At 40.3% G+C, this 288,358-nt stretch overlaps 5 protein-coding genes across 5 annotated transcripts; 2 read left to right on the top strand and 3 right to left on the bottom strand.

Annotated features, from left to right (window-relative positions):
* The first annotated feature begins 11,719 nt into the window (after window positions 1–11,719).
* grhl1 (grainyhead-like transcription factor 1) lies at window positions 11,720–28,740 on the top strand. The gene is made up of 15 exons (XM_063007336.1): window positions 11,720–11,739; window positions 14,972–15,158; window positions 15,743–15,816; window positions 15,904–16,264; window positions 16,774–16,856; window positions 17,074–17,230; window positions 17,311–17,422; window positions 18,547–18,641; window positions 21,798–22,008; window positions 22,731–22,861; window positions 25,992–26,020; window positions 26,533–26,618; window positions 27,389–27,474; window positions 28,463–28,527; window positions 28,626–28,740. Exons 1-15 carry the CDS (start codon window positions 11,720–11,722, stop codon window positions 28,738–28,740), a joined length of 1,812 nt encoding a protein of 603 aa, XP_062863406.1.
* A 17,623-nt stretch (window positions 28,741–46,363) lies between these two features.
* Window positions 46,364–49,720, top strand: klf11b (Kruppel like factor 11b). The gene is made up of 4 exons (XM_063007064.1): window positions 46,364–46,520; window positions 47,799–48,056; window positions 48,411–49,245; window positions 49,350–49,720. Exons 1-4 carry the CDS (start codon window positions 46,485–46,487, stop codon window positions 49,622–49,624), a joined length of 1,404 nt encoding a protein of 467 aa, XP_062863134.1. The 5' UTR covers window positions 46,364–46,484; the 3' UTR covers window positions 49,625–49,720.
* Window positions 49,721–53,800: 4,080 nt separating this feature from the next.
* dhx32b (DEAH (Asp-Glu-Ala-His) box polypeptide 32b) lies at window positions 53,801–64,472 on the bottom strand. The gene is made up of 11 exons (XM_063007900.1): window positions 64,236–64,472; window positions 63,946–64,139; window positions 62,298–62,676; window positions 61,387–61,620; window positions 61,184–61,277; window positions 60,926–61,075; window positions 59,479–59,670; window positions 57,992–58,132; window positions 57,168–57,358; window positions 56,461–56,651; window positions 53,801–54,047 (listed from the first exon to the last, which is right to left on the bottom strand). The coding sequence occupies exons 1-11, from the start codon at window positions 64,470–64,472 to the stop codon at window positions 53,864–53,866; spliced, it is 2,187 nt and encodes a 728-aa protein (XP_062863970.1). The 3' UTR covers window positions 53,801–53,863.
* A 7,195-nt stretch (window positions 64,473–71,667) lies between these two features.
* Window positions 71,668–225,799, bottom strand: adam12b (ADAM metallopeptidase domain 12b). The gene is made up of 23 exons (XM_063007899.1): window positions 225,706–225,799; window positions 207,307–207,413; window positions 205,075–205,148; window positions 159,126–159,204; window positions 154,356–154,432; window positions 151,388–151,574; window positions 148,112–148,177; window positions 145,202–145,273; window positions 144,308–144,477; window positions 142,487–142,571; window positions 138,390–138,538; window positions 103,132–103,309; window positions 99,252–99,341; window positions 97,632–97,827; window positions 97,077–97,185; window positions 95,060–95,258; window positions 94,887–94,964; window positions 89,417–89,525; window positions 85,370–85,556; window positions 83,830–83,938; window positions 81,255–81,521; window positions 72,216–72,391; window positions 71,668–72,135 (listed from the first exon to the last, which is right to left on the bottom strand). Exons 1-23 carry the CDS (start codon window positions 225,797–225,799, stop codon window positions 72,096–72,098), a joined length of 2,898 nt encoding a protein of 965 aa, XP_062863969.1. The 3' UTR covers window positions 71,668–72,095.
* A 6,408-nt stretch (window positions 225,800–232,207) lies between these two features.
* On the bottom strand, window positions 232,208–247,078 carry LOC134325650 ((E2-independent) E3 ubiquitin-conjugating enzyme FATS-like). The gene is made up of 5 exons (XM_063007898.1): window positions 246,980–247,078; window positions 246,218–246,389; window positions 243,993–244,056; window positions 241,180–241,279; window positions 232,208–232,803 (listed from the first exon to the last, which is right to left on the bottom strand). Exons 1-5 carry the CDS (start codon window positions 247,076–247,078, stop codon window positions 232,765–232,767), a joined length of 474 nt encoding a protein of 157 aa, XP_062863968.1. The 3' UTR covers window positions 232,208–232,764.
* Window positions 247,079–288,358: the final 41,280 nt, after the last annotated feature.

Genomic DNA, 288,358 nt, shown 5'->3' with positions numbered 1-288,358 from the left:
TTAAAACCACCTCCTTGTTTCTACACTCACTGTCCATTTAATCAGCTCCACTTACCATATAGAAGCATTTTGTAGTTCTGCAATTACTGACTGTAGTCCATCAGTTTCTCTACATACTGTTTTCGCCTGTTTTTACCCTGTTCTTCAATGGTCAGGACCACCACAGAGTAGATATTATTTGGGTGGTGGATCATTCTCAGCTCTGCAGTAACAATGACATGGTGGTGGTGTGTTAGTGTGTGTTGTGCTGGTATGAGTGGATCAGACAGTTTTTAAATACCATGTCCACTCACTGTCCACTCTATTAGATACTCTTACCTAGGTCCACCTTGTAGATGTAAATTCGGAGACGATCGCTCATCTATTGCTGCTGTTTGAGTTGGTCATCTTCTAGACCTTCATCAGTGGTCACAGGACGCTGTTGGCTGGATATATTTTCTGTTGGTGGACAATTTTCAGTCCAGAAGGGACAGTGAGGTGTTTAAAAACTCCAGCAGCGCTGCTGTGTCTTATCCACTCATACCAGCACAACACACACTAACACACCACCACCATGTCAGTGTCACTGCAGTGCTGAGAATGATCCACCACCTAAATAATACCTGCTCTGTGGTGGTCCTGTGGGGGTCCTGACCATTGAAGAACAGCATGAAAGGGAGCTAACAAAGCATGCAGAGAAACAGATGCACTACAGTCAGTAATTGTAGAACTACAAAGTGCTTCTATATGGTAAGTGAAGGCGATAAAATGGACAATGTGTGTAGAAACAAGGAGGTGGTTTTAATGTTATGGCTGATTGGTGATACAGTAACACAAATATTACTGCTGGAATCTCTAGTCACATTTTAAAGTGATTTATTTATCATAATAATGATAGTTTTACATGCATGGTGTTAGGAAAAGTCAAGATGGTCTTTGGGTTTTGAGATGAATACACTTTATAACTTTAGAATTGTTTTTTATGTAAATACCAGTAGTAGTATACAGCTAACAGTATGGCTAGATAGCAAATCACCTTGTTAACTAGTTCTGAAATTTTAAGGAAGCTGGACCTCTGGCTCTACCTGATTTCACCAGGTAAGAAACTAGAACGCAGTTCATTGCCAGCTGACTAACTAATTGCTCTACGTATTGAAGTCTTGAACTGCAACAGTTTATTACCATGTGTTTATAGGTGACATTTGCACATTAACACATAATTAACCAAAGCTTGCTTTAATCACAGGTAGTAAGCTCTGAAATTTCAGGGAATTTTACCACAATCAAATAATGATTTGCATTGCCCGATAGGTTTAGACAGTAAGAAATGTTTTATTTCATTTTTATCAACCGTTTTACCCACATATCTGGTTCTAACAGGAAACACTGGGCGCAAGACAGGAATACCCTTGACAGGAACTAGTTTATTGTGGGGCTTTGGCCTTTCCTCCCCTAGGCATAGCCAATCATGTCTGGGCTAAAAGCACCACTACATAAATTTAATCAGCACTACAAGATATTTAAACCATCTAAATAATTTATTAATAGGCATTTTCTAAACTGTTTCTGCCTATCTATTCCACTATTCTTTTCTCTTTGTCCTACTTGAAGGCTGTGTCATGCTTAGGCTGTGTGTAAATTCACAACAAACCATCGGCTTGGCTCTTAGAATCCCAGAACGCTTGGGTGCAATGCTAACCTAATGCTTGAAGGGGGAGGAGAGGCCGAGTTAGCATATGGGTCGTTCGGATCGCTGTTTGCAGTGTAAGCATGCTGCAAGCCATGATAACATCTTCCCAGGAAAGCTTCTCCAAAAACAACTCTCTTTATCCTGACTATTTTGGGTCAGCCTTTGGGCTTGATCACACACACACACAAAAAAAGCTTAGCATACACAACATCAGGGAAAATGATTACCCTTTTGACATTTGCAAGTTATCAGGACTCAGCTGTAGCTCTGTGTTCAGCCCGTACACTGACTTGGCTTTTTTTCTTGAGGGCATAATCGGTCAAATAGTGTGCAGGAGCTGTCCCAGAGTTACATGTGCAAATAGGATGCGGTGTGTGCTTGATGAGCTAACTATGGAAAGAGACCAGGATCTGAGGGTTGTTGATACATTCAGTTAAAAGCAAAGCTGAGGCCCCCACCTCAAAGGCTGCTACTATAAGTCTGGACAAGCCTGGATAGAACTGCATTTGCATCTTATTTCCCTGCCATCCTTGTTTTTTTGCAGTGAGGTTTATGTTCTGAGAGGGTAACTAACCAGGACTGTAGAGGGGTGAGAGACATAGATAAATAGTGACAGAGAGAGAGAGAGAGTGAGTGAGAACTTTCCTTGCTTAACAGTTAGATCCTGTTGAGTAAATAGACAGAACAAACAGATTATAATCATACATCCTTGGACAACTGTTAACTGCCAAGAACCAAAAAACTGAAAAACCTTTCCACAGGCTATGGTTCCACAGTTATGGCTATCTTTTTCTTCTTCACTCTACCTATTAATGACAATTAATAATAATGACAAGCCCTGGTTTAATGCCAAATTGAAACAGCTGCGCCGGTCTAAGGAGGTAGCATATAGAAGTGGGGATCGGGCGCTGTACAACCAGGCAAGGAACACCCTAACCAAAGAGATCAAGGCTGCAAAGAAGAACTACTCCAACAAGCTAAGCAGCATGATGTCCACAAATGAGCCATCAACCGCCTGGAGGTGTCTGCAGAACATCACCAGCTACAAAAGGCCACCTACACAGACAATGGGAGATCGTCAACTGGCCGACGACCTTAACAGATTCTACTGCAGGTTTAAACAGCCCAGCAACGAGCTCCCATCCAACACCACTTCACACCCATCTGACTATCAGCCACCCATCCAGCCTGCCCTGAAGATCTGCGAGGAAGACGTGCTGAGACTTTTTAAAAAACAGAAAGTCAAGAAGGCCCCAGGTCCTGATGGAATCTCTCCCTCCTGCCTGAGGACCTGTGCAGACCAGCTTGCACCTGTCTTCACTAAGATCTTCAACAGATCACTGGAGCTGTGTGTGGTTCCATCCTGTTTTAAATGCTCCACAATAATACCCATTCCCAAAAAGGCAACTACCACAGGACTAAATGACTACAGACCTGTTGCCCTGACCTCTGTGGTCATGAAGTCCTTTGAAAGACTGGTTCTCAACCACATTAAGGAAATCACGGACCCCCTGCTAGACCCCCTGCAATTTGCCTATCGGGCCAACCGGTCGGTGGACGATGCAGTGAACATGGGTCTCCACTTCATCCTTCAACACCTTGATCACCCGGGAACTTATGCAAGAATTCTGTTCCTGGACTTCAGCTCAGCCTTCAACACAATTATTCCAGGACAATTACACAGCAAACTGGCTGAACTCAGCGTACTAGCCTCCACCTGCCAGTGGATAACTGACTTTCTTACTGGCAGAAAACAGCAGGTGAGGCTGGGAAAGTGTACTTCAGGGACCAGAACCATCAGCACAGGTGCCCCACAGGGTTGTGTACTCTCCCCACTGCTCTTCTCGCTGTACACAAATGACTGTACCTCCATGGACTCCTCTGTTAAAATCCTGAAGTTTGCAGATGACACTACAGTCATTGGTCTCATCAGTGACAGTGATGAGTCTGCTTATAGACGGGTGGTTGATCAGGTTGTCCTCTGGAGCAGTCAGAACAATCTGGAGCTGAACACAGCAAAAACAGTGGAGATGACCGTGGACTTCAGGAGGAGACCCCCAACCCTGCCAGCACTCACCATCCTAGACAGGACTGTGATGGCTGTGGAGTCCTACAAGTTCCTGGGCACAACGATCTCCAAGGACCTGAAGTGGGACAGCAACATCAACTCCATCATCAAGAGGGCTCAACAGAGGATGCACTTTCTGTACCAGCTGAGGAAGTTCAACCTACCCCAAGAGCTGATGGTGCAGTTCTACACAGCCATCATAGAGTCCATCGTCACCACATCCATCACAGTGTGGGGCAGCGCTATCACAAAACATGACACCAAGAGACTGCAGCGCATCATCAAGTCTGCAGAGAGGACCATCGGTGTAAAGCTGCCCACACTGCTGGACCTGCATGCCTCCAGAACCAGGAAGCGTGCAGAGAAAATCATCACTGACCCGTCTCACCCTGGTCATCACCTGTTTCGGTGCCTTCCATCAGGCCGACGCTTCAGCCACATGAAGACCCGAACGACCAGGCTACAGAGAAGCTTTTATCCAAACTCCATTACGCTCATGAACAATTGAACACTACTGTACTGTTAATACTCGGGACACTTGCACATCAAAAACTACCTATTTCATTTATGTAATGGCATACACAGGATTTTCACCTTTACTTCCATTTCATATTTATATATTTTTATATTTTCTATAGTTTTTATATTGCACAAAACTGCACCTTTTTAAAATTACAATGTAAATTGCACATGCTAAATGTTTACAATGTTTTCTATGTTTACAGGTATGAATGTGTGTGTTAGAGAGAGAGTGAGCTGTGTGAATAAGATTGTCTGTATTGTATTTTTCGTGCACTGCAAGCATCTGTGTAACCAAAAACAAATTCCTTGTATGTGTGAGCATACTTGGCCAATAAAGCCCGATTCTGATTCTGATTCTGATTCTATTAAACTAAATATTTCTTAACAAACTGTGGAATACACAGAAAGTTCTCAAACCAAATGACCTCTACATTTTGGTTTCGGCATGGTCATATTCTGTTTGCAGCTCTGAGATTTTTAAAAGTCTGTTAGACAAGTATCTAAAAACATGCATTCCAAAACTTTTGATTTGGCATATATTGAATTATTTTAGATACAGTGGTACCTTGTATCTCAACGTCCCCTAAACTCAAAATCTTTGAAACTCATTTCTTTGTCAAGAAATTTGTACCCTTAAACTCAATGTTTGCCTTAATCTCAACGTGTTCAAGGTTTTTTATTTATTTATTTAATTTCAAAACAATGAACAGCCACTTTGTTCAGCGCTTGGCTTGAGCAGTGTGGTAAAATGTCATCAAAGTGCGAATATGAGACGAATCTGCATTTGTGAGGAATAACCATCAAATTCACTCTGAAAGCTTCACATGTATCTGTGTTTAACTGTATTTTCCTCCTGTTTCACTTTTTAAACTTGTGAATACTTGTAAATACTAAAGAATTTGGAGTGGCTGTCATAGTCACCTGAGTTGAACGCCATAGAAAATCACATATTAGTGAACTTGAGGTCATTGCCCATGAGGAATGGGGTAAGATTCCTCATGAGTGTTGTTGTTTATTGTTGGTTATATTCATATAATTCATATATTTAAATCACAGAGTTCACATCTATCTATATAATAAGGACATCAGTGAAACATGGTGGTGGTAGTGTAAATAAACAGTATTAATGAACAAAGACAGATGTAATTAAATAATTTTATTCCACATTTTGCATCACAGCTTTACACATCAGGGCAGCTTCTGCAATACAGTAGGTCAATTTTTAAAAGGTAGGATCTTAAAAAAGGTGCTGTCATTGGACAGTGTAATATTACTTAATGCGACATTTACCATTGGTGTGCCCTAGGCATGACAAAGGGTGTGTGTTCACATTTGGGTGTGCATCTTTGTATGTATAACAGCATAGTTTTGTAGGGTGTTCATTAAGGGTGTTGGTTGGTTTATTTTTTAAAAACAATTTAATGACAACTGACAGGGTGTTTATGCTTACTAGGCCATATGCAACACTATTGATCAGTAACTGTCTTGTTGTACATAAAAACTTAATGTGCATAAATGATTCAAGGACAGAACGATGGCACAGCAAAGAGTGTTACTGCCTTAAAGCTCCAGGGTCCAACAGCCCTGGGTTCTATTATTGTCTTTGGTTTGTGAGTGTGGTGTATGGCATGTTCCTCCAGTTTCCAGAGAATGGATGACAGATAGACTGGCAACCTGCCCAGATTATGTTTCCTCCTAGCATAAATATACAACTTTAGTAAGGAGCAACTCCACGGTCCTTGGCCTTACAAACATTTATTTGACTGAGTGGATTAAAATGCTTACAAACACACTATAAATCTTGTGAAAAGTCACAAGAGGCTGTTATAGCTGCAAAAAAGGTTGCCAGCAGATTAGAAAAGAGTTCAAAGAAAAATGGCCAGACTGGTTTGAGCTGGAAGAGGGGTAAATTAAAAAAAACACTATTCACAAATTCATTTGTATAATAACACATTGCCACTGTTCAATAAAATGCCGAATCATATTTATAATATGTGGACATTAATTTGAATTATTATGTTCAGACATTTAAACCACATCCAGGGCTAACAGGTGTATAAAATGAATTATATTTAACAAATTCTGACAACAATTTGGGGAAGGCCCTTCACTGTATCAGCATGGCTGTGCCCCTGTGCACAAAGTGAGGTCCATAAAGGGTTTGGTGTGAAACATCACTGCCAGACATCACAAATGCTTCTTTGACTAATTAGACACAAATGACCACAAGCTTTAAATTCCCATTAAAATGTCCACCTTTTTAATAATCCAGCTTTTTTAATTAGTCATCATCATCATTATAATAAATTTTTCGTTGGATCTGGTGACTGTGCAGTCTGTGGATCTGGGAATACCGGGCAGTTCATTGTTCAGGCAGGAACACATATTGGTTAATCCATCATAGTGCATCACACACAAACAGATAGCATGTATGTCTTTCTGGGTGATCACAGAAATCTGTGCTTGTTTTTATCCAACTTAATAAAAAATAAGTACAATCAATGAAAAACGTCCTGATGGTGTTAAATTATTGGTTGGCATGACCTCACATAGAATGGATTAAATGGATAGGCCAAGATTTTATGCATTTCATTCAGTAACATTTTGGAAAAAATATGGATGTTATTATTAATCCAATGGAATCCTATTATCAATCCAGTTGTGACATTAGAGCTCTAAAGAATGGTTAAATGGATATGAATTCAATACTTAAGCCTAATGATGGTGTGCTTTAAAATAAATTAATTGTTTTGAAATAAAATGTATTTATTATTTATTTCTTTATTATTAAATGATCAAGGCGGCACAGTGGCTAAGTGGGTAGCACTGTCGCCTCACAGCAAGAAGGTCCTGGGTTCGATCCCCAGGCTGGACGGTCCGGGTCCTTTCTGTGTGAAGTTTGCATGTTCTCCCCGTGTCTGCGTGGGTTTCCTCCAGGAGCTCCGGTTTCCTCCCACAGTTCAAAAACATGCAGTCAGGTTTATTGGAGACACTGAATTGCCCTTATAGGTGAATGGGTGTGTGTGTATGTGTGTCTGCCCTGTGATGGACTGGCGCCCCGTCCAGGGTGTTACTCTGTGCTTTGCGCCCATTGAAAAGCTGGGATAGGCTCTAGCACCCCCTCGACCATGATTGGATAAGCAGTTAAGAAAGTGAGTGAGTAAATGATCATTTACAGCAAAAACTATGACTATGGATTCTTTTTTTATACAGTGTCCATGCTGGCTAAGACTTCAGGTTTTTCTTTTCTCTTACAGAGTCATAACATGAGGCAAAAACACACTATACTCAAGTTTTTCTCCACCGCTCATGTCGGCACCTCTATCCCAAAGTATGAGTTGCTGTTGCAGTGGCAACAAGGTGATACTGCTTTTCCTACCTCAGGCAAAATGTCATTTTTTGCAGTTATCTAATTATTATGTTTATACAAACACACTAATTGTTCATCCTGATTGTATGTTATTGAGTGCTGTGGGTTCTAGAATTAATACCTTATATTAAAACTCAGTCTCAGAATGGCTGTACAGCTTTAAAGGGTTTCTGCTGATAGTGTAATCCATCACACTGTTATAACACCTGAGAGGACTGAGATGATGTCATGTAGCTCATGATTTCCTGTAGCTTGAACTCATCCAACAGCCTGAGTGCAAACATAAACATTGAGCTAGCTTGAGCAGGTGTCCATGTGTTTGGGCAAAGAAATCCTTTAGGACATTTATGAAATTGTGTGTGTGTGTGTGTGTGTGTGTGTGTGTGTGTGTGTTTATATGGGTTTGTATTTGGAGTTGGGGGAATCTGTTATGCCATCTATAAAGCCCTCTACCTCTGTGTCATTTTATTATGGATAGATGTGCATAGGATATGTAGGCAAAACACTTCAACAGTTAAAGAGAAAGATAAGGGCAGAGTCATGAGAACTTGGCACTTGAAAACACAGCTAAGAAATATTTGACGAATTTTAACAGTTTTTGTAGACGAGAATTTGCTTATTTCCCTGTATAATGCACAAGTCTGAAACTCCTCCATGTTGGTAACTGTCAGGAATTTACACATCTGCCTCCTTTAAGCTTTTTGACTTTATGAGTCAAAACATATGCAAATTGATCCCTGGGGTGGAATTGGTAACAACTGCATCCACCACTTTCTGCTCTGTAGTAGTGGCTTGCAAATGCATGTTTAGGACACAAGCAGCATTGATTATTTAGTCAACAAATACTGACAATGTTTTTTAAATTACAGAGCATGGTTTTCTAGTCTACTCTATTTTGATAATTTTTTTTCTAAGGATGTATTTGTGCCATTGTTCTGTTATGTACTTTTAAGTAAAGACTTACACCGATCAGCCATAACATTAAAACCACCTCCTTGTTTCAACACACTGTTCATTTTATCAGCTCCTCTTACCATATAGCAGCACTTTGTAGTTCTCCAATTACTGACTGTAGTCCATCTAATTCTCTACATACTTGTTTTTTAGCCTGCTTTCACCCTGTTCTTCAATGGTCAGGACCCCCACAGGACCACCACAGAGCAGGTATTATTTAGGTGGTGGATCATTCTCAGCACTGCAGTGACACTGACATGGTGGTGGTGTGTTAGTGTGTGTTGTGCTGGTATGAGTGGATCAGACACAGCAATGCTGCTGGACTTTTTAAATAACGTGTCCACTCACTGTCCACTTTATTAGACACTCCTACCTAGTTGGTTCACCTTGTAAATGTAAAGTCAGAGACGATCGCTCATCTATTGCTGCTGTTTGAGTTGGTCATCTTTGAGACCTTCATCAGTGGTCAAAGGACGCTGCCCACGGGGCGCTGTTGGCTGGATATATTTTTGGTTGGAGGACTATTCTCAGTCCAGCAGTGACAGTGAGGTGTTTAAAAACTCCATCAGTGCTGCTGTGTCTGATCCACTCATACCAGCACAACACACACTAACACACCACCACCATGTCATTGTCACTGCAGTGCTAAGAATGACCCACCACCCAAATAATACCTGCTCTGTGGTGGTCCTGGGAGAGTCCTGACTATTGAAGAACAGCATGAAAGGGGGATAAAAAAAAAAAGCATGCAGAGAAACAGATGGACTATAGTCAGTAATTGTGGACCTACAAAGTGCTTCTATATGGTAAGTGGAGCTGATAAAATGGACAATGTGTGTAGAACAAAGGAGGTGGTTTTAATGTTGTGGCTGGTGTATGTCTGCATATGTGTGCCTAAATGGCAGTGCCATTATACAAAAAAAAATGCCAAAAAAGGACTTTAGAACATTGACGATTCTTGATGCTGGTTGTTTATTAAGCTTTGTCCAAGTTTTGAAGCATGGCGGAGGTAGGATCAGGTAAAGAGATATTTTTTTCACATGATTACCTTCATGGGTATGCAAAGCCTTCATTTTGGGCCTTAATACACAACCCTCATTTTAATAGATTTACAAGTTGAATAATTTAACTACAGTATGCGGATTATACATGGATTAAACCTACTGGAATTACATTTGGTCACAGTACTGAGAGGAAACCCCCTTCATGACTGGGCATCAATAAAGACCCTCCCTTTGCTTAGGCATAATAGCCTTGCTTTAGATTGTGGTTTCAACAGAGAGTGACTCCCCCTTTCATATGCAATGGAAGTCGGTAAGAAAGGTGAAACTTGCTTGCTTGCTCTATACAGGAAATACTCTCTTATTTGTCATCATAAACACTTAATTACAGATCTTGCATTCACTGGAAGGATTAATCCTTGATGTGAATGTTAAATTCAATATAAGTGGCTGCTTTTACATTTGGAAATTACCTACAATAACGAAAATGTAGGAATTTTATTTGGACATGCCTAGACATATACAGTACATTCATAGGAATTTTATTTGGACAAAATTGAAAAAAACAATTAGTGAAACTATAATATGATCTAATGATCCAAAGCAAAGTTTATCTGTAACAATAACTTTTTTCTTGATTTTATAGAGTGTATTGTATGAACTGTGAAAGCAAAAGAAAGATATTACAACACTTGACTGAATTAAAATAAATCTGCAGTAATCAAATAAACCAGTAACAATGTCTTAAGTAATATCTAAGGTCCATTGATGCTTACTGGAAGAAGCTTTTTATTACAGTTTCATGTAGTTTAACATAGTTTCTAGTGTTTTACCATACACTATATTTTCTCTTGTAATATTATACTTTATACTGTCATGTAAAAGTGTCAGTTTTCCCAAGCTGTAGTAAGTCAGCTCATAAAATGCATCCAACAATGAATGTTGTAAATAATAAACAACGAAAACATCTTATTATTTACATTTTACTGTCTACAAGAAGTTTTGCACATATGGACAGATGTGTCGCACTTAAGTAAAGAGTTTGAATCCCAATTTAAATAATTCAGGATTGATTGTAAATCATCTCTCATCAATATAGTGTGAATATTGGTACTGTGGGACACAAGCTTTATCCTCTACATCTTAATGTGATTAAAACTATTGCTGAGATGAGGTTTTATGATTGCAATGTTACTTTCACAAACACACACACACATACACACACACAAACACTCAGACATACACATTCACAACTAGGGCAATTTTAGTAGATCCAATTGACCTGACCGGAAACCGGAGCACCTGGGGGAAACCCATGCGGACACAGGGAGATCACGAAAACTTTTTACAGAAAGGACCCTGGCCATTCGATTGGGGAATTGAGCCCAAGCCCATCTTGCTACCCATTGTGCCACCATGCCGCCCCAATTGTACTATTCACAATTCAAAATAAAAATCTCCTTCTTTGAAAGTTTTTTGTTGTTGTTGTATTTATGAAATACATGAATAATGTTTATACTGTTATACTGTTAGCATTTTTGTCATGTAATAGTTGGCACCATCCACAGGATTTGGCAAGTAGAGGTCTGAATAAGCTTCCTATTACTAGTTTAAACTTATAATGTTATAATAGAAGGATCGTGGGTGCCAAAAAAGTATTTCTAAAGTGTCCCACTTATCCAGCTAGGTGTCCCTGAATCTCTGGAGTATTTCTTTCACCCAGTTCCCCCATCACATTTCCATGTATCGTTTGGCTTAATTGTCACAGCAATCTTTAATAAGTGATGAGAATCACAGCAGGTTCTCCATGAGCTCCCGCTAATTTCACCTGTCTCTCATTGGTGTCTATTTACACGCTCACTGCTCTTACCCGGACCGCACAAGCCAATTACAAGTTAGTACCAGGTGTAGTTTCGTATCAGACCCCGCCCCTCAGGTGTAACCCAATCCGCTGGCCTGTCACAGGTAAAACCGGCCCCCAATTTTGAGTATATCCCAAAAAGCAAGAAAAGCCAACAAAACCCGTTCTCGCAGTCCCAGGCGCAACGGTAGCCCTCATTGCCTCTTTACTTATCCCGAAGAAGACGGGTCGGATATACAGTACCAACTAGAAAGTCCAGTCCGACCAAAACGAGATGTCACAGGAGCATGACAAGTAAGTGTCTATCTGCAGTCAGTGCAGCGGAGGTCCGTTACAGGACTAACTTCTGTCAGCACTACGAGACCTTCCTGACTGATATTTTCAACACAGACGGTTTGGTTTGGTTCGAAGGTATAGATAAGATATAACAGAGTATGTTTTTGTAAAAAAAAAAGAGCTTTTGGAAAGACATTTAGGTTTAATAAAAGCCGAAGCTGATGCTGTTTTGGAGTGGGTAGCGCTCGAGCTTTTGACACTCTTCCACCTGTCATGTTCTAACCCGCTCCGCTTCTACAGGTGTACCTGCACCTGCTGCGCCTCCGTGCACGCGCTCTCTATCCGCGCCTTTCTCTTATATAATGTCAACTTCTTTATTCTTATTATTATAAAAATGCGCTTTTGGATTACCCTAACAAATGAGTTTAGGTCGTTTAGAATTAGACAAGATAGAGTTTATGTTGTAGGGATGTTAATAAGATTTTAAAACACGATAAACCTCGTTTAACACATTTGAGCTCTTCTTTATTGCACAGGAACTTTCATAATTCTTTTTTATTTATTATTAAAGCCATGACATTTAACACTATTAAGTCCTTAAAATTTGAAAGTCATTTCCGACAGTTTAGGCTATTTAATTTTACTGACCAAAACTGACTGACTTCACAGAAACTAACACGCAAAAATCTAAATAAAAAATTTGCTCATTTTATAATTTTCCACAGCAACCTGGTCTCTGTTGATTCTAGTGAAATCTTACACCATAGGCGTTGGCTGTCATTTGCAGGGTGACAATGTGTGTTAAGCCTTCTCTACATTGTTTTAACTCATAGGTTAAATATAAACAACATTTATTTCTACACTGTCAAAACGATATATTCGACACCAAAAAGTTTAAAAAATAAAGTAAGAAAACACTGGACAGTTACTAGGCTGTTTATAGTAAGTAAGTAAGTAAGTAAAGTTTATTTATATAGCGCTTTTCTAGGACCAAGCCACAAAGTGCTTTACAATGCGGTCAAGTATAATACAATAAAAACACAAAAATTAATAATCATAAAAGCTACACAGTGACATAAAAACATTAATACAATAGCACAAATAAAAATTTTAAATGCACTTTAACTACACATACATACATATATATATACACACATATATACATACACATACACTTTACCAAAGAACGTCAGCCCCATTGCTTAAGATCACTACTCTGAAATGCTAATGAATAAAAATGTGTCTTATAGGGCATGCAATAGGCTGGTTCATTTGAAGCCACGGTATTCTGTTCATTTCGTCCTAATTCACGTCAGATGAATCGGTGTTAGTTACTGAGAGAGGGTCTAACCTGCCCTTAAAAATAAAAATAAAGATGAAATATACACATATACACTATGAAGTGATGTATGGAACACTGGTAGTTGTCAAGTAACCATACAGCTGAGCAATCTCTACATCGTTTCATAAAATGTTAGGCTACTAATACATCTTGGTCTACTTGAGGATACAGAGATACTAGGTATTAAATTAAAAACAGTGTTATTTTCAAGATGATTAAAAAAGAAGTACTTTAAATTTAAATTAAACAGAACTGCAAGATTATAAATCCTAACTAACAATTTTAAACACCAAAACACTTTGGTACCTAACAGCATTTTGAGAAAAAAGAGGTACACTGCAATGAAAGAGGGAAACAAATGACAATACAGAAAACAGATGATTAGAAGATATAAGAAAGTGGTGTCGTTAAATGAAAGGGAACCTGAAATAAAATATTTGATAATGTGGTTCTGTACCTACATTTGGTCTAAAATACCTTCCCTGTTGCAGTTTTTAGTACTTCTAGACAATGCTTCAGTATTTACCAACATTACATGTGAGTGGTTCTCATTTGACTGGTAAAGAACAAAAAAAACCACAAAAATATAACAATAACATTTAATGATAAAAGTCAAGTGTATGAAACGCATGGAGGGTCAAAGAAAAGTATTGGAGACCATGGCCTTGTTATCCATGTTTGTTTTAGTGATCGTTCAAAGCAAAACATTACCATGAAAAGCAGAAAAAGTGTACATTTGGGTAGTGTCTAAGCTCTGTCTTCACCCATACATACTGCTAAAGGATCTAGATCAAACAGTAGCCTACACCATCAATAGCATGTCACTTCTGGTGCTGTACTGCTAGTTGAAGTACACTAAACTGATATGTGGTTGAAGACTTGGAATCCAAGAGGAAACCTTTTTTATTATTTATTTTTCCACATGGATTTATTCAGGATGCATTAAAACCCTATCATTACCCATTTTGTGCATGACCAACCCTCTTGTTTTTAGTAACGGGATTGCATTCCCATTCAGGTTCTTATTGTGCTAAAATAACGGATCTATCAGGTTGCAGGGTCAAAATCAAACGGAGTGGTGTTGGTGTTAAAGAATAGCACAATTAGTTATCAGATTTCTCATAATCCGAGTTGCTTTAACAAACAGCCTATATAGACGCATCATAGTTGCCATAGCTCTGCATGGTTACTGGGATGAGAATATTGCCCTTAAATAAGCGGGCCTTTGAAGAGCATACAACAATAGTCTGTACATTTAAAGTGATCAGACTAAAATGTTAAGACTTTTCTTACTGAACACGTTTTGGTGTACCGTGACTCGAAGTGCTCTTTCACTTTCCTTGTTTACTGTAAAAACAAACATAAGTAGTATACACTTTCTCCACCATGCTTCAGCTCCTGTGTTTCTAGAGACAGTTATTGTTTTCATTAAAGATATGCATGATCTTGTTTTAAAATGTGTCAGTCTTTTGGAGAATTATATTAAATAAATATAAAGAAAAAAGATTGTTACATGTTTTTCTGATTAAAACAATAGGCAAGGGTTTATGAATGTTAAGGCAGGGCAGCTTACTCTGTCAAGGTTCCTGACAGTCACCCAATAATGAACTGTGATCTTTGTCAGTCTTTCTGGAAGAACCAGTAGAGCATCTTGTCAGACAGGAAGTCACTGAGATTTATTTCACATTTGCAGTAAATAACTAAGGCTGAAGCTTTTGTTTACCAGAATGCCTTAAATTGACATTTTAGGCTCAGCTTAACTCCACCAATCAAGTATGACCTCTTAGAAAAAAAGGGTTTGGTTCTTTGACATCCTACTCACTTGGGATTTCTCATTAAACTCATGTCTGCACAAGTGTGACTAGTAGCACTGTTTCTCACTGTCATTTATGTCTATGTCCTTCACAGTAAACGGGCGGTGCTGGTATTACAGAATGATCCAGCCTATAGCCAGCGCCGAGCCTTCACCAGTGAAGACGAGGCATGGAAGTCTTTCCTGGAGAACCCTCTTACAGCTGCTACCAAAGCCATGATGAGCATCAATGGAGATGAGGACAGTGCAGCAGCTCTGGGCCTGCTTTATGACTATTACAAGGTACGAGCCGTGGTTCCACAGGCTTAGATGTCACAGATCTAACATCAGTATCTTTTTATTCAAAACATGATCACTGGATAATATTTATTCTCAGATACAGGATGCGTTCATATTATTGGTTCAGATCATAAAATAAGGCAGTGGAAGTTTGGATTTGTCATGTCGAAGGTAGTGCAGATGATAAGATGTGAATCAAAGCACTGGATTAAGCATAAACTGTTGATTTTAAAACAGGTCCTAAAACACGTGTTGTGTTACATGGTAAGTTTTAAAATATTTAGAAGAAATTTTCGTTTAGGCCAAACAACCTTAGAAATTCATCCATATTTTTTTCTGAGATACCAAGTCTCATGTATGAGGAAGGTATGTGGACTAAGTCCCGCAAAAATTCTCAGTCTTTGTCTTTAATTAAAAGTGGAAAAATAAATCTGACCATCCTAGGATGAAAAATGCGGCTCAAAATGGAAGCAGTATAGAAACTAGGCCACTGAATGCACTGTATGTCCATTGGATTACATAATAGGCCTATGAAGATAAAGCTGTGTGTCGTTCAGGTTGACAGAGTCTGTGTTTGCCTTCCCCAGGTGCCACGGGAGAAGAGGACAATATCCCAGCCAAAGGCAGACATCCTAGGCTCTGATGTGGATCCCAACAAAAGGTGACGTGCTCTTTTTCAAAGCAGTGGTTGTGGATGAGACTATGTTTGTCTTTGCTCTTGCTTGATGTCTGCCTTCTTCTTTAACAGAAACCTGATGACTCAGCTCCCAGAGACCTCAATGCCATCAGCTGAGAGCAGATTTCAGGTGCTTAAGGGGGTCCCGCTAAACATCGTGCTTCCTGGGAACCAGATGGCACAGGACAAGAGAGCACTCTTCCCCTCACCCGACACCACGGTCACCGTGTCCATCGCTGCCATGCCCAATTTCCCTGTAAAGACTGAGGGGCCTTCACATGCTTTCTCTGTCACTGTGCCCAACCCGCACTGCTCAGAGTCTGAGGGCCACGCAGCAGCATTTCAGCTCGTCCATAACCAGTTCAGCCCCAACACACAGCCCCGGACGCCCGACTCTACATTTCCAGAGACCTTCAAAGATGGGGGTCCGGAGGTAAATAGAAGTTCCCATTGTTACTTCAGTAACCTATTGTGTTGGTTCTTTTCTACCTTCATCTTTCTCCCTTTTTCTCACACAAATGTACACCCCTTTTCCAGCCCTTATATAATATCATCTTTACAGCAGGCTCCAGCCTGGCAGTGTACAGCTTGTAATGTTATTTGAACATAGCCAGAAGAGAAGCTAGCATGTCATTATGCCATTGTCTCGCTGGCACAATAAAGTGCAGTGTTTTTCTACTTCACAATAGCCGGGGCCTACTCTCTCTGTCTCTCCTTTTCTCCCCTCTCTTTTTAACTCTTAGTCTGTATAAAATGCTAGGTTATGGGGGTGGGGGATTATTTTAGAATGCCCAACAAAACCCTGCACACACATACAGTCGGGGAAGCTCTTTTTTTTGTTTGTCCTGTGGTTGTGTGCTCTGACGGGCGGCGAGCAGAGCCACGGTGTGGCTGTTTGCACTAATGCCAGGCCCTTCTTGGACACTCTTTTATGCTCCACAGGTGTTCGCGTTCCCAGGGGATCTTCAGTTACGAATGGCCTCCATTGCTCAAGAGGAATATGACCCCTACGAGACTGTGTCGGGGTAAGCCCTGCATGCTGCCTCTTAAAAGCTGCCCTTTTGGGAGCTAATAGATTAATTAAGGCATCTCTGTTAAGGCCTGTACAAATCACACGGGTGATATGATAGAAGCCAACAGGCAAATAATGTCTAAGTCATGTAAAAATAAAAATCTTTTATTATAATAATAAATAAAGTAACATACTTTCATTAAAGTGATAAATTTTTATTTATTTACCAGCAATAACTTTGAATACACACTGGAAGCCTCAAAGTCCCTCCGACAGAAATCAGGTGATGGCACAATGACATACCTCAATAAGGGCCAGTTTTACCCCATCACTCTAAAGGAAACAAACAACAGCAAAGTCCTTCATCACCCTATATGCAAAGTCAGGGTAAGTTGAGTTTGTGCGTCTATTTACATATGAACATACACGTGTAAATACATGGCCTTCAATGTGTCGTGTCTTTACAGAGCGTAGTGATGGTCGTGTTTGGCGAGGAGAAATGCAGAGATGACCAGCTCAAACATTGGAAGTACTGGCACTCCAGACAGCACACGGCCAAGCAAAGATGCATCGACATCGGTGAGGAGTTTATGATCTGCTTTAAGGCTTGTTTGTACTTAGAAAACAAATTTAGATTCAACTTTTATGATATAATTTCATTTCAATCACTGAAAATGGCAAACAGCGGACAATTTCATATCAGTGGTTTAGTTTAGGTATAAAACAGTTGAAGCAAAGGTAAGTTGATTGTGTCAAATGACATTCCACTGTATTTAATATGTCCACATGCCATTGCTGCATGTGTTCTAAAAGAAAGTGTTCAATAAAGTCAGGCACCAGGCAAGAAATATCCATAGACATCATCATGACTACACTCTATTTCCCATTCACAATCTTTTTTCCTTTTTTAAATTGCATTTTCTATTAAGATAAAAAACAGCAGTTCAATGTGATGACACCAAAGAAACTCACAACATCAGTGTTTACATTAAACTTCAGTCAAACTGAAAGTACAAGCATATGTAGTCACCATAGAATAAAACCAAGCATTCACAGATCGTCCACACAAATGTTCAAAGTTCATTCAGCCATCCAATATGAACTCAGATTGTTAGGTGATTTTTGTCGTATAGTTTGAATGAATGCTCTGTAGATCAAAGAGGAGTAACATACTACAGTAGAGGTGGGTGGGGGTAATTCATGTGGTGGGGGTGGAAAAAGCTTAATGATCCTGTTTGTTTACCATTCACAAGCTAAATGGGGGTTGGAGATAAACAGGGCATAGTTCCTGTTTCTACCCCCCAACAAAGATGAGAAGACAGAATAGCAAAAGACTGTACGCAGTACTTATTCTTGTATATGTGTATAACCGAGGAAAACAGTTTGGAGCAGCATTACAGGCTCATACTCACACACACTCCCACAAACAATAATCATTAAAATCATCGACAAAATCATCAATTAATCAAATAATTCTGAAACATTTTTAACATATCTTTATAATATTATAGCATAAACATGAGAAGTAGAATTTTATATTGCTGGACAATGTAATTCCACATACAAATATTAAAGCTTTAAAAGCCTAAACCAGTATGCACCAGTATGTGGCCATAAGAATCATAAGAAACCCTGTTGAAACCTTTTTCTTACTTATTTATTACTCCATAAATGCTTACCTTAGCATGTTTTGCTGTCCACAGCTGACTACAAAGAAAGCTTCAATACCATCAGCAACATCGAGGAGATCTCCTACAATGCTATTTCCTTTACATGGGACATCAATGAGGAGGCAAAGGTAGTGTTGAACGCCTGTCTATTTCAGCTTCTGTGGAAAGATTCAATAAGCAATTATTTTTTTTATACATAGTATTTGACTACCACCAAAACCTCAACAATGTGAATCTTAATTCTCACGTCCAATACAGTTGAGTGCAAGAGTTTGAGTGCAAGAGATTGAGTGCAAGAGATTGCATCCCCAATGTAATTTACATGAAAAAAAGGACAAACATTTATTTAAATTTATTCTGCAATGACATCACAAATCAAATATCAACCAAACTTTTAAAAGTATAAAAAAGGTTTTAATATGGCCCCTTTAATTTCCAGTTGTAGAATGCATCATAGGCCCAAAAGGACATTGACACCCTATTCCAAAACTATAGGCATTAATAAGAATAGTTCTGCTTTACCCTATGCTTTCCTCCACTGATACTGGTGCTGCAGAGTTAAACCTGGGAGCTAAAACCTTCAGCAATGGTGGGCCAGTGTATTAGAAAGCTACACTATCTTAACCACATATAACTAAGTTTATACGCCTGTTTTGAATGCATATGTCTAAAAGGGTATATCTTTAAAAGGAATGGTCATATAGTCTATGTTAAGAAATATGTCAGATTTAGAACTGATGCCAGGTAGATTGCAGTTTGAAAAGCAACGAGTGAAATAGAGCAGTGGTCCCAACCACCAGGCCGCAGACCGGTACCGGTCCGTGGGTCATTTATTACCAGGCCACACAGAAAGAGTAAATAATTGGAGATCGCTACATCAGCAATGAAAACACTACTTTTTTACGGGTGTTATTGTCTCCAATCGCCCCTAGGTGGGAGCAGCATCTCGTCCTGCCAGTCCGTGAATATCCATACAACATGTTTGAGCTGGTGTAAATTTAAATCGTATCACTATTTTAACATACCATTTGGTTTATACATTTATAATAATTATCTTGTGAATGTTATACTTTTTAGTTTTGCTTCAAGTGTATGCATTGTAAGTATTGTACCGAACATAAAATATTTAATAAGAAACATTGTGTGTATAGGCAGTTATGCAGCTAAATTATCCCATTTTGAGATGTCTCAGCAGGTTAGACACTAAAATGTTTAGTTAGGCTGCAAATAAATAGCTTGTTGGGTGTTTTTAATGAAAGAAAACACTTTTTAATAATAATAATACCATGTTAGCTTTTGAAGGTCTTTCATACATCTCAGAATGGTCTGTCCCTTTAGGAACTGAAGATTCTTACAATAGACAGTACAAAGCTGAGTGTGCTGTAATTGTGCAAACAAGTGGCGTCATTCAGTCTAAATAGAACCAACTGCTGTGTTTTTCCTGGTTTTAAAGTTCCCATGCTTTACATATTGTTTGGGTATTAAATATTTTCTAATTTAACTATTATTTTACCTAGTTAGCAAACATAAATAAAAAGTATACATAGCTTGTTGGGTTGGACAACGGTGAATACTTCTCGTAAGACTTAAAAGGCGTGGGTGTGCATGTTAGCTGTTGAGAATTAGTTCTCAGCTCATTTAACCTGGCAGGTCTATTGTGTTCTTAAGTGATGCGTTCAGAAGAGACGTGGGCAAAACGCAAATCTGCACAAAGAATGAGGAAACAAAGTGGGGTAGCAGAGATCTAGACACTGACAGTTTATGGAATCCTGTACAACGAGTATGTCAAGACAAGTCTGGCGCAACCTGTCAGTCTTAAGGGAAAGCTTGACACTTAATCCACCTCCACTGGCCAGTTTAGCCTCTTTTAGTTGTCATTGGTTAAATCTTAGCGCTGAACTGTCAGTGCATTGGATTTCATTTTTGTCTGGAAGGTTTTTATTAAAACTATTTGTGTTAATAATCATTCACGTTTTTTATTGGTAATACATATTAATGTGTTTCTGAGTCATGTCTAAAATGTAGCATTATGTACTGTGCTGTGCTAAAAACCAGGATGTAGATCACAAGATATGCATGTGGTCATAGGATACTCATCCGTGTGCACAGTCTTTGGAGTGCTGTCTGTTTACTGTGTATATTAGTGTGTGTGTGTGTGTGTGTGTGTGTGTGTGTGTGTGTGTAGGACAAGACATGTGAAGACATTTACTATGCAGTTACTTTTTGTTTGCTATTGCAGTCATAATGACATCACAGAATTGTATGGGATTTGATTTTTTTTTTTTAAACTAACTCTTTGTTGTATGAAATGAAATAGTGACTCACCTGTGTAAGGACCCAACAATTGAAATTGTGACTTGTTCAGGAAGGCATATTTTTGAATCTGTAGTGCCTCCCAGTGGAAATGCTAGGAACAATTGTCAACAACATCAACTTCAATCTGGCAATCTATCATATCATATCTGAGCCTAAAGAGGGAGACAGAGATTCACTTTTTTCAACTCATAACTCATGTGAGCTAATTAGACAGATGATGAAACTAAAACCTAACGACAGTCATTACAGCTTGCTGCTTAAAACGTTCAAAAAGAAAGACATTTTAACAAGACAACAAGTAAAAGTACTGCATGTCTTACCTCAAGCAGTCTAATTTAAAACTTTTGCATAATAACAACAATAGTAATAACAATTATTGTAATTATTGTAATTATTGTAATTATTATTATTATTATTATTATTATTACAATGCAATAAGCATGCGTTTAGGGACAGACTGTCCATAAGCCTGGGCCAGTCTAACCTGACTTAATTTGATCTATAATAAGATTGTTGGTCCATTTTAAGTCAATTATGGCTTCAAATGTTTCCTAGATATGTATAATGTGATTCTTGTATTTAATCACTCTAGTTATTTTAATGTCATTAAATAAACATATTAAAAACTTAGCACATTGGCTGAACTCTGGATCTAGATGTGTGTTTTAAAAGATGTGTGTTTTCCACATCTTTTAAATGTCTGTGTTTACTATGAATAAAGACTAAAAAATGGACCAGCAAGTCAAATGGTAACTAAGCCAGCTACCTAAGACGGATAGCATAAAGTTAGTGCTAATTACAAAGTGTTTTTTTTATTATTATAATTTTTATTTCAGTTTTTACTACTGCCTTGTTCATGGCAGATCCGGCTGCCCTGGCATCATTGGAACCTGAGAAAACAAGCCAACCCATCACATTTTGCCATTACAAATTTTTTTCTCATATCTCTCCTCTCTTCCTTTGTACAGATCTTCATTTCAGTCAACTGCTTGAGCACAGACTTTTCATCTCAGAAGGGAGTGAAGGGTCTCCCACTCAACCTGCAAATCGACACATACAGCTACAACAACCGCAGCAACAAACCCATCCACCGTGCCTACTGCCAGATCAAGGTGTTCTGCGACAAGGGTGCAGAGCGCAAGATCCGCGATGAGGAACGCAAGCAGTCCCGCAGGAAGGGAAAATGCCCCGACGTGAACCCTAACATGCCTTCTTGTAAGTGTGTCTTGTAGTACATTTAGTTTTCATTGTGATAACAGGATGTAAATGAGCTGTTTAAAAGATCACTTCTTTTGACCTAGTCTTTAATCATTACACCTGTGTGATGTCATTTAACACAAATAACAGTATGTAAATGCTTCCTTGTACTTTTAAATAAGCAAACGTTTACATTCTAAAAGTCATTGGTTAAAAAAGGCATGGCCATGGCCATTTTTATTAAAGACAAAAGAATTTAAGCATGGAACAAAATTTTACATTCATTGGCTACCGCAACAACTGCCTCATAATACATCTTGGATGCTACAATAAAATAAAGTAGTACTTTAACGTCATACACAAATACTGACGTATTCGTAGTGGCAAAGTGTATTTTAAAGGCATTGTCTTTTATTGCTACTCATAATAGTAAAATGATTATATAGATATATTATGGAATATGAGCTTTCCAGTGAAGTGATATAATAATCTTCACTCACAAACACAAACCTACCACCAATACACATGCTGCATTTATGTAGTGTTTTTGTCAGTAGCCAAGAATTCTAACTATATGAAGTATTACTTTAATCATTATGTTTTATTTTCAGCAATACATTGACATTAATTTTGTTTTCAAATTATTGCTTTGACACTTTAACTAAAAGTGAATTTTAACTCTGTGGGTGTGTGCGATTACTTTCTAGATGTAGACGTCAAGGTGCCTCTTTTGCACAAGCGCAGCGATATCACCGTGTTTAAGATGATGACAGACCTAGACACGCAGCCTGTCCTTTTCATCCCAGACATCCACTTCTCCAACTTCCAACGTCATGTGAGTACCAACGCTTCCTTTTATCCAAGAACGTGCAACATTAAATGTTAATCTGAGCAGCCACATTTACTGCAACTGCATCAGATGTAGCGAGAAGAGAAATGCACAACTTTACACATACTACACATTATAACCTGACTATACAGTGCTGAATTTAGGTGTGGTCAATAAAAGCAACAAATAATGGATGTCTGTTTAAATTCCACTCATACTGGTGTATAGTGTTAGATATAGAAATACAAAAACAACTCTAAAATCGTAGTGTTGGGAATTTATACAGCCTGTTTATGAACTCTTGTTGGGGACAGTAAGTGTTGTATCATATCAGTGTTTGCATAAAGACAGTACAATTTTAGCTAACACTAATGCTAGAGATAAGTCAAAGTCAGGTCAGAATGACCTCAGTCCTGTTCATGGAGATCATGTGAAAACAGCTTGCTCTTTCGGGTCATAAAACAGTTTTGGCTCTTATCAGACTCTTATCAGATTGCCAAGAAATCTGTAATATGTTCTATATAAAAATATGCTTGATTTGTTTTATTTTTGTTTACATGAAGTCATTTTTGTGGTACTCTAAAACAAATGATATTAAGAACTTTTAAAATGAAGTTCATTTTAGTGACTAATGTTAACATGTTGTCATTCAGAGGCAGATGTATATGTTTATTGGTCTTATAATTTAAGCTCAACTATCAGGGTGTCCAAGAGATAATAACTGTGCCTGCTCTTTGGGTAGAAAAAAAAAGAGTCACTTCTCTTCCCCGGGCAATCACAGTGACACTGAGTGATCATAGGCATCTGATAGCCAATGATAAAGCAGTTAGTGCTTCCTCCAAGCCCATGTTACATTATTAGCAGTTTTTGGAAAAAGGTGGCAGCTGGAATTACTTGTTTCAGAGTAAGCTTATGTTAGCCCTTAGCTAAGGTATATGTCCTTTGACAGGGAAGAACCAGCTAGTGTCTGGGACTGTCTAGACCAGCGCTTTTTTGCACCATAGACCGGTTTCATATAAGATATTATTTTACGGACCAGTGGGAATTGGTGGGAACCCTAAGCTTTTTTGTTGCAACGAGACGCTGCTCCCACCTAGTGGTGATTAGAGACACTAACACCCCAAGAGTATTGAAAATGTAATTGCTCATAGCGATTTCTAATTATTAATTCTTTCTGTGCGGCCTGGTAATAAATGACCAACAGACCGGTACCGGTCCGCAGCCCGGTGGTTGGGGACCACTGTTCTAGACTGTAGCTGCACGCATTCAGTTTAAAACACTGATGCTCGCCTACAAAGCCAAAAATGGACCAGCCCCAAGCTACCTTCGTGGTCTAATCAAACCCCGCTCTGTACCACGCAACCTCCGAGCCACTAGTCTCGCTCGACTTGAGCCTCCACCCAGGACTAAAGGAAGACAAGCATCAAGGCTCTTCTCTGTTCTAGCACCCAAGTGGTGGAATGAACTTCCTCTGTCTGTCCGAACATCTGAGTCTCTTGCTGTCTTTAAAAAATGATTAAAAACTTACCTTTTTACTAAACACTTAAGCTGACCTATACCTATTTACTAACATTTTTTTTCCATTTTATTAAAAAAAAAAAAAAAAAAAAAAAAAAAAAAAACACTTTGGTTCTAACAGGTTTCAGCAGATTCGTGTTCTTTGACTGTTGTTTACTAAAACTTGAGAAATGAAATGTTTACTATGGAAGCACTTCTGTAAGTCGCTCTGGATAAGAGCGTCTGCTAAATGCAGAAAATGTAAATGTAAATGTAAGAGAATTTAGGGGAACAAGGTCCCCCATTGAAAAAAATAGTTATTAATCATCTGTCCTGATGGCCCACCTGTCCATGCTATTGTCACATGGAATTAAGTGATCTTTGAATGCTTCTCTGTACACTTTCCTCACTTTTTTTATCAGAATCCGGCAGTACTGACCGCTAGAGCAGACCAAAGCTAAAAATAAACCTCATCCCTGTTTGCTTTTCTGGTATAAACACAAAAAAAACATTTGCTTTGGAACTGGGTGCTGGTGCAGCTCTACTGAGAACCCGTTGTTGCCTGCTGACAGGCCATTCATGTATTAGTTAGTCCTTAGTGCAAGAGGATGTTTTAGTGTTATTGTGCGTCTAGTTAAAATAACAGCAATATAAATAAACAAGATGGTATTTTTCCTGAATTTACCAAATGCCCTTTTTGACGTACTAAGTTAAAATACATGTTCCTGAGGCTGCAATATGCTGTATATTGCAATGTAAAACAAAAATAAGTTAGTTAGTGTTTTGGCTATTTCAAAAGGCTAAAATAGTAGTTGACATACTGTATGGCAAGCTAGTTAAGTTGGGCAATAAAGTGATATAAACACTGCCTGACAATATAAATGTAATTGCTGGTAGTGATTTGGTTCTGCTTTTTATAGCCCTGTTTGGATAGGTCATTAGAGTTGTGCTGTGATCTATCATATAATAGTGGTTTCTAATCATAAATGAGATGTACTGAACTGCTTTATATAATTCTAAAGAAAAGATTTTATGCAGAAAGGCCCTCAGTTGAACACAATAATAGTTGTAATCTGATGCCAAACAGAGCATGCCATATAACATTGGGAACATCTTTAACCACTTTTTAAAAGAACAATACAAGGATTCCTAACATTAAACATAAATAGTTTTACAGGAGCATCAGTGTACGTTTGGACAATCTGGTAAAATGTTATTTTTTTATGCATTTTCCCCCAATTTTAAATTTATTAATCCAATTACTCCACTGATGCTGACCTCCACTCCTGACCAAGGACAGCCATGACTAACACACGCCCCCTCCAACATGTGCGCTTAGCCAGTCGCTTCTTTTCACCATCACAAGGCGGATTCATACTGAGATCCGTTTCACGCATGGAAAGTCATGCAGAGTACCCAAGCTACACAACGTTCAAACTTGTGTAACCAGGAGACTGGTGATCTGCAGCACCTAAAAATATCTCCCACACCAGGGTGCTCTATGTATAATAGTGTTTTCCAGTATTACTATTAAGTTTTATGTATGACATTCAGACACTATTGGCCAATGGACAGAGGTGTATGGTAAATATAAGCTCATATGTTGTTATAACATTCCCTTTTGTTCCTCTCTTTACAGGGGTTCTCTACTGAGGATGGAGAGGATGGGTAGGTTTGCATTTTTTTGCTTATCCCCCTCACCGATAATGCACTGGTAGAAAGTATTAGGACATCTGATCATGTGCTTGTTGGACATGCTATTCCAAAACCATGGGCATACATATCAAGTTGGCTACTCTTGTGTAACCCTTCTGGATAGGCTATCCACTGATTTTCCTACTCACCAAGTTCGTAAACCTACACCATATGGCTAAAAGTATTTGGACACCTGACCATGAGCTTGTTGGACACTGTATTTCAAAAACAAATATAATTAAAAAAGAGTGACCTCTACATGATCTTTTTAAGTTATATAAAACTTTGTTGTTGATTGTACTCATGTTTGTGCACTAGAGACTTACAATAAACTAGCCCACAATAAAGCATGTTAGGGCTGACCAAGCAAAATAACTGACAAAATCAGGACCGGTTTTAGCCCACTAATTTATTTGAGCTATTGAATTATTTGGATCATTCACTTACCATGAGCATATCTTTTGCTTTTGCTTTTTTTTCTTTAGCTCAGGAATGAAGAGATTACCCTACACAGAAGATGAGTTTGGATCTCCTCCCAATAAGGTGGCCAGAGTGGACGAACCAAAAAGAAGTGAGTTGGTTTCATTGTGTGCGCTCTCTGTGTTTCGGTCTATGGTGAAACGTTTGTGTGCTGCCTTTTGTGTATTTTAATGTTTGCATAAGAATAAAATAGGACAGTGTTTGTTAGCATTATAGCTCATAGTGCAGTTCCATTAAAATATTGGTTTGGTGGGCTATAATTGTCTCTGACACTTTCTACAATTACATATTCGAATTTTTAGATTCTTTCCTTGTGTATTTTTGTATGTAGTTTGTAGTTTTGCAATGCACCTTGGCAAACACATTGACCTACACTGGATGGGTCAGTAAAAATTTGTTTGCTGTGAGTTGGTATTTAAGGTGAACATGTTTGGCCAGGCTTTGAGCCAATATCAACAAACAGGCTCTGCTTTAAGAAGCAAGGTGTGTATTTACTACTCTCCAGTGAATCCACAACTCCATATTATTTTTACTCCTCCCACTCCTTGCTAACTCCCTTATGTAGTTTCTGGCCAGGAAAAGTGTGTGTTGGTCTGTTGGTTTGGACCGCGGCCCTGACTCATAGGAACACTATGTAAGGTGCAAAGTCATCAGAGCCAAGGACACGCAGAGCAGATCAAATGCTTTGGTTGCTACAAAACATTGACCACGGCAACATTAACTTTACATTTGATGGGAAATGTTTTGTTACTTTTTTCCACTTAAACCTCTGGTTTTAATGATGAGCTGTCCCGATTTGTGAATATGTATTTGTGTGTGTGCACACTACCATAACTGACCTCAATTCTTTGGCCCTTTCAGTTTTGCTGTATGTGCGGCGGGAGAGTGAAGAGGTATTTGATGCCCTCATGTTGAAGACACCAACACTAAAAGGACTGGTAGAAGCGGTGAGTATTTTGTTAATGCATTATATTCACAATCGGCCCTCCTTGGTCCCTGCTTGGCCCCAGATTTTGCTACTAACTGCTGACATACAGCTAGTAGCAAGATGGTTAGTCATGTCACAGTCCCTGGAGAAAGCAGAAGTAAATCAGCAATGATAGGTGCTTTAAGTTAGAGCTTAGTATAGCTTTACAAGCCACTGTTCGCCCATACCAACTTAGGTAAACAGCAGTAAATATAAAATGTGTGTATAATGTGTACTGCTGTTGAATATGAATCTAGGTAGTAAGGCACACATATGGCTTTGGCAACAAGCAAGCCATTGTGTGTTTGTGAATGACATACTACAGACCCTTCACTCTGTTATTAGTTATTAGAATGGGCAGACTGGCAGGGAGCTGGGAATGCTCTATACACGCCTCCTCCATGCCGAAATAAGGCGCCCTATGCCACTAGTTGGCATCATACCAAGTAGCTTCCATTTACAGGGTTTCCATTAAGTCATTGCAACATAATTCAGAATAATGTTTTTACCTCTTGCTATATTCAAAAAGCAGGTTTATGGCTTAAGTCTAGCCAGAGATGCCTTTACTGATTTCATTATTTTAACATTTTAATAAATGTACTAGCCATTTTCATTCTCTTCAGTCAACTTGGGTTTTGACAGTTTACTCCAGGGCCATCATACCCACCTCTCTGACCTTTGAACCACATACAGTACCTTATGTATAAAATAAGTCCAAAATGACGAATAATAGTTAGATATTTTTTTTAATTCATGTAGTCCATATTTATTTAGTGCTTTACTTGTGCTTTGTACTGATCAGCTGTTCACATGAGGCACAGAAAGCCTTTGGCATTTTGCTTTCACACATTTTGTATTCTGCACCACAACTAGCATTAGGAACTGCATCTTGAAAACTTGTTTTACACAGATGGACAGAAAAAAGTGCAAGGGTGAAAAGATCCTAAACAAAGTTTCCTCTCTTTCAGATTTCAGAGAAGTATGAAGTTCCTCTTGACAAACTGGGGAAGGTCTACAAGAAATGCAAAAAAGGGTAAACTCCAAAATTCTATTTACAATCCTCAAACTATACCATCTCGGAATGCAGTTGCAGAGTTGCTAAAAATAAAATCTTGTGTCTGATTTCGACAGGATCTTGGTGAACATGGACGATAACATTATCATGCATTATTCTAACGAGGACACCTTTCAGATTCAGATGGAAGAGATGGGAGGAATGGTAAAATTGACCCTCACTGAGATCTAAATGACCTTAGGGTTAGGTTCAACCCCTCAGTATGGACTTGTTTACATGTCTCTGTCGTACTGGCCTTTGAGTTACCCTAGGCCTTTCGTGCACTTGTTATTTTTGTCCTATTTGTAGGCTATATTTCCCCCAATACTGTTGTGTGCATGAACAATGACATGAGAAGTGTGCCAAACTATGCATTGTGTAGAATGAGAATGAAATGGGCAAATTGATGTTGTATTCAAGGATTTTTATCTAGGATTTGATCTTGAGTACAAACATTTCTGTGAACCATGTGTTCCCATTTTAGAATTGTTGAACAAAGCAAAAATCTATGGTTTTGAATAGCCACTGGTAAATAGTTGCGTTGCTTTAAGTGTTGAGTTCCTTCAAATACTTTATTTGGAATTATTCATCTTTGAAACCACCAGCACTGGAGATCTTGATCTTTAAAGGTGAGGGCTGAATGCACACAGTAAATAGGGTGTTACTGTAAATAGAGGGATCCTGGGGCATTCTTGCTGGTTTCTGTATTTATACAAAAACACTGAGCAGTATTTAGTGTGTACAGCATAACCCTGTGCTCAGAAGATTCAAGAAGTTTTGTGTCGTCAGTGTTGCTCGTGTGTGTATGTGTGTTAGAATACATATACATATTGTGTCTCTACACATAATTGTGCGAGGACAAATCACACTTTCATGCAGAAAGCATTTCACTTTGGGGATTTCTGTCATTCTTGCATGTTACAAAGAAGACAACCAAAATTTCTTATTAACAGCAGTCCAACATTCTTGCTAAAGCAAACAGCTTAGACCAACACAAATTTCATGCTGGTTCAAGCTGGTATACACTGGTTAGAAGATTTCCCTAACCCATTTTTAATAACTGTCTTATAGTCAACATTACATGCATTCACAACATAAAATAGATTGAATCAATGGATTGAATAAAAAAATGACAAATTTGAAAGAAATGACTCAACAATTTGGCCAGTATCATTACACACAGTGCTACTATCAAATATGGACATCAGTTTTAGATTGTGCTCGTCTGCTCCTAGCAGTATAAACATACTGGCTGACTAACAGAACTTTACTGATAATACTGGTCTTGCTGGTTGCTTGCTTGCTTGCTGGACAAGGGATACGAGTCATGAAATTTTATTTGTTTAGTGTCAGATTCTAAAGCTATAAATTGCATGATTATGCAATTATGAAATTGAAAAATGATGAAAAATGTACATGATGTACATAAGCATCTGCTTGTTTGAGAAAAAATGTAGAAAATGCCAGTTTAATAGTATTACATTTTAGAACATGAATAGGTTATTCAGTATCCATAGATCATTGCTTTCTCTACAGTCATGTTTTATTGTATTTTATTTTATCATTTACCCCCTGTTGGAGCCATTTTTACAAACTATAAAGTATCAGGGTTGTTTTTTTTTATTGTATTCTAACTTGTTAAGCCAAGGATTTTTGTATTAAAGTACTTATAAACTATATATTTATTGATATATTTGGGTGGGGTATTTTTTTTTTACATTGTTCAGAAAACAAAATGTAAATTTCTATTGTATACTCTGTGTTGAATGCCTTTTTTTTTACCAAAAAAAATCAGTATAAATCTATAAACCTCTAAATATTAAAATGTATTTATGCACAGGGTAGATCTATTTTTCTGTCAGTTTCTGGGTGATATTTGCCTTTCAGTCCTTACTTCTGCATCACCTCAGATTTGATGTAGAGGTTGTATGGCAACTGACTTCAGTTATCAGAATAGAAAAAGCTTACGCTCTGCCCGGTGGCTTTTATAAACTTGCTTTTGTATTATAAGAACTCTTTCTGTATACTAAAATAAAATCCAGCTTGTCTTGACTATTGTGTTTGGCCATGTGTTGTATGATTTTCTATTGGCTGCAGCCAACTCAGTCGTCATAGCAACTGGGTCCGCGAACCAATAGTCCATCTGTCTGAAAGAGGAAGTGGGTGTGGAAACGGGCAGCTTAGAGTAGTGGTGTCCTCAGATACTCCTTCATCCCCACACCACCATCACATTATACCAAGCTATACACAGCACACATGACTTTAAAACACTCTAATAATAATTGTATTTTATTTTTGCATTTTTCCTTTACCTTCCAATCTACTCATATCAAATTCCAAGCTGTAACTTCCTGTGCTGCTGCACACTCCCACCCTTACTTAGGAGAGCCTCAGACCATCACACGACCCCTCTGACACGTGCAGTCTCAAAATACCACTATTTTCACCTGTCAGAGACAGGGTCTTACAGAGAACAATATAGCGTACAGTCACACACTACCATCAGTAAATCAACCATCTTTCACACTCCCAAAGACACTGTACCCACAGTAAAGAATACAGATGGGAGCATTATGATATGTGTAAGGACCGTGACTGAACACAGATTATCAAGCTGTTTATTTACAAAATATACAGTAATGTGACCGGAAAAAAACATGCCCAAAAGGCAAGGACTAAACACTGTGCTTGCTAATGCTAACCATAAAAACAACTCTGAAGTAAAGGATAGAAGAAAATTATATTAACTAAGTCCTGCTACCAAATTAGCAAAAGGTAGGAGACACCCTGAACAGGTCACCAGTCCATCACAGGGCAAACACACACACACACACACACACACACCTAGGGCAATTTTAGTAGCTCCAATTAACCTGACTGCTTGTCCTTTGACTGTGGGATAAATCCAGAAAAAACCCACATGGACAGGGGGTGGACATGTAGACTCCACACAGAATGGACCAGGACCACTCCACCTGGGACTCGAAACCAGGACCTTCTTGCTGTGAGGCAACAGTGCTACCCACCAAGCCACCGTGGCACCCCACCAAATTACATGAAAAACTATAATATTAAGTATATACACAAGCACTAGAACAAGACATTATCGTAGAAATCTACTTCAAATTGAGCAAGGAACAGCAGTGAGATAACACATGGGTAGGTGCATTGCTGTGTAACTAAACTAGAGGCTGCAGGTGTTAATGAGCATCAGTGAAGAGTCTATATACGATCTCATATGCCTTCCTGCGTATGCCTTGGAAGCATTTATACCACAATGCCAGCCAGTTGGCTGGCCGACAGTCGTGACGTTCGTGTGTCCAGCCTTGTAAATAACTGACACAACGTCATCTAGTCATTCAGGTGCATAACTTCCTCTCCTCACGCAAACAAGAAGGATGGTTCAGTGAGACACCTTTATCATGCTATCAAATAACCAAGCATACATTCTCTTGCAAGCATTTGTTTCAGTGTCTCAGTATAGGATATACAAACTTCCATACTTTTGCATTATAAGCTGATTACAACTTCTGATCTATAAGCTGATTCAGTTTAATACAGGAACTGGTGCTTAGAACAGCGTGTGCTAGTGTCGACGCAGTTTATAAAAGATGACAAATTTATTCGGCAAGGACCAGCTTTCCGCTGCACACACGTATTGAACTGAGACCGGCTTAACAAGACACAATTAAGTTGCCATTCCCCTTGAAGGATGTGCACAAAAAACCACAGGGGCTGTTGAGCCCTTGCTAGTGTATGCCAAATTCACTGCCTTTTTATCCAGTGCAATAAGCACTTTTTTAGTGATCAGCTTTCCTGTATATGGCTTAGAGAAACAAAGAGCTGTTCACTCTAAAATCTTTAGTTCTTTTCACAAAGATGCACAGCACCCATATTAGGCACATTTAACCACTCTCCACCTGATCTAACAGTTTAAAAGGTGTCACTAAAATGGCCCCCAGTACCACTGATAAATACCTAGATGTGGAAACTGGTTTGAAGACTTGCAGTGCCGGACACCGTTTTCCCTTCATTTTTTTTCTATTTATTTATGAATTTTCAGCCTTTTTCTCCTGATTTAGCAAAGCCAATTAGTCTTCTGCTTTTGGGGAACCCTATTGTGTCTAAGGAGGGTATATTCGCCTGCCCCACACCTCCTCCGACCCGTGTGCAGTCACTCAACCCCATCTTTTTCGCCCGTGCCTTGGTTGATTTGCACATGAGGCTCCCCCACTTCTGCACAGGTGCCTCGGGCTGCTAACCAGGGTCCTTGCACAGTGTTTAAAGACCTACCCACTTTATTAGTCCAATCCTTTCGCACCCAGCAGACTTGATGGCCCATTTTGTCTGCTGGAGGCACTGCCAATGGTGCCCGATAGATGGCGCCCAGCCGATCGGTTGCAAAATATATTTTTGTAGTTAAAAAATATTTACCCTGTGCTGGCCCACTACTGGTCTTGAGTTCTAAAATATCAGCTTTGCTATTGGCCAGCTAGGCACCACACACACACGATTGGCTATATTGGCTGTATGTGTATTGCTGTTGCAATTGTGGTCTCTGCTGGCTTGTGAAAGGTGCCTGTAAAGAGTTTGGGAATAATGGAGACCAGTGCATGACCTTTCGTATGCGGTACTGATTCCTGAGTGAACTCACCTTGTGAAAGAGAAAACCAGCAGTTGAATACTACACAAGTATCAGAAGTGGCGCGACCTCGTTTAGGGTAGGGGTCTGAAGCAGTAGAGGACAGAAACAATTGGGCAACCAACTATGATTAGATAGGGAGATAAAGAGTAAAGAGTAAAAGAAAATTTTTACTCTTATCCAAACCCCACTGTGACTTAGCCCGGGTGGTACTAACTTTATTGCCTATTTCATCAGCAACAAGGAAATTTGCTCTTGCAGGATGACCATTCCTTGTGGTTAGAAATAAAGAATTCCCCTGAACTGAGGGGGTGGGGATGTGCAGCAAACTGCAGTCTGTAACCGAGCTGCATTGTTTTTTAGAACCCAGTAAGATGTGACACATGTTTTCCAGACATCAATTCGTGATGCAATGGCGCCCCCCTGGGAAACCTTGTGAGTAAACTTCCACTTAGAAGTATTAGTATTTTGGCAGCATTCCAGGACAACAGGTCCATCACCTCAGAGCGTACAGCAGCACCTTAAAGTGTTTTAATGTGTCTTTACATAATGTTTCTTTGTACTCTTACATCCTTGATACTCTTGGAGAGGAAAACATGCACCAATAGCAGTTTAGAGAATTCAGCCTGATTGGTGGAGAATGTGCCCAAGAAGGAACCTCCTACTAACTGTATACTTCTGCTGAGGGATTTCAGTGCTCATGTTGGGAACAATGGAGATACCTGGAGGATTCCTCCCAGATTTGAACCTAAAGGGTGAAATGTTATCAGGCTATTGTGTGAGTGATGGACTGTCAATAACAAACACCATGTTCAAACACAAAGCTGCTCAAAAGCAACTTAGGTCGCAGGTCATTGATCAATTTTGTTATGTCCAAAAAGGTATTGCTGGTACAAGAAGCAAAAATGAGGTTCCTGCGCAGAGATGCTGGGGTTGCTCTATGTGACAGGGTGACGAGTTTGGCAATCCAGAGTAGAACCTCAGAGTAGAACCCCTGCTCCTTCAAGTCGAGAAGAGCCAATTGAGATGGATTGGGAGTCTTGCAAGGATGCCCCCTGGTCAGCTCGCACTAGAGGTGTTCCAAGCTTGTCCACCTGGATGGAGACTCCCAGGCAGACCAAAAACCCACTTATGGAATTAAATCTTGCAGTTGGCATGGGAACATCTAGGCATCCCTTATGATTAAGGCCCTACCGAATTCATGAGAATTTTAAGGTAGGCTGTGCTGTGTATTGTAGTTTCCATTGATTCTATAATTAGTGTTATTTAATGTGTCACTTTTGTTTAAAAATCTCTGAGAAATTAAGCACATTTTCCCGTGAATTTAGTAGGGCCCTACTCATGATGAGACAGAATCTGTTCCTAAGGATAGAGAAGTGTGGGCTGACAACTGATTTCCAACTACTTCTATCAATAAGCATGGCTGAAACACCATAACACAATAATTAGGGGCGTGATGTCCACATATATGGGTACAACATACCTTTGTGCATAAAATGTACCCTAAATAACCAACAGTGGTTAAATACCTGATTTCCTTTACTGTAGCACTGAAGCATCTTACATAAACCCCTGTAGGTAACCTGAGAATGTAGGGGGTTTTTTTGGACACTTTACAAATTATGTCCACACAATTTTTTATTGTTTACAAATGCACCAAAGGCAGTAGGCTGCTGATAAAAGGCGAAGAGATGTGTTTGGATTGTAACTGGCCAGCCAAAGTATGGGCACCACTAGTCCCTGTGGTTAACCATCTGCTTTTTGTTTACTGCCTCGCTTCTTCCATTTTTCTGTTTCAATATCAATTTGTTTTCTGTACTGTTTTAGCATTTTGCATCATGTTGTCTTGTGTTGAGTGTTTCCTAAATCCCATACTACAATACAAATTATGTCCAATTATAATTATTTAATTGTTATCTGTGTTATTATAATTTAATGTGTGATGTGAAGACGAATTTACAGTCATAGGTGTCAGAATAATTTGAAAGAAGAGCACAGCACTCGTTTAAAAAACACATTAAGTTGATTGCATTAACACATTTTACCTAGTTGTTAATTTATTGCATCAATGCAGCTTAATTTTGGAAAAAAGCAGACGTGAACAGCTGAGCATCTGAAGACTTAACACAAAAATATACACCGAGCAGCCATAACATTATGACCACCTCCTTGTTTCAACACTCACTGTATATTTTATCAGCTCCACTTACCATATAGGAGCACTTTGTAGTTCTACAATTACTGACTGTAGTCCATTTGTTTCTCTGCATACCTTTTTAGCCTGCTTTTACCCTGTTCTTCAATGGTCAGGACCCCCACAGGACCACCACAGTGCAGGTATTATTTGGTGGTGGATGAATCAGCACTGCAGTGACACTGACATGGTATTGGTGTGTTAGTGTGTGTTGTGCTGGTATGAATGTATCAGACACAGCAGTGCTGCTGGAGTTTTTAAATACCGTGTCCACTCACTGTCCACTCTATTAGACACTCCTACCTAGTCTGTCCACCTTGTAGACGTAAAGTCAGAGACGATGGCTCATCTATTGCTGCTGTTTGAGTTGGTCATCTGTAGACCTTCATCAGTGGTCACAGGACACTGCACACGGGGCGCTGTTTTTGGTTGGTGGACTATTCTCAGTCCAGCAGTGACAGTGAGGTGTTTAAAAACTCCATCAGTGCTGCTGTGTCTTATCCACTCATACCAGCACAACACACACTAACACACCACCACCATGTCAGTGTCACTGCAGTGCTGAGAATGATCCACCAAATAATACCTACTCTGTGGTGGTCCTGGGAGAGTCCTGACCATTGAAGAACAGCATGAAAGGGGGCTAACAAAGCATGCAGAGAAACAGATGGACTACAGTCAGTAATTGTAGAACTACAAAGTGCTTCTATATGGTAAGTGGAGCTGATAAAATGGACAATGTGTGTAGAAACCAGGAGGTGGTTTTAATGTTATGGCTGATCGGTGTATATAAAGTTTATTTATATTAATAAAATGCAGTAAGTTGGCCAGTCATGTGTGCTTCTGTCAGATTAACAATGATTTAAGAGAATCAACAAGTCACAGATAATTTTTTTGCAGTTTATAACCTGTTCCAACTTTTTCCAGAAAAAGCGTTTGTACATGAGTGCATTGTAAAACCCAGTATAGTGTAGTGTGGTATTGTATGACAGAGCAGTAAGAAGACAGAAAGTACCAAGGCTTTCTATTCAGACATTCATTAACTGTCACATGATAGCATTTAACAATTACAAAAGCAGAAAAACAACCTTTAATTACTGGAATAACTTCATTTCAAGAGGAAATTTTGATGCATGAAATCATTTGTTTTTGTGATTAGTTTTGCTTAGGGCAGTGTGTGTAATAAAGAACGAGCACATAATGACTTTGTTTTTTACTTGTTAGAAAGGTAAACTAACACCAGTTGTGGGTCAGAAAACAAAAGGCATATACTGTGAGTGTACTATGTCTTTCCTCAACACTAATATGACCATCTGAGAAGTTTAAAATGAGCTCAAAATTTAGTTTTCTAACATTTGTTTCTCTTTTCTTACAAACTGGGATTCTATAAACTTATAAAGTCATGTAAGGTTACCCAAGTACCTCCTCTTACCCAACAGACACACCCTACACCCTCATACCATCAGTTAAAGCCTTAACCAGCAATTCTAAAAGCAGTACATGTAAACTCATATGGCCGAGCAGAACCAAACTGACTGAACTTAATTTGCAGACCTACATGCTCGTACAAACACCGAACAAACATTACAGACCGCTGTAAAGCCCGAAATGCTGACTAACTCATGTGTCATGGAAAACGGTTCACGTGACTGTTGGTTATGACTTGCTACTTTTCTTCTGATTACACAATAAGAACAAGAATCTAGAAGAATGCACGGACTGTTTGGTCTTCTCTTTTTTGTCAGTAATGTGAATTCTTGGTAAGTCTCTAGTGGGGAAATCCATCCCATTTAGCACAGCTGAAAGGGTTCTTATCTGGAGCACTATATTTGGGATATATGTCCAACACTTAATCCTCTGTTTAGTTAAGCCCCCTGCCCTCCTCCTCAAGAATGAGTCTCAGAGTATCTATCTTTAAATGTGAATCACACCTGGCCTGCAAGAGCAATCCAAGAACACTGATCAAGAGGGTAAATAATAAAAGACATTTTGGTATCAGTTTGATTTAGAATAATCACACACTGTGTGTGTGGTTTTTAAACACTTTTTAGTTACAACAGCATTGCCACATTTATTTATTTATTAGGATTTTAACATCATGTTTTACACATTTTGGTTACATTTATGACAGGACAGGTAATTACTGGTTACACAAGATTCATCAGTTCACAAGTTTAACTGTCAAACACAGTCATGGACAATTTTGTATCTCCAATTCACCTCACTTACATGTCTTTGGACTGTGGGAGGAAACCGGAGCTCCCGGAGGACAGCCATGCAGACAAGGGGAAAACATGCAAACTCCACACAGAAAGGACCCGGACTGCTCCACCTGGGAATCAAACCCAGGACCTTCTTGCTGTTAGGTGACAGTGCTACCTACTGAGTCCTCGTACTGCTTGCATTGCATTTTCATACATACTACTATGATCTAGATGTAACTTATTCCAGCCCTGCAACCATTGTTTTTAACTGGATCCACTGTGACCCTGTAGAGGTTGAAGTGGTTATTAAAGATAAATGAATATTGTTTTAGTAAAGTAGTCTAATTAAGCAGTAAACTAAATGCAACCTTCAAAATATTAACATATGTAAACAAACAGGGTACACTACAGGCAATACAGGTAGTGAGGGTGCTGCACAGATCCACACTTCTGTGAAACTAGGTTCAAACCTCACTTTTAGTCACTGTCTGTGTGGTTTTGTGTGGTTTCCATTGGGTAGTCCAGTTTTCCTTCAACTATTTAAATCATGCAAAACATGGACTGGCTACTATAAATTGCACAGAGGTGCGAGTGTGAATGAATGAGTAATGCCATGCAATCCTTATCTGGTTCATAGTGGGTCTAGGGCCACATAAAAACACTGGGGCAGAAATAAACCCTTGGCCAAACAGCTGACCATTGCTAGGCACCACATACTGAAAATGTCTACGCGCAACAACAACTGTTGCAAGCTAAAAAGCAGGCCACACAAGCTCACAAAATGAGACTAATGAGTTCTAAACTGTGTTCTGCATATAACATTATTTACCTCCCAGTACTGAATTCCTAACTGCATCTGGAAGCAAAGTCGGCTTACAATGTGTTTGGTTGGAGTTTTGCACAATGGTTTTAACATCATGTTTTACACACCTTGGTTATATTCATGACAGAACAGGTAGTTACTCGTTACACAAGATTCATCAGTTCACACGTTTAATGTCAAACACAGTCATGGACAATTTTGAATCTCCAATTTACCTCACTTGCACGTCTTTGGACTGTGGGAGGAAACCGGAGCTCCCAGAGGGGACCCACGCAGACACGGGGAGAACATGCAAACTCCACACAGAAAGGACCCGGACCGGCCCAACTAGGAATCGAACCCGGGACCTTCTTGCTGTGAGGTGACAGTGCTACACACTGAGCCATCGTGCTGCCCTGATGACCAATGTTCTGGGCTGGTAGGGTTAGTGTGTAAGAAGACAGACAGGCGCAGGGTCAGCCGTTGTACGGCACCCCTGGAGCAGACATGGTCAAGGGCCTTGCTCAAGGGCCCAACAGTGGATGCGTGGCTCAACCAGGGATTCAAACTCTCAACCTTTCAGTTGATAGCCCAAAGCTCTACCCACTAGGCTACCACTGTCCCTGGTAGAATCAGAACTGAAAGTAATCAGGTATTCAGGTATACTGAAATAATCTTAAATGTACACATTTGTTACCCTGTCTGTACTATTCATCTCTTATCATTTGTGAACACGTAGCATATAAAAATACTAACACTGACACTAACATAAATGAAAAGGGTCTATTTCTGTAATTGGTATTGGCAAATGAAAAGACAAAAGCATTATATCCATTGAAAGTCAGTAAACAAAGTAATGTATCTACATTTGGGCCTTGTTTTTTGAATAAAGTATGTGCATGGTAGCAAAAGCATGTTTTTAAGGAATTAAGACAATAAAACGACTCTTTTATGAAGTCAAAGCCAACAGAGCTTAAGTTTGTTGTGCAGTTTTATAAACAGATCATTATTTCGTATTTGCTTATACTAGGGACATGTTGGGACATGTTCATATGCACCCCTGTTCCCTAAGAAAACTTTTGCATGTCTATGCTCATCATCTGCAGTTACTGTGTTAACTGTGTTAAGCACAGCACTCTTAAACATGTTCAATGTTTGTACAAGAGGAATCATGGTCACACAGCCACTAATCAAATATGACAATACAGGCGAGGGGGTTAGGCAGTGCGGTAAGCTGATGTGTTTGTGGAGAATGATTAACACACCTATAAAATGTTGTTCTGCTCTTACTCACAGGCTATAGTCTTTATTACATGTCCTCAGAAGATGGCGGTTGTTTATCATGGAGCATAGCTCTTATTTAATATGGTCACATGTTAGTTAGAAAAAATATTATTTTAAGTGTTATAATAGTTCCATGTAAACAGTTCCGTGGTCAAAGACCTATAGCGTCTTGTAAAATTTAATATACTGCATAAAACACAAGACCTTTGTAATCTGCAAGCATTAAAACCAAAAGTCTGTACTTCCAGAATTGATTCCTTTTTTTTTAGAAAGAAGTCCTATCAAACTGTCCTATTTATTTATTTTGTTTATTAGGATTTGAACGTCATGTTTTACACTTTGGTTACATTCATGACAGAAACGGTAGTTACTTGTTACACAAGATTTATCAGTTCACGAGTTTAATGTCAAACACAGTCATGGACAATTTTGTATCTCCAATTCACCTCACTTGCATGTCTTTGGACTGTGGGAGGAAACCGGAGCTTCCTGAGGACACCCACACAGACACGCGGAGAACATGCAAACTCCACACAGAAAGGACCCGGACCGCCCCACCCAGGACCTTCTTGCTGTGAGGCGACAGTGCTACCCACCAAGCCACCGTGCCGCCCCAAACTGTCCTAAACTGGCCCAAGATAAAGGGAATCGCATACTCATTCATCCCAATCCATCTACTGTCATTTTTTTACCATATGACCTAGAAGTAACCTAGAAAACCCATACAGACATGAGTAGAACATGCCAAACACCATGCTTTTCTGGCAAGTTACTACACGTCATGCTGATTTTAGAAGCTATTTTTAAATTGATAAATGATTTACTATATTAGTGCTTTCTTAGTTTGGCCTTCTTTGTTTTAAATATGAAAAAGACTTTACCCTCAAACCACAGTTTGAAACCTTGAGGTTTTGAAAGTAAACATGCTATTTACCCTGCGCTAACACTGTTGAAGTTACACCAATCAGGTATAACATTATGACCACCTCCTTGTTTCTACACTCACTGTCCATTTTATCAGCTCCACTTATAGCTCCACCATATAGAAGCACTTTGTAATTCTACAATTACTGACTGTAGTCCATCTGTTTTTCTACATACTTTTAACCTGCTTTCACCCTGTTCTTCAATGGTCAGGACCCCCACAGGATCATCACAGAGCAGGTATTATTTAGGTGCTGGCTGATCCTCAGCACTGTAGTGACACTGACATGATGGTGGTGTGTTAGTGTGTGTTGTGCTGGTATGAGTGGATCACAGCAGCGCTGCTGGAGTTTTTAAATACAGTGTCCACTCACTGTCCACTACTAGGTAGACACTCCCACCTAGTTGGTCCACCTTGTAGACGTACAGTCAGAGACGATCGCTCATCTATTGCTGCTGTTTGAGTTGATCATCTTCTAGACCTTCATCAGTGGTCACAGTACGCTGCCCATGGGGCGCTGTTGGCTGGATATTTTTGATGGTGGACTATTCTCAGTCCAGCAGTGACAGTGAGGTGTTTAAAAACTCCATCAGTATTGCTGTGTCTTATCCACTCATACCAGCACAACACACACTAACACACCACCACCATGTCATTGTCACTTCAGTGCTGAGAATCATCCACCACCCAAATAATACTGCTCTGTGGGGGTCCTGACCATTGAAGAACTGGGTGAAAGCAGGCTAAAAAGGTATGTAGAAAAACATATGGACTACAGTCAGTAATTGTAGAACTACAAAGTGCTTCTATATGGTAAGTGGAGCTGATAAAATGGACAGTGAATGTAGAAACAAGGAGGTGGTTTTAATGTTATGGCTGATCAGTGTATATACACAATAAAAGTCATATCTCCTAAAGGTTAAACATAAACAGGCAAGCTACCCCACTCGCAAACTCAAATAAAGTCATGTACAAACCTGATTTTAAAAACGCTAGTGCAGCAGGTAAAGCCACTAAAAAGATTCTTACATGTAAACAGGGACTCACGTTAAAACCTGATTGTTCAGTTTGCTTAAATTGTTTATTGAATCAACTCCTCTGCTCATAAATAACGCATCGCATGTGTGATTTATACTAGAATGTGACTACGTGCACTTAATGTTGTATGACCAGACCTGCCACACACCAACCCTGATGTTTAGCTTCCAACAATACACCACAGCGCCCTTTCACCTATATACACACACCCACAAGGAATGGCTCCAGTGTGGGAGTTTCAATATATCATCAGGCCTCTGCCAGAACTAACCCTGATTGACTCTTCCTACTAAGTTCTGCAGTAGTCTATATTTAACTCTACTGCAAACAGCGGTCCTCTTTCTCGACCCCTCTGCAGTTTCATAGAGCAAATACGCCCCGTGAGGTAAAGAACAGGGTTAAAATGGCATAGCCTTTCCCCCAGTTTCCATGTCTGCTTGCCCCATTTAGTTGACCCCATGGCACCCACCTCGCTCCTGCGTGTCATATGTTCTTCCAAACTTTCTCACAATGTTGGCAGTGCACCAGGTCTGCATGGGTTTGGTTACGTGACTTAGGAAGAGGCTCGTCCTCCCCCTTTAGCCTCCACATCTACGGAGTGGGCTGACTCAAGCACATCCAGGAAGTAAAAAAATTCCCATTAGGATAATTGGGGATTTTTGTGTCTTTGTTCATACAGGCATAGACTATCCTGAATGACATCTTTGATTTGGTTATTCCATTTGCTATAAACAGAGAAAAAAAGAATGCAAAACAGCATTGTTTAAAAGCTGTCTCACTACCACAAAGAACTAAAAACAGTCCATGTGTTTTTGTACACTAAACAATTAAAGCTTTTCTTCAGACAATGAATTAGTTTTAACATGGACATTAACGTGTGTTTTGTAGAAGTTAACAAAGCAAATTGAAACCACAATCAAGCATAAGCACAGCAACCCAGCATCTTCTCAAACTACACTGATCAGCCATAACATTAAAACCACCTCCTTGTTTCTACACTCACAGTCCATTTTATCAGCTCCACTTACCATATAGAAGCACTTTGTAGTTCTACAATTACTGACTGTAGTCCATCTATTTCTCTACATATCTTTTTATCCTGATTTCACCCTGTTCTTCAATGGTCAGGACCCCCACAGGACCACCACAGAGCAAGTATTATTCAGGTGGTGGATGATTCTCAGCACTGCAGTGACACTGACATGCTGATGGTGTATTAGTGGATCAGACACAGCAACGCTGCTGGAGTTTTTAAATACCGTGTCCACTCACTGTCCAATCTATTAGACACTCCTACCTAGTTGGTCCACCTTGTAGATGTGAAGTCAGAGACGATCGCTCATCTATTGCTGCTTTTTGAGTCGGTCATCTTCTAGACCTTCATCAGTGGTCACAGGACGCTGCCCACGGGGTGCTGTTGGCTGGATGTGTTTGGTTGGTGGACTATTCTCAATCCAGCAGTGACAGTAAGGTGTTTAAAAACTCCATCAACGCTGCTGTGTCTTATCCACTCATACCAGCACAACACACACTAACACACCACCACCATGTCAGTGTCACTGCAGTGCTGAGAATGATCCACCAAATAATACCTGACTAAATAATACCTGCTCTGTGGTGGTCCTGGGAGAGTCCTGACCATTGAAGAACAGCATGAAAGGAGGCTAACAAAGCATGCAGAGAAAGATAAACTACAGTCAGTAATTGTAGAACTACAAAGTGCTCCTATATGGTAAGTGGAGCTAGTAAAATGGACAGTAAGTGTAGAAACAAGGCGGTGGTTTTAATGTTATTTTCTACAAGATAAAGTAAGTGAACCCTTTGGAATTACCCAGATTTCTGTACTAATATCTAAAACAATGTGATCTGACTGTTATCTAGGTCTATAGACAAACACAATCTAACTAAACTAATAACGCACCAACAGTTGTCCTGTTCATGTTTTTTAATTCAGCACAATGAATAAACACCCACAGTGAAGGGGAAAAACTAAGCAAACCCCAGTGTTAATGACATCTTTAAGAGCTAATTGGCAAGTGGTGCTTTAGTTAAGGAGATGAGATTGGAAGTTTGTGTTTTACAGGTGCTTTGCCAAATTAATAAAGCCACATAAAGCCATCAGGAGGAAACTGTGGCTGATCAAAAGTTTTCTCGAGACCACCTGGGTGTTTCGCAGTGCTTCTAGAAAATGTTCTATGGACAAATAAGACAAAAGTGGAACTGTTTTAGCGCAAATGCACAACTCTTCATCTGGAGGAAAAAGAACACTGTACAGCAACACCAAAACGTAATGTCAATTATGAAGCATAGTGGAGGGACCATAATAGTTTGGGGCTGCTTTGCAGCTTAAGGGCATGTATGCTTTGCAATCATTGAGGGAACAATTCAAAAGTGTATTAAAATATTTTACAGGAAAATGTAGAAGCAGCAGCCCACACCCCCAAGCTGAAGAGATGTTGGATGATGAAACAAGACAATGACTCAAAGCACACAAGTAAATGAACTAAAGATGTGTTTTGGAATAGCCAAGTCAGTGCCCCGACCGTAACCCTATTAAGATGCTGTGGCATTCCAGAAATGTTGACCAACTGAAACACATCTGCAGAGAGGAATGGCCAAATGCTCCTCCTTAACGTTGTACAAATCTTATTGGCAGCTACAGGAAACATTTGTTGTAGGTGATAGCTATTAAAAAAGTGGAGATTATAAACTTCAAGGGTTCACTTACTGTTTCTCCCTGTACTGTGGATGTTTATTCAATGTGCTGAATAAAAAAACATGAGTACAAGTACAAGTACAACTGCTAGTATGTCATTAGTTAAGTTAGATTGTGTTTTTCTATAATTGTGACATATGACAAAGCAACCACATTTCAATGCAGAAATCTTTTACTTTCAGCAAGAATTTAGCACCAAGTCAGCAATTGTCAGTGGTTAGATTCATACATAAGTCAAATGTCAGCTGTATAATAATTAACAATTATGAGGGACAGTTAGACGTGTTTTTAATTCATTAATACATTTTCGGAAAAGGGTACATTTATTTAGGATTGTGTTCTAACATATTCTAAAGTTGCCAGTAAAAGCACATTTTATAAACCTGTTTTCCAGAAAAGTGGGTACATGTTGTACAAATGCAATTAAAACTAAGAACTGTAATTTGTTAAATAAAAACATTTTCAGGCATCAAATTCTAAATGTGTTAATAGTATGTACAAGCTACAATGAAAACATAGCAGATCTTTTCTTTCTACTTTTGCTCATTTGTAGTGGACCTGATTAATTAGCACCATTTACCCAACATACCCCAAGATGTTCTATTTTACAGCTTTTAACATGTTGTTGTCACCAGGCATTTAATGTAATTACCATCAAGATTATTCAGTGATGACTGCATGGTAAATTGACTTTTTTTTAATGAATTCTGTACATTTTGTCTATACAAGTTTCTAGAATTGAGGTAAGGATTGCCTCTTTTGATTGTCTTCAAACATGCTTATGATGTCATTGAACACTAACTGGCAATAAAGGGTTGCTTGACGGCTAAACGTCCTTGTTTAAACATTTGCTCGTAGAATTAAGTTCTTTATTCCCTTATATTTGTTTAGGTGTTTCTCCTACAAATCACTGAAGGATTGACCATTAACATACAGCACATTCCTAAGGCATTATGTAATGAAAGACGTTTTACTGTGATCGTACTTCGTACTGACGAACTCAACTGTGTTAAGGAATAATTTTACCTAATTTTTAATTTAGTAGGTGTTTAATGCTTTTAATCACAGCGTATGTGATTACTATGGACAATTACCGACAATTATACTAGGCTTACAAATCTCGTACAAATCTCTCATAAAACAAAATACTTTTGTCAAAACCCTAGTTCAGATGCTTTCTAGTTTTGGTTCAACCACATATTAAATTGTTACAGTTATTACAATTATTTTCTTGTGACTTGGTATACATAAACAGTTTTAAGAAATCTGTGTCATCACCATGTCAGTGTCACTGTAGTGCTGAGAATGACCCACCACCCAAATAATACCTGCTCTGTGGTGGTCCTGGGAGAGTCCTGACCACCGAACAGGGTGAAAGGGGGCTAACAAAGCATGCAGAGAAACAGATGGACTACAGTCAGTAATTGTAGAACTACAAAGTGCTTCTATGTGCTAAGTGGAGCTGATAAAATGGACAGTGAGTGTAGGAACAAGGAGGTGGTTTTAATGTTATGGCTGATCAGTGTAAGTGTCACTGTTGTTGTACCTGTGGACTCCAGATCCTAAACGTTTTACTTGTATAACCTGGGGACAGGGGGATTGTGCTCACGGTTGTTTGTTCTCAGCTTCATTTCATTCCCAGCGGCGTTATAAGGAAAACACCGGCGCCATGTGTAAACCGCGCTGTTCCTCCTGCTACAGCTGACCAGACAAACCCAGCGTTATTATTCACGCGAGCGGCCTCAAAGCTCTGACCTTTCGCCTAGTTTCCTCGGCGTGCGGTTCACCGGGTTTAGCCTGACACTGCTGACTCCCACAACACGCCCACCTACAGCCGCGCACTGCATCCACCAATCACGGCGCAGACATGCGCTGATCACGCGTCCTTTCGCACGCCATTCGTCGAGCTCCTACACACGCTCGATTTTCATTGGCCGCATGTTGCCACCCGCCAGTCTGTTGTGAATTTTGTTTTTCTTTTTTTTCCCCCTGCGGACTTGTTTTACTCAGCTGAGTTTGGACCTCAGTGGTAAAGCGAATTGAATTCCGGTCTCACTGAACAGTCAGTAGTAGAGCTCACTCCTTTGTTCTGTTCTTCCTTATTTAGTTTTTTTTTTTAAACAATTTAAAGATGCCAACTTTTCCAAATATGGAGGAATTAACAGAGGTAAGAACAACAGCTTATACTTTATACATTTAGATCATATATCTGGATTTTGAACTGGCTTGACTGTCTGTTGTTGTGTTTTTGTTTACCACTCAGATAAACACTCCATATAGAGAAGCTATTTTGCTTTTTTACAATTACAATTACATTTTCAGCATTTAGCAGACGCTTTTATCCAGAGTGACTGTGACAGTATATTGTCTGAGCAATTAAAGGTTAAGGGCCTTGCTTAAGGGCCCAACAGTGGCAGCCTGGCAGTGATGAGACTTGAACCAGCAACCTTTCTGATTACTAGCCCAGTACCTTAAGCACTAGGCTACAACTGCCCTTTTTGTCTATTACGTTGTCAGTGGTTTGTTTTGAATAGCTACTATAGACTGAATTTGCATTTGTATATTGTATGTATTCAAGTTATTTAGATTTGTTTATAACACTAGATAAAAAAGACTTAAGCTACATAAAAATGTTAGCTTTTTTCCTCTAATGAAACCTTAAAACATTCAGCAGAGTGCTAAAAGTAAGTAAAAATTGATTTATATAGCACTTTTCACAGATAAGAATCAAAGTGCTTTACAAAAACATTACATAAAATAATATATATACACTCACATCTATATAATAAAACACACAACAATGAAAACATAAAAAACATCAAAAACATTCAACATCATACAAATGCCTGCTTGAAAAGTTCCAAAAACCATTCCAAGTTGAATTTGACACTGTAAATCAACACCAAACCTAAACCTGGTTTTAAAGAACCATTTAGCTCCAGAAAACTCTGGAGCAGAAAGCAAAAAGGTTCCTCAAGTAGAAATGATTTTGCATAGATCAGTAGAAGAACCCAGAGAAACCCTCATTACAATGATATAATTTCTGCAGTAAAATGTAGAAGTACTGAAATTCTGAGTACTAAAAATGTTCCATCTCCCATGTCTGTAAACACCTCTTCACTTATTTGTCAGTAGTAAGAGAGAAACAGTCTGGGAGGGGCTTGGTGTGAATCATAACTGTTTCTGGCACAGGGAAGAGTTGGCTTTCCGTAACACAAAGGGCTTTTTCTGCTCATGACTGCTTCACGTGGCTGGCACGAACGTTGTTTGCACTTTATTTGGCCAAGGGAGGTGACTAGTGTGTGATAGAAATGGTTTCCCAGTCACTTGCAATCTTACGTCTATGTTGTAACTTCTGAGTTGGAACTGGCCACACTCAGTTACTGTCTTTTCTCAAGAAAGAGGACATATGTCTCATTTAAGGTCTTTCATTCGTCATTCTCAGAAAGCTCAAATGGAGATCCATGGACGGTATAGTGAAAGGAGAAGGCATGACAGTGAACAGTCGTTGTGCAGCGTACCAGAGTCCAATGATCTGGAGGCTGCCGAAGCCCTGGTCTGCATGAGCTCCTGGTGGCAGGCATCTCAAAGATTAAGCAGCTTCAAGCTTCGTCCTCTCACACCGGCCTCCGATTCCTGCGACTCCCTTCTGCACCCTGAACCTTTGGAGACTCCCAGCGACTTTGTCTCCCTTTCTTCACTGGTAGGTAAACCCAATAAATATATCCAAACAAAACACAGAATTTCAACCACCAGTTAACAACAGTTGCTCCCATACATGATAAAATGGCTTTATGGTAAGCTAGATAGGAGGCATTTTATAGATAAGTCTCACTTGCATGGTAATCTCCAGCCTAAGCATCTGTGTACAGTTGTTAAGCCCACCAGTGTGATAATGACACACCAAAATAAACATTCCAGTACTTTTAGAATTTAACGTCATATTGCGTAATGACATAAAGCTTATGTCATATTGCAAGTCACATGGTGTACTTGTGTTGATGTATGTCTACATTGGGACTTTTTGGGTAATATTTTGCTTTGTTTGTTTGTTTAGTGTATGACACCGCCTCACAGCCCTAGTTTTCCTGAGACTGTTTCTTCCATGCCAGTGCAAACCTCACCCTGCCCTTTGACCCATACTTGCACTAATGTCATCAGCCCTAGACTCCAGCGACCTGCTGAAACCTCCTCTGCTGAAACGACACATCTCAAGTCGCTACCTACCACTGCGAAACCTTCTTCCCAACCTTGCCGAGCCATGGCCACCAGTGTCATTCGCCACACAGCTGACAGCTCACTTTACCAGAACATTCCACGTCGACGTCAACATTCAGCCCCCACACACACTCAGCAAGCACCACAGTCAAGTGCTACTTTGCCAGCTTCTTCACCCTGCCAGTCTCAAAAATCCAGCACCCCATCAGAAACATGTCTGAAGAGCAGTGTCCAAACCCCCAGTGACAGGACCCCTTTCCAGTCTTCTCCTATTTCAGTACCTCCCACTCCCAATCCATCAATCATATGCCAGATGTTTCCAGTGGCTCAACAAGGACTTATTTCTGCAGCAATCATTCAGAGTCCGTCCCAGAAGTCCATGCTGCCACAGCCAGTCTTTGTTGGTTCTCCAGTTCCACAAGGGACTGTCATGCTGGTGATGCCTCGGGCATCAGTGGCTCAGAATCCACAGTGCCCACAGCACACAGTCGTGACGCTGGGCAACACAAAGCTGCTGCCTCTGGCACCCGCACCTATCTACCTACCCTCAGGGACGAGTGGCACCACGCAATCAGAGTTCTCCCGTAGGCGCAACTATGTGTGCAACTTCCCGGGCTGCAGGAAGACCTATTTCAAGAGCTCGCACCTTAAGGCACATCTCAGAACTCACACAGGTAGGTGATAAACAGTTTTTGCGGACGTCTTATTATACCAGAGATTCAATGTAAGCTGCGCATTTAAGATCAAATCGAACAGTTGTTTTTATTTACTTCTGCAGGTGAAAAGCCATTCAGCTGTAACTGGGAGGGCTGTGATAAAAAATTTGCACGCTCTGACGAACTCTCACGCCATCGCCGAACACACACCGGTGAGAAAAAGTTTGTCTGTCCTGTTTGTGACAGGCGCTTCATGCGAAGTGACCACCTTACAAAGCATGCCCGACGTCACATGACCACCAAGAAGATCCCCTCCTGGCAGGCAGAGGTTCGAAACCTCAACAAGATAACGGCCAAGGCTCTACCAATCAGCATGCTTTTACCAGCTTCAAATTGAATCTGATCGAGGCAAACCTCACACTCAGATCCTACACAGACTCTATATTGGAGTATAAGGCTGCTAATAAATCTCATGGACATACTTAAACATGCACTGGACTTTCTTCTCCTCCTCTGTTCTGCCTGTTTTGTATACTTTGCAAATAATGCAATTTTTTGTTTACTCATTTGTTATAATGATTCACACACTTTTTGCCAAATATTTGTAATATATTTGTCTTAAATATGTATAATTACATGTACATTCTGTAAATGAATTGCTTATTATTTACTGCCTAAATACAGGAAATTATGATAATCTATATGTGGGATATTATCTACACTGCCACTGCTATAATCATATAATTTTCTCTTTTATTTAATTTTTATTTTCAGTAAAATAAGTAATACTGAACATGTTTTTTGTGGTTTTTTAACACTGTCTGTATGTTGTGCTGGTAACCACATCAAAGGCATTTTAAGAAAGTTAAAAAATAGCTCAGAATTGAGCAGGAAGTATGGGTTTAAAAAAGACATTCCCGGTAATGACAAGTTGCTGAGTAGTTAATCTGTAACTACCACTCCTCCTTGTCGTCTCACTTTTTCTGTGCAGTTTTGCTGACAACGCTTTAGCATTTCCTGTGTGCTGTGTGAGGTATAGGACTGGAGATTTTACATCCAGCACTAATTCAGATCACCAATTCACATTTTAATCACAGTTCTCAGAGTTTAGGATATAAAAACACAGTGTATTACACTTAAGTTTATTTGGTTAATATCTTGTAAATTCTGTCACATGGCATATTTAAAGCTGTTTCTTAAAAGGACAAAATAATTGAGGAAAGAAAGAAAAACAAACCAGCAATAATTTAAAATAACAGCCATAACAATAAAACCACCTCCTTGTTCCAACACTCACTGTCCATGTTATCAGCTCCACTTACCATATAGAAGCACTTTGTAGTTCTACAATTACTGACTGTAGTCCATCTGTTTCTCTGCAAGCTTTGTTAGCCCCCTTTCATTTCCTTCAATGGTCAGGACTCTCCCAGGACCACTACAGAGCAGGTATTATTTGGGTGGTGGATCATTCTCTGCACTGCAGTGACACTGACATGGTGGTGGTGTGTTAGTGTGTGTTGTGCTGGTATGAGTGGATCAGACACAGCAATGCTGATGGAGTTTTTAAACACTCACTGTTACTGCTGGACTGAGAATAGTCCACCAACCAAAAATATATCCAGCCAACAGCGCCCCGTGGGCAGCGTCCTGTGACCACTGATGAAGGTCTAGAAGATGACCAACTCAAACAGCAGCAATAGATAAGCGATCGTCTCTGACTTAACGTCTACAAGGTGGACCAACTGAGTGTCTAATAGAGTGGACAGTGCATGGACACGGTATTTAAAAACTCCAGCAGTGCTGCTGGATCACACACTAACACACCACCACCATGTCAATGTCACTGCAGTGCAGAGAATGATCCACCACCAGGGTGAAAGCAGGCTAAAAATATATGTAGAGAAACAGATGGACTACAGTCAGTACTTGTAGAACTTCAAAATGCTTCTATGTGGTAAGTGGAGCTGATATATATATATATATATATATATGAAAAAATATAACACCAGTCACGTTATTGCAGTATAAATGATCAATAAACACATAACTGGACCATTTAAAAGTAACAATAAAAACAGCGAACGTCACGTTGAGAAAGATAAAACAGGCAGAGATAGTACACACCGAGTAACTGTGTACCCCTGGACCAATTAGATTGCAGATAAACTGTAGTACTAGGAGGCGCGACCAATCAAATTGTACAGCCGTTATCCCGCCCACCGCCTTACTGACCGACTTTACATGGGCAGTGGGCGCTTTGTTTACTATCTGAACTACTACAGCGACACCATGTGGACAAAACATGTTCTCTCAGGGCACAGATTATAGGTCACATTAAAGGTGGAAAAGTAAAATGATTCATTATGGTCTCATTTTTTACATGTACCAGGGGTGTGTAGAATTTTACATCCACTATATAGGCTAAAACTGAAGATTATATTTATGTGATTTTAGCACATCAATTTAACCTCAAATATAATCTATATAAGACAAAAAATAAATGTGAATCACTTCTGTTTATGCTCTTTTTGTTTATAACTGCCACAGGAATCTGTTCCTTTTATTTTAATCTGCCAATATGGTAATAACTGGTCATTTCTGTGTCAGGGTAATGCTGAACTCTGTAACAGAGACAGTAGTTTTCCTGTGTGCTAAATGGTTGAATTTTTTCTGGGTGTTTTCACACTCTCAGATCTGATTCACTTTGTCCAGTTTTTCATTTTCGACCGACAAATGCGCAACTTGAGCGTAGCTGTGAGGGAACTCTGTGATCTTTTCAATGCAACTCTCACACTGAATGTTTCACACTTATGTGTATTAGACAGATCAATCCAGTCTCCATCGGTCTCATTTTTCCCTGGCAGAGACACAGGTGTCATCTTTTTTCTCTGCTGCTTGTGATGCCCATGTCCACAGCGCTTGTGAATTTACATGCAGGGCTTATTTCTGACTTGGAGGCCTGCACATAAATTCACAAAAAAGGAAAAACAAGCGCAAGAGGAACACCACCAACATTATCAATCATTAATATTAAAACTAACAAAAAAACAAACAAAAAACATAGAGACAGCAGTGAATAACAGATCATTTATTTAGTATTTGGTCTAATTTATTATTATATTCCATCCTGGTCAGGGTTCCACCAGGAAACTCCGCCTGGGTGTAAGGCAGGAACATCCTTCACAATGCACTAATCCATTTCATTCCTCCTCAGACATAGCCATCATGTCTGTGAAGGTTCCCAGTCGGCCGATAGCTAACATAATAGACTGTATAGTTACAGTTACTTAGACTGTTACAATAAACAATAAATTAGTCCAAATTAATGAATGTTTTAGTTTTCCTTTATTCTGACAAACACAAATGCTTACATAAATACATTAAAACTACTGCAAACATAAAACTTCTGACACACATTTTATAATCATCACAAAACAATCTTGTCCAATTTTGGACAAGAAGGCCTGAATTGCAATTAACGTTCTAATTCAGTGGTCCCCAAGCACCGGGCCACTATTACCAGGCCGCACAGAAAGAATAAATAATTAATGATGGTGGCCCTTCATTATGTTCAGTATGTTTCAGTCAACTTCATACCTTCAAACACTGCTTCCATTTCCAACGTCCTATCTTTGTGAAGCGGGATTTTCTGCAGTGACGGCAACCAAAACAAAGCTACAGAGTAGACTGGACATAAGGATCAGTGTCTTGTTGTAGCAAAAAATCTCACGGTTTTCACTTATTTTCCATCATTGCTAAGGAGTATTGTTATGCACTTTGTGTTTTTTTATGATGTTCATCATATCATTTTAAACTGGTCTGTGCTGCAAAAAATGTTGGGGTCTGCGGTTTGAATTCATTTCAAAGGTGCTCAGTGCAAGGACGTAGACGTGAATTTGACATTTGGGGCACCAAATCTACCATGATTGTGGGGGCGGGGCATTCTAGAACATTCCTGCCATTTAAACAACAGATGGAAACACTGACATATCCTAACTAGGGGCATTTGGAGCATATTTAAATATTGGGGGGAGGGGCATGTCCCCCTAAATATATATTGTGATTACGGCCTTGGCTCAGTGGGGTTGTAGTCAGTGCACACTAGAGTTTCACCACACCAAACTTATTAAATCATGCCAGAGACACAGTTGTGCTGGACATTTGTTAGTGATGGTGTTGCTAAAACAGCTGAGCTCAATAATTAGAACAGGTGAACACATACTTTTGGCCATGAAGTGTAATTTATAATAATTAATACACTTTTATAACTTAGATAAATTACATTCTCATGTGATCTGGTTTGCAACACATGCCAAACAAGCTTTTTTGTAATGCAACTAACATTCACGTTTTATTTATTTCAGTATATTACTATAAGCTAGTTAGTAGCTACACTTTCTGATAACATTGCAATCCAGTCACCAGAGTTTCAAGGACGTCCTAACTGCACAGCAGTTTTTACATTCCACAGTGACTCCGACTAGCGTTTTTTTAACATATGTAATACAGTGCAGCCATATGCTGTTTACATTAAATCTAAAACAAAACTATGTTAAACGTTTAACCATGTTAAAGGATTTCGTCTTTACTTCTGCATACCCTGTGTGTAAACGTCCAGTCAGACGTTACGTTACAGTTACTGTATGACACAGCGTTCGTAGGACTGTTCTTCACTGCTGGTGCTCTTCAGACTTTGTGGTTTGTTCTTGCTCTTACCCTGTGCAGCTGCTGAGCCTTGTTCGATGATGTGCTGCAGTAGCTCTTTACTCTTACTAGAGGGCAGGTTGTAGAAGAAATACTGAGGAGCCAACTGGATGAACCTGGTCATTACAAACACACACAAATACATTAAAGCAGAGCGGTAGAGAGAACAGAGTGGCGACACTCCCATAGGGAACCGTTGGAAAGGGGGCGGGACATTTTTTCTGCGCAACTTCCGGGTTGTGGAGCTCTGTATAGTTCCAAACAACCCATAGAGCCCCATTCATTTCCACTACTTATCAAGCATTTTTAGCTGTATGTTGCTTTGTTTTAAAAAAATTATGAATTTAATGTCATTAATATACTTAATACTGTTATTGTTTAGCATTTGCTTAGCACTAAATGTTACATGTTTATCTTAATTAATAGGTATAACTGAATTTAGCTGAGTCAGTTTAGCTTAATTAATGACACACGAGTCTTTTCACCTAAAATGAGTTGATTAATCAAGAGTCTTGTTACAGAAATGATCATAAAACATTAGAACCACAATAACTCATTATACTTTTACTTTCATACTTAAGTACATTTGAAGGTAAATTTAGTTTAGTACTTTAGTGGAGGTAAAGAGTATTTTTACTTTTACTACTACTTTTACTGGAGTAATATGTTACCTTGGATATCTCTACTTTAACTCAACTACATGGTTTGTGTACTTTGTCCACCACTTACATTAGACAAAATGAACTAGTGCATATTCATAATGAATTCATTAATGTATTACATGTAGGAATCAATTATTAATCACTCATGAAATAAGAGATGAATGAATGCTATTTCCTGTACCTTAAAGGTACAGTAGTGTGTTTATCAATCTGTTCATTCAGTGCAGGTAAACCTTATGAATCCAGCACAAGACTGAGTGACATGAGTGTTTAGCCAAAATGATTATTATTATGAATCCTCGGGAAAGTGAAGGGAGATTAGTTTATGTAAAAAACAAAACATAAAAAAACTTTTTTCTCTGTACTGTATATTGTCTCTACTACTTAATGATATGGCATTATGTAATGTATGCTAATATAATGTACTGTGTGTTAACAAGAACGACCTATTAACAAGTCATTATAAACATCAATCTTACACTTTATATACCAAATTGACATTAAAGCAGATGCAGTAAATGTAAACGCAGTTCAAAATACCCAGAAATTGTACAAATGTTTATTATTTGCCGTTTAATATTTCATTTACTGCTGCCTGTCCCATATGAGAACATGACAGCGCCGGGTTTGTTTGGAACTATTGGAGGGTTACATGAACCACGTGACCGCGTAGCGGCGAGATCAAGGAGTGTCGCAACTCTCTCTATCTACGGCTCTGCATTAAAGTAAGTACATTAAACAAACACGCACAGTGTACACCAAAAGTGCAGCGCCTAATATCACGTGGTCAAATATAAAAAAGGGAGTAAAATGCTCTTTATAGTCAATCTAAATATAATAACACACCAAAAAGAAAGCTACTACAGCAGTTGTAGCCTAGCGGTTAAGGTACTGCACTAGTTATGAAAAGGTCGCTGGTTCAAGCCCCACCACTGCCAGGTTGCCACTGTTGGGCACTTTGGCAAGACCCCCACCCCTTGATGCTTAGACAATATATTGTCAAAAGTGCTGTAAGTCGTTTTTGGATAAAAGCATCTGCTAAATGCTAAAAATGTAAATGAAAGCAAGGTTAAAACCGGTCACAGCAAAATTATTAAAACTATAAAATATGAAAATGCAAATACAAGTTTCTTATGTATTTTTTTCATAACTTTACATCTCAAAGGTTTCCAGCTTCTTTTGGAAATGTATTGTCCATATAAGCAGTTATTTGCAAAATAGAAAATAGAATATACAATTTAATATAAATAAATAAAATTAAAACATTTTTGTCTTTGATTTAAAAAACTAATAGTGAAAACATTTGGAAGTAAAGTCTGAATTTCCCTGAATGTCATTTATCAGTCAAAACTGTGCCACCAGCTGCTGATTTCACAATTTTGGAAAATTGAATTTTGACTTTAAGGTTCACCAGTATGCCAGTGGGCAGGGTGTAGGACTATGATTACACAAACTTCTGCAGAAGGTGCTCAGATTTTCCAGATGTTTCCAGCATGAAATGTTCATTTAAACTGAGTCTTCAATGTTTTCCAGACACAATGCATTATGCTATATATTAACATGCTAATAGTTATTTAATTTTATTTAAACTTAGTTTGGCATTTATGGATACATTTCTGCATCCTAAACATCCCACATAATTACAACAACTGTAACTGGAATCCAATTCCTTCTGGTTTGCTGGTTTTTTTTCTTGTATACGGAACATTAAATTAGAAATGGACTTGTTCCATGCAGGAAAGATCTTTTCTTATATGCTTTTCAAGGTAGGAAAAAAGTAATGATGCAGGTTTGCGTTTATCATTTTATCATTTATGTATTTAAATTTTGGTCACGTTTACCTCACATATAACACAGATGTACTTACTCATGTGCTGAAATCTGGGTGATGGTTCGGATGCAGTTATTCTCAGCCAGCATGTGCTCATGATATAAAACCCACTCAGGAAGTTTTTGCTGGGCTGGTTTGGTTCCATAGCCAGAGAGAGGGTGAATCTGAGCCACATGCTTGTGGGTAAGTATGAAGTAATTTCCTGTACCATCAATGTTCCTTGCCACCTAAAACATGGGACAAGTGCATAGATTAAATAGCAAATAAACATACCTTCGATTAATTTTGTGGTACAGTGGAGAAATGATTGATATTATTAGCATTATCAAGTTAATGACAAATACAATATTTTCATAATTACGCTACTTGGCAGAATAATAAAGTCCAGTCTGGTGCCATGTTTAACACATTTGTGTCATTTTATGGCATGATGGCTATTATGTTTGAGTCTGCTTATTGTATCTTGCCTTTATATTGTGGATCAATTTTATATTATCATTTTTCTAGCTGCAAGGTAATCTAAAACTGTTCTTGTATTGTCTTGAGTAAGAATTTCTTTCAAAGCCCCAAGATAGATTGGCACGGGGTGTATTCCTGCCTTGTGCCCAGTGTTTTTGGAAAAACTGGATCCACTACAACCCTGACCAGGATAAAGATAGAAATCAAAATGTATACATTTATATTATTCAGTTAATTAGGTGGTTAGAGTTGAATCAGAGTCAGACTGTTACTGATGACTTTACCTGCATGAAGAAACCGGACAGCAGTGCCCGTTTTATGTTCATTGTGTTGGTCTTGGTGCCAAATGCTGGAGAGGACACTGGCAGCTCTAATCGTTTCAGGATATCAGTAAGCTCTGCATGGACTGCGTCAGCTGTCTCAAGAGCAGTTCGGCTCAGGAATTGTTCGTCACACCACTGCTCTATGCTGTAATCTGAGAAACAAATCAAACAGCCAGTTTGAAACTTAAGTAAAAAGGTTTGCATAAATATCCATATTTAGTAAGTAAACATATCCAGAGCACCTGGATTTGGGGTATGTTGCCCTCTACAGTGCATAATATTATTAGAACATTCTGAAATATTAAAGAATTCTCAGTGTGTAATTGGCAAAGTTAAAAACTATAGCTGGATGCTGATGATCTTTAACTCCTCAGACAGCACTGGATTAAAATCTGGCATGCTTCTGTGATCATTACCACTTGGCTTCGAGAATATTTAAAAAACCTATTGTCAATAAAGCAACAGCTGTCACTGCATTAACAAATGAATGTTGGAAAGTACTATGTACAGCAAAAGTCATACGTCCACGTGCTCCAGAACCACCATATATTTTTGGGCCTGAGCTTACTTGAAATGGTCATCAGGAATTTCATCAGATTTGGTCTTTGTGGACTGTTTCCAATTTACTACAGGTCAAAGAGAATTGACAAACCTCTGTTTTCATTTTTCTCACTTTACATTTTGTGTTAACATTTTTGAAAAGCTTTGTATATACACACACAAGTGTACAGTACACTACATTTGTTTCTTTACATATCTCAGTTTTAAATGGGCTTGCTACTCACATGTGCTGTGCTGATGATGTTTGTAGGTGTTGTACACATTAATGAGGGTGAAGTGATCTCCCTCCGCATGACTGAAGCTCTGATGACACTCTGCGGCCTGCTGTTTGAACTCCACAGAAGGAACCAGGAAACAGCTTGGAGCTGAGAAAAAAAACGTTTGTTTCAAAATTTAGGCATAAAAAAGAATCTATTAAAACTGGCATATTTCAAAGGTGGTGTATGGATTTTAACTATTGGAAACTATTGGAAATTACTATTCGCCTAGTTAAGGTAGGGACAGAAGAGTGCATGTTCTTTCCTAAATCTAATAAAAAAATATAGAGAACAGAATCATATGTCAAATTTAGTGAGGTTTCTTTTGTTCAGACTGTTCATTTTGTTTGCGTTTTTAATTTGAACACAGATAAATTATAGTAGTTTTTACACTTGTCAAAATACTCAAGTCTGTCTGATATCATTGTTACTTATATACAAAGAAAAACTCATTTAATAATGTAATGGTTTATCAGGGGCGGCAGGGTGGCTCAGTGGGTAGTGCTGTCATCTCACAGCTAAAAGTTCCTGGGTTCAATACCCAGGTGGAGTTCTTTATTTGTGGAGTTTGCATGTTCTGCTCGTGTCTGCGTGGGTTTTCACCCCACAGTCCAAAGACATCTGGATTTTCCCCCTTTATCTCTTCTATCTGGACATTTTTAATTCCTGATTGTGCATCACAACCCCCAATATGACCAAGGAGAGGCAGATCACCACACACTAAGACAGTGGTCCCCAACCACCAGGCCGAGGACCAATAGCAGTCCGTGGGTCATTTATTACCAGGCCGCACAGAAAGAATAAATGATTAGAGATCGCTACAAGAGCAATTTAATTTCCAATACTCTTCAGGTGTTATTGTCCCCAATCACCACTAGGTGGGAGCAGCGTCTTGTTGCAGCGAAAAAAGCTCAAGATTCGCACTGATTTTCCATTCTATAATTATACCCTCTTTAAATCCCCCTGCCCACGCCGGTCCGTGAAATTATATCTTATATGAAACCGGTCCGTGGTGCAAAAAAGGTTGGGGTCCGCTTCTCTAAGACACATGTTCAATCTGCAGCTGCTTCTTATCAGCTGCCAGTGTTGGGTTCCCACACAGAGCCAAATCACATACAGAGAACCATTCTAAGCTCCATGTGACCCCCCCCCCCCCCCCCCCTCTCTCGCATATTACAGCGGCAGTGGGAAGAGACCCCACTTTCACTCTCACAAACATGGCTAATTGTGTTTGTGTGTACACCTGGCCAGGTCAGTGGCTCTGGTGAGATTTAAACAGGTGAGTTTGAACACTTTAGACCAGTGCCCCACCCATGCGCCCCAAATATTTATTGAGTAAAAATAGTTAATGTCTGGGAAAACTGAAAAAAATTATTGTCAAAACATAATGATCCTGAGCCATAAATATACATAGCATAACTGTATATTGCTTAAACAGTAAAGACTGAAATTACCTGTTAACATGGCAGCAATGGTAAGCACCTCACTCACACAGTCAAACTCGCAGGATGCTAGCAGAGTCTTAGCCATTTGGGGCTCCATAGGAAATTCAGACATTATTATTCCTATCTCAGATAGATTTCCATCATTATCTAGAGCTGCCAGGTAATCAAGCTCTTCTAAAGCTTGCATCAGTCCCTCAGGATCTGTAAATGACATAACAAAGTGTGATTAATGAAGAGCATTGTGTATTATTTTTTATCCTTTTGGGTGAGTGCATACTTGTTACGCACATTCAAATAGACATTACGGTGCAATTTTAGATAATGTGTCAGTTTTAAAAAACAGACGTTTCTTTGTTTCTGTTCGTGTCTGTGCTAATGATGGGCCTGTGGATGCTCCCAGAGCTTTAAGCATGCAGAAGCAGGTCATCACAGAAACAAAGAGGCCAGTGAGAACACTCTTAGCTTAAAGCACAGCTTGTCACCCACTAATGCTGACGGTGCCATATGTGCTGTGACCAAGCAAGAAGCTCGATTTCAGTAAGAAAACCGCATATAATGTGTTAACATATACTTAAAATACGGATATTACACTAATGTTTTTTCTGTATATGAAAATGAATTATTTTCTATATTTCGGGCGGCACGGTGGGTTGGTGGGTAGCACTGTCGCCTCACAGCAAGAAGGTCCTGGGTTCTATTTCCAGGTGGAACGGTCCGGGTTCTTTCTGTGTGGAGTTTGCATGTTCTTCCCGTGTCTGTGTGGGTTTTCTCAGGGAGATCCGGTTTCCTCCCACAGTCCAAAAACATGCAAGTGAGGTGAATTGGAGATACAAAATTGTCCATGACTTGAACTTGAACTAATAAATCTTGTGTAATGAGTAACTACCGTTTATGTCATGAATGTAACCAAACTGAGTATAACATGACATTAAAATCCTAATAAATAAACATATTATCCAACTGAGGATATTAATTGTTGCAGTTTTGCACACAAATTCCTCTGTATTCTTGATTGATTTGAAACTTGCCATTGTCTGATTCTCCACTTAATGATGTGCCATACATTTTCAATAAGAGACAGATCTGGACTGCCGGTGTGCCAGCCAAGCAGAATGAGGCCTCGCACTGTCTTGCTAAATTAACCAAAGCATATGCCTCTCTAAAATACCAGTACATTTGATGTATGGATTTCTCTTTGAATAACAGAGGCTCAGGCTGCAATTCTTGATGCATCACTGACTGTGACAACAGTTTTCAATTGTTCCTGAGCCCATGTGGCTATATTTATTACAGCAGCATGACAGATTCTTATGCAATGCCATGTGCAGGCTCCAATGTTAGGCACCTTTAACTGATTTTTTACCTGACAGTTCTGTAAGCTTGTCTGGCCTACTGCTTTGCCAGTTTTAAGAGGGAAACGAAAATTGTTACTTTTATGGACCTCTAAGTGACTCACCTGGCCTATCGATAAAGTCACAGTGACCAAGCCCAGCAATCTCCATCCTTTTAAGAAAAAGTACAGTGGAAGTGATGTCAGACTCCAACATATGAGGTACGCTCTCAGAAGGAAGGGGTGTGGTCTCCGGGTACAAACAGAAGCACTTTCCTGAAGAAGACACATCACATCAAACAATAATTACCAAAGCAGTAATGACTCAAGATAATGTGTCATTTACTACCATGTTTTATGTTGCATTGCATACGCATCACTTACCACTTGATCCAACCAACTGTTTGCGGCTATCGGCTTGGCTTTTGCTAATTGGTCGAATGACGATGGAGTTGGCTCTGATTCGAGGGTTGTACACCTGTTACAATAAAAGCCATATTATTAATGCACGACAGTGGATAAAATCTACACCAAATTACTCCTCAAACATCAACAGAATGCTTCATGAAAGTGAAACTATTACGTACATATCTCTTCTGTACTCCCGTGTCAATGATGAAGTGGATGCTATGTGTGGCCCAAAAAATGTCCTCAGTGGGTCCACAGGTGAGAAAGACTCTCCTGCACTGGCTCTCCTGCTTAGACAGAAATGATACCTTGTCTCTCTGGTTTGGACAGAGCAACACAGGCTTGAGCTCACCTAGCGACGACGCTACATTGGCCCCTTCTCGCCGCAGGATAGCATAAGCACATTCAATCTCCTAGGAGAAAACGAGAACAAAAACTAAGGGTGTTAATTGTGTTGGGTGATTATGGCCCAGTAGCCTCACACAACCTAAATTCACCACATGCAATACTTGACATTAAATGACTATCAGACGCTTGAAAATTTCAAATGTATACTCTGGAAGGGGTTCACAATCTGCCAGACTAAAAGATGAATATTGTTTGGCATCTGCCAGGAGAATGCTACAGTATAAATGATGTTATGCTAACTATAATGAGTAATGAGGTAAAATAATGGGCAGCTATTTTGATAATGGGTTAGCAAAGCATACAGTCATATTCTAGAGGATTATGTGCATCCAAATTTGTGCAAACACTTTGAGGAAGGCCCTTTTCTGTTAAGCACAATGCCTTTTTGCATAGACTAAGGTCCAAACAATCCTATTTAACAGCTTTGGGATGCCAGGCTTTAAGCCATCAGTTCCCCACCTAAATAGATGTGTAGCCATGAAGTCATGTTCCAAAATCCAGTGGAACGTTTTCCCAGAGAGTGCAGGTGTTTCACTTCCAAATCAATGTCCAAAGTTGTTGATGTGATTTTCTAGAGTTGGGTTGCCATAAACATTTATTAGGAACCATAAGAACTGATTCCTGTTTCTTACTCAGTAAGAGTAAAACTATTTCTATGAAAAAGATTAGGCGAATTTCTTACTTGTTCAGTAGCCAGAAATGCCACAATATCTCCAGGCTCCTCAGTCTGATGGATGTCCAAAGCCAGTCGGAGAGCCGAGCACAGATAGTCCTTCACACCCTCCATCCCTGTGCCATGCACCACTTCACAGGGCTGTGCTGCCTCGAGTTGGATCAGGGGGACATTTCCATAGTGGTGCAACAGCTTGTCAGCGGAGTGAGGTGCGGTGAGGATAACAAGGCGCAGTTCAGGCCTCGCTAGCAGCACGTCCTTAAGCAAACCAAGGAGAAGGTCTGTGCTGACTGTACGCTCCTGAGCTTGATCAACGAGGACCACAGCATACTGCTCCAGCAGAGGGTCTGACATCATCTCACGTAGCAGCATGTCGTCAGTACAGTACCTGCCAGAGAGATAATACTACTGTATACGTACCATTGTACTTATTATGATTACCCCCCCACTTAAACTGAAAGACATCATTGTAACAAATACTACAGTGCAATACGTTCCTACAAACGTGCAACATTAAAACCACCTCCTTGTTTCTACACTCACTGTCCATTTCATCAGCTCCACTTACCATATAGAAGCACTTTGTAGTTCTACAATTACTGACTGTAGTCCATCTGTTTCTCTGCATGCTTCGTTTTTAAACACCTCACTGTCACTGCTGGACTGAGAATAGTCACAAATCAAAAATATATCCAGCCAACAGTGCCCCATGGGCAGCGTCCTGTGACCACTGATGAAGGTCTAGAAGATGACCAACTCAACCAGCAGCAATAGATGAGCGATCGTCTCTGACTTTACATCTACAAGGTGGACCAACTAGGTAGGAGTGTCTAATAGAGTAGACCGTGAGTGGACACGGTATTTAAAAACTCCAGCAGCACTGCTGTGTCTGATCTACTCATACCAGCACAACACACACTAACACACCACCACCATGTTAGTGTCACTGCAGTGCTGAGAATGATCCACCACCTAAATAATACCTACTCTGTGGTGGTCCTGTGGGGATCCTGACCATGGGTGAAAGCAGGCTAAAAAGGCATGTAGAGAAACAGATGGACTACAGTCAGTAATTGAAGAACTTCTATATGGTAGATGGAGCTGATAAAATGGACAGCGAGTGTAGAAACAAGGAGGTGGTTTTAATGTTACGGCTGATCGGTGTATATTGTATTACCTGTAAATGTGAAATCTAAATCTGGTTTTGCTGGAAATGCAGAACCAAAATCTCATCCCAGCTGTTAAACTAAATGATTCTATGATTCACTGACACTAATTTATTCAGGTAATTATTGAGGTCAGTGTTTTAATTAATCTGCACATCTCAGCTGTTTTAATTACACCGTCCCTCGTTTTTGTTCTCCAAAAAGCTTCTCTAAAGGTTATGGGGGAGCATATGGATTGTATGGGTGCATGGCAGCTGCCGAAGGGGACCTCAACATCAGGCCCACGAACCTTTTGTTAGCGTTTCTAAGCGAGACAGGCGTCTGATAAAGGACGTGTGTAGGGGGGAAGGGGTTGCTTTTGAGTAAAAGAGGGTAAGTGCATTGTTCAGAGAAGTGTGCTGTTCATAGAGCTTACCATGGTAAGTGAGCAAAAAAAAGAAGTGTGTGTAGGGGGAAAGTGAAAAAGCATATAATAAAACAATTTAAAGTACCGAAGCACTGTATCAATACTGCAGCAGTTCTGGTGAGGGATGCTGTAGCCCACTTCATGTCCTATGTTCACATCCATCTCATCAGCCACTCTCAGAGCAAGTTCCACTGTGGTTTGCTGGTGGATCTGAGTGCACACCACCATACCATGCTGGTACTGCACAGAGAGACAAAACTCTGCACACCACTGAGGGATCTGTAAGGGGAAATAAAAGCACTTTTACTACCACAGCAGCCAACATATATAGTTTTATTACATAGTTACATAGATTTTGTGAAGAAAAACACCTACCTGTGTGCTTTGTCCTGTTTTTGCTGATCCACTTACAATGACAACTTGGTTTTTAATAACAGAGGTCGTGAATTTAAATTTGGCTCCCCAAACTGGAAGCGTTTTTCTCTCTTTCAATAGTTCGTAATACCGAGAGGAAAAAGGAAGCCCGTCAAACTGGTTTAACTCCAGAATATCACCACAGTCCGAACCTCGGTGCGCACCAGTGTCCTCAAAAGCATCCATATAACGCGCCATAAACTCTTCTCTCGAAACAAAAACTATTAAGTAATTAATTAATCAATTTGTACAACAACTGTTCTTAGAAATAAATGACAAATATAATTTATAGCCACATATTTTAATCCCTCCAAAACACCAGCAGCCGGAGAAACGCGCCACCTCAACAGTTGTCTTGTACGCATCTGACCGGTAACCGATGCCAAAAAGAGCCGATTCTCATTTCAACACGTTAACAATGAAGAATCGATTCCAAAGTGATTCAAGTTCGACTCACAAATGACGTCAGTTGGTAGATAAATGAAGCTGACTAGTAGCCACATAGACCAGAAATGAATCTTGGTAGCTTAAAATTAACACACTGTAATTTATAATTTATATATATACACTTTATAATTCATTTTATAATTTACTTTACTTTATAATTTATATTTTACAGCCTTGTAGTGTTCACCGAAATAACATTTCCATCTGCATCCTCAGGTCCTGTTTGTGATTATACAGATACTTGTTTGTACAATGTGAATCTCTGTAGTGTGTACTATTACTTTTGACTTTTTGGTTTATGTAACTTGCTACTGAGGCCTTAATTTCCTTCGGGATTAATAAAGTGTCATCTATCTATCTGTCTGTCTGTCTGTCTGTCTGTCTGTCTGTCTGTCTGTCTATCTATCTATCTATCTATCTATCTATCTATCTATCTATCTATCTATCTATCTATCTATCTATCTATCTATCTATCTCAATTATTGTTAAGAATTATCACCAAAAAGTACATTAGCAAATCTTACATAAACACAGCAAGTAAAATATAACAAGCTCAGCTCATAGCTCAGTCTGATTGCGTCGTTTTCATAGCATCGGTACACAGACAAGCTACTCTACATCTATTAAACATATAAAGTCTGCAAAGTTTAGTATAGCAGACCTACCGCAGAATCTCAGTGGGTGCCATGAGTGATTAACCAGTTTTGATCAGCAGTTCGGTACCTAACCCACTAAGCTACCACTGCCACTAGACTTATGTGTACTTAAAGTGTGTAAAAAAAGTCAAACCCCACAACTGCCAAGTTGCCACTGTTGGACCCCTGAGCCAGGCCCTTAAACCTTAATTGCTTCCACTGTAGGATAAAAGTGTGTGCTAAATGGCATAAATGTAAATTAGCTATTACTTCAATTAGATTAGCAGAGAACTCATCAGCTGGCATGTCACATGTATGAATACTGAATAGCATGAAAATCAAAACAAGTCATAACTGCAGTTATGTGTACATTTACAGTTGTAGCATGTGAAGGCAGTCTGTCTCCTGAGCAAGTGGTGCTTGAAAAAGTCATTTCAGTACTGATCTGAGCTGGAGACTTGTGCAGAAAGATTGTATGCTGTGGAGCATATGATCACACATATATGCCACCGGTGTCTCTGCAAGCTCGAATGGTAACTTTAAACTGCCTCCACTCCTCTGGGAAGGCTTTGCACAAGATTTTAGCCCTTTCAGTCAAAAGATCATTTGTGAGGTCTGGTACTGATGTTGGATGAGAATGTCTGGCTTGCATTCGACATTCCAGTTTATTCCAAAGATGTACATTGGGGTTGGGCACTTTGCATGCCATTGGAGTGCATATCTCATTATCAATACTAAGAATCTTGACGAACACATAGCACACCTTAGGCGCAGGGCTTAAACTGCCTGACCAGAAGTCCATTTCCAATAACAAACAACACCCCTGTGCATATTGTCCTCAATGCATAACACACACTGAAAAACAACAAGGAACAGGGACTGCTTGCAGTTAAGCATGCTCTTGAGCAGAGAACGCATTGGTTAGAAGGAGTCAAACATTTGTTCCTGGTCTGTACTATTATAAGAACTTGACATACATGCAGGATGCCGAACATCTTGATGTCCGCCAGGCCGTGTTCTTTGCTCAATTTGATTTTGTTCCCTCTTATCGGCCCAGATTGAAGAACACTAAGCCAGACTCTATGTCCAGACAGTGGGAGTCTCAAATCTCCTCTCTCCCCAGCAAGCTTGTTTTTCTAGGATCCTAATTTACGGGTGCGCCCAGGAGACAAATTTGGGAAGCTGCAGGAGCCCGAACCCGGTAATGACCTCCCTGGAACTTTATTTGTCAGTCCTCTGTTCTTATATATAAGAAGTCCACATACTGTCTTTTTCAAATGTGAGATAGTTCTTTACATATAAAACTGCAGGCAAATTAAGGTCTGTAGACACCAGATTTAAATAAAACTTAGGAGTCATTGGATGATGCAAAAAGGGAGTGGAAAAAGGCAGGGATACAAAGTAAATTATTATTTATTTCTATTTTTTAGCTGAATTTGAATTTTAAACACAACTTGAAATAACTTGTATAACAGTTGATTTGTTTTACACAAAACAATGATATGACAGAATCAACTAAATTACTATCTACATGGCAAAAAAGTGGTTTCCATTATACAATCTGACAGTGGTTTCCATTATACAATCCACAGACAGAATGCCATGAACTCACAAAATGTAAAATACAAACAATACATTACAAAAATGAAAAAACAGTAGAAGCATTTCAGTACAGAACAGGTTTATCATTACACTTAAACATATAACACGTCAGCGAGAATTACTGAAATGGAAGAATGAACAGAGGTGTAAACAATAAAGAAGTCAGTGACTGTAATATGTGCCTGTTTTCTTTGTAACAGTATAGTTTAGTGAAACCTTACAGAACAGTGAACCACACGTTCCTCTCCTGTTCCAATTAAAGCTCTAGTAAGTATCTTTTCTTCAACTGCAAGCAACATGTGGAAAGAAACTTTTGTAAACTTTTGTTTATTTTTGAGCTAAGCTCTTCCCCATTACTATGTGATGTCCATATACATCGATCAGGCATAACATTATGACCATCTTCCTAATATTGTGTTGGTCCCCCTTTTGCTGCCAAAACAGCCCTGCAACTGTGATGCACTGTGTATTCTGACACCTTTCTTAAGCATTAACTTCTTCAGCAATTTGAGCTCATGTGTTGGATCAGACCACATGGGCCAGCCATCGCTCCTCACGTGCATCAATGAGTCTTGGCCGTACATGACCCCGTCGTCGGTGTACCACTGTTCCTACCTTGGACCACTTTTAAAAGATACTGACCACTGCAGACCGGGAACACCCCACAAGAGCTGCAGTTTTGGAGATGCTCTGACCCAGTCGTCTAGCCATCACAATTTGGCCCGTGTCAAACTCGATCAAATTCTTATGCCAAATTCTTCGCCCATTTTTCCTGCTTCTAACATCAACTTTGAGGATAAAATGTTCTTGCTGCCTGATATATCCCACCCACTAACAGGTGCCGTGATGAAGAGATAATCAGGGTTATTCCCTTCACCTGTCAGTGGTCATAATAATTTAGTCTGGTCGATGTGTATCTGTTAATAACTCAAATTGTTAAATTAACTCAAACCATCAAAATCAATATTTTAAACTAAAAGCGGGTAGCAGACCCACATGTCATGGAGATCGATGTCTAATCTTGGTTATGGAATCATGTCCTTTTGCCTTGTCCCGGTCATTTAAATTTGGCCGACAGGGGGAGCAGATAATCGACATGTCAGTTCCTTCTAACTGTCAGTCACTTAAACCTTGTTAAACGTCAATTTGCTCCAGGTGGAAGCTTTTCTATTTAGCACTTCCTTACACACTTGCCAGCTCCACTGTTGCGCCAGCTGGTCGGGTGGGTTTCCCCCTAGCGCACTGCCGCCCCAAGCTTGTTCTGGGTTTTACTTTCGGCTTTTTCTGAGAACTTGGTTTGTCTCAGATGCTCTGAGCAGCTTGCCATATTGTGACAGCCAGTTTTTATTTCTGTGCTGTCCCTTTTCTGTCTATTGCCTCTGTTGCAGGCTGCAGATATTTTTGTCTTTTATTTGTTACTTTGTTTCTCTTATTTTGGGCACTTCTTTATTTTCACATTAGCGTTTGTTTGTGGCTTTTTAGCCACACTATTGTTCTATCCTGGTTAAGCATCCTGCAAATTAAGTTAATATCCAGTTCTTGCAGATGCAGAACTATCCCTGGGCCCTCTTGTTTAACATTTAAACTAGAGCAGTATGAATTTATGTGGTCCATGTATTCAAACAAGACACATCATAGTGTGCATGTTTAACCCTGTTAACTTAAAGTACAATTTAAAATTTGATCACATAAAAAAGCTTCATAAAACCGCCCTTCGAACTCTAATAACCTTGTGCAGGATAAATACAAATATTGTTACAACAGTTTATTTTAAATCATAACGTGTTTCGACTGTTAAAAATTGGTTGAATATTTTAATGCAGTATGTATTTTTAATAGCCAATGCTGGAGACAAATGTGTGCACGCCATGGAGAAACAAAATTGTAGCTGCAAAAAACCAACCACATTACTGCCGTGTATTTTCCACTAATCTGACTAGCACCAATCTGGGAGCAAGTGCAGCCACATGACGAACATGGCAGACTTTCACCAAGATTTAAAAAAATCTTATTAAGATATTGAAAGTTTGTCGTATGGTGTCATCCAGTCTATAGTGACCAGATTTACACCCGCCTAACATGCTGTCAAAACCTCTCTGACCTGGCAAAACAAGGAATTCAAAAGATATCTGAAGGAGTCCTGTGGTATCTGGTACCAGAAAGGCTTGTTTAACTTCCGTTTGTTGTGAGGTGGGTCATCCTACAGTGCATCCTGGTGCAGGTAAACAATGCAGTACTCAGCAGTTCACATGATGTTATGGAAAACAAGATTTATCAGATGAGTTGTGACTTCTCTCATTGATCTGATGTTTAGTTCTAGTATGCCCACTGTAGATGAGTTAGCATGGATGTTTTGACTGGCTTGTGACTACGCCACCCCATTCATAGAAGAGTTCAATGCTCATCAGCAGCAACCTTCTGTTGGTCTGTACCAAATGCCATAGCCTTTATGTTATCTGGCATCAATAAGTCTTAGCTGCCCAAAAACCTGTCCAAGGTTCGTGGCTTGCCCATACTCAGACCACCATTGGTGGACATTCACCAATGCTTCCTCGCTGTTTCAGATACTTTAACCCAGCAATCTGGCTATAACGTTTTGGCTCTTATTCAATTAGTTCCAGTCTTAAACTCATTCTGTACTGCCCAGATCTGCTGTATTGAACAAATGTACTACAAGTAACTACCATGAGCCCGACATTTAATAAATCCCTGCCTGTGACACGCACAATTGTTTTTTTAACAAAGAATTGCCATGCACATTTTAGAGGGGTGGTCCAGATGTTTTGGATAATCTGAGGATTGGTTGGTTGATTTTTTCAGGTTCCTTTACTTCATTTATAAGAACTCCAAATACACTAAATTTCCAGAAAAGTGGGGATGTTTAGTAAAATACAGTAAAAAGTAGAAACCTGTGATTTGTTTAAGTAAAAAAAATTATTGTTTGTACTGATCAACTTTATTGCAGTTTGTAAATAAATACACATGTAGAATTTGATCCCTGCAACACACTTAAAAAAGTTGGGACAGGGCAAAATAAGAGTAAAAAGTTGATAGAAATTAAGTTGATACAAAATAAGCATGTGAATTGGTAACAGGTGAGGAAATCGTGATTGAAGATAAAAGAATGATCCACCAAAGGTTCAGTCTGTACAAACAATGATATGTTGTGGCTCACCACTTTGTACCAAACTTCATGAGAGAATAGCCAATCAGTTCAAAAAGAACATTCCTTAAAGCAGTCTTTTGAAATCTACAGTACATAATTTTATAAAAAGAATTAGGAAATCCAGCGATATCTTAGCGATAAGTATGTGTAGCATAGAGCCGGAAACCATTGATGAATATGTGTGACCTTCAAGCCCTTAGGAGGCACTGTGTGAGAAACCATCATGCTACTGTGATAATATAGACACATGGGCTTGGGAGTATTTCAAAAAATTTTGTTAACACAGTCCGCCACTGCATCAAGAAAATGCAACCAGAAACTCTATTACACAAAGAGAAAGCCATATATCAATTCTATGCAGATACACTGCCGAGTTCTTCGGGCCCAAGCTCATCTCAGATGGACTAAAAGACAGTGGAAATGTGTGATGTGGTCAGATGAGTTCACAGTTCAACTTGTAGACATGAAGTTCTCCGTACCAAAGCCAAAAAAAACCCATCCAGACTGTTATCAGCAAAAGATGAAAAACCCAGCATCTGCCATGGTATGGGGGTGACTTGAATATGTTTGAAGGTACCATTGATGTGGAGACGTATATTGGCATTTAGGAGAGACACATGCTGCCATCAAGACGACATATTTTCCCAAGTAGTCCATGATTTCTTCAGCAAACAATGCTAGATTTCATTCTGCATGCAAATCAACAGCACGGCTTTATAGACACAGAGTGTATGTGCTTGACTGGCCTGCCTGCAGTCCAGATCAGCCTCCTATTTAAAATGTATGGGGTATCATGAAGAGACAACAGTGACCACAAACTGTTGAGCCACTAAAATCTTGTATCAGTAAGAATGCAGTTAAATTCCACTTACAAAACTGCAACAGGTAGTGTCCTCAGTTCCCAAAACATAAAAAGATGATGGGACACAGTGCTAAACGTGCCTCTGCCCCAACTTTTTGGAGTGTGTTGCAGGCATCGCATTCTACATGTGTACAAAGAAGTTGATCAGTGAAAAAATTGTAAATCAAATTACAGAAAGTCAATATCACAGAAAATTAAAAATAACATCACTGATTCTTCTTATTACCAATTTTTACTGATTTTTACAGCACTTAAATGTCTCAACGCATTAGGAGAAGGGGTTTGTAATTACTCCACAGTTTTTTTTTTTTTATATTTTGAAAACACATTTGTTTAACTCATTTTGGTTCATTTTGTTTTCCTTATATTTTTAAGATTCCTGATCTAAAGAAGGTTTTTCACAGAGAAAAATAATAATAATTAAAAACTGAATTTTTAACAGGCACACAAACACAAAATGACCTTGTACATAAACACCCCTTGTAGAGGCCTTACGTTACATCTTGTAAACCACAGTGGGACCAGATTGCCACCATTTTTATGAAATAAGTATATTAAGTTTTGATGCATTGCTTGTGTTGCGGTAAAAATCATAGAATCACTTGAAAAAAAGTTTGAAAAACTCTGATCTAAAGAGACTTTAGATCATCTAAATGTCCAAGTCAAACTGCATTCATATTCTCTTCTTTTTGCTGTAGCTTCTATAAAGGTCTACTACTATCATTACAGCACCCATTTACAGTTTTATTTATAGCAATGTCCCATGTTGTGCTCCTAATACATTTAAAGTGTTCATAGTGTAGACAAAAAAGAGGAGCACAAACATGGTAGTAAAAATCAGTCCAACACTACCATACAAAAAGCGTTGAGCACAGTGCATCGTGTTTTTCTGACAATAAATATACATCTTAGTTCTAGAGTACCTGAGTGAGGACGCTGAGCACCTTTTCTGAGAGACAGCACCAAGGTGTTAGCTGTTTCTCTCTTTCTGAGACTCAGAGACACTTAGGAGTTCCACAAGGGTGTGCAGTGGGTCCACTAGAATTTGTATAGTGCAAATAAAAGTGTTCATACGCTGGTGATCTTCCTTATTTCACTGGGATTTCACATCAGCGTTCATACAGAAAATGTGGTTGTCTTGGTGTTGGCCTAAATTATAAAGCAGAAATTACTAATTAATTTTAGAAACTTGAAAAGGTATTTAGAATTTTGGGCACATATATACTGACCTTGCTGGCTGTGGTATACTAGGTGGAGGCTGGGGTACAGTTGGTATTGGAATGGACGGTGCCCCAGTCCTTGGTGTGTGCACTCCAGTTGCTAATGTGCTGGGTGCCATTCTGTAACTTCTGTTTGGGGGGTCTGCAGGCAGTGGCTTCTGGGGAGGACTGGGCTTTTCGTGGTCCTGTACACAACAAAACAAAATTATATTAGATAAGGGGGGATTTATTGCCTCAAAGTCATGGGTTCGAGTGTAAAAGGTATTTTATACTAGCCTTATCCACTAGATGGTGCTATGTTGCTGTTTATCACAGCAGCACTCTCTTACCGAGTTCCTCTGAGTTTTGTGCCCATCATCTCTGGGAACATTTTTATATTAGAGCATTGATTTTCTAAAAGTAATGACGTACAAATGCATGGTTATTAGTAAAAGACATCCCATGTCACTTTGCCGTCATTGCTTTGAAACATATGGCTGCACAGATGCTTCAGCTTTGTACAATGCCCTCGAATTTGTGTCACTGTAGCAAACAAGCCACTAATAGAGCCATTAGTAGACTTCTCGATGCCCACCCTGTCCTTTACAGTGGATACAGCAGGCTTTGTGATCTGCGTGGCGTCCGAGTTAGTATACGTAGTGTTATACGTTTCTTGGACTACTCATTCGTGCTCTGTGGGTTCAAATAGACTGATTGAGCCTCCTAATCACTTGTCAGCCCTGTAACCAACTCAGTGCTGTGCTAGGTTGATCCATTTTGTGATGTGAAAAACAAAACTGTAGAAAACTTTGTTGCAACCCACAGTTCTAGTCTCCCATGTGTGGGGTTGTGATAGCTCTTTGTGTGAAACCACCTCTTTGACCTCACAGGATATTTATCAAGAGCACAGATCCATACAGTAAAGTACATATATATACTGTATATGTACATACACCGACCAGGCATAACATTGTGACCACTGACAGGTGAAGTGAATAACACTGATTATCTCTTCATCACGGCATTAGGCAGCAAGTGAACATTTTATCCTCTAAGTTGATGTTAGGAGCAGGAAAAATGAGCAAGCGTAAGAATTTTTGAGTTTGATAAGGGCCAAAGTCTGATGGCTAGACGACTGGGTCAGAGCATTTCCAAAACTGCAGCTCTTGTGGGGTGTTCCCGGTCTGCAGTGGTCCAAGGAAGGAACAGTGGTAAACCAGTGACAGGGTCATTGGTGGCCATGGTGCACGTGGGGAGTGAAGGCGATCCTACAGACGAGCTACTGTAGCTCAAACTGCTGAAGAAGTTAATGCTGGTTCTGATAGAAAGATGTCAGAATACACAGAGCATCACAAGTTGGTCCCGTATGGGGCTGCAAAAGGGGGCCCACCCTACCATCTGGATCTTGGTTGGAACACCCTAAAAGGAGTTAGATACTGTATATATATATACAGTGTATCACAAAAGTGAGTACACCCCTCACATTTCTGCAGATATTTAAGTATATCTTTTCATGGGACAACACTGACAAAATGACACTTTGACACAATGAAAAGTAGTCTGTGTGCAGCTTATATAAGAGTGTAAATTTATTCTTCCCTCAAAATAACTCAATATACAGCCATTAATGTCTAAACCACCGGCAACAAAAGTGAGTACACCCCTTAGTGAAAGTTCTTGAAGTGTCAATATTTTGTGTGGCCACCATTATTTCCCAGAACTTCCTTAACTCTCCTGGGCATGGAGTTTACCAGAGCTTCACAGGTTGCCACTGGAATGCTTTTCCACTCCTCCATGACGACATCACGGAGCTGGCGGATATTCGAGACTTTGCGCTCCTCCACCTTCCGCTTGAGGATGCCCCAAAGATGTTCTATTGGGTTTAGGTCTGGAGACATGCTTGGCCAGTCCATCACCTTTACCCTCAGCCTCTTCAATAAAACAGTGGTCGTCTTAGAGGTGTGTTTGGGGTCATTATCATGCTGTAACACTGCCCTGCGACTCAGTTTCCGGAGGGAGGGGATCATGCTCTGCTTCAGTATTTCACAGTACATATTGGAGTTCATGTGTCCCTCAATGAAATGTAACTCCCCAACACCTGCTGCACTCATGCAGCCCCAGACCATGGCATTCCCACCACCATGCTTGACTGTAGGCATGACACACTTATCTTTGTACTCCTCACCTGATTGCCGCCACACATGCTTGAGACCATCTGAACCAAACAAATTAATCTTGGTCTCATCAGACCATAGGACATGGTTCCAGTAATCCATGTCCTTTGTTGACATGTCTTCAGCAAACTGTTTGCGGGCTTTCTTGTGTAGAGACTTCAGAAGAGGCTTCCTTCTGGGGTGACAGCCATGCAGACCAATTTGATGTAGTGTGCGGCGTATGGTCTGAGCACTGACAAGCTGACCCCCCACCTTTTCAATCTCTGCAGCAATGCTGACAGCACTCCTGCGCCTATCTTTCAAAGACAGCAGTTGGATGTGACGCTGAGCACGTGCACTCAGCTTCTTTGGACGACCAACGCGAGGTCTGTTCTGAGTGGACCCTGCTCTTTTAAAACGCTGGATGATCTTGGCCACTGTGCTGCAGCTCAGTTTCAGGGTGTTGGCAATCTTCTTGTAGCCTTGGCCATCTTCATGTAGCGCAACAATTCGTCTTTTAAGATCCTCAGAGAGTTATTTGCCATGAGGTGCCATGTTGGAACTTTCAGTGACCAGTATGAGAGAGTGTGAGAGCTGTACTACTAAATTGAACACACCTGCTCCCTATGCACACCTGAGACCTAGTAACACTAACAAATCACATGACATTTTGGAGGGAAAATGACAAGCAGTGCTCAATTTGGACATTTAGGGGTGTAGTCTCTTAGGGGTGTACTCACTTTTGTTGCCGGTGGTTTAGACATTAATGGCTGTATATTGAGTTATTTTGAGGGAAGAATAAATTTATGCTGTTATATAAGCTGCACACAGACTACTTTTCATTGTGTCAAAGTGTCATTTTGTCAGTGTTGTCCCATGAAAAGATATACTTAAATATCTGCAGAAATGTGATGGGTGTACTCACTTTTGTGATACACTGTATATATATCAGATAGATAGATAGACAGACAGACAGACAGACAGATAGGGAGGGAGTGGCCGGCTCGCCATCATAGAGAGGCAATGGACGTTCCCCCTGCTTACATCATCAGCTGTGGGAGCGCGGTATCCCACGATGCAGTGTGTCCATGGCCAGAGCAATAATAAGGGTTAATCGTCGAAATAATCTAGTGTTTATGCTCATTGATATGTGTTTGATGTAATGCAGCACTTAGCTCATTTTGTGTTACATTACATAGAACGCATCTTCTTGTTGTGTTTAGTGACCATCCTGTTCTGTTCACGCATAGTGGAAGGGATCTGGTCTCTTTTTCATGCCCTTCTAATTAATTCGAGAACAATTCCAAATATAAGAGCTGCTTCCTATAGTAATAGGGCAGAAATGTGTCCTTACGTCTCGCCAACACACAAAATATGTGTGTGTGTGTGTGTTAGAAATGTTTTTGGATTTGCCCCACATTACAAACTTGGTCTTTTTAAGCCTTTCTCTCCATACACGGACTGAAAGTGATTTGTGTTAACACAGCGTGAGCAAGCTTCATCCCCAGAGTATGTGAGGTCATCATTGCATTACTGGAGCTTTGGAAACGTGTGCAGCCGTGTGTTGAGCCGTGAGGCCAATTTGGAGCAGAACCCGGAGACGTGAACCTATTTTGGAATTCTTGCAGTACATGCTGAATTAGCCAAGAAGCACAGACACAAAGTCAAACTAATAGTTGTATTATTTTCTACGTAAATGGCTTTAAGCTTATGCAACCAGTTAAATTGTTTTACTGGCCTAGCAGCTTTTAGTGTGTTCTGCTGGGAAAGTTAGTTCGAGTTTAGAGATCTAGGTAAGGTTTTCATATTCTAATCTGAACTGCTGGTGAGATGATTTTTGTGTTTGCTTAACTGCATCCTTCATAAGTTAAAACATAGATCATAACATAAATAGTTCAAACATTAAACTACAACTAAATGCATGAAAATTGTTGTAGATTATGCAAACTTGCCCAATAAAACGAGCATGGAGCAGCATTTTATTACTATTTTATGTACAGAACATATTTTTGTAAGAAGAAAATTTATGGGTGGTATTTGATTCGCTTATCTGTTTCATTAAACATACATTTGTAATATTAGCCTACCACCTCTGCGATTGGAACCTAGATTTCTCAGCTAGCAGGGCGTCCACACAGACATGATTGGCTGTGTCTGAGGGGTTTGTTGGGGGATGGATGAAGCCCTGTGATGTGTGGATTGGAGTCGTTTCCTGGGTGTTCCTGCTTTGCGCACAGTGTTTCCTGGTGGAACCTGCCATGCCCCTGACCAGGATAAAGTGGCTGATGAAAATGAAATGAAATATTCACTACTAACACCTTCCCATGCTGACCAACACGTTGTCAAAGTTTGTAACCTGCTGGGAAGCTCTTACTGACTAAAAATAATAAAACATTATAACTGAGATCTTTAGAACAATAATGAAGTCAGAGACATAAATCTGCAGCCTACTTGCTTAATTTTATTTCAAACACAGCCTCCATGGTGTTGGGCGTTGGCCACTGCTTCAGTAGAATGGTTTGAGTTTGTTTCCTCATTTCTTTTAAACCGGACTCTGAAGTGCTCACACTGTTTTAAGCCTGTATTAAATTAAGCTCAGAGCATTAGTATAGAGCCTGGGGGTAAAACCAGTTCAAAAACATGAGATAGCATGTCCAAGATGAGAGATCAAAACTATGACCACCTGTTTGCAATTCAGATTGGTTGACAACAAAATTGTGTTATTTTAACTGTTATTAAAGCGGAATGATTGTACAGGAAATGCTATATAATACCAGAACTTGAAGAAGTTGCATTATTTACACTTAAAACCATTTTGGAGCAAGAAGGCTTAAGAGACCAGGATCAGCTATATTTTAGTGTCTATAATAAATGTAGAAGAACAAATCTCATAGAAGTCCAGCTAGGAGGTACAGGGTCTAATGACTAGCTCGCCCCCATTCCAGAGATGGACTCTCTATATCTGTTTAATAAGCTATGTCGCCAAAAACATGTGGACATATCCTAATTGTTATGGAATTTGTGTGTTTTAGCCACACCAATTCCTAACAGATCTAGAAAATCCATTTTATAAAAACATTTATATGCTTCCAAATTTGTATGAACAGTTTGGGACAGGCTCTTCTCTGTTCCAACTTGATTATGCTTCTTTGTACAAAGCAAGGTCTACAAAGTATTCTCAATAACCTTTAAATCATTCCCACCCAAAGTCATCATAGCATTCTGGCCCAATGTGTGGGTGCATAAATGGAGACTGAAGTATAAATGATGTGTAATGTGGAAGGTATGTGTCTGCTCTGTGATATGCAGAGCTACTTTGCAAGTGATGAATTAATAATAATGTCTGGTCTTATCTTTATCTTACCAGAAAGTTTGGACAATAGATCACTTCAGTGTACTTAAGCTAACTACCCAGGCCATTGGCCAGTTACAACCCAAACACTTAGCAGCTGGACAAAACTCAGAAACCAGTAGTTACTAAAGATCTCGAGAAGCCACCACGCCACCCATGGGAAAACTCAAAACTGAAGGATACTCATGGAAGCTACAAAAACCAGAAAGCTCTCTCACAATTAGCAAATAGACAGGGAGATAGCAAAAAGACAGGGATACATCAGGAAGTCCAAGGACTCAGCTGAGTACCAGGTACGCTACCCCCCTTCCATTTTGCGCCCAGTCTAGTCTTCTCCAATTCCCTCCAATAGGAAGCATGCTAATACATTAAAACTCAAATCTAAGCAGTGGTGGGCTAGCACACCCCAGTGCAGTTCAGAGAAATAGAAACTTTGTTAACCTGCATGGATTAACTTAGATTAACTTCAGACCACATTTAACAGGTAATTCGATGGATAGATAGATGGATGGATGGATGATGGAAGGATGGATGGATGGATGGAGAGATGGATGGATGGATGATGGAAGGATGGATGGATGGATGGAGAGATGGAAGAATGGATGGAGAGATGGAAGGATGGATGGATGATGGAAGGATGGATGGAGGGATGATGGATGAATGGATGATGGAAGGATGGATGGAGAGATGGATGGATGATGGAAGGATGGATGGATGATGGAAGGATGGATGGAGGGATGATGGATGGATGGATGATGGAAGGATGGATGGAGAGATGGAAGGATGGATGGATGATGGAAGGATGGATGGAGGGATGATGGATGGATGGATGATGGAAGGATGGATGGAGAGATGGAAGGATGGATGGATGATGGAAGGATGGATGGATGATGGAAGGATGGATGGAGAGATGGAAGGATGGATGGATGATGGAAGGATGGATGGAGGGATGATGGATGGATGGATGATGGAAGGATGGATGGAGAGATGGAAGGATGGATGGATGATGGAAGGATGGATGGATGATGGAAGGATGGATGGAGGGATGATGGATGGATGGATGATGGAAGGATGGATGGAGAGATGTAAGGATGGATGGATGATGAAAGGATGGATGGAGGGATGATGGATGGATGGATGATGGAAGGATGGATGGAGGGATGATGGATGGATGGATGATGGAAGGATGGATGGAGAGATGGAAGGATGGATGGATGATGGAAGGATGGATGGAGGGATGATGGATGGATGGATGATGGAAGGATGGATGGATGATGGAAGGATGGATGGATGATGGAAGGATGGATGGAGAGATGGAAGGATGGATGGATGATGGATGGAGGGATGATGGATGGATGGATGATGGAAGGATGGATGGAGAGATGGAAGGATGGATGGATGATGGAAGGATGATGGATGGATGGATGATGGAAGGATGGATGGAGAGATGGAAGGATGGATGGATGATGGAAGGATGGATGGAGGGATGATGGATGGATGGATGATGGAAGGATGGATGGAGAGATGGAAGGATGGATGGATGATGGAAGGATGGATGGAGGGATGATGGATGGATGGATGATGGAAGGATGGATGGAGAGATGGGAGGAAGGCAGGATGATGGAAGGATGGATGAATGGATGATGGAAGGATGGATGGAGAGATGGGAGGAAGGCAGGATGATGGAAGGATGGATGAATGGATGATGGAAGGATGGATGGACGATGGAAGGTTGGATGGATGATGGATGGATGGAGAGATGGAATGATGGATGGAAGGATGGATGGAGAGATGGAAGAATAGATGGAAGGATAAATGGAGAGATGGAAGGATAGATGGAAGGATGGATGGAGAGATGGAAGGATAGATGGAAGGATGGATGGAGAGATGGAAGGATAGATGGAAGGATGGATGGAGAGATGGATGGATGATGGAAGGATGGATGGAGAGATGGAAGGATAGATGGAAGGATGGATGGAGAGATGGAATGATGGATGGAAGGATGGATGGAGAGATGGAAGGATAGATGGAAGGATGGATGGAGAGATGTAAGGATAGATGGAAGGATGGATGGAGAGATGGATGGATAGATGGAAGGATGGATGGAGAGATGGAAGGATAGATGGAAGGATGGATGGAGAGATGGAATGATGGATGGAAGGATGGATGGAGAGATGGAAGGATAGATGGAAGGATGGATGGAGAGATGGAAGGATAGATGGAAGGATGGATGGAGAGATGTAAGGATAGATGGAAGGATGGATGGAGAGATGGAAGGATAGATGGAAGGATGGATGGAGAGATGGAATGATGGATGGAAGGATGGATGGAGAGATGGAAGGATAGATGGAAGGATGGATGGAGAGATGGAAGGATAGATGGAAGGATGGATGGAGAGATGGATGGATAGATGGAAGGATGGATGGAGAGATGGAAGGATAGATGGAAGGATGGATGGAGAGATGGAATGATGGATGGAAGGATGGATGGAGAGATGGAAGGATGATGGAAGGATGGATGGAGAGATGGAAGGATAGATGGAAGGATGGATGGAGAGATGGATGGATGATGGAAGGATGGATGGAGAGATGGAAGGATAGATGGAAGGATGGATGGAGAGATGGAAGGATAGATGGAAGGATGGATGGAGAGATGGAATGATGGATGGAAGGATGGATGGAGAGATGGAAGGATAGATGGAAGGATGGATGGAGAGATGGAAGGATAGATGGAAGGATGGATGGAGAGATGGATGGATAGATGGAAGGATGGATGGAGAGATGGAAGGATAGATGGAAGGATGGATGGAGAGATGGAAGGATAGATGGAAGGATGGATGGAGAGATGGATGGATGATGGAAGGATGGATGGAGAGATGGATGGATGATGGAAGGATGGATGGAGAGATGGAAGGATAGATGGAAGGATGGATGGAGAGATGGAATGATGGATGGAAGGATGGATGGAGAGATGGAAGGATAGATGGAAGGATGGATGGAGAGATGGATGGATGATGGAAGGATGGATGGAGAGATGGATGGATGATGGAAGGATGGATGGAGAGATGGAAGGATAGATGGAAGGATGGATGGAGAGATGGAATGATGGATGGAAGGATGGATGGAGAGATGGATGGATAGATGGAAGGATGGATGGAGAGATGGATGGATAGATGGAAGGATGGATGGAGAGATGGAATGATGGATGGAAGGATGGATGGAGAGATGGAAGGATAGATGGAAGGATGGATGGAGAGATGGATGGATGATGGAAGGATGGATGGAGAGATGGATGGATGATGGAAGGATGGATGGAGAGATGGAAGGATAGATGGAAGGATGGATGGAGAGATGGAATGATGGATGGAAGGATGGATGGAGAGATGGAAGGATAGATGGAGAAATGGAAGGATAGATGGATGATGGAAAGATGGATGGAGGGATGATGGTTGGATGGATACTTTATTTATCCAAAAGGAAATTATTGCTTTTTTAATGCAAATATTCAGGCTATCTCACACGGTTCACACATTTCTTCCTCAAACTGTAGATTATAGAAACTTACCTGGCTGGCCCTGTAGGCTGGTGGTCGTGGCAGGGTAAGAAAAGGAGATGCTATAACCGGAGACTGAAAGTGAATGGGCAGAGGTCTGTGAGGAGGTACAGGAGGTGGGTTCTGTAGGGCAGTAGCAATACCCATACCCACAGTTATTGGCATGGGGTGGCTGATGTGAAGGGGCTGGCACTGAGCAGAACACTGGGGTAATCGTCGCAGACTGTGTGAATGGAATGAAGGAGAAGGCAAAAGAGGCTCTGCACTGAGATGACATGGCTGAAAAAGAGAAAGAGCAGGAAATTAGAAGAAGGTACCAGAAGAAATGTTATTCTTCATGAGCTTTGCTCTCTCTCTTGTCAAGAGAATATTTTAGTTTTATTTTGGTGACATAATTAAGGCTGCCAATACTATCTAACAGACCCATCTCATCCTTCCTTGCTTAAGCAATTTTGTTCTTCTGGAGAGTTTTTGCCCTTTATCTCTCCCTTTGGACCTGCTGTATTCTCAATAACCTTTAAATCATCCACACCCAAATTCATCATAGCATTCTGGCCCAATGTGTGGGTGTGGACACACTAGGAATCAGTTTTGTTTTATCAGTGACTTAGCATTTTAGCTATGTTAATTCAACCTAGGTAATTCAAATGAGGCCACAGTGTGGTATGTGGGGAGATTGCTGGATACTTACCTTGCTTGCCAACCTTTCAAGCAACTCAAGACCCATACATAGTGGAAGGCACAAATAAAAAATACAGCTACTCATGAATAACTGTAAATCATGTCACTACGTTTATATAAAATAAGTTCTAGTCAGATTATGTAAAGTTTAAACACTCAGCTAATACAATACCAAAATTAGCTCGTCCTCAAATTTGCATTCACTGCATTGCAGCACAAGGACTGTCCCTTCAGAAGTCAGCAAAGTAGCTCTACTACTGATAAAGCATGCAAATGTTAAAATTGAAAAGGTTTAACAAATTAAAGTCAAAAGTCCCAATTTAGTCATGTCCAATTACCCAATTGCATTACGTTTCCTCTCTACTTATGTTGATCTCCACCCTGGTAGAGGAGAGCCGAGACTGAAACACGCCCCCTCCGACACGTGTGCAGTAGCCGACTGCATCTTTTCACCTGCACGAGGCGAGTTCACATGCGGATCAGCTTGGTGTATGGAGAGCCACACCCTGATCCCCATTATCCCTCGACTCTGTGCAGGCGCCATCAATCAGCCAGCAGAGGTTATACTGTAATTGCATCAGTTATGAGATCCTGTCCGGCACCCCCCTTGAACAACAGCTAATCGTTGTTAATAATTAACTGATTGACATTGATTTCCACAGAAATGAATGTAATTTTGCTTACAGACACAATGTGATTACAGCTTGTCATTTTCAAGTATAGTTTTGCTGTTCTAAACAAGGCCCTTCTCTTAGCGTTCTGCCCCCACAATGCAAACCTTTGAATGAAGGCAAAATGAGAAATGTAAAACTGCATTCAGTAATGTGGCAGCTTAAGAGTAGGTACCTTCTACAATTTGGATGGCAGAGAGAACATGGAGGTGCAGATAATTGATGTGTCAGTTTCTCTTAATTGACAATCACCTGCACCTCGTGAAGTGTGAACTGCCCCATTACATCTCCTTTCCTCACTGTGGTCTGCAGGACTTGAAGCAGTCTCAGAAACTGGATTTTTATTTTATAGTCTGGATTTAATTGACAACTGTGGAATGTGACCTTTCCTTCCTTAATTCTCATTTGTCTTGAATGCTGACCAGTGAAATTAAAATGCACCTGCATTTGTAGCTGTCACTGTAAAGACTGAAAAAAAGTTATAGGCCAATTTTCTTATGTTTTAGATTACAATAACAAGATCATTAAACATTTTTACAAATAATCTCACTGTATTGTCAAAAAATCTAGCTTTTTTAAAGTAAAATAGTTAAAATAAGTAAATATTCGCCATAACAGTAATGTAATTTCACTTTATATTGTCAAGAATTATCTGTAATGAACTAAAATAATTTTTAATTAATGCTATAATAATGTTAAAATATAAAATGTAAGGTATGTTGGGTTATGTCTACGGTATTCAAATTTGCTATCAAATTTGATCATTTTATATTGTATGAATAATACTTATATTGTAGCACTGCCCAGTTAACATATACACTTGTACGCGCACACACGCACGCGTACACACAGTACTGATAACTGGTGCAGAAAAAAACCCCAAAACAACAGCAAACAGACATCTTTAAGCCAGTCCATGCCGTGGTCTTGTAGCGATCCATAATAAGCTAAGATAGTGAGGCTTCTTCATTAAAACCAGAATAAAGACTCTGCCTCAATTCCTCCAGGAACAGACCCAGAGAATTAATCAATGATGTACCTTGGCAGGATCTTGTTTCTGACAGTAAGTCTTGGCTAAATGAGCCTGGATGGGCAGAGCTATTTCTCTAAGGCAATGGAACAGTGCAGATTTGGAGTTATACCATCTAAACTCTGCTAACAAGAATGAACATGATTGGTTTCACTGTTTACTTGTATGTGTGAGGATGTTTGTGTGTAGGATAAAATGCACATACCTTGTCAAACCTATAGTTAGCAGCAATGGATGGGGACTTGTGAGAGGGGGATTCTCTGTACACGGGCTGTGAGTGTGAGGGACTGGGTGTTCTCCTCCAGCCCACTGATCTGTAGAGGAAGGAAGAGGGGAGATATTGTCACAATAAGCAGCAATTCACACTACACACAGCACGGAAGCAACCTTCCTTCCAAGCTCTAGTGTTTAATCTGTGCTGATCCTGGTAACTTAGTAACTGTGCTTATTCTTACCACACAAACAATGTACTTTTTAATCATTTCCCTAGTGATGAATAAAGTATCTATCTATCTATCTATCTATCTATCTATCTATCTATCTATCTATCTATCTATCTATCTATCTATCTATCTATCTATCTATCTATCTATCTATCTACAAGTAGACATGAAGAAAGCATTGTTATACTGTATGTTATAACTTTATGTTAGGACACAATGTATAGTATTAAGAACATTTACAGTTGTGATGATGATAACATTATTTTATAAATTATTTAATTATCCTCCCAGTCCTGTAGATGTTAATCAACAAAGATGATTCCTAAAGATGAAATTGTAAGTCAAATCTCAGCTTTTTAACTGACTTAATGAAATTCTGAAATTCCTGTAGGCTCATTTGACTTTACTCGTGTCTACATTTCTTCTTCTAAGGTCCTTTGTAAATTGATTTGGAATTTGTCATGAGTCGATATTTCTTAAAAAGAAAAGACTCTTGAGTTGAAGTAACAGGTGACCTCTGCAACCCACACATTCAATCTAATCACGTTACCTGAAACATCAAACGTTTGTAAGGGCCAACATCCCAGATGTTCCTTTATTATTCCAGCTTTGACTGATCAGTAAAGACAGGAAAAGTACAGTTATGTGTGTTATTAATGTAGGCACATGGTTGATAAGTAACTGATGTAGACATCTAGACTATTTCCAATAGTTCACTTACATTTCTATATTCAGCTGTATGAATAGGGGTGCGTGATTGGAATGAGTTCAGGCTTTAGTAACGCATGCAAGTGAATCATAAAATATGTCACTTAGATGGATGTCAAACAGTATTTTGAGGTGTGCGCCTCACGGAGCTGATAAGGTTTGAAATTCTGGGTAAACTGAAGCGTATCTGTTCAGTGAAATAGACGAGTGAAGATGAATTTTAACACTTTCACTGTACACTGACCTGAACATCTGTGCCTGTCAAAATAGGAAACACTTCAAAGGATTGCGTATTTGTTCAGCAGTTATAGTAATCCATTATCAGAAATATGCAGCTTACAGTAGATGGTAAATGTAAAACACCCTTCAAAACTTAGTTTCAACTATTTTCAATGCCCCCCCCCCCCCCCCCCCCCACACACAAAAAAAAAAATTATCTTATCTTTATCCAATTATACACCAATCAGCCATAATATTAAAACCACCTCCTTGTTTCTACACACATTGTTCATTTTATCAGCTCCACAGATCTGCTAATAAGTACTAATTAAATATCAATAAATAATCTTGATCTTCAAATTTTTTCGTGTGTACCTGAGCTTCTGTATGGCGTTCTTCTTGTTGGTGAAGAGCAGCTGGAGTACAGTCTTCCTTTTAAGACAGATGAGTACGCTTGCAGCAAGCAGGCAGAGAACAGTGACCACTACGCCGGTGGCGACAGCCTGGCTATCAGCTGATGTTACATAAGACAACACACACATTAATACACACGCACGCACATCTAAGGTACAGCACAGAACAAAGAGGGGAAGACAAAACACACACAAAGAAGTTCATCAAAGCAGGTTCAAAGCCCTACATGATCACTCAGTATAGACTCCTAACATAAGTGGTTGATTGAGTAACACACCATGCCAAGGCAACACATTGTAGAAATCAGCATATGAGATTTTTATAAATGTGCAGGGGCGGCGTGTTTATCTCTACAAAAATATAAATACAAATAAATACATAAATACGTGGCATTTTATCTTGGCCAGGCGTCCAACAGGCACAACTGGCTGTGCCCGAGGGAAAAGGGTCAACGCGGTTCTTCATTGCTGCTTAAAATGCAACCTCAGCTGGCTAGTCAGTGCATAAGGGCTAGAAAAACATGGAACAGCATAGCATTTCTCTCTGTACGTGATACAGCTCTCACTTTCTGTGAGACTCCACTTCTAATAGGTGAAAAAACTGACCGCACACAGATCAGAGAGGGTGTGTCTGCAGTTCTCCTTGGTCAGGCAGTGAAGGACTTGGAATTGGAAATTACTACATCACTAAAGTGGCAAAAGGGGGGACATTGTATCTGCAACAGGGCAACAAGTTTTGTAAAGTTTTTGCTATAAAAATAGAGCCAGGGTTCTGACGTGCAATGAGTTTGATAGATAAGCAAGATCATTTTTAGAATATTTATCAACCATTATTATTATACGATTATTAATCCTTTTCAGCACAAATGAAATGAAAATTGTGTATATATAATTTACTAGTCAAATTTACGAGTAACTTCAAGATCTCTAAGGTAAGAAATTATTGAGTTTTTCAGCATTGTCCTTTGATTTTATGCGATTATGTTTGATGCACTGTCTTCGACTTCCAAAGGTCAACCTGTGGATGAATTTTAGATGTCTGTACTTTTTTAGCAGAAGTGATTAAGTAGTACTGCAGTGCAGTTAATTGCTTATTGTTCACTGTTTGATTGCCGTTCCTGAAGTTTTTAGGTCATTTTGAGTGACTGCTGTCTTCTTTTCCACCTTCCTTGTCATTGAAATCTATTTTTGTTGTAAAACCTTGGAGATGTACCAGTCTGTGTATGTAGACCTAAGGTTCCATGAACTTTCCATGAACAAAAACTCTTCACAATATTATGTACAGTAAAGGTGCAATAATTGCTCAAAAGTACGTTTGGAACAGACAAGAGACCACTACCCAAGGACCTGAGAAATCATCCAGGAGAATAGGGGTGTACAAGTTCTGATAAACAGACTGGGGCCAGATCATTAAAGGATTTAAATGTTAGCAGTAGAACTTTAAATTGAATATGAAGTGGAACAGGTAGCCAGTGTAGTTGATAAAGAATTGGGGTGATATGAGCTGACTTTTTAGAATATGAAAGAACTCAATTAGCAGAGTTATAAACCACTGCCAATAAAACCAATAGATACAGTGGTAATTTGAAACTCAACATCAACTGGTTCTGGGAGTGGTGTTGAGTTTAAAAGGCATTGAGTTTTAAGGTATTTTTTCCCATAAGGATGTACGGGAAACCTGTTAATGTGTTCCATGGTCCTGTGGAACTACATATAGTATTTAAGGCTAATGTAAAATAATGGAGTTGTTTTTGACACTTATACACTGAAAATAACACAAATATAATATAAAAACACTGAAATACAATTGAAAACAGTTAAAAATAAACAACTGTTGCACAAAGCTTAACGTGACTTATTGTACTAAAACAAGCGAGGAATTTCATTAGTGGATAGAACTTATGAGCAGTAATAATTAAGAAAAGTTTAGTGTTTCTATGACAATTTTAATACATTAAATCACGTTAAGCTTTATTTTTAACAATAAGCGTTTTAGGCTCTGTCAAAAAAAGCTGATTCTTACAATTTCTCAGAACCTCGAGCTGTAGCACAAGTTTAAAAGTGAAACAAGAAAAATCCAGACAAACACAGATACAGTGTATCACAAAAGTGAATACACCCCTCACATTTCTGCAGATATTTAAGTATATCTTTTTATGGGACAACACTGACAAAATGACACTTTGACGCAATGAAAAGTAGTCTGTGTGCAGCTTATATAACAGTGTAAATTTATTCTTCCCTCAAAATAACTCAATATACAGCCATTAATGTCTAAACCACCGGCAACAAAAGTGAGTACACCCCTAAGAGACTACACCCCTAAATGTCCAAATTGAGCACTGCTTGTCATTTTCCCTCCAAAATGTCATGTGATTTGTTAGTGTTACTAGGTCTCAGGTGTGCATAGGGAGCAGGTGTGTTCAATTTAGTAGTACAGCTCTCACACTCTCTCATACTGGTCACTGAAAGTTCCAACATGGCACCTCATGGCAAAGAACTCTCTGAGGATCTTAAAAGACGAATTGTTGCGCTACATGAAGATGGCCAAGGCTACAAGAAGATTGCCAACACCCTGAAACTGAGCTGCAGCACAGTGGCCAAGATCATCCAGCGTTTTAAAAGAGCAGGGTCCACTCAGAACAGACCTCGCGTTGGTCGTCCAAAGTAGCTGAGTGCACGTGCTCAGCGTCACATCCAACTGCTGTCTTTGAAAGATAGGTGCAGGAGTGCTGTCAGCATTGCTGCAGAGATTGAAAAGGTGGGGGGTCAGCCTGTCAGTGCTCAGACCATACGCCGCACACTACATCAAATTGGTCTGCATGGCTGTCACCCCAGAAGGAAGCCTCTTCTGAAGTCTCTACACAAGAAAGCCCGCAAACAGTTTGCTGAAGACATGTCAACAAAGGACATGGATTACTGGAACCATGTCCTATGGTCTGATGAGACCAAGATTAATTTGTTTGGTTCAGATGGTCTCAAGCATGTGTGGCGGCAATCAGGTGAGGAGTACAAAGATAAGTGTGTCATGCCTACAGTCAAGCATGGTGGTGGGAATGCCATGGTCTGGGGCTGCATGAGTGCAGCAGGTGTTGGGGAGTTACATTTCATTGAGGGACACATGAACTCCAATATGTACTGTGAAATACTGAAGCAGAGCATGATCCCCTCCCTCCGGAAACTGGGTCGCAGGGCAGTGTTCCAGCATGATAATGACCCCAAACACACCTCTAAGACGACCACTGCTTTATTGAAGAGGCTGAGGGTAAAGGTGATGGACTGGCCAAGCATGTCTCCAGACCTAAACCCAATAGAACATCTATGGGGCATCCTCAAGCGGAAGGTGGAGGAGCGCAAAGTCTCGAATATCCGCCAGCTCTGTGATGTCGTCATGGAGGAGTGGAAAAGCATTCCAGTGGCAACCTGTGAAGCTCTGGTAAACTCCATGCCCAGGAGAGTTAAGGCAGTTCTGGGAAATAAAGGTGGCCACACAAAATATTGACACTTCAGGAACTTTCACTAAGGGGTGTACTCACTTTTGTTGCCGGTGGTTTAGACATTAATGGCTGTATATTGAGTTATTTTGAGGGAAGAATAAATTTACACTTTTATATAAGCTGCACACAGACTACTTTTCATTGTGTCAAAGTGTCATTTTGTCAGTGTTGTCCCATGAAAAGATATACTTAAATATCTGCAGAAATGTGAGGGGTGTACTCACTTTTGTGATACACTGTACATGTGGAGCTTTCAGACTGAATTTGATGGTTATTTCACACAAATGCAGATTCGTCTCATATTTGCACTTTGAAATGTTGAGTTTAAGGGTACAAATTTCTCGACAAAGGGCGTTGAGTTTCAAAGATTTTGAGTCTAGGGGACGTTGAGTTACAAGGTACCACTGTACTTAAATTTAAAACCAGGGACATGAGTTATCATGATCACCAGTGTAGCACCCGTTCATCATCATTAGTTAGTCTGTAAACACTGCATTAGACAGTCACTGTACCTGCTGTTCGCATTGGTCCGCTGTCCACACTGCCACCAAACCCCGACCTCTCACAGAATGGTGGTGCCCAGTGAGCCTCACAGTGGCAGTTTTTCTTATTATTACAAACCTGCAGAAGAAAAAAATCTGTCTGAATTAAAACAATATTAACAGATTTTTACATTTAATTTTTATTAACCACTTTATCCTGGTCACGGTTTTATTTTTTTAAAACCGGGGCGGCACGGTGGCTCAGTGGGTAGCACTGTCGCCTCACAGCAAGAAGGTTCTGGGTTCGATCCCCAGGTGGGGGGGTCCAGGTCCTTTCTGTTTGGAGTTTGCATGTTCTCCCCATGTCTGCATGGGTTTCCTTCGGGAGCTCCAGTTTCATCCCACAGTCCAAAGACATGCAAGTAAGGTGAATTGATGAATCTTGTGTAATGAGTAACTACAGTTTCTATCATGAATGTAACCAAAGTGTGTAAAACATGACATTAAAAATCCTAATAAATAAATAATAAATGTAATTAAATGCAATTATTGACAATTTGAGACGATGTGTTGCTATATATACTTTGGCAACCCCTCCCATTCATCCATTACCAAATTGAGACCTCCCCTCAAGACCTCCAATGCTATTTTGTTTGACACATCACTCCATGTTACTGTCTAATAAGAAATACAGCTGTATTCCAGAGGACTGTCTTCTTCATTGCTCATGGGTGGCTAGGTCTCACGACACCCTGTGAAGCGTCACTGTAAGCCAAGTCTATGTTTACTAGATTGATCTGCCAGTCATATGAAAACATTCCGTTAAACAAAAACAAAATTCTCTTACTATTTTCATCCTTTTCAAACAAACAAAAATTGAGTGGTGAAATCAGAACATCTGGAATGGAGAAAAAAATGCTTATCAGCAATTCTTTTACTGCATTGTGTATTTGCTGTGTTTTCAAAACCTCCCTCGGTTCTTTGGTTGTGGTGGGAGGTTTAGGAGGGGTCAGCATGATGTTTAAAACACACAGAGCCAGGCGCTTCACATCAGGCTTTGTTAAGCAACATGGGGGATCCATGTGGTCAGATGAGTGTGTGTATGTGGACTGGATATAATTTAGCACTGTGTGGGACACAAATAAGAATACATGTCATGGTTGATTTTGGATATTTAAGCTGGGTTAACAAGCGGTGTCACTGATTTTCAGTCATGAAATGTTTATTTAGAATTTGGTGATGGGCAATTGTGTAAACCATCTAAACATAATTGTTGTTAAACCAGTCAGGATTTAAGCAGGACTACACTGGCACATATGCTTGTGTAATTTGTTTTATTAACAAGGATTGCCTAAACCTCTGTAATACTAGACTGGTCTGTCTGCTATTATGTGGTAATAAGAAGTCAACAGTGCAGGCGATTTGTGGGGGAAAAACCCTTGTAAACAAATGAAAGGACGTTTAAACATCGGAATGAAATGCATTTCTGCCAGCAGTACCACAGCAGTCTTCAGTGCACTGAAGAACTCTAGCAGAAACTCACATTGCTAAAAAATTATAATTATTTTGGTCTGTAGGGCGCTCGGGTGGCCTCTGGGATCCAGGGTACAGATCCCCAGCTGTGCTATCGGCCAGTCATGCACCTACACACAGACCTAATTGGTTGCTTGGAGGGTGAGGGCGGGTTTTTATTGGCTGAGGCTGTGCGATTGATTGGATTGATGTTGTGCCCATTGCCCATGTTTTGTCATGCAAACCTTTAGCATGGGACTCTCTGAAGAAAGCTCTCCTCATTATAGACTAGCATTAAGATTAAGTAGGAGATTAAACAGAAACACAAACACTAAACTATTTTAATATCACTCATTTAAAATGCACCTGCCCGCTGGTTTTCAACCAACCTAAACGCTGCCACATCACCCAACTGCTGCGTTCTCTTCACTGGCTTCCTGTAGCTGCCTGCATTCAGTTTAAAACACTGATGCTCGCCTACAAAGCCAAAAATGGACCAGCCCCAAGCTACCTTAAAGAACTCATCACACCCTGCTCTGTACCATGCATCCTCCAAGCCACCAGTCTCACTCACCCTGATCCCCCACCCAGAACTTTCCTGTACTTGCACCCAAGTGGTAGAACAAACCTCCTCTTCCTTTACTAACACATAAGCTGAGAACTAACATGTACTTACTAACCCTCTTATTCATTTCTTATTTCCAAAAAAACTGTTCTAACAGGGTTTCAGCAGATTTGTGTTCTTGAACTGTTATCTACTTAAACTAGAGTAGAAAATGTCTATTGTGGAAGCACTTCTGTAAGTCGCTCTGGATAAGAGCGTCTGCTAAATGCTGAAAATGTAAATGTAAATCACTACAGCCTGATACATGCACATCGCTAACAGAAAACAACTCTGCTTTACACAACACAAGGAAACCTGTAAAATTCTTAACCCAAGTACAGAAAACAGTGAATCTGTGTGTTTTTTTAAGTACCACGAGGGCAAATAAATTAAATCACGTGTAAATCATTAGTGTTTACAAAGGATGTGAGTGCAAGCACCTGTGGTATTTATACTGCAGTGTATTGACAGTAGACTCTATGTGGATGTGAGCCAAATGATGATCAATTGTGCTTTAAGTAGAATATAAATAATGCTTTTAAATAAAAGTGCTTTAAGGGAAAATAAAGACTGATTTACAGTAGCACTGCAGTTGCCAGAAGTTATCAGAGCATGCAGATTTATCTGAGAATAATAATTTGCCAGCAGTGCTAATAGTTATTAATTACACACTGCAGTGAGTAGAACAACCATAACTAGAGACCCTATTTCTAAAACGAAACATTGGGATGTTTTGTAAAATGCAATAAAAAAGCTGTGATTTGTTAATTCTATTAAATCTTAAATATCAACACATTTAGAAGTATTATGCCTGCAAGACACTTAAGTTGGGAAAAAGCAAAATAAGAAAAAAAAACCTCAAAGTTACACTGTTTCAAAACTTTCCACAATAAGCAGATGAATTGGTAACAGGTGAGGGAATCATTATTCACCAATGTCTCAACCTTTCAAAAGGAACATTTCTCAATGCAAAATTTCATATTCACCATCTACCGTACAAAATATTCAGAAAATCCAGAAAAATCTGTTTAGGGCAAGGTCAGAAACCACTGTTAAAAATGCATGACCCTTAGACGATGTTTCATGAGAAACTGTCATGCTACTGTGCTAAATATAGTCAAATTAACTCTAGAGTACTACGGAAAACCATCGTTAATTAACACAGTCCACTGCTGCATCAAGAAATGCAAAATGAAACTCTGTTACACAATGAGGAAACCATATATCAATTCTATACAGTGTTATTAGGGCCGAGATCATATTAGATGGTCCGAAAGACCCTGATGGTATATATATATATACAGTGTATCACAAAAGTGAGTACACCCCTCACATTTCTGCAGATATTTAAGTATATCTTTTCATGGGACAACACTGACAAAATGACACTTTGACACAATGAAAAGTAGTCTGTGTGCAGCTTATATAACAGTGTAAATTTATTCTTCCCTCAAAATAACTCAATATACAGCCATTAATGTCTAAACCACCGGCAACAAAAGTGAGTACACCCCTTAGTGAAAGTTCCTAAAGTGTCAATATTTTGTGCGGCCACCATTATTTCCCAGAACTGCCTTAACTCTCCTGGGCATGGAGTTTACCAGAGCTTCACAGGTTGCCACTGGAATGCTTTTCCACTCCTCCATGACGACATCACGGAGCTGGCGGATATTCGAGACTTTGTGCTCCTCCACCTTCCGCTTGAGGATGCCCCAAAGATGTTCTATTGGGTTTAGGTCTGGAGACATGCTTGGCCAGTCCATCACCTTTACCCTCAGCCTCTTCAATAAAGCAGTGGTCGTCTTAGAGGTGTGTTTGGGGTCATTATCATGCTGGAACACTGCCCTGCGACCTAGTTTCCGGAGGGAGGGGATCATGCTCTGCTTCAGTATTTCACAGTACATATTGGAGTTCATGTGTCCCTCAATGAAATGTAACTCCCCAACACCTGCTGCACTCATGCAGCCCCAGACCATGGCATTCCCACCTCCATGCTTGACTGTAGGCATGACACACTTATCTTTGTACTCCTCACCTGATTGCCGCCACACATGCTTGAGACCATCTGAACCAAACAAATTAATCTTGGTCTCATCAGACCATAGGACATGGTTCCAGTAATCCATGTCCTTTGTTGACATGTCTTCAGCAAACTGTTTGCGGGCTTTCTTGTGTAGAGACCTCAGAAGAGGCTTCCTTCTGGGGTGACAGCCATGCAGACCAATTTGATGTAGTGTGCGGCGTATGGTCTGAGCACTGACAGGCTGACCCCCCACCTTTTCAATCTCTGCAGCAATGCTGACAGCACTCCTGCGCCTATCTTTCAGAGACACCAGTTGGATGTGACGCTGAGCACGTGCACTCAGCTTCTTTGGACGACCAACGCGAGGTCTGTTCTGAGTGGACCCTGCTCTTTTAAAACGCTGGATGATCTTGGCCACTGTGCTGCAGCTCAGTTTCAGGGTGTTGGCAATCTTCTTGTAGCCTTGGCCATCTTCATGTAGCGCAACAATTCGTCTTTTAAGATCCTCAGAGAGTTCTTTGCCATGAGGTGTCATGTTGGAACTTTCAGTGACCAGTATGAGAGAGTGTGAGAGCTGTACTACACACCTGCTCCCTATGCACACCTGAGACCTAGTAAAACTAACAAATCACATGACATTTTGGAGGGAAAATGACAAGCAGTGCTCAATTTGGACATTGAGGGGTGTAGTCTCTTAGGGGTGTACTCACTTTTGTTGCCGGTGGTTTAGACATTAATGGCTGTATATTGAGTTATTTTGAGGGAAGAATAAATTTACACTGTTATATAAGCTGCACACAGACTACTTTTCATTGTGTCAAAGTGTCATTTTGTCAGTGTTGTCCCATGAAAAGATATACTTAAATATCTGCAGAAATGTGAGGGGTGTACTCACTTTTGTGATACACTGTATATTGTACGGCGCCCCTGGAGCAGACAAGGTTAAGGGCCTTGCTTAAAAACCCAACAGTGGCTGCACGACGGAGCTGGGATTCAAACTCTCAACCTACCAATTGATAGCCCAAAGCCCTACCCACTAGGCTACCACGGTCCTATCACTGTCCTACATTTACATGTAGCCTAAACTATAAAACAGTGTAACTTAAATATAGATAATTTAACAATTATTATAGAGACTTACATTCACAAAACTTAAATATGAGCAACATGTTTTAAGAATCTGGAAACACTCTGTCAATGCTCTCCTGTGGTGAAGTGCGAGGAATGTGAGCAGCCGTTCTTTTGATAGTAAAGCTGAGGTGTAGGCTGCACACTACATGTCACCCCTCTCTAGATGCCAACCTGCTTAAGTGATGCCATAGAAATTTGATGAAAATATTTTTGGTGGAAGGTTTACTTACCCCTCTGCCGTGGCACTTTCCGGAACACTCATGCACTCCGAACACACTGACATTCTGACACTGTCTGTTTAAACACATCTGAAACAGAGGAGAAAAGAATACTGAGTAAATATCACCAGGATACATTATGGATTTACTTTTAAAAAACTGACCAATAATTTATGAAACCATACCATGCCTTCAGCACACTTTGTGCCTGCCAGGACCAATCCTGGGTCAGGCATGTCATCACCGAGGTAAACATGTGTCCCCCGACAAAGTATACGTCCCCCCTCTTGAAGGGGGATGTTGGTCTCTATGGACACGGCGTTGGTACCAATGACGGGTCTGCTGGCACCTCCCTGGCACTGGATTTTTCCACACTTAGCATCTCTGTAACATACAAGCACTGATCAGCACTGAAGATGGAATTGTAGTTGTTGTTATAGACTTGTTTATAGGCTGCTAACATTTTTTAAACAGTAATGCCATTAAAAATACACCGATCAGGAATAACGTTATGACCACCTTCCTAATACTGTGTTGATCCCCCTTTTGCTGCCCCATACGCAACAATATGTGATGCACTGTGTATTCTGACACCTTTCTATCAGACCCAGGATTAACTTCTTCAGCCATTTGAGTAGCTTGTCTGTTGGATCGGACCAAACGGGCCAGCCTTCGCTCCCCACGTGCATCAATGAGCTGTGGCTACCCATGACCCTGTCGCTGGTTTACTATTGTTCCTTCCTTGGACCACTTTTGATAGATACTGACCACTGCAGACTTGGAACCCCACAAGAGCTGCAGTTTTGGAGATGCCATGGCCCAGTCATCTAGCCATCACAATTTGGCACTTGTCAAACTCGCTCAAATCCTTATGCTTGCCCAACACATCAACTCTGAGAATAAAATGTTCACTTGCTGCCTAATATATCCCACCCACTAACAGGTGCCATGATGAAGAGATCATTCTTGAGCCCAAAGTTCTGACTGAGCCTTGACCCAGATTGCTGTTTACCTTTTCAAGGCACCACCAATAAAACAAAATTGTTTTTATGACAAAGACAGAATTAAAGAACAAACATGGTGGAGAGTGTTTTGCAAAACCCTGAACTAATTAGTTTAACCGTATATCATGCATGGCATTGTGAGAAAAAAATATGGCATGATGACTAGTGAGATGTGAAATGTGGAGACTGGCTTGGCACTTCAGTTTGCATTAAGCAAGATTCCTCATCCTCTTGGAGCTTTGTTGGTGGTGTTGGTGCTCCTCAGTCTAGTATTTGGGGACAGTGGTAGCCTAGTGGATAGAGCTTTGGAATATCAACTAAAAGGTTGAGAGTTCGAATCCCAGCTCTGCCATGTAGCCAATGTTGGGCCCTTGAGCAAAGCTCTTAACCCTTTCTGCTGTACGATGGCTGACCCTGCACTCTGACCCCAGCTTCCAAACAAGCTGGGATAAGCGAATAAGGAATTTCATTGTACTGTACACTGGTATGATTTAATCTGCCCTAGATTAACAAAACAGAGTTTTGTGAACCAGCTTTATTCTTGGCTGGGTTTTTGTATCCTCTGAGGTCCCAAAATGATGAGCACTGCCATGGTCAGGGCTGGCAGTTTAAGGCAGGAACACTTCAGACAAGGCACCAATCCATGGCAGGGCTTTGGCCTCCACCCATAGACATACCAATCATGTGAAAGACTTAAATGGATCATGGAAACCTGGTAAACAAAGCAGAGATTCATCTCAAGCCATCAAAAACAACTCAGAACAACTATTACACCATACTTTAAAGTGGATGCTATAAATGTAGACAAGCATATAGTGTTCTCTTGGTAATCACAAAACCCAGATTTAGCTATCAGACAGGGAGGTGTTAAGTAATCCGGAGAACCTGTCAATAACAATGTTCTTTACACCATTCCAGTCAATGCTTGGCAGTAAACATGATAATCGACTGTGACAGAGATCTAGCTGGAAACTCAACAGTGAGTGTTGCAACTGAGCACAGATAATTGGTATGTACCCTAGTGCTCTGCTGTCCTGTCCTGTCCTGAATTTGCTGAACGGACATTTCTGAAAAGTGGCGTTCCATGTCAAAGTCAGACTGAAACATTTTTTAGTAGAACTCAATCCACTGCCAATGTTTGCCTGTGAAAATTGCTCAGCAGTATTAAAGTGAAGGTCAAATATGAATGTTTGCCTACCGTGCTTCACATTTGGCAAAGGACCCTTTGGAATCCTTCCCACAATTGCCATAGGGATCTCCTGCCGAGTTCACCCTCTCGAAGCAGATACCCGGGGCGGGTTTGGCTCCTGAAGTAAAAGAGAAATGAAGACGGCATATCCAAAATCAAAAGAAGAATGGTACATCTCAGATCAAGTTATTAATCAATTAGTTATTAGCCGTGTGGAATAAGTGGCACTTCTAATGTGGATTCAACATAAGAGCCAGTATGTAATCTTAAGTAAACTAGTCAACACTAGTGCAAAACCCCAAAATCTGTAGTGACCGAACAGACACAAATTCTCACAGATACACTTAAAAATCACTTGTAAGGACTTCACAGAATGTTGAAGGCTTCTTTAATCTGGATGGGGGGTTCTTTAAGTCAAATCAGAAAAGTTGCTCAGGCTCGTGCCATTGCCCTTTACGCCGTAAAATTCCTCCAGATTCTTTGAATGGTTTAATGATATTATGCACTGTAGAGGAAGAAATAAGCGAATCCCTTCCAATCTTTCTCTCATGATCAGAGACTGACCTGGACCCCACAGTGTGATGCACTGCTGTTCGTGGGTTTGGCAGATGCCATTGTAGCAGTAGCCGTCAACAGTGTGGCATGCATGTCCATCGTGCAGGTACACGTTGGCTGGGCAGTGAGGGCTAGAACCAGTACAGAACTCAGGAAGGTCACAGGAGTTACTTGAATCTCTGCAGGGGGTTCCAGCAAGCTTCAGCTGCACAGTAAGAACACGGCAATCAGACATGACTTTAACATTAGTAGTTTACCAGCCACAAGTTTATTTCCTCAGTGTTTTGTTTAGCATTTACACCGATTAGGCATAACATTATGACCACCTCCTTGTTTCTACACTCACTGTCAATTTTATCAGCTCCACTTACCATATAGGAGCACTTTGTAGTTCTACAATTACTGACTGTAGTCCATCTGTTTCTCTACATACTGTTTTAACCTGCTTTCACCCAGTTCTTCAATGGTCAGGACCCCCACAGGACCACCACAGAGCAGGTATTATTTGGGTGGTGAATCATTCTCAGCACTGCAGTGACACTGACATGGTGGTGGTGTGTTAGTGTGTGTTGTGCTGGTATGAGTGGATAAGACACAGCAGCGCTGCTGGAGATTTCAAACACATCACTGTCACTGCTAGACTGAGCATAGTCCACTAACCAAAAATATCCAGCCAATAGCGCCCTGTGGGCAGCATCCTGTGACCACTGATGAAGGTCTAGAAGATGACCAACTCAAACAGCAGCAATAGATGAGCGATCGTCTCTGACTTTACATCTACAAGGTGGACCAACTAGGTAGGAGTGTCTAATAGAGTGGACAGAGAGTGGACACGGTATTTAAAAACTCCAGCAGCGCTTCTGTCTTATCCACAGCTAATTAATACCTATTCTGTGGTGGTCCTGACCATTGAAGAACAGCATGAAAGGGGGCTAATAAAGCATGCAGAGAAACAGATGGACTACAGTCAGTAATTGTAGAACTACAAAGTGCTTCTATATGGTAAGTGGAGCTGATAAAATGGACAGTAAGTGTAGAAACAAGGAGGTGGTTTTAATGTTATGCCGGATCGGTGTATCTTTTTCTTTACTGCATCTACATAGATGAATTCTGTCATAATTCAGTATCAACTATATGCCATCATATCTGACCTATCTAACAATATAGAATTTTCATACAGAAGTCAGAATTTACACATGGGGCTATCTAAAATACCAATAAGCAAAATGTAAATGCACACACAAGTACAATCGACTGTAGATGGTAGGCAGAAATAAAAATACTGTAGAGGTTATTATACTTTAGGAGGAGTAGAACCTTAAAGTTACTGCATTTATTGGGTAAATGGGTGTTAATGTAAAGCCCCATTCATCAGTGCTCCACCAACTGTAGCACGGCGCACTGTTTCTTTTCTTAGTCAGTAACCTCTGCTCTCTGTTTTATGTGTCTAGAGCCTCAGAGAAAACTTGTGGTGTCCTTTTGGAGTATAAATGACAGTTCCTGTTGCGCTCACTAATGGAGCAAGGAGAACGCGTTTTCCGCACTTTCCCCATTTTTCTCCCCGTAAGAATGCTGTGCAGACGCTGCGAAGTGAAGAGCTAGTGAGGGAGGGAAAGATGGAACGAGTACCTTGCAGTCCACACAGCACTGTCCATGGGCACATACAGCGTCTCCTTTCAGAGTGCAGGTAGTAGCATTGCAGCATGGATTCATGCACTCCTGAAATGCATTAACATTTATTTATTTATTAGGATTTTAACGTCAAGTTTTACACACTTTATGTTACATTAATGACAGGACAGGTAGTTACTGGTTACACAAGATTCATCAGTTCAAGTATTTAATGTCAAAAACAGTGATGGACATATTTGTATCTCCAATTGCACGTCTTTGAACTGTGGGAGAAAACCGGAGCTCCTGGAGGAGACCCACACAGACACGCGGAGTACATGCAAACTCTGCACAGAAAGGAATCTGGGAATCGAACCCAGGACCTTCCCACTAAGCCACCGTGTTGCCCAAATGCATTAACATAACATACATACTTTGTAGTAAATGATATGTTTGTCACAGTTGCAAGACAAATTTGAATTTATTGCAGTAAAACAGAACGTCTTTTAATTTTTTGTTGTTGTTTTATGAGCCAAACCAAAAAGCATTATTATTTCAGAAAGAATTTTTTTTTCTTTAATAGTAAGATTTAACAATCAGGACTACACCAGCTGGGGCGGTCCGGGTTCTTTCTGTGTGGAGTTTGCATGTTTCCTCGTGTCTGCATGGGTTTCCTCCGGGAGCTCCGGTTTCCTCCCACAGTCCAAAAACATGCAGTCAGGTTAATTGGAGACACTGAATTACCCCATAGGTGAATGGGGGTGTGTATGTGTGTCTGCCCTGCGATGGATGTGTTACTGTGTGCCTTGCGCCCATTAATTGGATAAGCGGTTAAGAAAGTGAGTGATTGACTACACCAGTGGCAAAGTAGATTCTAGTGATTGGCTAGTGGTCTTAAGATATCCTTTATTTGTCATATATACATATACAGATGTACAGTACAATGAAATTCTTTCTTCGCATATCCCAGCTGGTGTTGGAAGCTGGGGTCAGAGCGCAATGACTGCATCAGCTGTTAACATCCTATTTTACTACTAAATATTTCCAGTAATCATAATCATTCATGTTTATAAGAAATCAGCGGTAATTTACATTAGTACACAATCAGTACACTTAAAAATGCAATTTGAAGTTAAATTTTCAATTTGTGTGTTTTATTGATTTAGTAAAACTTCAAATGATTGGTTGTTCTTTTAATTTTAACAAAAAAAAACTGGAACAAACCTAACATATCTAAAAACATTAAATGATAAGGTAAATGGACCCTGTAATTTCTGAAAAACATTCTTTCTGCTGGTGTGTGTTCACACATCTGGATTATATTATTAGTTCACGGGGAAACTCAGCTGTTATTATTTTAAAGATGTTAGCTTTTTTTAAACCCTTGATTTTAGTAAAATGAATAAATGACTGTGGAAAAAAAGACAACGTGAAAACAAAAATAGAAGTCTAGCCAGCGCATCATCAGCTGGAGGCGCACTAGGTGTCAGTTCCCTAGAGGATCTCATTAAGAATATTAGGTTCATTTCACATGGGAAGCAATAATACCAAGAGCCTTTCACTCTGTGTTTGTCTTTCACTTCTTCACTCTCTTTCCTTCCACATGCCCAACTGTGCTGGCTTTCAGTGTGGATTGAGTAAGACTTGAGCATTTTTGGCCATCATCAAAACTCACATTTCAGACCTGGCTGATATTCTGCAGCCTGACGTTAGTTAGTCTTTTGAGATTTGTATGAGAACAGAGTGTAGAAAAGAAAAATAGGCTGAGCTTTCTCATTTGTCTGTACATCACACAACTTTATCCCTCTCAGCACGTCTTAAATGTGTTGTCAAGTGTTTTATTGCGTGATCGAACACATTGGGTGAGTTGGAGCCCGGCCTTGCCCTAAATTAGACTTAAAACTGACATGGCATCTGACTCAAACAGCAATCTTCTAATAACTGAGGTTCAATATGTAGCACTGGTGCCTCAGCAAGAGAGTCCTGGGTCTGATTCTCAGATGGAGTGGTCTGTGTGGAGTTTGCATGTTCTCCCTGTGTATGTGTGGGTTTTCTTCAGGAGCTCCGTTTTCCTCCCACAGTTCAAAGACGTAATATGGGTAAAGTGGAGATACAAAATTGCCTGTGATGTTGTTTGACATTAAACTTGAACTGATGAATCTTGTGTAACTTGTTACTATCTGTCCTGTCATAAATGGAATCAAAGTGGCATTAAAATCTTTTAACAATAGAACAATCATTGAACTGATCTTACACAGCCCACATCAATGGAAAATTGCACAACATCAAATGCACATTTAAGTGTGAAGCATTTTGTATGGAGAATCGTAGTTTACGGATGCTTTGCTGTATAAAGAGTTTGCATTTTTATAGAAGATCAGGGTAAAAGCATATTAACTAAGGTTCAATCAAAGTTGAATAATATAAATAGTTTTTTGGCCAATGGAGTTACTGTGGCATGACATCAAGAAGCTTGTACATACATAAAATCCCAGAAAATGGTAAATGATTACTAACAAAGAACTGTTGATAAAATACCTGATTATAAAAGATATTCATATACATGATTATAAAAGACAGTCATAACTGTAAGTCGCTTTGATCAAATGTCAGTTAAATGCTGCAAATGTAAATGATGAGCCAAAACGTTAAGACGTTACTCTTAGTGCACATCTACATGAGAAGTGGCAAAACCGCAAACATTGGCGCAAATCACGGCTTCGCTCAGCGCATGGCTTGAGTGGTGCGGTAAAACGTCATCAAAGTGCACCACAACATGAATCTGCATTTGTGTGAATTAACCATCAAATCCACTCTGAAAGAATCCACATACATCTGTGTTTAGCTGAATTGTTCTCCTGTTTCACTTTTAAACTTGTGTTATAGCTCGGGGTGCTGAGAAATCAGCTTTTCCGAGAGTCGAAAATGCTTATTGGTAAAAAAGCTTAACGTAGTTTAATGTACTAAAAAAACGACACAGGAATACTACCCTTCTCTTAATTATTACTGGTCAAATGTTCCCACTAATTTAATTCCTGTCGCTTTTACCACGTCACATCGAACAGTTCGTCTCATTGGAGGTGCTTTAAAAAGGTCAGCGACAAAGTGGGTCAAAGTTCAATCAGGTTCAATCGCAAACCCAACGCGGCACACTCAATAGTTAACAATGGCACAGCCAGCGCAAGAGCGGTTTTGCCGCTTCTCGTATGAGTGTGCCCTTAGATATCAGGCATTTAGACCTAAGGGACTGATAAGGAACAAATAGTTATGGCTAGATAACTAGGTTAAAATATTAGTGTTAAAACAGTTAGGGATGCTCACAGACAGCCATGACATGATAGCTAATAATGTGTCTTTTATTGCAGATCATTTTAATACTGCTGATGTGTCACAATACACAGTGCATCAAACCCTTCTGTGTATGGAGCTGCGTAGCTGCAGGCTAGTCAAAGTGCCCATGCTGACTTTTGTCCACCTTCAAAAGCATCTAACATCTAGCATCTAACATGAGCAAGCAAGCTTTGGAACTGGACATTAAAGTAAAGAAAGTATGTCGGACAAATTTTGATTTCTCAGAGATCACATGGACATCCGGGCATATATGCATTTTTTTACCTGTAAAAGAGATGGCACCAGGATGCACTGTAGGACTATCCACCATGAAACAAATGAATATTAAAGGAGCTGCTATGTCCTGGTATCAGACTCATTCAGAAGTTTTGTAAAGCCCATGTTTTGCTGGATCAGAGCGGTTTTGACAGCATGTTAGGTGAGTGGTTCTAATGTTTTGCTCATCTGTGTATATCTGTGCATTATTGTTTTTAACTGAGATTTAACTGAGAACTGTGATTGAGCAGTTAGTTAGAGAGTTAGATAAATGAATGTGGCATAATCGTACCTCGAGCTCTCCACAGTCACACTCCTCTCCTTCCTCCACATAGCCGTTGCCACATTTCTGTCCCCCGTACAGCACTTTCACCTCTGGCGTGTTGTAGAGACACATACCAACTCCCTTCTCCAGACTGGCTGCCAGATCCTTCTTACTGCATGTGCTAAAGACCGTGGGGAATGGGTACCTAAAAACAAAAGAAGAATGAGAAAGAGTCTTTAATGAATTACATAAAACGGGTGGTGTGGGTTGTAGATGTGCCCCTCTTGGTGTAAGTAAGATTAGTTCATGTGACAAATACCTCAGTCAAAACTAATTTTAACATAAAAGAAAGACTGTGGGGACGCACGAGGCACGAAATGTTAAAAAAAAGCGTTTCTACAGATACACTATTTGACCAAAAGTATTTGGACACCTGGCCATTAACTTGCTGAACATACTATTTCAAAAACAAATTGTATTTGTAAGGTTTCCTGTGGCGTTGGGGTTAACCTACCATGGTCCCCGGCGTCGCAGGAATTACAGATCCTCTGGAACAAAGGCCTTAAATTAGAGGCCTCCTAATTAAGGCTGACAACCTGCAGCTGTGCCTGCTTATTTAAGCAGGCACCATGCAGCCACAGGTTGTCATGCCTTTAGCCCCTGTTTCGTTTGGTTTGGTTTCTTTTAGTTAAAGTCGACGTTTTTTTTTCTCTCCCAGCCACAGCAAGGAGTGGCTGGTGAGTTAGCCAACGGGCTCCCCGAACTGCGCGACGCCGATTTCGGGGTGTCCCTTGTGCTAAACAGGTGTGCTCCTTCCCGGTCGTGCTGAGGCGCGATCGGAGACACGGCCATCTGATTCCCCGAACTGTGCGACGGCGGGGTCAGTGAATTCCCGAACATCGCGACGTCGATTTCGGCGTGTTCCTTGCACTAAACGGGTTGGCTTCTTTCCAGCTGCGGCTGACGATGTAGCCACCCGTTCCCCCGAACACCACGACGGCGAGCTCGGCGTGCTCTTTGCGCTATAACAGACTGGCTTCTTTCCAGCTGCGGCTGACGACAAAGCCGTCTGTTCCCCCGAACTGCGCCATAGGCGATTTCGGGGGCTTTCTAGTTCTGAATAGGTGTGCTTCTGCCCGGTGACAGCAAGGTGCGGCTGATGACAGAGCCACTGGTTCCCCCGAACTGTGCCACAGGTGATTTCGGGGGTTTTCTTGTTTTAAACTGGTGTGCTCTGCCCGGTGACGGCAAGGTGCGGCTGGTGCCAGAGCCACCGGTTTCTCCGGACTACGCCGAGGCGAGTCTGGGTTTTCTCTTATCTCCTTTAGGTGTGCTTCTGCCCGGTGACAGCAAGGTGCGGCTGGTGACAGAGCCACCGGTTTCCCCGGACTACGCCGAGGCGAGTTTGGGTTATTTTCCTGTTTCCTATAACAGACTGGCTTCTTTCCAGCTGTGGCTGACGACAAAGCCTTCTGTTCCCCCGAACTGCACTACAGGCGATTTCGGGGGCTTTCTTGTTTTAAATAGGTGTGCTTCTGCCCGGTGACGGCAAGGTGCGGCTGGTGTCAGAGCCACCGTTTTCCCCAGACTACGCTGAGGCGAGTTCTGGTTTTCTCTTGTTTCCTATAGGTGTGCTTCTGCCTGGTGATAGCTAGGTGCGGCTGGAGACAGAGCCACCGGTTTTCCCGGACTGCGCTGAGGCGAGTTCGGACTTTTCTCTCGTTTCCTATAGATTGGCTCCATCACCAGCTGTGTTGTGAAACGCGGCTGGCGACAGAGCCATCTGATCCCCGAGCTGCGCTGAGGCGGGTTCGGGGTTTTTCTCTTGTTTCCATCATGGAGAAGCTCCATCCCTGCAATACCGGTCGCGATGGCCTCGCAAGTGGCGATGGGGATGCGCGACTCGGTTAAGTTTTCCTATGTTTAATGTTATATCCCTGGTTATTATTTGTCATTAATAAAACATTTTTATTTTATTCTCTGCATCCTGGGTCCTCATTTCTCCCCCCACGTAACTGTATTAAAATACAGTAACCCTCCATGTGATCTTTTCAGCTTTAACAAAAGCCACTCCTTTAAGAAGGCTTCTTAGTATGTCTGTGAGAATTTGTGACCATTAAGTCAAGAGTGTTTGTATGGCTGTGCTCTCATGTTGGGCAAGAAAGTCTTATTTAATTTTCTAGTTCATTCCAAAGCTGTTCAGTGGGGCTGAGGTCAGAGCTCTGTGCAGGCCACTAGAGTTTCTTTAAATCAAGCTAGTTTCATGTCTTCATAAATACCAATTCATAAATAAGAAGGGGTGTCCCAGTACTTTTGTCCATATAGTGTATGCGGTCAGCCATTTAGATTTCAGATTTAATTTACAATTCTTACAGGACTAAACCAAATAAAATCAATGCAACAAATCCAAATAATTTCCCAATAATAGATAATAGATGCCCAACCAAATTCTGCTAAAACATGAAACTGTGCTTGTTACGCCCCAAATGCCCACTGGGTTAAGTGCATATAAAAATTAACAACATAAAAAGTGTGCCAGAATAAGCAACACTTTAAATAGAATATGATTAAGGAGAGACACAGAAAAAAACACAGCTAAAACTCATTACAGACACACAGCTTGACTGGCCTGCCTGCAGTCCAGATTTGTCTCTTTTAGAAAATGTATGGGCATCATGAAGAGGAGAATTAGACAACAGCAACCGTAGACTGTTGAGCCGCTCAAGTCTTGAATCAAGCAAAAATGCAAAATTGCAGTTAGTGTCCTCAGTTCACAAATTACTGCAAAGTGTAATTAACAGAAAATGTGTAAAAGAGGGGTAAACATGCCTCTGTCCCAACTTTGAGTGTACTGCAGGCATCAAATTTTAAATTAATTTACAAGTTATATTAACAAAATACTGTACAAATGAAGGTGGTCAGTTTAATTAACAATTAATAGATTCTTGTTTTTATTGTATTTTACAATTACAAAGTATACAAAGTGTTCCAACTTGTTCAGAAATGCAGTTTGTAAATCTATTTGGATGTATTGCACATGAGAGATCAATGATTCATTATGACAGAACTTTTGGACATATTCACTTTTTTCACTAACACACTCTTTGGCTATATGATAGTACTTAATATCAGTGACCCGGTCAAACATACAAACTCAAATAAGTCCCAGTGTTAAAGTTAACATAGTCCAGATTTCTGTGAAAACAAATGCTGGTGAAACATGGATTAGCTTCATTATGAGCTAAGTGTTTGGTATTCAAGCTTCCAGCTACAAAAAGATTAACTCAGCTAGAATTATCATTATTTTTGTATTATGATTCCCCCCTAGGAGCATGATTACATGCTTAACCAGTTGTATATCTGACTCAAACTTGATCATAGCCCTCTAATAACCCAAGCCTTAAGTCTGAGCTGCATTTAATCTCGTTTAGGCAAAGAACTGTCAAGGATGTCATGCTGAAATAAAGCCACAGCAGAGAAACATACTGTATCTGAGAGCTTACCAGAGTGAACTCATATGTTTCAAGGCTATGTCCATTTTTGACATTTTCATCATCTGCTGCACCCCAAACAAGCAGTGAGTCACACATGACCCTGGGTTGGTAAGTCTCTGCATGAATGCATGGTGGGGATTATAAGACCTAATATTCATATAAATGTAACGAAGGCCTAGCCCCAACGACTGGGTGTTTACCACATGTGGTTTCGTAAATCCTAAATGCTTGAGGTTAAATTCAGGCTAGGTTCAAATGCCCTAATGGATTAGTTACTCTTATTGGTTTATAGCTGCATTAGGAAAAATCTTTGTCAGTATTTGAATTTTTGGCATAATAAATTAAAGGTGAGCCGGTCAAAACGTAATATTGCACAAAAGCTGAAATATCTATATAAAAATAATAAAGCAACTGTTAAAATGGTATTATCAAAACCAAAAATTTATCACAAAGCTAAGAAAACAACAAAAGGAATATGCCCACATTTCCTCTCCTTGTCAGTACCTTATCTTATAGCATTGTAATTTCACTGCTTTTCATTACAAATCATACAACAACAAAGTTAAATCTTTTAAAAATGCAAACAAATTTGAGAATTTCTTAGTATTTGGTATGGCCATAGGACAATAACTGCACATGTATTAACCTCAGCAAGCTTCTGGTAGCTCAAATCCACTTTCATGCCATGTGCTTCAAAGGAAAGGATAAGATTAAAGGGAGTTTAACAAGTGTGCAGTTTAACAAGTGTGCTTTTTCTAGTTGAACTCCAGTGTTATACAGTGTTACTTGTATACCCTTAGTCTTATTTTGCCTCTGTCCCAACTCATTCTGTTGTTTTACAAAATACAATTAGGTTTGTCAGTAATGCCTAGTTCACACAACAGGATTTTTGTCCTAGTTTTCGCTCTACTCAGCGTTCACTCGGGGCGCGAAAATCAGCTCTCGATCTTTGATGTTTGGTTTGATTTTTGGACATGGTATCGCTAAACCCCTTGTCACTTCTTGCGTATGTTTTCGTGACAAAACGTAGTTTGGGAGACCAGACAGACTCGTCTGAGATTCCTCCTTGTGATAAATTGTGTAGTGTGTGACCCCCTATTGCCAGTCAGTCGTGTAGTGTGAAATCGACTTAAAAGACTCCCGATTACAAGAGATCAAGTCGTGTAGTGTGAACTGTACTGCAATCTGAACAACTTGAAAGTCATGTAGTGTGAACTTGGCAAAAGGAAAAACAAAAATATTTCTTTGTAGTTTTATCAGTTAATTAAAATTCAACCGATTTAACAAATTACAGTTTTTATTGCATTTTTAGAAAGTGTTCCAATAATGTAAAATATTAGAATTAGCTAAAACACATTGCACTTATAAGCACAAAGAATGCTGGGAAATGTAGTTTAAAAAAACTACACTTGTGTTAGCCTGTGATGACAAAAAAGGTCAATTAACACGCTTTTGGAAATAAAGTTAGTTTTTTATTAACTAATTAAATGAACAAATAAATAAAGTAAAAACTTAAAAATTGACTGAACAAAATTAGTGCCACCATCAACTTAACATTTGGTCGCACTGCCTTTGAAAACAATAACTAAAATCTCTGTTCGTAGCCACGTATGAGTTTCTTACGCCTCTCTACTGGAATTTTGGGTTGGTCTATATCTGCTAAATGCTCCAGGCCTCTCAGATTTGAAGGATGCCCTGTGCCAATTGCTGTTTTGGGATCTCACCACAAGCGTTTAATGGATATTAGATCTAGTGACTCATTGCTGGACACTGCAGGACTTTCCATTGCTTTGTCTTAATACATGTTGGGTGCTTTTTGAAATGTACTTTGGGTAATTGTCCTGCTGGAAGACCCATGACATCTGACAGAGACCCAGCTTTCCAACAGTGGGCATTAAACTGTGCTCCAAAAATCTGTTGGTAATGTTTGGATTACATGATGTCATACAGTCAAGGCATTAAATGCCAGAGGCAGCAATGAAGCCCAAGACCTCTGTAAATCTCCACCATGTTTGACCTCATTACTTATTTAGTATACTGCTGTATGAAAAAAAGATTTTCTCTCAAAAGCACTGTGGCTTCCTTAGGTAAATTCTGACATACTCTAGTTTAGCTTTTTTAACAGTGGAGTCTTATTGGGTTATATGATAAATCTTCAAAAAGTTTCCGCACTTTTATATTTTGGTTGGAAGCGGTGAGGGTGGGAGGAGTAGTAATTGGTCGTGTCTGAGAGACTGAGAGAGAGAGAGCCTATAGTCCAGATTTAGCGCTATCTGATTTCCACCTTTTTGTACCAATCAAAGAAGCTTTAAGGGGAAGAAGATTTTCATGTGATGATTATGTGAAAGCAGTGGTGCATCAGTGGCTACACGCTCAACCAAAAAAATGTTGTTGATGGCACTAAAAAGTTAAAGACGCTGAACAAAAATGCATCGGAAGGAGACTATGTAGAAAAGTGATGTAATATTTATATACACTGATAGGCATAACATTATGACCACCTTTCTAATATTGTGTTGGTCCCCCTTTTGCTGCCAAAACAGCCCTGACCCATCATGGACTCCACTAGACCCCTGAAGGTGTGCTGTGCTACCTTCCAGTTCCGATGCTCATGTGCCCATTGTTGGCACTTTTGGCGGTGGACAGGGGTCAGCATGGGCACTCTGACTGGTCTGCGGCAACAAACTGTGATGCACTGTGTATTCTGACACCTTTCTATCAGAACCAGCATTAACTTCTTCAGCAATTTGAGCTACAGTAGCTCGTCTGTTGGATCGGACCACACGGGCCAGCCTTCGCTCCCCACGTGCATCAATGAGCCTTGGCCACCCATGACCCTGTCGCCGGTTTACCACTGTTCCTACCTTGGACCACTTTTGATAGATACTGACGACTGCAGACCGGGAACACCCCACAAGAGCTGCAGTTTTGGAGTAGCTCTGACCCAGTCGTCTAGCCGTCACAATTTAGCCCTCGTCAAACTTGCTCAAATCCTCACGCTTGTTTTACATCACTTTTCTACATAGTAATAAAATAATTTGTGTGTATATATGTATGTATATATATATATATATATATATACAGGGGTTGGACAAAATAACTGAAACACCTGTCATTTTAGTGTGGGAGGTTTCATGGCTAAATTGGACCAGTCTGGTGGCCAATCTTCATTAATTGCACATTGCACCAGTAAGAGCAGAGTGTGAAGGTTCAATTAGCAGGGTAAGAGCACAGTTTTGCTCAAAATATTGCAATGCACACAACATTATGGGTGACATACCAGAGTTCAAAAGAGGACAAATTGTTGGTGCACGTCTTGCTGGCGCATCTGTGACCAAGACAGCAAGTCTTTGTGATGTATCAAGAGCCACGGTATCCAGGGTAATGTCAGCATACCACCAAGAAGGACAAAGCACATCCAACAGGATTAACTGTGGACGCAAGAGGAAGCTGTCTGAAAGGGATGTTCGGGTGCTAACCCGGATTGTATCCAAAAAACATAAAACCACGGCTGCCCAAATCACGGCAGAATTAAATGTGCACCTCGACTCTCCTGTTTCCACCAGAACTGTCCGTCGGGAGCTCCACAGGGTCAATATACACGGCCGGGCTGCTATAGCCAAACCTTTGGTCACTCGTGCCAATGCCAAACGTCGGTTTCAATGGTGCAAGGAGCGCAAATCTTGGGCTGTGGACAATGTGAAACATGTATTGTTCTCTGATGAGTCCACCTTTACTGTTTTCCCCACATCCGGGAGAGTTACGGTGTGGAGAAGCCCCAAAGAAGCGTACCACCCAGACTGTTGCATGCCCAGAGTGAAGCATGGGGGTGGATCAGTGATGGTTTGGGCTGCCATATCATGGCATTCCCTTGGCCCAATACTTGTGCTAGATGGGCGCGTCACTGCCAAGGACTACCGAACCATTCTGGAGGACCATGTGCATCCAATGGCGGTGCCGTGTATCAGGATGACAATGCACCAATACACACAGCAAGACTGGTGAAAGATTGGTTTGATGAACATGAAAGTGAAGTTGAACATCTCCCATGGCCTGCACAGTCACCAGATCTAAATATTATTCAGCCACTTTGGGGTGTTTTGGAGAAGCGAGTCAGGAAACGTTTTCCTCCACCAGCATCACGTAGTGACCTGGCCACTATCCTGCAAGAAGAATGGCTTAAAATCCCTCTGACCACTGTGCAGGACTTGTATATGTCATTTCCAAGACGAATTGACGCTGTATTGGCCGCAAAAGGAGGCCCTACACCATACTAATAAATTATTGTGGTCTAAAACCAGGTGTTTCAGTTATTTTGTCCAACCCCTGTATATATATATATATATACAGTGTATCACAAAAGTGAGTACACCCCTCACATTTCAGCAGATATTTAAGTATATCTTTTCATGGGACAACACTGACAAAATGACACTTTGACACAATGAAAAGTAGTCTGTGTGCAGCTTATATAACAGTGTAAATTTATTCTTCCCTCAAAATAACTCAATATACAGCCATTAATGTCTAAACCACCGGCAACAAAAGTGAGTACACCCCTTAGTGAAAGTTCCTGAAGTGTCAATATTTTGTGTGGCCACCATTATTTCCCAGAACTGCCTTAACTCTCCTGGGCATGGAGTTTACCAGAGCTTCACAGGTTGCCACTGGAATGCTTTTCCACTCCTCCATGACGACATCACGGAGCTGGCGGATATTCGAGACTTTGCGCTCCTCCACCTTCCGCTTCAGGATGCCCCAAAGATGTTCTATTGGGTTTAGGTCTGGAGACATGCTTGGCCAGTCCATCACCTTTACCCTCAGCCTCTTCAATAAAGCAGTGGTCGTCTTAGAGGTGTGTTTGGGGTCATTATCATGCTGGAACACTGCCCTGCGACCCAGTTTCCGGAGGGAGGGGATCATGCTCTGCTTCAGTATTTCACAGTACATATTGGAGTTCATGTGTCCCTCAATGAAATGTAACTCCCCAACACCTGCTGCACTCATGCAGCCCCAGACCATGGCATTCCCACCACCATGCTTGACTGTAGGCATGACACACTTATCTTTGTACTCCTCACCTGATTGCCGCCACACATGCTTGAGACCATCTGAACCAAACAAATTAATCTTGGTCTCATCAGACCATAGGACATGGTTCCAGTAATCCATGTCCTTTGTTGACATGTCTTCAGCAAACTGTTTGCGGGCTTTCTTGTGTAGAGACTTCAGAAGAGGCTTCCTTCTGGGGTGACAGCCATGCAGACCAATTTGATGTAGTGTGCGGCGTATGGTCTGAGCACTGACAGGCTGACCCCCCACCTTTTCAATCTCTGCAGCAATGCTGACAGCACTCCTGCGCCTATCTTTCAAAGACAGCAGTTGGATGTGACGCTGAGCACGTGCACTCAGCTTCTTTGGACGACCAATGCGAGGTCTGTTCTGAGTGGACCCTGCTCTTTTAAAATGCTGGATGATCTTGGCCACTGTGCTGCAGCTCAGTTTCAGGGTGTTGGCAATCTTCTTGTAGCCTTGGCCATCTTCATGTAGCGCAACAATTCGTCTTTTAAGATCCTCAGAGAGTTCTTTGCCATGAGGTGCCATGTTGGAACTTTCAGTGACCAGTATGAGAGAGTGTGAGAGCTGTACTACTAAATTGAACACACCTGCTCCCTATGCACACCTGAGACCTAGTAACACTAACAAATCACATGACATTTTGGAGGGAAAATGACAAGCAGTGCTCAATTTGGACATTTAGGGGTGAAGTCTCTTAGGGGTGTACTCACTTTTGTTGCCGGTGGTTTAGACATTAATGGCTGTATATTGAGTTATTTTGAGGGAAGAATAAATTTACACTGTTATATAAGCTGCACACAGACTACTTTTCATTGTGTCAAAGTGTCATTTTGTCAGTGTTGTCCCATGAAAAGATATACTTAAATATCTGCAGAGATGTGAGGGGTGTACTCACTTTTGTGATACACTGTATATACATATTAGGGCTGTCGAAGTTAACGCGATAATAACGCATTAACGCAATCTTAATTTAACGCGATTAAAAAAAATAGTGCCATTAACGCAATTTCTAGTTCATGTTGAGACTTGACTGGTAGAACCAACGTTTTAATGTCGGACATGTCACCGTTTTTCATTTGCGGTTTGTTAACAAAATGTAAAAGAGCGTCGTAGCATCTGCACTTGCATAATAAAGAAATAAATACACGCTATATTCACAAGTTGTCGGGAGCAGAACACTTTATTAACTTATTCTGTTACGGTAAAGAATACCGGACAGCTGAGTCAAGCACGTTAGTCCATGAACTATGGAAGCCCCAAAGGGTCAAAACACACTCACTTCGTGTAGAAACGTCCATCAAACCATTGGATAGTATTACTACCTAGTATGTGAGTGAATAAAACTCCCTTACAGTTTTCTCTTGTCCCAGCAGTTTTTAACATCAGTACATTTAGCATAAAATGTGTTCACCATTTTAATTGTAACATTTCACTTAAAAATCCTTGTTTTCTATAACATTTACACAGATTTTTTTTTATGCGATTAATCGCGATTAACTATATGAAATTCTGAGATTAATCGCGATTAAAATTTTTAATCGTTTGACAGCCCTAATATATATATATATATATACTGTATATATTCCTTTTCTGTGTGTGAATTGTATTCATGAGAGGGAGTGCAGGCTGACACTGTTGTACCCTGTGTCTGTGAATCTGTTTACTGTGAATATATTTACTCACATTAATTCATACCAATATACAGTAAGCAGAAATTTGACCCTTTTGACAATGGCATAAAAACTAGCTCAGCTGCTTACAGGTTTAAAAATATCCTTTCAAGAATAGATTTTATGTTGTCCTCTACTATCAGCCACAAACAGCTCCAAACTTTCCTACTTTAGCATTTTATTCATAAAAAACATTACCACTATTATGACAATGTGTAGACAAAGAGTACACATGATATTGTACAGTGTCTTATATAAGTGTGGACAAGATATTTTTGAATAATCTCATGTAATGTGAAAAGTAATGATATTCTAAGACCACTGAATCGCACAGTTGAAATATGGCTTAAATTAGAGGAGAAGAATGCCTTAATGCACATGTACAGTACAATGAATTTCTTTTTCCGTGCATCTCAGCTTGATTCAATGCTGGGGTCAAAGCGTAGGGTCAATTATTGTTTTGTGTGCCTGGAGCAAACAGGGTTAAGGGCCTTGCTCAAAGGCCCAACATTGGGCAGAGCAAGCAAGGCAGAGCCATAACATTAAACCCATCTCCTTGTTTCTACACACATTGTCCATTTTATCAGCACCACTTTCCATATAGAAGCACTTTGTAGTTCTACAATTACTGACTGTAGTCCATCTGTTTCTCCACATACCTTTTTAGCCTGCTTTCACCCTGTTCTTCAATGGTCAGGACCCCCACAGGACCAGCACAGAGCAGGTATTATTTGGGTGGTGGATCATTCTCAGCACTGCAGTGACAATGACATGGTGGTGGTGTGTTAGTGTGTGTTGTGCTGGTATGAGTGGATCAGACACAGCAGCGCTGCTGGAGTTTTAAAATAACATGTCCACTCACTGTCCACTCTATTAGACACTCCTACCTAGTTGGTCCACCTTGTAGATGTTAAGTCAGAGACGATCGCTCATCTATTGCTGCTGTTTGAGTTGGTCATCTTCTAGACCTTCATCAGTGGTCACAGGACGCTGCCCACGGGGTGCTGTTGGCTGGATATTTTGAATTGGTGGACTATTCTCAGTCCAACAGTGACAGTGAGGTGTTTAAAAACTCCAGCAGCGCTGCTGTGTCTTATCCACTCATACCAGCACAACACACACTAACACACCACCACCATGTCAGTGTCACTGCAGTGCTGAGAATCATCCACCACCTAAATAATACCTGCTCTGTAGTGGTCCTGTGGGGGTCCTGACCATTGAAGAACAGCATGAAAGTAGGCTAATAAAGTATGTAGAGAAGTAGATGGACTACAGTCAGTAATTGTAGAACTACAAAGTGCTTCTATATGGTAAGTGGAGCTGATAAAATGGACAGTGAGTGTAGAAACACAGAGGTGGTTATAATGTTATGGCTGTTCAGTGTAAGTTCTGATGATATCAGGAAAAATCTATTAAGCTAATACGACAGCTATTTTGTTTTGCTCTCACCCTGAACTCAGGTCTATTCCTGCTTTACAATTTCAGTTGAACATTTCAATCTATTCCTTTACATTTGAGAGCAACCTGTGTCAAGGCTATGAACAATTCACTCAGCTGGAGAGGAAGCAGTACAATTTAACCTCGCTGAGTCAGAAATGACAATCGCCAATGCCAACAAAGCAAAATACACTAATCGGATGAAAAAGAGGAAAAAACGAGGGTGAGATGAATAGAGGTGGGACGAGGAGGAAGTGGTGGTCTCCAACAGCTGTGTTCCCATGATGATGTGGACTTATGGATTAGCCAAGTTAGTTTGGTGTTGTGATAATGACCAATAGAGCACTAAAAGAAACAAAAAAGAAGGAAGAAAAAAAGGTAGGGGTGGGTGGTTTGCTGTAAATAATACTCACAACTCGCTGTTTACCACACCAAACAAATGTTCAGACTAAACAAAAGCACTGTTTTTAACACGATGGAAAAAATTACACAGAATTTCACTGACACCTCACATTAAGTTCTGTTCCTGCCAAGAGCATTAACAGCTACATTTTAGTCATAAAGTCTTACGCAGAAAGAAAGCTAGCCAGGGTTTTGAACTCATGTTTACACTCAAGGTTGCATAGAAACACTGTTATGAAAGTATGATGCAATATGCAAAATGCAATAATAATAATAATAATAATAATAGAATTTTATTTATAAGCGCCTTTCAGGATACACAAGGACACTTTACACATCAAAGAAATTAAAAGAGAACAACAGAAAAGGTATAAAACGAGTAATAAAACATAAGAAAGTAAATAGTACTACTGCAAATATTGAGAATAAAAACAAATTAAAAACAAGTATTCAATAAAACTAAGAATTATGGAAAGCAGTTCTAAAGAGATAAGTTTTTAATTGCTTCTTAAAAATTGTCAAGGAGGAACATGAGCGGAGATAAAGGGGGATGGTGTTCCATAACTTTGGGCCAACAACACTAAACGCTCTTTCACCGTACATGCGCAGCTTGACAGGAGGTACAGAGAGCAAGCTGGCATCAGCAGACCGGAGCGAGCGTGAAGGACAGTATCTGGTCAGCAGAACAGAGAGATAGTCAGGAGCCAGACCATGCAGGGACTTGAATACTAAGAGGAGTATTTTGTAGTTTATGCGATATTGGACTGGAAGCCAGTGCAGATCTTTTAGTATAGGAGTGATGTGTTGCCAAGAGCTTGTATGTGTGAGAACTCTTGCTGCAGAATTCTGAACATACTGAAGCTTCTTCAGACTACGGGAAGGAAGCCCGATTAATACAGAGTTACAGTAGTCCAACCTGGATGTGATGAAAGCATGTATGAGGGTTTCAGCTACAGAGTTAGGAAGAGAAGGACGTAGTCTGGCAATATTTTTTAGGTGGAAAAAGGCTATTTTAGTTACGTTGTTTATATGAGCCTCCAAGGTAAGTGTGGAGTCCAGTATAACACCAAGATTGCGGACCTGGGCCACAGAGGACGTAATGAACCCTGGGATAGATATTGTTGGTTGACCAATCTTCTTAAATGTAGAAGGTGATGCAATAAGAATGGCTTCAGATTTGTTGTTATTCAATTTCAGGAAGTTCTTAGCCATCCATTTTCTTATATCAGTTAAACAGCTGATCAGTGCATCAGGAGGTAATGTATCAGAGGGTTTAGTGCAGATGTAAATTTGAGTATCATCCGCATAACAATGAAACTGAAGACCATGTTGTCGGATAATATCACCAAGAGGAAACATATAAATTATGAAAAGAAGAGGGCCGAGTACAGAACCCTGCGGGACACCATGAAAGAGAGGTACGGTATCCGACCTGAAATTGCCCAGGGAAACAAACTGCAGCCTGTCAGTGAGATATGACCGAAACCACGCCAGTGCCATGCCAGTGATCCCTATCCAGCTCTCCAGCCTGTGCAGCAGTGTGTCATGACAGACCGTGTCAAATGCTGCAGTTAGATCAAGCAGTACCAGAATGTTAACTAGGCCAGAATCAGCTGCCAAAAGTAAATCATTCATAACCCTCACAAGGGCAGACTCGGTGCTGTGGTTAGCTCTAAAACCAGACTGAAATGGCTCAAAGAGGTTATGGGAAGTCAGGTGCTCCTTGAGTTGACATGAAACTGCACGTTCAAGTAGCTTACTCAGGAAAGGCAGGTTAGATATGGGACGATAGTTTTTGAAGTCATCAGGCACAAGTCCCGGCTTCTTTAACACTGGACTAATGCTAGCAAGCTTTAAGTTAGGGGGAACAAGTCCAGAGCTGAGAGAAGCGTTTATGATATTAGTGATAAGAGGACAAAGCGATGGCAGACATGCTTTAACCAGGGTGGTAGACAAGGGGTCCAGAATACAAGTAGTCGATCTGGAACCCTTGATAAGCCTGGCTACAGAGCTAACATCAATAGGGTGGAAGAAGGACAAACAGTGGTTAACTGGAGAACATGGCTCTGTACGATCCAGGGGGCAGGTAACAGAATGAAACTCTGAGTAGATGTTACTAACCTTCCCATTAAAAAAGGACAAGAAGTCACTACAGAGAGCTGTTGAGGGAGTAAGTGGGAAACTATTGGCAGGCCGCAGCAGTTTATTTACTGTAGAGAAAAGAGCTCTTGGATTTCCCTGGCAGTTAGTGATATTAACAGAATGAAAATCAATCTTAGCCTTATTTAGAGCAGTTTTATATGCAAGGATATGATCCTTATAAGCGACCGCATGAATTGTCAGTTTAGTTTTCTTACTGAGGCGCTCCAGTTGGCGGCCTTGTGCTTTCATTAACCTGAGCTCTGGAGTAAACCAAGGGGCAGAATGGCGAAAGGTCACAACACGTTTTTGAAGAGGAGCATGCAAATTAAGTGTAGCTGAAACTATGTTATTGTAATGAATGACAAGGTCGTCAGGAGATGTCATAGTCTGGGGAATAGAGAACTGATCAAGGGTATTCATAAGAACAGCGGGACTGGCATTTCTAAGATTCCTAAAAACAATGCTGCGAGGGGCATGCTTTCTTGTAGAATGGAGTGATAGCAATAGGTCAAATACCACAGCTCCGTGATCAGAAACATGAAACTCTGTAACATGCAAATTTGAAAGGGAGACAGAGGGGGTAGAACAGACCAGGTCCAGGATATGACCATGAGAGTGAGTGGGGGAAGCCACATGTTGAGTGAGGTCAAAACAGTGCAGCACATTAAGAAAATCCGTGGCATGGACACATTTCCCTGAGTCAATGTGAATGTTAAAATCACCCAACAGTATCATTGATGGAAATAATGGACAGAGCGAAGCTAACAGTTCAGACAGCTCCGATAAAAAAGTAGGTACAGAATTTGATCTAGGCGGACGATAAACCAGCAATATCAATAAGGGCTTTGACCCAGCTATTTTCAGAGCAAGACATTCAAAAGAGGTAGTAGGCTGAAGAAACACTGTATGGACCCTGTAGGTAGAGCGATGAAGGACTGCCAGTCCACCTCCGCGACCAGTTGTGCGCGGCTTATCAATATACTGAAAGCCGGGGGGGGTGGCTTCATTCAGTGCCAGGTATTCACCTGGTTGCTGCCATGTTTCAGTCAGCAGAATAAAGTCAAAGTTATTGTCCAAAATGACGTCAGCTATAATAGGCGCTTTGTTGTTAATGGAGCGTACATTAAGCCAGAGCGGTAGAGAGAACAGAGTGGCGACACTCCCATAGGGAACCGTTGGAAAGGGGGCGGGACATATTTTCTGTGCAGCTTCCGGGTTGTGGAGCTCTGTATAGTTCCAAACATCCCATAGAGCCCCATTCATTTCCACTACTTATCAAGCATTTTTAGCTGTTTGTTGCTTTGTTTTAAAAAAAATAATGAATTTGATGTCATTAATATACGTAATACTGTTATTATTTAGCATTTGCTCAGCACTAAATGTTACATGTTTATCTTAATTAATAGGTATAACTGAATTTAGCTTAGTCAGCTAAGCTAAATTATTGACACTAGAGTCTTTTCACCTAAAATTGATTAATTAAAAGTTGATTAATCAAGAGTCTTGTTACAGAAATGATAATAAAACATCAGAGCCATAATAAATCATTATACTTTTACTTTCATTCTTAAGTACATTTGAAGGTAAATTTAGTTTAGTACTTTAGTGGAGGTAAAGAGTATTTTTACTTTTACTACTACTTTTACTGGAGTAATATGTTACCTTGGATATCTCTACTTTAACTCAACTACATGGTTTGTGTACCTTGTCCACCACTTACATTAGACAAAATGAACTAGTGCATATTAATTATGAATTAATTCATGTATTACATGTAGGAATAAATTATTACTTACTCATGAAATAAGACATGAATTAATGCTATTTCATGTACCTGCACTATAATGTTAAAGGTATTGGTACGGTAGTGTGTTTATGAATCTGTTCATTCAGTGCAGGTAAACCTTATGAATCCAGCCACATGGCTTAGTGTTTAACCAAAATGATTATTATTATGAATCCTCAGGAAAGTGAAGGGAGATTAGTTTATGTAAAAAACAAAACATAAAAAACTGTCTAATCTCTGTACTGTATATTGTCTCTACTACTTAATGATATCGCATTATGTAATGTATGCTAATATAATGTACTGTGTGTTAACAAGAACGACCTATTAAGTCATTATAAACATCAATCTTCCACTTCATATACCAAATTGATATTAAAGCAGATGCAGTAAATGTAAACGCAGTTGAAAATACCCAGAAATTGTACAAATGTTTATTATTTACTGTTTAATATTTCACTCACTGCTGCCTGTCCCATATGAGAACATGACAGCGCCGGGTTTGTTTGGAACTATTGGAGGGTTACATGAACCACGTGACCGCGTAGCGGCGAGATCAAGGAGTGTCGCAACTCTCTCTATCTACGGCTCTGCATTAAGCAGAGCGAATTTAGCGATAGAACACGGGGCGGGGTTATGCGTGGCTGACCAATCAGGAATCTTCGGAATTTGCCGCAATAATGAATTATCCACTGAGCGTTGAGGTTTGGAACAGCGGCGGCTCAAGCTCCAGATGCGGGGGATAAATCCAGGTTTTGCCGCTTGATAGCTCCAGAATGGAGTGGAGCGGGAGCCACGGTGAATATAGCGTGGACGACGAGCTATTCCCAAGTGTAAACAGGTATGAAACACAGCAGGAGGGAGCCTGTAGCTCATGTCCTTAAGCTGTATAAGTTCGCTGGCAGTATATGTGGTTGCCATAGTGATTTGCAGAAGCACTTCGGGACCCCAAATGACACAGAAAACTACTCCGATTAGCACCAGGACACCCTCAGCGGCTACAGCTGCTAGGAGCTGGCTAATAAAACTCATTGTGACATACTACAGAAACACAGCCAAGTAAATACATCAAGCAAATACACCACGTTAGCCTACTAGTCACAACCGCTAGCCTACGTCGTGAAAAAGCAGTTTTATTTACTCATCAAGACATAAGGAGGAACAAACACACCACAGACGAGAGAGTACAGACTTACTCGGATGAAGCTGGTTTGTACCGGGCGGGTAGTGAAAGGGAAAGCTCGTGTTAGGCAGGTATCAGTGTACATGTATGAGTAACAGCACAGCAAACAGCAGATAGCAGACAACAGCAGCGGCAGAAGGTCCAGCCGGGAAGATATTCCAGTGTAAGCTTTCGGCAGATAATACATAAAGTCCAGTAACGTAGTGTGTCCAGACACCTAACACCTAAAAGACCCTAAACATAAAAACAACTAAAACAAGAAAAAAAGAAAAGAAAAGAAAGAACCGGAGCAAAGCGGCAGCCAAACGCGCACAGCGTACTTGCAACCCGGAAGTGGGGACAACAGCAGCGGCCTCCTAGTTGCTAACTGATGACATAAGGTGTAATTAATGCCTTAAGTATCTAAAGTCATTAAGTTCTTAATCACAGGGCGCTCAGATTTGTTTATTTATTAGGATTGTAAAGTCATGTTTTACACTTTAGTTACAGTCATGACAGGAACAGTAGTCACTCGTTACACAAGATTAATCAGTTCACAAGGTTATATCAAACACAGTCTTGGACAATTTAGTGTCTCCAATTCACCACACTTGCTTGTCTTTGGACTGTGGGAGGAAACTGGAGCACCCGGAGTAAACCCACGCAGACACGGGGAGAACATGCACCCAGACCGCCACACCTGGGGATCGAACCCAGGACCTTCTTGCTGTGAGGCGACAGTGCTACCCACTTAGCCACCGTGCCGCAGGGTGCTCAGGTAGAGGAGCGGTAAAACACGCTAGCGAACTCGTCGGTTCGAAACTCAGCTCTGCCATCCGGCTGGGCTGGGCGGATACACGAACAACGATTGGCTGTTGTTCTAGTGGGGGTGCCAGAAGGGACCTCATGACTGATGCAATTACGACCTCTGCTGGCTTATCTTAAGACGTGTTTGCAGGAAGAAAAGCTGAAACACTAAATCACTTGGTCTCCTCGGTGTTAAAACGTCTTTTAAGTGTGGTGAAAAGGAATAGCAACATTACAAAGTGGTAAATGCTTTACTGTCCCAACTTTTTTTGGAATGTGTTGCAGGCCTGACATGCAGGAATGGATGTTTATTAATAAATGAAATGAAGTTGAACAGATAAAACATGAAATATCTCAGGTTCATCCCGTCTGCATAGAAATAAAAGTCAAAGTAAGAAATTATTTACATTTTCCATGCTGTCCCAACTTTTTCTGATTTGGGGTTGTATGCATTGTAGATTAGGTCACATTTTAACATTTTTAAGACCTGGTTTAAGAAGTAAGGCCTTCGGATGGCTATTTTGATAGATTTTTAACAACCTGTGCTGTATTTTTAGCAAAACCATATAAATTATTGTTACGCAACAACAGATTTGCCAGAGGACGTGATTTTATTGAATCCTGTCTCTTATTACCTTCACACCAATCTCGCTTCCTCTCGTTTAACCCCCCACCTTGATCTAATTTGTGGAAATAAAATTGGTGGAATGCTAATGGCAAGAAGTATTAGAAGTAGGGGTAATCAGTAAGGAATGGTGCTAACAGCCATGACATTTGGCAAAACGAAGCAAAACGAGCATAATAAAATAAAACCCCATAAAGTCTGAGAGTAAACCCAAACGCACCCTGCATGTAAAATGATAATAGCAGGAACAAGAAGGTCATTAAAGCATGACACCAACGCTTAGCTCAGGGCCTAAAGCAGCTGGAGCACTCGGCATGCAGAAAAGAAGGTCAGGCTGGTTAGCTTAGACTGGCACAGAAAAACACAAGCTACAAAAAGATCCCCCTGGAAGTCTGAGTTTAGCATGAGGAGGGCTTAGATATTTATGTGTGTGAGTAACATTTCCTTGCCAGCTCTCCTTCAAGCAGAGCTGCAGGAAATACGGAGATAAAGAAAGCCAGTCATGCACACAAGCGTGAAAACACACACCACGGCCGCTTAGAGCAGCCGCTTAAAGTGCTCTGTCCATTCCGACCCTATTGGCTCACTTCACTCTCCTCTCTCCTGCCAAACCAAACTGATCCCTGGGTTTCCAGCCACAATCTGTGCAACCTCTTAAACCTACCCACTGGAATTACTTCACACATCTGTCATTGTGCCCAGCAAGGCCTTCCAACAAGAATCACGCTCCACTTCCATCTTTGGCCCATTTCATCTTCACAGTGCGACCCAAGGCCAGTAAGGATTGAATAGAAAAGCAGGAAGCATTCGTTTAGGGCAATTGTACATGACAGCTTTAAAAACTGCAGATGTGGGGTTGCTTAACTAAATCATTTATTGCTGACATAAGGCAGCAGATCGTTTTTAATGTATAAAATGCAAAACAACCATATTTTTCTGTAGAAATCTGTAGTTGGTTAAAAAAACAAAGCATAAAACAGGCTTGATAAAATAAACCCCATTAAAGCAGTTTCCTAATTTTAAATACACACCGATCAGCCATAACATTAAAACCCCCTCCTTTAATTACTGACTGTAGTCCATCTGTTTCTCTGAATGCGTTGTTAGCCTCCTTTCATGCTGTTCTTCAATGGTCAGGACTCTCCCAGGACCACCACAGAGCAGGTATTATTTAGGTGGTGGATCATTCTCAGCACTGCAGTGACACTGACATGGTGGTGGTGTGTTAGTGTGTGTTGTGCTGGTATGCACACACTGTCATTGCTGGGCTGAGAATAGTCCACCAACCAAAAATATCCAGCCAACAGCACCCCGTGGGCAGCGTCCTGTACCCACTGATGAAGGTCTAGAAGATGACCAACTCAAACAGCAGCAATAGATGAGCGATCGTCTCTGACTTTACATCTACAAGGTGGACCAACTAGGTAGGAGTGTCTAATAGAGTGGACAGTGAGTGGACAGGGTATTTAAAAACTCCAGCAGCATTGCTGTGTCTGATCCACTCATACCAGCACAACACACACTAACACACCACCACCATGTCAGTGTCACTGCAGTGCTGAGAATGATCCACCACCTAAATAATACCTGCTCTGTTGTGGTCCTGACCATTGAAGAACAGGGTGTGAGAGCAGGCTAAAAAAGCATGCAGAGAAACAGATGGACTACAGTCAGTAATTGTAGAACTACAAAGTGCTTCTATATGGTAGGTGGAGCTGATAAAATGGGCAGTGGGAGTAGAAACAAAGAGGTGGTTTTAATGTTATGGCTGATCAGTGTATATCATGGATTGTTCCCATCTTTTTTTATAGGAAAAATTTGTAAGACATATGAATGCAGTGTACAGTGTATCACAAAAGTGAGTACACCCCTCACATTTCTGCAGATATTTAAGTATATCTTTTCATGGGACAACACTGACAAAATGACACTTTGACACAATGAAAAGTAGTCTGTGTGCAGCTTATATAACAGTGTAAATTTATTCTTCCCTCAAAATAACTCAATATACAGCCATTGATGTCTAAACCACCGGCAACAAAAGTGAGTACACCCCTTAGTGAAAGTTCCTGAAGTGTCAATATTTTGTGTGGCCACCATTATTTCCCAGAACTGCCTTAACTCTCCTGGGCATGGAGTTTACCAGAGCTTCACAGGTTGCCACTGGAATGCTTTTCCACTCCTCCATGACGACATCACGGAGCTGGCGGATATTCGAGACTTTGCGCTCCTCCACCTTCCGCTTGAGGATGCCCCAAAGATGTTCTATTGGGTTTAGGTCTGGAGACATGCTTGGCCAGTCCATCACCTTTACCCTCAGCCTCTTCAATAAAGCAGTGGTCGTCTTAGAGGTGTGTTTGGGGTCATTATCATGCTGGAACACTGCCCTGCGACCCAGTTTCTGGAGGGAGGGGATCATGCTCTGCTTCAGTATTTCACAGTACATATTGGAGTTCATGTGTCCCTCAATGAAATGTAACTCCCCAACACCTGCTGCACTCATGCAGCCCCAGACCATGGCATTCCCACCACCATGCTTGACTGTAGGCATGACACACTTATCTTTGTATTCCTCACCTGATTGCCGCCACACATGCTTGAGACCATCTGAACCAAACAAATTCATCTTGGTCTCATCAGACCAGAGGACATGGTTCCAGTAATCCATGTCCTTTGTTGACATGTCTTCAGCAAACTGTTTGCGGGCTTTCTTGTGTAGAGACTTCAGAAGAGGCTTCCTTCTGGGGTGACAGCCATGCAGACCAATTTGATGTAGTGTGCGGCGTATGGTCTGAGCACTGACAGACTGACCCCCCACCTTTTCAATCTCTGCAGCAATGCTGACAGCACTCCTGCGCCTATCTTTCAAAGACAGCAGTTGGATGTGACGCTGAGCACGTGCACTCAGCTTCTTTGGACGACCAACGCGAGGTCTGTTCTGAGTGGACCCTGCTCTTTTAAAACGCTGGATGATCTTGGCCACTGTGCTGCAGCTCAGTTTCAGGGTGTTGGCAATCTTCTTGTAGCCTTGGCCATCTTCATGTAGCGCAACAATTCGTCTTTTAAGATCCTCAGAGAGTTCTTTGCCATGAGGTGCCATGTTGGGACTTTCAGTGACCAGTATGAGAGAGTGTGAGAGCTGTACTACTAAATTGAACACACCTGCTCCCTATGCACACCTGAGACCTAGTAACACTAACGAGTCACATGACATTTTGGAGGGAAAATGACAAGCAGTGCTCAATTTGGACATTTAGGGGTGTAGTCTCTTAGGGGTGTACTCACTTTTGTTGCCGGTGGTTTAGACATTAATGGCTGTATATTGAGTTATTTTGAGGGAAGAATAAATTTACACTGTTATATAAGCTGCACACAGACTACTTTTCATTGTGTCAAAGTGTCATTTTGTCAGTGTTGTCCCATGAAAAGATATACTTAAATATCTGCAGAAATGTGAGGGGTGTACTCACTTTTGTGATACACTGTACATTGTCAATGCATTAAAAAGGAAATTATTTTTTACATTTAATTTTAATGAAAAGCCAAAACATCATAATCTCTTTAATCTAATTTGCTGTTTACAGAAACCAATCAGTTCCAACATTCTCATGCTGAGCAGGCCTCCGTTCAGGCAGCAGTGCACCTGCAGTGCATTTGACATCTTTGATGGGTTTAAAAGAGGTAACGGTAAGATCAAATCCAAAGCAAGGCCAACTATTTCCATGTTCTAAACAGAACTGACAGGAGAATTGATCCTGAAAAACAAATTACATAGAGAGCAGGAGGGAAAGATACAGAGGTGTTTGTGAGGCACAAAATCTGCTTTGAGGCATTAATGCTTGTGGTAGTTTTAGAGACTGTGTAATGCTAAGTTATTTAATTTATTAACTTTTAAGTATTGTATATTACAACCCCAAATCAGAAAAAGTTGGGACAGCATGGAAAATGCAAATAATAAAAAAACAGAGTCTCTTACATTTACTTTGACTTTTATTTGATTGCAGACAGGATGAACCTGAGACATTTCATGTTTTATTTGCTCAACTTCATTTCATTTATTAATAAACATCCATTCCTGCATTTCAGACCTGCAACACATTCCAAAAAAAGTTGGGACAGTAAAGCATTTACCACTTTGTAATGTTGCTATTCCTTTTCACCACACTTAAAAGACATTTCGGCACCGAGGAGACCAAGTGATTTAGTGTTTCAGCTTTTATTTTGTCTCATTCTTCCTGCAAACACGTCTTAAGATGTGTAACAGTACGGGGTCGTCGTTGTCACATTTTTCGTTTCAAAGTTCACACATTCTTTATTGGGGACAGGTCAGGACTGCAGGCAGGCCAGTCCAGTACCCGTACCCTCTTCTTCCACAGCCATGCCTTTGCAATGTGTGCAGCATGTGGTTTTGCATCGTCTTGTTGAAAAATGAATGGACGTCCCTGGAAAAGAGGGAGAAATATGCAAATCTCTTCCAATCTTTCTTTGAGGTAAATTGTTTTTAAACATTTCAATCATTTTCTCACACATTTGTTGACAAACTGGAGATCCTCTGATCATCTTTGCTCATCAGAGACTCTGGATGCTGCTTTTGTACCAAACCATGATTACAATCATTTGTTGACATCACCTGTTCGGAATCACATCATTATTTGGTTTTTGACCTCATTACTAGCACTAAATTGCCCCTGTCCCAACTTTTTTCGAAATGTGTTGCAGGTTTGAAATGTAGGAATGGAGGTATAATAATAAATGAAATGAAGTTGAGCAGATAAAACATGAAATATCTTGGGTTCAAACTGTCTGCAATCAAATAAAAGTCAAAGACAATGTAAGGAACACTGCACTTTTATTTTATTTGCATTTTCCATACTGTCCCAACTTTTTCTGATTCGAGGGTTGTAAGATAAAGGGGTGGCAAAACAGACAATGAATGAATGAATGTACTCTCTTCATTAGCACCTGTACTTTTACCATTTATGCTGCTGTGCTGGTTCTTGGGAGGTAAATCCTGAGTAAATTAAAAATACTATGAAGAAGGTAATCAAGTAGGTTGCATAGGTTTAAGATCCACTTGTCTCTGGGGGTCATTACCAGACATCTGTATGTTTTCTCTTTCCTGTTTTTTTTTTTCTTGGTTACGTGCACACTGCTGATTTCATTTCAGCTGAGCATGTTCCTGAAACAGGTTGACGAGTGCCAGCAATGATCATAGTTTAAGGATGTAATCTAATTCATACAATCCTCATATTGGAAATCACCTGTACTTGACAACAACACACACATACACAGACAACAATCTAACGCACTTCCATGATGAGAAAACATTATAAGCTCTGTTTACACTGGCAGAACCAGTGAGGTAAAGCTTTGAATCCATTCAGTACCAGAATCCTAATCTGAACCCTGGTTACAAGATTATGCATAAAAATAAGAAATAGCTGTTTTTATGATGTGCATAATGATCTAGAATCAGGGAACTATTGTGATGGGCAATGCCGGGTGATAACAGAGTCATTCGTGATTAGATGTTCGGCTGAAGTAATAAAAGGCCAAAGCTATGCCCATTCAGTGATACCATCAGACTTCTTTTCTCCATAAAGGCCATCTGACATGCTCCATATTGCAAGCACGTTTCCTCCTGTCCTTCCAGACTAGAGTGACGCACCTGAACAATAGTGCCAAGGTTTGATAAGCTACATCTGAATAGAGCTTCAATAACGAAGATGGAAAACAGAAAAAACTTCAGACCTCTTCAAACACTGACACACTTTCAGGTCTTACAACAAGATCTGTCTGTCTGTGTGGACCGACTGTCTGGAAAAAGTTAAAACTATTGAATGTTTGTTGCTGTACTATATACGTTCCACAGAGAATGACTGAAGGCAATAGTGTAGACAAGGCAAGTCAAATCCAGATTCAAACCAAATGTTTCTGATTATAATCGACAGCTTCATCCTTCAATGTCAAAAGCAAAGTTTGTAAAAAGTGCTTAGAAAGTGGATAGAAAAAAAAGCAAAGAAATGAAAACTACTTGTCATAATATGCCAAGTTGCTCAGAGCTCCTGTGACAACACTGTTCTCGAGGACAGAAAGAAAAGGAAACTTAAAACAAGCCGAAACTTAAAACGGCAAGGCGCAGATGGCACCCCAACAACTGGGGTTCAAACGTGGGGCTTGGTAAAAAAAGAACCGCCATGCCGCCTCTGGGGCAGCTCGCTCATCCAGGGCAGTTCCCTTGTGATGCACAATTTGTGCCATATTACCGGATGAGTTTCCAGAAAGACACAAAGTACACTGGCCTCATATGCCAGCAGAATGCTGGACTGGATCGAGCAAAGCGTCACGGTTCCAAAAGAAAATCATGTCTCCAACTGAGAAGCAAGCATTTGTGAGGAAGAAACCATGATACATAGAAACACTTCCACCTGGAGCGAGACTGTCAGGTTAGTGGAACTGACACATCAATGATCTGCACCTGCACACCCCCATTGCTGGACATATTTGGAAAAGCAGAAGGATATAATTCTATAACCAGGCCAATCTCTATAACAGGTGGGCTTGTTACAAGTATATAAACCCTAAAAGGGATTAAGGCCATCTGAAGTGGGGTTTTTTCTACTATTTAAACATGCAAATTGGCCAAGAGTCCTGAATTGTTTGCAAACAACTATATGATTCCATGAGACCATAAAAAGGAAAGTGATCTTTCATTGGAGTTCATTTTCATGTTTTAAAACCACTTAATTCTGAACAGGGACACTGTGGATTTGGTTTTACAACCGTGGACAGAATAACAGTTGGCTACCCTATTCCCTCAGACATAGCCAATCATGTCCATATTTGGATGGCCAACTGGCTGAGGGGATTTAAACCCTGAATCCCAGCAGTAGTGGGGCTAGCATAATTTACCGCTGTGCCACCTGAGCACCTGAATGTGATGCATCATTATTAATATGACAGATGTTTATTATTTTTCCAGCAAAGTCGTAACAAATTTCTTAAACTGGACTTAGCAAGCAATAAAAACAATGAATGCATATAAAGAAAGAAGAGCAATTTGATGTTCCTAACTTCAAACTTCAACTTGTTACCTGGTTGCTTTCCTAGAACAACCATTGCCAGCAATTTGACCAGCATAATCATGATGAGTTGTACAACTGGATGGTGAACACTGGGTTATAAGCGACAAGATGGTGCAGCAGGTGGTTTGAGTGAAGCACAGCAACATGGCTAATTCTTTTCTTTATGGAATGTTATTGAGCTGAAAGCATGCTGGCATCATCACCATTCATCACATCATACAACAATCCTATCTTGGGCTCTTTCTGTTGTTGTCATTCTTTATCTATAGCAGTCTACCCGCTCATGCATTTATCTTTCCTTATTCTCTTGTCGCATTCGTTTAGTTTCTTTGTCTAACCTCTTCCACCCTCTCTATTTCTATACCCGTCTATGTCAATTTTGCCCAACTGCCTTTTTCCTTTTCTTATTATCCTTGTCATTCTCTCCATCTGGCTCCATGCCTGTCTTTGTCTCATTCTTTATGTTGTATTCTGACTCTGTCACTTTGGGTGGTGTGATTAGTCGGATGCAAATACTCAGCTGAAAGAGGTTTGAAATCAATCTATGGGGTACTGTGTGTGTATCTGACTGTAAGCTGAAGCAAGGCCATAATTGGAATAAAAAGTCTACTAAAATAACCAACATTTAAATTCACAAACCACACAAAAGAACACTAAGTTCCACTGTGTAATGTCATGCTTTGTTAAATGATCTAAAGAAATTTGGAGACTAAACATGTCAAACATAGCCAATACTGTGTGTATATCTGACTGTGAGCTGAAGCTGAGCCATATACACCGCTCAGCCATAGCATTAAAACCATCTCCTAGTTTCTACACTCACTGTCCATTTTATCAGCTCCACTTACCATATAGAAGCACTTTGTAGATCTACAATTACTGACTGTAGTCCATCTGTTTCTCTGCATGCTTTGTTAGCCCCCTTTCATGCTGTTCTTTAATGGTCAGGACCCCCACAGGACCACTACAGAGCAGGTATTATTTAGGTGGTGGATCATTCTCAGCACTGCAGTGATACTGACATGGTGGTGGTGTGTTAGTGTGTGTTGTGCTGGCTTGAGTGTATCAGACACAGCAGCGCTGCTGGAGTTTTTAAATACCGTGTCCACTCACTGTCCACTCTATTAGACACTCGTACCTAGTTGGTTCACCTTGTAGATGTAAAGTCAGAGACGATCGCTCATCTATTGCTGCTGTTTGAGTTGATCATCTTCTAGACCTTCATCAGTGCTCACAGGACGCTGCCCACGGGGCGCTGTTGGCTGGATATATTTTTGGTTGGTGGACTATTCTCAGTCCAGCAGTGATGGTGAGGTGTTTAAAAACTTCATCAGCATTGCTGTGTCTTATCCACTCATACCAGCACAACACACCACCACCATGTCAGTGTCAGTGCAGTGCTGTGAGATAGATCCACCACCTAAATAATACCTGCTCTGTAGTGGTCCTGGGAGAGTCCTGACCATTGAAGAACAGCATGAAAGGGGGCTAACAAAGCATGCAGAGAAACAGATGGACTACAGTCAGTAATTGTAGATATACAAAGTGCTTCTATATGGTAAGTGGAGCTGATAAAATGGACAGTGAGTGTAGAAACAAGGAGGCGGTTTTAATGTTGTGGCTGATCAGTGTATATGTATACTATTGAATCATAGTACTTTTTTTTATTGCTTTTTTTTATTGCTCCTGCCACACAAATGTTGCACTTCTGCATATTTGGTTTCCAGCCCTGCTATAAATGTATATACTGTACAGAACTTGATAGTGGATGATACATTTTGGGGGATGATAAAAATTGACTGTAAAAATGGTGCAAGCTGCACCGACTGTATCAACTCGATCTACCCTGAGTACACCACTGTCATTGCATCTCACTAATACACCTTGAAACAGATTTCATTTTCTCTCAATGCCCATATTTTTGGTGCGAGTGTAACTTGTAAAGTGTATTTTGAAAGGTGATGTGGTGACGGACCTTGGCATTATGCATGCTTTTATACAGCGCATTCTTCCTTTTTAACTGAAGTGTTGAAGCCTAACGAAGTGTTCATGCATTCCAGAGCTACAGGGATTGAAAGCTCTGAATTTTGCATAAGAAAAGTAAGAGGGCGAAAAAGATGATGCCACCTTCCTTTAATCCTATTTCAAAGCATAAATCGCACCATTACTGACTCTCCAACCTAAGGGGGGGTTCAAGTTCAGCTTTAATTCCTACTTTACCTTCACTAAAGGCCTCTAGAGTGCCTGTTTTTCTTCTGGCATGTAGCCATGTTGTTGCATGAGTGAATAATAGGAGACTAGGCTTGCTTTCTTTGTTGTGGCTGCACTCCAGCAGCGAGTGGCAGGTCCAACAAAAACACCATGCTGCAAGATAAGAAACACAGTTGTGAGCTTGTGAATTCATTGTTTTTTGCTGCTTTCGCTACTCTAAACGTTACAGCCTTGGATGAATTATAACGGAACCAGCTATAACAATTCAGTCTCTTAGCTGATAATACTTATATAATTATTAATAATAATAACTTTCCACTAAACGGTCTATTTCGGTCTAATAACTTTTAGCACTAAGCTTTATTTTGAATGTTTATTCTACACTTCTATTGAGAAAAATGTACAGTTTAAGTTTACATTGTACTTGTTTACATTATATTTGTAAGGGACATACGTGCTATGGCTGTGCAATCAGTGGCAGTTTTCGTGACTGAGTAATTAGAATACAATATACACTGATCAGCCATAACATTAAAACCACCTCCTTGTTTCTACACTCACTCTTAATTTTATCAGCTCCACTTACCATATAGAAGCACTTTGTAGTTCTACAATTACTGACTGTAGTCCATCTGTTTCTCTGCATGCTTTGTTAGCCCCCTTTCATGCTGTTCTTCAATGGTCAGGTGGTGGATGATTCTCAGCACTGCAGTGACACTGACATGGTGGTGGTGTGTTAGTGTGTGTTGTGCTGGTATGAGTGGATCAGACACAGCAGCGCTGATGAAGTTTTAAAATACCGTGTCCACTCACTATCCACTCTATTAGACACTCGTACCTAGTTGGTCCACCTTGTAGATGTAAAGTCAGAGACGATCGCTCATCTAGTGCTGCTGTTTGAGTTGGTCATCTTCTAGACCTTCTAGCACCTACAGGACGCTGTTGGCTGGATATTTTTGGTTGGTGGACTGTTCTCAGTCCAGCAGTGACAGTGAGGTGTTTAAAACTCCAGCAGCGCTGCTGTGTCTGAATAATGTTTCTAGTTAGAAGTCTAGTTTAGTGATTACTGTCTTGTCCCATGTTGTAGTATAGTTCATGTTCTTTGTTAGCATGTGTTAGCTTAGCTTAGGGTTTAGGATGGTTTTGTTTCTTGTGTTTAGATTAGCTTTAGCATTTAGGTTAGCATTTAGCATAGGCTGTGTGTTTGTGTCTGGTCTTGTCTTGTGTACCTCTGTCTTGTGTTTTGTATTCATAAATAAAGATTTGCTTATCATCTCTGCATGTGTGTCTGCCAGAGTCAGTAAAAACACTGGAAATCAGTTCTTTGTATTTTGTCAGTTAAATATTCTAAAAAAAAAAGTCAAGAGAATAAGCAAAACAAATTCTTGTTTCACTGAACTTTGTCCCAAGCTTTTCAGAAATGAGGTTTAATAGTGAAACCCCACAACATACATGCCCATTAAAAGTGTACATCAATTGTCAAAATGTCAGTGTGTGTTCTGAGAATGAGAATTTGTTGGTGTCTGATTACACCAGTTACCATTCCTGATGGCATGGATGTAGCACGGATAGTAAAGTATACTTGTTTCAGTGGCACCAGTACTAGACAAGAATCCATATTCATTTACCACCAGTAAAACAATTGCATGTGCAATGATATACATTCACTGCAAAACATTCAATCTTAAATATATGGAACTAATATTGAATTTTTTTGAATTATGTTTTTTACATGAAATTGTACTGACATGAATTTGGATCTGTCACTTGACATGATGGATCTGTCACTTAAGTAAAACAACTTCTTAAAATAAAGTTAAATTTAATTGTATAAAAAGACTTATAGATATTGCAGCTATTCCTGGTTTGAAAAAATTTATTATAGTGAGACAGAAATATTAATTTAAGAATGTGACATTGGATGCACAGAAATATTTTAGAATTATAAATTCCCTGAACAAATGATTCCTTTACTTACACATACTATTAGAAAAGAATGAACCATATAAAAGTAATCATTTATCAACACTACCGGACATCCCTCAAGCCTCTGTGTCAGATGTGGTGATCACTCATGCGTTATAAGCATATGGATCGGCCAGACTTTCCCTCTGTCTTTCAGTATCCCAAATATCTGGGGGAAAACAGATAGCACAACCAAGCCACCCTTCATCATTCTTTACATCCCTCGTCAGTTTGTCTTCTCTGGAAAGTTAGCAGAACACATTTCCAAGTGACACACGGCCCAGTCTCATCATCAGATAAGAGCAAATTGGCATCAGTCTGAGAAGAGAGTTCTCTCGTTACGAGCTGCCCTCATCTTATCAACCTGATGTTTACTCATGCTCCGTTCATAGGAACCATCACTCCTGGCAACCATGTTATCACCTCATCCCAGATCTGACTGTGGAAAAGTGAAATTCTGAGACAGCGGGGTGAATTATCTACACTCTTTATGAGTCTGTGAGCAAGTTTTCTGCAGAGCATCTGTAGTATATGTGTGATTACCACAGACAAGCATTCTGACACAATTACCTGTACTGAGAAAATAACTAATTACTGGGTAATCTTAAAGTCAAGGCACACAAAAACACCCTGGACGGGGTGCCAGTCCATCGCAAGGGCAGACACACATACACACACACACACACACACACTCATACACACACCCATTCACCTATAGGGCAATTCAGTGTCTCCAATTAACCTGACTGCATGTTTTTGGACTGTGGGAGGACACCGGAGCTCCCAGAGGAAACCCACACAGATCGAAACCAGGACCTTCTTGCTGTGAGGCGACAGTGCTATCCACCGAGCCACCATGCCACCCATAATGTGACTTGACTGTGTATATACATTAAAAAGTATGTATATTTGCACTGAGTGTGAGTCTATGTATCAACCAAGTGTACATGCATATATGCACTTTGGGTGTATATATATATATATATATATATATATATACACATTAGGAAGCATGTGTATAGTATGAGTGGATATATCCACTAAGTTTAAGTGTATATATGCACTGTGGGTAAGTGAATATATCCACTGAGTATAAGTGTATATGTCAACTAAATGTAAGTGCATATTTGCACTGTGGGTGTATATATGCATTAAGAAGCATATATATATATATATATATATACAGGGGTTGGACAAAATAACTGAAACACCTGTCATTTTAGTGTGGGAGGTTTCATGGCTAAATTGGACCAGTCTGGTGGCCAATCTTCATTAATTGCACATTGCACCAGTAAGAGCAGAGTGTGAAGGTTCAATTAGCAGGGTAAGAGCACAGTTTTGCTCAAAATATTGCAATGCACACAACATTATGGGTGACATACCAGAGTTCAAAAGAGGACAAATTGTTGGTGCACGTCTTGCTGGCGCATCTGTGACCAAGACAGCAAGTCTTTGTGATGTATCAAGAGCCACGGTCTCCAGGGTAATGTCAGCATACCACCAAGAAGGACAAACCACATCCAACAGGATTAACTGTGGACGCAAGAGGAAGCTGTCTGAAAGGGATGTTCGGGTGCTAACCCGGATTGTATCCAAAAAACATAAAACCACGGCTGCCCAAATCACGGCAGAATTAAATGTGCACCTCGACTCTCCTGTTTCCACCAGAACTGTCCGTCGGGAGCTCCACAGGGTCAATATACACGGCCGGGCTGCTATAGCCAAACCTTTGGTCACTCGTGCCAATGCCAAACGTCGGTTTCAATGGTGCAAGGAGCACAAATCTTGGGCTGTGGACAATGTGAAACATGTATTGTTCTCTGATGAGTCCACCTTTACTGTTTTCCCCACATCCGGGAGAGTTACGGTGTGGAGAAGCCCCAAAGAAGCGTACCACCCAGACTGTTGCATGCCCAGAGTGAAGCATGGGGGTGGATCAGTGATGGTTTGGGCTGCCATATCATGGCATTCCCTTGGCCCAATACTTGTGCTAGATGGGCGCGTCACTGCCAAGGACTACCGAACCATTCTGGAGGACCATGTGCATCCAATGGCGGTGCCGTGTATCAGGATGACAATGCACCAATACACACAGCAAGACTGGTGAAAGATTGGTTTGATGAACATGAAAGTGAAGTTGAACATCTCCCATGGCCTGCACAGTCACCAGATCTAAATATTATTGAGCCACTTTGGGGTGTTTTGGAGAAGCGAGTCAGGAAACGTTTTCCTCCACCAGCATCACGTAGTGACCTGGCCACTATCCTGCAAGAAGAATGGCTTAAAATCCCTCTGACCACTGTGCAGGACTTGTATATGTCATTTCCAAGACGAATTGATGCTGTACTGGCCGCAAAAGGAGGCCCTACACCATACTAATAAATTATTGTGGTCTAAAACCAGGTGTTTCAGTTATTTTGTCCAACCCCTGTATATATATATATATATTAGGGCTGTCGAAGTTAACGCGATAATAACGCATTAACGCAATCTCAATTTAACGCGATTAAAAAAAATAGTGCCATTAACGCAAGTTCTATTTGACCCTGCGAGTCATCCGTAGTTCATGTTGAGCAGACCTGGGCATTGTACGGCCCGCGGGCCACATCCGGCTTCGCGAGACATCCCCAACCGACCCGCATGAGATTCGTGGCAATTAAAAATTTGATGTGAATAAATGTACATCATACATGCAATATAACAGGACTGTTTTGACGGGAGCGCTGTGTCTTTAAATATCCGCAAGTTTGGATTGACGTGTGTGTGAGTGTATCAGCTTCACTGTAATGCAAACACAACTGAGTGTGACTGACGGTCGAGTTTTTAACAAGACGTGAACTTCTGAAGTATTTATTTACTGAAGTCAGGTGTAAAGCTGTTTAACGATCACAATCTAGGCTCTAAATCGCTGTTATGGTACTAAACAGAGAAATACAAGAACATGAACGATGCAGAGCGTCACACCTGAAGCTTCACTAACTAAACTGCACAAGCAACAAGAACTTTTTATAAAGTTTAACACGTCCAGAACTGAAGCAGTCAGGACCAGCTCTGTGATTTTAATAAGAATATCCAACAGTAACAAAGGACTGAAAAACAAATGAGGTAATTAGACTCAAAACAAAATAGTGTAAAGTTTAAAAACCTGCACATTTTGTTCACATTTGTTTTTGTTTTTTTGCATTTGTTTGTTTAAATAGTGAAATAATGTTGATGTTTTTACTCTGCCTACTTCTAATTTTCTAATTGTAACATCTAAACATTAACAGCTTATTAGAACTGTACAATTTACTGCTTTTCATAAAGAGTGGGCAGTTGTAGCCTAGTGATTAAGGTACTGGACTAGTAACCAGAAGGTCGCTGGTTCAAGCCCCGCCACTGCCAGGTTGCTGCTGTTGGGCCCTTAAGCAAGTCCCTTAACCCTCAATTGCTCAGACTGTAAACTGTAACTGTAATGTAAATTGCTGTGGATAAAGCCGTCTGCTAAATGCTGAAAATGTAATGTAAATGTAAATAAAGAGATAAAATTAATATTGAGCAGAATTAAGTTCACCTTATTGGTCCGGCCCTCCACAACAGTCCCAGTTTCTTATGTGGCCCCTTTGGAAAATTCAATTGCCCACCCTTGTATTACTGCCTAGTATGTGAGTGAATAAACTCCCTTACAGTTTTCTCTTGTCCCAGCAGTTTTTAACATCAGTACATTTAGCATAAAATGTGTTCACCATTTTAATGGTAAAATTTCACTTAAAAATCCTTGTTTTCTTCTTTAAAAAAAAAATGTGATTAATCGCGATTAACTATAGGAAATTCTGAGATTAATCGCGATTAAAAAATTTAATCGTTTGACAGCCCTAATATATATATATATATACAGGGGTTGGACAAAATAACTGAAACACCTGTCATTTTAGTGTGGTAGGTTTCATGGCTAAATTGGACCAGTCTGGTGGCCAATCTTCATTAATTGCACATTGCACCAGTAAGAGCAGAGTGTGAAGGTTCAATTAGCAGGGTAAGAGCACAGTTTTGCTCAAAATATTACAATGCACACAACATTATGGGTGACATACCAGAGTTCAAAAGAGGATAAATTGTTGGTGCACGTCTTGCTGGCGCATCTGTGACCAAGACAGCAAGTCTTTGTGATGTATCAAGAGCCACGGTCTCCAGGGTAATGTCAGCATACCACCAAGAAGGACAAACCACATCCAACAGGATTAACTGTGGACGCAAGAGGAAGCTGTCTGAAAGGGATGTTCGGGTGCTAACCCGGATTGTATCCAAAAAACATAAAACCACGGCTGCCCAAATCACGGCAGAATTAAATGTGCACCTCGACTCTCCTGTTTCCACCAGAACTGTCCGTCGGGAGCTCCACAGGGTCAATATACACGGCCGGGCTGCTATAGCCAAACCTTTGGTCACTCGTGCCAATGCCAAACGTCGGTTTCAATGGTGCAAGGAGCGCAAATCTTGGGCTGTGGACAATGTATTGTTCTCTGATGAGTCCACCTTTTCCCCACATCCGGGAGAGTTACGGTGTGGAGAAGCCCCAAAGAAGCGTACCACCCAGACTGTTGCATGCCCAGAGTGAAGCATGGGGGTGGATCAGTGATGGTTTGGGCTGCCATATAATGGCATTCCCTTGGCCCAATACTTGTGCTAGATGGGCGCGTCACTGCCAAGGACTACCGAACCATTCTGGAGGACCATGTGCATCCAATGGTGGTGCCGTGGTTCAGGATGACAATGCACCAATACACACAGCAAGACTGGTGAAAGATTGGTTTGATGAACATGAAAGTGAAGTTGAACATCTCCCATGGCCTGCACAGTCACCAGATCTAAATATTATTGAGCCACTTTGGGGTGTTTTGGAGAAGCGAGTCAGGAAACGTTTTCCTCCACCAGCATCACGTAGTGACCTGGCCACTATCCTGCAAGAAGAATGGCTTAAAATCCCTCTGACCACTGTGCAGGACTTGTATATGTCATTTCCAAGACGAATTGACGCTGTATTGGTCGCAAAAGGAGGCCCTACACCATACTAATAAATTATTGTGGTCTAAAACCAGGTGTTTCAGTTATTTTGTCCAACCCATGTATATATACGTATATATGCACTGAGTGTCAAGAAGCCTGCATACATGCATTTTACTGTGTGTATACATTTTCACTGAGTATAAGTTTATATTTCAAACAAGTGTAAGTGTGTATATGCACTATGAGAAGCCTGTAAATATACACTTAGAGGAAGTGTATACTCTGTGAGGGTATATATAGAATGTTATGGACAATGACTATATTCCACACAGACTTCACGCCTCACTACAGTAATTAATTCTGTTCTTTATTACTTAATCAATGCCGACTCCCTGATAAATCGATACAGTAAGACTTATGCAGAAACTCACCCAGTGGAGGGAGTCATGATACAGCCGCCACGTTCCACTGTCATGCCACAACCGCACCCCCGCTCTGGAGTATCGTGGTTCATTCCAAAGTTATGGCCCAGCTCGTGTGCTAAAGTCACGGCTGCTCCCAGTGGATTGTCCGAGTGGTCCTGAGGGGGGGTAAAAAACAAGTACAATCTTATTTGGACTGATAAAAAAACAGAATATTTACCTGTTTGTGAGAACAGAGTTTTAATAAATACTGTATGTCTGGTAAACACCCTATATACTGCAAAGGTTCACATTTAACATAGACAGACAGTAAATGTCAAGCAATTTTATGGTATATTAATAACACAAACTCTAGTCTTTTTACATTGGGTGACTGCTTGTCAATTTTGTCTTTTATTAATTTAGCAAATAAATAATTTAGCCCATTTTAAGTTATTTGCAATCTCAAGTGGTGAGCCATGACCCATCATTGCTTGTATGGACTGACCCACTCATGACCTGTTAGCAATTCACCAGCTTATTGTGACATGTACTTCAATATTCTATAAACTTTTCACTCTTATTTTGGAGTGCGCTGCAGGTATAAACTTCTAAGTGTTTATATTTACAAGCTACAATGAAGTTGATCAGTGGAAACATTAAAAACACCTTTTCTTTCTACTGTTATCAGTTAATTAAAGATTCAGGAATATTAACAAATCACAGATTCTTCTTCTTTTTTTTTTTTACTGCATTTTACATTCTATTCTGTCAATTTTGTCTTATGGGGCACACCCCATCACATATGAGCAAAATAAAAGGAACCCACATTTAAATGAAAGCAGCAGAGCCTAAAGCACACAGCCAGCCAGCAAAGAAACATAACTATCAATCTAAAGCCTCTCTCCCGGCTCACAAGTTACTGATCTGCTGACACCGCCAAGTCAATTAATAAGCCCAATTTATCAAACTAGACAGGTGCAATTCTTTAATTCTGACATAAGCCTAATCACTTTTTCCCAGTGCAACTCCAGCAATTTAAAATGAGGCCACACCCAAAATGTAACATTTGCCTGGAGTGCAAGTGATTTGTAGGGACTAATAAAAATGTAAATGTATGGTACTTAGCTGCAATAAGGAACCGTAGGTGAGTTCTCTGATTGACTGACAAGTAAATGATGAGGTAAATTTAAATGCTACAGAGGGTGCTTGGGAAGCTCCAATGGTGTTTTACTTAATTAGATTCATTACCACTTAAAATCATGTGGTTCACCTAACATGGGTCCTTGTAGCCCAAAAAGCAGCATCAAGGATGCAATCATGAAAAATAAAAAAGGGAAAGGACTTGCTACTAAATTTGGTATCATGTGCGAAGTCATGAATAATCATTAAACCATGTTCAGGACTTTTTATAAACATTTCTATCTATGATGAGTATTTTGTGCATAAAATGTCCTGTCATTCAACTTTTTCATGTTTTTTTTTATGTTTATTTGCTTAACTCTCAAGACAAATGCTATAAAATGCATTATTAACATTAGAAAAATGATATGTGAATTAAGTGGGCTGGTGATGAAAGTTTAGACAACCAGGAACCAAAGCAACAATCATAGTATAGTGGATTCTATATATAGAGTGTCCTAAGACCATTAGACTCTTACGTGTTTCCCATTGAACAGAAAGGAAATCTACTAACAGTGTATTTCCAGAATGTACTACTATGCTAGAATGTACATAACAGAGCCTCATTGCCCTTTAAAATAATGGCTTCTCACTCTAGTCCATTTCCTAAAAATAAAAATACACTGTTCTACTGTCGTACGTTTCAGATTTTTGTTAACTGTAATTAAAAAAATATGTTAATATTTAGGGCGGCACGGTGGCTAGGTGGGTAGCACTGTCGCCTCACAGCAAGAAGGTCCTGGGTTCGATCCCAGTCGGGTCCTTTCTGTGTGCGTGTTCTTCCCATGTCTGCGTGGGTTTCCTCCCACAGTCCAAAAACATGCAGTTAGGTTAATTGGAGACACTGAATTGCCCTATAGGAGAATGTGTGTGTGTGTGTGTGTGTATGTGTATGTATGTGTGTCTGCCCTGCAATGGACTGGCGCCTCGTCCAGGGTGTTACTGTGTGCCTTTTCATGGGACAACACTGACAAAATGACACTTTGACACAATGAAAAGTAGTCTGTGTGCAGCTTATATAACAGTGTAAATTTATTCTTCCCTCAAAATAACTCAATATACAGCCATTAATGTCTAAACCACCGGCAACAAAAGTGAGTACACCCCTAAGAGACTACACCCCTAAATGTCCAAATTGAGCACTGCTTGTCATTTTCCCTCCAAAATGTCATGTGATTTGTTAGTGTTACTAGGTCTCAGGTGTGCATATGGAGCAGGTGTGTTCAATTTAGTAGTACAGCTCTCACACTCTCTCATACTGGTCACTGAAAGTTCCAACATGGCACCTCATGGCAAAGAACTCTCTGAGGATCTTAAAAGACGAATTGTTGCGCTACATGAAGATGGCCAAGGCTACAAGAAGATTGCCAACACCCTGAAACTAAGCTGCAGCACAGTGGCCAAGATCATCCAGCGTTTTAAAAGAGCAGGGTCCACTCAGAACAGACCTCGCGTTGGTCGTCCAAAGAAGCTGAGTGCACGTGCTCAGCGTCACATCCAACTGCTGTCTTTGAAAGATAGGCGCAGGAGTGCTGTCAGCATTGCTGCAGAGATTGAAAAGGTGGGGGTCAGCCTGTCAGTGCTCAGACCATACGCCGCACACTACATCAAATTGGTCTGCATGGCTGTCACCCCAGAAGGAAGCCTCTTCTGAAGTCTCTACACAAGAAAGCCCGCAAACAGTTTGCTGAAGACATGTCAACAAAGGACATGGATTACTGGAACCATGTCCTATGGTCTGATGAGACCAAGATTAATTTGTTTGGTTCAGATGGTCTCAAGCATGTGTGGCGGCAATCAGGTGAGGAGTACAAAGATAAGTGTGTCATGCCTACAGTCAAGCATGGTGGTGGGAATGCCATGGTCTGGGGCTGCATGGGTGCAGCAGGTGTTGGGGAGTTACATTTCATTGAGGGACACATGAACTCCAATATGTACTGTGAAATACTGAAGCAGAGCATGATCCCCTCCCTCCGGAAACTGGGTCGCAGGGCAGTGTTCCAGCATGATAATGACCCCAAACACACCTCTAAGACGACCACTGCTTTATTGAAGAGGCTGAGGGTAAAGGTGATGGACTGGCCAAGCATGTCTCCAGACCTAAACCCAATAGAACATCTTTGGGGCATCCTCAAGCGGAAGGTGGAGGAGCGCAAAGTCTCGAATATCCGCCAGCTCCGTGATGTCGTCATGGAGGAGTGGAAAAGCATTCCAGTGGCAACCTGTGAAGCTCTGGTAAACTCCATGCCCAGGAGAGTTAGGGCAGTTCTGGGAAATAATGGTGGCCACACAAAATATTGACACTTCAGGAACTTTCACTAAGGGGTGTACTCACTTTTGTTGCCAGTGGTTTAGACATTAATGGCTGTATATTGAGTTATTTTGAGGGAAGAATAAATTTACACTGTTATATAAGCTGCACACAGACTACTTTTCATTGTGTCAAAGTGTCATTTTGTCAGTGTTGTCCCATGAAAAGATATACTTAAATATCTGCAGAAATGTGAGGGGTGTACTCACTTTTGTGATACACTGTACATAACAATAATGTAATTGTGGTTTGATAGTTTACAAGGTCAGGTATAATTAAATTATATACAGTATAATATGAATTAAATAATAATATTGCATTATTTGTGTTCTCTATTTCCATTCAGCATAATATTAGGGGCAAAATACAGTTTGGTCACCTGCTGCTATTAACTCAGATAGTTCAAACAAGTTATTATATTCTTTAATATGCTGCTCAAAAAATTGCATGAAAAGGATATTTATTGGCCTTAGATTTTAAACATACGCAGGTTTAAACAGGTAACAGATTATACAAATCCTTTACACTATCCTGCTCTACATTCAATCCTACATTATGTATAATTTTAGCTCTAACATTTTACTGCATGAATTAAACTATGCATAAAATATGATGTATGTACAGAAATACTTACCATGACAATTCCTCCAGATTGCTCTGCAGTGCATATGCTCATGATAGGGGCCATGCCAATGGTGGTGCCCTGGAAGTACACCCCGCTGTAACAGGAATGCAAAGATCACAGATCACACTGTTTAAGTTATTTTGCAAACGTTGGTGCATATGTCCATTTCCGATTTCCACACAATGTTGTTTTTTACTTTGTATTTACCAAAAATATAATATTTTACACTGATCAATATTGTGTTGGTCCCCCTTTTGCCTACAAAACTGCCCTGACCCGTCGAGGCATGGGCACCCTGACTGGTCTGCGGCTATGCAGCCCCATACGCAAGAAACTGTGATGCACTGTGTATTCTGACTCCTTTCTATCAGAACCAGCATTAACTTCTTCAGCAATTTGAGCTACAGTAGCTCGTCTGTTGGATCGGACCACACGGGCCAGCCTTCACTCCCCACGTGCATCAATGAGCCTTGGCCACCCATGACCCTGTTGCCGGTTTACCACTGTTCCTTCCTTGTACCGCTTTTGATAGATACTGACCACTGCAGACCGGGAACACCCCAAAAGAGCTGCAGTTTTGAAGATGCTCTGACCCAGTCGCCTGGCCATCACAATTTGGCCCTTGTCAAACTCGCTCAAATCCTTACGCTTGTTCATTTTTCCTGCTTCTAACACATCAACTTTGATGATAAAATGTTCACTTGCTGCCTAATATATCCCACCTACAAACAGGTGCCGTGATGAAGAGATAATCAGTGTTATTCACTACACCTGTCAGTGGTCATAATGTTATGCCTCGTCTATGTATATGTAAATTATATGCATAACAATGCATAAACAAAGATACTTTTTAAACTAATAGAAGAAAAAATAATCAAACACTAAATTAAAGCACACAGATCAAATAAATCAGGTTCTAGACATTGATTAAAAGATTCCTTTGCAAAATGCACCTTAAATGATTTTAAACAGCATGTGACTAAATAAAGCTACAGCGTTAAAGCAAACACCTTAATCATGACTTACAGAACTGTTCGTTGTTTTAATTTGGTTTTTTTTCATTAACCGCTTTATCCTCTCAGGGCTGTGGCGGGTTACCCCGGACAGGGCACCAGTATAACATTGCCCGGCCGGTGTATACTACAGATGAGATTTGAACCCAGTTCTCATTGGCAGTGGGCTAATGTATAGCAGTATACTGTGTAATAATAGGCAGGAAAACTAAGTAGAACCTGAGTAGAACCACCAATTGTTTTTCATAAAGTGATCTTAGACTTAAGAGACATTTAAAAAAAGCTGCAGGGCAACCTGAAAACAGCAAGAACAACAGTTCCTATTAGCAGGAACAAGGTCCAATAAACAAAAATAGAACTTTTGGCAATAATTTGGCTTGTTAAGTATGGAAAAGAATTGTGTGTATGATCCCAGGAACACCATACCCATACCCACTGGGAGGACTCATCATTAGTCAAAGATCTAAATTAGGTCATTTTAATAAGACAGTTAGCTTCCAAGCCCTGTAATGGACTGGCAACCTGTCTGTTGTGTTTCCTGCCTTTTGCCAAATGAATCAGACCCACCACGGCCCTGACGAGGATAAAGTCAAGGTAAAACAGACAATGAATGAATAAATAATGAATTAGCTTGCATAGAAAACCTTCTTCCTTAAATTTAATTAAATAGTATGTGTTAATAAATTGTGGCATCTAAAAAATCTTTCCACATATTATTAAGAATATCCAAATATACCTTTGTTAATGCAGGTAAAGACATACTTTCTTTTTTCAGCAAATGTATGTGTTCATGTTTGGTACTTTTAATTAAGCTTACCTGATAAGCTGAGCATTATCATGAGGTCTTTGTGGCAGTAGTATGAGTTTTCTCCAGTCCAGAAACTCATGCAGTGTGGTAAACGGGTCCTGAGTTACTGAACATTTGTCTGAGTCACTCCAAACCTCCAACCCCACCAGAGCTACCCGGATATTCAAGGCCCTGTAAAACTGTAAAATCCCACAAACACACACACATACAATCACACAACCAGTATGTATCATAATTACACAAAAGTACACAAAATCTATTTTAATTCCAATTAAAAATCCACCAGTTGGGCGCTCAGGTGGTGCAGCAGTAAAAACACACGCTGGAACCAGAGCTGGGATCTCGAATACATCGTATCGACTCTCAGCTCTGCTGAGAACAACGATTGGCCTGTTGTTCAGATATGGGCGGGACTAAGCCGGATGGGGTCTCTCTCTCTCATGACTGGTGCAATTACGACCTCTGCTGGCTGAGTGATGGCGCCTGCACAGAGATCTCCGTACACAACGCTGAGCTGCACTGCACTCGTCAAAGTGTGGGTGACGAGATGCATACGGAATGCTGCGCACATGTTGGGGGGGCGTGGGTTAGCTTCGTTTTCCTCAATCAGAGCAGGGATCGGCATTGGTGGAGAGGAAGCATGACGCAATCGGGCAATTGGACGCGCTAAAAAGGGAAAAAATGCATAAACAAACAAACAAAAAAAATCCACCAGTCTGTCTACAGGGGGTCACCAACAATCTAAAGTACTACAATTCATACATGGTCTTCTGTCAGGGAGCTCGTTTCAGAGACAGACACTGTTTTTGGCAAACTCCAATCTATCTCTGCCAGTCAGATTCTATTTTTAGTACTGAGGTTTTCCAACCTGCTCAGTAAGAAAAAAGGAATATTGCATTATACCTTGTCTACGTAATTGGCAATTTCAGCCATTCTTTGCTTCACCTTCTCAACATCTTTGCCCTGTTTATGATACTGGAGAAGAACAGAGAAAGAAACATGAACAAAGACCTGTAACCTGTAGATATATAGACATATGAATAGATTTGTATATATAATATATATACATATATATATATATATATATATATATATATATATATATATATATATAGACAGATAGATAGATAGATAGATAGATAGATAGATAGATAGATAGATAGATAGATAGATAGATAGATAGATGATAGATAGATAGATAGAGAGATAGATAGATAGATAGATGATAGATAGATAGATAGATAGATAGATAGATAGATAGATAGATAGATGATAGATAGATAGATAGATAGATAGATAGATAGATAGATAGATAGATAGATAGATAGATAGATAGATAGATAGATGATAGATAGATAGATAGATAGATGATAGATAGATAGATAGATAGATAGATAGATAGATAGATAGATAGATAGATAGATAGATAGATAGATAGATAGATAGATAGATAGATAGATAGATGATAGATAGATAGATAGATAGATAGATGATAGATAGATAGATAGATAGATAGATAGATAGATAGATAGATGATAGATAGATAGATAGATAGATAGATAGATGATAGATAGATAGATAGATAGATAGATGATAGATAGATAGATAGATGATAGATAGATAGATAGATAGATAGATAGATAGATAGATAGATAGATAGATAGATAGATAGATAGATGATAGATAGATAGATAGATAGATAGATAGATAGATAGATAGATAGATAGATAGATAGATAGATAGATAGATAGATAGATAGATAGTTAGACAGACAGACAGACAGACAGACAGACAGACAGACAGATAAGATACCTTCATAATAACACACTACTACAACAGGGCACATAAGTGGGCACATATAGAGATGTAATTTGGTATAAAGTGGTCTACAGTGCAAATGCCAAATCTTTCTGCTTTTGTAGGTTAAACAAGTTCTGAACCACAAGGGTTCATGTCTTTTATGCCTGGACTGTCCATGCTCAGTTCCGTATATAATTACTAATAAATAAATAAATGAATAAAAAGCAAAAATATTATTAGTAAACAGTCTAAACATTAGGCCAGAATTTGTCTTTAACATAATAGATCCTTGTTATCAACTTATATTGTGTCAGCATTTCAGGCTCCTTGTGGTCGTGTAATTGGTTAAGTGGTAATTGGATACTTTTTTGTAACACATTCAACCCAGTAATGCTAATCAAGCAGGATTTGCATGCCAGAGTTTATCCAAGTACTGTTACTGACTATTTATATTCCTTTATTGCCCCAATTTTTAGTCATCTTGTAATTTTCACTTCCATACTGACTGTCAAACATGGTAATGGTCGAAGAGTGGCGGTGTTTGCATGCTTCACTGATTTAAGGTGACTTGTCATTATCGATGAAGCCATGAATTTTTATCCTACCAAAAAATTCTATGAAGGAATGTCTGATCATTAATCTATTACATCAAGCTTTTGCAATCAAATAATAATTTCAAGCCCCAAAACAAGTCCTCCTCTAGTCCAAACAAACAAAATGAAGGGTTTGGGAAGGTCTGTTCCAAACCTTATAGAAATGATGTGGCAGGATTGTAAACAGACAGCTTAAACTCAAATTTGCTTGAATTAAAGTAACTTTGGTTAAAAGGTGTGGGCCAAAATTTCACCCTGATGTTTTTCATTTCATGCCAGGGTTGAGGACCGGTTTCCCCAGAATCATTGGGTGCATTGCAGTAACACACTCTGGACACCACACCAATTCATTGTAGAGTGTCGGCCATTCCTCTCTGCTCAGACATAGCCTGTCTGTATGTAAACATCTGACCGGCAAATAGTACCTATGGGTAGTTAATTTGCACTATGAGGCCGTCCTAGCAATCCTACGGCAATTCAGTTAGCAATCACTCAGTCAAAATGTTCAAGTCTAAACAGCTAAAACACTACTCATGTGACTGAGTTTGGAAAACTCCCAACCAATTCTGTGGATGCAGAGGAATGGGGGGGGGGGGGGGGGGGGGGGGCATTTGAGACTCGCGCCATTGCTGGATATTTTAGGTAATCATTTAAACATTAAGGTGTGCAGTGCTGTGTATTGTAGCTTCCATGTATTATATCATTTACTTTGTGAGTGTTATTTAATGACTGCTGTAAAATGTGGCACTTCTTAAAAACAAATCTGTAAAATCTGTGATTCGAGGTTAGTATGGCCCTATTTATAAGTAAGCAGATGCAAACTAAAGCTTGTTCTCAGTTTATTTATGGTCTCAAATTAGTTCAATTTCAGTGCGGTTCAGTTCAGTTCAATTTCAGAGCCAAAAACCATTCATTATTCATGGGAGCTGATAATGTTAAGCAACAGGGGGTGGAGCAACTTCATCATTCACTGTCATGGCCACAAATAAATTATATAATTTTAGATGTAACAGAGGACTGTCATCAACTTTCATTTACATGCAAGTAGAAAAGCTGTTTTATAATTACTGTCAAAGTTGACTATCAAAATTCTGCTCAAGTTGAAGCTGGGTCACATTGCTGCTCACTCGCCCACTCAGCCTCTCACTCACTCGCTCACAGAGGTTGTCATCATTTCCCTTACAGCTGATGGCCATTTTTCAAAAGCATACTACTTCCTTTTTCCTGTCTGGCAACTAACAAATAGTGTCCCACTTCCTGTGTAAAACCCTAATCTGACCTGCATTTGGAATAAGCCAAAAGAACAGGAAAGTCTTTGCTGCATTTTGTGTTTAAATCAGTAAATGGGCACATAGATTCAAAAAAGGATGCATGGCATTGGGTGTCTTATAAGGAATATGAGGAAGCTGGCAGGACATACCTCCCTGTTGTCCGCTACAATAATGAGCTCCACATATTTAGTGGTCCTCTGTGCATCTCTTTTAGGCTGCAAGAAAAAAATAAAAAAAAATACATAAGGTTAAAGAGAAAATTGAAATTTAATGTACCGAGGCTGGTGAGTATGTTAGAAACAGTCTCATCAGCAGAGACCGCCTGGACTCAACTGCTGGACTGAATATAATAGGAGGGTGCTTGTGTAAATTCTCTGGCTCCACTAACTAGGGACATTGTATCCTAGTGGTTAAGGTACTGGACTAGTAATCAGAAGGTCACTGGTTCAAGCCCCATCACTACCAGGTTGCTGCTGTTGGGCCCTTGAGCGAGGCCCTTAACCCTCAATTGCTTAGACTGTATAATGTAACAGTACTGTAAGTCGCTTTGGATAAAAGCGTCTGATAAATGCCAAAAATGTAAATGTAAATGTAAACTAGGGCTACAAGAAAGAAAGTGCTAGATGGGACTGCAAGCATGGTCAATCAACCAGCTACCCGGTCCACCAGCCACATAACTCACTGTTAAAGCCCTGATGCTTCTCTTCCTAAGCTAGACTGAAAAAGTAACGCCACTAGAGGAGAGAGTCAGTACTGTGAACCGAAAAGATGTATACTAGTAATGTAATATTCTTAGGATTTGTGATAGTCTGCAAATGGATCATCCAATGCAAAGGCCATCACAGATTGACCTCGCCCCACCTCAGTCCTGCTGGTCCAATACTTCATAGGCTTTGCTAACTTCTACCAAGGATTCATTAGGAATTTCAGTACTGTTGCACTGCCTCTGACCAATCTCATGTAGAAGAGCCTTATGTCAGTCCCAGTGCTTAGACTGCCAGATCCCGAGGTTCCTTTCATTGCTGAGGAGGATGCCTCTGACGTAGGGGTTCTATCCCAAAAATATACTGTGCAACAGTGCATATTTCTCTCATTAGCTGTTCCCTAGCAGGAAAACAAAAAACTGCTGTAACACCGAAATTCTGGTTGTGGTTGGCAGGTTCTAGCTGGCCTGCAAAGTCATTGTGCTATCTAAGCTCCCCTCAGCTGTGGAGACTCTCTTAGACAATGTGGTCAGATGGCTTAGTTCATGACCTATCATCAGATCAAGAACATAAGTTCACTAGCCAATTCTGAAAAGCCTTCTGTCGGTTCTTAGGCGCCTCTGTCAGTTTGTCCTCTGGTTTTCACCCACAATTCAATGAGCAAATGGTCAGTCTATATACTCCAATGTCCACTCCAATATACTCCTCAGCTAAGCCTACATCCTGTGCCTATCACCAGCGGGTGGTGTATGCTAACAATACCCAGTTTGTGTAATTACAGATTACACAATGGTGTAATTAATTACAGATGGTGATGAATGTGCCTACAGGGACGAGGTGAAATGTCTGGGTGAATGGTGCAAAGTCAATGACCTAGTACTTAACACCTCCAAGACAAAGGAGATCATCGTGGACTTCAGGAGAACAAAGAGGTCAGAACATCACCCCCTTCACATCTCTGGAAAAGTAGTGGAACGTGTGGAGAGTGTGAAATTCCTTGGGGTCCACATATCCAACAATCTAACATGGACACAGAACACCTCGTACCTGAACATGAGAGCACATCAAAGACTCTATTTCCTGAGAAAGCTAAAACAAGCTCAGCTTCCTCAAAAACTCCTGGTGAACTTCTACCGCAGCACCATCGAGAGCGTCCTATCAAACTGCATGACTGTGTGGTACTCCAGCTGCACAGCCTCAGAGAGGAAGGACCTACATCGGGTGGTCAGAGCGGCGGAACGTATCATTGGGACCGAACTCCCCAACTTGGACAGTGTTTACAACAGCCGGTTACAGAACAAGGCCGACAGCATCAGTAAGGATGCAACACACCCTGGGAACTATCTGTTCTCCCTGCTACCATCTGGGAGGCGGTACAGAGCTATTCGTGCACACACGAACAGACTGAGAAACAGCTTTTTTCCAAGAGCAGTGGCCTCCATCACCCCTCCCAACACCTCATAGACTGTGAACTTGAACATTGCGTATTTGCACATCTTCATACAACCATTCTCCCACTCAACATAAATCATTTCTGAAACTGAACTGGTATCTCCACACAGCACAGTCACTTTACATATTCATATTCACCCATATTTTATTTTATTATTTATCTTGAAATCCATACTTTAGATTGTACTGGTTATTGTGTAAATATCCATATGCTTATGTAAATATGTTTGCCTCTTTTTAAATAACCATATGCTTATGTAAATACTTTGCTTCTTCTTTTTATCTTTCGGAGAGTGTCTAACTAAATTTCGTTGTATGCAAGTATAATGACAATAAAGGTTCTTCTTCTTATTCTACTCTTCGCCCATGTTCCTGGAGCAAGAAGCTGATGTTTGGGTCCCTTTATCTCAGCAGTTTATTCAGCTTTGCAGGTATTGGCAAGGTTATGGCCCTTAAGACCTTGGATTCCAGCCCATCACATCCTGGACCCAGGGGAACATTAAGAGCTGTTCCTAAATAATGAATATACCAGAGGCTACCACATTCATTATTGCTAATTTATTGCAGCTTTGATCTGGCCGGTAAGGTAGCAGGCCAAGTTGCAATTGTATTGTCTATTTAAAGAGCCTAAAACTTTGCTCTACTATTAGAAACTCTACTACGATCAATAGTCCTTGGCTTCTGTTTATTCTTTGATAGTCAGGGTTTGAATTCTGTTCAGCCAGCACTTGAGGCCAGAATCAGCTTGGTGGTGAGGCATCTTAGTAGACTTTTCTCACCATCATGTATCAGTGTCAAAAAATTTGTAACAAATGTTGATCGAGATTTGTTGAAAGTTACACTGATGGTATGAATGGTAATGAAAACATTAGGACAACCCGCCTGATACGCTGTCAAACCTAATATGTTCCGAGGTTGATCGTCTAACAGTGCATCCTGGTGTCAGCTCTTATGTTGGTAAACAATGCACACATACCTGCCACCCACATGATCGGACCTGTTGACCTTCTTGCATTTGTGGGCACCCCCTGTTGTTACGGCAATACATCAACCTAATTGTCTGACCATAATTTGGTCCTTACTCAGGTGTTTATGCTGCCCATATTCACTGCATTCGTAACTACCATCAGTCCCACCATATATTCCTGATCGTGGTCCAAATGATTCGGCTAATTAGTATATAAATATACTACTTTTTTACCACTTATATTCGTAGGAGTTAAAGACATAAATGGCACACATGGAAAGAAGGCAGAAAGATGATCTGACCCTGGGGTAGAGGGAGTGAAACAGTCCTTGAACATTTCCTTGTTTGATGATGGAGATGTTGTGTCCATGGCCGCAGGTTCCAGAAGGGAAGTGTAAATGTTCACCTCTGTAAACCACATGAGTATCGTTTTCTGGTTCAAAAGCCGGCTCCACCATAAACATCTCATTTTCAAGCAGGATGAACCCCCTGTGGATCAAATACACATTAAAACAATTTTAAAGTGTTAAATTAATCTTTAGGTTGTAATTTGGTATGTGTAAATTCAAAGACACCAAGCAGGCACTTATTTGGTAGCCTAGGCAACATGTACTCAGTTGTGCCTCTTGACCAAAATACAGCAAAGAAAGCAAATCCACACTAAGAAACTAGCACTTGCAAGCTGGTGAGTATTTATTTATTGACACTTTTCATATGTATGAAAAGTATTTACCCATGTAAACACTCTACCACCAGCTTGTTTGATTGTTGAAATATTGTTCCTTCTTGAAAATGACTTTCAACTTATTAGTTCACAGATGATGATCAAGACTTGGGAGTCGTCAGCTGTTTTTTTGGCAAATGTGATGAGCTTTTATGTGCTTTTATGTTTTTGTACCTTTTTTGGCTGTGCCTTAGCAGATCACTTTGTATGTTTGGACATAAGGACTTTAACTGTATTATATACTTATATCATACACCGACCAGGCATAACATTATGACCACTGACAGGTGAAGTGAATAACACTGATTATCTCTTCATCACAGCACCTGTTAGTGGGTGGGATATATTAGGCAGCAAGTGAACATTTTATCCTCAAAGTTGATGTTAGAAGCAGGAAAAATGGACAAGTGTAAGGATTTAAACGAGTTTGACAAGGGCCAAATTGTGATGACTAGACGACTGGGTCAGAGCATCTCCAAAACTGCAGCTCTTTTGGGGTGTTCCCGGTCTGCAGTGGTCAGTATCTATCAGAAGTGGTCCAAGGAAGGAACAGTGGTAAACCGGCGACAGGGTCATGGGCGGCCAAGGCTCATTGATGCACGTGGGGAGTAAAGGCTGGCCCGTGTGGGCCACTGTAGCTACTGTAGCTCAAATTGCTGAAGAAGTTAATGCTGGTTCTGATAGAAAGGAGTCAGAATACACAGTGCATCACAGTTTGTTGTGTATGAGGCAGCAAAAGGGGGACCAACACAATATTAGGAAGATGGTCATAATGTTATGCCTAGTCTGTGTATAATTGGATTTGATTTCAGCATATTGATCATTTATGCTTTGGTGATTGATTTTACCTCCAGAGAGCATGCTTATTAACAAGCCATGAAGTTGAAACTTGACATGAGGAACATGACAACAACCAAGAATGACCTCAGTGCATATTCTGCATGGATGTTGGAAGATCACTCAGTACCTAGCTTTGAATGTAATTAAAATATGTGGATAGTATTTCATATGAAAATTGAAAGCAGATGATTCTAGCACATTTGTGAATCTTTGCCAGCCAATAAATGCAGCCTTTAATAACCACTTTTTTTCTTCTCTGTTGGAACGTGAGGGTGGATGTGGAAAGATTTTGCTAGAATAACACCAAAGTTGCATTCTGCTGTCCCTCCTAGAGTCCCACACCCAATAACTCATCAGGGTGTTTTCAACAAAGAAAGCATATACAGTTCCACCAAGTCTCGGTGAGGCTTTACAAAACTGATCATCCACAAATCCTTGAAACAGTCAAAAAAATATTCACAAATCAGAAAAAAGTTAAACGCTTAGTAACAGGTAATAAAAAGACAATGAATTAGAGATATAGAAAATATTTTCCTTCTTAAAAGAAACTAACTTAGCATTCAAAATAGTTTAAAACCATTTTTAAAATTCCAGAAAACTGTCAAAGTCTGTTCAGCCTACACTGATATCATGATTTATTTATTTATTTTTGCATTTTGTCCCTTTTTCTCCTGATTTTTAACATGTCCAATTCTTACCCAATTGCATTATGCTTCCTCTATACTGAAGCTGACCCCCCGATTGAGGAGAGCGAGACACGCCCCCCTCCGACACGTGTGCAGTAGCCGACTGCATCTTTTCACCTGCATGAGGCGAGTTCAAATGCCGATTAGCTTTGTGCACGGAGAGCCTCGCTCTCCTCAATCAGAAGTGGAGATCAGCATCAGCAGAGAGGAAGCGTAATGCAATCGAGTAATTGGATACAACTAGATTGGGAGGAAAATTGGGGAAAAAAAGCACAGTGTTGGTTTGGAGGTTTAGACTTTTACTTCATTTCACTCAGTTTTGAAGGTTTTTGATGTCAATTGCTGCGATGTATTATGTAGATTTATGCAGCTCTATTAACCCTGGCTCTCACACCACAGCAATTAATAAAACTAAAGCCAGTGTTTCCACAGGCCTTAAACCTCATCAGCACACAATGTATGAAGTTTGTCTGTCTTCCTAAAATCGTTGGACATGAGATTTTTTTAAAACCAGATTTGCATAATTACAAGTGAAAGTCCTTCGAGTGCGGACCTCGTTACTGTGAAACTCCTGATGCTTGCAGTTAATGTTTACTTATTCAGCCAGTCGGGCCTTTATGGCAAATTTACTAGAACCAAATATTTCTGGGTAATTAAGTTTGACTGCACGGCTGAAGATTTACATGACATGTTAAATACTTCTCATTACAATGGATAATCCAGTACGGGTGATTAAGCTGGAGATAATGATATTGATTTTATTTCTGGTTTAACCCACTCCGTCAGTTTAATGACCTCAAATATGCACCTTTCCGCCGAGCGAGAAACAACATGAACATAAATGAGAAACAGTGAGGTAATAAAAGTTCAGTGACTTTAGGTTTATAAAAGCTTTCCTTACACACTGAAACTACTCTAGTACTATTATTACTGTAAAGACCTTTGGGTAGACCAATTTAATTGCCAGTGGTGGACGCTTCAATAAGGTGGTGGATGCCTAGTTTATCATCTCATACTCACCTGAGACCAGAGCAAGTGCTGAGACCCACATCAGAATTGATGTATCCTTCTACCTCACCATGATAATAACAGTTCATCTGAAAAAATAGCAGGAAGAATAACAGTCAACTCAAGCCAACTGACCTTTTAAAAGATCTACCAATCTCAGCCTCCCATATCAGACACTGTACAGTAACTAAAGCTGCTGTCCATGGGAGAAATCAGATGGAACTCATTTTCTTGGAATAATTCAAGTACAGGGCGGCACGGTGGCTAAGTGGGTAGCACTGTCGCCTCACAGCAAGAAGGTCCTGGGTTCGATCCCCAGGCGGGGCGGTCCGGGTCCTTTCTGTGCGGAGTTTGCATGTTCTCCCCGTGTCTGCGTGGGTTTTTTCCGGGCAACCCTGATTGGATAAGTGGTCAAGAAAGTGAGTGAGTAAATGAAGTACTTTCTTTTTTCCCTTTTTCTCCCCCTTTAGTGCATCCAATTTTCTGCCCGTCAATCATTCTCTTACTAATGCTGGTCCCTGCTCCTGATTGGGAAGGACGAGGCTGCTCCACACCCCTCCGACACGTGCACAGCAATCGAACATCTTATCACCCACACTTGACGAGTGCAGTGCAGCGCTGTGTACGGAGAGCCACACCCTCTACCGCACTCCTTTCCCATCTCCGTGCAGGCGCCACCACCCAGCCAGCAGAGGTCGTAATCGCACCAGTCTGAGAGAGAGTCCCCATCCGGCTTAATCCCACCCCTATCTGAACAACAGGCCAATCGTTGTTCATGTGGCCGCTCAGCCTCAGCCGGCAGGCAGAGCCGAGATTCGATACGATGTATTCGAGATCTCAGCTCTAGTGAACAGCGTGTTTTTTTTTTTTTACTGCTGTGCCACCTGAGTTTGCCAGTTACCACTCTGTAGATTGCTTTACTAAGGGCAAAGTACAGCTAGCATCCTAGGATGCATTAAGCTTGCCACCACATTAGCACACAATCTAGCTATAACAGAATGGTAGTTGTGTATAGTCAGCAAATTAGGAAACAAAAAATAAGGCAGTGGAGTATGGTACATGTGAGAAGGATTGTCAAATCCTTTAATGCACATTCACTTTAATGCATGTTCAAATTCCCAGAGCCACATTTTAAAGTCTTGGGAAAAGCGTTCTTAGAAAAGTGGCTGTTAGAGCTAAAAATATCACATATAGGTCAATCTATTTTAATACCATTTGTTTTTTAAATAGGATGTCCAACAAGCTCATGGTCAGATAGTGTAAGTATACATTCTAGCTATAAATATGCTAAAAAGTGATATGATAAAGTGTGTGTGTGTGTGTGTAAGGAGTATTTCATTGTAATTCATTATTCTAAAGTCAGGATTTCATTAAACCTTACATTTTTGATTTAGAGTTCATTAGAAATGCGTTATGAAATAATGTGACAAAAGTTGGAAGGTGGAATAACAGTGGAATTAAGTTTGAGCAGCTGACTAATGCGCTTAAAAAATGGTCTGCTCAGCGTCTGCAGTACTGTTGGTTTAACTGTGGCAGCTTCCTGAAGACAGGAACAGCACACACTCCACCAGCAGGAGAAGTGTCTCGTTTATAGAGTAAACAAATCTACTCCGTTATATCTGGCACACGCACACACACAGGCACATTATACAGACACACGCATAAATACTAGTGAATTCACATGTCTAGAACTGGATGACTTAACTAATGACTCCCTTATATAATACACTAGAACTGCAGGGCAAAGTCTGGGCTTTAATTACCCAACAATATTTTATTGGTACCCTCATTACCAGGCATTTGCCCATTATGCTGGATATTTGTAATGTGAGGCTGCTTTATTTATAGAGAATGATTAATATTAATATTATTATAAATATAATCACTCCTAGTTTAGAGACACAGTGGTGTATATTTATTATTTATTTATTTATTAGGATTTTAACGTCATGTTTTACACTTTGGTTACATTCGTGACAGAAACGGTAGTTACTCATTATACAAGATTCATCAGTTTACAAGTTTAATGTCAAACACAGGCATGGACAATTTTGTATCTGTATCTTTGCTATTTTGTTTATGAATTTTACCAATTTTCTCCCAATTTAGTGTAGTCAATTTGTCTTCCGCTGCTGGAGACTCCGGTCGTGTCCAAAGAGGGTATATTCACCTGTCACACGCTCCCTCCGACATGTGCGCAGTACACCGACCCCTTCTTATTCGCCCACACGTTGGGTGAATTCACGCATGAGGCCACCAAGGTTCTTACACAGTTCTTACTCCACCCACAGTTCTTACCCCACCCACATTGGTCCGGTCTTTAACCCTCCCGGCAGACTTTAAATGGGCAATTCTGTCTGCTGCAGGCACTGCCTATTATGCCCGCTAGAGGGAGCCCAGCTGACCAGTAGCAGATCTGAGGTTCGAACTCGGGAGTTCAGGATCTCAGCGCTGGTGTGCTAGCGGAATATCCCGCTGCGCCACCTGGGTGCCTCACTTGCACGTCTTTGAACTAAGGGAGGAAACCAAAGCTCCTGGAGGAAACCCACGCAGACATGGGGAGAACATGCAAAATCCACACAGAAAGGACCGCCCCACCTGGGGATCAAACCAAGGACCTTCTTGCTGTGACATGACGGTGATACCCACTGAGCAACCATGCCAGCCTTACACAGTGGTGTACGTAGAATGTAGTGTGGTTTTCACACAGCAACATGTGTCCTGGGTTCGGACCTTATATCCGGTAGCAAGGACTAGAACAAAGTGCTTATTAAACATGGATGATTGGCTAAGTCTTTCTATACTATTATATACTACTTTATACTATTATAATATTAGTTTTATGAAATGAACACGCTGTGGTGGTGGCGCAGCTGCCTATTACGTTACGTATGACTTACTAAATCTGGGTCAGTGGTCCCTGTGATTGATTGGTGCTCTGTTCAGGGTATTCCTGCCCTGTGCCCTTTACTTCCCGGTGAAACAGGGCCTGCCGCAACCTTGACCAGGATAAAGCGCTGATAAAAATAAAATGAACTGAAATATTTTTCTTTTTATTTGTGTTAACCAAGGATGCAAATGTTGCCAATTTCTTTTAACCAAAAAGCGATCATCATTAGTCAGCGGATATGAAATAACAGGCTTAGAAAGCTAGTCTGGCTCATTCAGGAACATCCTTATTCATCAGTGTTTCGTTTATTTCTCTATAAGTCTTTATTATCTTTTTCTATTTACATGAATTTTCTTTCAGCCCTAAGTGGCCAGAATCGGCTGTCAGTGTCAGTTGTCAGCTGTCAGGGTTTGGTGCACTAAAGGCCAGGCCTATTGTGTTCTTAAATGCTTCTAAAGTGAAAGTCTACAGTGCATTTAACAAAGAAAGAAAAAAGCTTGTCTAGCTTGTCAAACGTTTTAACTTTGAATGTTTTTTTTAATGATCTAACTCCACAGGATTTTGGCAAACCCAGATGAGGTCTGACAATGATGTCAGCACAGAAGACGTGGCTTCGGAGCACAACAATTAATCAGAGGGCATCTGGGTACTCATTCTGGACAGTGATTGGCAAGCACTGTTAAAATTGATTACATCATGTTCTATGAGTTTAGACCATTTAAAAAACAAAGAAGATGAAATTATGGTTGAAGGGCTTCACAGCTTCATTTAATTTTCTGCTGTTGTTTCATTATCATAATGGAACTGTCAATCATTTTGCTCTTCTTTTAAACGTGTCTTTATTTTTGTATAATTTTGCACAGGGTACTACTAAATTCCTTGCTTAGACATAAAAAAATGCATAAATGCATTAACTTTAAAACAGCAACCAGGATTAGACAGCCATAACATTAAAACCACCTCCTTGTTTCTACACTCACTGTCCATTTTATCAGCTCCACTTACCATACAGAAGCACTTTGTAGTTCTACAATTACTGACTGTAGTCCATCTGTTTCTCTACATGCTTTGGTAGCCCCCTTTCATGCTGTTCTTCAATGGTCAGGACTCTCCCAGGACACTAAAAAGGTGGTGGTGTGTTAGTGTGTGTTGTGCTGGTATGAGTGGATAAGACACAGCAATGCTGATGGAGTTTTTAATCACCTCACTGTCACTGCTGGACTGAGAATAGTCCACTAACCAAAAATATCCAGCCAACAGCGCCCCATGGGCAGCGTCCTGTGACCACTGATGAAGGTCTAGAAGATGACCAACTCAAACAGCAGCAATAGATGAGCGATCGTCTCTGACTTTACATCTACAAGGTGGACCAACTAGGTAGGAGTGTCTAATAGCATGAACAGTGAGTGGACACGGTATTTAAAACTCCAGCAACGCTGCTGTGTCTTATCCACTCATACCAGCACAACACACACTAACACACAACCAACATGTCATTGTTACTGCAGTGCTGAGAATGATCCACCACCCAAATAATACCTGCTCTGTGGGGGTCCTGTGGGGGTCCTGACCATTGAAGAACAGGGTAAAAGCAGGCTAAAAAGTATATAGAGAAACAGATGGACTACAGTCAGTAATTGTAGAACTACAAAGTGCTTCTATATGGTAAGTGGAGCTGATAAAATGGACAGTGAGTGTCTTTAGAACAGCAGAAACTTCCCTTTTAATTATGGACTGGGTAATGCATCAAGAATTCCTGCATGAGATTTGGTTCCTGTACTACTACTACTACAGGAATTTCCATGCACATTTAATGTTACATTAATAAACTTTAAAACTAGATTTTCATGTGTGGTATACAAGTATCCAAACATAACTAAGAATGCCCTTACCGTAAGGTTATGAGTTCCAGTCACAGCTTGTCCATCCTCCCTGAAGTGGGTTTCAGTGTAATTGCTGCTGAACAGACCCCTGCAAAAGAGTGCAAACAAACACTTTAATTTCCTTTTCACCTGATTATTAGTTAGCAGCACATCACATTTCATAAATACGAAGCATTCAAATGTAGTTGCCCTCCCCTCCCCCTTTTGTGGATCTAACAGCTTTTACGGAGTGTATTTGTGAAGCAGGATTTGTGAGGTCAGACAGTGATGTTGAAGAAAGCACAGTCATTCTCTTCTAGGTAGTGCAGTGTCCTACTCCAGGCACACCAATGACAACACAGGACGAGGTCTTCCCAGCCATTGTAAATTTAAGGTCTGTCACCTAGGAACTATTAAATGTATCAGATTAATGTTAGCTTTAGTATATAAAGGTGTCCAACCTTTAAAGATTCTAACCTTTAAAGACCATAACAACTATAGCTTGTTTTCTTTTTGTAGTTTAAATATGTTAAAAATTTGTCCTTATTCCAGATAGTTCTGTTGACCCTTCCTTTACAGCCCATTAATAACTAAAGCCTTAAACAATCCGGCTGTGGGTGAGAATTGGCAACCCCAAAACTAGAGTGAAAAGGGGTTTAAATAAAGGAAAAAAAACAGAAAAGTATTAACCAAATAAAAAAAAAATGCGTCTGCTTAAAATATTGCCGATACGGCCGCTCAGGTGGCGCTGCGATAAAAACACACGCTGGAACCAGAGCTGGGATCTTGAATACATCGTATCGAATCTCAGCTCTGCCTGCTGGCCTGTTGTTCTGATATGGGTGGGATTAAGCCGGATAGGGTCTCTCTCTCATAACTAATGCAATTACGCTGGCTGCTGGCTGATTGATGGCGCCTGCACAGAGATGAGAAAAGAGTGCTCTCAGGGTGTGTCTCTCCGTACACAGTGCTGAGCTGCACTGCAATCAAAGTGTAGGTGATGAGATGCATACGACATGCTGCCCACGTGTCGGAGGGGGCGTGAGTTAGCGAAGTTAGAGAAGGGATCGGCATTGGTGGAGAGGAAGCATGACGCAATTGGCCAAAAAAACGTGGGGAGAAAAAGGGGAGAAAATGAAATATTACAAAAATATATATATATTGCCGATACATTTGAGAATGATAACATGAACTATTAAAACATGCAGCCAACCACAACATATTCATTTATTTATAAGAGAATTGTTAATAATTACCCAGTTAACCAATAACAAACCAAAAAGTCATTTTTCAATTAATGTTGTCAGTTTTTAATTTAATTTTAATTCATTCCCAACTGCAGATTGTTGATTTGAATTAAGAACGGAGATGCAGATCTCTACACACTCAAGAACTCAGGCTGCTGCTTTGAGTCTTACTCAACAAAAAATTTGAGAAAGCGCTAATCTAAAAAGCAAAACTTTTTAGATGCATTTATATGGTATTAATTCATTTATGAGTGACAGAACTATTACACCTTAAAATCACAAACAGATGCTGTTTTGCATCAGTATGAAGCCCGAATGAATGTAATCCCTGCAGATGTGGATCTCTGTAAAATGTTATTTATAATTGATATTGTAGATATTTTGCATAATGTTTGTAATACTTGCAGGTGCAAGGCAGTGAAAGCTGCACAAACTGAAAATAAACGCAATCTGTAGGATTCTTAACTGAGGTAGAACAATATCATGGCTAAAAAGCCACAAACAGAAAAGGGCATAGAAAAATAAATAAGTGGTTAAAATGACGGAAACAGAGTAAGAAATGAAACTTAAAAGCAAACACAAAAACATTTGCAGGCTGCAGCAAAAAAGTGAACAGAAAAGGGACACTGCATGCTGTGACAAAGTTTTCGTTTCTGTGGTTAAGGTACTGGACTAATCAGAAGGTTCCTGGTTTAAGCCCCACCAATTTTGGGGGAACCTGAGCAAGGCCCTTAACTTTCACTTGCTTGCATTGTATTTGGTCCCAACCGTAATTCACTTTGCATAAATGTAACCATGCTGGCTCTGTAACTACATCAAGAATGAGCTAGGGTACCGGGTTGCTGGGTTGCTGGTGCAACAGTCCCTCCTATTGTCGAGGGTATTCCTGCTAAAACCGCACCCGCCGCAACCCTGACCAAGATAAAGTGGTTGATTAAAAAAAAAAAGTACGTATTTAGACCTTATGCTGTGGCGCTCCGAATTGTGCTCAGGTGCATCATGTTTCCTTTAACTACCTTTGAGATGTGTCTTAAACTTAATTAAAGTGCAACTGTTGCAATCTAAATTTGTAAAAAGTTAGGACAGGTGCACGCCTGGGTCTATAAGGGCACAAAATTTACACAGCATTGTCAGTTCAAAAAGTCCAAGGAACAAATTGTGGATCTCTACAAAACATAGATCAGGGCAAGGATATAAAACAATATCTATAAACCTATCTACTGTTGGACGAGCAGCCACCTCTGCAGCACTCCATAAATTAGGTCTTTATGGCAGAGTGGCAAGACAAAAGCCAGTGTAGAGTAAAAGGGAATACGGCAGCCTGCTTGAAGTTTTCTAAAAGACATGTAAATGATTCTGGCAATGAGGAAAAAGTTTCTCTGGGCTAATCAGATAAAAATTTAACTGTTTGGGCAGAGCAGCAAGCACTGTGACTGGTAAAAACAGACACTGCACATCACCTAGATGCTATGGGAGTAGATGGATGGATGGATGGATGGATGGATGGATGGATGGATGGATAGATAGATGAATGGAGGGATGGACAGAGAGACAGACAGACGAACGGACGGAAGGATGGATGGATAAATGGATGGAAGGATGGATGGATGGATGGGGTGGGTGGGGTGTATTGGATGTGGATGGATATGGATGGATGTGGATAGATAGATAGTGGACTACAGTGCGAAAATAAATAAAGGTGCGGATGGAAGTGCAAAGAGGTGCATATGTGTCTGTCTGTGCATGTGCACACACAAATGTGCATACACACATGTGCACACCCACATACATAGATATACTGTATGTGCCACAATTCTGATACAGTACATTAAGTCAGTTACTCCCCACCCCCCTTGCAAAGAGTTGAAAAGTCTGGCTGTGGGGACAAAGGATTTTCTGAGACTGTCCATAGAGCAGCTCTGTGACAGTAGTCTGCCACTAAACACACTTCACACTTCACTTCACAAGGTTGTGTGCAGTGGGTGGTTTTGATTGTCCATAATGGAAATTTTCTCTGTCACAGTTGCTAGTGATTCCAACTCCATTCCGACCACCACTCCGGCTCTCCTGACCAGTTTGTTCAATCGTGTTGCATCCCTCCTCTTAATGCCACAGCATAGAAGAGAATGCTAGTGACCACAGATTGATAAAACATCTGCAGGAGTTTCCTACAAACGTTGAAGGACCGCAGCCTTGTTAGGAAATACAGCTGTCTTTGTGCCTTCCTGTATATGTTGTTTGTGCTTTCTGACCAGTCCAGTTTATCATCCAGCTGCAGACCAAGATACGTGTAGCTCCTGACCAGCTCCACATTAGACTCCTCAATAAAGACTGGCGGCGAGGAGAGCCCAGATCTACGAAAGTCCACCACCATCTCTTTAGTTTTAGATGTATTAAACTGCAGATGGTTCAACCGCACCAAGCAACTAAGTTCATAACCAGGTTCATGTATTTCTCCTCCTGTCCATCCCTTACACACCCACTAATTACAGTGTCATTTGAAATGTACAGTGTCATCTGAAAAGGAGTGGTTCCTAACCCTAACCCTATCCCTCGTTGCTGTCATGGGTAAAATTGTGTTCCCTGGGCTGGATGGGATCTTCCAGCAAGACAAAGCGACATGTCACATGGCTAGAAATGTCCGACATTGGTTGGAAGAGCATGACCTAGACTTCCTAGCACTACCCTGGCTTCCTAGTTCCGCAGACTTTAACTCAATTGAGGATCTTTGGGACCACCTCGATCGTCATGTTCGCTCTATGGATCCTCCCCCACGCACCCTCCAGCATCTCTGAGATGCACTGAGGTCAGCATGGCTCCAGATACCTGTGACAACCTACCAGGACCTTACTGAGTCACTCTGAACCTGTCTAGCTGCTGTCCGTGCGGCACACAGTGGTTAACATAAATATTAGCAGGTGGTCGGCTATGTCTACGACACTGTTAGTGCAGTATTATTTATAAAAGATGCTGCATGCGGATAAAAGAAACATAAGCAGAGACAAAATTGTGTAAGGGATCTAGTGATTAGTTTAAGTGAAAAAATGATATCAGTGCTCCCTCTTATTAAAATTAATGAAGCATTTAATGAAGTTGAAATCAAAACAAATGAGGGTACTCAATGTGGATGCCCTGTTTCATGTGTAGTGGTACTGTTTTTTGCAGGGACACCATGCGGCACTTTCAAAGTAGCTCAACTTTTTATAGGATGTATGAAAGTAGAGCAGCACACATACAAACCGTCCCAGGAGCTACAAAAGGACTGCTGCAAAAGTGATTACGTTACAATTTCATCATAACATTAGCATGTCTGTACCCATCAATCCAAAATTAGCTGGTGCTGGCTCTGCCACACACACGCTCATAGATACATATATGCAGCAAAATTGTTAGTCATGTGTGTTACAATGATTTGTGTTTGTGACCCAATTCTCATATTTATCTGCAAATAACACTGCACTCTGTGTCTCATATAAAATACAAAATATTTGTAAATTCTGACCTATATATTGCCCTGCATACAAAGGTGGTGAAATAAATTCCGCCTCTTCACCTCCATCGTAATACCAACAGCCGTATACGCCAGTGAGACTTAAAAGTCATCAGCGAGCATCAACAACAAGCTCGACGTCTTCCAGCCTACGCCAAATCCTCAGGATCTGCTACTACGACCACATTACTAATAAGGAGGTGCTCCGAAAAAGCGGCGCGGTCAAGCTTCACAACATGGTCGCACGCCAAAGACTCCGACTGGCCGGCCACATCCTCCGCATGGACAACACTCGGGACCCCAGGACGGCAATACGATGGACAGCCCACGGCACGAGAACACCACGTGGACGTCCTCGAAATACTTGGAGGAGAAGATCTGAAGGCTCTGAACGCAACTTGGGATGATGCTGAGACCCTGGTGCAAGATTAAAACCACTGGAAGACACTCGTTGCCCGATACGCTACTTTGCATGGGAGGAACTAACAACACAAGGCAAAAATGCAAAGTAAATTGATTTTGATTATATTAGACCAGACTAGTAGTATCTGTGTCTTTATTATTTTATTTCAGGCCGTGTGGACATGCTTGTGAGCAACATCACACTCCTTGCTAATTCCATTTCTATTCATTCATTCACTGAACGTTTCACCATCGCTTTATTCTATTAAGGGTCACAGTGGGTCCAATTCACTGGGCCTTGGAAGGTAGGAAACACCCCGGACAGGTCTCAAGTCCATCACATTTACACACACATTTATACCTAGGACAATTTTGTATCTCTAAAATTTGAGAGTCTGTGGGAGGAAAGCAGTGTACTTGAAGGAAACCCATGCAGACATGTGGAGAACATGCAAACTTCACACAGAAAGGACCCAGACCACTCCACCTGGGAACTGAACTCAGGACCTTCTTGCTGTAAGGTGACAGTGCTACCCACTAATCCTGGTCAGGGTTGGGGCAGGTCTGCTTATACATTAAACACTGCACAAGGAAGGAATACACTGGACAGGGTGACAATCCATTGCAGGGCCTCATCCATCTTTCCTAAAATAGTCAATCATATCTATGTAGATGGCCAGATGCCAGATAGCACAGCTTAGATCCCAGCCTGATCTCAGTGGTGGTGGGTCACAAGCCAAGAAAAATAATAATAATTAAATCAACAAATTTCAACAGGCACAAACACGAAATAAACTTGTACACAAACACCCCTTTGTGGAGGCTTTATGTTACATCTTGTAAACCACAGTGGGGACCCAAGCACCTATACTCTTTGTCTATATGAATAATGCATCCATCATGTCCTGACACTAGAACAAGCAAAACATATTGCAGAAACTTAAAGATTTATATAGACCCAGTACTGTCAACCTCTGGCTGGTCAACTGTAAGTGCAGCTAGTGTGAAGTAGAAACCAGAAGCAACAACAGCTCCGCCCCAAAGCAACAGCTTAAGAAACAAAAGCTTTTAGTTACAAATGTGTTTGGCTGCAATCACTCACTACTACCTTGGAAAGAACTAAGAACTGTTTGTCCTGAGCTTCATAAACTGAGTTATTAAGACTAAGCAGTCACACAGAATCTTGTATTTATCATGCTCACAGCTATTGATCTAATAATACAATAAAAATACATTCTCCAGAATCATGATTCATCTAGAGTTTAACAAATCTGGCTTTGATAGATGCCAACAGAATGATATTCTACTGTAGTGCTTATTGTGTTTGGCAAAGGAGGAATATGTCTGGAGTATTTTAAAACATGGGCTTCTAAACTCGAGTGAGAAGAAATTCTACTCCTGCAGCATTCTACAATGCTCACGAGAATCGTGTGCCTCTGGGTTTCAGCTGCAATGCCGTCTGAAATCTCGAAGGTTACACACATTCAGCAGTGCCCTACACAAAGTGAGATTTCTCCAGATATCCTGAATCTTTTCATAATATTATGTATGGTAGATGGTAAAACACTCAAATTATCTGCAATGTTGCACTGGGAAATGTTTGTTTTAACTGAGTTTGACACAAAGTGATGAGCCATGACGAGTCTTTGCTTGCATCTACATTTTATACTTGATCATGAGTCCCTCACCTGGTACCAATTCACCTGCTTATTGTGAAATGTTTCAAAACAGTGTAACTTGAATATTATATCATCTTTTCACTTTTATTTTGCCTGTGTCCCAATTTTTTTCAGCGTGTTGCAGGCATCAAATTGTATTGTTTTTAAATATATATTTATAAACTACAATCAAGTTGGTCAGCCAAAACGTTAACAGCCTTTTCTTGGTACACCTGTCAGTTAAATAAATGATCCTAGGTTTTTATTGGGCACGGTGGTCTCCCCGTGTCTGTGTGGGTTTCCTCCGGGGGCTCCGGTTTCCTCCCACAGTCCAAAAAACATGCAGTCAGGTTAATTGGAGACACTGAATTGCCCTATAGGTGAATGTGTGCGTGTATGTGTGTACCTGTCCGGGGTGTTTCCTACCTTCCGCCCAGTGAATTGGACCCACTGTGACCCTTAATAGGATAAAGCGATGGTGAAACATTCAGTGAATGAATGAATAGAAATGGAATTAGCAAGGAGTGTGATGTTGCTCACAAGCATGTCCACACGGCCTGAAATAAAATAATAAAGACACAGATACTACTAGTCTGGTCTAATATCATCAAAATCATGATTTACAAAAGCATTTTTGCTTTGTGTTGTTAGTTCCTCCCATGCAAATGGACTGGCGTCCCGTCCAGGGTGTTTTTTGTGTGCCTTGTGCCCATTGAAAAGCTGGGATAGGCTCCAGCACCCCCCAAGACTCTAATTGGATAAGTGGTTAAGAAAGTAAGTGAGAGAGTGAGTGAGTTTGGATTTTACAAAATAACTAACTTTTTGAATATGGAGTTTGTAATTTCATTTAAAATCCCACAGAAAACTCAAATGTATTCTCTCTCAACAAACATGGCACATTTCCCTTACAAGTGCACAAAATGTTTGACTTTAATTGTATCTTCTAATAGCAAAAACCCTATTTGTTATTTTTGTGTATGTCAGCTGGCTCATGAACCTAAACAACCATGTCAGCACTCTTACTTTTAGTGGCTTTTTACCTCCATGATTATTGATTATTGCCGGGCGGACAAAAGTAATCTTCAGTTTCATTTCATTAGGCTTCCATAATGACATCTCAAGTGGTCAGACTGTAGAGTGGTGGGATAGTTTATAGCCACTTTAAAAGCACTTCCCAAAAGGCTTTGATGTGCTTGCGGAGGAACTGCTGTGACAGAGCTCGCAAATCTAAAATCCCAACAGCCATGACTCCCCACGCTGTGAACTAAGTGAGGCAAACTGCGGGAAAGCATGAGGGTGTTTCATTTGGCAATAATGAAACACTGTCGCTAAAAAAAGGGAGTGGTAGAGATGTGTATTAACACCAAGTTACATTTAAATACTGGAGAGTAGGGATGCATATTTTGCCAATTTCTTTTACTTGATAGTTAACCAACATTGGTAATATAGCAACAACCAAAACGCTTCCCATTAAAATATAAAAAGCATTCATTTTATATAAACAAGCCTTCATGCTTTATTTTTTTAAATAAAAACACAGCATGCCCTTGAATATTAGACTTGCTGTATCAGAGGAGATTTTAAAAAGAAGGCTTAAAACATATTTTTATACCTTAGCCTTTGTGAATGGACACTAGCTGATGTTTACTGTTTACTTACTTACTTACTTACTTACTAACTAAAGTAGCAAAATGGCAGTAATGTGGAGCAGTAAGATAAACAGGCACTGTGAGTAGATCCAGTTCAGAATGCAGATTTTATCAGTCAGTTGCAAACACTAACAGAAGAGCATTCCATATCTTAAAGCTTTTCCTGACATTATGTGTAGTTATTATAACATGATAAACAAATTTCAACCTTTATACTGGAACATGATGCAAAATATCCAGATTACTTACTGTAAAAATAACAAATATTATACACAGATCCACATGTGCATGCAAAACAGCTTTAACGTTTTAAATTGTAATTTTTAATGTTTAGTCAATTATGAATAACATTAACAGGAACACACTCCGGACAGGGTCACCCCCCTCAGACATAGCCAATGAATTTATTTATTTATTTACTTATTTATTTGGGATTTTACACCATGTAAAACATATGTAGGTCATTTAATGGCAGAGAATGGGTATTATATATGTGTTTTTTTTGTCTTTATTCTTTGGTCCATTTTATATGCTCATTTTCATTTTTATGGCTGCAAGGTAGGTTAATACTGTTCTTGTGGTGTCTTGTGTAAGGATTTCATTCATGGTTTCAGGTATGTGCACTTGTTGTCCTTCCTTTGTGTATTTAGGGCATTCTATCAAAATGTGTTTTATAGTTGTAAGTGTTTGGCAGGTTTCACAGGTTGGTGGGTTTTCTATTTTTATCAGGTATTGGTGAGTTACTCTGGTGTGGCCGATTCTGCATCTTGTGTATATGGCTTGGTCTATGCGTCGTCCCTGGTGAGTTCTTGGTTTAGTATTGATGTTTGGGTGTATTTCTCGGAGTTTGTTGGTGGTCTGAGCGTTCCATTCAATTTGCCATTTTTCTTTGAAGCAGGACATGAATGAAATGTAAAATGCTGTCTGATAAAATAAATGAAAATAAAACAAGACAAAGACAAAAACACACAGGTACAATTAAAAGCAGTATGGTTTTGAAAGATAGGTATCAGGACTGGCCTGGAACACTGACACATTTCACAAATTATTTAATCTATTTGATCTATAAGTGCTGGAACAGTTTAGTGTATTACTGTATTACTGTCCTGTGCACATAAACATTTCAGTAAAGTCTTTATTTCACCAGCTTTTTTTATTTTGAAGGACACAGAGGGAACGTATTCCTGAGGTGAATGCACAAACATCCATCTCTTATTTTTCATTTTCTCTGTCACAAAAGTGCAGCAGCAATGCTCATTACAGCAGGAATTTAGGCACTTCAGGTTAGTTTGACATACTCAGCACACTCAAAGTGAGACGTTATTTTTTAACTTGTGAAGTTTTCTCTTTTGAGGAAAATGTTAATCTGGCTGGGAAGTAACTGCTACAGTTTTAAAGACGATTCTAAACTGTCCTGGTTGATAAGTGAGACATTGAGGCAACAATTTAATACATTTAACTGAAGATCTTAATAAATCCTCACCACTCTTTTTGCTAAACACTTCACACAACATCACAGGAAAGCTAAACACGCCTGGAGGAGAGCGCTAATGACTGCTTTGTAACAGAGATGGGGACTCGAATCTGCGACACATTTAATTTTCAGTAAGAAATGCTGTTATTTGCATGTATTTAGTTTGCAGTGTCAAACAGATGATTGTCAATGAAACTCTTGATTGGCTTTCATGTTTTACTTCACAACCAGGAAGAGTTTGGAGGTTTGCAATTATAAGCACATTTACAAAATAACGGATTATATTCCTAATGGGAAACACGCTTATAAATTTAATAACATCTGGAACAACATAAGATAAGGTAAGCAGTATTATGGATATTTTTTTGCTGTGTTTGGGATTTTGGCCGCTGTGCCGTAATGGATATTTTTTTGCTGTGTTTGGGATTTTGGCCGCTGTGCCGTAATTTGCAATGACATCAAAACGTCAGTTTAAGCTTTTAACTGGTGCCTAGGAAAGTAAAGGTACAGTCACTAATCTGTTGCTGTTTTTTTTATCTGAACTTTCATATTATTTGTTTATTTCTATGCTACATTTCCAGTATATGTTTTGTGTTTATTATATTGACTCGTGACTTGACTCGGACTCTAGCCTAAAGACTCATGACTTAACTCGGACTCGTATTTTGTGACTTGTGAACATCTCTGCTTTGTAAACATAAACTAGATGCCTTTAATTAGCTATTGTTATTATGGGCAAGAACAGAAAAGAATGGAATGATATCCATATCCATACCAAGAGATTATGGCCTAGGACACTTTCTCAGACTCCTATCCATGAGTTGCATTGGTATTTAGCATCACAACTTATTCAACTGTAGGGCGAACATTTTATCTATATGTCAACATACAGCAATTAGCCATAACATTAAAACCACCTCCTTGTTTCTACACATACTGTCCATTTGATCAGCTCCACTTATAGCTATATAGAAACACTTTAAAGTTCCACAATTACTAACTGTAGTCCACGTGTTTCTCTGCATGCTTTGTTAGCCCCCTTTCATGCTGTTCTTCAATGGTCAGGACTCTCCCAGGACCACTACAGAGCAGGTATTATTTAGGTGGTGGATCATTCTCAGCACTGCAGTGACACTGACATGGTGATGGTGTGTTAGTGTGTGTTGTGCTGGTATGAGTGGATTAGACACAGCAGCGCTGCTGGAGTTTTTAAACCCCTCACTGTCATAGCTGGACTGAGATTAGTCCACCAACCAAAAAATATCCAGCCAACAGCACCCTGTGGGCAGTGTCCTGTGACCACTGATGAAGGTCTAGAAGATGACCAACTCAAACAGCAGCAATAGATGAGCGATCGTCTCTGACTTTACATCTACAAGGTGGACCAAGGTAGGAGTGGACAGTGAGTGGACACGGTATTTTAAAACTCCAGCAGCGCTGCTGTGTCTGATCCACTCATACTAGCACAATACACACTAACACACCACCACCATGTCAGTGTCACTGCAGTGCTGAGAATGATCCACCACCTAAATAATACCTGCTCTATATGGTAAGTGGAGCTGATAAAATGAACAGTGAGTGTAGAAACAAGGAGGTGGTTTTAATGTTATGGCTGATCAGTGTAAGTATTTCCTTAACATATAAATATTCTTGTTGCTAACTGTTGCTCAGTGGAATAGGATACAGAAACCAGTAGGAGGAAAAAGTATTTAACAAAACAGATACAGACAGACACAAATGAAACTCGGCCCAAAGCTAATCATTAATAGCTCCAAAAAATATAGGGTTTTTTCAGAATAATCTGATAATAGAGAAATAAGAACATACAAGGCTACGTGCAATATAAAAAAATATAAAAGCTGTCACTCGTCGTGCAAAATGTGCTAAAAACATACTAAATGCACTCTGCTAAAGGTTCAGATGAAAAGCTGCTGTGAAAGCGTGAACATGGTTAAGGCTCCAGGCTTTAAAATCAAAAGCATTCATTTGTAAGTTAATACAGTCATTTTAACACTGGTGACAGAGCACATTAAAAGCCCCCCCATCCCCCCATTTTTGGACATCAAAATACTGTTGCTTCTTTAATATTCCAAGCCTGACTATACAGATATCCAGACTATAAGACATGCATGCTGAAAAGCCAGAAGCACTTCAATAGACAGGCAAAATTGAGCCTAATTACATCTACGTCCAGCAGATCCATTTTGAGATGATGTGGTAGAACAAGAGAGCTTCATTATCAATGTACAGCTGACAAATCTGCAGCAATTACCTAACTATTATCTGGTCAGGGCCGCGGTGGGTCTGGTTTCTACAGAATCACTGAACGCAATGCAGTAACACACCCTGGACAGTGGCCTCGACCATCTCCCCTCCCTCAGTCATGGCCAGTCATGACTGTATTTACTGCATTTAGCTGGTGCTTTCATCCAAAGACATTAATGATTATGACTAAATACAGTTAGAGCAATTTAGGGTTAAGGCCCTTGCTCAGGGTCTGTGAACCGGCAACCCTCTGATTAATACTCTAGTACCTTAACCACTAAGCTACCATTGCCAGGCATTTGAGCCCTGGATTTTTAGAGATAGTGGGCTAACATAATTTACCACTGCGCCACCAAAGGGCCAACTGCATAGCTGATTGTTTGTTTTATTGTGATTAATCTAATGCCCAAACTAAGCAAACAAAATCAACTTAAGCTTGTGATTACATAAGAACTCCATTAGCTACTAGCAACACAGCTGTGATTGATTTTGTTTTTGGGAGGCAGAAGAAATTAGGCAGAAAAACATCTGCTTTCTGCCCTAACTTTAAGTAAAAAAGAATAAATTATGTAATAAGCTGCACTTTCAATATCTACACCATTTATATCTACACACAATATCTACACTCTAATTTGCGTGTGCATAAAAGGGAGCACTAAAATGTGTGTTATTCTATGTACTGACCAGGTACAATACAAAATAATTCTAATATTGTGTTGGTCCCCCTTTTGCTGCCCCATATGGAACAATCTGTGATGCACTGTGCATTCTGACACCTCTCTATCAGAACCAGCATTAACTTCTTCAGCAATTTGAGCTACAGGAGCTCGTCTGGCCAGCCTTCGCTCCCCACATGCATCAATGAGCCTTGGCCGCCCATGACCCTGTCGCCAGTTTACCACTGTTCCTTCCTTGGAGCACTTTTAATAGATACTGACCACTGCAGACCGGGAACACCCCACAAGAAATGCATTTTTGGAGATGCTCTGACCCAGTCGTCTAGCCATCACAATTTGGCCCTTGTCAAACTTGCTCAAATCCGAACGCTTGGCCATTTTTCCTGCTTCTAACACATCAACTTTGAGGATAAAACGTTCACTTGCTGCCTAATACAGTTAGGCCCAGAAATATTTGGACAGTGACACAGGTTTTGGTATTTTAGCTGTTTACCAAAAAATATCCAAGATACAGTTATATAATCAATATGGGCTTAAAGTGCAGACTCTCAGCTTTAATTTGAGGTATTCACATCCTAATTGGAGGTAGGATTTAGGAAGTACAGCTCTTTAATATGTAGCTGCCTCTTTTTCAAGGGACCAAAAGTAATTGGACAATTATCTCAAAAGCTATTTCATGGGCTGCATGGGCTATTCCCTTATTAATCCATCATCATTTAAGCAGGTAAAAGGTCTGGAGTTGATTCCAGGTGTGGCATTTGCATTTGGAAGCTGTTGCTGTGAACCCACAACATGCGGTCAAAGGAGCTCTCAATGGAAGTGAAACAGACCATCATTAGGCTAAAAAAAAAGAAGAAATCCAGCACAGAGATAGCGGAAATGTTAGGAGTGGCAAAATCAACAGTTTGGTACATTCTGGGGGAAAAAAGAGCGCACTGGTGAGCTCGGGGACTCAAAAAGGCCTGGAAGTCCAGGAAAGACAACAGTGGTGGATGATCGCAGAATCCTTTCCATGGTGAAGAAAAACCCCTTCACAACATCCACCCAAGTGAAGAACACTCTACAGGAGGTAGGTTTATCAGTATGTAAGTCTACCATAAAGAGAAGACTTCATGAGAGCAAATACAGAGGGTTCACCACAAGGTGCAAACCATTAATCAGACTCAAAAATAGAAAGGCCACATTTGACTTTGCCAAAAAACATCTAAAGAAGCCAGCCCAGTTCTGGAACAGCATTCTTTGGACACATGAAACTAAGATTAACCTGTACCAGAATGATGGGAAGAATAAAGTATGGAGAAGGCTTGGAACGGCTCATGATCCAAAGCACACCACATCCTCTGTAAAACATGGTGGAGGCAGTGTGATGGCATGGGCATGCATGGCTTCCAATGGCACTGGGTCACTAGTGTTTATTGATGATGTGACAGAAGACAGAAGCAGCCGGATGAATTCTGAAGAGTACAGGGGTATACTTTCTGCTCAGATTCAACCAAATGCAGCAAGGTTGATTGGACTGCGCTTCACAGTACAGATGGACAATGACCCAAAACATACTGCGAAAGCAACCCAGGAGTTTTTTAAGGCAAAGAAGTGGAATATTCTGCAATGGCTGAGTCAATCACCAGATCTTAACCCGATCAAGCATGCATTTCACTTGCTTAAGACAAAACTTAAGGCAGAAAGACCCACAAACAAGCAACAACTGAAGACAGCTGCAGTAAAGGCCTGGCAAAGCACCACAAAGGAGGAAACCCAGCTTTTGGTGATGTCCATGGGTTTCAGACTTCAGGCAGTCATTGCCTGCAAAAGATTCTCAACAAAGTATTAAAAATGAACATTTTATTTATGGTAAAGTTAATTTGTCCAATTACTTTTGAGCCCCTGAAATGAGGAGGCTTTGTAGAAGAATGGTTGCAATTCCTAAACGTTTCATAGGATATTTTTGTTCAACCCCTTGAATTAAACATGAAAGTCTACACTTCAATTGCATCTCAGTTGTTTCATTTCAAATCCAATGTGGTGGCATGCAGAGCCCAAATCATGCAGACTGTGTCACTGTCCAAATATTTCTGGGCCTAACTGTATATCCCACCCACTAACAGGTGCCGTGATGAAGAGATAATCAGTGTTATTCACTTCACCCGTCAGTGGTCACAATGTTATGCTTCGTCGATGTATACACTGCTGATTGTTCATTAAATAAATAAATAAAAAGTATTATTTAATGAAGGTATGCTTGGGTGCCGCAGTAAACTGCAATAGCCCACTAATGCTGAGATCCAGGGTTCTAATCTCCAGCAGTGCTATCAGCCAGTCAGTCGTCTGCATACAGACATCATTGGCTATTACTGCACTGCGCCCACTGATTCCGGGGAAAAATTACCCACCGCGATCATGAGCAGGACAAAGTCATTGAAAAAGCTATATACTCACAATACTCACACTGAACTTATTACAATTTTGTAATAAGTTCTTTTTATTGTGAGATTATGTTCCCTTAGTTATCCCAGGATAGATTTGGAGTACCCTGACGACTCAGATGGACAGACATGAGATTGACTGTACAAATATGGCAAACATGTTTTGCTAGTGTGACAACTTCTCAGCTGATGTAGTGAGAATGTCTGATAGTAATTCATATGATTAATGTTTGGCATTTTCATGTAAGTTTCTATTTGGAAAAAAATTTTCATGTTTTGAAGTCATTGCTCTATTTGCTCAAAACAGTTAATAGAGGTTTGATAAATATGTGCATAGCTAAGGAATAAAAATAGCTTATATTGTTGTAAAAGTTATTTATGCCAGCAGCAAAGAGAAAAACAACTGAATTATGCACACTACACAAATCAAGTAGCGACTAAACTAAACTGCAAAATAATAACTTTTAAAAATATTTAAAGAATAGTTAAAGATTGATTATGTATATATTATGTATTATTATTATATATATACTGTACATCAGAATGTAAGACACATTAAAAATAAATTTACTTCTTACTATATATTATCTTGGCCTGTGATAGATTGGTGTCCAGTTCATGGTTTTCCAGCTTTGGACCTGCCACTACCCAGACCAGGATAAAGCGTTTGATGAAAATAAAAAGTACATTATTGAAATCCTCATATAAGTAAGACAGACCTGATGTGCCTGCACAATCATCTAGATAATGTTGAAAGCAGTAAACATAGACATGGTCCAGAGACTTTTCTCTAGGCTAAGTGTAAAGTTTAATGGAGGGAATTAAAATTATGACCAGTTGGTACAAAAGTCTTACATTTATGCCCACAAAATAGCCCCTGACTGTGAAAACAGTTCATTATTGTTTATTATGAGTATATCAGGGTCCAAAACATTCAGTACATTCAGTTTGCACAGTTAGTACTAGTGTTGTATCTATAAGAGGACGCCTGTATACAGTATGTGTTTGAAACTCCCTTTAAGGGATTCACTCTCCTATAGCTCTGCTAGCTCTGAGAAATTCAGTATCTGCTGCACTCCACTGATCAGCCCTTAAACTCGTGAATTGTTCAGGAATGAGCATGCACTGAGCACAGTGCTTTTAAAGTAAGCTGTGTAAAAAAAAGATAAAAATCAAAATAAAAGAAATTCAGATATAATTTAAAAAGAAACAAATATAAAGAAAAAAACAACAAGACAAGCACATGATCATAACTGTCATTTATGATTAAATCTACTGATTGCTGAGGGTGTTCTATGCAGGAGAGATGCCGGTTCAAATCTCAGCGATGCTATCAGCCAGCTGGGAGTCTACAGAGACGTGAGTGGCTGTGTCTGAAAGGATTGGGTAAAGGGGGGGTGGAGCAAAGCCCTGCAATTAATTGGCACCCTGTAAAAGTTCATTCTGCCTTGTTTTTAAAGTAACCAGAAACGGCACAAAACTGACTAGGGTAAAGCGGTTTATGAAAATGAAATGAAAAATATGCTATGACTAAGGCCTTACCTAATTCACAACCATGAAAATCCCGTCACAGACCGTGAAATGAGCCGTTTCCTGTGTAATATGCTATTTGCTGCAAAATTCAAACTTTAAGGTTTGTGTTTAGTGATTTAACGTTTTCCGTGTAGCATTTAAGTGCCTCACGTTGACAGGTTAGCCATCACTTTAGCAATCATATGGCAATTTTTTTTATCAAATTAAGCATACTGACATGCATCTGTTTATGTGTATGGACGTGGTTAATGCAGTAGTGTTGTTCAGTCTGCTATCCACAACTTATTCAGTGAGGAACAAAACGGAGTCAGTTTTGCAACGTTAGCTTGTTAAATTATCATATTACTTTGATCCAAATATCTCTGAAAAGCTCTGGGACTACATGTGCTGTGCACAGCTGTCACTACAGCCAACAGAAGCTTGATCTATGTCTGGAGACAGCATGTTTCAAACACAAACTACAAAAAAGCTCAGTGCTCAAAAAAGCAGTCAGAATCCGTTCACTACTCTATTTTAACAACATCTATCAGACGTGCTGCTGGATTCTCTTTTTTTTTTTTTTTTTTTTTTTTTTTTTTTTTTTTTTTAATCTTTTTCTGACCCAATAATCTCACATGAGTTTTTTTCTTTTTTCTATTCGCACCAACTGATAATGCAAACATATATTACCTAGATTTCTTGGTTCCTTGCTTGCTAATGCAATTTCCACACCCTTCTTCAAATCCAGCTGATTTGAATATAGATTCACCCCCTTCTACAAATACTATCCATTTGCAGATGGGAGATTGAGGTGAGGGTAATTTTTCTTTCTCCACTGTCTGGGTTCAATGCACTCGGTGTGTAGTGACATATCCAATCCATTCAGTTATTTTTCACAGGTGATTCTATCCAAGGCTTGCCCACTGACATTAAGCACACTATTACCACACACTCCACTTACCCACCGTGGCACAGCTAAGAAAGTAAGCTAAGGAAGGAACTGAATAAGAACATCTACAGCCTAGTCTTGTAATCTGAATTGCAGAGCTATCATGAATTCCAGCTTGGTGAAATTTCTGAAGTATGTTTTGCTAAGACTGGGCCACAGGAGTGTTTATTAAATCCTTTTTTTATATTTTGGGTCTGTTTTCCATATACAGTGTATCACAAAAGTGAGTACACCCCTCACATTTCTGCAGATATTTAAGTATATCTTTTCATTAGACAACACTGACAAAATGACACTTTGACACAATGAAAAGTAGTCTGTGTGCAGCTTATATAACAGTGTAAATTTATTCTTCCCTCAAAATAACTCAATATACAGCCATTAATGTCTAAACCACCGGCAACAAAAGTGAGTACACCCCTAAGAGACTACACCCCTAAATGTCCAAATTGAGCACTGCTTGTCATTTTCCCTCCAAAATGTCATGTGATTTGTTAGTGTTACTAGGTCTCAGGTGTGCATAGGGAGCAGGTGTGTTCAATTTAGTAGTACAGCTCTCACACTCTCTCATACTGGTCACTGAAAGTTCCAACATGGCACCTAATGGCAAAGAACTCTCTGAGGATCTTAAAAGACGAATTGTTGCGCTACATGAAGATGGCCAAGGCTACAAGAAGATTGCCAACACCCTGAAACTGAGCTGCAGCACAGTGGCCAAGATCATCCAGCGTTTTAAAAGAGCAGGGTCCACTCAGAACAGACCTCGCGTTGGTCGTCCAAAGAAGCTGAGTGCACGTGCTCAGCGTCACATCCAACTGCTGTCTTTGAAAGATAGGCGCAGGAGTGCTGTCAGCATTGCTGCAGAGATTGAAAAGGTGGGGGGTCAGCCTGTCAGTGCTCAGACCATACGCCGCACACTACATCAAATTGGTCTGCATGGCTGTCACCCCAGAAGGAAGCCTCTTCTGAAGTCTCTACACAAGAAAGCCCGCAAACAGTTTGCTGAAGACATGTCAACAAAGGACATGGATTACTGGAACCATGTCCTATGGTCTGATGAGACCAAGATTAATTTGTTTGGTTCAGATGGTCTCAAGCATGTGTGGCGGCAATCAGGTGAGGAGTACAAAGATAAGTGTGTCATGCCTACAGTCAAGCATGGTGGTGGGAATGCCATGGTCTGAAGCTGCATGAGTGCAGCAGGTGTTGGGGAGTTACATTTCATTGAGGGACACATGAACTCCAATATGTACTGTGAAATACTGAAGCAGAGCATGATCCCCTCCCTCCGGAAACTGGGTCGCAGGGCAGTGTTCCAGCATGATAATGACCCCAAACACACCTCTAAGACGACCACTGCTTTATTGAAGAGGCTGAGGGTAAAGGTGATGGACTGGCCAAGCATGTCTCCAGACCTAAACCCAATAGAACATCTTTGGGGCATCCTCAAGCGGAAGGTGGAGGAGCGCAAAGTCTCGAATATCCGCCAGCTCCGTGATGTCGTCATGGAGGAGTGGAAAAGCATTCCAGTGGCAACCTGTGAAGCTCTGGTAAACTCCATGCCCAGGAGAGTTAAGGCAGTTCTGGGAAATAATGGTGGCCACACAAAATATTGACACTTCAGGAACTTTCACTAAGGGGTGTACTCACTTTTGTTGCCGGTGGTTTAGACATTAATGGCTGTATATTGAGTTATTTTGAGGGAAGAATAAATTTACACTGTTATATAAGCTGCACACAGACTACTTTTCATTGTGTCAAAGTGTCATTTTGTCAGTGTTGTCCCATGAAAAGATATACTTAAATATCTGCAGAAATGTGAGGGGTGTACTCACTTTTGTGATACACTGTAGCTGCAGTTTAAGCACCCACTCTTTATTGCTGATACATTAAATGCAATTAGCTTCTTATTTTTTATGTAGCATTTCTGCTACTATTATTGTCTGGGTAGAGCTGAGGTTTACATACATTTGTAAGGATCATGTACACCGATCAGCCATAACATTAAAACCACCTTGTTCCTACACTCACTGTCCATTTTATCAGCTCCACTTACCATATAGAAGCACTCTGTAGTTCTACAATTACTGACTGTAGTCCATCTGTTTCTCTACATACCTTTTTAGCCTGCTTTCACCCTGTTCTTCAATGGTCAGGACTCTCCCAGGACCACTACAGAGTAGGTATTATTTGGGTGGTGGATCATTCTCAGCACTGCAGTGACACTGACGTGGTGGTGGTGTGTTAGTGTGTGTTGTGCTGGTATGAGTGGATCAGACACAGCAGCACTGCTGGAGTTTTAAAATACCCACCCACTAACAGGTGCCGTGATGAAGAGATAATCAGTGTTATTCACTTCACCTGTCAGTGGTCATAATGTTATGCCTGGTCGGTGTATACCCAAGTATTAATTGAGCTGTATGTATATTTATGGTCCAGTAATTCTCAAAAAACCTAAATAGACTTTTGAACAAATTCTAATTTGTAAAATGTGGGGGTGGATAAAGAAGTGTGTTGTAGTCATTCCACAACCGGGAAAAAAGAGAAACAGACTGCCAGGATATGTACATCTCTCCTACAAATGTATGTAACCTTCTGACTTCAAGTATATCTACAGAATAAGCCAGTGTTTTTTCACTAGCCAGTTTTTTCAATTTCAAATGATGACAACAATACACTACAATTAACCCTGCTAATGGAGTGTGGAACGGAAGTCAAGGGATTCCTAGAGCTTTATCTTTCTGTTGGCTGCTGAATCCCTACTGTATTGGTTTATTTCTCTTTTTTTCTTCAGGAAAGAAACTGCTGCTTCAGTAGATATCATTTTCGGTGCTGTTTTGAGCTTACACAGCACAAAAATAAAACACAAAAGAATGAAGTTGTTGTAGCAGACAAATAGAAAGCTATATTCCTTATATCTAAAAAAATAAAATAAAATTAGTGCAAATAGCCATGTGTAAGACCCTAGTTCCTAAAGTAAATAAGACATCAGCTCTTTTTATTACACTCACACACACATCTATTCATCAAGCCTTTAGTTCCCTTTAACTTTAATCAGGTCACTGTCACCCTGTTTTCCTTTTCCTTTTTGTTTTTCTTCTTTTCTATTACTTGCTAATCATCTTTTAAAAATGTACAAGCCTGTATTCTGATGTTCTTAGTAACTTGTATCTACGCTAATGATCCAAAACGTTAAGACCACCCTCCAAAAATGTGCAATGCAATGTCTATTTCAAAACAATTGTGCATGTAACGGTCAGGGATGTATTCAGTTTTATACATTACACTGACTAGGCATAACATATTGAGCACTGACAAGTGAAGTGAATAACACTGATTATAAAACGGATAGTTCCGGTCCTAAAATCTGATTGGCTGAGCCGCGTTCGAAGCCGTTGTAAAATCCCCGATAAACGCACACCTATGACCACCTCACATCATTCCATATTAATACGCCACTGAATAGAAAAAGTTAATGTTATTTTCGCCCTCATGTTGCCTAGCAACACTGTTAATCGAACTATTTTGCGTCGCGGAAGAATGCTTTATTGTAAGTTTATACACAATAAATAAATTTATGAATTAAACGTTGTATTTATTATATTTTATGTTGACCGCCGTTTTATAAAAGCAATAAGCCATTCGAGACCGTGCATTACTGTTATGATTTTAGCACGGGGAAAGAAGTTTTAGGCACTCCGCTTCGCGTCGTGCCAAAAACGTCATCCCCGTGCTAAAATCACAGTAACGTACGGCCTCTCGTGGCTTATTGCTTTATTATCTTTTCATCACGGCACCTGTTAGTGGGTGGGATATATTAGGCAGCAAGTGAACATTTTATCTTTAAAGTTGATGTTAGAAGCAGAAAAAATTGGCAAGCGTAAGGATTTCAGCAAGTTTGACAAGGGATAAATTGTAACCAAAACTGCAGCTCTTGTGGGGTGTTCCCGGTCTGCAGTGGTCAGTATCTATCCAAAGTGGTCCAAGGAAGGAACAGTGGTAAACCGGCGACAGGGTCGTGGACACCCGAGGCTCATTGATGTACGTGGGGAGCGAAGGCTGGCCCGTTGTGGTCCGATCCAACAGACGAGCTACTGTAGCTCAAATTGCTGAAGGAGTTAATGCTGGTTCTGATAGAAAGGTGTCAGAATACACAGAGCATCACAGTTTGTTGCATATGGGGCTGCAAAAGGGGGACCAACACAATATTAGAATCATAATGTCATAATGTTATGCCTTATTGGTGTATATATCAAACTTAGAATACATACATATTAAAAGGTAGTTACTCACTCAAACACTTGTTTCAGGCCACACTCAGAACAGATGTCAAGTTATGTTAGAATAAAAAAAAAATACTACATAGTATAATCTTGTGTTCATCTTTATTAACTGCTGCATCCAACCCAATGACACTTTGAAGGATACTATACTCATTAATTTAATTAACCAACCGACACCTAAAATAGTGATAATTATGCCAGTGTGTGAGTTTGCCCAACCTCTGTATTATTCCATTATTTGATTATTTTCAGTCTAGCATTATTATTGTGTTACTGTATGTTGCCTTTCAATTAATTGACACCATGTTGAGGGTGTGTTGCTGTTGTGTTGCTTGTGTCAGTGTTTCCTGGTAGTGCGGGAACCAGATATCAATAGTCCTAAAGCCTCTTTCTTTCAACTCCCCTTCTGCTTCTTGTGAGGACACTTCCCTCTCTGCTTGCTGCCATCTAAGTTAGTCTGTCTGGATGCATTTTAGGAAAGCCCATTACATTTGTTTGTCTTTTGGCCCTTGAGTGTTCTGGTTTGTGTGTGTGTGTGTGTGTGTGTGTGTGTGTGTGTGTGTGTGTGTGTTTGAGAGCTAAATTGTAAGCCATTGCAACAATTTAGTTTATGGCAGCCTACCAATTTGCTGTCTTCTTTCCAAAAAGCTACACAAGCTACAAGAGTCCTGTAAGGGAGAACATCAAAGACACCGTGCTTGCGGTTTTGGCAGAAGGTCTTTAAGGATGAACAACTGGCATTTAACCTAAACCTACTTCTACTGAGACTGCAGACTGCTTTTTAAAATTAATTAGGTAGAATTTAGCAAGGTGATTTACCTATGCGTCATTCCTGACCTATAAACTCTGTTGGTTTAGCACAGTCCATCATTACTGGGCAAAAGGAATGCGTGGCCTTGATGGCATGTCTAAAATGTGACTGACAGATATACACTATATTGCCAAAAGTATTCACTCACCCATCCAAATCATTGAATTCGGGTGTTCCAATCACTTCCATGGTCACAGGTGTATAAAACCAAGCACCTAGGCATGCAGACTGCTTCTACAAATATTTGTGAAAGAATGGGTCGCTCTCAGGAGGTCAGTGAATTCCAGCGTGGTACCGTGATAGGATGCCACCTGTGCAACAAGTCCAGTCATTAAATTTCCTCGCTACTAAATATTCCACAGTCGACTGTCAGTGGTATTATGTGGAAGTGATTGGGAATGACAGCAACTCAGCCACAAAGTGGTAGGCCACGTAAAAGTTGAAGCTGTTATAGCTTCAAAGGGTGGGCCGACATCATATTAAACTCTATGGATTAAGAATGGGAGTCACTCAAGTTAATATCTGTGTGAAGGCAGACAAGTGAATACTTTTGGCAATATAGTGTACAAACATAAGAAATATTCCAGCCTAGTCCAGCCTTTTTATGCACCATTTTCTAATCCAGCTTCTTGTTTCTAATTATATTTACATAACAGCATTTAGCAGACATTTTTATCTAAGGCAACTTACAGTACTGTGACAGAATATTGTCTAAGCAATTGAGGGTTAAGGGCCTTGCTCAAGGGCCCAACAGTGGCAAGCTGGCAGTTTTAGATCATAAATGTAAGGCATGTGTCCAAGAGCGTATTGATTTGACAGTACCTGGTATCAATTCCAACTACAAGTTGTTGAAGATTTCAGCACCATGTTTGAATTTAAGTTCCAGATTTGTACATTTAACAGGTTAAATTAGGGGCCAAACAGTATGAATAACTTACTATCTAACTGTAAAGTAAATCCACAATATGAATTATACTATAGTATGTACATTCATTTGTAATCAGGTACTTTTTAGGGTTAAATTTAGAAACTACTAAAATACCACAAATTTTTGACGATCAATTCAATGTAAAAATTTAAATGCTTTGATTTGCAGTTGGTATATTTTAGCACAGCACAGCAGTTCCCAACATTTTAATCATCTAACCGCCTTCATTCTATATTATTGACTAGATCTGCCTGTAATTATTAACCTGAAGCTTTGTAATAAATCATTTTTAGCATTTTATATACACTACAGATAAAAAATATAGGTCTTCCACGGAGGAATTGCCAAAAAAGCGAGAGAGATAAGGTAAGAGCAATTTCCTAAAGGTCTGGTAGACCCAAAGTCACAACAGCAATTTCTGAGAGTCAACAGCTTGTGTAATAGAGGGCTCACAAGATAATAACTTCAAGCTATAAGCACAGCTTCACACTAGTTCAGGTTAGCAAGACATTTCTCCACCTAAATATCAAAAAAGGGAAAAACTGGGATGCCAAAGTCAAAAATATTTGACTGTTAGTGTGTTTATTATTTCTTTTATTACAACAATACTTTCTGCAAACCACTTTTTTAAAGCTTCCTCGCTGTCCTTAAGGAGGTTCTTGTGCTTTCAAGGGTTTGATGTTTCTTTTTTATTTGAAAAATCTTAGAATCTGAAAATGTTTAAGCCATTAATCGATTTAGCTAGGTAATAATTAATTGTAATTCAAAGTAAACGATTAATAGTTAATTAGTAATTCAATCCACTTTTAAAAATTATAATGTTTAAATTATTTTTTAACTGAGCCATAGTTTCACCATAGCTTCATCCTGGTTAGCTATGGGTCTGATTCAGTGTGCAAAAGGCAGGAAACACCCTGGAGAGGTCACCAGTCCATCACAGGGCAGACACACACACACACACAATATGCAAACTCCACACAAAAAAAAGAATTGAACTTAGGCCCTTCCTGCTGTGAGGCAACAGTGCTACCTACGATGCCACCCGTTTTCAATTATTTATGCTTTTAATCTTGTATACTTAATTAAACTGCATTTATTCCTGTAATGGCACCACATACCCTTAGATTTATATAAGCACCACCCTACCCCCATCCCAATTGGGAAATTCTGCTATAGCTCATCATGTCAATGTATTGTGGCATACCTCAAGAGGAAATTACATTTTTACGATTCTATGCCTTTTTTCGTAATAAGGTTTATAGAACAGTAATAGTCTAACAGGTTAGCCTGCAGCACATGTTCCCACTAGCAGCGGGAAGCACACTTGGGTCCAGAATCCACCGTGATAGTGAGACAGCATTGGCAGCTTCCCAGCCTAATATGGACCCAGCAGAACTGAACTGAACAGAATCAAATGAGCTATTGAGAATCAGAGCACCATTATTGGGCAGCATGATCAGGTCATGATGTTGAAGCATGTACAGAACCTGGCTCAGCGTTTGGCTGCTAGTGCAGGCCTAAACTGCCAGTAAAACCTCAAATACAACAACTGAAACACCCACTCTGTTGGGCCCCATTTACCAGCTCCTTACTGGTATAATAGGAAACTGGGGCACTGTCAGTGGTTCTTTCCTTTTTAGAGAGGGCCCTAAAATAAGCCACCGCTATCTGGGGTAACCGGACAGACGTGCATTAGTTGGCCTATTTGGCATCTGGCAGGGCCAATGCTCCATACCAGCTAAACTTGAAAGTGTTAATGGCCATTTTCCAAGAGGGCCTGTCTAATGAACTCAAAGACAAGTTGAAGATCCAAGATTTGCCACTGTCTCTTAAGCTCTATGACCCAACCATTTAACTGAACAACCGTCTGTGCATCAACTGGCAAGCAGCCCCCAAAACCAGCCAGTCTCACCCTAATACCATGAAACTTGGACATGCCTGTGTCCCTCCACATAAATGGGAACTTGGCACTTGTAAAAGAAGGACACTCTCTTAGGGCAGGGCACTCCCAGCCACTTGATTAATTAAAAGCTCCTGTTAAAAGGCAGGATTCGTACCAGAAATGGGGACCCGTGACCTGATGGAACCCCCCCCCCCAAAGGCAATTGATGCTCTAGTCAAAGTCCTGGGGTTTCCCAATATACCCTAGAGGGCCCACGTTTCCCAGTATACCCTGGAGCACCACAACCTCCAAGAGGGCATTAGCAAACAACACAAGTCCCTCCTCCACATCGCCCTGATGATTGTGCATCTACCACACAGGGAATGTGGTATGTTGTTATCCTTGTATCCCTATTATCTCCAAAATGAAGCCACAGAAGAGTACATCTTGAGAGGCATTGGCCTTTATATGTATCAGCTTCTTTACTTCATAAACAGAGGCAGGATTCTTCCTTGTGAGAAAGAGGAACAGGTTCTTTCATCCTTCCATTGACTACCATGGCATCAACAAGATCACCATTAAGAACTGTTACACCCTGTCTCTAATTCTGTGCAGCAGGCCACGGTTTATAACATGCTGGACCAGTGCAGTGCCTGTATATTAATTAGAATCAGGTAAGATGATAAATGAAAGCAATCATTAATCACCCCTTCAGGGCACTGTGAATATAGGGTGATGCCTTTTGGGCTTATTAGTGCCCCAGCCATCTACCAATAGTTCGTTAATGAGGTACGCTGGGAGACACTGGGGCATAAAACTTTTATCTTAATGAATTTCTCATTTATAGTAAGGATGTAGTTGATGAGTAGAAATAAGCTAGTAAGTTCACACTGTATCACTATCACCTCTGATGCTCTACAGTAGGGTATCAAACCCCACTTAGGGTGAATTATTTTTTCTTTTTATCTTAGTTAGCCACTCACACACACTCAGACACACACACACACATATATATAAACACACGCACACGCGCGCACACACACAAACTCACACACAATCAATTAAGTGGTGAGTCGGTTTTGGCAGCCTCCCTTCTCCACCTACTTAAAAATGCTGTCTGAGCATGGTACATTAATATAAAAGATTTTCACACTCTATGCTGAACATTAACATTAGAACAGAAAACATCAAATTACTGTTTTCAAGTCAGTTTTGCTTTAATGATCTTTTCTCTGTTTTATTATTTAAATGGTGAGACATTTGTTAAATCCTGCAGTCATTTTTGGCTTCCGGCTAAACAATGAAATTTATGCCTTTCTGTTTGTCATGGTACATTTCAAAAAGCAAACATTTTAAAAAAGCAGACATTTTTTTTAGCTTTTTTTTTTTTTTAGCTCAACACTGTCAAGTAATAGAATAGATTAAACTTGCTATTTGCTGTCACTTCTCCACTAGAAAGATTTTCCCTTCAAGGATTGGACAAAACATCATTGTAGACCTTTTGATAATTGGTGATGGCACATTCGAGTGAAACATGTCTTTGTATGGCAGCACATTTATCAAACTAGCCAAAAAATAAATCAACAAATAAACAGCTAGGTAATTAACAACATCAATTTATTCATTGTCTGTTTAACCACTGCTTCATCCTATTCAGAGTCACTGTGGGTCTGATTCACTGAGTGTTTCCTGCCTTTTACCCAATAAATCGGACCCATCACAACCCTGACCAGTATAAAATGCTAAATAGACCCATCACAACCCTGATCAAGATAAAAATGTTGGTAAAACAGACAATGCATGAATCAATGAATGAATAAATTGCTGTTTGTTGGCTGAACTGCCCTTGTTGCTGTACTGTCTATTGTGTGCTGCACTGTCTGTACTGTTTATTGCTTTAATCTTTTGTTTGTTGTTATACTGTTTTATGTTGTGCATTAGGAACAAAAAATCATTCCTGTTAGCACTATATATATATATATATATATATATATATATATATATATATATATATGTTCTAAATGTTTTTAAATCTCATTTAAAATTTCAAACATTTCTGTGGAGGCATCGGTGCAATCAAGTTATAAATGAAGATAAAGCGTATACATATGTAAGTCAATGATTCCGGTGAACTTTGTGCTCATCATTTATCAGTTTCACATCATTAACTTCTTTTTCTGTCTCCTTTCATGCTACTATTTCTCAACTAATCTGATGGGAGCATTATTCATCAGTTCTCAGCTCACTGCACAGGTCTGATTGCTTCCTGGTCTTATGTACAGCTTTACTGTAGATCTGGGAGTGATTAGTTTAGACTACTGTAAGCTGTACTTTAACTCAAAAGACAGGTGGAAACTGTAAGCTTGAACGTTTGAACCTTGTTTAAAACAGGCATCATTAAATCAGCTGCATGTAGACAGTGTGTTGAGAGGGCTGATGGGGTCTGAAACAGAATCACTAAACATATAAAATAATAAAAGATTTTTTAAAATATTTAGCATTTTAAGGCCAAAATTTAGGAATTCAAATATTTAGATTTATTTAAGTAAACTACTTTTTAATTATATTAGATGTTTATAGATGTAATATCAATTGTTATATTACAAGAATTAAGTCATTTTAATAATAAAAATAATGCAATCTAATATGAGATAAAAGCAATATGAAATCATATCATAATCATAATACTGTATTTTAAGAACAAAGTCATAATACAAGAGTAAACAATATTTTAAGAATAAAACTGTAAGTTCTAATTTAACATAAAATCGTATTACAGTAAGTCAATATTTTAACAATAAAGTATTTCAGGATTAAAGAATATTTTGAGAATAACATTGTATGCTCGCACAATATTTTGAGAATATTAATAATATTGATAATAATAATAGCTGTTGTATCTTAACTAAAAGGTGTTTCTCAGCCTTTTTTGCTCTTATGCCCCCCTGGTGTTCAAATTTTTTTTCTTGGACCCCCTTGACATGGGTTGTTATATTATTCTCATGCATTCAGCAAGGTAATGTTTTCCAAACAAATGTAGATCAGCTTTCTTGATCATGGGAAATTCGATGAATCCATAATAAATGTGTATTTTCTTGGTATTTTCTGATTTTGGTTGATGTAGTGGGTTTACTTCTGGTGAACTGGGTCTACTTCAATGGAATCAACACTTGGGCCTACTTCAATGGAATCTGCATCAACAACTGAATCTAAATCATATCTACTGCCCGTCTGTTGACCTTTGCACATTTGAGGTGGATGAATCAAACATTTGCCATTATCTAAGACCCTATGTAGGCTATAAGCAGTTTAAAGTAGATTTATTATGACACTGCAAGAAAGTTTCTGTATGCAGAGCCTAGTGATTATTTCTGTACCTCAATAAAATGCAACACCCCCAATCTTGAATATTCGATCATCTTCCTCCAGTTCTGCAGCTCTCTTTATATGTTCAGCATACATAGTGCAGCCCTGTTTAACCTCTTAGCCAGTGTGAAACCAGTCTGTTTATCAATTTTTTGACTGTGACTTGTTGATCAGTGTAAAGACTTTGCATTAGAATGATGAGATGCTCTGATATTACCATCATTCTGGGGGCATCCATAATTTTGTGTGGTCTATACAGTCAAGGCCTTGATGTCTTTGTTTTTAAAATCATGTGATTTGAGGGAGATTGTATGATTGTGCAACACTTCCGATCTGCCAACCATCAATTTTTTTCTTATTTGTTGGCAGCACTTTAAACAAATTTTCTTCAGAATGTTGTGTCATCCTCAATTTCAGAACTGTGATGTTATTGATTACTCTGGCATTGTTTTTGGTAGGGATAATAGGCATTGCCACGCATATTTCTGAGGGAGGTTGTGATGTTTTGGCTCCTCAATGTATAAGCTCTTCGCTCTCATGTATCCCACAAAGGTCTCTGTGGTTCAGTGTTTACTAAATAGAGCACACAATTAAAACAGGAAACAGTATGAAGTTACTTCAGCATCTGTCCCTAACCTCACAAGAGCCCTTATAGACAATTTAAAAGTATTTTCCATTAACTTAACCAGATGTCTAAACTAACAGAGTATAAAGGCATTTCTTAAGCTAGAGGTCTGGTATAAAGAGAGCAAGTAAGACAGACAAAGGTATTGCTTTAGTGTTATTCCAATAATTACTTTGTCACACTTGAGCAGATTTTATGGATGAGTATGTAGGGTAAACTATATTCACTGTGTCGACACACACACACACACACACACACACACAACTCCAAACATAGCTCTTATTGTGCAGCAGCTTCCTCAGAAACAACCTCCGTTAGGACCCACCACCTTTTTTTCTGTTTATCCATTCAAATCCACTCTCTCAGCCGGTAAATCCCCGTGTCCGTCATTGTGCATTTCCTCGTTTCGGCCATTATCAGGTCGGACTGATAAAGGAGGTTCACTTCCTGGTTTGGCTGTTGACCTTATGTGTGAAGGTCTTAAGGGTTAAAGCCTGTGCTGGGAACAGGAAATCAGGCGCAGCACTGTGAGAGCAACAGTTTAAACTCCCGGATGACTAATGTGGAACTGATTAAAAAAAACTTACAGCGTACATATAAAGCCGCAAACACTGCCAGATTTACAGCCACGACTTGCTAACTGGAGGTACTAAATCACATTTAAGAGTTTCAGAAAGCAAGCTCTGTACATTTGAAAGCATTTCCATGTAGTCTAGATCTGTACAGTAACTGTGTTTGAAATGTCTCTACTGCAGATGTCATGTTAAGCATCGTTCCACATTATTATCAACCATCACAGACAGATCAAATGCCAAGAGACATGCTGCATCAAAGATGATCTTTTATGGTTTCATAAAAATGATACAGTTCAGCTGTTCAAACAGTTGAAAAAAATATTTATAAATTTTTCTTCAGAATTTTCAGTTATGATCAAAACCTGACTAGAACCATTGATCCCAAGGCAGAAATACATCCTAGACAGAGCATTCATTCATCACAGCCACTAATCAGTCATATGTAGGGTGGAAGTCTAGTTTACCACAATGTCACAATAAAGCAATAATGCTATTCAACTAATTCAACAGAGATAATCTATCATAAAGCTTCATTTCTATGAATATATGAGTGTATCTTTCGTCTGATCAACTTAATTTCATTTATTAATACACATTTATTACTGCATTTCTGGCTTGAAACACAAGTACCTATACCGCATGTGGTTTTGCATTGTCTGTGAAAAATGCATGAACATCCCTGGAAAAGATGACATCTTGAAGGCAGCACATGTTACTCTAAGATCTCAGTGTACTTTTCTGCATTATTGCTGCCATCACAGAAGTCTAAATGACCTTTGCCAAGGGCACTGACACACCCCCATACCATGAATTATTAGACCACAATACACGTTTCCATTGTGTGGTGGTCCATCCTAGATGCCTCCAAGCAGAGAGAAGTCGACGCCGCTTCTGGACATGATGAACATAAGGCTTCTTTTTTGCACAGTAAAGTTTTAAGTGGCATTTGTGCATGTAACTCTGTATTGTAGTGCTGGACAAAGGTTTGCCAAAGTAATCCCTCACCCATGTGGTTATATCAGCTATTGTTGAGTGGTGGTTCTTGATGCAGTGCCGTCTGAGGGATCAAAGATCACGAGCGTTCAGGTTAAGCTTGCGTCCTTGACCTTTACGCACTGAAATTCCTCCTGATTCCTTGGAATGTTTAATGATATTATGCACTGTAGAGGGAGAAATATACAAATCCCTTCCAATTTTTCTTTGAGGTTCATTGTTTTTAAACATTTCATTTATACCAAACCATGATTACAATCACCTGTTGACATCACCTGTTTGAAATCACATCATTATTTAATTTTTTCACCTCATTACTAGCCCTAAATTGCCCCGTCCCAACTTTTTTTGGAATGTGTTGCAGGCCTGAAATGCAGGAATGGAGGTATATTAACAAATGAAATGAAGTTGAGCAGATAAAACATGAAATATCTTGAGTTCATCCTGTCTGCAATAAAAGTCAAAGTAAATGTTTGCATTTTCCATGTCCCAACTTTTTCTGATTTGGGGTTGTATATCAAAATAGCCACTGTTAATAGTCAGGTTCCACATTCTACACTTTTATGTACTGGAACGTACTGCTTTCATTATTAATGAAAACTATGAACTATTAACTAGATTTTGTTGTTTTGCATATTAAAAAAACAGAAAGTGCTTCATATCTAAAAACACTCCACGAGCCTAATGTATTCATGTTCACAGTAGATCACCCAGAAATCCAAGCTGCCTTAGGGCTCTTTTGGTAAATTACTGCTATTGGTTGCACCCCATAATGCTTATTTCTCCTAACTAGCTTATTTAATGGCTGACTGTAAGTCTTAATATTATAAATTTCAACAGTGACCACAGTCATCGACATTAGAGCTGTTGAGAATGTGACACTGTCATAAAAAAAGCAATTACTGTAGCTTAGCAAGAAGAAAAAAACACTGTATGACTTGTTTTAACTAGATATTGTTTGCTGTATTTTCATTTTATTGCTTGTGCTCTGCGTTTTCTCAGTAAAAATGGTGAGATTTATATTGGACTTATTAAAATGTACTATTTCATATACTGGAGAGTCCATTTAACATGTAACCTTGCTTTGTAAAAAAAAAGTATATTCATGAATAATGAGTTTTATGAGAAAGACCTAAATTCTTTTTGTCACTCTTTGCCTGCATGCATTTTATTGTTGAAACTATGAAAAGTTGCTAAAACTACTGAAATGTAGCTGCTTTATTGCGAGGCTTTAGAGTCAGCTATAATTACAGTAATCCTGCGATTGTAAACCTTAACAAACAGTGCTTTGCAAATGCTAAACACGATTATCAAAAAATACATTTACAGTTTTTTTTTTTACATATAAAGCATTACTATTAAACACAGAGGGGCTTTGAAAATACAAGTCATTTTTAAACGAATCTTTCTTCTCTTTTTAGCCACCCAACACCCTGCTGGCAGTTAATGGCTTGTCCATTCTCTGGCCACTGACAGTGGGTTACCATGGCTGTGAACACCCCCTGCTGTTTCTGATACAATTCAACCCAGTTGTCTGGCTATAACAAGTCTGTCTTTATCTTAAAGTCACTCTGTGCTGCCCATATCTGCTCTATTCAACCTGTGTACTATGAGTAAATGCCATCACTTCCTCCCATGTGATAATCAGGCGCTTCAGGTCTTCAAGTCTTCCACGTCGTCTATGACCATCTGGCAGTGTCCATTGTATTGCACTAGATGCTGCAAAAATGTCTGTTTAGAGGTAGTCGTAGGACGTGACCTGCTAATTGGATCCAAATGTCCAACTATTAGCAAATATGCACAACATGTTTAGCAAATACAAAACACGACGATTAAACAAATACAGGGTGGTTTTGTAATATATCAGAATACTATTAGGCCTTAATGAACCCTCACACAGTTAGGTTTATCACACAGCTAATTGAATGCGTCGCTGGGCCACCATGGTCTGTAGACTTGTAGAATTGCTTTGCCTTAAGACTTTGTCAGTTGTAACGTGGTCGCGGTAGCTGATACTCAGTATATGACGTAGACAACGCCAATGAAATATGTCCAGCTTGTGTCCTGTACGAGCTGTAATTTGCCATGTTTCACTAGCGTATAAAGCTGTAGATAAAACGAGTGAGCTGTACAGGCATAGTTTCACCTTCTGACTGATTGAGCTGATCATCTGTGTCAGCGTTGTTCTTGACAGATATAATACTGCCAAGGTAGGTAAACTGGGGTACGTTTTTGAGAGGTTGACCATCGAATTTTGACGAAATTCGTACTCCTTTTTTTTGGTATCGATTTTTCGATGTTGATCTTCAAGCCAACTTTAGCTGCAGCCTTTATTAATGAAGTAGTGAGTGCTTGTAAGTCTCTTTGCTTGACCATGATAAAATCAAATGAAGTCAACCAAGGCCAAGGAGGTGTGAAATCTGACTCAGTTACTCCAGTTCAATCAAGAGGACAGAGCTCAAAGTCCATCATACTACCTACCAAATACTAACCATGTTTATGTAAACTTCTAAGCCACTGCTGAAAAAGAAAGCTAAAATAAATGTATGGAGTATTATTCCCATTTTTAAAATAGAGTAGTGATTCTAACAGAGAGGGGAAAATAACAAATAACTGACATTACACTGACAAAAGAGTAAATGTGTTCTGAATTTAAACTGCAACAGAAATGGCTTCAGTTGAACATTATGCTTCATTATCTTTCTTTCATACATAATTTGTTATTTACTTGGCTATGCTACATTTCTCCCTGTCTCAACTCTCAATGTTTTGTTATTTTAGCACCCTGCTGTCACTGAGCGTATTAATATTTTTAATATGTAAAGCCAGCATTATACTCTTCAGCAATGAATACCAATCTCTACTGATCTCTCTTTCAGTCTAATGTCCAGTCACTTACTAAAGGAAATGTGTTTCTCTCTCTCTCTCTCTCTCTCTCTCTCACACACACACACACACACACACACACACACACAAGAGCATGCAATCATGTACAAAACATGCTTGACGTAACAAAACCTTCAAGAGATTGACAGCAACAAAGCACTGGTTAATATCATTGTGACTGTTGCTCTTGAAGGAGGGAAGTGGATTGTTGTTTGGCCAGAACTCCCTACAGTAATTCCAGACTCCGAAAATAGGAAGTGGGTTATCCCAGAAGGCACAGAGTACGACATTTACAAGGTGCTGGAGGGATGTGTAGAGTGAAGAAAAAGAGAAAGAAACGAGAAAAGTCAACTTTCACTGCGGTGAAGTGCTCTAAGAGTTGTAAATATTGCAAAGAATTAGTCTGAGAGGAGATACAAAGAGAAGCGAGCATGTAGCTGAGTGAGAGATAACTCTCACAGAGTCGTCAAGGACTTCTCTCATTGCTAAAATGATGCTGTAACTCTCTCCCCCTTCTCTATCTTGCTTCAGTTCCTGAACTCTTAGGAATCCCAGCTTACTTATGAAATTCTACAATATGCTGTTATTTTTTGTTCCAGGATCAAAATTTAATAAAGCTTTTTGCAGAAGGAAAATGTTCATGCAAATGAATATGTTTATTATGACAGTAATCAATTATTTACCTTTAATTGTACCAAGTGTCCTCATAATTCTGGCAATGTGATTTAGCTACAGTAAGCTCACAGATACATTATGGGTCTGTTTGAAAACCTAGTGAGCTCTCTACATAGACTGCATTTTACGTCATCCTATGCGCGCTCCCGAGAAGAAGGCTGTTCCAATTCTTAGACGCCTTAAAATGCTGCTTAGTAAGCTCACTAGGTTCACATGTCAAAGTTCAGCTTTGTGGTTTTTGTTTGTTTATTTATTTGGATTTTAACGTCATGTTTTACACCCTTCGGTTACATCCACGACAGGAACGGTAGTTACTCGTTACAAGATTCATCAGTTCACAATCATGGACAATTTTGTATCTTCAATTCACCTCACTTGTATGTCTTTGGACTGTGGGAGGAAACCAGAGCTCCTGGAGTTAACCCACGCAGACACGGGGAGAACATGCAAACTGGGCACAGAAAGGACCCGGACTGCCCCAACTGGGGATCAAACCCAGGACCTTCTTGCTGTGAGGCGACAGTGCTACCCACTTAGCCACCGTGTCACCCAGCTTTGTGGTTAAAAAATCCACTCATAAATAAACAACAATAAACAACTGGTCTGGTGACATCATTCGACCAAGACTGAGCACTGTACACCTTCCGGATCACGGACGCAGTGCGGGCTGCTATGCAGATGTTTGCAGATGATGACTGCTAACATGTTTTTGTTTTCCTTCCTGTTCAGCTGAATGAGAGGAAGCAGTTGTGCGGCACACGTTTCGTCTCTTGCCTAATAGCTGTGACATCTGTGGCAGACTGGCTGCTGCTTTCTTTATCAGTTGAGGATGTAAGAGAGGAAAGGTTTGACAGGTAAAGCTTATGCTAGGGGATTTAGATTTGGACTTACTGCTGGCCACTGGCAACATCAAAGCATCTAGGGCCAGAAGCAGTGAAGCAACCCAAGACAACATCTGTAAACATCCATATTTAACTGTGAGTTTTCTGTAAACACTACAATTGTGCTTTACCAAAACTATTTTGGTCAAATCTGTTTATACCACATTCTGTCAGAAAAATTGTGGCCTCATCAGGTAAGTTCTGACAAACGTCAGTCTGGCATTGTATCTCTCTGTGACAGCTGTGGAGTCTCACTGAGTGCCATTTCATTTAGATGATGCAGACTAGTGCAACCTGACTTGATAGCACCCTGTGGTCAGCAAGGTCAGCTTGAATCAGTTTGGAGGCTGAATTAAGTTCCTTATCTGCCATTTGATGAATCCTTTGTTGCAATGTTTAATGGATTTTTCTCCTCCATCCACATTTAAGGCGGTCAGCTACAGTGCCATGGGATGTTAACTTCTTAATGACGTTGCACACAGTGGACACAGCAACATTACGATTTCTGATGATGAACTTGCAGCCGTGAAATTGTTCATGTTTTTGCACAATTGTGGTTCTCACATCTTTGTACCACATTTTCTCTATGCTTAATGTTGTACATACAGACACAAAGATTGAGTGAACTTTCCTTTATTTAAACAGGTTGCAAATGTGATTTCTATATTACCAGCACCTGTTACTTGCCACAGATGAGTTTAAATACAAATTAAAGAAACATCTTACAGTTCTGAGAAGATACCAATCATTTTGTCTGTTAAACATGTTAATATGAAAGCAGGGTGATCGAGTGGCACAGTGTAAAATAAATTAACCCACTATTGCTGGAATACAGGGTTCCAATTTCCAGGGGTGCTATCGGACAGTCCGGCGTCTACATACTTAAATGACTGACTGTCTGGTAGAATGTCTGGAACTCATTTACTTTTTCGGCATTTAGCCGACGCCTTTTATCCAAAGCGACTTACAGTACTGTGACAGTATACTGTCTAAGCAATTGAGGGTTAAATGACTTGCTCAAAAGCCCAACAGCAGCAACCTGGCAGTGGTAGGGCTTGAACCAGCAACCTTCTAATTAGTAGTACTATAACGAGGTCTGTGGTAGCTGGTGAACGTGCCCCGGGTTCCCAGCGAAGCAGACATTACAGAGCTCAGAGAACAAAGGCCTCTTATACCAGGCCTCCTAATTAGTGCTGATCACCCGCAGCCGTGGGGCTGACTACTTAAGCCAGCTCCACACAGCAGCGGGTGTCGCACCTTTGTTTGTTTTCCGGTCCGTGGTGGCAGCTCGTCCACACGTTCGTAGCCTTAGCTGGTAGCCCTGGTGGCGTATGCCATTCGGGTAAGTAAAACCGCAAGGTTTGAGGTAACTGGTATGTTCTGGTGGTCTCGTAGATATAGTGTGGTGCGACGCGGTGCAGTCCTCGAACTGCAGTTCATTTTGCGCTAGCAGTTAGCGTTAGCGGTTTCACTCAGCGCTGTGTTAAAGCGCTGAAAGTATTCTGGCATCAGTGCCTTCAGTTATTCTGAACATTGGATTCTCCAACCGCTGGGTGGCGACTCCGCTGAGCAAGCGGTTGCCGTGCTAAAGACCCCGGTTCGAATCCGCAGTCTAGAACTGCCTAACTTTGTTTATTTGTTTCTTTCTGGTTTCAGATTGGTGTGTCAGCTCCGCGATCCAGGGCGCGCCGACCGGTCACTGCGATTGTTAGTCGCGGTGTTGGGTCTAGCGCTCCTCGGAGTTCCCCTCCTCTCCCTTCGCTCCTAAGCGTATTAGAGGTTCTCGCGCTCCCGTTTTCCAGCACCACTACAGTGCGGTGGTAACGCTCCCGGCTGCCACGCGGCTGACCGGGGTTCGCGTCCCGCTTCCTTCTGTTTTGGTTTCACTTTGTCTATTTTTCATTTAGCTGCGTCAGCAGCTCCGTCTGAGTTTCCGATCGGGTTTTTTGTGTTCTGTTTTTTGTTTGCTGTTTATCTTTCCGTTGTCCTTTATAATTAAGTAAAATAGTATTATTATTATTTACTTCTGCATTTGCGTCCTTTCTTCCCACGTGACAGAAAGGTGCGACCAACCATGGACGCAGCAGAAACGCCACCCCCTATCGACGTACTACGCCACCAGGGTGTGGCGTTAGGCAGGCACGAGGTGGCCATTAGTCAATTGGCGCAGCATGTAGCTGCGCTTAGCCAGCAGTCTCCAGCTTTAGGAGCCGGCCCACACCCCCCACCCCATTCTGGAGGATGTGGAAGCCGCGACACCCCCATTCCTCCTCCTGAAAGATATTCGGGAGAGGCCAAGAGGTGCCGTGGCTTCCTCCTCCAGTGCGCGCTAGCCTTCGAGTTGCAGCCCTCCCGCTACCCCACAGAGCGGTCGAGGGTTGCCTATATCGTTTCCCTCTTGACTGGCCGAGCCTTGGAATGGGCTACCGCCCTCTGGGAGCAGAACGCTCCGGAATGCTCATCCGAAAGCGCCTTTAAGGAGGCCTTAAAGGAGACCTTCTTCCACCCCTCGGGGGGTCGCGAGGCAGGCCCACGCTTACTTGAGCTAACCCAAGGTAATCGGCCAGTCGTAGATTACGTAATTGAATTTAGGACACTAGCGGCGGAGTGTGGGTGGGAGGAGGGCTCTCTCACCGCCATCTTTCATCGTGGCTTATCGGAGAGGATAAAGGATGAGCTGGCCACCAGGGACCGCCCAACGACCCTTAAGGCCTCCTATACGCTGGCCACAGCCATCGATACCCGTCTTCGCCAGCGAAACCGGGAGCGGGGTACCTGTCCCCCGTTTACCCGCTTGCTGGCGCCCCCTAAGTCTCCTCCACCGGCCCTGGATCCCGAACCCATGCAGTTGGGCTCAGCCCGTGCCAATGCCCGTTCGGCATCGGGCTCGTTCTCCCGACCCCGGCAGCCGGAAAAACATCTAGGCCGCTCTCGAGTCAGGGACTCGGGAGTGAGCCGACCTACCATCCCTGCCCAAGGTCTGCTTTTGCAGGCCCGGTTGTCCTGGGGCCTCGGGAACACAAACCTTCAGGTTTGTGTCGATTCAGGTGCGGTGGAGAATTTCATTGACAGCGATCTGGTACACAGGCTGGGGATTGAGGTCCAACCGCTAGCATCACCAGTGTCGGTCCATGCGGTGGATGGCCGACCTGTAGCGGGCAGCCCGATAACCCAACAGACAAGACCTCTCACGTTGCGTCTGCAAAACCACGAGGAACGGATTACCTTTCTTGTAACTCACGTTCCTCACCTCCAGGTGGTTTTGGGGTATTCGTGGCTGCAAAGACACAATCCTCAGATCGACTGGGCCACCGGATCAATCTTCATCTGGGGAACGCGGTGTCGCGACTCGTGTTTGCTGCAAGGTGGCACGAGGTCTGCTCCGACGGAACCGAAGATGGAGGTGCCGGATTTGGCAGCTGTTCCCCCTGTGTACCATGACTTACGGGAAGTTTTTAGCAAGTCCCGGGCGCAGGACTTGCCCCCCCACAGACCGTTCGATTGCGCCATCAATCTTTTGTCCGGCACTACTCCTCCTAGGGGGCGCCTTTTTTCGCTCTCCGGTCCAGAGAAGGTGGCTATGGAGGAGTATGTGCGTGAGGCACTTAAACAGGGGTTCATCCGTCCTTCCTCCTCCCCAGCTGGGGCAGGGTTCTTTTTTGTGAACAAAAAGGACGGCACCCTGCGCCCCTGTATCGATTATCGCGGTCTGAACGCCGTTACGATCAAGGATCGGTACCCGCTGCCGCTGATGGCCACGGCTTTCGAAGCCCTTCAGCGAGCTTCTGTTTTTTCCAAGCTCGATCTTCGCAGCGCGTACAATTTGATCCGGATCAGGCAGGGGGATGAGTGGAAGACTGCGTTCATTACGCCCACTGGCCACTATGAATACCGGGTGATGCCATTTGGGTTAATGAATGCCCCCGCAGTCTTCCAGAGATTTATCAATGAGGTCTTGCGGGAGACTCTTGGTAAATTCGTCTATGTTTACTTAGACGATATTCTTATCTTTAGTCGGTCCATCGACGAGCATATAGGGCATGTCCGACGAGTTCTCCAGCTTTTGCTTGACAACCATTTGTTTGTCAAACTGGAGAAGTCAGTCTTTCACTCCGCCACGGTTTCGTTCCTGGGGTTTGTAGTGGCCGAGGGCACCCTGCGCATGGACTCGGCTAAGGTATCAGCTGTGGAGAAGTGGCCAACTCCAAGTTCTTTACGCCAACTGCAAAGGTTTTTGGGCTTTGCAAACTTTTTTCGGCGTTTCATTAAGAACTTTAGCTCAGTCGCCTCTCCGTTAACGGACCTTACAGGAAAAGGTCCGTTCCGATGGACGGTGCAGGCCCAACAAGCTTTTGACGAGCTAAAAACACTCTTGACAACTGCTCCCGTTTTACAGTTGCCCGACCCAGAGGAACCCTTCGTTGTCGAAGTGGATGCCTCCGAGGTCGGAGCTGGGGCAGTTTTGTCCCAAAGAGTGGGGCCAGAGAAGAAGCTGCATCCATGTGCCTTCTTCTCGCACCGCCTGACTCCAGCCGAGCGGAACTACCCGGTTGGAGACAGGGAACTCTTGGCCATTAAGTTGGCGTTAGAGGAGTGGCGACACTGGCTCGAGGGGGCCAATCATCCTTTTCTTGTCTGGACGGATCACAAAAATCTGTCATTCATCCAGCAAGTCAAGAGGATGAACTCCCGTCAGGCCCGGTGGTCCTTATTTTTTGGAAGGTTCAATTTTACACTGTCTTATAGACCGGGGTCCAGAAACGTCAAACCGGACGCTCTGTCTAGACAGTGGGAACCGACCAGGCCGGAGACCGGACCTGATCCCGTGATCCCCTCGACCCTGATAGCGGCCCCAGTCACATGGGGCATATCGAAGGTCATTCGGGATGCCCACCGGGCTGAACCCGACCCCGGTGGGGGACCTCCTGACAGACTGTACGTACCTTCATCCGTACGGCGTCAGGTTTTTGAATGGGCCCATGCTTCCCCATTTTCGGCGCACCCAGGTGTGACTAAGTCCCTGGTCTTGCTGCGCCGAAGATTTTGGTGGCCGGGGATGGAGAACCAGGTACGTGACTTTGTCCGTGCTTGCTCTGTGTGTGCTCTGAACAAGACACCCAGAGAGCGCCCGCGGGGCCTCCTTCATCCGTTGCCAATACCTGCTAGACCGTGGTCCCACATTTCTCTGGACTTTGTGACAGGCTTGCCAAAATCCAGAGGGTTCACGGCGGTATTGGTAATTGTCGACCGGTTTACCAAATCTTGCCTTTTTATCCCACTGCCCAAGCTACCATCCGCCATGGGTACTGCGCAAATCATCCTGAATCATGTGGTGAGAGCACATGGGGTCCCATCAGACATTGTGTCTGATCGTGGTCCACAGTTTGTAAGCCAGTGCTGGCGGGCCTTTTGCCAACTTCTTGGCGCCACGGCCAGCTTATCCTCCGGCTACCACCCGGAGTCGAATGGGCAGTCGGAGAGGCTGATCCAGGATCTGAGCAAGATGCTCAGGTGCCTGACGGCAGGGAATCCGACCACGTGGTCGGATAAGTTGATATGGGCAGAGTTTGCTCACAACACCCTGCATCATTCGGCGATTGGAATGTCACCGTTTGAGGCTCAGTTCGGGTACCCTCCGCCGCTCTTTCCTGAGCAGGAGCAGCAGGTAGCGGTCCCGTCTGTACAGCTTCATGTCCGCCGCTGCCGCGCCGCCTGGCGCAAAGCTAGGCAGGCACTTGTGGCCACCCAGCGCTCTGTGAAGCGCAAAGCTGACCGCAGGCGGCAGCCGGCTCTTACCTTCCGGCCAGGCCAACGAGTACTTGTGTCAACGAGGGATCTCCCCGTTCGAGGTGCCCCACATAAGTTGGCACCCAAGTACATTGGTCCGTTCAAGGTGGTAAAGCAGATTAATCCGGTGACGTATAGGTTGGAGCTTCCTCCCCGTATGAAAGTGCATCCAACCTTTCATGTCTCCCATCTCCGACCATTTATGTGCGGGGGAGTTTTACCCCCTCCCCAACCTCCCGCCCCTCGTATCATCCAGGGTGCCCCTGCCTTCACCGTCCGCCGGTTGCTTGACAGCAGGAAGGTTCAGGGTAGCACCCAATACTTGGTGGATTGGGAAGGTTACGGCCCTGAGGAACGTTCATGGGTACCGGCTCGCCAGATCCTGGACCCTGAACTGATCCGCGAGTTCCGGCGCAACCGAGCTGCGGGTCTTGGGACCTCAGGAGCTGTCCCTAGAGGAGGGGGTTCTATAACGAGGTCTGTGGTAGCTGGTGAACGTGCCCCGGGTTCCCAGCGAAGCAGACATTACAGAGCTCAGAGAACAAAGGCCTCTTATACCAGGCCTCCTAATTAGTGCTGATCACCCGCAGCCGTGGGGCTGACTACTTAAGCCAGCTCCACACAGCAGCGGGTGTCGCACCTTTGTTTGTTTTCCGGTCCGTGGTGGCAGCTCGTCCACACGTTCGTAGCCTTAGCTGGTAGCCCTGGTGGCGTATGCCATTCGGGTAAGTAAAACCGCAAGGTTTGAGGTAACTGGTATGTTCTGGTGGTCTCGTAGATATAGTGTGGTGCGACGCGGTGCAGTCCTCGAACTGCAGTTCATTTTGCGCTAGCAGTTAGCGTTAGCGGTTTCACTCAGCGCTGTGTTAAAGCGCTGAAAGTATTCTGGCATCAGTGCCTTCAGTTATTCTGAACATTGGATTCTCCAACCGCTGGGTGGCGACTCCGCTGAGCAAGCGGTTGCCGTGCTAAAGACCCCGGTTCGAATCCGCAGTCTAGAACTGCCTAACTTTGTTTATTTGTTTCTTTCTGGTTTCAGATTGGTGTGTCAGCTCCGCGATCCAGGGCGCGCCGACCGGTCACTGCAATTGTTAGTCGCGGTGTTGGGTCTAGCGCTCCTCGGAGTTCCCCTCCTCTCCCTTCGCTCCTAAGCGTATTAGAGGTTCTCGCGCTCCCGTTTTCCAGCACCACTACAGTGCGGTGGTAACGCTCCCGGCTGCCACGCGGCTGACCGGGGTTCGCGTCCCGCTTCCTTCTGTTTTGGTTTCACTTTGTCTATTTTTCATTTAGCTGCGTCAGCAGCTCCGTCGGAGTTTCCGATCGGGTTTTTTGTGTTCTGTTTTTTGTTTGCTGTTTATCTTTCCGTTGTCCTTTATAATTAAGTAAAATAGTATTATTATTATTTACTTCTGCATTTGCGTCCTTTCTTCCCACGTGACAAGTACAGGCTACAACTGCCACAAACTCAACACCCCAGTCAACACCTGACATTGTGTAAGTGCAATGCCCTGTAAAAACAAATCCATGGATCTTTGGTCTAATAAACCTTGTTTTTGAGTCATTTTAACACAGTAAATGTTGCAACTAAAACAGATCATTTTACATAAAAAATTCTGCATTTTGTGGGTAGTTGTGTGTAGTTTAGCTAAGCTGTTGTTGTTCATAGATGTTTCTACTTCACATTAACAGCATAAAGACAACTGCAGCAGCTTTAAAAGAGATAAAATTTGACAAACTGACTTGTTAAAAGGTGGCATCTTATAACAGTGTCACATTAAAAGTTAAGAATTAGCTCTTTGGTCTTGTTTACTGCAGTGTTTGTCTAGTAAGAATGCATGACTGCAGGCTTAACCGTATTAGAGCAGCAAAAAGTAATCAAGAAAATCTATTTAATTAAACAGGAAAATAAAACATAATTTACAACAAAATGTATTTACTGATTAGTCAGTGTACTGTTTATTCCGGACTAACCACAGCTAAATATAAATTTTGCTGAATTGCTTGGCTTTGGGTGTAAACTGAATCCCAAATTCCATCCTAATTTGTACTGTGTAGACAAACAAGATCATTTGAAATTCATCTTGATGACTATTACAGATAATGCAAACAAGCTTCCTATAGACATTTAGACCAAAAACTTGGCGAGCATGTGATGGAGAGAACATGATGAAGAGAAAGTGATATCCCTCATTGAACTGTAGCTATTATATTTAGTTTAAGTTGTCCAATTGTATTACATATTTATTACATATTAATCCTTCGTACCCCATCAAAAAAAGTCTTGTTATTTTGCCCAAAAATTTGTTTGGTCACTCGATGTAGAATGAGCGAACATGGTCTCATTTGAATAATTAGTTGAGGAGAGCGAGACTGTCACACCCACCCTCCGACACGTGCGCAGTAGCCGACTGCATCTTTTCACCTGCACAACACGAGTTCATATGTGGATCAGCTATGTGCACGGAGAGCCACACCCTGATCAGCATTATTCCTCGACTCTGTGCAGACGCCATCAACCAGCCAGCAGAGGTCGTAATTCACTCAGTTATGAGGAGTCCCTATCCAGCTTATCCTACCCTATGAACAACAGCCAATCGTTGTTCATGCAGCCGCCCAGCCCAGCTCTGGTGTACTAGTGTGTTTTTACCGCTGCACAACCTGAGCGACCAACAATTAATACATTTTAAAAACTCCACAGATTAATCAATTATGAAAGTAGTCACTGTTGGGCAGTGTGACTAAAAAAGTGAACCAATCTAATAAAAAAGATCTGAACCATAAACGCTGTGAGCCAACATACAGTGTATCACAAAAGTGAGTACACCCCTCACATTTCTGCAGATATTTAAGTATATCTTTTCATGGGACAACACTGACAAAATGACACTTTGACACAATGAAAAGTAGTCTGTGTGCAGCTTATATAACAGTGTAAATTTATTCTTCCCTCAAAATAACTCAATATACAGCCATTAATGTCTAAACCACCGGCAACAAAAGTGAGTACACCCCTAGGAGACTACACCCCTAAATGTCCAAATTGAGCACTGCTTGTCATTTTCCCTCCAAAATGTCATGTGATTTGTTAGTGTTACTAGGTCTCAGGTGTGCATAGGGAGCAGGTGTGTTCAATTTAGTAGTACAGCTCTCACACTCTCTCATACTGGACACTGAAAGTTCCAACATGGCACCTCATGGCAAAGAACTCTCTGAGGATCTTAAAAGATGAATTGTTGCGCTACATGAAGATGGCCAAGGCTACAAGAAGATTGCCAACACCCTGAAACTGAGCTGCAGCACAGTGGCCAAGATCATCCAGCGTTTTAAAAAAGCAGGGTCCACTCAGAACAGACCTCGCGTTGGTCGTCCAAAGAAGCTGAGTGCACGTGCTCAGCGTCACATCCAACTGCTGTCTTTGAAAGATAGGCGCAGGAGTGCTGTCAGCATTGCTGCAGAGATTGAAAAGGTGGGGGGTCAGCCTGTCAGTGCTCAGACCATACGCCGCACACTACATCAAATTGGTCTGCATGGCTGTCACCCCAGAAGGAAGCCTCTTCTGAAGTCTCTACACAAGAAAGCCCGCAAACAGTTTGCTGAAGACATGTCAACAAAGGACATGGATTACTGGAACCATGTCCTATGGTCTGATGAGACCAAGATTAATTTGTTTGGTTCAAATGGTCTCAAGCATGTGTGGCGGCAATCAGGTGAGGAGTACAAAGATAAGTGTGTCATGCCTACAGTCAAGCATGGTGGTGGGAATGCCATGGTCTGGGGCTGCATGAGTGCAGCAGGTGTTGGGGAGTTACATTTCATTGAGGGACACATGAACTCCAATATGTACTGTGAAATACTGAAGCAGAGCATGATCCCCTCCCTCCGGAAACTGGGTCACAGGGCAGTGTTCCAGCATGATAATGACCCCAAACACACCTCTAAGACGACCACTGCTTTATTGAAGAGGCTGAGGGTAAAGGTGATGGACTGGCCAAGCATGTCTCCAGACCTAAACCCAATAGAACATCTTTGGGGCATCCTCAAGCGGAAGGTGGAGGAGCGCAAAGTCTCGAATATCCGCCAGCTCCGTGATGTCGTCATGGAGGAGTGGAAAAGCATTCCAGTGGCAACCTGTGAAGCTCTGGTAAACTCCATTCCCAGGAGAGTTAAGGCAGTTCTGGGAAATAATGGTGGCCACACAAAATATTGACACTTCAGGAACTTTCACTAAGGGGTGTACTCACTTTTGTTGCCGGTGGTTTAGACATTAATGGCTGTATATTGAGTTATTTTGAGGGAAGAATAAATTTACACTGTTATATAAGCTGCACACAGACTACTTTTCATTGTGTCAAAGTGTCATTTTGTCAGTGTTGTCCCATGAAAAGATATACTTAAATATCTGCAGAAATGTGAGGGGTGTACTCACTTTTGTGATACACTGTATATCGGGTTTAGTGTTAAATATAATTATGTACAATAAAGACAATCCGTTATATTTTACGTAGTGTAAGATTATGTGCTGTTGGTTCACCACTTACTCGTTCTTCTCTAAGGAGAGGATCAATGGCCGACCTTTTGCTTCTATCAGTATCTTCAGTGATTTTGGATGATTCTGAGAAAAAAAAATCAAAATGTCTCATTTTTATTAATGCAATGAAAAGGTCTTGAACCTTTATTTAACTAACAAAAGTACAAAGAAGTTTAGAATTTGATGCCTGCAACACACTCAAAAAAGTTTGGACAGGGGCTAACAAAAAATAGCAAGTTACACCATTTTGAAACATTCCATAATAAGCAGGTTATTTGGTAGCAGGTAAAGGTATCATGATTTGATATAAAAGGAGAAACTTAAATTGACAAAAATTGATCTCTTAATGAGTAATAATGAATCTAAAATTGCTGAACATCACAATGAAATTACAGTCATTAAAAAAGATCTTTCCTTTTTATAAGCAACTCTTCACTACAAACGGCAGAAACAAGTGACAGAATCTGTAGAGCGAATATTAACAGCACCGCTCATAATTGCAGCTACATAATTACAGCGTGTGATGTAGGTAAGAGATTTCAAAACATTATTGTCAAAAAGTTCAATACCAAGTCATCACAGTAGACCAGGCTTGACAGAAAGCTGCACATAATTAGTGGTACCATCAGAACTGTCACATTTAATTGCAATTTTGTCAAAAGTGCTCACTCAATTTTCTTTTTTCAGCTTTTGTGCTTTGTCTGTGCTGCAGTACGCCCTCACATACCAGCATTTAACCTACGCCTCAGTGTAACATTACAGCTATATAACAATGTGCCACACTATAACACACAACTCAATGACACACAAGTACAGAGATGTGTATTCTCTTTGGTAAGAGAATAATAGTTTTTCCTCTGTGACAACAGCTCACAGCACTTTATTTTTCTATTAGAAATTGGTATACTTGTAATTTCTCACCTCAGATGTGCTCTTGGGAATAGATGAATTGCTAGCGTTTGTGACTGGGACAAGCAAGAACAATTTTTCCAAATAGTGTTATATTTGTACTTTCCTTGTGAACTGGGGAATCATTATATCAGGCTGAGTATGGGTCATCATTTCCTTGTCAGTGGCTTTTTATCAAAGTATTTTTATGTGTTTATAGTGTATCACATTATCTAGTTGGTTCATGGATTTCTTGGTGATGTTAAATAGAAAATGATTAAGTTTAATATCTTAACTTTAATATCTGGACAGTGCTGGAGATTTAGGGTCACACTAAACCAGACACCATCCCACATTTACAATGATGGCATTTTGCAGACACTTTTATACAAAGCAACTTACAGTTAAGACTGACAACTACACCAATTTAGGGTTAAGGATCTTTCTTAGGGGTCCAACAGTTGCAATTGGTGGTGATTGGGCTTTAAGCAGCAACTTTCTGAATTCTAATCTAGCACCTTAACCACTAAGCTACCAACTCCCTGTAGTTTAACTCTTAGATGTACATCATGGATCAAAGCTTTAGTAAGAACACATTCAGAAAATCAAAAATGATATCAGGCCGCTCAGGTGGCGCAGCGGTAAAATATGCTAGTACACCAGAGCTGGGATTTCGAACACATCATATCAAATCTCAGCTCTGCCATCTGGCTGGGCTGGGCGGCTACATAAACAACGATTGGCTGTTGTTCACAGGGTGGCACAAGCCGGACCAGGGTTCTTGGTGCAATTACGACCTTTGCTGGCTGAGTTTGGGAATAATGCTGATCAAGGAACATGAACTCGACTCGTGCAGGTGAAAAGAGGCAGTCGGTACTGCACATGTGTCGGAGGGGGCGTGAGTCAGTTGCGAAGCTCCTCAGTCAGCAATGGAGGGTTGTATCGGTAGAGGTGAAACGTAATGCAATCAGGATAATTGGATATGACTAGATTAGGGGACAAAATTGGAGAAAAAAAATGATATCAGATGGAGCTTGGGTGACACAGCAATCTAATGCACTAGTCCACCAACAAGTCTATTGCCGCAACACAATAGCGGCTACTGCTGTCTGGTCAATGGTGGGGAGAGGAGCAAATTGTTGTTAAATACCTTCATACATCACTATATATATAATGCTGTTATTTCAACAGTATTTATTTATTATAATTCCAAAATGTATGTATTTATTATTAGATTATTATTAGGTTAAACGTTTTCAAACTGTAGAGCTGAGTCAGTTTAGCTCTTTTTGTTTTGCTCTTGTTTAGTTCCTATAGATATAAAGACTTTGCTAGTTTAATAGTCTCTTCTTACATGAGAGTGAAGATAGCTGATGGGTTGATGCTCTTTACCATCCAGCAGCAGAGGTACCATAATCTCATAGTGTTCCAGCTTTGTAACCACATTTTTTAAACGCCTTCCTGAAAAATAATCCAAAGAGGAAATATAAGTGAAAAATCAATAAAATAAACAGTGTAAAAGACTAGTTCAAATAAAAAAACAAACCAAAAAAATCACTGAGAAATGATTTCAGTATTTGGTGTGCAGAAAGTAGGAACACACACTTGGCTTAAAACTCAAAGAAATATGATTAAAATCTGTTATATGAATATATAAAGTGATACATGCATATACAGTGTATCACAAAAGTGAGTACACCCCTCACATTTCTGCAGATATTTAAGTATATCTTTTCATGGGACAACACTGACAAAATGACACTTTGACACAATGAAAAGTAGTCTGTGTGCAGCTTATATAACAGTGTAAATTTATTCTTCCCTCAAAATAACTCAATATACAGCCATTAATGTCTAAACCACCGGCAACAAAAGTGAGTACACCCCTTAGTGAAAGTTCCTGAAGTGTCAATATTTTGTGTGGCCACCATTATTTCCCAGAACTGCCTTAACTCTCCTGGGCATGGAGTTTACCAGAGCTTCACAGGTTGCCACTGGAATGCTTTTCCACTCCTCCATGACGACATCACGGAGCTGGCGGATATTCGAGACTTTGCGCTCCTCCACCTTCCGCTTCAGGATGCCCCAAAGATGTTCTATTGGGTTTAGGTCTGGAGACATGCTTGGCCAGTCCATCACCTTTACCCTCAGCCTCTTCAATAAAGCAGTGGTCGTCTTAGAGGTGTGTTTGGGGTCATTATCATGCTGGAACACTGCCCTGCGACCCAGTTTCCGGAGGGAGGGGATCATGCTCTGCTTCAGTATTTCACAGTACATATTGGAGTTCATGTGTCCCTCAATGAAATGTAACTCCCCAACACCTGCTGCACTCATGCAGCCCCAGACCATGGCATTCCCACCACCATGCTTGACTGTAGGCATGACACACTTATCTTTGTACTCCTCACCTGATTGCCGCCACACATGCTTGAGACCATCTGAACCAAACAAATTAATCTTGGTCTCATCAGACCATAGGACATGGTTCCAGTAATCCATGTCCTTTGTTGACATGTCTTCAGCAAACTGTTTGCGGGCTTTCTTGTGTAGAGACTTCAGAAGAGGCTTCCTTCTGGGGTGACAGCCATGCAGACCAATTTGATGTAGTGTGCGGCGTATGGTCTGAGCACTGACAGGCTGACCCCCCACCTTTTCAATCTCTACAGCAATGCTGACAGCACTCCTGCGCCTATCTTTCAAAGACAGCAGTTGGATGTGACGCTGAGCACGTGCACTCAGCTTCTTTGGACGACCAACGCGAGGTCTGTTCTGAGTGGACCCTGCTCTTTTAAAACGCTGGATGATCTTGGCCACTGTGCTGCAGCTCAGTTTCAGGGTATTGGCAATCTTCTTGTAGCCTTGGCCATCTTCATGTAGCGCAACAATTCGTCTTTTAAGATCCTCAGAGAGTTCTTTGCCATGAGGTGCCATGTTGGAACTTTCAGTGACCAGTATGAGAGAGTGTGAGAGCTGTACTACTAAATTGAACACACCTGCTCCCTATGCACACCTGAGACCTAGTAACACTAACAAATCACATGACATTTTGGAGGGAAAATGATAAGCAGTGCTCAATTTGGACATTTAGGGGTGTAGTCTCTTAGGGGTGTACTCACTTATGTTGCCGGTGGTTTAGACATTAATGGCTGTATATTGAGTTATTTTGAGGGAAGAATAAATTTACACTGTTATATAAGCTGCACACAGACTACTTTTCATTGTGTCAAAGTGTCATTTTGTCAGTGTTGTCCCATGAAAAGATATACTTAAATATCTGCAGAAATGTGAGGGGTGTACTCACTTTTGTGATACACTGTATATGCACATGCACATTTGGCTTGTTCTCACACAAAGCCTTCTGCATTTGATTTACCGCACCTCTACATTGACAAATTGCAGGCAAGCCATGTAATTGGATTAGGGATAGAAGAGCACTATACGTTTTCTGCTTGCAAAACAAATACATTTATATTCTGCCTGTAATCAGAGGATTATGTAAATATTCTTATGGCAGTAGCACTACGAACGTGGGCAGAGTTTAATAGCTGTAACTGTAAAAGAAATGTTTGCCTACATCAGTAGCCTTCATTGTTACTTTAATCTAATCAAAGTCTTTATTTTCTTCTCGTGTCTTTGGAGCCTAACGTCCCAATAGTCTACTTCAACCTCTGAAACCCTCCATTACTACATCTATTATAAATGAAAAAGACAAACTGCAGAGCAAAATAGTGCAACAGCTCTGAGACCCAGAAACTGAGCAACATGACAGAGTGCATTATTCTTGGTGCCTGGGAGAACTGCAAACCCAGAAAAACAAACACACACACAATTAATCCCAATCTTTCCCTCTAGGGGTGGCAGGATCAAATCAATAATCAAAATCATTTAACAATGTTTGTAAGTATGCAATGTCTGTTTTTAATTAACCCAAGCCAATAAATAAATAATTCTTTTTTGTTCTCAATTTTTATCAATTACATTAGAAAGCTTATTCAGGGCTGCATAGTCTTGATTTGTAGAGAGCTGGCTAGATGAGTCTTTCTGCATCTGTTAATGTCATTTCATCAGCTTAATTAATTCTGTCATTCAAAGTGACCCCTAAAAGGACTTGCTTTTGTTTTGTTTTATCTTGTGATTAAAGGCAGATTGAAACATAATGCTTCTGTTATCTTACCAAAATGACCCATAAAGGAGAAATGCTTATGTAGAACAAACAGACTATTTGTCTGTATTCACTGAACATAACCAGAGAACAACAGATAGATCTGGTCTTCTGGCTGCAAACTCCTGTATATTCAGTTCCACTACACTACATAAATCTGTGTCATTCCACACTGTTTTTCATGTAGCAACATTTGTTTGATGTTAATGTTTAAAGGGAAGCATATTCAGGCCTGTTACATATTATAGGACAGTGGTTGCTCAGTGGTTAAGATACTGGACTACTGATTACAAGTTTGCTGGTCACTGTACATGCAGTGCCAATAAAATGAAGTAAACCATGACAAAATGTATGTACAATATATTATTATGAAAAAAACAACAGTACAGTATATGAACTGTTCAACTATGCCATAGCCACAAAATAAGTTACATTTTTTTTAACATCAAATTTCCTTTTTATGCCTGATTCTCAGTATTAACACTGTATAAACCAGTTCTTAACATACAGTGCACAGACGATGTATGATGAATTGATTTCCTCTTTCATGCCTGATATTGCTGCAAATATTACACCAGCATAAACCAAATATTAGCCCACATTGCCGGGGAATACATATAAGGCTGGTTTTGCGAAATTAACCCTGTATAAAAACACATATTAAATGCATAATAAAAACACAATTTTAAGATTAATATCTAGCTTGTGCCTATGCCAAACATCTTCACAAAATTCAACATGTTGCTACTAAAAAAATCTGAAAAAAATGCAAAGCATAAGTGATTGTTTTATTGCATTATGTTTTCCAGATAAGTTAATGCTCATTCTTTTTTTTAATGCATTAGCGCATCCAATTTTTACCCAATTGTTATGCGTTATGCTTCTTCTTTACTGGTGCTGACCCCCACCCCGATTAAGGACAGCGAACTGACACTTGCCCCCTCCAACACGTGAGCAGTAGCCGACTGCATCTTTTAACTTGCACGAGGCGAGTTCATATGCGGATCAGCTTTGTGCACCGTCAGCCACACCCTGATCAGCATTATTCCTCTACTCTGTGCAGACGCCATCAATCAGCCAGGGAAATCCTACATTTAAAGAGAATGAAAAGAAAAGAAAGAAAAGAAAAATACAAAACTGGGGTATAAATATGAGGTAGATGCTTGGATGGCACAGCAGTAAATTATGTTGGGATCCAGGGTTACAATTCCACCAGTTGAGCGTCTAGATGCTGACATGTCTTTGTCGGGGCCACCATAACACAATTGTAAAACATGAAAATAAAAAGCACATTCCTTTTAGTTGTTTATTAACTTAAGAAAGCAAAAGAAAACACACAAATTGAGACAAAGTGTTTAAATCTACATCAATCAGGCAACGACTGTTCATTTTCTGTAAATGTAATAATGAATAAGCCCAATCTGGAAAAGGATGCAAATGTATCTTTCCTCAGATTAAAGTTAAAGGTTCAAATGCTTATTTTCTACAAGAATCATGGCTGGAGATTTGCAAAAGACCTGCATTAAACAATCATAATTTCTCTCATAACAAAAATCTTCTGCCCAAATATTTTAACTGCTCTATCGCTGATCTAAATCAAGCCTGGCCATGAGAGGCAGCACTTATGAATACATAAGAGTAGGTGATGTGAGCGAATGCTTGGATAAAGTCCTTATGCTATATTAAGCTTTCACATACTCATACTTTCACAGCCCCTTAACACTCTTAACACATCAGAATTCATGGAACACATCAGAGTTCCATGAGCTTATCACGTTTGCTGAATCCTGAGCTGCTCTAATCTTCACTACCAGTTTCTGCATAGCTGCTTTCCTTTTCTCATCCCTCTGCTCCCGAGGAAGGAAGTGGAGAACTGCACCATTCAAAGCCATAATGAGGGTCTCTGAGGGCATGAAACAGGGTCAGTAAAGGTATCAGATGGCAGATTTGTTATATATGAGGACTATCTGAAGGAAGGGCTATCTCTGATGTTTACTGTTTAGTCAGCTTTAAGTGCGCTGTTCTTTTTTCTGCTTAGAAATCATTTTCATTGTTCAGTATGGATGTGTGGTTCATCTTTTACTGTCTAATCATTTTATTTTTTCTTTCTGGAAAAAGACACAAATGCAGACACAGTAGGTTTTTTTCCAGAATAAAAATTATTATCATTATTAGAACTAGCAAGAAAACAATCTGAATGCAGAAGCATGTACACCATCATATGGCAACATGATGTCTGTAAAATACATGATTGCATTTCTGTTAACTGGATGTATAAGCTGACCGTGGGAACCTGGAATCATTCAATAGAAAAAAAGCTATCCCACTGCCTTTTTACTGTCATACACACACACACACACACACACACACACACTAGTAAAACAGCAGTAGAGTCCACATTCAGCTCTGTCCCCAAGGACATCTTGTATATGAGAGGAAGAAACAGACAAACCCTGTGGGTGTGTACAGTGATAAACACTTAAAGAAAAATGAAGAAATGCATTCACAAATTTTAGACAAACACTCTTGTGTACAGAACATCTGTAAAATGTTTGGGAGGGACAGCAATAAAGTTGCATGAAGCATTGAGAATGAGTTCTTTTTTGATGCATGTGTGACTGACAAGGATGAATTATTTGTGTCCAGAATTAAATAATAATAATAACTTAAGTATGTTTCTCTATCACATTTTGATCACAATACTCTGCCAGCAGATTTTAATGTTTAATACTTTTGCCATAAAATTAACTTCATGCCGCTCAGGTGGCACAGCGGTAAAACACACACTACCGCACCATAGCTGGGATCTCGAATACATCGTATCGAATCTCAGCTCTGCCATCCGGCTGGGCTGGGCGGCCACATGAACAACGATTGGCTGTTGTTCATAGGGTGGGTAAGCCGGACCAGAGTTCCTCATAACTGGTGCAATTACGACCCTGCTGGCTGATTGATGGAGCCTGCGCAAGGTTGGAGAATAATGCTCATCAAGGTGTGGCTCTTTGTGCACAAGGCTGATCCGCATATGAACTCACCTCGTGCAGGTGAAAAGAGGCAGTTGGTACTGAGAATTCTTTTTTGATACTCTGACATGATCCAAATCTACTTTATAGACAGGTGTTTGATGCTGTGTGTTTGATTAAACAGAACAAATTATTTAATTCAGGCACTGTAACGGGGTGAGGAGCACCCCTCGAACAGAGGCGCCAGATGGCACCCTGTCTCTGAGTAGTTGTTTAGATGATGTAAATCAAGAGAAAGCAAATAACTGAAAAAAGACAAACTCAAACGGGGGTATTAAATACTACCACTACTACTACTAATAATAATAATCATAATAATAATAAAACAAATCCCAAAGGAACAAGCAGCCCAAAATAAGGCTTTAGAACAAGAGAACCATTCATGCTGGTGTTTGGCTATTGGCATGTAAAACACACAAAGCCCGATAGCAGACAACTCTGGAGAGAAACACAAAAACTTGACAAGTAACAAAAAAGCATATGGGTATAACTCCACCCGCTACTCAGTCCACAAGTACTTGAGAGGCTGCTATGGCTACCATGTTTTACACTCTTTGGTTACATTCATGACAGAAAAGGTAGTTACTCATTACACAAGGGTCATCAATTCACGAGGTTATATCAAACACAGTCATGGACAATTTAGTGTCTCCAATTCACCTCACTTGCATGTCTTTGGACTGTGGGAGGAAACTGGAGCACCTGGAGGAAACCCATGGAGGAAACCCACACAGACACGGGTAGAACATGCAAACTCCACACAGAAAGGACCCGGACCGCCCCACCTGGGGACTTAGCCACCGTGCCGCCCGGCACCCGTAAGAAAATTCAAAGCAGAGGGTGCAGTGAAGAAACTCACTCACAGAGTCTTACAAACAAAAGCTAGAAAGTTAGGCTAATTATATTATATAAATATATTATTATTATTAGTAGTAGTAGTAGTAGTTGCATTACTTCCAAGTTGTTAAATGATCAACAAGAGCAATAAAATAATTTCACTAAGTAAAATATTACCAATGTAAACACACATAGTAGTATAGGGCAACTGATAGTGCTGCAGAAAAAGTACCACCAATAAAGTACCTCACCATATTAAAGATTCTGTTGTATTATGACATGCGTATATAAATTCTATACAACTATATATCAATATATAAACCAAAACCAATGACCTAATTACAAAAGCCACTAGCTGACTTTATTCCTCATTTTTGACATCGATGTCATTGACAGTGTCAAAGCTTGCTGGAAAAATTAGAGGTGATTCAGCTTTGGGGCAACAAATCAACTTCCGTGTTCATGAATAGACACCCAGACATTCAATTTGGTCTAAACATGAATCAAACTAAGGGGTTGCAGCCTAAACATGCACAAATTACAAAGACATTCAGCTACTTATGTAATGTAATTATTCAACTGCTTGCAAGCAATTTGATTGAAATATTTATGGCTCTGTAACCTTGTTACTTAAGAATGTAGTAAAACTGATGTGTGAGGCAGTAAGCAACACTGACACTTTATAAACAGCAGTGCCAAACAGAAATGCAACTTTCTGTCTCATGAGCCAAGGAATGCTTAGAAAATTTTAAACATGTAGTCAGTATAAATGTTGGAAATATTTTCTTTGTCCTTTTGTCAGTGAAATAAAATCATTTTATTAAAAATGAATTAAAATTTTTTTGTATGTGTATATGTGTGAATGTGTATGAGTGTATAAGAGAACTGGTGTGTATGTATGTATGAGTGACTCTGTGTGTGTGACTGTCTGTCTGTGTATATGTGTGAATGTATGTGAGTGTATAAGTGACTCGGTGTGTATGTGTGTATGAGTGAGTCTGTTGGTGAATGACTGTGTGTGTGTGATGGAATAAGTGACCCTGAAAGCTGGGTCACAGTCTAACGTTAAGGGTCCTTCAGAAGTATAATAAACTAATAAACTCTCCAAACTCACCTAAGATAGAAGGAATAAAAAACACTGAATTGTTCTGAAAAGAAAATCGCTTTCATTTAGAGTGCAATAAAGAAAAATGGATACCAAATACTTTCTCTTCTGAAAAAAGTTTTGTTGTTAAAGTTTTTCCCAAAAACAGAGTTTTTCCCAAAAATGTCCATTTGAACTTTTGACCTCAACTGTATTTTGCTACTTTGACACTGTACAATGTTTCATACTGCTATTGCTTTCAGTTTCATAAAGCCCAAAACACATCGGGTTTCTAACAGCACTTTGAAAAGAGTGCACTCAGCACTTTGAGTCACCTTGTATAAAAAGGACTGATGGTTAATAAAAAATGTGTGCTGGTCTGCACGCGGTAGATAAAGAAACTGCATGTGTGACTGACAAAGATGAATTATTTGTGTCCAGAATTAAATAATAATAATAACTTAAGTATGTTTCTCTATTACATTTTGATCACAATACTCTGCCAGCAGATTTGAATGTTTTAATACTTTTGCCATAAAATTAACTTTATGCCGCTCAAGCGGCGCAGCGGTAAAACACACACTACCGCACCAGAGCTGGGATTTCGAATACACTGTATCGAATCTCAGCTTTGCCATCCGGCTGGGCTGGGCGGCCACATGAACAACGATTGGCTGTTGTTTATAGGGTGGGTTAGCCGGACCAGGGTTCTTCATAACTGGTGCAATTATAACCTCTGCTGGCTGATTGATGGCGCCTGCGCAGGGTTGGGGAATAATGCTCATCAAGGTGTGGCTCTCTGTGCACAAGGCTGATCCGCATATAAACTCGCCTCGTGCAGGTGAAAAGAGGCAGTTGGTACTGAGCATGTCAAAGGGGGCAATCAGGGTAATGTACAACTAGATTAGGGGAGAAAATTGAGAGGAAAATTCGAGAAAAAAAGGGAATTTTTTTTTTACTTCATCTCTGCATCATACAATAACGACCAGTAATAAAGAATGAGTGTAGCCAGTGTGAACCCTTTCTGTCTCTAGCTGTTAAGTGAGTTCTATTGTTGTAAATAAAAAACATAAAACAGCCACAATGTGTCCTCACCTCCCAAATGATTTAAAAGTGTAATTAATAGGGAAGGTGATGTAACACACACATGTGTACACACACAGACTTATTTACAGGTATATAAACACTTGCATTTTATAGTATATAGTAATTTTTGTATTTTGTATAGCTGACTTTTCCAGCTATTCCCAAGAAAAAAGGGCCTGAGACCACATTGTGCTCATACAAGAGAGAGGATAATGCCTATTGAGTTCTTTCTTTCGAAAATGGCTTTGAGCCTTTGTTTATTACAAAAGTAAAAGAACCAAAGCTTTTACATTTTTGTGTGGTTTTATTTAGTGGGACACAATTGATTACAGTGTGTTAATAGATTTCTATTCTCTTGTGATTTTTATTAATTTGACCTTCCAAACATACATTTGTTGATTATAGCAAAAAGAATGAGCGTGCGGGTCAGTTATACGTGTTTGTAGTTTTAGGAGAGTTTTTGTATTTATTGTTTTAACACTGTATACAAGTAATGTGAAAAAATTAAATTTTGATTATTAAAATTGGTGCCTTTATTTATTTATTTATTTTTTTTTATGCATTTTCTCTCTTCCGCCAATCAGGGTCCTTACACAGCGTAAGAAGATACCACCCCACACATAGTCCGGTCGTCCCACCGTAGCAGATGCGGTGGCCAATTAGTATCTGCTGCAGGCACTGCCAATTATGCCCGCCAGATGGCACCCAGCTGACCAGCTAGCTGGTGTGCTAGCGGAATATCCTTTTCCTTTTTTTAACATAATTCAGTTTTCACGGGGTATGTATATAAATGCTAATTATGGCTAAATGGCAATACATAGTTAATAGTTTTCTTTCTTGGGGTGGGGGCTAGAAAGCAGAATGAATTTTTTGAATTTCTTCCTTTATGTTTGCAGTTTTTTTAATTTACTTTCATACTACAGTCAACTCCAGAACTATTAGTAACCTTAATTACATGTAAAATACCTTTGTGGTCAAGTCCTTAATCTCACATTAAAAATAAAAGAGAAATTTAAATTTTTAATGAAATTTGTTTCAAGATAAGTAAAACCTCAAAAGCTTTTTAGTCTGTTTCCTTTCTGGAATGTCCATAACAAAAGCTCCATTCAACCACCAGTCCACTTGTTGGCGGAGACAGGTCGATTTGGGCATTACTAGAAACAAAATAATGCACTATGAATAACATTGGGTATTAGGTGTTTGTTGCCAAAAATTCTAATTCTGTCTAATCTGCCCATAGAAGCTGGTCTCAGTCAACATTCCAGTGGTATCTAGCAAAATCTAAATAAATGTCAAATGAAATTTAAGGTTTTCTCCTGGCACACCTCTAAAATTTGCAGAAATGATGTTTAAATGTAGATTCAAAAGTTTAGTGACCCCAAAATGCTACCAGTTTCCACAAATCTTCAACACTGAGAAAAAGTATGTATTCACCCCCAACCACAGGAGCAAAATACATGTGTCCTCTTCTAAGGGGTTTATTAAAGATCTAGTTGTTTTTTAACTTCTTAATTACTGCCCTAACAATGGATGTGAACATTTTTAGGTATTTTATGCAGTAAGACAACAACTTTTTACTGTTGCAGCCATAATCATTATTAATGGTATTAAGGCTGTTAGATTACTAATGCTGTTCATTTTGCTGTAGGACAAAACTACATTGGTTAGCACTAAGCATTTAGTATTTACACTTACTAAATGCTAAAAAAAAAATGTGAATAATGGAAAGTTTTTTGACACAGTTACAAATAACTGCTTTGCTAAACATCTGGGTTTTATTTAAGCAGTCTATCCTTCTAAGAGGTTTAAGACTCATTGCTTCTTTTCTCTATTCTGCTTTAACATAATAGGATTTCAAAGATATGAGATTTAAAATGCAGGTTGCCAGCAATATTGAGATACTTACAAAAAATGTATCCTATATATCTTAAATACTTTATTTATTTATTCCTCAGCCCTAGCTCATGTAGCTAAACGTGCCTTTGGCAGAACACTAAGTTTAAAATTTTCACACTGACTTTGCCCTGGCATGTGTAATGAGAAAAGAAACATATCAACCAATTAACCAAAAAACATCTTTGCGAGAGGACCTCACTGCCCGTCAGTTACTTTGCATGTGTACAGGCAACCCACACAAGGTGAGGCTATAAATAAACAAGCAGAGCACTAGCTTGATAAAAAAGAAAAATTTCTGAAATTAAAGTGTAGTTATTAATATCATAGGAAAACTAAAGGCGACCAAGTGAATGAAAAGTGTTGAGGAAAAAAACAGAATTCAAAAACTAATAGCAACTCTAATCTATTAAATAAAAGAATAATAGCCACTTAAACACCTGTATCTGATTACATTATTCACAGAAACTCTGTATCATTAAATGTAGCTCAACAATAAATGGATGAATAATTGGACTGTACCAGTTCAGCCATGACATCTATGTACCTGTAATCATGTACCTGGTATAAGCTGGGTAGGCTTAAAACAGTAGCTGACAGTGGCATGTTGGGAATGTTTACAGGCTCCAGGCTAGTACATAATGTAGCTGTGCTCTGTTTTTACTCAAACCTTATTCAACTCAACAGCCCAGCATTAATGGCATGACTTTTTATGGCTAATTAACAAAAGGTGTTTAAATATGTGTTTTATTAAGGTTGTCCTGTTGGCTATTTGACCTCACTGTTTTCTCAGGTGATTTTGGGTGACTGGCGTTGTGTGTTTGTGGGAGCTTACATGTATTTATAAAAAGCCTCTCTAGTATTGGTCTAAATAAATAAATTCGTCTGCTGAACAAGCATTTTGGACAAAAGCCACAAGGGCAGTTGTAGCCTAGTGATTAAGGTACTGGACTAGTAATCAAAAGATCACTGGTTCAAGCCCCACCACTGCCAGGTTGCTGCTTTTGGGCCCTTAAACAAGGCCCTTAACCCTTAATTGCTCAGACTGTATACTGTCACACTACTGTAAGTTGCTTTGGATAAAGGCGTCTGCTTTTGTTTGTTTGTTTATTAGGATTTTAACGTCATGTTTTACACTTTGGTTACATTCATGACAGGAACGTTAGTTACTCGTTACACAAGATTCATCAGTTCACAAGTTTATATCAAACACAGTCTTGGACAATTTAGTATCTCCAGTTCACCTCACTTGCATGTCTTTGGATTGTGGGAGGAAACCGGAGGACCCGGAGGAAACCCACGCGAACACGGGGAGAACATAGCCACCGTGCCGCCCAAAGGTGTCTGCTAAATGCCGAAAATGTAAATGTCATCTGATTTCAATCTATAGCTGATCTGTGAAAAATTATAAAATTCTATTGTTAGGTTTTTAATTTCATTTTCAACAACCACTTTACCCAGGTTGGAGTTGTGGCAGAACTGGTTCCACTGGGAAACACTGGGCACAATGCTGGAATACCCCTTACAGTGTGACGATCCATTGTCATCTCTTTCAGCCTTTCTCCAGAGACACAGCCAATCATTGCTTAAATTTTTTTGGGCGTGGCTGGCCGATAACACCACTGACATTTGAACTTGGATCTGGCTAATCTAATAAAAATGTTTGTATTTTGTCAGATTAACAGTAGTAAACATGACATTGCCTTTTTAGTGTAGTTATTTTCCTACCTTTTTACTTCTTATTATTTTTTTATATTATTAAGAACATATGTTGTTGCAATTATCATTTCTCAATAGTTAATTATCAGTAACCACATCATTTTAATTATCTACTTAAATGTTAACTATTGTATGACAGCCTTATTTTCTCTGGGACACCCGGTAATCAAGAATGGGAATAATAAATTCTGATCATTATAACTGTGTTAGCATTTAGCTAAGACTAAGATAATAGAAGAAAAGACCAATAAATGATATCTTTTTGTTTGTTTAATATGACAAACACAATAATTAGAAACTATGCATGTACCAGTAGACTATTAACCTTCTATAGACTGTCTCCTGAAAAGGTCCTGTTTTCTCTCTCTGCTTCCACTTCAAGCTCATACCTCTTCATGCATAATCTAAATGTTTGGGTTTCAGTAACAGTAGCACAGCCTAATGATCTACTGTAAACCAATGACTTGTCAAATGCAAACACCTACTATCTAAATAAAGTCTTCTTAAAACTGCACCATTATGCACTGACTATAGAGTGACTAAAATTTGTACATTCATAAAGCTATGAATATAATTATAATCATCTGATTTTTTTGGGACATTTGCCTGCACAGATCTAGTAATAATTGAATCATTTTAGCAAATAGCATCTGGTACCACAGATATCTATTCAGGAACGGCATTTCCATTTTCTCCATAAAACGTAGAACCTTGCACTGTTTGACTCTGTGATATCTAGAGTTCGCAGTCATATGCAAATGTTTGGACACAAGCTATGTTTTGTTAATTTTCTAATTGAAAATAAGTCACTCCAAAATATTAATAAGCCTCCACATCAAGAGTTCCTTCACATATATGCAGATCATCCCTGCCGTGGGCAAGTAGAATCCGGCGTCTGTTTCTCCCAATAACAAGCTGAAAATCACTTTAATCACAGAACTTTTTCCACTGTCTATCTTGGTCCACCTCTTCTTTGTTTCAGGTGGCATTTCTTGCTGCAGCAGTGGGATGTGTTAAGTGACAATAATTTTCCAAAGGACTCCTGAGCTCATGTGGCTATGTCCATCACGGTATCATAAAGATTGCTCAAACAATATCGCTCGAGGGCTTGATGGTCACACACATTCAGCAGCGGTTTCCACCCTTGGCCTTTACGCACCAAAATTTCTCCTAATTCAGTGAATCTTTTCATGATATTATGAACTGTAGATGGTGAAACATTATAGTTCTTTGCAATCATGTGCTGTCTGTCTGTGACCTGACTGAAAATTCTCTCAAAGTTTGGCACAAAGTGGTGAACGACAACCCACCCATGCTTGCAAAAGCTAAGCCTTTACTGGATGCTCATTAATACTCTAGGTCTTGATGACCTCACCTGTTACCAGTTAAACTGCTACTTGTGGAACCTTCCAGAACAATGTTACTTGTATAACTTTAGTCTTATTTTGCCTTTGTCCACACTTTTTGAAGGTGTCAATATTCTACTGTTTTTTATATCTACAAAATACCTTTAGGTTTGTCAGTGAACACAATAAAATGGTCATGGCTGCATACATTTTTAATCAGTCTATTAAGCTTTGCTTTCCTTTGTCAATTCCCTAACCTGTAGTAACTTCTTTTTCTTATTTAGCTTTACAATGGGTACAGCACTACCCAAATACACTGGCCGCTAGGTAGAAATACACTATCAACAAGGAGCCAATCCATTGCAGGACATTCCCTCCCACTCAGGGTGGCTTTTGCACCTCTTTCCGATAACAGTTTGGATGGTCCTTTAAGTCTTCAGTATGGAGAGTTTAATATTGTCTTTATTCTCAAAAACAAGATGAAGCAGAGACTCATTTTACTATGGTACTTATTAACACTGTCTTTAAGCCCATCTGAAATATATCTGGGCCTAGAAAACTAGGAACTGATACGTGGCGTATGTCAGGTCGCATTCCTTGATGCGGTGGTAGACTGGATTAAGTGACAACGATTTTCCAAAGCACTCCCAAACCCATGTTGCTAAATATATCACAGAAGCATGTAATTATGGTTTTCCATGTAATGTCGTCTCAGTGCTCAAGGCCATGACCCTTTGCTTGCAAAGAGCTTTTGGTGGATCCTTCTTTTATATCCAATCATGAAAATTTTATTTGTTATGAACTCACCTGCTTATTTTACAATGTTTCAAAGCTGTCACCTTTTTTTGCCAGTTGGTCAGACAAACTTTTGTCAGTTGAGAAAATTAACAGTTTGTAGAGTATTGTTGTTACTGCATTACAAAGTGCTTCCACTTTTCTCTGGAATGGGGTCTCTTTTTTTTGGTTGGTTGGTTTGTTCAGCCAATGTTATTATGTTTTTGTGCAACCATAAAAGTTGAATTTTTGATTAGACAAACTTAATACCTTAAAGATTCAGAACAACATGCATACTCTCAAACATCTGTCTGATAATCTAACCTTACTAAATGCAGATCATGCTAAGATCAAGGCTTAGCTGTGCACTCATTCCACAGTCAGATACTGTACATAAACTATTTCTGCATGCACTGCAGTGACTGTTGTGTGAGATCAGCAGAGTTAAGACACTCTGACAGCCTCAAACACTCCAGGGGCCTCGACTTCAGCTGCACACTGATCAAAGCTCCATAGAATGGTGGACGTTCAAAATATCACACACACACACACACACACACACACACACACACGTTTTGTGGAATACACCTGCAATTATTTTCAGAATATGGACAACTTGTCAAAATAAAAAAGTCAAAGTGTTTTCAGACCTCAAACTGCAAAAAAAGCAAACAACTTTATATTTATTTTTAAACGACATAATACTAATGTTCGAACTCAGGAAGAGCTCTGAAATCAATATTAGATAGAGTTAGCCCAATTTTCACATTACTGTATTGTTGGGTGGCTTTATACCAATCCTGGCACAAAAGCAGCTCATAGTTTTTGGATAGTTTGCAACAATTTGCTGCATCTTGATTACATTTAAGAGATTTACAATAAGGTTCAAGTCTGTACATTGGGCTGGCCATGGCAGGGTCTTGATCTGGTGGTTCTCCAGATACACCTTGATGGTCCTGTGTGCCATGGAGCATTGTCAGAAAAACAAACAATCCTCAGAATTGTCAGAGAAGAAGGAATCAGGTTTTCTTCCAGTTAAACCTTGTCATGTGTTTTTCCATCAGTCTGATTCTAGCCTAGCTAAAGAACACCAAGATCATCACCAATGGTCCACCAAATTTTACATTGAATGCAAGACACTGTGGGTGGTAGGTCTCTCAAAATCTCCCTCTAACCATCAGACGATTAGGTGTAGCTTAAAATTACACTTATAATAGAAGGTGACATTACTCTCACTTTATGGTCCAATCCTTATGGTCATTTGCAAACCTCAGCCTGGCTCCTTTTTTTCTTCTCACTATGGATGTAATCTACCAGACGCCCAATTTCCTCACTCAAAACTTCTCTTTTCTACTATTATGACATGCTCAGTAGTTAATTTTTATTAATTCAAGTTACTTTTAAAGTACTAGTACTGGTTTGCCACCCAGCTGGTCCTAAGAAAGGATAGTGATAAACAAAGCAGTGTTTTTATACTTTTCCTCTTCCTGTTTCCTCCAGTTTCCTCCCTCAGGTCCAGAGACGTGCAGTCAGGCTAATTGGAGCTACAAAAAATTGCCGTGGTTGTGTATGTGTGTGTGCGCACTGTAATGAACTGGTAACCTGTCTGGGGTGTTTCCGACCTTTAGCTGAATCAGACCCTGACTAGGATAAAGAAGTGGCATAATAGACAATAAATGGAAGTGCTCAGTCCTGTTTTACACCCAACATCATTCATATTTTACACAGAATTGTGCCAAAAAATTTCTTACGTCTTGACAGAAAAGTTATGATAATAGTGTGTTCAATAGCATATGTCCAAACATAGGCCAGGACACTCAAATATCAGCTGTGCTAATGTGCACAGACATTTAAGTAATGAAAGTCATTCATTGTCTGTATTAACACCTCTTTATCCTAGTCAGGGTCTCAGTGGTTCGGTTCATTGGGCGAAAGGCAAGAAACACCAAGGACAGGTTGCCAGTTTATCACAAAGCAGACAAACACATTCACACATTAAAATTTTTAATACCTCCAATTTTCCTGGGATACTAAAAAACTATGATGTGTGAATGTCACAGGATACTTTGTAGTATCTCCAGTTTTCTTTGGACTTGTGTGAGGAAAGCAGAGCAGCCGAAGATTCTCAAACAATATTGCCTGAGGGCTCAATGTTCATGCACATTCAGCAGCAGTTTCCACCCTTGGCCTTTACGGACCGAAATTTCCTCTAATTCAGCAAATCTTTTCATGATATTATGAACTGCAGATGGTGAAACACTACAATTTTTAGCAATCATGTGCTGGGGAATGCTGTCTGTCTGTGAACTGACTAAAAATTCTCTCATAAAGCTTGGAACAAAGTGGCGAACGACAACCCATCCATGCTTGCAAAAACCACTGGATGCTCATTAATACTTAATCTTGATGACCTCACCTGTTACCAGTTAAACTGCTAGTTGTGGAACCTTCCAGAACAATTGTACTTGTATAACCTTAATTTTATTTTGCCTCTGCTAAAAAATTGTGAGGTGTGAATGTCACAGGATACTTTGTAGTATCTCCAATCTTCCAAATTTTTGGACTTGTGTGGGAAACCGGAGGACCCGAAGAAAAGCCACACAGACACAGAGAGAACATGCAAATTCTACAAAGAAAGGATCCTGGCCACTCGGCTGGGGAATCAAACCCAGGCCGTTCTTTCTCTGAGGTGACGGCGCAACCCGCGCCACCATGCCAGCCATGAAAATGCAACAGTTTGAATGCAAAGATTACCCCCCAGACTGACCCACACTTACACAGAGGCACACTGTTTAAAATAAAATGGTCCCACAGTAAAGCCCACAACAACCTCCTCCTTAGACATGTTATTATACTGACAGCAGCTGGAGAGCTTTCTTTACTCTTCTTTTGTTGCTCCCTCTTACATACAAGGGCAAAAATACCCTGGACAGGGTGCCAATCCATTGCAGGCTTTCTTCAAATCAATAAAAAAAATATATATATATATATATATAATTCTTCTTCCTTGGCCTTTGTCCTGTTCGGTTGCGGGGTCGGCTCTCGGCCGATCATGATCCGCATTGATTTGGCACAATTTTTACGCCGGATGCCCTTCCTGACACAACCCTCCCTATTTTATCCGGGCTTGGGACCGGCACTACAATGCACTGGTTTGTGCATCTAGCGGCCAGGTATCTATAGGACAATTCGGTGTTTCCAATTAGCCTGGTGGCATGTTTTTGGACTGTGGGAGGAAACCGGAGCACCCGGAGGAAACCCACGCGGACACGGGGAGAACATGCAAACTCTGCAAAGAAAGGACCCGGACCGCCCCGCCCGGGGATCGAACCCAGGACCTTCTTGCTGTGAGGGGACGGTGCTACCCACTTAGCCACCGTGCCACCCAATTTAAAAGAATTTTACAACTATGTGGGTTCTGGGGTAATTTTTTTGCCCTGTGTCCTTCCAGCTTCCAAAAAAGATACTTAAGGTGGATTTGCTGCTCTGAACTACCCTCAGGTGTAAATAAATGAATGAATAAATGAATTAATTAATTAATAACAATATTTGTGTGAATAATAAACTTAACTAGTCAACTGTAATTAGTACATATGATATTTACTAGTAATTCTCAAATCACAGAAATGAACTTTCTGACTGGACTGAGAGAAAACGACCAAACAAACTTTAAATATCTGTTTGTTTGATTTTTTTTCTCGATAAATTTTAGTTAGACATCCTCGAATGTAAATAAACACATAAAATACTGAAATACTGACACAAATTTTACACAAAAGTCACTAAGTAAATAACCTAAAGACATAAAATATGAAAATTAAAAACCCACCGTTGGCTGAGTCGGCGGCGAATGTAACGGTCAGCAGCAGCGCGAGCGCAGACAGAGCCCTCAGTAAGATGTGCGCGTGCCGCTCGTTGTTCATGATTAGCGGCTCGCGGAGATTCACCGACCGGTTCACTACAGTCCTGCAGTGTCCTCAAATCCCAAAAAATAAAAAGGGCTTCCAGAGGCGAGTCCGAAAAGTTTCCCCCAGCAGCGGTGCAACAATTCTCCGGGGAATGTATGAAGAACTGACGAGTCTTAAAAAGAAACAGTGGAGTACAGAGTGGAGACAACTGACTGAAACACCGCGCGCAGAGCTGCTCTACAACAGCTGGAGCTCCACGTGCAGTTTCCCGTTTTCAGCTGCTGGTCATGTTGCCAGATTGGATATATTCATCCTAGTTGTGTCTTATTGGTCAAATGAGGCTTTTTCTTTTTTTTGTCCTCTCTCTTATGCCAGCACACATAAAGAAGTTACATTATTATTAAACCCTCCAATTGGCAGATTAAGGGTGCACACTTATTTTACCCACTCTCACCCACAGCTTTCTTCAGGTCACCCAACATTTATTTATGCATTTTCTCCCGAGTTTTAGAGTATCCAATTACCCAATTGCATTACGCTTCCTCTCTACTGATGCTGATCCCCGTCTTGATTGAGGAAAGCGAGACTGACACACGCCCCCTCCAATACGTGTGCAGTAGCCGACTGTATCTTTTCACCTGCATGAGGCGAGTTCATACGCAGATCAGCTTTGTGTACGGAAAGCCACACCCTCATCGACCCCTCATGTGCAGGTGCCATCACATCAGCCAGCAGAGGTCGTAATTGCCTCAGTTATGAGAAGTCCATATTCGGCTCCCACCCTGTATGAACAACAGCCAGTCATTGATCAGGTAAGCACCCAGCCCAGCCGAAACCGGCAAGTTCGAAATGTCAGTTCGGGTGTGCTAGTGTGTTTTACCGCTGCACCACCTGAGCAACAGATTTTCCACTGGATTCAGGTCTGGGTTCTGGCTGTGCCACTTTGATTTTCCTCTGGTAAAGCCATTCTTTGGTGGATTTGGAGGTATGCTTTAGGTCATTGATATGCTGAAAGATAAAATTCCTTTTTATCTTTTTAACAGAGGGGTAAAGGTTTTGAGCCAAATTTGACTGATTTTTGGAACTGTTTATTATTATCTCAAACTTGACTGAAGTCTTAGTTCCAGTTAAAGAGAAACAGCCCAAAAGTATAATGCTTCCACCACCATGCTTCACTGTGAGTACAAAGTTCTTTTAGTGATGCACTAACAACTAATAACCAAATTCTGATGCATATTTTATTTAAGAGTAAATAATTTGTGCATTATCTTAATATGCAATATCATAATGTGCAATAACCTCTATGTGCAATTTTCGGCATGTGAATATTAATATATGTAACTTTTGATGTACCTATTTCAGTCAGACATATTTGTATATTTTTATTACTATTTTGTACATGCTCTCTATTTTAAATCTGCAGTGTTTTGGGATGAACCCAATGCATGTCATTTCATTTTTCTATACACCTTAGTGTACTGTAAACTGTAAAAAAGTTATTCTTGAATCTTATCACACAAGCCTTTTGGAATCATTGCCAAAATGTTCAACCTTGGCCTTACCGGACCATGCTTTTTTTCCATATGCTTTTGGCAGACTTGATGTACAGTTTTGCAAAATGTAGCTGAGCTTGGATGTTTTTCTTAGTAAGACAAGGCTTCCGTAATGCTACCCTACATCCCAGAAATTGTGGCATAGTCAGTGGGCGTGACTTTCCTGGTGCTCTCAAGATGCTTTGCGCCATAGCGCAAGTCACGCCCACTCTCTCTAACACAGCAAGCCAGCACTGCTCACCACAATATGAAAAATATTGAGATTGTTGTCACATGTAGTACATAACCAGTACTTGACAGAAATTCCTGTGGCTTTATTCATGTTGCTGTAGGTCTCTTGGCAGCATTCTGGACTAGTTTTCTTCTTGTCTTTAGTTTTTGAGGGATGTCCAGTTTCTCAGTGTTGTACCATATTTTAGCCACTTTTTGATGGCCGTTCTCACTGTGTTCCATGGTATATGTTTCATGGTATATGTAATACTTCAGAAATTACAAACAAAGACCCTTATTCCATTAAAATTAAAACCACCTCCTTGTTTCTACACTCACTGTCCATTTTATCAGCTTCACTTACCATATAGAAGCACTTTGTAGTTCGACAATTACTGACTGTAGTCCATCTGTTTCTCTGCATGCTTTGTTACCCCCTTTCATGCTGTTCTTCAATGGTTGGGACCTTCACAGGACCACTACAGAGCAGGTATTATTTAGATGGTGGATCATTCTCAGCACTGCAGTGACTGACATGGTGGTGGTGTGTTAGTGTGTGTTATGCTGGTATGAGTGTTTTTTTAATACCATGTCAACTCACTGTCCACTCTATTAAACACTCCTACCTAGTTGGGGTCAGAGACGATTTCTCATCTATTGCTGCTGTTTGAGTTGGTCATCTTCTAGACCTTGATCATTGGTCACAGGACGCTGCCCATGGGGTGCTTTTGGCTGGATATTTTTGGTAGGTGGACTATTCTTAGTCCAGCAGTGACAGTGAGGTGTTTAAAAACTCCAGCAGCACTGCTGTCTTATCCACTCATACCAGCACAACACACACTAACACACCACCACCATGTCAGTGTCACTGCAGTGCTGAGAATGATCCACCACCCAAATAATACCTGCTCTGTAGTGGTCCTGGGAGAGTCCTGACCATTGAAGAACAGCATGAAAGGGGGCTAACAAAGCATGCAGAGAAATAGATGGACTACAGTCAGTAATTGTAGAACTACAAAGTGCTTCTATATGGTAAGTGGAGCTGATAAAATGGACAGTGAGTGTAGAAACAAGGAGGTGGTTTTAATGTTATGGCTGATCAGTGTATATGGGGTTAATCAAAGTAACTATAATTGATGGCAGGTGTGACTAACTACTATTTAACAAGAGCTTGAATGTGATTTAAGATGGCTTATCATAAAGATTACATCAAATTGAAATCACAGTTCTGCAAAAAGCTGATTCCTTCCTGCTGTGAAAGTGCATGAAGTGACAAAAATCCTGTCTTTAGGTTGTGAGCTGCATTTTTCAAAAAGGTTATGAACCACTGCTCTAGGCTACATCATTTATCTTCTTGCTGTGAACTGTGGGATGGTATGAGTGCAACAGATATTACCTACTATACTTTTGGGCATGACAACTTTATGTCCAAATTTCCCACTTTTGCATTTGCACTTTTATTTCCATATCATATTGCATAGTGTAGTATGAGTCTGCAGAATATCTCATCATATGCTTTCAAACCTGAGTAATAAATGCAGGACTTAATAATTAGTCTGCATACAGTAGAAATGTGTGCCTTCAACATCACCCAGTAGAACCATTCACACAGTTGTTGATCTAACCAGTAATTCAACAATATGTTTTTGGATTTCAGTTTAAAATTCAGTACACTAATTATCTTTAACGTGTGATTAATTGGCTCAGCTTTAGCTAGATTTGCTTTGAAACATAATTCTGCAGGATGGTAGAACTTCAAATAGAGCACTGGATTTCACTGTAGCTAATTATGTTTGAGAAGATACACTGATCAACTATAAAATTAAAATCTACACTTACTATCCATTTTATCAGCTCCACATACCATATAGAAGCACTTTGTAGTGCTACAATTACTGACTGTAGTCCATCTATTTCTCTGCATTCTTCGTTAGCCCCCTTTCACCCTGTTCTTTAATGATCAGGACTCTTCTAGGACCACTACAGAGTAGGTATTATTTGGGTGGTGGATCATTCTCAGCACTGCAGTGACACTGACATGGTGGTGGTGTGTTAGTGTGTGTTGTGTTGGTATGAGTGGATAAGACACAGCAGCGCTGATGGAGTTTTTAAACACCTCACTGTCAAAAATATCCAGCCAACAGCGCCCTGTGGGCAGCGTCTTGTGACCACTGATGAAGGTCTAGAAGATGACCAACTCAAACAGCAGCAATAGATGAGCGATCGTCTCTGACTTTACATCTACAAGGTGGACCAACTAGGTACGAGTGTCTAATAGTGGACAGTGAGTGGACACAGTATTTAAAAACTCCAGCAGCGCTGCTGTGTCTGATCCACTCATACCAGCACAACACACACTAACACACCACCACCATGCTATTATCACTGCAGTGCTGAGAATGATCCACCACCCAAATAATACCTGCTCTGCAGTGGTCCTGTGGGGGTCCTGACCATTGAAGAACAGGGTGAAAGCAGGCTAAAAAGGTATGTAGAGAAACAGATGGACTACAGTCAGTAATTGTAGAACTACAAAGTGCTTCTATATGGTAAGTGGAGCTGATAAAATAAACAGTGAGTGTAGAAACAAGGAGGTGGTTTTAATGTTATGGTTGATCGGTGTATGTGACATGCTAAATTGGTGAAAGTCAGTGAGCTCCTCAGTTCTATCTATTCTAGTCCCAGTGTCTAGTTATAGAGATTGAATTGTGTGATTCTTGATGTTATGAATGGGACTATCCGATGCATGTAATGACTATGACACTTTAATGTGTGTTAATTACCAGTAGATAATGTAGGAATTAACTGTGTCATTTTGTAGTGTAATCCTTATAAAGTGTTAAAAGGTTAAACTTGGATTCTGATATCTTGTAAGTCCACTAAGACATTTTCATTACAAACTGTCAAATGCAGTTATTCATAAGATCAGAAAGACAAGTCCAATTCTGAATAAAGGACCTTTAAAGATTCAGCATTTATTCTCTTGAACATTTTGTGTCTGAGCAAACATAATAATTAAATGTATATATTCATACTAATACTTAAAAAGAGGTTTCATTTAATGTGACATTTAATTTTCTAATCATGATCTAGGTGTCCCAGCTTTATGAAAAATCTAGGTTCTATTATTTCAGTATGACATGCCGTTTGTAATTTAATGTGGGTTATCTCTCAACTAATAATGAAACTCAGTTTACCATTTTTGGGTGATGTCTGATAGTTGTTTTACAACTTCTTATTCTATTAAAAGCAGCTTATTTTACACCACATGAGCCTAGTAAAACTATAATTAAAATTATTTAGCATTTTCACATTTCTCTACATAATCAAATGTCAAGTAAATTAAATAGTAACCTTAAATTATGTCTGTAAGAACGTAGATTCAGAATCTTCGCTTTTTAAGGTGTCATTCTATCACTTTTTCCCAAGGTCTATAACCCAAAAAACCCGGTCCAAAAATCTGACACCTCCAGTTCAACAGACAAGGCAGATAAGCAAAAGACATTTGCTCAATGTATTGAACTGGGTCATGAAAAATATGTAAATAATACATGAATCACAAAATGCACATTAAACTAAGCAGATTTAATCAGGCATTAAGACCTGAGTGCTTTTGCTAAGGACCAAATTGTTATGGCCAGACCACTGGCTGAAAAGCTCCAAGAAGTGCTCAAAGGCAGCAGTGGGGGGTTCTGTAAAGGGACAAGATTTAAAACGCTGACAGGTCAAGACTTTTAGAGAACATGAAGGTTGACGGTTATGTATGGTACAGACCAACAGAAGGGCAACAGGCCAAATGAGGCTGAAATTGCATCAAGGATAATTAAAGCAAACAGGATGCAACTGACCACAATTTAGTGCAACAGCAAAGGGTCTGAAAAAGGGTCTCAATTTAAAATCAAACCCACGCCGCTCAGGTGGTGCAGCGGTAAAATACACTAGCACACCAGAGCTGAGATTTCTAACACATTGTTTCGAATCTCAGCTCTGCCATCCGACTGGGCTGGGCGGCTACATGAACAATGATTGACTGTTGTTCATACAGGGTGGGAAAGCCGGACCAGGGTTCCTCATAACTGATGCAGCTACGACCTCTGCTGGCTGATTGATGGCGCCTGCAAAGAGTTGAGGAATAATGTGGACAGCGTGATCCACATATGAACTCGCCTCATGCAGGTAAAAAGATGCAGTCGGTACTGCACACATATCAGAGGGGGCGTGTGTCAGTTGCAACGCTCCTCAGTCAGCAATGGAGGGTAGTATCGGTACAGAGGAAGCATAATGCAAAGGAAAATACTAAATTAGGGAGGAAATTGGGGGAAAATTGCAAAAAAAATTCAATCAAACCCACAATACAATAGAGCTTGGAAAAAATCAAGGGATCAGCACCAAAATGTTTAATACTCTAGCATTTGGGAAGTATCTTTCTATAACTCCCCTTTCAGAACATTCAGTACTGCCTTTAAACACATTTCTAAATGGAAATATATTGGATATCATACACTGTCAAACAGTGGAGCTGAACTCACTGATCAACCCTAAAGTAGAGTATGCTTAAAATAATAGATGAATGAATACTGGGTGAGGTTTTCCCAAATCACAGTGAGATTTCCAATAATCACAACCCACGTGTAACTGCCCGAGCATTTATTTAACACAACTGTACTATATACTCATGTGTGTAACTTTTGTGTTACTTTCCCACTATGCCTTTGCAGCCAATTTCAGAATGAAAAATGCATCAGACCACATGTCTTTTATTAGGGACAATATTAACTGGACATTTATCTGTAATGACATGCTAAGATGATTCAGAACACATGGAATAATAAAAAGTAATTTAACAGGCCACACTCTTCATTGGTCCCTTTTGAAAACTGTATAATTAGCTCTATAATACTGTATAACGTTCAGTCAGTGGTGAGCCAGTGATAAAAAGCAGAGCATTATTTGAAGCAATGTCTCACAATAAAGTCCTCTTCTCTGACAAAGTGGCTCGTAATCATCATTTCATTTGCAGATGTCTTGGAAGAAGATCATTTCAGGACCCATTGTATGAATTTAGCTGAAGAACAGTAAAATGTGTTTTGAATTTTGTGCGATGTAAAAAGCCTGTACTGATCTCATCTGGGGGCTCCCAAGGTCTTTTAAAACTGAAGCTCTTTGCCACGGGCAAGAGGGATCCAGAAGGATGTCAATCTGGTTCACAGATGCTCCTTAGTCGCTGTTTCGTTGTAAAATATGGTCCAGAAGTTTCTGTGGAAAAAAAACGAAACAAAAAACACTCATTGTTTATTGGTCAACAACACCTGAGCTTCCATTCAGAGCAGCTATCTACTCCAAAGTGTGGCAATAATAATAATAATAAAAACAGTTTACCCACAATCCCAAGTGGTTGCCCCCTAGAATGATTTTCTAATGAAGGGCAATAATAACTTTCTGTCGACTCACATCACTGTGCTATAACCTCTCCCTCTCATCCATTTTGCTGGCCACCGTAGACTTGCTGTTTAATAAAACAGTACAAACAAATTTCAATGGAGCTCAATATATTCTGTCCACTTTCATTAGACCTTTTTGAAAATGTATCTCAGCAACACTAAAGAATCTACACTATGGTACACATCAAATTTAACCTATTATACTATCCAATAATTTTTGATCTTACCTCTTCCACTTACACATAATTTTATATGAAGTTAAATTATTGTACACTAATATATTTGTTATAAATATCCTAATTGGAAAAAGAACTACTTCAGTAAGCATTATATAGCCCACAGTGTTATAAGGTAACAAATGATGATCATAATAAGCTCAATATTATTTATCAATCTCTTACAGTACAGAAATAAGATAAAATTCTCTTTTAATTAGGTTTTTAATTAAACACCCAACCTACAGTAGTTGTAGTAACGCAAGGCAAAATTATTTATTGTCAACCAACTTCACAAAACTTTAAAAGCCCCACTTGATAAATGATTTTAGCCTGTGCAAATCAAATATAAGGAATTAACCAAAAAGCAATTTAAACGCTATTCATTTTTAATTACCTGCGGTCTTAGAAATTGCAGGTAATTACGAGGTGGGGCCTCCATGGATCAGACTTGTTTGTCCAGCACATCCCACAGATGCTCGATTGGATTGAGATCTGGGGAGTTTGGAGGCCAAGTCAACACCTCAAACTCGCTGTTGTGCTCCTCAAACCATTCCTGAACCATTTTTGCTTTGTGGCAGGGCGCATCATCCTGCTGAAAGAGGCCACAGATATCAGGGAATACTGTTTACATGAAAGGGTAAACATGGTCTGCAACGATGCTTAGGTAGGTGGTAGGTGTCAAAGTAACATCCACATGGATGGCAGGACCCAAGAATTCCCAGCAGAACATTACCCAAAGTATCACACTGCCTCCACCAGCTAGCCATCACAATTTGGCCCTTGTCAAACTCACTCAAATCCTCACGCTCGCCCATTTTTCCTGCTTCTAACACATCAACTTTGAGAATAAAATGTTCACTTGCTGCCTAATATATCCCACCCACTAACAGGTTCACCTGACAGTGGTCATAATGTTATGCCTCGTCTGTGTATATATATTATACATACACATACATATATACAGTATGTATGCTGTGGCTACATTTAAAATAAAACCACCTAAAGCATAATCTAAATTGCATGTACTATATCATGCATGTAGCTGTGCAACAGCAACAACAAATAATATTATCTTGCTGCTCCCAACATTTTTGGAAAATACAAAGTAATCACATGTCAGTCATAATTTTCAAAATAAATACACCTATTACAGCCCCAGATATATTTTCTGATGTTATTGTATAGCTAATTTCATCCTTTAGTGATCAAGCAGCCATTACTGTCATGCTAAGGTGTAGCTCTGATAGCAGGCTGCAGGGAAAACAGTCAATCTGACTTCATATGACAGATGATAAAGTTCTCTAAGGGTCTGATACCTGTAAAAAAAAATCTCAAGAGGAGCTCACTTTTAAACATGGGTCACAAAGGGCTTACCCTTTAGGGCTTTGTACAGCAGCCTGAATTTAAATAAGAGGACAATAGAACTGTTCTCACAATTAGTATTGTCAACACCAAGAGCAGTGGGAATACACACTCCACCTGAACTCTGGGAGAAGTGTCAGTCATTACACAGAACAAAGGGAATGAATGAATAAATTATTGTGTAGGAATTAATCAGAATATTAGTGTGGGAACGCGTGGAGGATTTATATAGAGAGCAATACTGACCTCTGGTGGATATAAAAGAAAATTAACGCTTGGATGGGTGGTGGTGAAGTACGTACAGTAATATTTAAATAATTCATTTATAAATCATTTATTTACTTTCAATCCAAAATTACACTCGACTTTTGACAAATTGGGACGATTTTACCAAAGAATGGATTAACAACAAGTACTATACTGTCAAGAACAAATGTATTTAACATCATTTAATTAGTAATTAGTAATGATCTATCAGGGGGTCATCTGTAACTATGCTATTTTAAAGTGAAACGTTTCCAAGCATCTGCAGATTTTTTTTTATATGTATATTTTATTTATGCATTTTCTCCCTTTTTAGCACGTCCATTTGCCCGATTGCGTCATACATCTCTCTCCACCAATGCCGATCCCTGCTCTGTTTGTGCAGAACGAAGCTAACCCCACGCCCCCTCCGACACGTGGGCAGCATGCCGTATGCATCTTATCACCTACACTTTGACGAGTGCAGGGCAGCTCAGCACTGTGTACGGAGAGACACACTCTGAGAGCACCCTTTTCTCATCTCTGTGCAGGGGGCATCAATCAGTCAGCAGAGGTCGTAATTGCATTAGTTAAAAGAGAGAGACACCATCCGGCTTAGTCCCGCCCATATCTGAAAAACAGGCCAATCGTTGTTCATGTGGCCGCTCAGCCTAGCCGGCAGGCAGAGCTGGGATTTGATACGATGTATTCGAGATCCCAGCTCTGGTTCCAGCATGTGTTTTTACCGCTGCGCCACCTGAGTGGCCCTAGCATCTGCTGAATTTGTGTGTAGATACAAACCCCATTTTTAGAAAACATCTGGTTGGGCCGTTCAGTAAAATGCAGTAAAAAGAAAAATCTGTGATTTGGTAATTCTCATTAATCTCTATTTAACTGATGAAATCTCCAGTGTTTTCACTAATCACCTTCCATGCATTTTGTAGATGAAAATAAATGTCAAATTTAATGCCTATAATATTATTATATATTTATACAATACAATATTCTGACAGATTCAGGGAATCCATAGAAATCTTAGTTTGTGTAGTGCAAGGCTTGAAATTATTGTTGACTCTACATGACCCTTGAGCCCTCAAATGGCACTGCAGTAGAAATTGTCATGATTATATGATAGATATAGACATATAGGCTCAGAAGCATTTCAGCAAACCATTGTCACTTAACACAGTCTACCGCTGCATCAAGAAGTGCTACCTAAAACTATTACACAACGCCTGAGTTTTATGGGCCCGAGCTTATCTCAGATTAACTAAAAGACAGTGGAAACATGTGATGTGATCAGATGAGTCCATGTTTCAGCTTGTTCTCAGGAAAAATAGACATCAAGTTGTCTGTGCCAAAGACATCAGTGAAGGGTGCAAAAGCCAACTTCTGTCTTGGTATGGTGGTGCATCAGTGGCCATGACATGGGTGGGTTGCATTGATGTAAAGGAATATATTAGGATTTTGGAGAGACGTGTGCTGCCATTAAGGCAGTATCTTTTCCTGGGAAGGTCATGGTTATATTACCAAGACAATGCCAGGCCTCATCATGCATGTGCTACAACAGCATGACTTCATAGACATAGAATGTGTGTGCTTGCCTGGCCTGCCTGCAGTCCAGATATGTCTTCTATTGAAAATGTATGAAGCATTATAAAGAGGAGAATCAGACAGTGGTGACCACAGACTGTTGAGCAGCTGAAGTTTTGTTTCAAGCCAAATGAAGGACAATTTCACTTGCAAACCTGCAACAATTAGTGTCCTCAGTTCCCAAACCATTAAAAAGTCTCAGTAATAGGAAAAGTGTTGAAACACAGGGGTAAACACACATATGTGCCTTTTTGGAGTGTGTTGCAGGCATCATATTCTTAATGTGTCACTATATACAAAATACAATACAGTTGATCTATGAAAACATTGGAATTCTTTTCTCTTTACTTTCTCCAGGTCAGTAAGTATTCAAGAGAATTAACAAATTCTTCCTTTACTGCATTTCACATATTGTCCCAACTTTTCTGGAAACAGGGTTTGTAATTAAAGTGCTAAGCCTAAGCCACCCCTCAATGTCCATGATGTTTTTCCTACTATAATTAATAAAGGTCTTTTTGCTGAATGGAAGTGGTTATGTGGTAAAACAAACTAGACTTGAGACATACTCCATATCAATGCTTGAGTGTTCTGTATCTATCACTCTGGACATATCATATATAAAGAAAGGACTCTATTTAATTGAATGATTAATTGTTTTTATCAATACATAGAGTTTTTACTAGGAACAATTAATTAAACATGTTATTTCATTCTGAGCAATAACTGGAAAGCCTGTTTATGACTGTTAATGTCAATTCTTTGAAGTAAGAGCCTCTGCGCCTCATTAAGCATTAAATTGCTTCAGCCATGAGAATATTTCAATACTGGCCTCATCAGACATCTCGCTGCTGGCTCATTATGCGTAGTGTATGGTGTGTGTGCAGTCAACTGCATAATCTGTAAGGCCGGTAAGCTAAGCTGATCTATGCTCGGCTCTCTTTTCTGCCAGCTCCTATGCCAGCATTCTTTTGAACTTTAGTCCTAGGAATTCAGCTGGTAAATTTTTGTCCTTGCAGCAGACTGCCATGTGATATCCCTCCTGAGTGCAGAGTATTTAATAAAGCACTTAATTTAAATTACAATATTTTTATTATAACTATTTTATACAAATGTGATATACTACTATTAAATCACACATAATTTTAACTGAAAACCATGGATTTAAACATGGTACAATAATAATAATCATAATTATTATTATTATTAATAATAATAATAATAATAATATTAATAATGCCCAGGGATTCAGGAGTAGCCAGACCCACTGAAACCCTGACCAAAGTGGTGGTAAAACATGAAAATAAAATGGATAATAATAATAATTATTACTATTTTTACACACTTAATATAAATATACTACTATTAAATCATACATAATTGTAACTGGAAAAAAACCCCATTGATTTAAACATGGTATAATAATAATAATAATAAATCATCATCATCATTATAATAAAAATAATCATCATCATAATAAAAATGATAATAATAATCATAATCATAATCATCATAATAATAATGCCCAGGGATTCAAGAGTAGCCAGACCCACTAAAACCTCAAACAAAGTGGTGGTAAAACATGAAAATGAAATAAGTATTATTACTATTACTATTATTATTATTATTATTATTGTCAACACTGTCTCAAACAATAAAAATTTACCTATTTAATGAATATTTAATGAAATTTTACAGTCAGTTCAAAACAGAAATTACATTCTGGTTCTGTATTTGATCTATAGCCAAAATATTTCACAAATAAACTTTAACAGTTCCAACACAAATATTTATCTGAATTTAAGCACAGTGAATTTTCATGGTTATTCTTGGTTGAAAGTCTGCAGTTTTTTGCACCAAACATGCCATTCCACAATAAACACCTGGATCTGTGGTACCACCTTTATTCTGTAATAAATTCCACAGTCGCAGAAAACATTATATACTCTTATACTCATAATGAATTTAAAGGTAAAAAAGAAAGAGGACGGCCAGCAACAAGGTAATTAGAGAAACAATGAACAAGTCATGTTCTGGACAAACGTTTGCCAGGAGTTAAAAATTAGTTGTTGGCCAGCAGGGGGCTGCAGGGGGCGGCAAGGAGCATGGAGGCACAGATGACTAAGTGACGGTTATTAAATTGGAAGTCTCTGTGCCTAATGAAGCATTTATTTACTTCAGCTTTAAAAATCAGAGGACTTTTAAATTCAGGTATTTTACCTGCATGCTTCTATGAGGTCCAGATGCTGGGCTTGTCTCCAACCAGCTCTTCTACCTGCTGGCTCTGTTTTGTCAGAATTCTTTTTGATCCTTTTTTTTTGGTATCTAAGCGGGAGACCTTTTATCTTGGCCAGCATAAGCAAACTACCTTGGACACAAGCTGTCTCCAGTGGTCTTGTGGCAGCATCCATTTAGGCGCTGCCATGCAGGAGCCATCCTGGACACAGCAAGCCTTTTCCTTTTCAGCGTCGGTTTTATTGAGTTCCCTGCCTTTGTTATTTTTTTAAGAGCTTGGGTTGTCACTCACGGGTAGCTGGCATTGCTGGCAACTAGGTACTCATTCTCTTTTATCTGTCATACCCTGCTGTTCTGTGTGGTCTTGCGTTTTGCTGGGGGCTGTATTGATTATGCCTCTGTATGGCAAGTGAATGGCCACCAGGGGGCAGCTATTGTCTATCTTTATGTCTTTCAGAGTGAGCGTGGACTGTGGGGTTTTCTACTTTGACTCCATTCTTGTTAGACTCTCTCTCCCCTTCTTTTTTGGCCACTTATTATTTTAATATTTTAGTTAATTGTTTTCAGAGGAATATTTGGCAGCAAACTGGCTTAAAAGATAGGAAACATCCTGGACAAGTTGCCAGTTCATCACAGGGCACACACACACACACAAGGGCATTTTTAGTATTTTCAGTTAACCTGACTGCATGTCTTTGGACTGTGAGAGGAAACTAGAGCACCCAGAGGAAACCCATGCAGACACAGGGAGAGCAAGTAAACTCCACACAAAAAGGACCTAAACTGGCCGCTCAAGTGGCGCAGCGGTAAAAACACACGCTGGAACCAGAGCTGGGATCTCGAATCTCGTATCGAATCTCACCTCTGAGTCTCAAAGTACAGGTGATAAGATGTATACGGCATGCTGCCCACATGTCGGAGGGGCTGTGGGTTAGCTTCGTTCTCCTCAATCAGAGCAGGGATCGGCATTGGTGGAGAGGAAGCATGATGCAATCGGGCAATTGGATGCGCTCAAAAAGGGAGAAAAAAAAGGACCTAAACTGCTCCATCTGGGAATTGAACCCAGGACCTTTTTTCACACCTGGCACCTCACACCTCACTTGTGTAATTGTGACTAGTTTACTGCTAACTTGTTTAAGAAGAAATAATTTATATTTAAAGAATCATTGAGCAATATTTAGAAATAATTTAATTTAAATAAATAATTAGGGACAGTGGTAGCCTAGTGGATAGAGCTTGGGCTATTGACTGAAAGGTTGAGAGTTCGACTCCCAGCTCTGCCATGCAGCCACTGTTGGGCCCTTGAGCAAGGCCCTTAACCCTCTCAGCTCCAGGGGCACTGTACGATGGCTGTATCCAAACAAGCTGGGATATGCAAAGAGAGAATTTCATTGTACTGCACACCTGTATATGAATATATGACAAATAAAGGCTTTATCTCTTCATTCTCTGTTACTATAAGCGTTCACTGACTACACCAACAGCATTCCTTTACCTCTATAATAACAGCCTCCAGTAGGCATATTATTTTTTATTACAGAAAAAAAAAATATATAAATTAGGTTGTGAAATATAAAATATATATGGGGTTATAAACATTGTGTTTTTAAAAAAAAAAAGATGCTGTTACAAAGATGAGCAGGTACTTTCTAAATTTGTGGTGTGTTATCAAACACCTTCAGAAGGCAAGAGTTCACCCAGGTGGAAACACACACACACACACACACACACACACACACACAATTCAGAACTCAACACCTGCTGTCTGTACCTGGGGTGAAAGGATTTTTTTTTTATAAACATGCTCTCTTCAGATCCACTTTAGCTGATGGTGAGAGCTGCTCTCAGCACAACAGCTAAACACAGGTAGGTAAAGGTTTAATAGTGCACTTAACATAACTATTTACCCTCTAATAACTGTTCTTATTACAATCTACACTGATCAGGCATAACATTATGACGCCTTCCTAATATTGTGATGCACTGTGTATTCTGACACCTGTGTATTCAGAACCAGTATTAACTTCTTCAGCAATCTGAGTAATCTGAGTAATCTTGGCCCATGACCCTGTTGCCGGTTTACCACTTACCGCCTAATATATCCTGCCCACTAACAGGTGTTGTGATGAAGAGATAATCAGTGTTATTCACTTCACCTGTCAGTGGTCATAATGTTATGCCTGATCGGTGTATAAGAGTAAACTTTGTACCACACTAAGCTAAAATTAAATTGTGTTATTCTTAATACACATTTTTTGCTCTATTTCAGTTAGTGAAAATTATTGGGAAGTCTTGCAGCACTGGATCACTGCTGGATTTAAACTTTTGCACTGGTCATTGGAAAAAAGAAAGTTCTTAATAAATAAATGCTAATGATAATTCAGTGTGGATAAGAAAGATTTGGGATTTGAACCCAGCAATACTCTGTTGCCTGTTGGCAAGCATAGTGGCAGTGGCATTATGCTCTATTATGCAATAATAATGAAATAATAAAAAGGAGGCTAAAGGGGGCTAGAAGAAGTTGAAAGTAAACCCTGCTGTACCTTCTTGAAGATTTCAGCTCTGACTCTGTTGGTTTGCAATACCAGCCTTCTCTTTTCTTCCTCTTTTCTCTTTGTCACCTCTGGCAGTCGTCTGTAAATCCTGTTTACAAAGATATTATACAGAGAAAAAATATATAGTTGTTTTTATTTATTGGTTAGACATGTTCTTCTTAATCTTACATTCACTGAATTGCAATAGAGGCTCACAGGCTGCACACAGGCATTGAGGTATATTAATGATAAACATATAGTACACTGGGCAAAACTGGCATTCATAGTAGAGTTGCATGGCGCAAACAACTGTTGACCATCTAGATGACCACAAAGACTTTTGGGATAATATTCTGTATACTGGTGTGTCAAAGTGATGGGTGAAAAGCTAACACTACACTCCACCATAAGAACATCATACTCACAGTCAAACATGGTGGTGGTAGTGTGATGGTCTGGGGCTGCTTTCTATCTGAAGGACCTGGACAATTTCTCATTACTGATAGAACCATGAATCCGAAGGGGAATGTCTGGCAGTTTATGACCTAAAGCTCAAGCATTGTTGGGTTATGCAGGACAGAAGCACACAAACAAGTCCTCTGGAAACCCTCCAATCTATCTTAATTAAGACTGATAGTAGAGCCGGCGGAGGCAGTGTGATGCTTTGGGCAATGTTCTGCTGGGAAACTTTGGGTCCTGCCATCCGTGTGGATGTTACTTTGACATGTACCACCTACCTAAGCATTGTTGCAGATCATGTACATCCTTTCAAACTCACATACATACGTGCACACACTCATACATACGGGGGACTTCAGTATCTCCAATTTACCTGACTGCATGTTTTTGGACTGTGGGAGGAAACCGGAACTCTGAGAGAAAACCCACACAGACATGAAGAGAACATGCAAACTCTAATTTAAAAGGTTGTGTGGACCTATAATCAAACTACCAATATATAATACTCTATATTTATATACAATAACAAATGTATTCACTATACATAGTATATACACTGACTAGGCATAACATTATGACCACTGACAGGTGAAGTGAATAACACTGATTATCTCTTAATCACGGCACCTATTAGTGGGTGTGATATATTAGGCAGCAAGTGAACATTTGACCCTCAAAGTTGATGTGTTAGAAGCAGGATAAATAAGCAAGCGTTCGGATTTGAGCGAGTTTGACAAGGGCCAAAGTGTGATAGCTAGACCAGTGTTTCTCAACCTTTTTTCAGTCACGGCACCATTTAAAAGTATTCAAAATCTCAAGTCACCCCAGTCTAAAATGTATTAAAAAACTTACACTCTGCATCCCTCGGCCTGCTAACACACAAAAACACTACAGGGAAGAGACGTACTGTGGTTGTATTGCATTAAGTTTCAGAAAAATCCTCTCTTGTGCAGAGATATGCCTGTGTTTGTTCCTGCTTTAAAACATACGCGCCATGAACCAATCAGATTTAACATCATTAAACAAGTTTATAGTTTATTTCTCAATTATTTGTCATTATACCACTAGCACTGCTCATTGTCTACATGGTTTCTCTGTAGCTCGGTTACGGCTCTCTTAAACTCAAAAAGAAGCAGAAAGAAGCAAAAGAAGCTTTATTGGCATGACAAATAAGGACATTCGTATAGCCCAAGCAAGTTAGAGAGAAATAATAAAAATAACAATAAAAAAGAACAAATATATACAAAACAGATACATGTGCAAAAATATAAAATAGAATAAAACATTAATAACATTAATAACAATAAAAATTATAATATTTACCTTAATGAGGTAATTACCTCTCTCTCTCTCTCCCTCTCTCTTTCTCTCTCTCTGTGTGTGAGTGTGTGTCGCTTGCTCTCTCCGCGATACTGAAAGTGATTTGAATTTCGACAATAAACAGCTCTTATTGTGACTGATTAATTCCCTCTACTGATAGAAGCGGAATGGTTGAATTACAGCCGATAAGAACTATATAAATATATTATAACGGCTCCCAGAGGCGCGACTCGGTTCCTTTTGTTCATTTTAAAGAGCCGTTTAATAGAATCAGATCGATCGCGAACGACTCATCACTATAGGCAACGCACGCAACCCGCGTTGACGTTGTAGCATGGGGAAAGGAGCTTGTGAGACAAGTTTTGATGTTTGAGGCGGCTAATGGTCTACATTTTCATGATGAGTTGACTTTTTTGTATTTTAAATTTATTTCATTTTCAATATCAGTAACGTCAGAATATTTTTGACGGCACCCCTGACGAATCCAGACGGCACCCCGGTTGTGAAAGGCTGAGCTAGACGACTGGGTCAGAGCATCTCCAAAACTGCAGCTCTTGTGGGGTGTTCCCGGTCTGCAGTGGTCAGTATCTGTTAAAAGTGGTCCAAGGAAAGAAAAGTGGTAAACCGGTGACAGGGTCATGGGCGGCCAAGGCTCATTGATGCATGTGGGGAACGTAGGCTGGTGTGTGTGGTCCGATCTAACAGACGAGCTACTGTAGCTTGAATTGCTGAAGAAGTTAATACTGGTTCTAATAGAAAGGTGTCAGAATACACAGTGCATCACAGTTGCAGGGCTGTTTTGACAGAGAAAGAGGGACCAACACAATATTAGGTCATAATGTTATGCCTGATCGGTGTAAGTCGGTGTAAGTCCTGACTAATGTTATTCATCTGTATGAATTCATTTTATCAGCTCCAGCTTTTATGTTATACACATTTAAATATGAAAACAATTAAAGCTGACTGTATAGAAATACAATCAAATTTTTAGGGAGTAGGTTATACAGTGTGCTTGGGTGTTGTGTGAATGTAAGAGGACCAACCGTCTGGATCTGAGCTGCATCTCCCTGCCTGAGATCACTCTCTCCTTGGGTTTAAAAAGGTTATCTAGAGGACAAATGAAGAAAAAAAGAAAATAGGTAGTGTGAAGATTGTGGTTGTCTCAGGCTTTTTTTAAAAGCAGCATGTCAGTTCTATTGCTGCTTTTATATACACCAATCAGCCATAACATTAAAACCACCTCCTTGTTTCTACACTCACTGTCTATTTTATCAGCTCCACTTACCACATAGAAGCACTTTGTAGTTCTACAATTACTGACTGTAGTCCATCTGTTTCTCTACATACTTTTTTAACTTGTTTTCACCCTGTTCTTCACTGGTCAGGACCTCCACAGGACCACCACAGACCAGGTATTATTTAGGTGGTGGATCATTCTCGGCACTGCAGTGACAATTACATGGTGGTGGTGTGTTAGTGTGTGTTGTGCTGGTATGAGTGGATCAGACACAGCAGCACTGCTGGAGTTTTTAAATACCATGTCCACTCACTGTCCACTCTATTAGACACTCCTACCTAGTTGGTCCACTTTGTAGATGTAAAGTCAGAGACGATCGCTCATATATTGGTCATCAGTGGTCACAGGACGCTGCCCATGGGGCGCTGTTGGCTGGATATATTTTTGGTTGGTGAGGTGTTTAACAACTCCAGCAGCGCTGCTGTGTCTTATCCACACATACCAGCACAACACACACTAACACCATGTCAGTGTCACTGCAGTGCTGAGAATGATCCACCACCCAAATAATACCTGCTCTGTGGTGGTCCTGGGAGATTTCTGACCATTGAAAAACAGCATGAAAGGGGGCTAACAAAGCATGCAGAGAAAAAGATGGACTACAGTCAGTAATTGTAGAACTACAAAGTGCTCCTATATGGTAAGTGGAGCTGATAAAATGAACACTGAGTGTAGAAACAAGGAGGTGGTTTTAATGTTATGGCTGATCTGTGTATATGCACTAGGTTGTATAACTTTATTGTTATAATTGAAATGTTACAGTATCATGTTGCCAAAACAGTAAAAACAACACGCTACTTTGTGTGAGGTATATAAATACAGACAGGAGGATGGGGGTCCCTGCTGAGTTTGATTCCTCTCAATGTTTCTTCCTGTAATTTGAAGGAGTTTTTCTTGCCAGTGTTTCCCTTGGCTTGCTCAACAGGGGGCTTTGGTTTGTCGATCCGGGATGCTGCAAAGTTGTTTTGAGACAGTGTCTGTTGCAAAAAGCACTACAAAAATAAATATGACCTGACTCCATATTACTGAATGCCCTCATGATAGACACTTTTATTATCTGGTATTAGAAAAATACTATACAAAGATGGTGTCATAGTACTGTGTTAATGATATTTACACATTCACTAGATAGTTCGTCAGAAAACCATCTCTACAAAATTATAATATACCTAAATAACACATTTATCAGCTTTGCTCTGTGCCAGGTTTACACCTTTTCGCAGTAAAATAATACTTTATATACAACAACAAGTAATTATTTGCTATTAAAATTTTAGCTGCTTTGTTTTGTGAATGTAAATACAGTGTGGACACCCAGGTAATGTAGTGGTCTATTATGCTAGCCCACCACAGCTGAGATCTGGGTTTGAAACCATCAGAACAACTATCAGAAAGCATACATGTGAATATGGATGATGAATATGCAATTTTACCGCTCTAACCAGCAGATGTCACCAGACTGTGTGCTGTTCTAACATGACTGTACCACAGGGCACAAAGCAAAGTCTGAGGAGGCCAGGTTTGGTGCGAGTAAAATCTGGTCATCTGCAAAAACCCTTGACCTCTACCCCAATGAACAACTTTAAGATGAATTAGAATGTCAAGTGTGAGTCAGGTTGTTTTGTCTAGCAGCAATACCTGGCCTCAAAAATGTTCGTTTGACTGTATGAGCACAAATTTCCCCTTGTGGAAGGCCTACCCAAAAGACTGGAGGCTGTTATAGATGCATAAAGGGCCAATTTCATAATAATGCCCATTGTTTTAGAAAAGGACGTCCAACAAGTTCTTGTTTTAGTGTCCATGTACTTGTAAGTTACCTCACAAAACTTTTTCCTTTAAAATTATGGTAATAGGAGATGCAAATCTGACCTCTGGCCTTTAAGTTTTCTACATTTTAATGTGCTACACAAACTGTGCTACAGTACTTTTGTGATATTTTACTACATATGTCCACATTTAAATGTTTCTTACCACTTAATGGGTGTGGCTTGGTACAGTTTAGAGGCCGCTTATTGGTGGCCTCTAACTCTGTTAAAGAGTCTGCTGCTTGTAAGCCCCGCCTCTCTCTGGCCACTTGTTCCAGTTGGCGCAATCGTCTCTTAGATTGGAAGATGAAATCTGGCCGAAAAAGCTCTAGAGCCTCCTGAATGACAATGACAATAAAAATTAAGAGTTTAATGAATGTGTTCACTTAAATATATTTTGACAAGAAGTTGCTCCAGTGTTTCTGACTTTGAAATGAAATTAATATACACGTTGCATTAACCAGCAATAATATTTTATTTAATGTTTGTTATGGTGGCATGTCAGCAACAAGCTAACCATAAACAAATATAGTGATTGAGAGTTTTCTGGGCTCTGAGGCATCAGGGATGGATCATCACAGAGTCTGCAGTGAAATAAAAATCAGTACATGAAAAAAGCACTACATTTATATTTGCATATTCTACACTGTTCTAGCTTTTTCTGATTTAGGGTAGTATGTGATTTGGCTTCCAAATTTCAGCTAAACAATAAAAACTACAGATGTATTTATTGATTAATATGTATTTATTAATAATTTTGAATGTTGAATTAAATATGTATTTATTGATAAATTTGTTAATGCTACTACCCCATCTAACAGACACATTCATAAACTACACACACAATGCAAACGTACTCTATTTGAGATCTTGGAAAACCACATTAATGTAATTATTGTTAGTATGAAAATGTATAACTAATGCTTACTTTAAGGCTCAGGTGCTCGAGCTGCTCGGTGCTTTTGGATCCGCAGGTCCAGCTGTTGAGATCCGGAGAACCAACGCATTCCTGTAGTCCAGTATTCATCTCAGCATGGGAAGCTGGCACTCCGCCCTTATGAGTGGTACTGACACTCACTCTGGAGTTTACTAATTAAAAGCAAATTAAGTGAAAACATATTTAGGGCAGTGTAAGTCAGCGGTTATCATAATAGACTGGTAATTAGAAGGTCACTGGTTTAATCCCCCACCTGCCAGGCTGGCACTGCTGGGCACCTAAACTAGTTCCTTAACCCTTAGTTGCATGCATTGTACACCGATCAGCCATAACATTAAAACCACCTCCTTGTTTCTACACTCACTGTCCATTTTATCAGCTCCACTTACCACGTAGGAGTACTTTGTAGTTCTACAATTACTGACTGTAGTCCATCTATTTCTCTGCACGCCCCCTTTCACCCTGTTCTTCAATGGTCAGGACCCCCACAGGACCACTAAAGAGTAGGTATTATTCGGGTGGTGGATCATTCTCAGCACTACAGTGACACTGACATGGTGATGGTGTGTTAGTGTGTATTGTGCTAGTATGAGTGGATAAGACACAGCAATGCTTATTGAGTTTTTAAACACCTCACTGTCCCAGCTGGACTGAGAATAGTCCACCAACCAAAAATTTCTAAATTGTGTTAAATGTTACAAACAGAAAACAAAGCCATTTGCTGTGGTAATACCCAGTAGGCTGAAGCAGAGTCTGTTCTTAATTTTTGAGACCGCAAGCCATTTGGCATCCTCTCCTGTTGACTTTGATTTTTCTTTCTTACCACAGCAGAGCTAGTTCTAACAACCACATACTGTATATATTAGCCTGGTAAACTTTTCTTTGCTAATCAACCTTTCAAAAAAGCATGAGGTGCTCAGAGAACATGATAAGCACAAGAGGAAAGATGATAGAGCGCGAGACAGAAATTAAAAGTCTATTTTTCAAAGAGAGCTCGAGGAGAAGTGTCCACTCGCAGTGATAGCTGGTGTTTGCCCTCCAGTACACAGTCATGCTCTCAGACTGTCACATGCCCTGAAGACTGCATACAAAAGATCAATGTGCTGCAAAGAGGCTGATTATTTCCCACTTGAGATGGGTAAATGTGTTTAGCTGGAGAATATGGCTGGGAGCCAGGATAAGCAAGAAAAACTAGCTCTTGGGGAAAGATAAAGGATAAGCAAGAGAGATTGTCATATATTAGCTTTAATATAGGGAGTTCATTAAACTGATGAACTGCATTCTTTTAGTTTTCTTCCCTGTCCCCCTTTTAACTTTTGTTCTTCATCTAGATTACTTTTGTATATTTCCTGCTCAGCTTTTTGTTTGCAACAAAGTATGTAAATAAAACTCTTATTTAGCTCTATTCAATTAATAAAATATACCATTAATATTATTGTTTATCTACACATTAGATATTTCAAAGTCTTTAATCTTTTTCTCAATGTAAACGTTCCTTTTATTAACCTCAGGAAACACTGATCAGCCATAACATTACAACCACCTCCTTGTGTGTACACTCACTGTCCATGTTATCAGCTCCTCTTACCATATAGAAGCACTTTGTAGTTCTACAATTACTGACTGTAGTCCATATGTTTCTCTGCATGCTTTATTAGCCTCCTTTCATGCTGTTCTTCAATGGTCAGGACCCCCACAGGACCACTACAGAGCAAATATTATTTAGATGGTGGATCATTCTCAGCACTGCAGTGACAATGACATGGTGGTGGTGTGTTAGTGTGTTGTGCTGGTATGAGTGGATCAGACACAGCAGTGCTGCTGGACTGAGAATAGTCCACCAACCAAAAATAGCCAGCCAACAGCACCCTGTGGGCAGCATCCTGTGACCACTGATGAAGGTCTAGAAGATGACCAACTCAAACAGCAGCAATAGATGAGCCATCGTCTCTGACTTTACATCTACAAGGTGGACCAACTAGGTAGGAGTGTCTAATAGAGTGGACAGTGAGTGGACACGGTATTTAAAAACTCCAGCAGCGCTGCTGTGTCTGATCCACTCATACCAGCACAACACACACTAACACACCACCACCATGTCAGTGTCACTGCAGTGCTGAGAATGATCCACCACCCAAATAATACCTGCTCTGTAGTGGTCTTGTGGGGGTCCTGACCATTGAAGAACAGCATGAAAGGGGGCTAACAAAGCATGCAGAGAAACAGATGGACTACAGTCAGTAATTGTAGAACAACAAAGTGCTTCTATATGGTAAGTGGAGATGATAAAATGGACAGTGAGTGTAGAAACAAGGAGGTGGTTTTAATGTTATGGATGATCTTACCCTAACTAAATTAACTTTGGTGTTTTTTTATGTCTCAGCAGATGGAAGTGTTGGATGTTTCTTCAAACACTATAGGACGTAGCTGAGAAGACTAATAAGCCTCAGCAAATACGTGTGGTAAACATCTGACAGTCTATAAAGTGGGAATTACTTCTGCAAACTGCACTATAATGAGCATTCATTTATAAACGGGGGCAGCACAAAAGCAGGAAATGAAATAGATGCCTGACTAAATTATAATTACAAGCACAGCTGCACAGGTGAGTTCTATTAGGTTGATTGCTACTTAACAACATGTAATAGCTAGAATAGAGCTCTAACAGAGCAACTTGAACTGCAACCTCATTTGTCAGAAATATTTAATTATTTATTATTTAAAGAGAGCAGTAAAATGGCATGGAAGGATTGCATGAGCAAAGAGGAACCACGGTCACAACTGTAAACCTATTGACTGAAATAGACAGACAACATAATAGTAACTAAATGTTCCAAAAATGCAGCCACATAAAACCTCCACAGAATTGAATTGGTACCTTTAAGGGTCTCAAAAGGGTTTAGTGTAAACTGCATTAAAGCAGAAATCACTCTCAATTGATATTCCATGTTTTATCTGCTCAACTTCATTGACACATATTTTCACCACGTTCCAAAAAAAGTTGGGACAGTAAAGCATTTACCACTTTGTAATGTTGCCATTCCTTTTCACCACACTTAAAAGACGTTTCGGCACTGGGGAGACCAAGTGATTTAGTGATTTATTTTGTCTCATTCTTACTGCAAACACGACTTAAGATGTGCAACAGTACGGGGTCGTCATTGTCACATTTTTCCTTTCAAAATTCTCCACACATTCTCTACTGGGGACAGGTCATGAACTGCCACTCAACAATAGCTGATATAACCACATGGGTGAGGGATTACTTTGGCAAACCTTTGTCAAGCACTACAATACAGAGTTACATGCACAAATGCCACTTAAAACTTTACTGTGCAAAAAAGAAGCCTTATGTTAACCATGTCCAGAAGCGGCATCAACTTCTCTGGGCTCAGAGGCATCTAGGATGGACCATCACACAGTGGAAACGTGTATTGTGGTCAGATGAATCAGCATTCCAGGTCTTTTTGAAAAAAATGGACGCTGTGTGCTCCGGACCAAAGTTGAAAAGGACCATCCAGACTGTTGTCAGCAACAAGTCCAAAAGCCAGGGTCTGTCATGGTATGGAGCTGTGTCAGTGCCCTTGGCAAAGGTCATTTACACTTCTGTGATGGCAGCATTAATGCAGAAAAGTACATTGAGATCTTAGAGCAACATATGCTGCCTTCAAGACGTCATCTTTTCCAGGGACGTCCATGCATTTTTTTTTTTAATGCATTTTCTCCCCTTTTTCTCCCCCTTTAGCAAGTCTAATTGCCCAATTGCATCATGCTTCCTCTCTGACAGAGAGAGACCCACTTCCGACTTTAGTCCCACCCATCTGAACAACAGGCCAATCGTTGTTCATACAGCCACTCAGCCTCGGCCAGTAAGGCAGAGCTGGATTCGATACGACGTACTCGAGATTCAGCTCCGGTTGCAGCGTGTGTTTTTACCGCTGCGCCACCTGAGCGGCTTCGTCCATTCAGTTTTAACAAGACAATGCAAAACCACATGCTGCACACATTACAAAGGCATGGCTGTGGAAGAAGAGGGTACGAGTACTGGACTGGCCTGCCTGCAGTTCTGACCTGTCCCTAATAGAGAATGTGTGGAGAATGCTTTACTGTCCCAACTTTTTTTGGAATGTGTTGCAGGCCTGAAATGCAGGAATGGATGTTTATTAATAAATAAAATGAAGTTGAGCAGACAAGACATGAAATATCTGAGGGTCATCCTGTCTGCAATCAAATAAAAGTCAAAGTAAATGTAGGAAACTCTGTTTTTTTATTTTTTATTATTTGCATTTTCCATACTGTCCAAACCTTTTCTGATTTGGGGTTGTACAAGATCATTCCTTTCAAGAAAAAAAAGATAGATAATCGTTTCATCATATACACATACACATTACTTCACACAGCTTTCATGAAATAGTGCTTAGGTTGGAAAGCCATCCCATTAAAAATGCATGAAGCACAAATCACAAGGTGACCCGGCAGGCATGGTTTAGAGTGGAACTACACCGGCTAAGATATCATGTAGCGTGTTCAGACTGGCCAATGCCTCATTATCATCAGGGATGGTATGGAAATGGAGGGACATTGCAAAAAAGAGATAGAGAGAAGGAGGGAGAGAGAGTAAGTGACTCGGCACCCATTTGCATTTACTGCTAAAGCAACTGGGATTCTTACCTTGGCCATCAGCGCCCCTTCTTTGATTGCTCTGCAGAGGCCCTGAGACATCATTAGCCTTTTCATTCAGTCTGAATGCCCCTAGGGATGAGTGGCACCCTGCTCTGAATGGCAGTTGTCTAAAATTAGCCTGGCACAGTCCTGAATCAGCGCTGGTGTCACCCTTGGAAAAACTGGAACTGCCGATTCCAAGGTAACAGGTGTTTAGTGTACGTTTAGAGGTACAGTCTAGAATCTGCTGCTCATGGTTTTGAAACAAAACTCTTGATGCTTTTCTCTTTGGATTAGAGGACAAGTGGAGTTTTCCAAGGTCTAGAGAAAGCGTGGACCTGTGCATAGCATGTCCTTTCTCTGGTTGACAACACAGAAGGATGAGAAGCGATTTGTCAAGGTAAAGCACTGTGCGGGAGGTCCGACATAGAAAAAGTTCCAGGTGTGCAGAGGAGCGAAATATTGGTTGTTCGGAGATTAAGTAGGAATTGCCTGCGGAGGCTTTTTCCCATAATTCATTTAGTGTATCACAGGCTGTCTCGGTCTCTGTGAGGCTGGATCTATGCTTTGAAGGTACTAGATTAGCAGCAATCCTCTGTGGCTCATATCTCTCTTTGGACTCAGTCACCTTCATCATTGTTGCTTTAAGTGGTAATAGATCAATACTATTTGTTTTACTACCCATTAGTATCAAGGTAGATGATGACTGGTGTTGCTCTGACTGGTTCAAATGCATTCTTTACCTAGCAGAACTGTTCGAGCAGACATGCTGATGAAAAAGAAACCAGTCCCAGGTACCCAAGAATTATGAGAATGACACGAGATTGGTTCAGGGACCAATAGAGGATGAGAGAGCTGTTGGACTGTGGTTCTCCTCCATTGCTCAACGTCTACTTCTCTTTCTACTTGTCTTCTGCTCTCCAGATTTTTCAGGTGTTGTCAGAGCATTTCGCAAAAGAAGCATGGTAAACTTCTCATTTTCTCCCTATGAGCAGCACTGGCAGCGACCAGGTGAGCCGACCCTCTACAGTAGCAAGTGGCAAATGCTAGCGGTAAAGTGCTGCAATAACGAAAGTAAAAACACGACAATATGTTTGTTAAGTAAATCACAGCAATCTGTGTAACCTGCTTAACGTTACTTGACCAATATATATATATATGAAATTTGTTGAGTGGGGCCCAAAATTAGTTTTTGCACTGGGGCCCATGAGTTCCTAGTTACGCCACTGTAGGCCACTGTAGTTTTTTCCACATTAAACTCTTCAAAACAAATAAATTTAAACTTCATTCTGCAGCACAGTCAAAGCCAAACCAAAAAATGGCCTTTTCCAAAAGGTTGCCTCAAATTTTGAAGAATATTATATCCCTTATACACCGATCAGGCATAACATTATGACCACCTTCCTAATATTGTGATGGTCCCCCTTTTGCTGCCAAAACAACCCTGCAACTGTGATGCACTGTGTATTCTGACAAATTTCTATCAGAACCAGCATTAACTTCTTCAGAAATTTGAGCTACAGTAGCTCGTCTGTTGGATCAAACCACACGGGCCAGCCTTTGCTCCCCTTGTACATCAATGAGCCTTGGCCGCCCATGACCCTGTCGCCGGTTTACCACTGTTCCTTCTTTGGACCACTTTTGATAGATACTGACCAGAGCAGACTGGGAACACCCCACAAGAGCTGCAGTTTTGAAGATGCTCTGACACAGTCGTCTGGCCATTATAATTTGGCCCTTGTCAAATTATTTTTCCTGCCTCTAACACATCAGTATACCCCACCCACTAACAGGTGCCGTGATGAAGAGATAATCAGTGTTATTCACTTCACCTGTCAGTGGTCATAATGTTATGCCTGGTTGGTGTATGTAGAACATTTTCTTTAAAAAGTAGATATAAAAGCTAATCCAGCTAGACCTGAAAGAATAGTCTTTAAATGCTAAACATAAATAAATGAATGTATAAAGCTGTCAACCAAAAATATTCTGAGAAAGCATACGTCAGAACTGCTGTAGCAAGAACATCTTACCTGTATCTCCTGAGCATTATTAATTCACCAAGCCTGCGTCCTAATTTTATTTCCCTTATAGAATTGCTGATTTGCAGAAAATAGCAAACTGCATCCAGGCTGTTTACTGTTGGAACAAACTTTTGTTTTCAGAGACTGGTTCACTTTGTCAGTGTCTAAAACAATGACATAAAGAATTTATATAAGCAGTCTGGCAGACAATAGCATCTTTTTAGAATGTCAACCGCCAAGTTCTCTTTTTTTTTGCTGCAAAAATGACAGTTTGAGGTTATGACCTTTAACCAGATTGATTAAACAATAATAAACAGCTCTGGATCTGGGAATAGTAGTTATTAATAAACACACTGGTACAGTACAGGGTGGCACTGTGGTCTAATATGCTAACTCATCACTGGTTTAAAGTTTAAATCTCAGCTGTGCTATTGACCTGGTTGGTTGTCTAATAAGCACAATTCTCCTGTAGGGATGATAAACAAGATATTTAATTGCAGACATTATAAACTCAAGATATTTCATGTTTTGTCTGGTCAACTTCATTTGTTTTGTTAATATACATTCATTCCTGCATTTCAAGCCTGCAACACATTCCAAAAAAGTTGGCACAGTAAAAAGTTTACCAATTTGCAATGTTGCTATTTCTTTTCACAACATTTTGGAACTGAGAACACCAAGTGATCCTTCCTGCAAACATGTCTTAGGATATGCAATAGTACTGGGATGTCATTGCCACATTTGTTGTTTTAAATTTCTCCTCACATTCTCTATGGGGGACAGATCACAACTGTAAGCAGGCCACTCCAGTACCCGTACCCTCTTCTTCTGGAATAGATGTCACCTTGAAGGCAGCATATGTTGCTCTAAAATCCTGGTCCATCCTAGATGCCTTAGATCCCAGAGAACTTAAAGCTGCTTCTGGACATGGTTAACATAAGTGCATGTAACATATTTGTGCATGTAACTCTGTATTGTAGTGCTCGACAAAGGTTTGCCAAAGTAATCCCTCACCCATGTGGTTATATCAGCTATTGTTGAGTGGCGGTTCTTGACGCAGTGCCGTCTGAGGGATCGAAGATCACAGGTGTTCAGTTTAGGCTTACGCCCATGTCCTTTATAAACTGAGATTCCTTCAGATTCCTTGAATGGTTTAATGATATAATGCACTGTGGAAGAGGAAATATGCAAATCCCTCCTTTAAACATTTCAATAGTTTTCTCACACATTTGTTCTCACAAACTGGTGATCCTTTAATCATCTCTGTTACTCAACGGCTCAACCTTTCATGCATACTGCATTTGTGCCAAATTATGATTACAATCACCTGTTGACCACCTCATTATTTAGTTTTTACCCCATTACTAGTAATGAATTACAACCATCACAATTTTTTTTGGAATGTGTTGCAGGCCTGAATTGCAGAAATGGAGGTATATTAAGAAATGAAATGAAGTTGATCAGATAAAACATGAAATATCTTGGATTTAAACTGTCTGCAATCAAATAAAAGTAAAAGTAAAAGTAAGGAACACTGCATGTTTCTCAACTTTCTGATTTGGGGTTATATATGATTGAATGAATTAAATATGTTTTGCATTAATTATAGTCCCCTATCTCCCATGATTTCAAACCATGATTTAAGTTTCCTAGAATAAAATGGTTATTCCCTCTATATAGAGCTTCGGTTACAGTACTTGGCAGGTTTGTTCATGGATTTTATATTTATTTTAAACACCCATTTATTGTTTTTATCTCTTTGTAGTTACTATAGATACTTACACTATATGTAATAAGATTAATTGAATTAAATGGTGGTGCACAAGAAAAATTTGATTAAATGAATTTGATTGAATGAAACTTACCACCTCTTAGCTTAGTCCTATGAAGTGGTTGGAGAAACATCTATCACTTTTCCATCTGCTGTGAGAAAAATAACGACATGTTTTTAATACACAACCAGGTAAATTAAAACATAGATAGACATTCAAAGATTTAGGGGTCATAAACGTGCCAGACAAAATAATCAATTTTTTTATGCAAGTAATTACTCACAGTCATTAAATTAAGCTCGAGCTGAAGTTCGTACAAACATGAACTTGTGGTGGGTTCTTGATCCTATTATATTAAACTCAGTGTCAGTGTAGTGTGCTACATAATCTGCTGCTTCACTCCAGGTAAGCTGTGTAACAAGAGCTCAAACTGAGCTGTTTTATCTGTGTCTCATGTTAATTATTTAGATGTGTAACATTTGCCAGTTGGTACAAAGTGTTTTAATATAATTAATAGCATCTTCAGCATATTTTCATAGCTAATTTGAAAAGGACACATCTCTAGAGACTTGTAAGATCTATAGAATGAACAATTAAGGCTGTTTTGTGAATCATGGACCAACACTTTAATTTTCATTGACTTTAATCTGTTTTCCATGAGTCTTGTTATGCTGCATAAATCAATCAACCACAACTATGTAACCATGACAAATGAATTAAATAACTTTGATTATCTCTGTAACACGGCACCTGTCAGTGGGCGGCATATATTATCAGTTTTTCCAGTTGATGTTAATGAAGGAAGTACAGGAAGTCCTCTAGATTCAGACCAGTTCCATTCAAAATGTGGGTTCATACACAGACCAGGCATAACATTATGACCACTGACAGGTGAAGTGAATAACACTGGTTATTTCTTCATCACAGCACCTGTTAGTAGGTGGGATATATTAAGCATCAAGTGAACATTTTATCCTCAAAGTTGATGTGTTAGAGGCAGAAAAAATGAACAAGCGTAAGGATCTGAGCGAGTTTGACGAGGGCTAAATTGTGATGGCTAGATGACTGGGTCAGAGCATCTCCAAAACTGCAGCTCTTGTGGGGTGTTCCCGGTCTGCAGTGGTTAGTATCTATCAAAAGTGGTCCAAGGGAGGAACAGTGGTAAACCAGCGACAGGGTCATGGGCGGCCAAGGCTCATTAATGCACGTGGGGAGCGAAGGCTGGCCCGTGTGGTCCGATCCAACAGACTACTGTAGCTCAGATTGCTGAAGAAGTTAATGCTGGTTCTGATAGAAAGGTGTCAGAATACACAGTGCATCACAGTTTGTTGGGCACGTGAGCATCAGAACTGGACCATGGAGCAATGGAAGAAGGTGGCCTGGTCTGATAAATCTGATTTTCATTTACATTGCATGGATGGCCAGGTGTGTGTGCGTCGCAAAGCAAAAATACAAAAGGGGTCTGTAGGGGTCCATGCCTCGTCGGGGTTAAAGGATCCGCTGTTAATGTCTTGGTGCCAGATAGCAGAGGACACTTTCATATGACTTGTGGAGTCCCTGCCTCAATGGGTCAGAACTGTTTAGTGGAAACAATAGGGACCTTAACCTATTACGCTTGAGGTGTATATTAGCTCAAATAAGCTCACTCACTTTCTTAACCGCTTATCCAATTAGGGTTGCGGGGGCGGGGGTGTGCTGGAGCCTATCCCAGCTTTTCAATGGCTGCAAGGCACACAGTAACACCCTGAACGGGGCGCCAGTCCATTGCAGGGCAGACACACATACACACCCATTTACCTATAGGGTAATTCAGTGTCTCCAATTATCCTGACTGCATCCTGACTCCCGGAGGAAACCCACGCAGGCACGGGGAGAACATGCAAACTCCACACAGAAACAACCCGGACCGCCCCGCCTGGGTATCGAACCCAGGGCCTTCTTTCTGTGAGGCGACAGTGCTACCCACCGAGCCACCGTGCCCCCCTCAAATAAGCTTATTTATTTAATTTCAAATGAACAAGGAACAGCTTTGTTCAGTGCTTAGCTTTAGCGGTGCAGTAGAACGTCATCTAGGTGCGAATATGAGACGAATCTGCATTTGTGTGGAATAACCGTCAAATTCACTCCAAAAGCATCCACATGTATCTGTGTTTATCTGGATCCTGTTTCATTTTTAAACTTGTGTTATATCTCGGGGTTCTAATCAGCTTTTACGAGTCTAAAATGCTTATCGTAAAAAAAGCTTAACGTGACAATGCATTAAAAGAACGACATAGGAACACTAAACCTCTCTTAATTATTACTGCTCATAAGTTCTCTCCACTAATGAAATTCCTCACTTGTTTTTTTAGTACAATAAGTCAATCTTAATCTTTGTTCACCTCCACACTCCATAAGACATAACGGCACAGCCAGTGCCAAAGCGATTTTGTCATTTCTAATGTGAATCACTGAGCTCGCCAAGTATTACGATATTCCAAGGTCAAGCATCTCCAAGATTAACGATTAGCGTAAGGACACAATAAAGAAGTGAAGGTTTTTAATTGTATTTCAGTATTTTTTATATTATATTTGTGTTATTTTCAGTGTATAAGTGTGAAAAACAACCCCATTATTTTTCATTAGCCTAAAATATATGCAATTTCATGGGACCACGGAATGCATTAACAGGTTTCCTGTACATCCTAATGGGAAAAAATACCTTGAAACTCGATGCCTTCAAAACTCGATGCCAGTCCCAGAACCAATTGACATTGAGTTTCAAGGTACCACTGGTTATCAATAACACTGCAATATAATACAGTTCTGATCCTTGAGCTTGAATATTAAACATCTCATATTACCTGCTAATCGACCAATATATAAATCTCATTAAATCCCCTCTCCTTGTAATCAGACTGATCCTTCTTATTTATGCTAAAAAAGTTTAAACAAGCATTAAATCCATACCCTGTGAGTCTGACTTTTAAATTGACGTCTGTTTGCACCGCAGCCACCCATGCACTTTAAACAAATACTCATGCCAAGCCAAACCCTCTACATGCTCCAAATGCATTAAATCCCCCTTCCAAGATCCCCAGTGAAACAACTCATTATTTTCACTTTAGCTTTCACTGAAGCAGCAAAATCCCTGGTGGGAGAGGAGAGCCGACGACTCTAAACAATTTCACTGAAAGAGAAATTTATGGATTTAATGCCATTTTTTTTACTGGTTCTGCTTTATCTGTTTAACCAGTGATTGGAATCAGACAAACTGCATATCTCTCTTTTACTCTGTACCCCTCTCTGTCTTTGTCTATCTTAAATCAAAAGTAGACTTGCATGGTCAGATTTTATCTCTATCAAGAATTTAAGTCTGGAACAACTTTTAAAGGTTTTGGCTTGAAGGTGGGTGGGATTAACGTCTAATCTGATCAGGACCAGACTCTGTTTGAATATAATTAATCTATTCATCCTGAAAATTGGGATTAAGCAAACATGAGAGATTAAAACTGTTGGTGGGTGAGGTTTGCAAAACAGAATGTGTAATTTGTGGACTACCAATGTTTCCACACTACATAGTACGTAAGATGGGGTTTGGGACACAGCCAGAAAAATAACTGCATGTCAAAACTATGGATGTAACCTCATGTGTCCCAGGTATGTGGACACCTGAAGATGAGCGTATGTAAGAATCCATTTCAAAACCATTAACATTCATTTAAAGGTGTAGCTAATCCTTGCAGCTAGAACAGACTCCACTCTTCTGTGAATGCTTTTACAAGGTTTGGAGTGTTGCTGTAGGAATTTGGGCCCATTTACTAAAAAAAAAGCTTTTGTAAGGTCAGGCAGTGTTGTTGACCAGGATTGCAGTAAGTGTCCCAATTCAACCCAAATGTGTTTAGTTGATGACAGGGATCTGTGCAGGCCACTGTAGTTTCTCTACACAAAACTCATCAAACCATGGCTTTATCTATCTTGCACTGTAAACAGTTATGCTGGAACAAAAAAAGGGCCTTCCCAAACCTGTTACCAAACGTTATTGTATATACTGAATTTAAACAGGGTGGCACTGTGGCTTGGTGGGTAGCACTGTCAACACACAGCAAGAAGGGCCATGGGTTTGATTCACAGATGGAGTCGGCTGGGTCCTTTCAGTGTGGAGTTTGTTCTCCTTGTGTCCATGTGGGTTTCCTCCGGGTGTTCCGGTTTGACAGTCAAGTTAATTGGAGATACTAAAGTCCTTCTAGGTATGAGTGTGTGTGTGTATGTGTGTGTGTGTGTGCATGTGCGTTTGTGTGTAAGAATGTGTATATGTGTTGGGCGGGTCCTTTCTGTGTGGAGCTTGCATGTTCTTCTTGTGTCCATGTGGGTTTCCTCCGGGTGGTCCGTTTTCCTCCCACAGTCCAAAGACATGCAGTCGGGTTTATTAGAGACACTTACTGTATGTCCCCCTAGGTATGTGTGTGTGTGTTTGTGTTAATATGTGTATGTGAGTCGGACCTACTACAAACCTGATTAGGATAAAGTGGTGGTAAAACAGATAATGAATAAATAAAATAATAATTTTAAACAACTGTTAGTAAAATATGTGGTTGAAACATCTAAATGTAATAATTAGAAATCATTAGAAATGGTATCCACATATTTTACTAAAATGTATACTTTATATTGTATTCTTAATACATATTTTAAATACTATATTTGCCCTATATGCCCTGTATGTCCGTTCCTTTATAATAGCAGATTTTTGTGAAAAGAGGAGGCAGAAGTGTCTGTGCTCTTGCTTTGACCTTCTGATTTAAATGATGAAGAGATTCGTCACTGCACTATGAGACTGCAGAGCTCCTGCAGCTCATCCACTGTTACTGATGAAGTTACTGGTGAATAAAATATCCGAGCAGTTCACGATATGCTAACATTTTTTTTTTTTTTTTCAGGGTCAGGGTTGATGTCTTTTTATTTAATACACAAAAACTGATTAAACCTAAATGAATTTCTCTAGGATTTTCAGAGACCCTTACTGTTTCAGCATGACTGTTCCCCTGTACACAAAGTGAGGTCTATACAGACATGGTTTGACAAGCTTGAACACTACATCTACTCTGTGATTAATACATTGTCAGCCAATCCACCTGCAGACATAATTTTCAATGGTACAGAAAAACCTGACTCCCCAAAGAAAACCCACACTGTATGTAACAGACCTGCCATGAAGATTGGCAAGAAGCTTGGTTACAGAATCATGTCCTTCTGCCTTGCCATTTATGATCGGCAAAGTAGTAATGAATAAGTAAGACATGACAAAGCAGATCCTCTTAACTAAACGTCATCTGTGCTTTATTTATTCATTCATTCATTAATTTTCTTATCCGCTTATCCAATTAGGGTCGTGGTGCTGGGGTGGGGGGATGTTGGGGTGCTGGAGCCTTTCACAGCTTTTCGATGGGTGCAAGGCACACAGTAACACCCTGGACGGAACGCCAGTCCATTGCAGGACAGACACAAACACACATACATACACACACCCATTCACTTATAGGGCAATTCAGTGTCTCCAATTATCCTGACTGCATGTTTTTGGACTGTGGGAGGAAACCGAAGCTCCCATAGGAAACCCACACAGACACAGGGAGAACATGCAAACTCCACACAGAAAGGACCCGGACCGTCCCGCCTGGGGATCGAACCCAGGACCTTCTTGCTGTGAGGTGACAGTGCTACCCACCGAGCCACCGTGCTGCCCCCCACCAAGCCGCCCTCCAACAGATGACCCCCTATATACATAAACAAGCTTATAAACAACCAAAGCCTTTATAAAAATCTATTATAATCAAGCTGACGGTGCTGATGGAGATTTAGCCAAGAGGTGGATTTTCCCCTAGGGAAGTGTGATAGATTCAAACTGGCGTAAGGGGGGCGGTAAACTAAACACTGAGTAGCTTTCTGCCAACAGCAAAACACATCTACATAGATGAGGGGGTTATGTAATGCTTCTGAGAAAGTTCTGAATATTAATATTAACCCACTCTTGGCACACAAAATTTACAAAAAAAAAACTGTGGACACCTTAGGATTACTTTGTTGAACAAACAAAACTAAAAGTATAGGCTTTAATATGTAACTATAACAGCCTCTGCTCTTCTGGAAGATTTTTCTACAAGATATTGAAATGTTTGTGTGAATTCATGCCAATTTACATTTGGCGGATATAGCAGATGCTTTTATTCAAAGCAACTTATATATAATTGAATGTAATTTTAGTAATTGATGGTTGAAGGCCTTGCTCAGGGGCCCAACAATGGCAGCCTGGCAGTGGTGAGACTTGAAGCGGCAACATTCTGATTACTAGGTCAGTATCTTAACCGCAGAGCTGTCACTTGATCATCATCCTCTAGTCCTGCGTCTCTCATTATAGTTCAGCATGCAGAGTGAACATGAATGGCAACAGAATGCAACCTTATCTATTTCCTTTGGCAGTGTGAAACCAGTCTGTTTGCCCATTTGTGTCATGATTGTGGCCTGTTGATCAGTGAGAATGATAAGATGCTCTGGTATTACCATCATCCTGAGGGCATTCCATTATTTTGTGTGGAAGGCAAAGTCAAAAGCTTTGAAGTAATCACTGAAGCACATGTTGATTTCCTTCTTGAATCCCTTGGCTTTTTATGTAATCCAGTGTACAGCTGTGATGATTTCTTGTTTTTTTTTCTGGCTTTTCTGAATCATGCCTGCATGTGCAGCAGTTCTCCTCGTATAGTCTGTGTTGAATAATCTTTAGTTTCATTTCACTGGCATGTGGGTCTTTTCTTTTTTCACTTGTCTCCTTTCTTTGGCATTGTCACATAAATTGACCTCCTCCAATGTGTTTTTGCTTTCAGTTAACTTCTTTCATTGGTTAAATTCGCACGTCCTGATATTGCAGAGTGAGATGTGGCCCTGGGTCAACAGGGGAGGTGCTTAAATTGAAATTGTTCAACCAATCACAAACTAGCTGCTATGACATCACCACATTTGCCTGGCGGGCCTTTCAAACTAGCTGCTATGACATCACCACATTTGCCTGGCGGGCCTTTCAAACTAGCTGCTATGACATCACCACATTTGCCTGGCGGGCCTTTCAAACTAGCTGCTATGACATCACCACATTTGCCTGACGGCCTTTCTATTTTTTTATTTTTAACCTCAACCAGAGAAGCTCCGTGCCACGCACTGAATCCCCTGCAGAAGGTAAGATATTTCTTTTAGAAGTTCCTTGTTATACATGCTTTTAACATGTAGTAGTACTGGTTCTGTTAACACAGAATAATATTTTAGATATTGTAGCCTTGGCTTGGCTAATCTCTCATAGCTTTTTGCTATGCTAGCTAGTTAAGCTAGCTGGCTAACCTAATGGTAAATCTGAGAAATCTATTTAATGCTTTCACACTGTTAAAATTTTGCTTGGAACAACGATTTCCGATTTTCGTCTTTCAAATACTGAAAGTAACACAGTTGCTGGATCTTTTAGCTTGCATACCCATTACCTAGCTAGATAGCTAGCATAGATAGCCGACCTATGCAGTTTTAGGAAAATCATGCCTAAAATGTACTTAAAGACATCATATAGGATCGCTGTGTTAACCCAGAAGCAGTCCATTTTATATTCACTTAGCAGCAAAGTTCTGGAACTGACAGTTTAGCTTTAATGACACAGTAAGATATATTAGCATATTATGCAGTCCCAGGAACATCATCTATGTGGTCCCAGGAACATCATCTAGTCTTCACCTGGGGAAATCACACAGTTGTATTGACCTGGACATTTCATTATTTTATGTTTACCCAAGAGGGACCATATAGATGATGTTCCTGGGACTACATAGATGATGTTCCTGGGACTACATAGATGAGACCACATAGATGATGTTCCTGGGACCACATAGATGATGTTCCTGGGACTACATAGATGATGTTCCTGGGACCACATAGATGATGTTCCTGGGACCACATAGATGATGTTCCTGGGACCACATAGATGATGTTCCTGGAACCACATAAATTATATTTCTGGGACCACATAGATGATGTTCTTGGGACCACATAGATGAGACCACATAGATGATGTTCCTGGGACCACATACAGTAGATGAGACCACATAGATGATGTTCCTGGGACCACATAGATGATGTTCCTGGGACCACATAGATGATGGTCCTGGGACCACATAGATGATGTTCCTGGGACCACATAGATGATGGTCCTGGGACCACATAGATGATGTTCCTGGAACCACATAAATTATATTTCTGGGACCACATAGATGATGTTCTTGGGACCACATAGATGAGACCACATAGATGATGTTCCTGGGACCACATAGATGAGACCACATAGATGATGTTCCTGGGACCACATAGATGATGTTCCTGGAACTACATAGATGATGGTCCTGGGACCACATAGATGATGTTCCTGGGACCACATAGATGATGTTCCTGGGACCACATAGATGATGTTCCTGGGACCACATAGATGAGACCACATAGATGATGTTCCTGTCTTTAAGTACATTTTAGGCATGATTTTCCTGAAACTGCATAGGTCGGCTTTCTATGCTAGCTATCTAAATTAACATTTTCTATCAGTTCAACCGGAAATAAACGCACAAGCGTGTGCATGCGCTGACATGCGCATATTTGCTTTATATATAAACAGTGTAAATCAAGCACAAGTGTTGACAAAGTCATAATAACCTAACGACGCCTCCCTGGTTGTTTTTGTTCTGACTTTTGTGTTTATATATTTGACGTGTATATATTTACTCTATCTGCAACAATTCACTGTCGCCTCACAGCAAGAAGGTCCTGGGTTCGATCCCCAGGTGGGGTGGTCCAGGTCCTTTCTGTGTGGAGTTTGCATGTTCTCCCCATGTCTGTGTGGGTTTCCTCCGGGTGCTCCGGTTTCCTCCCACAGTCCAAAGACAAGCAAGTGAGGTGAATTGGAGACACTGAATTTTCCATGACAATTGTGTTTGATATATAACCTTGTGACCTGATAAATCTTGTGTAATAAGTAACTACCGTTCCTGTCATGAATGTAACTAAACTGTAAAACATGACGTTAAAATCCCAATAAACAAACAAACAAACATCTGCAACAATTTAAACAATATGGGGAAGCGATTTCTATACTGGACGTTGAACACGTTAGTTTTATACTGGATGATGGCCTGACATCCCAGACGTCATTTATTTATTTTTCTTGTATTATAGTACTTCAATCAAACAATCAAATTTCTGGTTGAACTAATAAAAAAAAGGTTGATTTCAGAATTAAAATACGACCCGTTTTTCAATTTCTGTTTGTTTGTTACTTTATTTTTGATCTTGAAACGAAAATGAAAAAACGGCCCGTTTTCCCATTGTTCAGTTTTGGTTTTTGAAGTGAAAAAGGAAAGAATGACTAAAGGTACACAGACCCTAATTTTTTGGAAGAGGGTTGGGATGTGCTTTGCCCCCCCAGATTTTCTCACTGCCCCCCCAAGCAAAGCAGTCCAGCAGTAAGCAAGTAAACCAGCATGAAATATTAATCATCTAAAGAACTCATGCAGACACCAAACGCTCAAATATGAAAGAGGAGTTTAGATCTATTTCAGATGTACACTATTACCATACCTTTAGAAAGTAGTGAAAAAAAGACATTTAAAAAAGTGCTGATATAAATAACATATGAGTATTCATTTAAGTACCGCTCTTAATATACGAGTATTGATTTAAGCACCTCCTTCATGGTAGAGATGGGACCAAAGGCAACTGTCCTGTTGTCTATGCCTAAATCCAGCTATGCTTGTAAGTATCATGCAAAGTTATAATTAAAACAGTTTTAAAATTAACTACATTAAACTGCCAAAATGCTAACACACTTATAAAAATAAAGTTTTTTGTAATGTTTGATGATTTTGTCTCATGGCAGCTAAGGAGTTATAGTATGATCAGAATAGAACTGTTTCTTCATTACTGTTACCTACTCATAGCTTTTTTAATTTTCCTTGAATTTCATCAATACCTGAAAAATTGTGTTTGCTTATTCCTGGGCAGATCCAGCTTCACTTTGTCCCTGTGATCGGCAGCTACGAGTTCCTTGCAGAATTCAGGGAAATGATGATTCACTTGGTCTGTCTTCACCCCGTTCTGTTAATCATGCACTTATTTTTACCTGGTTTCCTCATACCCCTGGAAAAAAGCCCCTCCTCTGAAAGAATCCTCCCACATGGGTAATGTAGTGCCCCAAAAGCTTTCTACATATTCAGGTTTGCCTCCTGTGCTTCTTATGGGCATCCTTCTTTTCTGTGTTAAAAAAACCATATGTCAGCTGAACGTGGGTATCCTAAGGGTTGCTTTGTCATCATTCTTTTACTGAGTCTTTGTGTTGGAGGAAGATGATGCGGTGCTCAGTAGACCAGCCTGAGGTAACAGCTCGAATGAACACGTGTCAGATTTCAGTGTCCCTGCAACACAAAGCTACAGTTAATATTTATGAGTGCAAAAGGCCTACAGAATAATAGGCGGGGCGCCAATGGACTGCAGGTTGGAAATCCATGATACAAACACAGAACATAAAACATTACCTATTTTTTTTTAAAGAAAATGAAATGAATTCTAAGTTGAGACAATTTACAATAATTATGGTGGATTAGCAGAAAAGTAGATTATTTTGGAACAAAAAAATCATAATCAAATCTATAGATATGACCCCAAATCGGAAAAAGTTGGGAAAGCAGAGAAGTCCCTGAAAAAGATGACGTCTTGAAGACAGCATATGTTGCTATAAGACCTCAATGCACTTTTCTGCATTAATGCTGCCATCACAGAAGTGTAAATGATCTTTGCCAAGGGCACTGACACACCCCCATACCATGACAGACCCTGGCTTTTGGACTTGTTGCTGATAACAGTCTGGATGGTCCTTTTTGTCTTTTGGTCCAGAGCACACAGCATCCATTAAAAAAAAAAAAAAGACCTGGAATGCTGATTCGTCTGACCACAATACACTTTAAATGTAAGAAACTCTGTGTTTTTATTTTATTTGCATTTTCCACACTGATTTGGGGTTGTATGTATTACTATAAAGTAGCAAACATGAACACATTGTTTGCCTTCTTTTTAAATAATCTTATACAATCTTAATCTCAAGTCCTACATGGTTGATGGTAGGTTAAAACACTTGGTGAGGGGATCATAGTCTGCAGTACATAGTTTCATAAATGTTCCATAATGTTTTAATCTGTTATTTAGGAAGGTCAGGAAAGGCATTTGATATCATGGACTCCACAAAACCAATCTTTAAACTATGTATGGGGAATTATCTTAAAATGAGAAGATCTAAAAAGACTTCTGGCACCACATGGTGGACCTGGTTCTATATGATAGCTTTTTTGTCAATAATTAGCAGCAGACATGGGTTATGGGTTACACGCATCCTTTGGTTTTTCCAGGCATAAACTGGTCAAAATGTGGGAAACATGGTAAGTGTTGACTTATTAGCTTAGGGATCCATGGTATGTGCTTCCCAAAAATGTGTATTTACACACTGGCCTTTAATATTTCTGTATAGGTTTCTGAATTCTAGCTCTGCTTTTGAATCCAGCTCAGGTAGGTGCTAAATACCTTTAAAGTCATTTTTATAGCAGTGGGATTGAAATTCAAATGAAAGAAAAGGAAAAAATGGCTATAACCACAGTTACTATTTGTGAACCATGGCTTGATGGTGTACACAAAATTGGCAAAGCTTTTTAACAACAAAGACAATGTAACACATGGAAGAAACTGGTTCAGTGAGCGCTTGCTGGTGGTTTAGTAAGCTGGCAGGGAAAAGAAGCTGAATATTCCAGTGAGAAATATGGACAAGTAGAGATAGCTTAAGCATAAAAAGCTGGAGAATATTCCACTTTTTCATTCTGGTATGTATTATTATGTAAATAGGTGAGAATGTTTCCAACACTCTGATTTAGTGCACACTTTTGCTGAGCTATCTCTTGGTAAAAGATACATTTCAGTTTACCTGCTGTTATGATTGATGAATATCAAACCCTTACAGCACAGCAGCAGTGTTAGCAGTAATATCATGTCCTACCTGCCATTTTTGTGTGCCGTGTTGCTTCAAAAGTGACTTTTTAATGCAAGTTCTGCTGAAAGTTTACAGTGCAGTTGCATTATATAATACATAAATAAGCTGCCATCTGAAACAGCACTGCAAAGTCAGGGTTGTATAAAATCAAGCACCTAGCCAAGCACTATCTATCTATCTATCTATCTATCTATCTATCTATCTATCTATCTATCTATCTATCTATCTATCTATCTATCTATCTATCTATCTATCTATCTATCTATCTATCTATCTATCTATCTATCTATCTATCTATCTATCTATCTATCTATCTATCTATCTATCATCTACACCGATCAGCCATAACATTAAAACCACCTCCATTTTACAGTTTTTTTTATATAGTGACAGTATATTGACAGTATGTGAAAGAGTATACATTTTGCATTTTACAGCTTTCTCTACTTTAGAATTACAGAGAGGACGTGGGATCTTATAGAGAGATCATTTGTACATTAACTTTAGCGCTAATTACCATTTGGCTCTGAAAATCATTATTTTAATGAAAATATTAATATTTTTAGGTGTAAGTCACTGCCCACTGTTCATTAATGAATAGATTGAAAAAGCAGGAGTGGGTAAAGGACTTCCAAAATCTGACTAAAAGTCTAAAAAAATCTATGCGTCAAGCCATGCGGTAAATTAAATCATTTGCAGGAATAATTGCCTCTTTTTCAGAGAGAGAGAGAGACTGAGAAAGAGAGAGAGGAGAGGTATGATATAATTATTTGATAATTAGATGTATGTACATACATTAAATATGATGTTTTCAATATAAGTACCATATTTCTATCACTCATAGATCTCTGCATGAATTACTACATAAAATACTGACAGTTACACATTTTATGCCTTTTTTAAGCACACCAATTAGTCCTCATCAGTCCAGCCAAAATGGAGTGTGAAACCTTGTATTTAAGAGCAGCTCTATTAAGCTGGCCGGCCCCGTGTAGCTACTGTAGCTCAAATTGCTGAAGAAGTTAATGCTGGTTCTGATAGAAAGGTGTCAGAATACACAGTGCATTCCAGCCTTCGCTCCCCACGTGCATCAATGAGCCTTGGTCGCCCATGACCCTGTCACCGGTTTACCACTGTTCCTCCCTTGGAGCACTTCTGATAGATACTGACCACTGCAGACCGGGAACACCCCACAAGAGCTGCAGTTTTGAGATGCCCTGACCCAGTCGTCTAGCCATCACAATTTGGCCTTGCTGCCTTAAATATCCCACCTACTAACAGGTGCCGTGATGAAGAGATAATCAGTGTTATTCACTTCACCTGTCAGTGGTCATAATGTTATGTCTGGTCAGTGTACATAAAAACAACATAAAGGTCCAAGCATTTAGAGGCATGTCTGATAATATTTCATTGAAATCAATGTTCTTTTATTAAAATTAAACCTCTAAAATGTATTTGCTGTTCACTCATGTTCACTTAGGTCCTTTTATTCTGTAAATTCTCAGGGTCAGGTGTATTAGGCCTTGTGAGTCTGTTAGGTCCTATTGTGCTTAAAAAAACTTTCCTTTTATGCGTGATACTGATGCACCAGCCTAAAACGCACATTACTTCCACCATTTCAGTAAGCAGACAGTCCAGACAGCAGGCATATTTATCTTAGGTACAGATTTAGGTACAGATTGCTTTCCAAATCAAAACACATTTTGCTCCAGCATTTTTGCTTATTATTTTTTATTTACACTTTTACTCTTTGGAAGTGTGTCAGCCAGTAGATATGACTAAAACTCTACAGTACAGCCTGGTACTGCTTCTGCATTGCTACTGTGATATACAGTAGTTCATAATTGGCTACCATTCTTTAACTAATCTCTATTACAAGAGTCAAATGTTTTTAACTGGCAAAAGGTCTGGTGAAGATACAACCCCAAATCAGAAAAAGAAAATGGAAATAATTAAAAACACAGAGTTTCTTACATTTACTTTGACTTTTATTTCATTGCAGACAAGATGAACCTGAGATATTTCATGTTTTATCTGCTCAACTTCATTTCATTTATTAATAAGCATCCATTCCTGCATTTCAGGCCTGCAACACATTCCAAAAAAGTTGGGACAGTAAAGCATTTACCATTTTGTAATGTTGCCGTTCCTTTTCACCACACATTTTGGCACTGAGGAGACCAAGTGATTTAGTGTTTCAGCTTTTATTTTGTCTCATTCCTGCAAACACGTCTTAAGATGTGCAACAGTACGGGGTCATTGTTTCAAATTTCTCCACACATTCTCTATTGGGGACAGGTCAGGACCGCAGGCAGGCCAGTCCAGTACTCGTACCCTCTTCTTCCGCAGCCATGCCTTTGTAATGTGTGCAGCATGTGGTTTTGCATCGTCTTGTTGAAAAATACATGGGTGGAAAAAATGGACACCGGGTGCTCCGGACCAAAGATGAAAAGGACCATCCAGACCAGTCTGGATGGTCCTTTTCGTCTTTGGTCCGGAGCACCCGGTGTCCATTTTTTCCAAAAAAGATCTGGAATGCTGATTCATCTAACCATCTCCAAGCCCAGAGAAGTCGACGCCGCTTCTGGACATGGTTAACATAAGTCTTCTTCTCTTGCACAGTAAAGTTTTAAGTGGCATTTGTGCATGTAACTCTGTATTGTAGTGCTTGACAAAGGTTTGCCAAAGTAATCCCTCACCCATGTGGTTATATCAGCTATTGTTGAGTGGCAGTTCTTGATGCTGTGCCATCTAAGGGAGTGAAGATCACGGGTGTTCAGCTTAAGCTTGCGCCCTTGGTCTTTACACACTGAAATTCCTCTCGATTCCTTAAATTGTTTAATGATATTATGCACTGTAGAGGGAGAAATATGCAAATCCTTTCTAATCTTTCTTTGAGGTTCATTGTTTTTAAACATTTCAATCATTTTCTCACACATTTGTTGACAAACTGTAGATCCTCTGATCATCTTTGCTTATCAGAGACTCAGCCTTTCCTGAATGCTGCTTTTGTACCAAACCATGATTACAATCACCCGTTGACATCACCTGTTTGAAATCACATCATTATTTAGTTTTTTCACCACATTACTAGCCCTAAATTGCCCCTGTCCCAAATTAAATGAAGTTGAGCAGACAAAACATGAAATATCTTGGGTTCAAACTGTCTGCAATCAAATAAAAGTCAAAGTAAATGTAAGGAACACTGCACTTTTATTTTATTTGTATTTTTGATACTGTCCCAACTTTTGGGGTTGATTTGGGGTTGTATATTCATACACTTCACTTTAGACCTGACATTAGACTGAAATTCTAAGGTGGAAAAAAGCACAGAAACTGCTTTAGAAAAATCTAAGAAGCAAAGGTAAAGTACACCAATCCACGGCACCATCCAGACCGAGGAAATCATGACTGTGTGCAGACATCAGACTGACTGACCACTGGGGGTGAACTCTGGATCCCAGCCTCAGTGGGCTAGAGTAATTTACTGCTACGTCACCCAAGCGCCCTATCAGCTTGATTCTAAAATACAATCATTTTAACATGCCAAGTCTTCAAGACCTGCGTGTCATTTGGCTTAATGAAATAATCTAGCCAATATTCTTTTAATTTCACTAAATGATCAGCCTTTTCTCTCTTGTTTAATGACATGACTAGACAGTCATATTTTATTTTAATAAAATGAACAGCCAGTCATCTTTTGGTTAAAATGATTTGCTAATGTTCATTTGGCTCAGTAAAATGATTAGCCCAAAATCTCCTTTAATAAAATGATTAGCCAATATCCTTAAGCTGTAACAAAATGATTAGGTATTATTGGTTACAACACTCAGAGATGCAGAATGCAAGTGCAGGCAGACTTTATTAACACTCCACCAAAAGACCAGGGACAGTCCAGTAGTCAACAAACAGGAATTCAGGTCGCATGATCAGCAAACAGCTCAGACAAGGATAAGGCAAAATTTGTTGTCAAAATTAAAGAAACAAGGATTACAAACATGGAGTTCTCAATGAATCACAAGTACGTTCTGTATGGATTTCAGAGACGCTAATACCTCGCACTGGTCTGCAAACAGAAAAGGGATAAAACCCAAAGCACAGGTGCAATGAATTGAACAGAAAATGGGTGGAAACATAACATGCATTGCTAAAAAACAGGTGGGAAAACCAAAGTCAGACTTAGACTGGGTCGAGCAATAACATAGCTTCCACAAGGAGCTATTTTTTTTCTTTCCTGGGCCAACCTCTGGGTCCAGGCCTGGATTATTTGCATGGAGCTCTCAGCAGAAGAGGGTATTAACCATATCCCGAGCAGGAATCAAACACCTTACCTCTACTACATAACCCTCCCACCTAAGCAGGTACTCAATCAGTCCAGCTACAGGATGTCTAGGTTTGGACCTTCTCCTTTTGACAAGACTTCACCCACCCCAGTTTGTGATGCTACCACTTGTGCTATAAAAGCTTTGCTGGGATCCGTATAAATTAGGATATGTGCTGTGGTAAACACAACTTTAAGGTGGTTGAAGACTTTTTGCTTCAGAATGCTACTGGAGTATTGCCTTAGTTCTCTCCTTCAGCAGTGTGGTCAGAGGAGCAGCTATGGCACCAAAGTGTCTAATAAAACACCAGTAAAAATATCCGTAGCTTCATTTCAGAACTGCTTCTACCTTGCAGTCATCCATTGGCCTTATGTTGTGACCCAAAAACTTCTGGATTTCTCTGGATTCCCATGAATATTTTCTTTCACCCTTGACATATAATTAATGGACCAGGAGAGGTTTAGGGACCCAACAAAGGTGTTGGATGTGCACTAGGGATGCATCGAAACCATTTTTTCCCAACTGAGTACAAGTACATGTATTTTTGCACTTGCCGATACCTATTTAGAATACCGGTTTTTTTTTAAACAAAAACACACGTGAGAAGTGACGAGGTGTTTAATGATACCACGTCCAAAAACGCAGGTCAACAAGTAGCGAGTGATCAAAGTGTTTGTGCGCTGACGTGATGAAATCAAGGAGGAAAAATAAATGAATCTGAGTGGATCTGGCAACACGAACAGCATGGATTGTTCTGTAGTGAGTTGGAGGTTAATAAATATTTTTGCAATGTTGGTGTTTTGTTGTTATGTTTTGTAGAGAACGATCAGGTCAGAAATACTGTAAAACGTGTGTGTGTTCCGGTGTATTCTGATATAAACTATATTATCCCCCTGTCCCACCTGTTTACACTCCTCTCCTGCGTTTCCCCTCACACCGTATCCTGCGTTCTCATTGGCTGTTCGACATGTCACTCATTCCCAGTCGCACATCTAAGATCAGATATCTGATGTGCTAGAAAACTCGAGCGCTCGGTGAGCCGGTCGGATCGAGTTGTTGGATAGTTCACACTTAGCGATCGAGAGCCGAGTTTTGATCGTCGAGCGAACGCCGAGTTGCTCCCGAGCCGGCAAATCTAGCGCCGACCAGTCGCCGAGCGAAAATCAGGGCAAAAATTGTGTAGTGTGAACTAGGCATAACGCAGCAACGTGCACTAGGCACACGGTATCGGATGTTTAGTATCGGAGCCTCGTTTGCGAGTACGAGTACAAGTTAATGAGTGCGGTATCGGGCAAATACCCGATACCAGTATCGGTACTCATGCATCTCTAATGTGCACTTCTCGTGTTGTAGAGTAGATCAGATAACCCATAGATAGACAGTAGGTAGATAATCCACAGGGCATGACCCTATATTCGAAGTGCTCCGACATGGTGCAGATCTAATTTGGTATAGAAGGTGGCACTGCACAGTTGCTCTGGTGCCAAGTGATGTGGATACGGATACTTAACCATGACCTTATTCAACCCCCAATGTGGGGGCGGTCCGCTGGCCTTGGCTTTGCTGAATATTTCACATGCATTCTGATACTCAGGGGAATCTGGACTACAGTCTGAGTTGTAGAAATCATTATCTGAGGGAATTGGAGGCAGTTAAGCAATGGTCAGACCAGGCTATCATTTCCTTCAGTTGCCATGATATTTTCAGGTCATGGTTGTGCATCCAAAAAAGTCCAGGGATAACATAGTGTTTGGCTACAAACACATCATGGTTGTATAGTGGAAACTGACTCACCGGTGGGTTGCCAGCGTCTTGAGGATAACGTTTGGCGGAGGTCCTGGGTCTACACTGCTCTGTGCCACAACATGATTAGAAGTGATGCCTTAAAAGCACAGTCACAGTTCTCAACAACATGCTCTCTTTTGGGCGCTGGCTTGTGATGGTCCAAACTGCATCTCTGGAGATATTGGATAATGAGGGATCATGGTGCTTGGCTTTGGGTCTTTTCTTTAGGAGATTATCTAGGTGAATGGTCAGAATGACCAGGTTACCCAAAGGGTGTCTGCAGTCAGGCTGTTGCTAAATGCCACTTTTTTTCTCTCTATTTATTTATGCATTTTCTCGCCTCATTTCTTCCCCCCGATTTAGCTTCTACTGCTGGGGATCCCTGCTCCATGCCCCGTGTGCAGTCCTCATCCCCTTCTTTTTTGCCCGTGCTTTGGTGGATTTGCACATGGGGCTCATCCACTTCTGCACAGGGACCTCGGTCTGCCAACCAGAGTCCTTGCACAACATTTAAAGACCCCACCCACTTAGTACAGCCTTTTCCCACCCAGCAGACTCAGTGGTCAATTTTGTCTGCTGCAAGCACTGTCAGTTGTGCAATGGCACCCAGCCAACTGGTAACAGAGCTGAGATTCGAATTGGGGTGTTCAAAATATTGCTACGCCACCTGTGCGCCAGAAATGCCACTTTTAGTGGCACATAGTTCCACCTACTCCTGGCTGCTAGTTTACAGTATTCTTGAGCATAGTGGCCAGCATTTACAAGTTCCTTGTTTCAGCAACAACAACCTTTTATTTAAATCTTTACTCTCAATGTCCTGAAATACTCGACAAAGGTGTTATAGCTGGACAGGATTTCATTGAACAGCAGTCCAATAAATTGCAAAATTTTGTTCTGAAAGGACAACTCCCCATAGTCAGCAAAATACAGCTCACACTGAAGTAAAAACCTAGGACATTCTGATACTTTACCAGAATAGCCTTCTGTGCAGGCAACACGGAAGCGGGTTCTCTGTGCAGGGAATGTGGAAGCCGTTTAAAGGGCGGCTACCGCCTGAGCTAGCTGACTTACTTTCAAATTGAGCTGGGTAATATGCTGCTGTTGCTGTCCCATCTTCCCTGTATGGAAACCACTTCCTTCAGTGCCTCTGATCCTGCTGCATCCATGAGTGGTGAGGTATCCTGTTACAACACTCAGAGACAGATTTTTTGTCTGTCATAATTTCAGGATATTTTAAACAAGTACTAACTGTACTTGCAAGTAATTATTGGCATCTGCATGGCACAACTAATGTAATTCTTTTAATGACTTTCTTTGGATTTTCTTTCATTTCTCTCTTACACCCAGAAGTCATGACATATGTTCCCCAAATTTATAATCATGCAGCACCCAAAACATCTGGTCATTAGAGAGATTTTGTAGGTAAACTTCTATATTAGTTTCACTGGAGCTTGACAAAGTGCTTTTGTGTCTGGCTCCCGGCTGAGAAGCATTTGCTATCAACTTGCCCATCACTCTCAGCAGTCTGTTTCACATTTAAATCCAGTGTCTCATTTCCCTTGTAGGCAAATAACTTTTTAATTACCTTTGTCGTGTGACTTAAAAGATATTGAGCATGGATCAAAATGCATCGCTGAATGCCAAAGACATCTATATATAGTTTCAATATTTTTTGCAGCCTCTGTCTTACCTGAATGCTAAATCATCATGAGTTTTGACAGCTGAAGAATTTAAGAGACTCTGGCTTTGAAGAAAAAAGTCAATGGCTCCTTAAAAAAAGAACTCATACTAATGATGGCAGTTAAAGCAGGCTGTCTCAGTGCACCATCGATGGGTTTGTTACACACCGTGTTGCTCATAAGATAAAGTACTGAACTGTTGTAACCTGTTTTGAGCTCCTGTGGCTAGAAAATCAGATAACACAACAATTACTTGTGAATATTTCAATATATGTAATAAAATCAAGATTATTTTGGCAAGTAAAAACTATTTAAAAAGCAAGGACGTGCTGTAGCATTACAGGAAAGCAAGTAAGTGAATTATTATTATTATTGACATGTAAACACTAGGATTTGCATTCGAGCTGAATTGTGTGTTGTCACCCATGAGAAAGATGCAAAAAGTTATTATTAGATGAATTAGATGGTAAGCCTATTTACAAAACAATCTTGTCTTTCCTGGGGTGCATGGGATCTTCCAGCAAGACAATGCGACACGTCACACGGCTAGAAATGTCCGACATTGGTTGGAAGAGCATGACCAAGACTTTCAAGTACTACCCTGGCCCCCTAAGTCCCCAGACTTGAACTCAATTGAGCATCTGTGAGACCAATTTGATCCTCATGTTCACTCTATGGATCCTCCCTCACGCCCTCCAGCAGCTGTGGGATGCACTGCAGTCAGCATTGTTTATGGCTGATCAGTGTATATCTGTATACTTTGATAAAAAAGTTCTTAAGTTTTTGAAACTACATGGAAAATTTGAATTCCTAATATTTTTCAAGGTACGAGGAGACAACAGCAAAATGGTTGCCTTAAAAAACACATTTTAATTGTTTTTCACTTGTTTTTAGCACATAGAGTGACTGCCTCTGGCTGTAAACAATAGATTATGGAGGACCTGTTATTTAATGTCTGCGGTATTACCTATATCTAAATGTGGAAAACAATGACAATGACAGTTTGATTGATAATCTAAGGTTGAGCCTTGCTGCCGCTGTAGATTTGAACCTTCAACCAAGGAAGGGTTGATCTTTAAGGGGTTAATGATGGACATGGCAGTGCAGTATTGGCGTTGGTAAAACTAAGGGCATATGGCTTTGACAGAGCAGATAAATTTGCTTTATAGTAATAAAGTATAACTCTGACCTGACCTATCATGTCATGGCCCTCTTTACTGCAGTAAACGGTTTTACCATTTGAACCCCCAGCATGTATATAACGTAAATGACATCCATCTACAGCAAGCAATAAATGTGCAGGAGACAAAATGACACCAGAGCGAAAGTCAAGTAGAGTCCTACAGAACAGAAGATGCATTAAAAGAGACCACAGTGTGCTTTCTGTATTCAATACTGCTTAGTATGACTGGACCAAAGAGCCGTGGGGCAGTTTCTGTAAAGAGCATTTTCTAGTCCTGTCTGAGCCACTTTAAATTGATGACACATGTTATGTAGAGGTTTGACATGATCATGCTCTGATCCCAGGTAGCACAGAGAGGTCAGCTGTACAACTTTAGACCTAGGGAATGCTGCAGACTGGTGCATTTACACTGTTAGTGACAGGTGTTAAGTGGATAGTGGCAGCAGAGAAGTCTGGACATCTCCTTTAGCATGGCGTCTTTTTTACCTCTTTTATGGTTTTAGTGTGTCACACATGGTTTTAGCGTTTACCACATTGTTAAAACAATGCAGGTATAACAATCACAAATACACCGATCAGCCATAACATTAAAACCACCTCCTTGTTTCTACACTCACTGTCCATTTTATCAGCTCCACTTACCATATAGAAGCACTTTGCAGTTCTACAATTACTGACTGTAGTCCATCTCTTTCTCTACATACCCACAGGACCACCACAGAGCAAATATTATTTAGGTGATGGATCATTCTCAGCACTGCAGTGACATTGACATGGTGGTGGTGTGTTAGTGTGTGTTGTGCTGGTGTGAGTGGATTAGACACAGCAGCGCTGCTGGAGTTTTTAAATACCGTGTCCACTCACTGTCCACTCTATTAGACACTCGTACCTAGTTGATGATCGCTCATCTATTGCTGCTGTTTGAGTTGGTCATCTTCATCAGTGGTCACAGGACGCTGCCCACAGGGCGCTGTTGGCTGGATATTTTTGGTTGGTGGACTAATCTCAGTCCAGCAGTGACAGTGAGGTGTTTAAATAGTCCAGCAGCGCTGCAGTGTCTTATCCACTCATACCAGCACAACACACACTAACACACCACCACCATGTCAGTGTCACTGCAGTGCTGAGAATGATCCACCACCTAAATAATACCTGCTCTGTGGTGGTCCTGGGAGAGTCCTGACTATAGAAGAACAGCATGAAAGGGGGCTAACAAAGCATGCAGAGAAACAGACGGACTACAGTCAGTAATTGTAAAACTACAAAGTGCTTCTATATGGTAAGTGGAGCTGATAAAATGGACAGTGAGTGTAGAAACAAGGAGGTGGTTTTAATGTTATAACTGATCGGTGTATAACTGCCACTTTTGTTCATGAGTCCAAGAGAGCAGTCAGAACCTTTAACAGTTAGTTCTTCTGCAGGTGAGCATTATGTTTAAAGTCTAAATCATGTCTAATTTCACTTAGAGAAAGCATGTGTTAGTCTCTTCAATCTAAATTTAATTAAATCTAAAATTGAAAACAAACAAACTTAATTTAAAAAAGGATGAGGGCCACCCTACACCTGTTAGAATTGAATGTGAAACCAATTTGCAGGATGCTTAAACAAAGTAGAACAATACTGTTGCTAAAGCCACAAACACAAAGGGGTAAAGGGAAATACAAGCAGTTGCCAAAATAACAGAAACAATGTAACAACTGAAAAATACAAAATGTTTGAAGTCGGCAGTGGAGAACAGGGAAAGAAAAGGGATAGGGCAGATATGAAAACTGGTTGTCACAATATGGCAAGCTACTATGGCAGGAAAGTTCTCGTCCAAACGTTGGGCCTGCTCTGGAAAGGGCAGTCTCTGGGATAACTTGCTCATCCATGGTAGTTCTATCATGACGGCCAAAAGGTTAAGACAAACTGATACATCATTCATCTGCATCTCCATGCCCCAGCATCAGACTATAAGTGGCAAGACAAAAGCCTGTGATTGAGTAACTGTACCCAGCCGGGTATCTTCATGGCAGATAGGCCTATTACAACAATTACTACATCTCATTAGTGCATGTTATTACACTTATTACACCCCAAATGTGGATTGCAGTAGTATGATAGTGTAGGTTGTATTTCCAAGGTAAAGTTTAGAAGTGAAACCATCAAGCAACTGAAACTCAGAGTCCACCTGTTCTAATTTGAATATATCGGACATGGTTTAAAAAGGCACATGTATCTATCTCTAATGGATAAAAATTCAAGTTGCTGGCACCCTTTTTTCTATTTAATTTATGCTTTTTCTCCTATTTTCTTCCCAATTTAGTGTAGTCAGTTTGTCTTCCGCTGCTGGAGGATCCCTGATTGCAGTCGAGGTGGGTATATTTCTGCTCACGCCTCCTCCTGCAGCCCTTAGCGGAACCCTTTTTCACCTATGCATTCTGCACAGGCGCCTCTCTATCTGCCAGTCAGGGTCCTTACACAGAGTTTGAAGACCCCACCCACATATTCCGGTCATTCCGCCCTAGCAAAGACGTGTCTGCTGCAGGCACTGCCAATTATGCCTGCTAGTTGGCGCCCAGCCGACCGGTGGCAACGCTGAGTTTTAAAACGAGGAGTTCAGAATCTCAGCGCTGGTGTGCTAGCGGAATATCCTGCTGCGCCACCTGCCAAAACTGCTTTTTGCAGTGTACTACTGTGTTGCTCCTTTTATGGGGAAAGGTCACACTTTTTCACAATTTGTTCACACAAGGTCACAATTTTTGATACAAAAGACAATTTTTTTTTCTTTAATTCATACATAAAAAACAGCCAGAAAAGAAAACGGAACCATAACTGTGTCTGTATAAAGCAGAGGAAAACTGACCTGTATCTTCTAGTCTTTTCCCAGCCTTATTTATTGAATCATACACCTTGTCATTTACTCTGTCAAATAGATTCTCAGACTTGACTTCTTCTCATGCATGATACAAACACAATTCTGTCTTTGGTCTATTTTCTTTGGCTTTTTTCACAAATAATTTTCCAATATTTTCCAAAGCTTTGGGATAACAGAGCCTTTCTACATTACCTTTTCTTTTTTAAATAAATGAATAAACCAATTTTGACATCAGATGAAAATGGTGAAACTGGCACAACTCCCCGTGGCTTTGGATCATGATCAATTTGCATAATTCTAATTTTTTGATTCTCACACATTTTTCCACATAGCCTATCTAAAAGCCCCTGGTTGTGTTGGTATTAGCATGTTTGGTGATGTTGGTTCCAGTCTCTAGGATGTGAAGATTGCAAATGAAATGTTTAATGCATTTACCAACTTAATTTAATGCTACTAGAAAGGGCATATTTTTGGATTAAAGATTGGTAGTGCAAGTCTTTCCTGCTGGCTGCATGCCTGGTCTGCTCAAAACTAATTAGATTGGCTTGATGCCTTCTGTTTATGTTGCCAGTGCTTATGGCTGTTGACTCCAGTTTCCACAATAAAGCCAAAACGACAAAAATTCTTTGTATAACTGTGTTATGTAGATCATCCGGCATTATGAAAATCGCATTAGTTTCACAGGTTAAACTAGGACATTGAGTTTATAGCCAATTATCAAATGTTATCATTAAAGTCTTAGGATTACTTAAATGGAATGAAATGTAACAGGTGGGTCCCTAAAATTCAAATGCTTTTAAAAACTACATGTTTATATATATATATATATATATATATATATATATATCACCTACAGTGTATCACAAAAGTGAGTACACCCCTCACATTTCTGCAGATATTTAAGTATATCTTTTCATGGGACAACACTGACAAAATGACACTTTGACACAATGAAAAGTAGTCTGTGTGCAGCTTTTATAACAGTGTAAATTTATTCTTCCCTCAAAATAACTCAATATACAGCCATTAATGTCTAAACCACCGGCAACAAAAGTGAGTACACCCCTTAGTGAAAGTTCCTGAAGTGTCAATATTTTGTGTGGCCACCATTATTTCCCAGAACTGCCTTAACTCTCCTGGGCATGGAGTTTACCAGAGCTTCACAGGTTGCCACTGGAATGCTTTTCCACTACTCTATGACGACATCACGGAGCTGGCGGATATTCGAGACTTTGCGCTCCTCCACCTTCCGCTTGAGGATGCCCCAAAGATGTTCCATTGGGTTTAGGTCTGGAGACATGCTTGGCCAGTCCATCACCTTTACCCTCAGCCTCTTCAATAAAGCAGTGGTGGTCTTAGAGGTGTGTTTGGGGTCATTATCATGCTGGAACACTGCCCTGCGACCCAGTTTCCGGAGGGAGGGGATCATGCTCTGCTTCAGTATTTCACAGTACATATTGGAGTTCATGTGTCCCTCAATGAAATGTAACTCCCCAACACCTGCTGCACTCATGCAGCCCCAGACCATGGCATTCCCACCACCATGCTTGACTGTAGGCATGACACACTTATCTTTGTACTCCTCACCTGATTGCCGCCACACATGCTTGAGACCATCTGAACCAAACAAATTAATCTTGGTCTCATCAGACCATAGGACATGGTTCCAGTAATCCATGTCCTTTGTTGACATGTCTTCAGCAAACTGTTTGCGGGCTTTCTTGTGTAGAGACTTCAGAAGAAGCTTCCTTCTGGGGTGACAGCCATGCAGACCAATTTGATGTAGTGTGCGGCGTATGGTCTGAGCACTGACAGGCTGACCCCCCACCTTTTCAATCTCTGCAGCAATGCTGACAGCACTCCTGCGCCTATCTTTCAAAGACAGCAGTTGGATGTGACGCTGAGCACGTGCACTCAGCTTCTTTGGACGACCAACGCGAGGTCTGTTCTGAGTGGACCCTGCTCTTTTAAAACGCTGGATGATCTTGGCCACTGTGCTGCAGCTCAGTTTCAGGGTGTTGGCAATCTTCTTGTAGCTTTGGCCATCTTCATGTAGCGCAACAATTCGTCTTTTAAGATCCTCAGAGAGTTCTTTGCCATGAGGTGCCATGTTGGAACTTTCAGTGACCAGTATGAGAGAGTGTGAGAGCTGTACTACTAAATTGAACACACCTGCTCCCTATGCACACCTGAGACCTAGTAACACTAACAAATCACATGACATTTTGGAGGGAAAATGACAAGCAGTGCTCAATTTGGACATTTAGGGGTGTAGTCTCTTAGGGGTGTAGTCACTTTTGTTGCCGGTGGTTTAGACATTAATGGCTATATATTGAGTTATTTTGAGGGAAGAATAAATTTACACTGTTATATAAGCTGCACACAGACTACTTTTCATTGTGTCAAAGTGTCATTTTGTCAGTGTTGTCCCATGAAAAGATATACTTAAATATCTGCAGAAATGTGAGGGGTGTACTCACTTTTGTGATACACTGTATATGACCACCTCCTTGTTTCTACACTCACTGTCCATTTTATCAGCTCCACTTACCATAAAGAAGCACTTTGTAGTTCTACAATTACTGACTGTAGTCCATCTGTTTCTCTACATACTTTTTTTAGCCTGCTTTCACCCTGTTCTTCAATGGTTAGGACCCCCTGTACTGTCAAAAAATCTTAATAATTCCTTTGTTCTAACAGGGTTTCAGCAGGTTTGTATTCTTGGACTGTTGTCTACTTGAACTACAATAAGGAAATGTTAACTGAGGAAGCACTTCTGTAGGTTGCTGTGGATAAGAGCATCTGCTAAATATATATTTGGGTTGAATTTAAATGTTGACAAACCTACCAAGCCAAAAATCAACCAGCCCTAATTTACCTTAGAGAACTTATAAAACTCTGCTCTGTACCACGCAAACTTTGGGCCAAGTCTTGCTCGACTTGATCCTCCGCTCAGAACTTGAAAGACAGGCATCAAGGTTATTCTCTGTATTAGCACCCAAGTGGTGGAATTAACTTACCCTGTTTGTTTGAACATCTGAGCCTCTCACTATCTCCAAACCATTAAAGAGCCACTCTTATATTAAGCAGATAAGAACTTAAATGCACTAGCTAATCTTCTACATTTGTTCTAACATGGTTTCAGCAGCTTTGTATTCTTGGACTGTTGTCTACTTGAACTAGAGTAAGGAAATGTTTACTATGGAAGCACTTCTGTGGTTCCACAACTTTCCCTGGCCGATCGAACATCTGAGTCTCTCACCATCTATAAAAGACCATTAAAGAGCCACCCTTATAGAACCCGGCTCCATATTAATGACAAGGATTTTGGAATGGGATGTCTAACAATCTCAATCAAGTGTCCAGACACTTTTAGCCCTATACTGTGTGTTTAAATGTAAGTAGAGTAATAATTATCTTCCCTTATTTTTTGCTCATTTGACTACAAATTTGCATCTGTCTGTTTCCAGGATCTATAATTTGACTCTGAGCCAGGAAGAGTCGATTTCTTCAAAAGTTCATTTGGCAGAATTATCATCAGCACAGTTACATAATCGAGGCAGCCTGAGCAGTAAGTGTACCCTATTTGCATGCATTCACTACTTCCATTTGCATACTCACTTTCTTGGTTCAGTGTGTGCAGTGGCGGTAGCAGAATTGTGCAGTTAATCCCTGGGAGTTGATTAGCCCAAGTTTAGGAGGGTGAGGTTAGGCAATTCCCACATGGCTTCATTAAAACTACATGGGTAATTACCCACACACACACATACTTTGACAGCCGTAGTCAAAAGTTTAGATTGTTTTAGGCAGGAGTTGTGTGATTTATGCTTTATGACTCATGACCTTAATCCAAAAATTCCAAAAATAAACAAACAATACTTGTTCTTTGGGTTCGTTGATAGAACAAGAGAAACTGAAATCAAAAGATTTCCATCTATGACAAGTAAGAGGAAATCAGAATGATCTTGAGTTATGATGAATGTGAGTGTTACCACTTTATCACTGTATACACTGATAAGCCATAACATTAAAACCACCTCCTTGTTTCTACACTCACTGTCCATTTTATCAGCTCCACTTCTGCAGTTCTACAATTACTGACTGTAGTCCATCTATTTCTCTACATACATTTTTAGCCTGCTTTCACCCTGTTCTTCAAGTCCACTCACTGTCCACTCTATTAGACACTCCTACCTAGTTGGTTCACCTTGTAGATGTAAAGTCAGAGACGATCGCTCATCTATTGCTGCTGTTTGAGTTGGTCATCTTCTAGACCTTCAGCAGTGGTCACAGGACTCTGCCCACGAGGTGCTGTTGGCTGGATAGATTTAGTTGGTGGACTATTCTCAGTCCAGCAGTGACAGTGAGGTGTTTAAAAACTCCATCAACGCTGCTGTGTCTTATCCGATCATACCAGCACAATACACACTAACACACCACCACCATGTCAGTGTCACTGCAGTGCTGAGAATGATCCACCACCCAAATAATACCTACTCTGTAGTGGTCTTGGGAGAGTCCTGACCATTGAAGAACAGCATGAAAGGGGGCTAACAAAGCATGCAGAAAAACAGATGGACTACAGTTAGTAATTGTAGAACTACAAAGTGCATCTATATGGTAAGTGGAGCTGATAAAATGGACAGTGAGTGTAGAAACATGGAGGTGGTTTTAATGTTATGGCTGATCAGTGTATAGTCTCTGGTATCGTTCTACTCTTTCTGATCATTTCACTCACAAAAACGATTCTACTGACATCTTAAATGTACAGGGCAGTAAAATATAGAATCAATAATTAAAAACACTGGACTTTTTACTAGGACTGTTTTTTAAACTACCTTTATCAAGTCTAATATAAGTTCGGCACCCGAAATAGCTGTGATTGTGTCAAGACCAAGTCTTAAGTGGTCTCTAAGTCAGGACAAGGCTCACACCACTTAAACCATAGTAAATCCTAGTCAAATCCAAGTTCCAAGAGGGCTGAGACCATGTCAAGATGAAAGCAGCCGCGTTAAATAAACTACAAAGTCTACCCGAAGGCTACCATGCTCATTAGTGCTAATGCACCACACCTGAGCTCAGCAATATAAAGCCGTGCTTTCAACTAATTGTGTTTTCTGAGTCTTTGCACTGTGCTTCATCCTAGATGGTTATGTAAATGTGTTACGTTTCAATACATCCTTATTTTAGAAAGCTCTCCTGTTTAGGGAACTATTATTTTCACCTACTTTTATAGTTAGGGCTTAAATGAGAAGCATTTGGTCTCTGATTGTGTTCCTGCACATTAGTGGATTGAGTAGCTGGCCTTTCTACTGCCTGATAAGTTCCAATCCCTATCTGTCTGCTCCTGAACAGTATGATGGGGAACTGGAGTGATGCAGAAGATTGCACAAGGTTTTTGAGCTCCATCCATCATGCTTTCTCACACAGTGGTCAAAGATTATATATTATTGCACACCTCTCTGGGCAGGCCAACAACATTTGGGAGAACCAGCCAGACTTATGTATGTCTATTGACTGGTTTACCATGGGGCTGCGGCAAACCTTTGGTTGCCCAGCTGGGGGAATAGAGACAGCATTGAGTTCTGTACCTATAGGTGGAACTCTTTCTTGCAGGAATTGTCAGAAGAGCTCAAAGATGGGTTGGCAATACATGACCCACCATTCTCTGGCCCCTCCACTTTCATCTCACTTAACCGATGCAGAGGAGGAGCCCAAGCAGCTTGAGAGTGCCCAACCTCTTGAACCCAGCACAGACCAGGACTCCTATCATGGTTGGGCAGCTCCAGTTAAAAGGCAGTGTGCCCATACATGGCTGCACTGTCTCTGTGACTGTACAATTAACTTTCTCCCAGCCACTACACCACTCCAGGGAAGGCTGTTCTCCCTGCCCACCTTTCAGCAGTGTGCCATGGGTGAGTATATGTAACAAGCCCTTAAATTTATCCACCCATTAATGTTTATTTTTGTGACCAAGAAGGACAGGACCCTGTGATCCTGCATTGACTACAGGCCATTAAACAAAGTCAAAATTAAGAACTACCATTCCATTCAACTGATAAATTCTGCCTTTAAATCTCTGCTGCAGGCCTCAGTTGTCACTAATCTGGACCTGCACAGTGCCTACATTTTCATCAAAATCAGGCATGTGGATAAATGAAGGGTGGCCTTGGGCCACTACAAATACTGGGTGATGAATGCCTTATTCATCAACCAGGAGTTCCTTAAAAAGGTACTCTGGAAAGCACTTCATCTACCTTGATGACATCCTAATCTATAGCAAGACTTTAAACAAACATGCAGAACAAATCGGGTGCAGTCTGCAATTGCTCAGCACCTTTTCCAAAACTTGAGAAATCTCAGTATTCTAGCACTGTAGCCTCCCTCAGATGTGTGGTTTTCAGGGGCAGTCTGCAACTGGATTCAGCCAAGAACAAGGTCATAACCGACTATCCTTGTTTTAGTTTGGTTTGGCTGGTCCAACACTTCCTGGGCTTTGCCAACTTTTTCAGACTTCTGTACCGTTGTGATGCCCCTGACCAGTTCAAGGTTTCAGTTCTTACATAGGTATTTCCTGGACTCCTAGAGAACAAGAGAGTCCTTGTCTTAGCCCCTGTGGCTTATTTGCCAGACCCTGAGGTCCCTTTTGTCATTAAGGTGTATTCCTCCAATGTAGGGGTAGGAGCAGCTCTATCCTAGTGGGCAGGGCTTAACAATAGACAGCATTCTTGCACATATTTATCTCCTGCCTGCCCCCTAGTGAGAGAAATTACAATGTTGGGAATAAGGAATTGCTGGCAGTACAGCTTGCTCCTGAGGAGTGTAGGCACTGGCTGGAGAAAGTAAAACACCAGTTTTTGCTGATCTGGACGAACCACTAGAATTTGTAAATCCAAAACACTACGTTTTAATCCCCACCTAGGTGTGCTGTGTTCTACTGATTTAACATTGTGTTAGAGCATTCATCTCTAACACTCTACAGTACTGTATTGAATCCTTGGGCAATTGGATTTTTCTTTACATGGTTTGAGGGGATGTTCAATTGTGCTTTCTTTTGGATTCCCTTAGTTCTGATTCTGTTTTGCTAGTGTACGTGGGTCCAGAATTAGTTTGGTGGTGAGTCATTTAACCTTTTCTTACCACCCTGTGACACCATGTCCAAGGAAACACATGGTCTGAAGTGGGTCGAGTCCAATTTAAGTGGTACTCTAAATGAGAGTTGGACCAAGTCATGGCAGAGTACAAAGGGGGTTAAGTCTAAGTCAGGACAAAATCCTCTGGGTCAAGACAGTCTAAACGGGGTTGATCCCAAGGTAAGGCAGGGGCAAAATGTGTCAAAATGTGGGGTAGAAAAATACATTTGTTAAAATTATTATTGAAAGGTATTTGAAAGTCTGTTGTACACCATTAGATTAATTTTGTCCAATGTATTTGATGACGGCCGGTCAGGTAGTGCAGCAGTAAAACACGCTAGCACACCAGAGCTGACATTTTGAACTCGTCGGTTCGTAACTTAGCTCTGCCATCTGGCTGGCTATATGAACATTAAATGGCTTGTTTTTCATACAGGGCGGGAAGCCGGATAGGGACCTCATAACTGATGCAATTACAACCTCTGCTGGATGGTTGATGGCGCCTGCACAGAATTGAGGAATAATGTGGACAGGGTGTGGCTCTCTGTACACAAAGCTGATCCGCATAGATGCAGTCAGCTACTGCACACGTGTCGGAGGGGGCGTGTGACAATCTTGCTCACCTCAATCAGAAGTGGGGATCTGAAATAGTAATAAGTTTTGGACAATGTAAAATAAGTGGCTAGCACAAACCTGAAAATATAGTACTAAATATAAGGGTCAGAAGGCAACTGTAGGAAAGTTTGTTAGTATCATATAGAACTCCTCCCCATCCAGCATAAGTGCCTGACCTCACAAATGCTTTTTTTGACTCAGGGGGCATAAATTCCCACAGAAACAGCTCAAAATGTAATGAAATGACAGAGCAGTAGAATCACAATCCTTTGGCCACATAGTTTATTTGGAGATGTTAAGTTAAGGTCAGACTGTGCGCTGTACAAATGTAAATGCATCCAACGTTCCATTACATTTAAGTGTATATTTAAATATTAATATCCTTGACCCCTGAGGGTGCAGCCAGTTCAAGCACTGCATTGCAGAGCTGTGCATCACAGCTGGATTTTTTTCTGTAAAACAGCAGGGAAGCTCTACATCTTGTAGCTGGCTTTGCTTCTTTAGCTTCAAGTAATAAAATGTTTTTTCTTAGTAATTGTTGGTATAATTATGGTTGCACACATAAAAACAACTGACAAATTAAGGAAAGTGTCTTGTTGGGTCATTATTAGCCACAAGGACAGCTTGGGCATTGACTTAGACACTACAAACAACTGTAAAGAAGGTATAGAATAGGAGGTTAGTCAAACTGATCTGCAAAAACCTTCCTTCTAAAGTGAAAAAAAAAACAGATAGACCATGCCTAACCAAGGCTTTGCACAGCATGATCGAGCAACCGGACCCAATTGCATTATGCTTCCTCCTCACTGATGCAGATCCCTGCCCTGATTGAGGAGAACGAGACTGACCCCCCCCCCCCCCCCCCCCCCGACACGGTAGTCGACTGCATCTTTTCACTCGAGTTGAGTTCATATGTGGATCAGCATTGTGTACTGAGAGCCACACCCTGATCAACACAGTTATTCCTCGACTCTGTCCACGGCCATCAATCAGCCAGCAAAGGTCGTAATTGCATCAGTCATGAGGTTCCTATCAGGCTCCCATCCTGTATGAACAACAGCCAATCTTTGTTCATGTAGGTGCCCAGCCCAGCCGGGTGGCAGAGCTGAATTTCAAACCGACGAGTTCAAAATATCAGCTCTGGTGCGCTATATATATATATATATATATACTGTATATATATACAGTGTATCACAAAAGTGAGTACACCCCTCACATTTCTGCAAATATTTTATTACATCTTTTCATGGGAC

Source organism: Trichomycterus rosablanca, chromosome 13 (genome assembly GCF_030014385.1).
Source record: "Trichomycterus rosablanca isolate fTriRos1 chromosome 13, fTriRos1.hap1, whole genome shotgun sequence".
Taxonomy (NCBI): Eukaryota; Metazoa; Chordata; class Actinopteri; order Siluriformes; family Trichomycteridae; genus Trichomycterus; species Trichomycterus rosablanca.
Note: the sequence above shows the minus strand (reverse complement) of the source record. Positions and strands in the feature narration are given on the sequence as shown.

Bases quoted from the DNA above. Each gene is read 5' to 3' on its own strand.
- grhl1 (XM_063007336.1), top strand. From the start codon at position 11,720: ATGTCACAGGAGCATGACAA. The intron at 17,231-17,310 runs GTAAGTTGAGTT...GTGTCTTTACAG, and splicing joins ACCCTATATGCAAAGTCAGG to AGCGTAGTGATGGTCGTGTT. The intron at 27,475-28,462 runs GTGAGTATTTTG...CCTCTCTTTCAG, and splicing joins TAAAAGGACTGGTAGAAGCG to ATTTCAGAGAAGTATGAAGT.
- klf11b (XM_063007064.1), top strand. From the start codon at position 46,485: ATGCCAACTTTTCCAAATATGGAGGAATTAACAGAG. The intron at 46,521-47,798 runs GTAAGAACAACA...CGTCATTCTCAG, and splicing joins ATATGGAGGAATTAACAGAG to AAAGCTCAAATGGAGATCCA. The intron at 49,246-49,349 runs GTAGGTGATAAA...TTACTTCTGCAG, and splicing joins ACATCTCAGAACTCACACAG to GTGAAAAGCCATTCAGCTGT.
- dhx32b (XM_063007900.1), bottom strand. From the start codon at position 64,472: ATGGCGCGTTATATGGATGCTTTTGAGGACACTGGTGCGCACCGAGGT. The intron at 57,359-57,991 runs GTGAGTAGCAAG...TTTGTTTCTCAG, and splicing joins ACATCATCAGCACAGCACAT to ATTACAGCATAGAGCAGTGG. The intron at 54,048-56,460 runs GTAAGTACATCT...TGTAATGACCAG, and splicing joins ACCCAGATTTCAGCACATGA to GTTCATCCAGTTGGCTCCTC.
- adam12b (XM_063007899.1), bottom strand. From the start codon at position 225,799: ATGAACAACGAGCGGCACGCGCACATCTTACTGAGGGCTCTGTCTGCG. The intron at 99,342-103,131 runs GTACGATTATGC...AATGCATTTCAG, and splicing joins GTGACTGTGGAGAGCTCGAG to GAGTGCATGAATCCATGCTG. The intron at 95,259-97,076 runs GTAGGCAAACAT...TGTATGTTACAG, and splicing joins TTTGCCAAATGTGAAGCACG to AGATGCTAAGTGTGGAAAAA.
- LOC134325650 (XM_063007898.1), bottom strand. From the start codon at position 247,078: ATGAATACTGGACTACAGGAATGCGTTGGTTCTCCGGATCTCAACAGC. The intron at 244,057-246,217 runs GTAAGAAACATT...TTTGTCCTCTAG, and splicing joins CAAGCCACACCCATTAAGTG to ATAACCTTTTTAAACCCAAG. The intron at 241,280-243,992 runs GTTGGTCCTCTT...CTTTGTAAACAG, and splicing joins ATGCAGCTCAGATCCAGACG to GATTTACAGACGACTGCCAG.